This window comes from Leopardus geoffroyi, chromosome C2, assembly GCF_018350155.1.
Source record: "Leopardus geoffroyi isolate Oge1 chromosome C2, O.geoffroyi_Oge1_pat1.0, whole genome shotgun sequence".
Classification (NCBI taxonomy): domain Eukaryota; kingdom Metazoa; phylum Chordata; class Mammalia; order Carnivora; family Felidae; genus Leopardus; species Leopardus geoffroyi.
The window spans coordinates 73,401,738-73,690,095 of NC_059333.1; the positions used below are offsets into that span (position 1 = coordinate 73,401,738).

General features: G+C 40.7%; 2 protein-coding genes and 1 non-coding gene across 15 annotated transcripts in view; all 3 read left to right on the plus strand.

Moving 5' to 3' along the window:
• Nucleotides 1-35,958: 35,958 nt before the first annotated feature.
• Nucleotides 35,959-187,248, plus strand: ACAP2 (ArfGAP with coiled-coil, ankyrin repeat and PH domains 2). Of its 13 annotated transcripts, none has more exons than XM_045502532.1 (26): nucleotides 36,002-36,303; nucleotides 92,955-93,012; nucleotides 104,990-105,109; nucleotides 105,907-105,960; nucleotides 127,576-127,634; nucleotides 128,787-128,970; nucleotides 133,004-133,048; nucleotides 136,763-136,858; nucleotides 143,689-143,763; nucleotides 145,298-145,309; nucleotides 150,177-150,289; nucleotides 154,961-154,981; nucleotides 158,375-158,426; nucleotides 159,719-159,819; nucleotides 160,406-160,511; nucleotides 168,772-168,980; nucleotides 169,317-169,386; nucleotides 171,827-171,918; nucleotides 173,493-173,677; nucleotides 174,068-174,172; nucleotides 174,555-174,647; nucleotides 175,986-176,173; nucleotides 176,787-176,896; nucleotides 178,243-178,353; nucleotides 180,658-180,719; nucleotides 186,578-187,248. In XM_045502532.1, exons 1-26 carry the CDS (start codon nucleotides 36,251-36,253, stop codon nucleotides 186,676-186,678), a joined length of 2,475 nt encoding a protein of 824 aa, XP_045358488.1. In that variant the 5' UTR covers nucleotides 36,002-36,250; the 3' UTR covers nucleotides 186,679-187,248. The 13 variants fall into 13 exon arrangements, with proteins under 13 accessions (XP_045358498.1, XP_045358491.1, XP_045358489.1 ...); XM_045502540.1 differs by lacking the exon at nucleotides 36,002-36,303 and adding an exon at nucleotides 36,834-36,991; XM_045502533.1 differs by lacking the exon at nucleotides 145,298-145,309 and having other exon boundaries at nucleotides 35,970-36,303.
• On the plus strand, nucleotides 144,501-144,664 carry LOC123576321. Its single transcript, XR_006701327.1, has one exon. It is a non-coding gene; the product is annotated as a U1 spliceosomal RNA (small nuclear RNA).
• Nucleotides 187,249-196,234: 8,986 nt separating the features above from the next.
• Nucleotides 196,235-288,358, plus strand: part of XXYLT1 (xyloside xylosyltransferase 1) — a 169,886-nt gene continuing 77,762 nt past the window's right edge. The window contains exons 1-2 of the mRNA XM_045502545.1: nucleotides 196,235-196,860; nucleotides 226,846-226,993. Of these exons, the coding sequence (XP_045358501.1) occupies nucleotides 196,360-196,860; nucleotides 226,846-226,993 (649 nt within the window). The 5' untranslated portion in view covers nucleotides 196,235-196,359. The remainder of the gene's footprint in view (nucleotides 196,861-226,845; nucleotides 226,994-288,358) is intronic.

The following is a 288,358-nucleotide window of genomic DNA, read 5'->3' on the forward strand; positions in this document are numbered from 1 at the left end:
GTTTTGATTTATATTTTTCTGATGACTAGTGATGTTGAGAATCTTATCTTGTGAGAGTTCTTTATATATTCTGGATATTAACCCCTTATCAGATACACAGTTCTTTTATTTAGTAGATGGCCTTTTCATTTTGTGGATGGTTTCTTTACTGTGTAAAAAGCCTTTTAGTTTTATGTAGTCCCAGTTGTTTATCTTTGCTTTTGTTGCCCTTGCCTGAGGAGACTATATCTGTATCTGTATTTGTATCTATATCTATACACATACATACAGCTAAGACCAGTATCTAAGAGTTTACTGCCTATATTTTCTTTCAAGAGTTTTATAGTTTCAGGTCTTAATATTTAGGTCTTGAATCCATTTTGAGTTTATTTTTTACATGGTGTGAGTCGTGGTCAGTTTCATTGTATAGTCCCCATTGTATATTTTTGCCTCCTTTGACATAGATTAATTAACTGTGTAAGTGTGGATTTCTTTCTGGGCTCTCTGTTCTGTTAGTCTTTTGGATTTTTCTTTTTTGTGTATGTGCCACTATTTTTGTGTGTGTGCCAGTTCCATACTGTTTTGATTACTATAGCTTTGATTACTATAGTCGTATAGTTAGAAATCTGGAAATGTGATGCCTCTAGCTTTGTCTTCTTTCTGAAGATTACTTTGGCTATTTGGGGTCTTTTGTGGTTTCATACAAATTTTAGGACTCTTTTTTCTAGTTCTGTGAAAATTGCTACTGATATTTTGATAGGGATTGCATTGAATTTGTAGATTGCTTTGGGTAATATGGACATTTTAATGATACTGATTATTCCAGTCCATGAGCGTGGTATATCTTTCTATTCATTGGTATATCTTCTGTTACAAATAATAGAGCCTTCAGTTTCTTTATCAGCATCTTACAGTTTTCAGAGTACAGGTCTTTCACCTCCTTGGTTAAATTTATTTCTATGTATTCTTCTTGGTGGAATTGTAAATGGAATTGTTTTCTTAGTTTCTCTTACTGTTGGTTTGTTAGTAGTGTATTAAAACACAGCATTTCTGTGTATATTTTGTATTTTGAAACTACTGAATTCATTTATTCTGATATTTTTGTTGTGTGGAGTCTTTAGGGTTTTCTGTATGTAGTGTCATGTCCTCTACAGTTGTGAGTTTTACTTCTTCCTTACCAACTTGGATACTTTTTATCTTTTTTTTTTTTTTTGTCTGATTGCCGTGGCTAGGGCTGCTAGTACTGTGTTGAATAAAAGTGGTAGGAGTAGGCATCCTTGTCTTGCTCTTTATTTTAGAGGAAAGGTTTTCAGCTTTTTCTGTTGAGTGTGATGTTAACTGTGGGTTTGTCATATATGGCCTTTATTGAGGTTTGTTCCTTCTCTATGTATTTTTTTGAGTTTTTATCATAAGTGGATGTTGAATTTTGTCAAATGCTTTTTCTGTACCTATTGAGATGATCACATGATATATACATTCTTCATTTTGTTAATGTGTTGTATCACATTGATTTGCAGATATTAAACCATCCTTGCATCCCTGAAATAAATCCCATTTGGTCATGGTGTATGAACCTTCTAATGTATTGTTGAATTTCGTTTGCTGATATTTTGTTGAAGTTTTTTTTTTTTTTTTTTTTTTTTTTTTTGCATCAGTATTCATCAGGGATATTGGGTTGCCTTTTTCATTTTAGTAGTATCTATCTAGTTTTGGTATCAGGGCAATACTCATGTCATAGAACAAGTTTGAAAGTGTTCCTTCCTCTTCAGTTTTTTAGAATAGTGGGAGAAGGATAGATATTATTAATTCTTCTTTAAATGTTTGTTAGAATTCACCTGTGAAGCCATCTTAGGAGTTTTTTTTTTTATTACTGACTAAATTTCATTTCTAATAATCAGTTCATATTTTCTATTCCTTCATGATTCATTCTTGGAAAATTGTATGTTTCTAGAAATTTATCTGTTTCTTCTAGGTTGTTCAATTTATTGATAATGTAATTGTAGTATCAAAAAAAATTTTTTTATGTTTATTTTTGAGAGAGACAGCATGAGAGGGGGAGGGGCAGAGACAGGAGACACAGAATCTGAAGCAGGCTCCAGGCTCTGAGCAGTCAGCACAGAGCCTGATGCAGGGCTCGAACCCACAAACCATGAGATTGTGACCTGAGCCGAAGTCAGATGCTTAACCAACAAGCCACCCAGCCACTCCTGTAGAAGTCTCTTATAATCTTTGTATTTCTGTGGTGTTGATTGTAACTTTCATTTTTGACTTTGAGCTCTTTTTCTTGATGAGTCTGGCTAAAGGTTTCTCAATTTTATTTGTTGTTTCCGAGAACCAGCTCTTTATTTTCACTGATCTTTTCCACTGCCTTTTAAGTCTCTCTTTCATTTATTTCTTCCCTGTTCTTTATTATTTACTTCATTCTACTAACTTTGGGCTTTGTTCTTTTTCTGGTTCCTTTAGGTATTAGCTTACATTGTTTATTTTTCTTATTTCCTGAGGTAGGTCTGTATAGCTATGAACTTCCCTCTTAGAACTGCTTTTGCTACATCCCACAGATTTTGGAATGCTGTGTTTCTATTCTTATTTGTCTCAAGTTATTTTTTTATTTCCTCTTTGATTTCTTCATTGACCCATTGGTTGTTTAATAGCATGTTGTGGGGTGCCTGTGTGGCTCAGTCAGTTAAACGTCCATCTTCATCTCAGGTCATGATCTTGCAGTCTGTGAGTTTGAGCCCCGCCTCAGGCTCTGCGCTGACAGCTTTGAGCCTGGAGCCTGCTTCGGATTCGGTGTCTCCCTGTCTATCTGCCCCTCCCCCACTCATACTCTGTCTCTCTCTCTCAAAAATAAATAAACATTAAAAATATATATATTTTTAAATAACATGTTGTTTAGTCTCCATGAGTTTTATTTTTCCATTTTTTGTTCCTGCAGTTGATTTCTAGTTTCATAATGTTGTATGAAATGAAGAGATGCTTGATATGATTTACATCTTCCTAAATTTATTGATATTTGTTTTGTGGCCTCATGCAATCTATTCTGGAGAATGTTCCATCTGTACTTGAATGTATATTCTGGGATGGAATGGTCTGTATATTATCTGTTAAGTTCATCTGGTCTAATGTGTCATTCAAGACTACTGTTTCTTTATTGATTTTCTGTCTGTATAATCTATCCACTAATGTAGGTGGGGTGTTAAAGTCCCCCATTATTGTTTACTGTCAGTTTCTTCCTGTATGTCTGTTAATATTTGCTTTATATATTTAGGTGCTCCTGTGTTGGGTGCACCAATACTTATAATTGTTATATTCTCTCATTGGGTTGATCATTATGTAATGCCCTTCTTTGTCTCTTGTGATGGTCTTTGTTTTAAAGTCTATTTTGTCTGATAAGAGTATTGCTATCCCAGCTTTATTTTTATTTCCATTTGTATGTAATGTACATCTTTTTCTGTCCCTTCATTTTAAGTCTGTATGTTTCTTTAGGTCTGAAGTGAGTCTCTTGTAGACAACATAAAGATAGGTCTGGTTTTTTTTTTTTTTTTTTTTTTTAATGTTTATTTATTTTTGAGAGAGACAGAGCATGGGGAGGGGCAGAGAGAGAGGGAGACACAGAAACCGAAGCAGGCTCCAGGCTCTGAACCTGGAGCAGGGCTTGAACCCACAAACTGTAAGATCATGACCTGAGCCAAAGTTTGGCGCTTAACCCACTAAGCCACCCAGGTGCCCCTGGTTTTTTTATTCATTCAGTCACCCTATGTTTTTTATTTTTTATGTTTATTTATTTAACTGATAATTTATTAAAAGGCTGATTTAGGCATCTGCAGTGGTGACTTCCACCTCAACTCCTGGCTCAGTACTGATGGAAGTAATCTGTTTAATAATCTCAGAAGGACTGTGCAAATCAATGAGTCGTGTGTGGATCTTCGTCTGAAAACGATATTAGAAGTCAACGATCAAATCTTAGAACCTTCACCACAAGGAGTTTTTCTTGTAGTGATTCTCAGAGTCTTGGTGGGCATCTGAATTGGTCCTTTCACTTTGAGATTCTTTTTCTTGGCGCCTCTGATCAAGTCAGCACGTACCTTCTCTAAAGATTTTACTTTGTGACTGGTTAGAGTAATTCTAATTTGGTGAATTGCCACCTCCGGTTCCATGGGTGTCTTTCCGGTGTCTTTAAAAGCCATGGCTGTGGCGCGGCTTCCTGACCGACTTGTTCTTGGCGAGAGCAAACAGCGGTGAGTCGGACAGGAGCAGGGCCTCCAAAGCTCTGCTGTGGCTGCGACCGTGTCTTCCTCAAAGAGAGCTGTTTTTTATTTTTTTATTTTTTTTTAATTTTTTTTTTTTTCAACATTTATTTATTTTTGGGACAGAGAGAGACAGAGCATGAACGGGGGAGGGGCAGAGAGAGAGGGAGACACAGAATCGGAAACAGGCTCCAGGCTCTGAGCCATCAGCCCAGAGCCCGACGCGGGGCTGGAACTCACAGACCGCGAGATCGTGACCTGGCTGAAGTCGGACGCCCAACCGACTGCGCCACCCAGGCGCCCCTGTTTTTTATTTTTTTTAATTGATTTTATAGCTACCATTTTTCGTGAGCTGGCTGGAATTAGGTTCTCTTACTTTCTACCAAAAATGCTAACATCCACTGAGTGTTGGGAAATGGGCCAGCGAGTAGAGAGGCCATTTTCTAGGCATAGTGCACCACATCACTGACAAAATCACTTGTTGATTTTGTTCCAAGTTGCTGACATGTTGCACAGAGTTGTTGAACATCAAGTTATACACCAGAGAAATACATCAGATTGGATGTGTTTTGCCAGTGGAGGAAATGGAGAATAGACTTGAGCTGGTATCTCATGTCCACTTATGTTTAAAGTAATTGTCGGGGGTACCTGGGTGGCTCAGTCTGTTGAGCGTCTGGCTTCGGCTCAGGTAATGATCTCACAGTTGTGAGTTCAAGCCCCACATCAGGCTCTGTGCTGACAGCTCAGAGCCTGGAGCCTGTTTCGGATTCTGTGTCTCCCTCTCTGTCTGCTCCTCCCCCACTCGTGCTCTGTCTCTCTCAAAAATAAATAAACATTATGGGGCGCCTGGGTGGCGCAGTCGGTTAAGCGTCCGACTTCAGCCAGGTCACGATCTCGCGGTCCGTGAGTTCGAGCCCCGTGTCGGGCTCTGGGCTGATGGCTCAGAGCCTGGAGCCTGTTTCCGATTCTGTGTCTCCCTCTCTCTCTGCCCCTCCCCCGTTCATGCTCTGTTTCTCTCTGTCCCAAAAATAAATAAACGTTGAAAAAAAATTTTTTTTAAATAAATAAACATTAAAAATTTAAAGTAATTATCGATAGGTATATACTTTTATTGCCGTTTTTTAAACTGTGCTTTGGTAGCTTTTGTAGTTCTTCCCTCTTCCTGTCTTCTTGCTGTCTTCCCTTATAGCTTGATAACTTTCAGTATTATTTTTGGATTCCTTTCTCTTTATTTTGTGTGTATATATTACAGGTTTTTGGTTTGTGGTTACCATGAGGTTCATCTATAACACCCTGTGTATGTCGCAGTCTATTTTAGGTTGGTGGTCACTCAAGTTTGAACAGATTCTAAAACACTACATTTTTACTCCTCCCCACTCAGGTCGTATGTATTTGATGTCATATTTTACACGTTTTATCTTGTGTGTTCCTTACCTAATTATTGTGGATATAGTCGATCTTAACTACTTTTGTCTTTTAATATTTATACTAGCTTTATAAGTGGTTGCTCCACTACCTTTTGTTTGCTTTAACGAGTGAGATTCTTTTTTTCTTTCATAATTTCCTTCTAGTTATGACCTTTTCTGTTTAAGTAAGTCCCTTCAGCATTTCTTGTGAGAGCAATTTGGAGGTGATGAACTTCTTTAACTTTTGTTTGTTGGGGCAACTCCATCTTTTCTTCAATTCTCAATGATAACCTTGCCAAGTATTGTATTCTTGGTTGCAGTGCATATCATGCCATCTCCTCCTGGCCTGCAAAGTTCCTGATGAAAAATCAGATGATGGTCTTACAGGTTTCCCTCATACATAACTAGTCACTTTTCTCTTGCTGTTTTTAATATTCTTTCTTTAATTTTTGACATTGTAATGAGTTTGTGTCTTTGTGTGGACCTCTTTAGGTTTATCTTGTTTGGGGCTGTCTGTGTATCCTGGACCAGGATGTCTTTCCTTCCCCCAGGTTATGGGAGTTTTTAGCTATTAATTCTTCAAATAAGTTTTCTGCCCCTTTCTCTTCTTCTGGGACTCCTATAATGGGAACGTTAGTATGATTGATGTTAGCCCAGAGGTCTATACCCATGTTAAAATTTTTTTTTTTTTTTTTTAATTGTTCAGTTTGGGTGATTTCCAGTATCCTGCCTTCCAGATCACTGATCTTTTCTTCTGCACCTCTAAGCTGCTGTTGATTCCCTCTGGTATATTTTTCATTTCAGTTTTTATATTATTCAGCTCTGATTGGTTCCTTTTTTTTTTTTTTAAGTTTATTTATTTTGAGAGAGAGTGTGAGTGGAGGAGGGGCAGAGAGAGACAGAGAGAGAGAATCCTAGGCAGGCTCTGTGCTGACAGTGGGGCTCGATTTCCTGAACTGTGAGATCATGACCTGAGCCAAAATCAAGAGTCTGAAGAGTCAGATGCTTAGCTGAGCCACCCAGGTGCACCTGATTGGTTCTTTTTTTATATTTTCTATCTCTTCTTTGAAGTTCTCACTGTGCTCATCTATTCTTCTCCCCAGTTCGGTGAGCATCTTTGTGAACTTTACTTTTAACTCTTTATCAGATAGATTGCTTATCTCCACTGTAGTTCTTTTTCTGAAGTTTTGTCTTACTCTTTTATTTAGGAACATATTCCTCTGTGTTCCTATTTTGCCCACCTTTCTGCATTTGTTTATATGTATTAGGTAAATCAGTGATAGCTCCTGATTTTCAAGGAGTGGTCTTATGTAGAAGGAGTCCTGTGGGGCCCAGAAGCACAATCACCCTGGTAACTAGAATCAAGAGCTCCTAGAATATTCCCTTTGTGAGCTGCATGTGCCCTCCCGTTGTGTCTGGGCCATGACTACTGTGGGTGTACTGTTGGTCAGTGCTGGTCCCAACCAAGGCTGCCTACCAGATGTGGCCACAGGGCAGGAGCTGTTTTGTGCTCTGGTTTAGTATTGATGGGACTATTGCTCAAAGACTTGCTGCTCTAAGCAATTTTCTAAAATGCCATTTCTCCCCACCAGCTCTTGTATAACTGGTTGACAAGAACACATCTGCTACACATTAGGAAAATAAAAGAACAGATAGCGATTGTCTCTGGTCTGTGGCTCACACCCCCAAGCCTTGGTTAGCTACCCCAGCAGAGGGTTTTGGGGGGTTTTGGTTGGGGGGGGGGGTTGACTCATCTAGTTTTTTATTTGAGGAATTATTTGGGGGAGGTAATGCTGAAAGTAGGTAAGTGAGGGTGGATTTGGCAAGTGTTTAGTCATGATTTTATCTCAACTGCCCAACCTGAAGTGTTTTCCAGTAAGTATGCCAAGTGAGTGTTCAGCATTTCAGTTCTATTACCAATAGGATTATTGGAATGGGAGAGAACTTCTATAAATTTTTGTTCCATTCTTTTTGGATTGTTAATAGAGTGTTTGACTAGAAATAGAAGAGGGTTTTGTAGGCTGATCTTTTTTAATATCATTTGAGTTCACTTTTTAAAAGCAAAAAGGGATTATAAGCAGCTTTGCAGTATGACTTGTTCTAAGAAAATGTCTTACCAGTAATAGAACTAACAAACATAGGAAGAAGAAATATTCTTGTTTAGTTATCCTCCCTAGTATCTGAAAGTATCTCTTACATAAGCAATTACTTAAAAGACAGTATACAGTTGACCCTTGAATAACGCAATGGTTAGGGGTATTGACTCACCACACAGTTGAAAATTCATGTATAACTTCTGATTGCCCCCAAACTTAACTACTGGTAGTCTACTGTTGACCTGAAGCCTACCAATAATATAAACAATTGATTAACACATATTTTGTATGTTATGTGCATAATATACTGTATTTTTACAATAAAGCAGAGAAAAGAAAATGTTTTTAAGAAAATCCTAAGAAAGAGAAAGTGCATTTATAATACTATAATGGATTTGTCCAAAAAAATTTGCATGTAAGTGGACCCATGCAGTTCAAACTGTTGTTTAAGGGTCAACTGTATTTTCTTTTTACTTTCTATGTAAAAGAGATACCCAATTGAAAAATAAACAAGCACTTTATGGCACCATGCCAAGCTAATTGGGAGCTATGGCCATAAGAGTTTCCCTGCCTTTAAAGCTTTTTAAATTTATGTGTACATGCAGAGCAGAAACTACTGCTTTGTGGGGAGATGGAAGGAGTAAGCAATGCACTCACCCTCTCTAGCCATACTGAGGAGGCTTTTCTGGTAGGGAAGGCTGGGCTGATTATAATTAGCAAGACTCTGCTATTTAACAGATTTTTTATTCAGTTTTCCTGAAAACCAAAGTACAGTCTCTTTAGTCACCTACCACAAAATTGTTACTAAGCAAGAGAGATCCCACAGAAATCAGAAATGTCAAGTGATTTTTTTTTTTTAACAAAGTCTGTTCCAAAATGTTGGATTTCAGAATTTGAACTTGAAGCAGATTATGGGTTGTTGGTAATTAAGCCATTTTAGTAATCCCTAAATCAGTTTATTGGGGGTAGGGGAATGTGGTGAAAGGTCTGGGTCAAGACCACAGTTATGAGAATCCTACTCTAGCTTGAAACTATCAACAAGTGTGCTCTGATCCTGTGCTAACTTTGAGAAGCAGATTATTCTCCACTAACCTATTGGGAATGTCTTGAATTTTTCATGGTAAATCACAAAGTATAGAATCTAATCTAGGGATTTTACAAATAGCCCTAGGGGCCAAATTGGCCAGATTGCAAAGTGAATTGGTCCCAGAATAGTGTACTCCGTTATTCTAAGCTTCAAGCATTGTCTGTAGACCTAGACTAGAGTTATCCAGAATTTTATGGTTTGGATGAGAACACACTGATGAATATAAAGTTGAGGGAGAAAGATATTTATTTTTGAGAACATTATTAAACATTAAGCACTAATTATATGCCTAGGAATTTGCTGAACAATGTGTATAAAAATAAATAAAAGATGATTCTTAGAAAAAATATATGCAATTGCTGTGACCAAAATCAAAACATAAGATACAAGAACTAGAACAGAGTTCAGAATGTCTATTGTTTACATAAGATGTTTCCCACATTAAACATTATGTCCAAAATTGAGTTCTTAATGTGTCCTCCAACTATTGTTAATTACACTATTCCCCACTCTAAGCATTCTTATACTATGTCATTTCTCAGTGTTGATTTTGTTAATTCTCTCAAATATATAAAACCAGTCCCTTAAGTAAACATTTTTGACGACTCCAAGATGTATCTTAAATCTCTTTCCTTCTCCAATCCCTACTGGGGTATCCTAGTCAAGCTCCATCATCATTTGCCTATACTCAGTGTCAACTTCCTGTTTTCCCCACTTTCATTCTATCCCTTTCCAATCCATTTCCTATAACAGCAAGCATCGCTGCCCTACTTAAAAAAGCCCTTCAGTGAGTTCTCTACCACTTTCTTTGCATATACTGGTCCCCACTTACCTCTTCAAATCTTCCTGTGCCAGTCTCCTGCACAGTGTTCACAAACCAAGGACCCCAGAATTAATCTTTACTTACTGACTCCAGTTTGTTTTTATAAGCATTGACTATTTGTATTGTCTGAAAGTCTTGCCCTCAAGGGCCCATTAAAGGGAATTTTCCCAAGTCTGACATGCTGGTCTTTTTCAAAAGTAAAATATGTGAATTTACCAGCTCCTGGGTGTGTGGGCTTTATGACTGTTCTCCCTGATGCCAAGAGGCTTTTCATTTCTAGCTTATTGTCTTTGTTTCTGGCTGTAATTGCCAAAAATTAAACACTAGGGTAAATGGGTTATTACTGTAATATGATACTCCTTGAACTGTGCCCAGCCCTACCTGTTTTAGAAGGTCTTTTCACTTTTGAAAAAATACCAGTTGCTGAGTTCTGTGGTCCAACTAGAACATGAGTTTTATTTATTTATTTATTTTTTTTTTCAACGTTTATTTATTTTTGGGACAGAGAGAGACAGAGCATGAACGGGGGAGGGGCAGAGAGAGAGGGAGACACAGAATCGGAAACAGGCTCCAGGCTCTGAGCCATCAGCCCAGAGCCCGACGCGGGGCTCGAACTCACGGACCGCGAGATAGTGACCTGGCTGAAGTTGGACGCTTAACCGACTGCGCCACCCAGGCGCCCCTAGAACATGAGTTTTAAAAGTTCTATGAATTTTGAGAACCAGACTTTAAATACTTTGGGCACTTAACCTTCTCTTCTGCCCAAACATATATCGATGAGATTCTTCTGAAGACTTAAAGTGGAAGAGCATACTTTACCTTATTCTTTTACTTTTCCTGGTTTCATTCTTTAAATACGAGTAAAAGTGTGATGGCTTTTCAATTATTTTAAATAAAAGATCCATTTGTTCTATTTACCTATATAAGGTATGGCTACAGCAATAAAAGATACATTTAGAAGAGGTCTTGAACATTTCAGACACTCTACTGAGTATAGAATTAACTCAGTCCCCAGAGCAAGAGGGCTAACATGACAAAATCGTCATTAGATTAAGAGTCGCCTAGATCCTGGTGATCTTGGTAAGAATTAACTTAATTGGGCTTGTGAAGGTGGAAGGGGGCTGAGGAGTGAGTGGAAGGTGTGGACGCAGAGACTGCATGTGTGGGTAGCTTGTTCCAAGAAGTTTAGTTGTGAAAGGGAAGTTGGAGATAGAACAGTAGACAAGGTAGAATAGAGATTTGTATGTTTATAATTGTATCTTAGAAATTAGTGTAGATTTAAAAGACGGGAAGAGAAGGTATATGGGTGTAAATGTACAAGTTACTAGATAAAGTTTAAAAGTTAATCACCAGCAATAACAGTTTGAACAGAGACCTATGAAAATTCCTAATCAGTAACTGCCTTACGGTTCTTTGAAGTAGCTACCTTCTTATCTGTGCATGTTGTAATGCACACATCTCATTGTGGCATCTTCTCAGCCTTTTCTTTTAAAGCAATGCCTGAAGCACACCATTGTTTTCTGTAGTGTAGGTTTATGAAAGTTACGTTAATATTTCCTATTATTTTCATATCATTTGTCTTCAAAAGATCATCTATTTTTAGACCATTAATTAGTCTCTAAACAGATGGCACAACAACTAAAAAATATGTTTTCAAAATCAGAGACTTTAAATAAAGTTAGAACCCCAAACTTTTTGGTTCTTTGTTCACCCATCTTATTAAAATGTATTGCAGCCAGAATTTAGTTATAATAAAAAAAATTAAAATATCTACTGAAGGCAGCAGGGGGAATAGGTTATTCAGAAAAACATTTAAAATTGCCACCTATTTTTTTTTTAATGGAATTTGGACAGTAAAAGTGGCAGGTCTTAGAGAAAGGGGATATTCTGACTCCCCAAAACAAAGCACTTGAGCACAGAGCTAGACAGCTCAGAGCTAATTTTGGAACTCCGCAGTTAATGCAAAATTTTTCAAAAGGGGTATCTGAAAAAAAAAAAAATTAAGTTTGCATTCTTTCGTTTAAACTCAGTTCATAAAATTTCCCTACTAAACATCATCATAATTGTGGAGCAGTGTCTTCCTGTCACTCATGCTATGCAAAGTCATCGTTGATGCCCTTTGTTGCCCTCATCCTTACATCTTCTAAGTTACTAGATTCTGTCAATATTCTCTTCAAAGTATTGAAGTATCTCTCCTTTTCTAGCTTCTCTGTAACTTTTCTGTAACTGTTCTCATCCTTTCTTACCCACCTTCCAGCTGGTCTCCTGCCTTCAGTCCTCTTCTGTCACTCTTGCTAATCTACATTCTATTCCTGGATGTTAATTTGCTTTTAAAACGGATGTAATCATACATTAAAACATTCCCAGTTTAGAGACCCTGGGCTCCCTACAGCCTGCAGGGTAAAATTGAAACTCAGTGTCCGTAGGTCCTTTATGCTCTGATCCTGGCCTACCTTCCCAGGTGTGTTTCCCTCTACTCTCTGTAGATCTCCTGGATTTGGGTGAGGCTGACAGCTCTTTTTTCTCTAACATAGCTTTCTTTCTTACCTCCTTTTTTCTCTGTCCACCCTATATCATTCTGATCTTTTCTGTCTTTTGGGTCATTTCACCTCTTTCATTAACTTTTTACCATGTGATTCCCCCCCCCCCCTTTGAACTCCTATTACATTATGCTTATTTCTCCCATGATGTTCTTATCTGTGTCACAATTATTTGTGTACCTGTCTTCTGTTTTCTTGAACTAATCATGTCTGTCTTATATCTCCTAACACATAGCAAGGTGCACGACAAATGTTTTATTCTTGAGTCTTGACGTGTATTGACTAGTGAAGCATTAGTATGTGATTGTAATCGCTAATGATAGAGCCTGTGATATAATGACTTATAATAAATATATATGTGGCCATTTGACCAAAATATATTTCTCAGACATACTTGGTCTTCATCCACTGTTCTGAAAATGCTTCAGAGACATAAAGGTGAAATGGGTGTCTTAATAAAGGTGATTTTTGGGCCACACCTGAGTGTGAGCCTAGTTGCCAGGAGGACCAACCATGTAATTAGAGGGTTGGGGCTTTCAGCCATGCCCCCCCACACCCCCCACAATAGGGGAAGGCAGAGCTGGAAGCTGAATCAGCCAATGGCTAATGACCTCATCAGTCATGCCTATTCAAAGAAGCCTCCATAAAAACCCAAAAGGACTGGGGTTGGAGAGCTTCCATGTTGGTGAACACGTGGCGATGTGGAGGGAATGGTGCACCTGTAGAGGGCATGGAAGTGCCATGCCTTTTCCCCATACCTTGCCCCATGTACATTTTCATCTGGCTATTGATTCATATACTTTATCCTATCCTTTTACAAACTGGTAAAGGTAAGTGTTTCCCTGAGTTCTATGAACTGCTCTAGCAAATTAATCTGGCCTAGGAGGAGGCTGGAACTTTACAATCTGTAGCTGTTGGTCAGAAGCATGGGTAACTGTGTGGGACTTGTGACTGGTGTCTGAAGTGGGGGGGGGGGGGTAGGGAGCAGTCTTGAAGGACTAACCCTTAACCTATGGTATCTGATACTGTCTCTGGGTAGTGTCAGCATTTAGTTGAATTGTAAGACACTGAGATGATGTCAGGTGCATTGACTGGATACGTGGGGAAGCCTCCCATCTCCACGTGATGGAAGTTGGGTCCGGGAACCTAAAAGAGAGCCCTAGTGTCAGTTTATAGATGGATATGGGTGAAGGGACCAAGAAGAAAGATTCCAGTGGCTTGGACCTGTTTCTTTACTGGATATAAGGAAACATCACAGCTGTGTTGCTCTTCTTTAGATCTGGGCACCAAACAAACTTGCTGGATGCCAAGGTATTATCTATATGCAGATTCCAACAGATGTGATTTAGGCTACTACAGACACATCCATTCAGTTTAGTTTGATCTGAGTTTATCCACCCTGTCTAAGGCCTTACAATATTCAAAGGAGATAGGAATTCGTGATAACATAGTTCCTCTCTCAGAGGACTAGGGTAGGTTTGGCTTGAACAGCTGCTTCCAAATCCTGGTTAGCAGAAAAACACAATGATATTTTATATTTTTCAGTGACGTGTGGGTCCATGGAGATAAAAATGTTAATTTCAGCAAATGTGTCAATTTTACTTATGGAAAATGTGTCAGAACACTGTACCATTGCCAAAAATAGCTTCTTGAAGGCACTGGGTGCCTGGACTTAGGTTAAAAATAAAAACAAAAACATGTTTACTTTTAAGTGGTGGTAAAATATGCTATGCTTTACAATCAGGACTTTTTCAGTGAGCTTATTTATCAGGATAATTTCCTGCATGACCCAAATGATTAACATCTCTGCCAAGTTTTTATAAACCCCTAGGGGTTTTTCACCTGCCTCTTTCTTTTCAAGCAATTCACTAATATGAGAAGACTTGTTTAACAGCATTTTGTCACGCATCTTAATCCAGTTTTGAAGAGAATTTGTTTTTGGCTGCTATCCAATTCCAAGGGAACAAAAATTAAGGTAGGTGACTGAGTAGCTGGTTGGCAGCTGGGTTTTAGAACAGCTTTGTTCTTAATTTGGTTTGCTTCAATTACACATTACTCTAATTTCTTCCAGTCAAACCACAAAAATAAGGTTTTTCTAAATATTGTGAGAGTAAGGGGAAAATTATAAAAATATAAAATAGGGTGAATTTGTGGGTATGGAATCACATTACACTATTGAAAACAGATGTTGGCTTTGTATTACTACACAAAAATGCAAAAATAGCATCGCCATGGTACTACATGTATTAGTTTTTACTGAGGTTGAAATCACTCTATCTGAAAAGTAACAAGTATAATGAAAGCTTGATATGACACCGGTCATTCTTAAGGTGCCTCCAATACTAACATGAGGTCCTCTGTAGATCTAAAAACATGGGTTACCAACAATACTGACAAAGTTTGTGCCTTGGTTTAATCAGCTAAGCTGACAATTGATTTCTAACTTTCATCCTTATCCATCCTATGACATCTGTATTGAATTTTTAAATTCTTGAAGCATTGTATAAGGAATGTTGTATAGATGCAAGCTATTACAGATTTTAGAAAATCAGAGTGTCTTTCATAGAAAATGTGTATATTGAGAGTTTTTGGTGCAAGTGACAGAAACTATATTCTTAAGCAGAGTGGAAATTTATGGCTCACGTAACTTAAGTTCAGAGGTAGATCTGACTTTAGATATGCGTGAATTCTCAGCAGGGCTCTGGCTCCACCTTTTGACTCTGCTTCTCTCTGTGTTGGCTTCCTTCTCTCCACCTGGTGATAGATAGAGTTGGCTACTGGTACCTTGTCGACATCATCTGTAGTGACCTGATATACCAGAGAGAGAGCATCTTTCTCCTGCAGTTTGGCAAAAACCCCAAGGAGGACTCTGATTTGTCCTGGTCTGGGTCTTGTGCCGTTCATTCTTAGAACAGTCGCTAAGAGTGGGTGGGGACAGTGATGGCAGATGGGGACTCTGAGCAGACCTGGATCTTCCCTCCTCACCAGGATTACATGAGCCAAGAAAAATCATGGGAAGAGGGAGGGCTGGTCCCCTAAAGGAAAGAACAATGGGCAGTAAAGCCCTTCAGTGTACTTATTACACCCTTTACATTTAAGCACCTTATATTATTCAGTACTTTGGAGGTGGCTAATTTCATTTATTGCCTGAATTCTACAAGACTTTATATATATATATATATATATATATATATATATATATATATAATATGTATTTAATTTTTCTGTTTAAAATGTTTTTTCTTTTCTTTAGGGGCACTGGAGTGGCTCAGTCGGTTAAGCTTCTGACTTCTGCTCAGGTCATGATCTCACGGTTTGTCAGGAGCCTGCTTCAGGTTCTCTGTCTCCCTTTCTCCCTGTCCCTTCCCCACTTGCACACACACACTCTCTCTCAAAATAAACAGTTTTGGGGCCTCTGGGTGGCTCAGTGAGTTAACTGTCCGACTTTGGCTCAGGTCATGATCTCCTGCTTTGTGGGTTTGAGCCCCGCGTCGGGCTCTGTGCTGACAGCTCAGAGCCTGAAGCCTGCTTCAGATTCTGTGTTTCCATCTCTCTCTGCCCCTCCTCTACTCACACTCTGTCTCTCAAAAAAAAAAAAAAAAATTTTTTTAAAGCCACATTTTTAAAAAATGTTTTTTCTTTACGTGTAAATTTTTTGTTTAAAAAACAAATTATAGGGGCATCTGGGTGGCTCAGTTGGTTAAGTGTTGTACTCTTGGTTTTGGCTCAGGTCCTGATCTCACGGTTTGTGGGATCGAGCCCCACATCGGGCTCTGTGTTGACAGTGCACGCGGAGCTTACTTGGGATTCTCTGCCTTCCCCTGTTCATTCTCTCTTCCAAAATAAATTAAAAAATGGTAGATTCTGAGTTAAAGAACTCTGCATTAGTGAATTCAATCTGTTGCACAGCTTGATAATTAATAGTAATAATGGCTCACATTTATTGAGCACTTGTGTTCTAGAAATTGTAAGGGTTATATATGTAATATTTAATCTTCAACCCAACTCTAACATGATAGGTATTATTACTACTCCTATTTTCCAAGTAAGGAAATTGAGGCTCTGAGAAATTGTCCAACGCCACACACAGTGGGTGCATCCAAGATTCCACCTCAGGCAGTATCAGAGCTCATGCACTTAACACATGTGCCATATTGCTGCCTAAGTCCATGTTACAGCGTCTTTGTCTACCATTTGCATTGCTCTTCCCATATTTTTGCTTCCATTTTCTTCTTACGTGCATAATGTAATCCACGCTGCCATTGCCTGCAAGGCTGCAAGACTGAACCTCTGCCTACCTCTTCTGCATCATCCACCACTGTTCCTGCTCACTCATTCCTTGCTCTTCCTCAGATGTGAACCCTAAATTCATTCGGACCTCAGGAACTTAACAAATTCTGTTCCCTCTGCCTGGGCTGCCCTTTCCCCAGATTATTGTCTAGCTTGATCTCTTTTTATTCAAGTCTCTGTGCAGTGTTAACCTGCTCCCTGGATCACTTTATAAGCCCTGTCTTCTATTTTTCTTTTTTTTTTTAATGTTTATTTATTTAGTTATAATGTTTATTTTTGAGAGACAGAGCATGAGAGGGGGAGGGGCAGAGAGCGAGAGGGAGACATAGACTCTGAAGCAGGCTCCAGGTTCTGAGCTGTCAGCACAGAGTCCGATGCGGGGCTCGAACCCACGAACCTGAGCTGAAGTTGGACGCTTAACCAACTGAGCCACCCTAGGCACCCCCTGTTGTATTTTTCTTGATAGCATTTACCACTCTTGGAATTACCTACTTGTTTGTTCTAGTTTTTACCAGTCTCCCTTTCCACTAGAATGCAAACCCCACGAGGGTGGGGATTTTGTCTATTTTGTTCACGATGGCCCCCTGGTATCTAGTGTAGTGCCAGGCAAATCTGTATTTATTAAAGGAATACATTTAGTTTCTCCCAAGAATCTGTGAAATAAGGCAGAAAATATGTCCTTTTTATAGTCAAAATCTTTCAGAAAGATGAAATAAATACCACGAAATACATTGGCTAATAAGTGGTTGGTACTGAAGTGAGATTTACTGAAATCTCTCCCTTCTTACTCTTAGGTCTGGAGCATTTTTCACTGTAGCACCGTGGTCTGCCTGACGTCATCTGTTTTTCTCCTCTTTGCCTTCAGAGTAGTTACAAAACAGTTCTGAAATTATTGTCTGCCTCACTCAGCACAGTAACCAAACCACAGCTAAATTGACTATACTTTGAGAATTTGTAAGCTGTGCTAACTTTTGCTGTTTTCTTGACATGGTTTGTCTATGGCTAAAATCAAAATATTTATAAGCCTGTGTTTTGTTTTTTTTCCTCCATCTCCCATTCTGCATGTGGTCAGAAACATTTAGCTAACCCCCAAATTTTGATTAATTTGAATTCATTTATTAATTCAATGTGGTTTTAAATCCCAGCTCCTGTGTTTATTTATGTAAGTCATTTAATCTTTCTGGGCCTCAAAAAAAAGTATCTGGGCCTCAGTTTCCTCATTTAGTAAATAATGGTAGTAATAGTATCTACTTCATGAGGCTGTTCCAGTGAATAAATGAGATAATCTAAAGTGCCTGGCAGGGGCGCCTGGGTGGCTCAGTCAGTTAAGTGTCTGACTTCGGCTCAGGTCATGATCTCACGGTCCGTGAGTTCGAGCCCTGCGCCGGGCTCTGTGCTGACAGCTCAGAGCCTGGAGCCTGCTTCAGATTCTGTGTCTCCCTCTCTCTGACCCTCCCCTGTTCGTGCTCTGTCTCTCCCTGTCTCAAAAATAAATAAAAACGTTTAAAAAAAAATTTAAAGTGCCTGACACATGGTAGTAGCCAATAAACATTAATTATGAACTGTATTGCTATGTTCTGCACACTCACTGATGTGAGAATACAATAACGAGCAAGCCAGATTTGCACCCATTTTCCTTAGAACTCAGTCTAAAAGGGACACAGTTAAATAAACACAACCTCTGTCAACTACTGTCAGCAAGGGAGAGCGTATCAACCTTGGAAATATCCTTGACCTCTCTCACATCCCACATCCGGTCCGTCAGCAATACATGTCAGCTCTACCTTAACATCCAGAATCTGACCCCACCTCTCCACCTTTGCTGTTGGCAGTCTGGCCTAGGCCTTGATGAATCTCACCTGTATTACTCTAACAGTTTCCTACTTGGTCTCCCTGCATCCACCCCAGAGTGGTCCTGTTAAAACTTAAGTCCGGTCACGTTACTTGTGGTAGGCAGAATAACGCCCCCCCCCTCCAAAAGATGTTCATGGCCTAATCCCTGGAACCTATCAATATGCTATCAAAGGACTTCGTAGATGTGATTAAGGCCCTCGAGATGCAGAGAATATTCTGGATTATTCAGGCGCGCCCAACCAAAATCACGCGAAGCCTTAAAAGTGGCTGTGGTCAGAGGCAGATGTGACTACAGAAAAATGGCCACAGGAATGTACACTGCTGGCTTTGAAGACGGAGAGGGTCTCTGGAAGCTTAAAAACACAAAGAAACATTCTCCCCCGGAGCCTCCAGAAGACACGCAGCCCTGCCAGCACCTCGAATTTATCCCAGTGAGACCTGTGTCTAAGTCCTGACCTCAAGAACTGTGAGGCAATCCATTTGTGTTGTTTTAAGCCACTAAATTTATGGTTTGTTACAGCAGGAATAGAAAACATATTACTCTTCTGCTCAGAACCTTCCAGTGGCTCACTCACACTGGGTAACAGACAGTGACCTGCAAGGCCCCAACCCATCTGGCCCCCTACCTCTCCGACACACTGTCTTCTAACCTCACTCTGTTTCAGCCACACTGGCCTCCTTACTCTTCTTGAACCCTCCACACACTCAGAGCACTTGCACTGGTTGTTCTCTTTCTATGGACTATTCCTCTCCCAGAAAGCCACACAGCTGTGTCTTACTTTGCTCTCTGCTGAGAGGTGGCCTCTTCGGTGAGCCCTTCCTATTCTCCCAAAATAGGCACATGCCCCTTGCCCTGTGCACTCCCTAGCCACTCTGCTTTATTTTTCCCATTAACACTATCACCACCTGACATGTTATGCAGTCATCTCTTATCTCCTCCCCTCTCCCCCTTTTGGAAAACATGAGCTTATGAGGGCAAGGACTTGGTCACTTTTGCTACTATATCTCCTTGCATGGAGTAAGTGCTGAGTATTTATCAAATGAATGGATGAACAAGGGGGAGAGCAGGGACGGAGGGAAACCGAGTACTGTGGGAACACAGACGGGACATCTGAGGTAGTGCATAGGAATGAGGAAGGCCTAAAGGGAAGCTCAGATGCAGGAGGTGACTCATTTTAGGCATAGGGAACAGCATATGAGAGGTCCTATCACTGGTCAGGAGGCCGAACACACAGGGGTAGCATGATGAGGCTTGGAAATCATTTTAAGCAGTTGGATGCAATGTTATCTGCCAAGGAGAGAGAGGCCCAGTGGCCAAGAGTGCTGACTGTGGGACTGGATTGCTGCGCAGGTTCAAATCCTAACCCTGCCTCTGATTAGCTGTGGGTCTTTGTGCTGGTTACTCATCATTGTTGTAAGACGAGTCTGAGAATAACCCGACCTTCTAGAGCTATTGTGAAGAAGAAATGAGTGAAACGTGTAAAATGTTTAGAAGAGGGCCTGGGATGTTGTAAGCATGGTTTGAGTGTTAGCTCTTATTATTAGTGGCAACCAGGGGCCACTGAGAAGTTTTATGCAAAGGATTAACACGGTAGAACTTAACATTGTAAAAGCTTTGCTGTGGCGATGTATGCATAAACGGAGAATGATGCGCAGGGAAAATAATTGCTTTCTGAAAAGAGCTTTACATGAAATATAAGATCTTTTGGGGGCACTTGGATGGCTCAGTGTTGAGCATCCGACTCTTGATTTTTGGCTCAGGTCATGATCCCAGAGTTGTGGGATCAAGCACCATGTCAGGCTCCACACTAAGCATGGAGCCAGCTTGAGATTCTCTCTCTTTCTCCCTCTGCCCCTCTCCCCCACTTATGTGCTGTCTCTCTCTCCTATCTTTCCTAAAAAAAAAAAAAAAAGATAAAAAAAATAAATCTATATATTTTAAAATTATGAGACCTTTTGAATTAAGAGTAGTGATTAATTTTCAGAAAATTTTACTATATAATTAAAAGTGAGGTAAATGGTTCAGTATGATAGCACAAGGAGTTTTTGCTTATATGTGTGGTACTTTTCAAATTACAGGTTGTGACTCTTTAGTGGGTCTCAGACCAATTTAGTGGGGCAAAAATAGCTTCAACAAAACAGGTACCACTGTATCATGACATTCCTGTTTTAATTACATATGTGCATATATTAACCTTCTATATGTAGATGTTACACTCACTGGTTACCAGGTAATGTACTTCTGACCATGGGTCCTGGCTTCAGAAATTTGAGACACGTTGCTTTTGGAGGCCTGTTTTAATCTTGTTCTGTAAGCTACCTATGACATCCTGGGGGAGTCCTTTCCAGGATCTTCGTGGTTCTTATGGCTTTGTAAAATTATGAGTCTAGATGTAGGAAATCCTCTCTTTTGGGTGTGTGGCCAAATATCATGCTGTGACCTAGAGTGAGTTAAAAGGCAAAACCCAACCACTCCTTGAGGACAGTCTCAAGGAAGCAGTTGGCAAAGCATAAGCCGTAGCAGAACAGCTGCGGGAGGCTGATTCCAGATCCCAAAGTACCTTGTGTTTCCAAGTTAGGGAGTGGGAGGAAGCACGGGGAGGTGTGAATTGCCTATCTCCATAGTGCCACCCACCTCTGCTGCCTTCCAGAGTCACTTCCACAAGCTGCTGACAGCTCAGTGACAGTGCCCCTGCCCACCCCTGGCCCCTTTCACTGCCAATTATGGAATCAGCTGAGGGGAACAGTGAAGGTTGGTGTGCCCATCAGGAGATTGGTGGCCCCTGCATGCTGATGGTCACCTCGGTGGAATTTTGCCAGAAGTTACCTGGCGGGTCAGCGGCTTCATGGTGGAGGGGAGGGTTGACCTAGCTAATTATAGGTATGTAGCACTTTACCCAACGCCAGTGGTGCCACACACTGTTTTGTCAGTGACGGCATGGCACTGGCACTAACCCACCTATTAGTTTAGCTCAAACAAATCTGCTAATTGAGAGGTAAGAAAGCTGGGAATTGCAACTGTGAGGAGTCGAGTAGTGGTGGCTGGGATCAGAGGATCTGGACAATTTCTTCTCTTTGAACGTAGCTATGTTGTGGCCAATCATGTAGAAATCACAGTACATTGAACAGCATTACACTTTGAGGCACTGAGTCCCCGTGATTGGGGGTGGGGAGTGTTTAATCTCTTGTACTCCTAGACTCTGCCTCTTCTTTAACAGTTTATTCCTTGTTCTGGCGATTTTTTACTAAATTGAAACATCATTTTTCCTCTTGTATTCTCAGATCACACAAATCTGGTGTTTTGAATGTGTAGTTTGGGATTTGTAGCATTTTGGCAAGCATTTGTTTTGGTGCAAAAGGCTATTAGTAATGCCAACATTACAACATTTTAAAAATGAATACTTCAACTATATTCAAATAAAAATATAAAAATGAATACTTCTCTCTGGTGAAACTAAACCTCTTTTTAAAAAGACTTTTTTGGGGCGGCTTGGTGGCTCAGCAGATTGAGCGTTGACTCTTGATTTCTGCTCAGGTCGTGATCTCACGGTCATGAGATTGAAACCCACATTGGGCTCTCTACTAAAAGCGCAGATCCTGCTTGGGCTTCTCTCTCTCCTTCCTCTCTCTGCCCCTCCCCTGCTCGTGAGCTCTCACACTCTCTCTCTCAAAATAAATAAACACTTTAAAAATTAAAAAAAACAAAACAAAACAAACCTTTTTTGAAGTCATAATTGTAATGTAGATCCGCACCATGATTTAGGATAGTATGTTCAAAGGAACTAACAAATGTAAAATTTGTCCTCTCCCTTTCCAACCCCTCTTTTTTTTTTTTTTTTTTTTTTTTTTTTTACGAAAAGAAGCCACTTTGTCCTTAGAAGAGATTCAGGAATGAGGCATCTATAAACCATGTTTGGCAGATAGTTTGGTATAGGTAGCCTCTTAGCTTCTCTATTAAGGGACCTATTCAGTTCCATTTGTACTACTGATAAAACCTGAAGAAATGTGTTAAATTTCAGCCATGGAAGTCAAGAGCTTGGTTTATCTATCACTACCAGTTTTATCACACGAAGGAAGAAGACATTTATTTCTATTGTCTAAGACTTCCCCTCACACCTCCACCTAGAATCTAGAGGGAGTTAAAGGGAAAAGAAAGATATTCAGAAGAAAAGCAGTTAAGGGTTCACGCTGAAGGTTGTGAGTGGACTTTGGCAATTAAGGAGAGAAGCATTGAAGTCCACGACTTGAGTGTCCCTGGCTTTAGCGGCAGCAGGAGGGAGACCTACTCCTCACTGCATACCCGTTTGTACCATGAGCGGGTGTTTAAAAGTATTTAAATCATAAACAATAGCAACAAAACTAAAGCCCACTAATACTAGGATTTAGCCTTCATTTTCATGTCTTCTTAAAAAATAATAAAAGCAAATAGGGTATGTGTTTTGATGCCCACCAAAAGGAAGTACCAAAATATCCTGTGATAATACCACATCCTCGTGTGTAAGCACTTCCAAAACCGTAGATTCAGCATTTGAGAGAGGTTTCAGTGGAAATGCACATTAGTTGGCTAACAGGTAATAGGAATATTGTCTAATGTATAAATTCCTCTTGGAACTCAGGAAAGTGTCTTTCTTGACATACTGGTTTGAATTCTTTCTTTAGCTAACTAGAACAACATAACGGTGCCTTTCATTTTTAGTCTTGTCAAAACAAAACAAAAAAAAAGCCTAGTTTTTCTGGCATAACTTTTTACTCTTTCCCTGTATCGTGTTCATTTTTCTAAACTTTCATTTTAATTGCCTTATTATTTAATATATTTTAAATTCAAGAAACATGCAGGATATCAATAATTTTTAAAAAGTAAATAGATAAAATTTGAAATTCTTCAGGATCCACCGTTCTTGGAGTAATGGGTCTGAAAAAAATTTTTTCTGATTATAAAAGTAACATAAGGGGTACCTGCCTGGCTGGCTCAGTTGGTAGAGTGTGCGACTCTTGATCTTGGGGTTGTGAGTCTGAGCCCCACGTTGAGTGTAGAGATTACTTAAAATCTTTTTTTTTAATTAATATAAATATCTACAACAAAAGGAGAGACTACTTAAAGTAATGAAGCAAAACAAATAATCATTGCTAACACTGGATTTACTTATTTTTCTAAGAATAACTTACATGGTATTCTACTATATGGATATATTGTGATTTATTTAACCGATATATTAGTAAAAACTTAGGATATATCTTTTTTTCTCTCTAGGGAAAAAAACTGCACTGCAGCAAAGATGCATATGTGTGTATGTCCTGTCCTTTTCAGATAAGTTGAAAAGTACACCTACTTAGCATTTTGATACATCCTGCCGAACTGTCCAGAAAAGTTCTGTGCTCCTACTAACAGCTTATGAGAACCTCTGACTTCACAGTCTCCCTGATATTTACTTAATTTTTCCTCCTTACACATGTTTCCTGTTTCCTTTTTGAAAGCAGTTTATCTTCCCATGAGCCAGAGCTTTCAGAACTTGTAGCATCGCTGGCCATGCTTCTTTTGAAGAATAGGCATTTCCTTCTGTGTTGTTTGTGGCAGAGGGAGAGCTGTGGGACTAGAATCTGCCTGCCTCCTCCTGCAATAAGGAAAGTGCCTATCTCATAAACGCATGTGGGTGTTAGTCACTTCTTTAATATTGAATACTAATTGAGCTCCAACTATCTGCCAGGCCCTGTGCCACATGATAGAATATAGTGGTGGGCAAAACAGCCTTGGCTCTCAGGAAGTTCACGTTCCAATGGACTGTCTCCTATGGCGTTCTTTTCTATCTTTACCATCTGAGAGGGGAGGAAAAGTATATTTTTCAAACTTTCACGTGTTTGATTTCTGAATTCAATATTTTTTTGCCCATTTGTATTTCTTCTACTTTTTTTTTTTTTTTAATTTTTTTTTTCAACGTTTATTTATTTTTGGGACAGAGAGAGACAGAGCATGAACGGGGGAGGGGCAGAGAGAGAGGGAGACACAGAATCAGAAACAGGCTCCAGGCTCTGAGCCATCAGCCCAGAGCCCGACGCGGGGCTCGAACTCACGGACCGCGAGATCGTGACCTGGCTGAAGTTGGACGCTTAACCGACTGCGCCACCCAGGCGCCCCTCTTCTACTTTTTAATATGACCATTCTTGGTCTCTTCTTTTTCTTTCTGATTAGTCAGGGTTAACTGCATTAATCCTCTGCCATTGTGGCAGATACCAGTGCCCCTCTTTGTCTTTGCTGATTGGGCCCTGACTTAGTTCAGGTGCTGGATGACCATGGTTGAGTGGACCTGGACCTGGTGCCTGGGTGTTTAGGAGACACAGGAAACAGTATGCTGAGCTCCAGCTAGGGCACTGAATCCCAACGTGATCTTTTAAGTACACGGATTACTCGCTCGCTGGGCCTCTGTTTCCTCACCTGTAAAATAAAGGGGCTGGACAAGACAAAGTTTTTAGAATCCTTCTAAGTCATGCAGTCTATGGTGTTATGGATTTAAGAGAACGGAAGAAAACCCAACAATATGTATTAAATGTTAATGCAATCAACTATGCTAGACAGTGAATATACATAGAATAAGATAAAGGATCCATGGGCTAGTAAAGGACGTAGATGTGTAAACAAACAAAAAATAATCTATTAGCATGGACTTTTCAGTGCATAGCACTGAGAAAATGAGCTATCAATATATATTTTTAAAGGTAGCTATCTTGGGATGCCTGAGTGGCTCAGTTGGTTGAGCCTCTGACTTCGGCTCAGGTCATGATCTCTCACAGTTTGAGAGTTCAAGCCCCATATTGGGCTCACTGCTCTTGGTGCAGAGCCTGCTTCGGATCCTCTGTCCCCTTCTCTCTGCCCCACTCCTGCTCATGCTCGCTCTCTCAAAATAGATTTAATAAAATAAAGGTAGCTATCTTGCACCATTCACAAATATTGAGTCCACATGGGATCAAAGATTTATATGAAAGGAACAAAATTTTTGAAGGTCATATAAAATAATGTCTTCTACAAGAAGCACAAATCATAAAAAGATTTAGCTACATTAAAAATAATAACTTCGGGGCGCCTGGGTGGCTCAGTCGGGTAAGCATCTGAATTCAGCTGAGGTCACGATCTCTCGGTTTGTGAGTTCGAGCCCCACGTCGGGCTCTGTGCTGACAGCTCAGAGCCTGGAGCCTGCTTCAGATTCTGTGTCTCCCCATCTCTCGGCCCCTCCCCTGCTCATGCTCTGTCTCTCTCTCTCTCAATAATAAATAAACATTAAAAGAAAAATTAAAAAAATAATAATAGTAATTTCTATTTATTCAGAGTCACCATAGAAAAAGAAAAGCACCCATAACTGAGAGAAGATAGTTGCAACACATATACTTGACAAAAGATTGATACAAAGATGTTCTGCAAGTAGGGAAAAAAATAACTAATAAGAACTGGGCAAAAGACATGAATAAACATTTTACAGAAGTGGCAACATAACTGACCAACAAGCATGTAAAAAGATGTTCAACCTCATTAATAATCAGGGAAATATATATATATGTAAATTATAAATTCAATGCGATGATTTTTATACCATCAGATGGGCAAGAATGAAAACATTTGACAGCACCAAATATTAGTGATAGGAATAATGGGAGCATGTGCTGGGTGGAGGTAATACAAGGTGGTTTCACACTTGGCAAGGAAGCTGCCTCCATCTTATAAAGTTGAAGATATGTATACTCCATGGCTCAGCAATTCCACTCCTAGGTGTATGCCCTAGAGATACTCTTGTGAGTGTGTACATATCTGTGTGTGTATTCCTGGTATCCCTTCCTCTGGTTATAAGGACACCAGTCATATTGGACTAGGGCCCCAAACTTATGGACAAGAAGGCTCACAGCAGCATTGTGTCTGAAGACAACTGTAAACAACTTAAATGTTCACAGGAGAATGGATAAACAGTATTTTCCTATAGCAGTGAAAATGAGTGACCTAGAATGATCTAGAACTACAGACATCAATATGGGTAAATTTCATAAACATGATTTTGAGCTAAAAAAAGAAAAAAAGTTACAGGAGAATATATGTATAATTAAAAATTATACAAAAATAAAAAAAATATGTTATTTAGGGATACAAATCAAAACAGAACAAAAAGTAAGGGAGTATACAGGTACCAAATTCAAGAAGTTGTGGTCTGGGCCCCTTTAGCCTAAATCCACCTTTTCACCTCAAACCCTTGGCTTGTTAGATGTAAGAAATGTTATGTTCTAAACATTGAAAACATTATATATTGCAATTTCAATTCAATCTATATTTAGTGAGCCCCTACTACATTGCTAGTCTCTGTGCCAGATCCCGGAGTTACAAAATGAACAGCAGCGAGCATTTATTGAGATTCAGTTATGAAGGCTGTGCATCAGAATCATCTGTGGGACGTGTGCCCAGCACCCCCTCTGGAAAATATGATTTAGTAAGTAAGGCCCATGGATCTATATTAAAACAAACACACAGAAACTCTCTAGGGGATTCTGTTATACAGCCAGGAGGAAAAATGCTGCGTCAGGCATCATTAGGCACTGTGATGTGTATCTTATAGAATCCTTAAATCACCCCAACAAACAAGGATCATTCTCTGGGGCTCATAATCTGTTGGAGATATACATGTACACAAGTAATCACGGGGGTTTGAAGAAGGAAAAGACCACTTTGGGAGAGAAATACATCAATTTCTTCAACCTTTATCAAATACTTAAGTGCCAGCCATGGGGGTTCTAGAGCTACAAGGATGAAGATAATGCCGCTATGCAGAAGCTCCAGGTGTGAAGAGAATATGGGTATAAAAATCTCAAATTATAATACTGAACTCTATTCTAGTAGTTATATACAACAGACGATGAATAGCCAGAGCACAAGGGAGAAGTCCTGTCACTGTGAAGAGGGAGTACCTGAGGAGATTCCAGTTAGCCAAGTTTTAAATAATAGAAGCTCCCCAGGCACACACCAAGGTGGGGCTGAGAAAGAAACACATTGAAGTGGCTGAGAGAATTCCTTTGTGGATGGATGAACCCATTTGGAGTGGACAGACCGGCAGCAAAGAAAATAGGGAAGTTTGGTAGGTGCTAGATACTGAAGGAAACTTATGTATAAAATAAAGAAATTTGGAATTTATCCTACAGATCTGTGGTTTTCAAATCATATATTTATCAGTAGAGCTATAAGCACCCCTTGGAGTCTACCAGTGAGTCATCTGGGTGGGGAGTGAAGTCAGGCAGGCAGGGCTCTGCGTCTCCCATCCATTTCAACCACACCAGCTCCACTATTATCCATTAATGGTGAGCACGGGTGAAAGACTTTTTCTTTCTTTCTTTTTTTAAATTAAGTTTTATTTTTTAATTTAGAAAGACTTTTTCTTTTAAACAAAAGTTTCCATGATTAAGGAAACTTTACAAACGAAAGCTTTAGGCAATGATAAACTGGTGAAGGATTACAAGCAGAAGAGTGCTGTGTGTTTCCAAGGTGAAAAGAGTTGGGAACACTGTCAAGTGCTAAAGTGATGTCAGGAAAAACAAGTGCTGAAAAGTGTCCTTTGCTTTGTCAGTTGGAAAGTGACCTATTGAAAACAGTTGATGGGGGTGGGCAGGGAGTGGAAAAGAGAATGCAGTGCCTAGCAGAATGGATAGGAGGAGAAAATGGGGAGACCGTGCGCTTGAGAGTATTAGATAGAAGGCAATGGAGGGGTGCCTGGGTGGCTCAGTTGGTTAAGTGTCCAACTGTTGATTTTGTCTCAGGTCATGATCTTACAGTTCGTGGGTTTGAAGCCCGCATCCGGGAGATGCGTGGAACCTGCTTGGGATTCTCTCTCTCCCTCTCTTTCTGCCTTTCCCCCATACTTGTTCTCTCTCTCTCTCAAAATAAATAAACATTAGGGGCGCCTGGGTGGCGCAGTCGGTTAGGCGTCCGACTTCAGCCAGGTCACGATCTCGCGGTCCGTGAGTTCGAGCCCCGCGTCAGGCTCTGGGCTGATGGCTCAGAGCCTGGAGCCTGTTTCCGCTTCTGTGTCTCCCTCTCTCTCTGCCCCTCCCCCGTTCATGCTCTGTCTCTCTCTGTCCCAAAAATGAATAAACGTTGAAAAAAAAAAATTAAAAAAAAAATAAATAAATAAATAAACATTAAAAAAAAAAAAAAGCAATGGAGGGAGATTTGGCCATAGCTAAAGGGGAATTTGTCCAATTCACATGTTTCCCTTTTTTGCTAACTGATCCCTTACACATGGTCATAGGAGTAGGCTTCTGGAAGCCATGTTTGTACATACTGCCCTCTTGCTGTAGTTGATTCGCCCTTGATGGGAGTGCATCATTCAAGCTAGGCCAATATTTCCCCAAGAAATTTATAATTTGGGGGGCGCCTGGGTGGCTCAGTTGGTTAGGCCTCTGACTTTGGCTCAGGTCATGATCTTGCAGTTTGTGAGCTCGAGCCCTGCATCGGGCTCTCTACTGTCAGTGAGGAACTTGCTTCAGATCCTCTGTCTCCCTCTCTCTGCCTCTCTCTCTCTCTCTCTCTTAAAATATAAACATAAAAAAAAGAAATTTATAATTTGGGTAATGAGAGAAAACCCTTTCTCTTCAGTTGGTTGATCTTGAGATCTAAGCCCAGACAATCAGATGAAATAAGCAATCGGTGTACAGAAGAGCAAGCCATGTGTGGAAAGGATGGAAGAGAAGAAAGGTCATTTGAGAGAGAGGTTGAGGATGCAGAGGAAAGATAATTGATAGAGCCATTCTCAGAGAAGAATGGAAGGGATAAGTTCGGGAGCACAAGGAAGAAGTGTGCTTTCCTTTGAGGTAGGTGGGTAAGAAGTAAAGAAGATGAGAATGTGGGGGAGTATGTGGCTCAGGGCTAGGAAGAGTGTTCCCACCGAATGATTCCTACCTCCGGTGGGAAGAGTCAAAATTATCTACAGTTTATGAGGGGGGTGGGCCACAGCTTGGATGGCAAGGTTAGGAGTAGCCATTGTGCCAGTGGGCCAGGGATCTGGCCACAGGTAAATAATACAAAAACAGTCGGAAAGCCTAAGTAGGTAGTGTCCAGGTCTTACATCACTGAATGCAGTAAAGTAGTCTCGGCCCCAAAAGCCTTTCACCTCTTGCCTGCCCAGCCCCCTTTATTATTTTTTTAATTTTAAACTTATTTATTTGAATTCAACTTAGTTAATACAGTGTAGTATTGGTTTCATGAGTACGACCCAGGGATTCTGACCAACCTCCTTTAAAACACAAATCAGATCACATCACACTCCCTGGCTTACAATTTTTCCAATGGCTCCTATATACATATAATGTATATATGCATATATGTTCATTTATTTTTGAGAGAGAGAGAGAGCACAAGTGAGGGAGGGCAGAGAGAGGGAGAGAGAAGATCTGAAGCAGGCTCCACACTGACAGCAGAGAGCCTGAGGAGGGGCTCAAACTCACGAATGTGAGATCATGACCCGAGCCAAAGTCAGTGGCTTACCTGACTAAGCCACCTAGATGCCCCTGTATACATAGATAAAGTTTATTAGTTTGTTTATTTTGAGATTGAGAGAGCATGTGCATGAGAGTGGATGTGAGAGCAAGAGAGGGGCAGAGAGAGAGAGAAAGAGAGAGTCCCAAGCAGGCTTCTAGCTGTCAGCACAGAGCCCTATGGCGCAGGGCTTGATCCCACGAATAGTGAGTTCTTCATAACCTGAGCGGAAATCCAGAGTCAGACGCTTAAGCAACTGAATCACCCAGGCACCCTTTTAAAAATTTCCTTCTTCTTCTTTCTTCTTCTTCTTCTTCTTCTTCTTCTTCTTCTTCTTCTTCTTCTTCTTCTTCTCCTCCTCCTCCTCCTCCTTCTCCTCCTTCTTCTTTCTCCTTCTCCTTCTTTCTTTCTTTTTTTTGCTTTAAGATATAAATGGTCTCTAGTATCGCTCAGCAACTAGGAGGGGGAGACATGAAGGAAATGTTTGGATTGATCCAGTGCTGGGTGTGTGACAGTGTCAGGGAGGACCTGGGAGGAGGTTCAGGGGCACTGTAAATGGAGTTGTTCACGTGGTAGTGGGAAGGCAATACAGGTGAATGCCAACAGCCTAGGAGATAAGAAGCGTCCTGGGGTGGGGTTGGGAGTGTGAAGTGAATGTATGGGAGTGAGACAGCAGGAGACATTTGAGGTCAAGCTTGTGTAAGGAATGTTCTGAGTGAGACAAGGTTTAAGGTGGGAACATTTAAGGACTGTCATAAGTCACATATTTTGAGGCAAAGAGATCAACTTTCTTCTGTGAATAGTACCACCTCCCACCAGTCACTCTAACTTGAAATTGGAATCACCCTAAGAGTTTAGTATTTTTTTTTCCTCCCTCACATTTAGTTTAGCATCAGATCCTTTTGATTTTGTTTCCTAAACATCTTTTGATTGTAAAGACCTTGGTTGAAAATCTCTGAACTGCTAACAGTGTTTTGGCTCAGTCCTGATAGCCCCGCCCCCTTGACGCACTCTCCTTTAAATTTTTTTTTTTTTAACGTTTATTTATTTTTGAGACAGAGAGAGACAGAGCATGAATGGGGGAGGGTCACAGAGAGAGGGAGACACAGAATCCAAAACAGGCTCCAGGTTCTGAGCCGTTAGCAGAGAGCCCGACGCGGGGCTTGAACTCACGGACCGCGAGATCATGACCTGAGCCGAAGTCGGACGCTTAACCGACTGAGCCACCCAGGCGCCCCAACGCACTCTCCTTTAAAATTCGAATTGATTCTCATCACTCCAGGCTTAAATTCTTCCAAAGTTTCCCATTGCCTTAAGATCAGAATTCCTTGGGGTGGCAGACAAAATCCTTTGTATCGGTCACTGTTTACCTCTGCTTTCCTCACGCAGTTTCCTGTGACTTAAAGGTCCTTGGAAAACCTTACCTTCTCTTGGATCTTACTTTTTTAAGATTCCTTATGTCTGCAAGATAGGAGAACCCTTATTTCCTTTTCTGGGAGAAATGACTGTCAGAGTAGGAGTAGCTTTCTGAGCTCTAGGGGGGAAACACTGTTTATTTCACCAGTAAACTTCAGAGCCTGCCAGGGTGTCTGGCCAGCATACGTGCTTAATGAATATTATTTTTAAAGTTTATTTATTTATTGAGAGAGAAAGGGGGGGGGAGGGAGAAGGAGAGAGAGAGAACACGAACCAGTGGGGGAGGGGCAGAGGGAGAGAGGGACAGAAGGTCTAAAGCTAGTTCTGTGTTGACAGCAGAGAGCCAACACGGGGCTTGAACTGATGAACTGTGAGGTCATGACCTGAGCCAAAGTCAGACACTTAACCAACTGAACCACCCAGGCGCCCCTATGGATGTTATTAAATGAAGAAAGAAAGAATGAATGTTGAAATCACCTTAGCTGGTGGCAGGAGTTGGGGTGGCAGACTGAGTCAGAGGCCAAACATGAGAGCTTACTAGCTGTGTTATATGGGACCAAATCACTAATACCTTCGCTTAGGGAGATTGCCTTGTCTACTGGGCAGCTGTCCTGCAGCTACCATCCTGACCCCCATTCCTGTACAAATGATTAAATTGGGTAATCCTACCCTCCTATCTGCCAGCTGGGGACCTGTATGACTTGTGATGAAAAGATGAGCTGGGTTGATCTGATTTTCTCCTGGGATGTGGGATTTAGGAAACAGATAAAGCGATAAGCTCCAGGAGCATAGGTTGAAAGGATACATCAAGAATTGTCAAAAAATATATAGGAGCTGCAGAGTGGCCCTGAAACTTATTTTTGTGACCTGTGCAATGCTTTCTAATTTTTGAAAGTGTTGCCAACATTTGAAAATCGGGGAAGTTTCACATTAAAATCTGGCGATTTGGCTTCTCTTATAAAATCTGAAGGCCTGGTATGGCAAAAACAGACTGGAGCTGAGCAGTCTGCTCAACGCACTATCTTCCCTCTTCAGCATGGGTGCCATCCCCCTATACTGCTTACACCTGGCAAATTTCATTCACTTATATCATGTGCTCGGCCGCTGTAACCATCTGACAACCAACTTGTTGAAGGAATCTGTAGCAATGAGGGATTATATGCAAGCCAGGCCCATAGGGAACAGAACCCACGAAGAGAGAACTACTTGTAGGAGTTGGGCAGCAGGGGAGAAAAGAGAGAGAGGATATAGCCACCAAGAGAGGGAAACCAGTTTCCAGAGATGTCTGGGTTCATGGGCTTCCCAGTTTCAGTACCTGCCCATAGTTACCCTCATCATAACTCCCTGTTCTTAAGATAATCTGCAATGCAATTAGCCAGGAGAAGGCAGGAAGTTAGTGGGAAATTGGTAGAGAACAGCAATGAGGACAGTAAGATAGTGGTGTACCTAGATGACATTAGCCCCAAACAAGAAATTCTGGTATGAATGTGGAATGTAAATTCTAAGTTGTCAAGAGTTAGATCCTTGTTGACTGTGTATCCTGGCCTGGGAGGATTGGGGAAGGTGTAGTGAACAACGTCTGCTCAAGAGGACATTATAGTTAAAATTATCCTCAGAGGAAATCAAAAGCATCCTGGGAAGGGCTATGGGGATACAGGGTTCCAGAGACTTTGGAAGAAGGAATTGGGAAGTCTGGGGAGAAGAAATTTCTGAGAGATTTAAGGCTCGATCATTAATATTCATTACTAATTATCACTGTGTGTTGAAAAGAGAGGACTGTATCCAGCAAACTGAGAAAACTTCCTGAAAGAGGTGGCATTGGAGCTGCACATTTTATTGTTATTATTAATGTTTATTTATTTGTTTTTGAGAGACAGACAGACAGACAGAGACCTACAGAAACTGAAGCAGGTTCCAGGTTCCCAGCTGTCAGCACAGAGCCCTATGCGAGGGTGGAGGATCCAACCCAGGAATCCTGGCACCGGACCCACTAGGCCACCCAGGCGTCCCCTCCCCTCCCTTCCCCCTTTTTTTAAATTTAAGTAGGCTTCATGCCCAGTGTGGAGCCTGACTTGGGGCTTGAAGTCATGACTCAGATCAAGACCTGAACTGAGGTCAAGAGTTGGACGCCTAACCAACTGCGCTACCCAGGCGCCCCTGCATCTTTAACATGAAATGGATGAAAAGGAAATGTTTCACAGAGCTGCACCTGTAAAGGTCAAATTCTAAAGGGGAGAGCGGGCAGTTCGCAGTTAGTCTGGTGACAGGGGGCCTGTGTTTAGCTTGAGTCACCCAGCAAGGTATTTCTATACCTTGGGGCCTTGGTTTTCATTATTTTAAGTTAAGAATCATAGTATTATGTTACTTCTAAGACTTACTTCCCACCCTAACCCACTTTTAATATTTCTTAATTTAGGACATATTCTACAACTGACAACCCCAAATGCTTGCTTTGCCACAGGGCAGAAAAAATTTTTTGACGGTGTTATCACTAACTGGGTGTACATAAATTTAGCTGTCTACAGAAGGAAAATGTTAATTTTTGATAATTAGCTTAGTAATTTTCATTGATGGTGCCATGCAGCTGAATTTTAATTTGAATCCCAGTGTCACTTAGGCCTCTTCCAAAAGGTTACACTGCATTGAAGCATTGAAACAGTAAGTTATTATACATACAGATTAGTTGCCATGCATCAGGAATACAGTTAAATGTAGAAATGGCCACCTCTCTTTCTAAATTTGACACAGAAGTTACAAATCTAGAAGAGGTTGGTTTGACCAACTGAAGTGTCTGAGGACACTGAACATTTAACTGTCATTAGTTTCCAGTTATCAAAAGAAGCTGTGTAGATTCCAGGGATTTGCAATTCAATTTAAAAAAGAGACCAAGTTACCATATGATTTCACTCATGTGGAGTTTAAGAAACAAAACAAACAAGCAAAGGGAAAAAAATAAGAGAGACAAATTAAGAAACAGATTCTGAATTATACAGAACTGATCATGGTGGGGGCGGGGGGGATGGGTGAAATAGATGGGATTAAGGAATGCACTTGTCCTGATGACCACAGGGTGATGTATAGAAGTTTTGAATTACTGTATTGAATACCTGAAACTAATATAACACTGTATGTTAACTAACTAGAATTAACATAAAAAAATAAAGTAAAAAAGAAACCACGTTTATAACCAAAGAAGAAACATAAACAGTGCTTGTATATTATTTCTAAAGGTGCCAAGGAGATCAAGATACAACCATGGGTTATGTAAAACATCATGCCATCACGCTACACTTAGCCAGATGGTCAAAATGGTTATATAAGACTTGAGGCAGTGGAAGTGAGAAAGCTTACATTTAAACTTTGATTAAGGCACCGAAGAAGAAAGTGGTACAATTATGATAATAGCCAACATTTACTGAATGGTTACTATGTGGCACTGGATTTTGTCTTTAGAGTTCTTATTTCAGCTTCAGGGCAACTCTATCAGATCAGTGGTGTTACCTTCACTTGGCTGTCCATAAGGACAGGAGATAAATCCAGGAAGTTTGCCTCCAGACTCTCACTCACAACCACTATGCTGTTACAACATTTACGTTGCATTAAAAAAAATTTTTTTTTAATGTTTATTCATTTTTTTTGAGGGGGGAGGGCAGAGAGATAAGGGGACAGAATCCCAAGCAGGCTCTGCGCTGTCAGCACAGAGCACAAGGTGGAGCTGGAACCCAGGAACCCCGAAATCATGACCTGAACCCAAGTTGGACACTCAACCCACTGAACCACCCAGGTGTCTCTTTTTGTTGCATTTTCATGGATACACTTATACTTTTTAGGTTGGGTTACATTTAAATATAATGTATCCTTTTTCCCCCCAGTCAATGGCATTTTAAAATCCGAAATACCTGCCTGGTTGGATCAGGCGATGCATATCTTGCACGGCTCCAAATCAGTCGTGGATCGTGGATCGGTGGGCAGGTGTTGCAAGTTGGAGGAAGTGAGCCTGATTTTCAGAACCCTATCATCTTTGAACTGGTGAAAGCTACTGAGAGAAAAGTGTCAGTAAGGAGAAATGTGTTCAGCGGTTTTGAAAGCTTTCCTCCATACGAAACGACCTACTTCTACCTGTCGGAATCCTTCTGAACCTTTCGATGCTCACCCCAAATGCCAGCTCCTTCAGGAAATAGTCTCTTAGTTATATGAGAAGATATACGTGGGAGATATTTCCAAGTTATTACAAGGTGGAGTTAGTTAGTGAAAGGCGGATTTTATCCTTAAAGCTACCCTCGCTCGTCTCCTGACCTCAGTTTCTCTAAACGTAAAGAAAGTGGTGGCTTAGCCTATCTCTTCCTTCGGTAATTCTACTCCCAGCCTCTACAGATTTCTGCCAAAGCTGCCTTGAAAAGCAACTCTCCTTCCTCAGACCTGCAGGCGGCGGCTCCTCCGCGTTGGCAGCTCAGCAGGGCGGGGCTGAGAAGCCGGAGAAGAGGCGGAGGCTCCGAGGGAAGCGCGGCGCGCAGCCACGTGACTTCCTTCCCAAGGAGCCTCAGCAGCTGGCCTCCCAGCAACCGGTGCGTCCCGCCTAACGACTCCTGCGCCTCCCGGTTGGCCCTCGGGGACGCTTGTGGCAAGGAGGCACCCACGGTCGCGCTGTTCATTGGCTCGAGCTGCCGTCGCTCAGGTGTGTTGCCGGAGCGCCCGCAGGCGGTGCTTCCGGAAGCCCCTCCCATTGGCCGCCGGCTTCGTGGCTGGCTGGCGGAGGCTGTCACTCCCGGGCGGTTTCCCTGTGGCCGCCGCTCAGCTGGGGGCGGGAGGAAGAGGGGCCGGACTGGGGCCTGACGAGCCGCCGCTGCCGCCACCGTCTTCGCGGCTGCTATGACCAGCGGGCGAGGCGCCCTCCGCAGCTCCGCGCAGCGCTAGTCGCGGCCGTGCGCCCGCCGTAGCTGTCTGTCCCCAGCGCAGCCGCTCCCGCGGCTCCCTCGGCTCTTCTCACGCCGCCTGCGAGGCGAGGCGGAGGCAGGATGAAGATGACGGTGGATTTCGAAGAGTGTCTGAAGGACTCGCCCCGCTTCAGGTAACCGGCGAGGCCGCCCAGCGGCGGTCACCCCGGAGCTGCCTCCCCCGGGGGTGGGGGCGTGAAAGCAGGCCCGCTGAGCGCTCCGAGGGCCCTGCAGTCCGCGCCTTCCGACGAGGCCAGCGGCCGTTGTCGCAGCTCGGACCCGGCGAGGGCACTGCAGCCCCAACCGACCCTTGCTGAGGGCTGAGGCTGGGCCGGGAGGGGGACGTCGCCCCCTCGTCCCGTTTCCTCACCCTCTGCCCTGGGGAGGAGCGCCCCAGACGCCGGGAGCACCGTCCGCTTCGAGGAACCAGGGTGCAGCCGCGTCCCCGGAGACTCGTGCCCTTTGCGGGCGCGCGCTCTCGTCCCCTTCCTCTTGCTACTCTTTTCCCCTTCCTTCCGCTCCTTCTTCGTTTCCACTCCCACCCCACCCCCTCTTTGAGGAGCTTGCAGGGCACCCTCTTGCAGTTCACTTAGTTCCTCTTTGCGCTTTTCCGCTCCCCCTTACCCCGGGGAGGAAGGAGTGGGGCGAACTGGGACTGCTGCTGCTTGCGTGTCCCCTGCCAGGGGGGCGCTCCGGGAGGCGCTGGCGGTGGATTTGCACCGGAGTTGGGGGCGGGAGGGCTTTGACCAACCCGCATTCTATGCACCCTGACGCGAGACGGTCTGCTTTTCTTTCCACTTGAGCTCTCCCCGCTGTCGAGAGGTACTGGGCTGAGGGCTGAGGACTAAGAGAAACAGTGCATTTCTGTTTTGAGAACGGAAGTAGGAGGGCCCTGAAGATTGCATGTGTGTTCCTCTTCCAGCAGCGTCCGTCCGGGAGGGCCCCGGATCACACTCGGATGCTCCCAGTGGATCTGTCACGTAAACCGACGTGGTGGCACTCCGATTCACATGGGCTGGCCTGCTTCCCATGTGAGAGGCGGCAGTCCCGAGGGCGTCCAAAGTACTTGTTCTTGACGTTCCGGGCATCCTAGGACACTCTTAATTGTTTTTGGAGAATAGTTTTGATAGATTGTATTTTATGGCCATTTATAAGGCTGTCCTTGGGCCTTAAAAAAAAAAAAAATGCGGCCATAGACTTGAGTTAGACACTGACATTTCTTGAAAGCGCTCCCTGAGCATTGGTGTGTGTGTGCCCGATGATCTCTAGGCCAAGCCTCATTGTAAATTCTTGTATCCTTCTCCTGGGAACTCACTGTTCGTTCTTATCACTGATTTCCCATTCTCTTTTCAGTGAAAAGCAAAGAAAAAGAATTGTAAAACTAAGGAACTCCTACGTCTAAGAGAAAATTTAAGAACGTGTTTTTGTTTTGACTTTTGCTTTTTTTTTGGCGGGGGAGGAGTGTTAATTTTATTTGGAGCTTAGGGCTAGGGCTGTTGCTTGTAAAAAGCTGCATCTGGTTTGATTGCTATTGTTGGTATTAGTTTTTAAAAGTTTTATGCTCCGTGTGAATAAAGGTCCCGGAGGAGACACACATGGGTTGCTTAGGACAGCTCTGTAGGTTACAGTCCAGACTGTGGCGAATGAAGTAATTTTTGAAGTGTACCTCAGAATACTCTGCCTTTTGTGAATTTTATTTATATGACTCAGCCTTTTTTTTTTTTTTTTAAGTTTATTTATTTAGAGAGAGAGAGAGCATGAGCACACAAGCAGGGGAGGGGAAGCGGGGGCGGGAGAGAGAATCCCAAGCAGGCTCCTTGCTGTCAGTGTAGGCCTCCAAGTGTGGCTGGATCCCTCCAACCACAAGATCATGAGCTGAGCAGAAATCAACAATTGGAAGCTTAGCAGACTGAGCCACCCAGGTGCCCCAACTTTTTTTTTTTTTTTAATGAAGTAACAGCGTTTTCCCTCTGGAGAATGTGGCTGTGTGCTCAATTTATTTCACATTTTAAGTTCGATGTTTTAAAAAAAGTTGAGAGAAGTGATAAGGAAATACTTGTAGCCACTGGTTTTGTTCATAGACCATGTGATGTCTCTGTTTTTGAAATCGAAGAATATAAAATAAGAGGGAAAGATACTGATTAAGTTGTATGGAATATTATAGTGAATTTTGTTAAACTTGAATATAATGTCTGTTCAATTTTAATTAAATATTAGAGATTTTTCAAGAGTTGCTTCCAGTATTCCACTTATCGTTGGCTGCAACTTGGGAAGAGAAATCAAGATCCAAAGAACTCTAATATCTGGTATACATTTTTGGAACTAGATTAGATTTGCGAAAGAGGGAAGTACGCTGAGAAGTATAAGTCTCATCATTCACATTCCTAATTTTTCCAGTCTTTCTATAACCCCATTAGTATGAAGTTTGTATAGCATTTGAAAAGAATATTTTAGAGTCTTTTACTCATATGCTTTATGTATAAGAGAAACTTGACTTTTAAGAGTATTGTGCATGTTGTGGGTGATATATTGAATCTTTCATATTAGGTTTGTGAGGGCTGGGCTTCTTTTCTTTCATTTTTGTTTTCTCATAGTAAGGCAGCTACACTATTTATTCCTTGTAGTGTCCTGATCTGTTGTGTTGTTTTTTTTTAAAACTGATTCTTACTTTTATTTTCCTTCACAAGTGAATCTTAAAAAAAATATACAATTTTTTTTAATGTTTATTTTTGAGAGAGAGAGCAAGAGCATGAGCTTGGGTGGGGGGCAGAGGATCTGAAGCAGGCTCCACCCTGACAGCAGAGAGCCTGATGTGGAGCTTGAACCCATGAACTGGGAGATCACAACTGACTCGAAGTCGGATTCTTTTTTTTTTTTTTTTTTTTTTTAATGTTTATTTTTGAGACAGAGAGAGACAGAGCATGAATGGGGGAGGGGCAGAGAGAGAGGGAGACACAGAATCTGAAGCAGGCTCCAGGCTCTGAGCCATCAGCCCAGAGCCTGACGCGGGGCTCGAACTCACGGACCGTGAGATCGTGACCTGAGCTGAAGTCGGGCGCTCAACCGACTGAGCCACCCAGGCGCCCCTCGAAGTCGGATTCTTAACTGACTGAGCCATCCAGGTGCACCTTCACAAACGAATCTTGTGGCATTTAAGTCTGGCGTGGAGACATAACTACCTTGGATACTGTAGAATTGATGCAGAAGGCAGATCTTGCTGAAGAAAAATTTCATCAGTGTTCAAGTGTAAACATTAATTTTCTTGCTAAGTTGATAAGGAAAATAGTGGGGGGATTGGTTGAAGTAGGGAGAGGATGTTACTATTGCAACGTTGTCTTTAGTAATTTGAATAGAGCCAAAGCCAATGGTTACTTTTACGTTCCAAAGCGCATTTTTTTGGTTTTGTTTTTAGATTGGAGGGCACATTTCATTGTGTAATTTTGTGTAAATAAAAATTCCCTTTTTAGTTTTTTAAAAACCAGTCTAAAGGTCAAAATCTTGTTCATCTAAAACTCTACAAGAAAGTACACGTTTAAGTGTACTTTTTTTTTTAAGTGGGAATTTTCCATTTTGACCAACATATCTTGAAGAAGTTTGAATTTGTTTGGACCCTAAATTTTTGTGTAGTTGCTCTTTAAAATTTTATAAAATTAAAAAAAAAATTGTGCTTTTCCTTTACTTAAACATATTATGGTTCATGCAGGAAGTGAATATTTTGTTTGAAACAAAAAGTTGAATGAATTTGCGCTTTCTGAATTCTGAAGCATTTTTGTTCTAACCAGTGTTCAAATGTAAAAATATTGGCATTAGCAAGTCTTTAAAACTTTAGTCTTTACCTGATACATTTATGTTTTATCCTAGCCGGTGTTTATTGTGCACCATTCTGAAGGTTTTCCATTTGTAGTTTCTATTTCAGATATGATCCTTGTTGGAAGGAACTTAGGAAAACCATCTTAAAAAAGATGTTTTGTGGAGAAATGTTTTAATGGGTGAAAGACATTGACATAAGATGTAATTATATATGTATTAGTTATGTTTTGCTCTTAAACTAGTGCCAATCCTGGCTGCATTGCCACTTTACCTTCCATCTTTGAAACAGATCCACTCTTAACAACTGACACTTTACACACGGCAAATATAGTGGGCGAGGGATGAGGGGAAATGTGTTTTCTTTCAGACACAATAGAATGGAATTAATTATAAAGTAGTTTTATCATGAACCAAAATACAGGAATCCTGCTGTTCCCCATTGCAGCTTGTAATTCTTCATTTGATGTAATACCAACTTAAGTTGAACTAAGGAAGAACAAGCTTCTATAATGTGCCAGATTTCATGCTTTTATAGCTATTCTCTCACTGAATGTTAAAATATATTGTGAGGTAGGAATTATCCTCATTTTTAAAATAAAAAAATCCCAAACTCAATCTTTTGAGAAGTTAAATTCACTTAAAAAAAAAAATGTTTATTTATTTTGAAAGAGAGAAAGCTCATGCATGCAGGTGCGAGTGGGGGAGGGGTCTGAAGAGAGGGAGAGAGAATTGCAAGCAGGCTCCACACTCACATGACCTGAGCTGAGATCGAGAGTTGGACACCTAAACTCCTGAGCCACCCAGGTGCCCGTAAATTCACTTTCTTAAAAGTAGATTTTCAAATGGTGGACCTGGAAGTGAATTCACTCTTGTGCTCTCTCTCAAGCCACAGGCATTAATTAGCTGCATTAATTAAATTTGCATTAAGTATGTTTATGATGTTTGTTATCATACAGAAATTTAAAAACTGACTTTTGTGTATTGCCTAGAAAAGTCTCCCCTATCCCATTATTATTTATAGGATATTTTTCTGTCATTTCAAAGTAATTTTTAGTTTTATGTAATGCAACTGGAGTTTAGTTTTGAGAGATCATCTACTTTTCTTTCCTTCCTAATGGAAGCCACTTGTCCTAACACCTTTTATTGAATAATTTTCTCCCTCTTGATTTAATATTACATACATACATACGTATGTATTTTTCTGTATTCTACTCCTTTTCACTAATGTATTTATCTATTCTTCAAATGTCAATATTTACAATACTTTATAGTCTGTTATGATATCTGGTGGGACAAGTTTACCATAATTTTTTTTTTCAGAAATTTACTGACTGTTCTTGAGTATTTTGTATTTGCAGTAGTTTCTTCAATTTCAGAAGAGGGTATGCCTTTTTAATGCATTTTGGCCTAATTTCTTTAAAACTTTTTCTTATGTAAAATTTCAGTGATGATCCAACTATATCTGTTTACAAGAAACATACTTTAGTTTTTTCTTTAACAACCGTTTATTTTTATTTATTTATTTTTAAGTAATCACACCCAGTGTGGGGCTCAAACTCATATAAGAAGCGTACTTTAGAGGTGCCTGGGTGGCTCAGTCAGTTAAGCCCCCGACTCATGATTTGATGATCTCATTGTTCGATGGTTTAAGCCCTGCCTTGGGCTCTGTGCTGACAGCTCAGAGCCTGCAGCCTGCTTTGGATTCTGTAGCTCTGTCTCTCTCTGCCCCTCCCCTGCTCATGCTTTGTCTCTCTCTCTCTCTCAAAAATAAATATATGTTTAAGAAAGTTAAAACAAAAGCATACTTTAGATTCAAAGGTGCAAAAAGATTGGAAGTAAAAGGACAAAAAAGATAACTCATTCAAACAATACTCAAAAGACAGCTGGAATGACTATACTAATGTCAGCTAAAATAAATCTTAAGACAAAAATTACTAAAGATAAAGGACATTTTATAATAATAAAATAGTCGATCCATCAGGAAGACATAACACCTACAAACATGCATTTAGCAGAGCACCAAAATACATAAAGCAAAACTTGACAGAATTGAAGGAACAAATAGAGAGTTGGAGACATAAATATATTTTTTTTAATGTTTATTTTATTTTTGAGAGAGAAAGGGAGACAGAATCGCAAGCAGGCTCTATGCTGCCAGTGCAGAGCCCGATGTGGGGCTTGAATGCACGAATTGTGAAATTATGACCTAAGCCAAGATCAAGGTTGGACACTTAATGGACTGAGCCACCCAGGCACCTCTAAATACATTCAATAATGGGTAGAACAACTAAGCAGAAGATCAACAAGGGAATAGAAGATGTGAACAACAGTATAAACAAACAAGATAATAATAGATATATAATAAATGGCTATATAATAGGTATAATTATAATAGATGTAATTAATAGATATTTATGGAACATGTCATGCAACAAAAGCAGAATTCCCATTCTTCTCAAGTTCACGTGAAACATTTTCCAGCATAGGCTATATGTTAGGCTATTAAACAAGCTTCAGTAAATTTGAAAGTTTTGAAACCATACAAAATATGTTCTTTAACCACAATGAAATGAAATTAGAAATCAGTAACAGAAGAAAATCTGAAAAATTCACAAATGTGTGAAAATTAAGTAACATACTCCAAAGTAACCAATGGATTTGAGAAGAGATCATAAAGGAAATTAGGAAATACTTTAGACAAATGAAAATAAAACCACATACCAAAGCTTATGGGATGCAGCTAAAGCAGTGCCTAGAGGGACATTTATACCTGTAAACACCTGTAAATACCTGTGATCAAACCATCCATCTCAAGCAAACTGATTTCAAAGCAGATGGAGGAAATAAAGAAGACTAGAGCAGAAATAAATGAAAGTTGAGACTCAAAGAACAATAGAAAAAGTCATGAAACCAAAAGTTAGTTTTTCAAAAAGATCAGTAAAATTGACAAGTCTTTAGTTAGACTGACCAAGAAAAAAGAAGACTCAAACTGCTAGATTCAGGAACGAAAGGGAGGCTATTGCTTTGTCCTACAGAAACAGAAAGGGTTATAAGAGAACACTGTAAATAATTCTAACAAGTTAACAAGTTAAGCTAGATGAAATGGATATATTCCTAGAAAGATGCAATTTACTGAAACCAACTCAAGAAGAAATAGAAAATCTAAATAGAGTTGAGAGAGAGAGAGAGAGAGAGAGAGAGAGAGAGAGAGAGACTGAATCAAAAAGCTTCCCCAAAGGAAAAGCCCAGGCCAAGATGGCCTTACCAAAGAATTCTTCCAAGTGTTTAAAGGTGACTAACAATACTCTTTTACAAACTTTTTAAATGAAATAGAAGAGGAGGTGTCACTCAGACCAAGTAATTCTGTGAGGCTAGTATTACCCTGCTACCAAGATACCACAAGAAAACAACAGACTGATATCCCTTATAAATAGTTATAAAAGTCCTTAATAAAATATTGGCAAACCCAATATAGCAATATATAAAAAGGATTGTATATCATGACCAAGTAAGATTTATCCAGGAATGCAAAAATCAGTGAATGTAATATACCACATTAGTAGAATAAAGAGCAAAAACTATGTATTATTTATTTATTTTTTTTATTTGAGAGAGAGAGAGTGAGAGTGTGAGTGAGGGAGAGAGGCAGAGGGGGAGAGGGAGAGAGAATCTCAAGCAGGCTCCACATTCACCATGGAGCCTGATATGGGGCTTGAACCCACGAACCTGGGATCTTGACATGAGCCAAAATGGAGTCGACTGCTCACTCAACTGAGCCACCCAGGCACCTCTGTAATCATTTTAATGGGTACAGAAAAAGCATTTGGCAATCCCACACACTTTCCTGGTGAAAATACTTTCATGGTGAAAATAATAAAGCATGAATAGAGTACTTCCTTAACTTGGTAAAGGATATCTATGAAACATTCCTGGCTAACATCATACTTAAGGGTGAAAGACTAAAAGTTTTCCCTTATGGCCATGAACAAAAGTCTGTCCACTTCTGTTCCACAATGTAGTGGGGGTTATAACCAGAGTATTTGGTGGGAAAGAAAAATAAAAGGTATCTATATAAATAAAGAAATAGTGGGATACCTGGGTGGCTCAGTCAGTTAAGCATCCAACTCTTGATTCAGCTCAGGTCGTGATCTCACAATCTTGGGATCGAGCCCTGTCTTGGGCCCTGTGCTGGGCATGGAGCCTGCTTAAAGTTCTCCTTCCCTCTCCTGCTGCCCCTACCCCGCTCACACATGCTCTCTCTTAAAAAAAAAAAGGTAGTAAAATTGTCTTTACTCTTAGATTATATATCTTGTATATAGAAAATCTTAAGGAATCTACCAAAATCAGTTGAAACTAGTAAGTTCATCAAGGCTGCAGGATGTAAGGTCAGTGTACAAAAGTAATTTGTATTTCTGTGTACTAGCAAAGAAAATCATTCCATTTGACAGTGGCATCAAAAAAGGATAAAATACATGAACATAAATTTAACCAACGAAGTATAAGACTAAACACTGAAAACCATATAATATCACTGAAAGAACTTAAAGACCTAAATAAATGGAAAGATATTCCATGTTCATGGATCAGAAGGCTTAATATTATTAAGATTACAATATTCCAAATTGATCTACAGACTAAACACAACTTCTATCAAAATTTTAGCTAATTTCTGTGAAGATTGGTAAGCTGATCCTAAAATTCATATGGAAATGCAAGTGACCCAGAATAGACAAAACAATCTTGAAAAAGAAGAACAAAATTGGAGGGTTCATTTCCCAGTTTAAAAACATAACAAAGCTAGGGCACCTGGGTGGCTCGGTCAGTTATGTGTCTGACTTTGGCTCAGGTCATGATCTGGTGGTGTGTGAGTTTGAGACCCGTGTTGGGCTCTGTGCTAACAGCTCGGAGCTGGAGCCTGTTTCAGATTCTGTGTCTCCCTCTCTCTCTGTCCCTCCCCTGCTCATACTCTGTCTCTCTCATAAATAAATAAATGAATGAATGAATGAATGAATGAATGAATGAAAAAAGAAGCACTACAAAGCTATTGTAATCAAGACAGTGTGGTATTAGCATTAAAGCAAGATATATATAGATCAATGGAATAGAATTGAGAGTCCAGAGACCCTTACGTTTATGGTAAACCAGGTTTTGACAAGGGCTCCAGCATAATCAGTGAAGAAAGAATAACTTTTTAAACAAATGGTGCTGGAACAACTGGATACCTACATATAACAGAATGAATTTAGACCCCTGTATTGCATCATATGCAAAATTAGGTCAAAATGGATCACAGACCTAAATATAAGAGCTAAAACTATAAAATTCTTAGAAAACATGGAAGTAAATGTTTGTGGCCTTGAATTAGGCAATGGTTTTTTAGATATGATGCCTAAAGTACAAGCAGCTAAAGAAAAAATTGACAAATTGGATTTCATCAACATTTAAAACTTTCGTGCTTCAAAGGACACATCAAGAATGTGAAAAGACAACCTTCGACCTTTAGAGTGGTAGGAAATATTTGCAAATCATTTAAGGGATTTGTATCCAAAGAATATAAAGAACTCTACAACTCAACAATAAGAGCAAATAACCTAATTAAAAATGGACAAAAGATTTGGATAAACATAAGATATACACATGGTCGGTAAGCACATGAAAGCTGCTCATGATCATTGTTCAGCATATATTCAGTAACTATTTTGGGATTCTGTATTGTGAGTCTTCTGGCTTCAAATTGGCTTTACCAGTGCACTTTGAAGACTTAGACTCTGGTCTAAGTGAGTTACTGTTCTTTTTATCTGCCTTTCAGTTGCCAGAATTGTGTTGCTACTGTTGTTATTGCTTCTCTTTTTTGTCTTTGTGGATTAGCGCTTAAAAAAATTTTTTTTCCTGTCATTTTAATTGGACTTTGGAGAAAATGGAGGTAAATGGGTGTATCTAACCTGTAGTATTTAACTGGAAGTTTCTGTGCCGTTGATAGGGCAAAGCATAATTTGTACTGAGAACACTTATTTAGGGTAGTGAATATGGATCAAGTATATAAACTCTAAAAGCAGATGATCTGTTTGACTTCTGTCTTTTTCACTTATTGGTAGTGAGAGACCTTTGGGCAGGTTTCTTAATTTTTCTTAGCCTCCATGAATAAGAATAATACTGTATTTCATAGAAGTAGGTAGGGAGGAACCCACTTAATAATGGTAATTCCCTTTCCTCTTTTGTATCCTTGAAAGGAAGTTTGATGATTTAGTTAAAGATGCTGGGTTTCCTATGTGGAAATAAACTACCAGTTGGGAATGTCTAGAATGCATGAAGAATTAGACATGTTACTTGTATGTATGAAAATCATCTGTGTTGTGGATAATGAAAGACTATAAATAGATGGGCAAACTTCACATAACTTTTAAAAGGAGACCAGTAAAGGTCTTAAAAAAGAGCCATTTATAGATTTTATGTTTGTAGTATTTAAGAAGGTAGAGTGAGCAAAAGAAGAGGAGGAAAAAAAAACAAAATGGAAGACACAATGCCTTAAAGATTTACAACTGAAATGCTGTCAGAGCAAAGGATAAGTAAACTGAGAAGTCATGGAAGAAAACTACTGTGAGGAAATATATGTTTATTTGAGATTACCAGAAGTCTATTTCCTTTGAATTATATCTCTGGAAGGATCTGGAAATTAGATGAGAAGCAATGTGAGTTAAATGACTATATCACTATTCCTATTCCAGAGATGAAGAATTCTCACAGAAAGAGTTGACTAGATTATAATCCTGTAGTAATTTGTATTTTGAATAAGGGGTGCCTGACTGGCTCAGTCAGTGGAGCATGCGACTCTGATCTCAGGGTTGTAAGTTCAAATCCCACATTGGGTAGAGAGATTACTTAAAAAAAAAAAAAAAGTCAGGATTCTTTAATGAAATATAGTTAGTTTTCCCTTTACATTTTTTATATTTTCTGTGATGCCCCAGACATACTCAAATTTACATATAAAAATTTTCACTAATAAAAAAATACAGTGCAGTACACGGTAAAACAGTTCAATTGAAAGGCGGTAAGTAGAGAGGGTACTCAGACAATTAGTATACAGGATTTAACTTTATGTATTTTAGAGTCCCTTTTAGACAAGATGTGTGCAAAGTGTGTATACTAATGCAAAATTAAAATCGATGGAGCTAACCATTTTAATTTTCGTAGTTCTAGCCAGAATTGTGTTCATTTTTAAATAAACAAAACTTCCTGTTGATCTTTTTTTTTTTTTTAACGGTTAACTTGTTGCTTTATGGTTTTACTTTGATTCCCAGTTTTCTGCTTGTTGGGAATCCACCTCTTTGGATTTTTGAGTCAATGTATTACACTAATAATAATAAAGAGACTAGGTTTTATTGGTTATTTTCAGGTAATAGTTTTGTACGGATAAAACAACATACTTCCTAGCACATATATCATTTAATTTGAAGGCATCCTTTGGTATTTCTTTTAGGGTTTATCTGTTGGCTAAGAGTTCTAAGAGTTATCTCAGTTTTTGTCTGAAAGTGACTTTGTTTTTCTTTGATGTTGGAAGGCTATTTCCCAAAGCATGGAATAGTAAGTTGGCTTTTTTTTTTTTTTTTTTTTTGGAACAATGTCGTTTCATTGTCTTTTGTTTGCTTTTTCTGCCTTTATTATTTATGTTACAAGTTTTATTAGTCTTTTTGTTGCTCTTTTGAGGATAATGTATCTTTTTTTCCTCTGCTGTTTTTTAAGATTCTTTTTCTTTGACTGGTTTCAGCAATTTTACTATCATGTATGTAGGTGTAGTTTCTGTTTTATTCATCCTGTTTGAGGCTTGTAGTTTCTTCATTCGGCATACGGTGGGGTTTGCAGGGTATGTCTTTCATCAGTTTGTAAAATTCCTGGCTATTACCTCTTTAAATATTTCCTGCTTCTGCTTTTACTTTTTTCTCTCCTTCTGACACTCAGTTACATATATGTTAGAGTCTTTTGTTGTGTCCTTCATGTCTCTCATATTATTTTCTGAAAGGATACACTTCACAGAAAAGTAGAATATTGTCTATTGATCTATATTCCTGTTTTTTAAGCTCCTCTTCTACTGTGTATAATCTGCTGTTAAACCTATTTGTATAGGTTCTTCAATTGTGTTTTCCACTTGTAGAAATTTCATGTTTTTTTTTTAATAGATTCTTCTTTGGTGAAAATTGCCACCTTTTCATCTGTTTCTTGAATATTTTTCTCAGGCTTCATGAATATATTATTGCTACTTTTAGTGTCTTATGAAACCAATATTTAGTTCATCTGTGTGTCTCTTTCTATTTGTTTTTTATTCTTTCTTTCTTCTTCTTTACTTTTTTTTTAGTGGGCCAGCAATTTGATTTTTTTTTTTTTCAACGTTTATTTATTTTTGGGACAGAGAGAGAGCATGAACGGGGGAGGGGCAGAGAGAGAGGGAGACACAGAATCGGAAACAGGCTCCAGGCTCTGAGCCATCCGCCCAGAGCCCGACGCGGGGCTCGAACTCACGGACCGCGAGATCGTGACCTGGCTGAAGTCGGAGGCTTAACCGACTGCGCCACCCAGGCGCCCCTAGCAATTTGATTTAATGCTGTACATTCTATATAAAAAATTATAAATGCTCTGGGTGATGTTATTCTCTATAGAGCATTCACTCTTTCCTTTGTAGGTAGATAGAGTAGCAGATGATCATCTTAGTTCAATGATGGAATAAGCATTATTAGTTTCCTATTGCTGCTCTAACAAATTATCCTAAATGTAGTGGCCTAAAACAACAGAAATTCATTATCTTACGTTCCTTTCAATACTAATACTGGTCTCACTTGGCAAAAATCAAGGTGTTGGCAGGATTGCATTCCTTTCTAGAAGGTCTAGAAGAGAATTTTTTTTTTTTTTTTTTGCCTTTCCTGGTATCAAGAGGCTGTCCACATTGCTTGGCTTATGACACCCTTCTATTTTGAGAGCCAGCAATTACTGGGGCACTCTCTGTTCTGCCTCCCTCTTTCACTTTATAAAGACCCTTGTGGTAATAATGTTGGGCCTGCTTTGATAATTCCAGGATAATCTCTCCATCCCAAGTTACATGATTGTCAATGCTTTTTAAAAAAAATTTTTTTTATTTAATTTATTTTTTAGATTTGCATCCAAGGTGGTTAGCATATAGTACAACAATGATTTCAGGAGTAGATTCCTTAATGCTCCTTACTGATTTGGCCCATCCTTCTCCCATAATCCCTCCAGTAATCCTTTGTTCTCCATATTTAAGAGTCTCTTATGTTTTGTCCCCCTCCCTGTTTTTTTATTATTTTTGCTTCCCTTCCCTTATGTTCATCTGTTTTGTGTCTTAAAGTCCTCATATGAATGAAGTCATGTGATATTTGTCTTTCTCTGACTACTTTTCTCCTAGCATAATACCCTCCCAGTTCCATCCACGTAGTTGCGAATGGCAAGATTTCATTCTTCTTTTTGATTGCCAAGTAATACTCCATTTGTGTATGTGTGTGTGTGTGTGTGTGTGTGTGTGTTTATACACACACACCATATCTTCTTTATCCATAGGTGATTATCAATGTTAATTCTATGTGCTGCTTTACTTCATCTTTACAGCTTTATTTATTTTCATCTTTATTTATAGGTTTAGGGGATTAGGATGTTGATATCCTTAGCGGACCATTATTCCATCACCATAATTCCTCCCTCTGGCTCTCAAAGATTCACCTCTCACCTACATGCAAAATATATATATTTTAAAGTTTTTTTTTTTTTTACATTTATTTATTTTTGAGAGACAGAGTGAGACAAAGTGAGAGTGGGGGAGGGGCAGAGAGACAGGGAGACACAGGATTGGAAGCAGGCTCCAGGCTCTGAGCTGTCAGCACAGAGCCCGATGTGGGGCTCGAACCCACAGACCATGAGATCATGACCTGAGTCGAAGTCGGATGCTCAACCGACTGAGCCACCCAGGCACCCCTATATGCAAAATATATTCACCCCATCCTAACATCCCCAAAAGTCTCAACTCTTGCAGTTTGTATTACCTTATAATCATATTGCAAATTATTGGCAGTTTTGGTATTTTTTTTTTTTATTTAGTGCTATGTTGTAAATTTTCAATATTGCTAGAAAGATTTTATGATTAAAATATGGTTGTATCATATGTTTTATCAAGATGTTATAGTGTAACACTTATTGCTTATATCTGTTTTGGATATGTTGGTCCCCCACTTTTCTGGAGTATAGATAATATGGTAGCTAATAATCTCATGTTACTTACTTTTTTGAAGAGTGTAGGCAAATCGTCTTGTAGAATATCCCACATTCTGAATTTTCTGATTGTTTACTCTGGATAGATTCAGTTTGCACATTTTTGACAAGAATATTCATAGGTGGTGATGTAGTGTTTTCATCAGGAAGCCAATGAAGTTTGGTTGTTTTCTACAATAAGAAGACATATGGGTCACTAATTTGGGTCACTGGTGCTAGGGTGGGGGCCAGAGGGCGGGAGAGGATTGTAGATCAGACGCCTTGAGGTGGGAAAGAACTTAATTTTCAAGGAGCAAAAAGAAGGCTAGTGTGGGTTGGAGCAGAGTGAGCAAGGGGAAGAGTGGTAGGAGATAAGTTCAGAGAGATAGCAGGGATCAGATCATGTTAGGCCTTATAATTCATCCATAGAAAAAAGTTTGGATTTTATGAATAGTGGGATAGGAAGCCATTAGAAATCTCTTTTAGCAGTGGTGAGCAATTATAAGGCTTATGTTTTAAAAATATTTTGACTACTGTTTGGGAAGTGAGTTGTAAAGAGGCAGAAGTGACTATAGAGAGACCAGTTAGGGAAGTCATTGCAGGAAACTAGTTATTAGGCTAGGCCAGGCAAGAGATAATTTGGTAGAGAGTGGAGATAATTTTTGTGGTAGAATCAATAAGAATTGCTGTTGAATTTTTTGTAGGAAATTAAAAGAATAAACGTGACGTTTTTGGCTTTAGCAACTGTGTGAGTAGGGGTATTGCTTACTGATAAGGGGAAGGCAAGGGAAGAACAGGTTTTGGGTAAAAAATCAAGAATTTAATTTTTGTACTTGTTGAGTTTGAGATAAACACCCAGCTGGAGCTAGTAAGCAGAATTGGCACTTCTGTGCAGCCTTTTGTAATTTTACTTTGCAAACTGATATGGTCACATCTCACACTCCTTTTTAGATTATACATAAACTCTCTGGTAATAGAGGCTTCTGGTGTCTTTGTATCCTTTAACTCAGCACACTTCCTTGAACACAAGTGTTAGGCTACAGATTTTTTGTTTAAATTTATTTATTTTGAGAGAGTGAGAGAGTGTGTGCACATGAACAGGGAAGGGGCAGAGAGAGAAGGAGAGAGAGAATCCCCACTAGGCTCCACAGTCAGCACAGAGCCCAATGGGGGACCTGATCCCATGAACCATGAGATCATGACCTGAGCCGAAATCAAGAGTCCAGCGCTTAACCAACTGAGCCACCAAGGAGCCCCTAGGCTACAGACATTTATTGCCAAAATTACTTTCATAAAATAGTCTTATATTCTTCATTTTCACATAACATACTCTAATTTTTATTTTAGAACTTTTTTGTTACTGTACTATTGATGAATTGCAGAACTGTAAGTAATATATGAATTGTTTAAATTTTCTTTTCCAATGTAGTAATTAAGTCAAACCAAAATCTTTAGGTCCTCTAAAGGACCTAAAGATTGTCAGGATGTCATAGTTTTTAAGGGACTCTGACTAGTCTCTTTCTAGGTTACCAACATATTTATATGTGGGGGTTTCTAAGGAGATACTATAATTTAACAAACTGAACTATTTAGAGAATTAAGTCTTGTTGCACATGTATAGAAAATTTAATAAATGTGTCATATCCTGTCACCTTGATAAACTCTTAATTTTTCAGTTGAATGTCTACTTATAAAATCCAAGTCTTTTTGAAACTGTTGTCCCTGGATCACATGAATCAGAATGAGATATTTGAAAAAAAAAATGTAACTAAAGCTCCTTAGTAACTATAATTGTTAAGATGTTATAACAGTTGAGAAATCACTGGAATAAGTGTGTTTTTCTAAGGTAACTTTTAAAGTGTATACTTATTTGGAGATATATGAGCCTTTTTTTTCTTAAAGTTTGTTTAGTGGGGGGAGGGACAGAGAGAGAGAATCCCAAGCAGATTTCTTGTTGTCAGTGCAGAACCCGAAATGGGGCTTGATCTCATGAACCATGAGATCATGACCTGAGCAGAAATCAAGAGTCTGACGCTTAACCAACAGAACCACCCAGGTGCCCCTGGAGATATATGATTTAAAAATTTTTGTCAGTGGTTACTTTAAATCGTGTTCTAGTTTATCTATTGCTATGTAATAAACCAACCTAAAATTTAGTTACTTAAACCAACCATTTAGGAAAAAAAACAACCATTTTATTTTGCTCATGGTGTATAGGTCAGGTGTTTGGAATGGTTTTGGCTGGATGGTTCATCTATGATCCATGTTCTGATAGCTGGGTGGCTGAGGCTGTAAGATCCACTTTCATATCTGCTGCCCTGGTTCTTCTTGGTCTTTCTGCTTTCTCTTCACATGGCATTTCATCCTTCAGAGCTTTCCCTTGTGCCCAGGCTTCTCACAGCATGTTTAGTGTTAGGGTAATTGCACTTACATGGCAGCTCATTTTTGTTTGTTTGTTTGTTTATTTATTTCTTTTAGTAATTTCTGCACCCAATGTGGGGCTCCAACTCATGGCCCTGAGATCAAGAGTTGCACGCTCTTCCTACTGAGCCAACTAGGCACCCTTTGGCAGCTCATTTTTAAGAGACAGGAAGTTGAAGCTACCAGGCCAATTAAAGGCTAAGTTTGGAAAACACACATTATTTCTACTATATTCTTTTAGAGCAGTCACAGGGGCCACCCAGATTTAAGGGAGTAGGGAAATAGACTCCATATCTTGCTGGAGGAATGATAAGATCATGTTGTAGATGCCCATGTGTCGCCATCTTTGGAAAATATCGTCTGCTGAACATTGTGTCCAGAAATATCTAAGAAATCATTAAGATGCAATAAGATCGCATATTTAAAGCTACAGCAAGCAGGCTTTATCTGCCACACTGGCAATTTTAAGAGTTCCCATTGCTGGGGAAAGTTTAGGGAAATAGTCCTCATACTGTTGGAAAGCGTGTAGTTTGGTAGAGCTTTTTCTTTTTGATTTTTTAAAGTTTTATTTATTTAAATAATCTCTATACCCAACATGAGGCTTGAACTAACGACCCCGAGATCAAGGGTCACACACTTTTCTGACTGAGCCAGCTAGGTATCCCCAGGTGGAGCTTTTTCAAAGGACAAAGTAGTAAAATATCTCAGAACTTAAAAATACATACTTTGTTTCAACGTTTTTATATCAAGGAAATTCTTCTAAGGAATGAAAGAAAAATGTCAAAGTTATATGAACAAGGATATTTATTTGATTATATATAGAAAAAATTGTGCAAGTAGAAGTTCACTAAGAGCACTGTTTAAATGTAATGATAGCTAACAAAGTACTCTTATATGTACTAGGGCCATCTGAAGTACTTTAATGTTTATTTTTTTTAATTCTTTTTTTTTTTAAGTGTTTTGAAATGTTTATTTTTGAGAGGGGGGAAGGGGCAGAGAGAGAGGGAGACACAGAATCTGAAGCAGGCTCTAGGCTCTGAGTGGTCAGCACAGAGCCTGACGCGGGGCTTGAACTCACAAACTGTGAGATCATGACCTGAAGTCGGATGCTCAACCGACTGAGCCACCCAGGTGCCCCTAATGTTTATTTATTTATTTAAAAAAAATTTTTTTTAACGTTTATTTATTTTTGAGACAGAGAGAGACACAGAGCATGAACGGGGGAGGGGCAGAGGGAGAGGGAGACACAGAACTGGAAGCAGGCTCCAGGCTCTGAGCCATCAGCCCAGAGCCTGACGCGGGGCTCGAACTCACGGACTGTGAGATCGTGACCTGAGCTGAACTCGGACGCCTAACCGACTGAGCCACCCAGGCGCCCCCTTAATGTTTATTTATTTTGAGAGAGAGAGAGAGAGACAGTGCAAGCAGGGGAGGGAGGGGCAGAGAGAGAGGGAGACATAGAATCTGAAGCAGGCTTCAGGCTCTGAGCTGACAGCACAGAGCCCAATGTGGGGCTGGAACTCACAAACCATGAAATCATGACCTGAGCTGAAGTCGGACACTTAACTGGCTGAGCCACCCAGGCACCCCTCATCTGAAGTACTTTATATGACCTGTGCAGTGATGGAGGATCCCACTCTTAGAAGGGCCCTGTGGTTTAATACTCTACTGTTACTATTTTGAAATTCTTAATTTTTATTTTTTTAATTTCTATATATATATTTTTTTTTAGAGAAACTTTTTTTTTTAAAGTTTATTTATTTATTTTGAGGGAGAGTGAGTGAGGGAGGGAGGGAGGGAGGGAGGGGCAGAGAGAAAAGGAGAGAGAATCCCAAGCAGTCCCTTTGCTGTTAGCACAGTGCCCCATGTGGGACTTGAACCCACAAACTGTGAGATCATGACCTGAGCCCAAGTCAGATGCTTAATTGACTGAACCATCCAGGTGCCCTAGTTTTTGCCTTTTTAAAGTTGAAAAAAAACAAAAGATAATTTCATGACACAGAAAATTAGACAGAAATTTCAGTGTCTATAATTAATGTTTTTTTGGAACACAGCCATGCTTATTTCTTTACATGTATATTTTTTAATGTTTATTTATTTTTGAGAGAGAGAGAGTGAGAGAGAGAGAGCGTGCGTGTGCGCGAGCGAGTGAGCGGGGTAGGGGCAGGGAGGGAGGGAGACACAGAATTTGAAGCAGGCTCCAGGCTCTGAGCTGTCAGCACTGAATCTGATGTGGGGCTCGAACCCACAGACCATGAGATCATGACTGAGCCAAAGTCAGACACTTAACCACCTGAGCCACCCAGGTGCCCCTTGGCTTTTTTTTTTTTTTTTAAGTTTTATTTATAATGATCAGTGCTATTGGTAAAGAAAAAAACCCCAAACATATTAGTGAAAAATTGCGGCATTATATTCTTCCCCTTTACCCTGTGCCCCCACAGCTTTCTTTTTAATTTCCTTTCTTTGTTTGTTTTTAGCAAATATTATTTTTGTTAAGTTTTAATTCCAGTATAGTTAACATACATATTAGTTTTAGGTATACAATGTAGTGATTCAGCGATTCTATACATTACTCAGTACTCATTAAGTGTTCTCTTTAATCCCCATCACCTATTTCATCCATTCCCCCCCCACCCCATACTTCCCCTCTAGTCACCATCAGTTTGTTGTCTGTGTAGTTGAGAGACCGTTTTTTGGTTTGTCTGTTTTTTTCCCCCTTTTTTCATTTGTTTTGTTTCTTAAATTCCAAATATGAGTGAAATAATATGTTATTTGTCTTTGTTTGGCTAAGTTATTACATTTAGCATTATACTTTCTAGATCTGTCCATGTTGTTGCAAATGGCAAGATTTCACTCTTTTTTATGGCTGAATGATATTCCATTGTATATATGCACCACATCTTCTTCAGTAGACACTTGGGCTGCTTTCATAATTTGGCTATTGTAAATAATGCTGCAATAAACATAGGGGTGCATGTATCTTTTCGAATTAGTGTTTTTATATTCTTTGGGTAGTGGAATTACTGGGTCATATGGTAGTTCTATTTTTAATTTTTTAAAACTTTATTTATTCTCAGACAGTGAGGGCATGCAAGCCGGGAGGGGCAGAAAGAGAGAATTCCAAGCAAGCTCTGCACTGAAAGCACAGAGCCTGATGTGGGACTTGAACTCACAAAGTATGAGATCATGACCTGAGCTAAAGTTGGACACTTAACTGACTGAGCCTACCCAGGCGCCACATTTTTAATTTTTTGTAGAATCTCCATATTATTTTCCAGAATGGTTGTACCAGTTCGCATTCCCACCAACAGTGCATAAAGGTTCCTTATTCTCTACATCCTCGCCAACACTTGTTTTTTCTTGTGTTTTTGATTTTAGCCCTTCTGACAGGTGTGAGGTGATATCTCATTGTGGTTTTGATTTGCATTTCTCTGATGATAAGTGATGTTGAACGTCTTTTCATATGTTTGTTGGCTATCTGTATGTCTTCTTTGGAGAAATGTCTGCTCATGTCTTCTATCAATTTTTAATTGGGTTATTTCGGTTCTTTGATGTTGAGTTGTAGAAGTTCTTTATATATTTTGGATACTAACCCTTTATCAGCTTTATCAATTGCAGGTATCTTCTCCCATTCAGTAGGTTGTTTTAGTTTTGTTGGCTGTTTTCCTTTGCTACACAAGCTTTTGATGTTGATATAATCCCAATAGCTTATTTTTGGTTGTGTTTCCCTTGCTTCAGGACACATGTCTAGAAAAATATTGCTATGGCTGATGTCAAAGAAATTACTGCCGCTGCTCTTGCTGCTCTCCTCTAGGATTTTTATGGTTTCAGGTCTCACATTTAGGTCCTTAATCCATTTTGAGTTTGTTTTTGTGTATGGTGTAAGGAAGTGGTCTAATTTCATTCTTTTGCATGTAGTTGTCCAGTTTTCCCAACATCATTTGTTGAGGAGACTTTTTTCCCATTGTATATTCTTGGCTTGTTTGTCAAAGATTAATTGACCATATGATTGTGGGTTACTTCTGGGCTTTCTATTGTGTTCCATTGATCTATATGTCTGTTTTTGTGCCAGTACCATACTGTTTTCATTACTACAGCTTTGTAGTATAACTTGAAATTTGGGACTGTGAAACCTCCAGTTTTGTTTTTCTTTTTCAAGATTGCTTTGGCTATTTGAGATCTTTCGTGGTTCCAATGAATTTTAGGATTGTTCTAGTTATGTGAAAAATGCTGTTGGTGTCTTGATAGAAATTACATGAAATCTGTATTGATTTGGGTAGTATGGATAGTTTAACAATATTTCTTGTTAATATTTAGGCACATTTGCTTGCTCTGTCTTACACACACACATACATGTATATACACATAGCACATACATAAAAAAAATGCTCAGTATGCATCTCCTGAAAATAAGGACATTCTCCCTCATAACTACATTTATAACACTAATAATAGTAATTATATCTTCAGATTTTCCCAACTGTGCAAATAATGCCTTGTATAAGTAAGTTTTTCCCACAGCATCTAATCAAGGTTTATGCAGTGGGTTGCTTTTGTATTACCAGAAGCTGAATGTACATTTTTGATTCTTTTTTTTTTTTTAAGTTTGTTTATTTATTTAGAGAGAGAGAAAGAGCGTGAGCAGAGAGGGACCAGAGAGAGAGAGGGAGAGAGAGAATCCGAAGCAAGCTCCGTGTCATCAGTGCAGAGCCCGACTCGGGGCTCGATATTACAAACTGTAAGATCGTGACTTGGGCCAAAATCAAGAGTCGGACACTTGACTGACCGAGCCACCAAGGCTGTCCCATTTTTGATTCTTTTAATCCATTATCTCTCACTGGGATGAATTAGCTGTTAAAAAAATACTGGAGCTAGTATTATGGAGCTAGGAGAGGTCTCAGTCATGTCAGAGGCCTTGATTTGGATAAGGGCCAAATTATGCAAGATTTAATGTCATGTTAAAGATTTTGGTGAATCATCATTGAAACAGTGGGAAGCTCTTAAAACAGATGTGATGTGTTCAAAGTTGGATAGTTCATATAACATTAACTTTTGAGGCAAGATATTTTAGTATATCACAATTTGGTACAAAATGAGATAGCCTTGAACAAAACTGTAAAAAATAAATTTTTGAGACAATCTGGGAAAATCAAACGTGAAAAAAGTATGACATATTTGATGGAATTATTCTTATATATGATAATGATAAAGAGATTCCATTAAAAATTCTTTACTTATTGAAGATCAATAAAATACAACATCTGAGATTTGCTTTAAAGTATATCAACAGGAAACAGTTAGGACTATATGAAATAAGAATGGCCATGTTTCAGTTGTTGAAACCAGATAGTTCATGGGTATGTAGGAGTGCATCAGATACTTTGCTCTATTTTTATGTGTGTTTTGTGTCATAAGAGATTAAAAAGCCATAACCATTGACACTCATTTTTTTACTTGAAAAATGAACTAGAAGGGTTAATTTACATGTGAAAATTGTCTGGTATTCAAAACTTCTATTATTTTCCAGAGGAATTCTTTACATATAGTGTCGAAATATATATCAAAAAAACATTTCTAAATATTTGATTAGAAAAAAATTCTTAGCGAATATGTTTCTGAATCTCTTGAGAAGAACCCAGTATTTTAGAATATTAAGAAATGGTCTTGTTCTTACAGTATTTATTTAAAAACTGCAATCTTTTAATTATGGAAGAAAGCTAGCTATGACAATAGAAAAATTCTGTACAAATTACAAAACTTTTAATTCAAACAAACCACCACTCAGAGTTGTAGAACGCTGTTGTGGAGATTTCTTGCTTATCAATCAGCTATTGTGTAAATTATGTGTAATCTTCCCTATGAATACAGCATTAATGCATTACTAGTACTGCTTTACTATGATTCCAAGAAATATAAACAATGGCATCTCTTTTGATTTGAATCCAGCAGCTGCATTCTGGCCACAGGTGCTGGTAGTGGTCATTGAAGTAAAAATATGACAATGTTAGAAGGTAGCATTTGATTCTAAGAAAGGAAGTTAACAGATGACTTAGTGTCAAGGCCTTTGTCCTCTATATTAAGAATGTTTTCTTTTTCTTTTAAATGTTTCATTGATTATTTGAAAAGCCATCCATGTGGTCAAATAAGCAATTTTTAGCAGAGGTGCACATCAGAATGATCTGGGGAGCTTTTTCCATAATACCTTTGTTTGGACTCTGATCCAGACCTACTGAATCATAACTTTTGGGGCAGAGATACTTTAAAAGCCTTTTTAGATGGTTGTGATCTGAACCTTTACTCAAGGACTATTGCTCTAGCATTGTCAGAATTCTTTTTTTAATATATATAAATAGATAGTAATAAAGCACAGTGATTTTCAGTCTTTGTTTTAAAATTTATTTTTAGTTTTATTTTTTTAAGATTTTATTTTTAAGTAATCTCTACACCCAACATGGGGCTTGAACTTACAACTCTGAGATGAAGAGTTGCATGTCTAATTGACTAAGCCAGGCAGGCAGGTGCCCCTCTCCTTGGTTTTTTAAACCTAATGCTTTTAGGTAAGGCTGTTTTCCACTGGCTGTCTATAACTCCATTCCTTATTCTGTCTCTCTAGAACAAGTAAATCATTTACATTTGTAGTGCATAGCCATTAAGGTGTTTTTACCAGGCAAGTGATGTGATAACCTTTGTATCTCACTTATTAGTAACAAAATTATTGTCATACCTTAGATCCATCTCAGTAACCCCCATTGTCATTATAGGACTTTGCTAGATAACCTGTTCCTGCCCCACCAAATGCTACGTTTTATTGTTTATTGTAGTGTATTGACAATAGTCTTCCTAAAATACTTATTTCATCACTTTTACTTTTATACACAAAAATTCTCTGTCTTTACATTGCCTTTGAGGTACGCTTTGCTAAGGTCTTCTGATTTACTTCCTCTTGTGTCTTCTAATATTTTTTGTGTCGCCTAAACAATGCCATAGTTACCACTTGAACCTTTTACATGCAATGCTCTTTTCTTTCTTCTGTCTTAAAGTTAGGAAGCTTCATTTTTTTTGTACGAGTTTTGGTTTTTTGTACAGTTTATATTAATTGGAAAAATAATACAATACAAACATTTAAAATAAATTCACACTGCTAACAACTTAGTGTTTATGCTTTCAGACATTTTGTTTTGTTTATGCTAACATATATGTTTTTCTTGCATGAATGAGATCAGATTATACTAAGTCTGCTACACCTTGCCTTTTGTCACTTAATGATATTCATATTTCTTTTTCAGTACACAGAGATCTGCCTTACTCTTTAAATGGCTGCATACTCTTTAAATGGCAGTGTATTAATTATTGAATAATACTCTGAATAACCAGTTGCTTGATGGTTTTTTCACTTTTAGGTTTTTTTTCATTTTTTTCATTTTTTTATTTTTTTCATTTTTTTTTTTTTAATGTTTATTTATTTTTGAGACAGGGAGAGACAGAGCATGAACAGGGGAGGGTCAGAGAGAGGGAGACACAGAATCTTAAGCAGGCTTCAGGCTCCGAGCTGTCAGCACAGAGCCCGACACAGGGCTAGAACTCACGGACTACAAGATCATGACCTGAGCCGAAGTCGGCTGCTTAACCGACTGAGCCACCCAGGCGCCCCTTAGTTTTTTGTTTTTTTTTTAAGAGCTTCCCCTTTTTTAAAAAAAATTTTTAATATTTATTTATTTTTGAAAGAGAAAGAGCACAAGCAGGGGAGAGGCAGAGAGAGAGAGGGAGACCCAGAATCCAAAGCAGGCTCCAGGCTCTTAGCTGTTAACACAGAGCCCAATGTAGGGATCCACCCCCAAGAACTGCAAGATCATGACCTGAGCTGAAGTCGGATGCTTAACCGACTGAGCAACCCAGGTGCTCCAAAGAGCTTCCCTTTGTACTTCTGGTATATTTGCTTTGTTGCATCTGTAGCATAAATAATTAAAAAGTCTTATAATTGGGTCAAAAAATATACACCTAAAATTTTAGAAAATATTTGGTTCAATAAGAGAAAAATGAGGGAGGACTAGTCTAACCAAACATTAGTGCTTTCTTTTCTTTTTTCTTTTCTTTTGTTTTCTCTTCTTTTCTCTTCTTTTCTTTTCTTTTCTTTTCCTTTCTTTTCCTTTCCTGTGTGTGTGTATGTATATCATCTTAAAGATTTGCCTATAGTACCTGCTACCAAAGAGTGGCAAGTTAGAAAGGTACTATGTAGAACAAATTCAAGAACAAATTCAACAACTTCAAGAACAATTAAAAAAAAATTTTTTTTTTAACGTTTTATTTATTTTTGAGACAGGGAGAGACAGAGCATGAACAGGGGAGGGTCAGAGAGAGGGAGACACAGAATCTGAAACAGGCTCCCGGCTCTCAGCTGTCAGCACAGAGCCCGATGCGGGGCTCGAACTCACGGACCACGAGATCGTGACCTGAGCTGAAGTTGGCTGCTTAACCGACTGAGCCACCCAGCTGCCCCAAGAACAATTTTTTTATTAAATTTTTTTTTTAATGTTAAGTAACTTTTTATTCTTAAGTAAATAATTTTAGATAGGAAATGGGTGTTTAATTTTGTTTAATGCCTCTTTATCATTTGAGACTGGCTTAGTCAGTTTGGGCTGCCATATCAGAATACTATAGACTGAGTGGCTTAAACAACAAATATTTATTTCTCACAGTTCTGGAGGCTGGAAGTTCAAGATCAGAGTGTCAGCATTGGGTTCTTGATGAAGGCTTTCTTCCTGGTGTGCAGAGAGAGAGAGAGAGAGAGAGCTCTGGTCCCTTCATCTCCTTATAAGGGAACTAATCCTGTCATGGGAGGCCACCCTAATCTAACCTAATCTAACCCTAAATACCTAATCTAACCCTAAATACCTCCCAACGGCCCCACCTCCAAATATGATGACTTTGGAGATGAGAGTTTCAACATATAAAATTTTGGGCAAATACAACATTCAATTTATAGCAGAGATTATCATGTTGCTTTTCTTTGGCTTATTATAGTAAATTAAATTAATGGATTTTTAAATATTTAAATATTATTATAGTCCTATAAGTAATCTTCACTTGGTTATTATTTTTTAAAAGCTGGATCTTACTTGTTAATATTTTATTTATAATTTTACATTGATATTCATAAGTTATAATGAGCAGTTGTTCTGTCTTAGGTTTTGGTAATAGTGTTATATTTGACTATGTTTTTAAGTTTATTCATTTTTGAGAGAGAAAGAGACAGAATGTGAGTGGGGGAGGGGCAGAGAAATAGGGAAACACAGAATCTGAAGCAGGCTCCAGGCTGCTGGAGTTTGACACAGGGCTCAAACTCATGAGCTGTGAAGTCATTACCTGAGCCGAAGTCGGACGCTTAACTGACTGAGTCACCCAGGTGCTCCTGTTATATAGACCTTTTTAAAAAGATGTTTATTTTGAGAGGGAGAGCATGGGGGAGGAGCAGAGAGAGAGAGGGAGAGAGGGAATTTTAAGCAGGCTCCGTGCTGTCAGCTCAGAGTCTGATGTTGGGCTTGATCTCTTGAACCACAAGATCATGACCTGAGCCAAAACCAGGAGTTGGATGCTTCATTGACTAAGCCACTCAGGTGCCCCTATATTGACTTTTTAAAATGAAGAAACAAATCTGAAAAACCAAATGCCCACTTCTTCATGCTCTGGTGTAATTTGATTTTGAAATTCTTTGCTCTTAAAGTTGTTATGTAATTCACCTACATAGTACCTTTCTAACTTGCCACTCTTTGGTAGCAGGTACTATAGGCAGATACTTCCAAATAAGGTACATATTTCCAAATAAGGTCATAATAGATGTAATTAAGTTAAGATGAGGTCATACTAGAGTAGGTTGAGCCATTAATCCATTATAACTAGTGTCCTTATAAGAAGACAGAAGACAATGTGAGGATAGACACACAGGGAGAAGACAGCCATGTAGTGACAGAGGCAGAGATTAGGGTGATGTAGCTGCAAGCCAAGAGTTGATGGCCACCACGAGAAGCCAGGAAGAGGCAAGGAAGGATCCTCCCTTACAGGTTTCAGAGGGATCATGGCCCTACCAACACCTTGTTTTCCGACTCTAGAGCTGTGAGAGAATAAATTTGTTGTTTTAAGCCACCTAGTTTGTGGTAATTTATTATGGAAACCCTAGGAAACTAATACATTATGTATTTCATTTGTGCGTTCAAATTTATTTTTGTCTGTTTCATTTCTTATTTTGTAATTGATGCCTTCTTTTTTTCACCTTGTTAATGTGGTATCCCATAATATTTATTTTTTACCTACCTCCCCAAATTAGTTCTTGAGTTGTTCAATTCTGTTTTTTTTTTTTAAATTTTTAATATTTATTTATTTTTAAGAGAGATAGTGTTTACCAGTAAGAAAAGAAAGCATATGTTCAGGAATGCCTGGGTGGCTCAATCAATTAAGCATCTGACTCTTGATTTCTGCTCAGGTTATGATCTCATCATTCTTGAGTTCGAGCCTGACATCAGGCTCTGTGCTGACAGCATGGAGCCTGCTTGGGATTCTTTCTCTCCCTCTCTCTCTGTCCCTCCCCCTCACGTGAGCATCCATGTGCTCGCTCTCTCCCTCTCTCTCTCTCTTAAAATAAACTTAAAAAAAAAGAAAGCATATGTCCACAAAAATACTTGTACATGAATATTTATAACAGCTTTATTTGTAATAGCTGAAAACTAGAAACAGTCTAAATGTCCATCACTAAGTAAGTAGATAAATAAATTGGTATATCCTTAAAACAGGGGTGCCTGGGTGGCTCTGTGTTAAGCATCCAGCTCTTGATTTTGGCTCAAGTCATGATCTCATGGTCATGATCTCACAGTTGTGAGACTGAGCCCCACGTTGGGCTCTGCACTGAGCATGGAACCTGCTTTGGATTCTCTCTCTCCCTCTCTCTCTCTACCCCTCCCTCGCTTGCACTCTTTCTCAAAATAAATAAACATTAAAAAAGTACTATTCAGTAACGAAAAGGAATGAACTATTCATACATACTACTACATGGATGAATCAAGTATGCTAAGTAGAAGAGCCTAAATCAAAAAGAGTACATATTATATTAATCCATTTATATAAAATTATTGGAAATTTAAATTATTGTATAGTGACAGGAACTGCTTTGGGAAGGGAGGGGCAGCAGGCAGAGATTATAAAGGGGCAGGAGGAAGTTTTAGTAGTGATGTGTTTATTGACTGTGATGATGGCTTCATGTGTGTATGCATATGTCAAAAGTGGTCAAATTGTACAGCTTAAATATGTGCAGTTTATTGTATGTCAGTTATACCTCAATAAAGCTATAAAAAAAAACCCACCCAACTTAGTCTGTGAGGCTCTCACTACTATTATTCCCTAATCTCCATCAGTGAGGATCTCTGACTGCTTTTCTCTTGTCATAGGCAAGTGATTCTTGTTGGTCTGGTTGTTTACAATATTTCTGTCAGTCCCTTGGCATCCAATGGTACTTGCAGCCTCTTCCTTTAGAAGTTTCCTCATTCTAGGTTATAAAACAAGCTCAAGACAGCTCTCAAGTGGCTCACATTTTTTACATGGGAAACACTCACCTGGCCAGCTATCAGTGAGTGCAGCTACTTTGTAATCATAGTCTTCTACTCTGCTGTCATGGATCACTTCAAATGCTAGTCTTCAGGTTCCTCAGGTAGAGGTCAGATAACCGGTCCACAGAGTCCCTAATCTCCAAGAGACAGATATTGAGCTTTCAGAGTGGTGTCCTTGAAGTCCACCCTTACTAGGCTAGAGGTAAGGGTAAAGGGGTAAAGCACCAATCCATCCCTCTGATTTGAGAATGGTATTGACAACTCTCTCTAAAGAAATCCCTTCTTCCCAATTTCCATCTCCTCATTACATCTCTCCAAATGCTCTCCACCTCCACTCTTTTTAAAAATAATTGGAGGTGGGTGATGAGCTAAGTATTGTAAAATTGCTTTCCCCCCGCTTCTCCCTCTGTTGCAGATCTTGTCCATGTGGTCTAACACTTCATTTTGGGTAGTGGGAGTATTAACAATAGTGCCTTGGAGACCTCAGTTGAGATTGAGACAGAGTTTATGTGGGTATCATGTTATATGCTGTTAGTAGGACTTTCTGGAAGTCTGATTTAATTTAAAAACATGCACTTTGCTTGAGATTAGTAAAATTGTGGGAGCTTCACTTTTCATTTTGTCCTTATTTCATGGTACTGGACATACATTCTTATCTATGGTATGGGATTGTAGCTGTTCCCTAGTTTTATTATTGGTGGAATTTCCTATAATAATTGTTTCTTTTCTTTTATTCACGTTTGTAAACTTCAGGGAAGTAAGTAAACATGCCCTTACTGCTTCTCCTTCCCCTGCCTTCCTATTAAATACTGAAGTCTCCTTGTTAAAATAGTCATCTGATTATTCCAGTCCTCACAGACTTTAGTCTTCCCTAAACCTCTGTAGAATTTATTTCTTAGTAATAACTGGTGTTTATATTTATTGTTTTATTCTTTTGTATTTAATTTGTTACAAATACTTCAGTGGAATTTGTTTTCTCTATTTTTATTTTTAATTTGTTATGTAAACAATGATTACTTTTGAGAGAGAGAGAGAGAGCGAGCATGCATGTGTGAGCAGGGAAGGCACAGAGAGAGAGGGAGAGAGAATCCCAAACAGGCTTCATGCTGTCAGCACTGAACCCAGTGTGGGGCTCAATCCCATGAACCTATGAGATCACAGCCTGAGCTGAAATCAAGAGTCAGATGCTTAACTGACTGAGCCACCCAGGCACCCCTGTTTTCTCTGCTTTTAAAAGGGAAGAATTAAAATGGATTACCTTTGATATCTGGAGCTCAGATATTTTAGGAATCTCAAAACTCTTTTGGGAGAAGTAGGGTAAGTGATATTATTTGGAATTTCATAAGTAATGAATAAGTCAGATTTCAAGTGATTGGCCAGTATGACATGGCAATGTCATGATGGTAAAGTAATGATGGTAAAGGATTAGAACACAGGATATATCAACTCCATTCTTTTGTCTGACTTCTTAGTTTGCTTTCCACCAAGACATGTCAGCCTCCCTTTCTTTCCCATAGTTGGTTTATTATTACTAATCGGAGTAGTAGGTAATTCAGGAATAGGGTTATATTTGTTAAAAGTCTTATTTATTAAAGTTTTTTTTTGTGTTATATTCTTTTTATATTGCTTTTATTGTTTTATATTCTCTATATCATGCAGTGGGTGAGTTATCAAAGTAATAAATTGATCAGAAATGAGCACAATACCAGTAAATTTACTTGAGCCCCAAGCTAATTGCCTAATTTTGTGTGTTTCTTTCTGATCTATGGTTTTAACTGCATAGGCTGCAAAAATGTAATTTGAATAATGGAAAAAGGAGTTTTGGGGTAAGTTGCCTGTGTTAAGCAGCATTATCTGTCTTCACAAAAGTTACTATGACAAAGACATGACTGGAAACTAAGTGAAACATTTAAGGCATATAAAAATGTTGTTAAAACAGGAAGGAAAGCAATGGGAAGTAATGTAGTTTGCTCTGCCTGCGCTAGTGCTAGTCGGCCGGTAACACTCTGAATCACAGGGAAACCACCAGCGTGATAAGATTTAGTATGGCAAACATAATTAAGAAGTCATTGGTTTTGATCATGAGTCTCTCAAAGACTCTAAAAGAGTTACTCTAAAAGAGTAACCAAATGCCTAAAAGAAGGAAAAGCAATAATCGTGACCCTCTTTGCCCCCAAATTAACAATGTGTAACCCAAAAATCATTCCAGATGGTTCATGACTGAGAAGATTTTCATGATTTTTCTATCATAATTCATTTTAGACTTAGTGACATTCCTCTTACGGATATATTTTTATGGCATGACTACATTTTTTCTTTTTCTTTGTTTTTCTGGTCAAACAAACATGTTAATTTGTGAGGCAAATTTAGTATTTCAAAGTTAAGTAGTAAGTCACATTTTTGGGTACTGAGTGGAACAGCATTCTTTTTTTTTTTTTTTTTAATATTTCTATCTACGGTCCTCAACTCTTGAGTTTATGCCTGTGTAATTCTTTCGGCTGTTTATTTGGCAATGTCTCTGGTCTTCCTTGAGAAGTTTAGCTTGTTGAATATGGTCACAGGTAAATACATTTTTAAATTGTATTCCTATATGCCATTTTCAGCTTATAATATTAAGGTCTGATTACATGTAAGGCAGATATAATGAAAATTAAATAATAAAAAAAGGGCTTTGAACATGTTTATACATCAAATAAAGCTAGTAACTTTCCTGTATGCCAGTAAGTAGATAGAAATAAAAACATTAGGGGCGCCTGGGTGCTCAGTCTGTTAAGCATCCAACTTAGGCTCAGGTCATGATTTCAAGGTTCATGAGTTCAAGCCCTGCTGTCAGCAGGCTGTCAGCACAAAACCCACTTTGGATCCTCTGTCCCCCTCTCTCTCTGTCCCTCCCCTGCTTATTCTCTCTCTCTCTCTCTCTCAAAATAAATAAACTTTAAAAATTACATTAAGGGGTGGAAAATCCCATTTAAATTAGTAACAGATATAAAATAAATAGAAATGAAGTTAACAAAATATATGGGGCTTTATAAAACTTGAGCAAAATGGAAGATATAACTAAGGAATCATATCTGTTGATTGAAGACTCAACATTGTGAAAGTATAAATTCTTCCTAAATTAATTTATAAATTTAAATGTAATATTGTCCTAAAGTCCAGGAAACCTAACAACAAATGTGTGAGAATAGCCAACAAAACTTTGAAAAATAACAGCATTGAGCAGTGTCCCCTATCAGATTTTAAAATGTATTATGGAATACTGAGATCAAAAGAATGTGGTATTGAGCCCAGAACTGACTGATGAAAGGAACAGAATTTTTTAAAAATCCAGAGAGAGAGACTCAGATATATGTAAGAGTTTAGAGTATGACAAAAGTGATCTTTCAAATCCATGGGAAACGGTTGGTTCCCTGTGAAATAACGAGGGACAGCTGGCTTACTATTTGGCAAAAAACAAGGTAGGTAAGATGCCATACGCTTCTCCAGAGTAGATTTTTAGGTGGAGTAATGATTTGGATGTTAAAATTGAAGCTATGAATGTACTAATGGAAAACATTTATGAGATATATATAAACTTTGGGATCAGGACAATCTTTCTGAGGATGACAACAAAGACAAAACCTTAAAACAGGTTTGACTGTATAAAAAGATTACTCCCCCTCCCCCAACCAATAAAGAAAGATGGGAAAATATTTGGAATATGTAAAGGAAATTTCAAATCCTATGTATTTAGAGAACTCTTAAAAATGTCTTGCCAGGGGGCGCCTGGGTGGCTTGGTCGGTTAAGCGTCTGACTTCGGCTCAGGTCATGATCTCACGGTCTGTGAGTTCGATCCCCGCGTCGGGCTCTGTGTTGACAGCTCAGAGCCTGGAGCCTGTTTCAGATTCTGTGCCTCCCTCTCTCTCTGCTCCTCCCCTGTTCATGCTCTGTCTCTCTCTGTCTCAAAAATAAATAAACGTTAAAAAAAAAATTAAAAAAATGTCTTGCCAGGAACTCCTGGGTTGGTAAACGTGTGGAGATTTGGGGAGAGTGTCATGCTCAGAGCGTGGAAGCTCTGTGCCCTTTCCCACTTACTTGCCCTATACATCTCTTCTCCCTGGCTGCTGTGAGTTAAATACATGTCCCCTAGATAGTGGGTAGTGGGTATGCCCCTGCTAGTATGTATTCTTTTTAGATAAGACCTGAAACAATTGTGTATAACTAGATTCAAGAATGTGTTTGCTTAAAAAGTCCCCTTCTAAAAGTCAGAATCTTAACACTTAGCTCCAATATCTGAAAATGTCCATTATCAACCTCTGAGCTCTAAAAATACACTCTAATATAAGAATTCTTCCCCATCCTGTCATCAAAAGAGGGTACTCTTTGGCTATTTAAATAAATCCAAAATAAATGTACTAGAAAAAAAAACTCTTGCAGTTCCATTATGAAATGTCCAGAATAGATCAATCTACTGAGACTGAAAGTAGATTAGTGGTTACCTAGACTTGGGAACAGGGGGAGGGGGAATGAGAAGTGACTGCTCATGGGTATGAGTGTTTTTTTGGGGGTGATGTAAATGTTCTAAAATTAGATTGTGGTGATGGGTACATAACTCTGAATATACTAAAAATTATCAAATTTTGTACTTTTTTTTCAAAAAAAGTTTTTTAAATGTTTATTCTTGAGAGAGAGAGAGAGAGAGAGAGAGACAGAGTCAGAGTGCAAGTGGGGGAGGGGCAGAGAGAGAGGGAATCACAATCTGAAGCAGGCTCCAGGCTCCAAGGTCCGAGCTGTCAGCACAGAGCCCCACAGGGGGCTCCAACCCCTGAACTGTGAGATCATGACCTGAGCTCAAGTCAGATGTTTAACCCACTGAGCCACCTGGGTGCCTCTCAAATTCTGCACCTTAAATGAGTATGGTATTTGAATTATATCTCAATAAAACTGGTAAATTTTTTATTGCAAACCTACGTCAATAGAAAATAGGCTAATATCATAAACAGGCATGTGAAAAAAAGAGAAACGTGGATGGCAAATCTAATTTTTTCCCATTTTGTATTAATTAAATGGGAATTTAAATCAACATTGAGATGCCATTATTTTAAATCTTCCAGTTGACAAAGACAAAAGTGCTTAATACACAGAATATAAAGAGATATACTCCTATGTAGCTGGTGCGAGTATAAATTGATTCAGCCTTTGTGGGAGGGGGCTAGGAGGATAGATAACACATATAATATATATACATATATATATATTTTGTTGTTATATATATATAATATGTTATATATATATATATATATATATATAAAACAAAAAAAAATCCCTTAAAACATTTATAGTCATAAAACATTTGTTTCAACAATTCCATTTTTAGAAATTTACCGAAAGTTTTTTTTCCCACTTAATAGTCTGTTGCAAGGGGGGCATCTCACTGGCTCAGTCAGAAGAATGTGTGGCTTTTGATCTTGGGGTCGTGAGTTTGAGCCCCAAGTGGGGTGTAGAAATTGCTTAAATAAAACTTAAAAAAAAATCTATTGCAAGTATCTCCATCTTATATAATGTTTCAATAATTTGAATAGTTCCATACATATACATGATGAAGGGGTAATATTCCCTACAAAACACTTATATAAGAGTTAATGTTTTTATATGGATTTTTGTTTATCCCTTGATTGCTCAGAAATTATTAAAAACAACAATTTTTAGGGTGGGTTTCAGGCAGACTGAGAAACACCATTGAAGAACAAGTTAATTGCAAATTGCAAGATATTGTAATTTCTTGCTTTTGGAAGAAAGTTCAACCTCTTAATCCTTTAAGCTATGTTTTGGAGTTTAATTAAAAAAATTTTTTTTAAATTTATTTATTTTTGAAAGAGAGAGAGAGAGAGAGACAGAGAGACAGAGTGCAAGCAGGGGAGGGACAGAGAGAGAGGGAGACACAGAATCTGAAGCAGGCTCCATAGGACTTGAACTCACAAGTGGCAAGATCATGACCTGAGCTGAAGTCGGCTGCTTAACCCAACTGAGCCATCCTGTGCACCTCTATGGAGTTGTGGAGTTTTGATGGTGAACAAGACTCAATCTCTGTTTGGTGGAGTAAATGGACACTTAAATTACAGTGTGCTAAGTGATACAATTAAAATTAATCTTAGGAACATGTAAAAAAGTTCTCCGTCTTGCATGGGCAAGTAAGGCTTCCCAAGGTGTTGAATGTTTATGCTGACAGATGAAGGAAAACTTGGGAATTACCAAGGTGAAGAGGAGTTTAAAAGAAGGTCTTCTGGCACAGAACTGCATGTGCAAAGGCCCAAATGTAGGTGAAAATGTAGAATGTTGAAGATGGGGGCATAAGTTAGGGCCAGCACATTAAGGATTTTATCCTGAGGATAGTAAAGAGCCATTGAAAAATGTTAAGTAGGAGGTTAGTGTATCTTGGTCATACTTTTGTTTGTTAAAGAACATGTTGATTGCAGTGTGTTGATGCAATTAACTTTATTGGAACAAGATGGTCCTTTAGAAGGTGGTTTTTGCAATTCAGGTGAGAGGAAATGATGGTCTCTTCTAGGGTAATTAGTGGAGATAGAAGTGGGATAGCATCAAGGTATCTAGGAGGTAGAATGCTAGGACGTTGTGTTGGCTTGGATATGAGGGATGAGGAAGAAAGAGTCCAGAATGATGTCTAGATTTATGTCTTGATCAACTGTGGGAATATTATTGCTACTCACTGAAATAGAGCAGATTTGGTGGAGAAGATAATGCCCATTTTTTATTTAGTCATGGTCCATTCAGACAGAGATGTTCAATAGGCAGTCTGAAGCTCTGACAGATATGAGCTGGAGATAAAGATGTGAGATCTTGGGGCGCCTGGGTGGCACAGTCGGTTAAGCGTCCGACTTCAGCCAGGTCACGATCTCGCGGTCCGTGAGTTCGAGCCCCGCGTCGGGCTCTGGGCTGATGGCTCAGAGCCTGGAGCCTGTTTCCGATTCTGTGTCTCCCTCTCTCTCTGCCCCTCCCCCGTTCATGCTCTGTCTCTCTCTGTCCCAAAAAATAAATAAACGTTGAAAAAAAAAAAAAAAAGATGTGAGATCTTGATATTTATTTCCTTGAGGGAAAATTGGTTTTGTAGTTTGGGACAATTTCCTTTTGCATTTTATGACATATATGTTAAGCTTATGCTGAGAGAGCTGCTTGCCAAATAACAGGCTTTCTCAAAGTGTTTTTGTTGAATATGTTTTTACGTTCTGCATTATAATTGTGAAATTGTGAGATTCAACCTAATTGATACTTGTTTTTTTAGTTTCTTTTCACAGTTTTCATGGCATTTGGAAATCCATTGTAAGAAAATTCTTTATTGTATTTATCCCTTCTGTGGATAGACATTTAAATTGTTTCCTTTTTTCCCCCCCTAAGTGCTACTGTGTTGATATTGTCACTGTAAAATTTCCTGTGCATGTCTCTGCACAAGTGTGAGAGCTAGGGAGTAGAACTACCAGGTGGAAGGGGATATGTATCTTCAATTTTATCAGATATTGTCAAATTGCTTTCTATAAAGGGGTTATATTGATGTATACTCTCACCAGCTATGTATGGGGACTGTATGTGTTATATCCTCTCCTATGTTTGGTATTGTCAGACTGTAATACTTTTCCGGTCTGATGGGTATGAAATGGTATCTTGTGATTTTAAATTTGTTTAATTAATTGCTAATGAAGTTGGGCATCTTTTCACGTTGATTGTTCATTGATGTTTCTTCTATAAGTTACCTATTCATATTTTCCCCCCTTATTTTCTATTGGCTCATTTGTCTTTTTGTGGTTGTTGTTGTTGTAGAATTTTTGTATAAATGAACGAATCCTTTGTCAGTGAAAATCTCTCTGCCCAATATGTAGTTTGTCTTCACTTTATTTTTTTCATCTTAAAATTTCACCTTATTTTGCACATATATCTTTTACACTTATTTTGCACATATATCTTTTTCTTTAAAGGTTTTTTATTTTTAAGCAACCTTTCCACCTGGTTTGGGGCTTGAACTCACAACCCCAAGATCAAGAGACTCATGCTCTACTGACTGAGCCAGCCATATATATAAAAATTTTTAAAAGTTATTTTTATCTTTCATACATAGAAAAATTTAATCAATGGTACTGAATGATCATACATTTGTAAATATTTTATAGCCATAAATGATGATACACATCAGCAAATGTGTATTTTTTTTTTTTTCTGTTTTGAGAGAGAATGAACACATGCAAGTGGGGAAGGGGCAGAGAGAGAGAGGAAGAGAGAGGGAGAAAGAGGATCCCAAGCAGGCTCTGTGCTGGTAGTGTAGAGCCTGACTCTGGGTTTGAGCTCACGAACCGCGAAATCATGACCTGAGCCGAAATCAAGAGTCTGATGCTTAACTGGCGGAGCCACCCAGGCACCCCTGTATGTATTCTTTTTAAAAGACTTTATTTTTCAGAGTAGTTTTGGGTTCACAGCAAACTTGAGCAGAAAGTAGAGAATTCCCTTGTTATCTCTGTCCCACATGCTTACAATCTCCTCACTTATCTACATCAGACATCACAGTATGGCACATTTGTTGCAATTGAGGAACCTGAATTGATACATCATTATCACTCAAAGTCCATGGGTTACATTAGGGTTCACTGTTGGTGTTGTTCATTCTGTGGGTTTGGACAAATGTATAATGACAGCCACTCACCGTCATAATAACATGCAGAATAGTTTCACTGCCCTCAGAATCCTCTGGGCTCTGCCAATTCATCCCTCCCTTCTTAGCCCCTGATGTTCTTAATGTCTGCATAGTTTTGCCAGGATGTCATATAGTTGAAATCATACAACGTATAACCTTTTCATATTGGCTTCTTTCACTTAGTATATACTTAAGTTTCTTCTACATCTTTTCATGGCTTCATAGCTCATTCCTTTTTAGCTCTTTTGAATAATATCCCACTTTCTAGATATACCAGTTTATCCATTCACCTACTGAAGGACATCTTGGATGCTTGGATGTTTTGTCAGTTAAGAATAAAGCTGCTGTAAATATCCCTGTGTACATTTTTGTGTAGACCTAAGCTTTCAACTCATTTGGGTAAGTGTCAATGAGTACAATTGCTGGATTGTATGTGAAGAGTATTTTTAGTTTTTCAGGGCACCTGGGTGGCGTAGTCATTTGAGCATCTGACTCTTGATTTTGGCTCATATTGTGATCCCAGGGTTGTGGGATCCAGCCCCGTGTCAGGCTCTGTGCTGAGCATGGAGCCTGCTTAAGTTCCCTCCCTCCCTCTCTCCCTCTCTCTCTCTCCCTCCTTCGCTTCCCACCCCCCACTCTGCCCCCTCCCTGCTCACGCTTTCTCTCTCAAAGGAAAAAAAAATAAGAAACAAAAAGAAAAAGGAAAGAAAAGAAAAGAGTATGTTTAGTTTTATAAGTAAGCCCCAAAATGTCTTCCAGAGTGGCCACTTTGCATTCCTACCAGCAATGAATGAGAGTTCCTGTTGCTCCACATTCTTACCAGCACTTGTTGGTATTTTAGATTTTGGCCATTTTAATAGGTATATAGTGATATCACATTGTTTTGATTTGCATTTCCCTAATGATTTGATGATATTCCTTAATGATGTGATGTGGAGCATCTTTTTATATGCTTGTTTGCCATCTGTATATCTTCTGTAGTGAGATATTCAGATCTTAGGTCCATTTTTCAAATCAAATTGTTTGCTTTTTCATTGTTGAGTTTTAAGAATTCTTTGTATATTTTGAATAACAATCCTTTATTAGATATGTGCTTTGCAAATATTTCCTCCCAGTCTGTGGCTTTTCAATCTCTTAAGCAGCATTTACTTTTACATAAGTATCAGGCATTTTTGTTTGTGTACTGTAATTTTCTAATTAATTGATTAGTGTTCTAACATAAGAAATCAAGATTGTGGTATGTCCCACCAAATAAGATAAGCCAGAATCAATAAAATTTGAACCGAAAAAACACTCCCAACCAAAAAATTATAAAAAGAACAAATCTTCTGTGCTTTAATGTCTAAATTTAAATATATATTTAATATATACTAAAAGCAATTTATATATTATATATAAAGCAATTTAATATATATTATATTAAAACTCATGTATAAAACTTTCTTCTATGGAATATAACAAATCACATTTATTATTTTCTTCACTTTATATTGTTCAGGCAATTTTTTTCCATTCCTCAGTATATTTCAAACATATTTTTTTGTTAAATATTAATATTTGAACCCCTTTCATCACTTTGTATCCCCATATTCCACTTTAAAAAAGTGCTTTAGGGGCGCCTGGGTGGCTCAGTCAGTTGAGCATCTGACTTTGGCTTGGGTCATGATCTCGGGGTTTGTGAGTTTGAGCCCCACATCGGACTCATTGCTGTTAGCACAGAGCCTGCTTTAGATTCTCTGTCCCCCTCTCTCTGTCCCTGTCCCGCACGTGCACACACGCGCGCGCACACACACACACACACACACAATTCTCTCTCTCTCTCTCTCTCTCTCAAAAATAAACATTGAAAAAAAAGTGCTTTACACCATCTAATACAATATGTATACATATTTTATATCTTTATTGTCTTAACCCCATATAGTTCCATGAAAGCAGAGACTTGTTCATTTTGTTTACTATTATATTCTAAGTCTCTTATACAATGTCTGGCATAAATGTTAAAGAAATATTTGTTGAACGAATAAGAAATATTACTTATTTATACAAACTATTTATAAAATTTTTTCTCGATGTTTATTTTTGAGAGAGAGAGAAAGAGGGAGAGAGAGAGAGCAGAGTGTGAGCTGGGAAGGGGCAGAGAGAGAGGGAGACACAGAATCTGAAGCAGGTTCCAGGCTCTGAGCTGTCAGCACAGAGCCCGACACTGGGGCTCGAACTCAGGGTCTGTGAGATCATGACACGAGATGAAGTCAGACGCTCAACCAACTGAGCCACCCAGGCACCCCTACAAGCTATTTTTAAAAAGCTATTGCTGATTTCAGTGGAGCAGAATAGAGAGCCCAGAAATAAACCCACAATTATATGGTCAATTAAGCTTCAACAAAGAAGGGAAGAATGTACAATGGGAAAAAAGTCTCCTCAACTGGGGAGACTGCTGAGAAAACTGGACAATTACGTGCAAAAGAATGAAACTTGGACCACTTTCTTACACCATACACAAAAATAAACACAGAGTGGATCAAGGACCTAAATGTGAGACCTGAAACCATAAAAATCCTAGAAGAGAGCACAGGTAGTAATTTCTTTGACATCGGCCATAGCAACATTTTTTTAAACATGTGTCCTGAAGCAAGGGAAACACAACCGAAAATAAACTATTGGGGTTACGTCAACATCAAAAGCTTCTGCACAGCAAAGGAAACAGCCAATAAAACTAAAAGACAACTTACTGAATGGGAGAAGATATCTGCAATTAACATATCTGATAAAGGGTTAGTATCCAAAATATATAAGGAACTTCTACAAGTCAACATCAAAGAACCCAAATAATCCAATTAAAAATGGATAGAAGACATAAGCAGACATTTCTCCAAAGAAGACATACATATGGCCAACAGACACATGAAAAGAAGCTCAACATCACTTATCATCAGGGAAATGCAAATCAAAACCACAATGAGATATCACCTCATACCTGTGAGAAGGACTAAAATAAAAAACACAAGAAAAAACAAGTGTTGGAGAGGATGTGGAGAAAAAGGAAACTTTGTGCACTGTCGGCGGGAATATGAACTAGTGCAGCCACTCTGGAGAGAACAGTATGGAGGTTCCTCAAAAATCGAAAATAAATCTACCTGGGATGCCTGGGTGGCTCAGTTGGTTAAGTAAGCATCCAACTCTTGATTTCAGCTCAGGTCATGATCTCACAGTTCATGAATTCAAGCCCCACATCAGTCTTCATGGTGACAGTGCAGAGCCTGCTTGGGATCTCTCTCTCCCTCTCCCTGCCTCTCGTCTCTCTCTCTCAAAATAAATAAACTTAAAAGTTTTAAAAATTAAAAAAAAAAAAAAAATTAAAAAAATAGATCTACCATATGATCCATTAATTCTACTGGGTATTTACCTGAATAATATAAAAACACTAATTCAAAAAGATATATGCACTCTTGTCTTTACTGGAGTATTATTTACAACAGCGAAATTATGCAGGCAGCCCAAGTGTTTGCTGGAAGATGAATGGATAAAGATATGGTGTATATATATATATATATATATATATATATATATATATGTATATATACGTGTATATATACATATATATACACACACGTGTATATATATATACACACACACACACACTGGAATATTATTCAACCATAAAAAGAATGAAATCTTGTGACTTACAACTACATGGAGGGATCTAGAGGGTATAATGCTAAGCAAAATAAATCAGAGAAAGACAGGTACCATATGATTTCACTCGTGTGTGGAATTTAAGAATCAAAACAAAGAAAAAAAGAGACAAACCAAAAAACAGAGTCTTAAGTAGAGAAGAAGCTGGTGGTTACCAGAGGGAGTTGGTGGTGGGGGCATATGGGTGAAATAGGTGGAGGGGATTAAGAGTACACTTATCTTGGTGAGCACTGAGTAATGTATAAAATTGCTGAATCTCTATGTTGTACATCAGACACTAACACTGTATGTTAAGTGTACTGGAATTAAATAATATTATGTGATGTGAAAATTATATAAAATTCAAACTTGTTTCCATAAAGTTATATTGGAACATAAAAAAAAAAATTACTGCCGATTTCAAGAGTTGTTACAGTCTTACTTTTGTTATTATCTCCAAGATTGATTTTATAATTACTGCTGATTTCAGACAGTTGTTATGGTCTTAATTTGTTGTTCTCAGGATTAATTTTACAAAGACTTCATATGCTGAAAAGGGCTCAAATCTCCACTCATTACTAACTGCTATTCAGAATTTCAAATTTTATATTCTGAGCAAAAGTTATGCTACTTTACTTAGTAGAGTATGCTGATTTTCATTTTTAAGTTACGCATAGATTCTTAAGTAGTTAACCAGCAGGTTTATGCAGTATATGATATAATCCTTTACCATCAAGGTCCAGCTTTAAAACATTTTGACCTCCACTATGAATTTTAATGCAACATAATTATTATGTTAAGCATCTCTAAATCTCTCAATGGTTTGACTTAGAAATTTCTCTGAAATTGCTCAGTATTAGGAATATACCAGTCACAGACAAAAAATTAAAGATTAGAGATTACCAAGGAAATAGCTAAATAAAGTGTGTATGATGTCTTTTGATGTGAAGAAATCCTTACTTTTATTTTCCATTTTTTATGGCGGTAAAATATATATAACATAAAATGTACTATTTTTAAGTGTACAGGTCAGTAGTATTAAAGTGCATGTATATTGTACACCTATTATCAGTGTCCATCTCCAGAACTCTTTTCATCTTGCAAAAGCGAAACTCCGTACACGTCAAACAATAGCCATTCCCACCGTATGCCTTTGTTTTTCATTGGACACTGTGGTTTTTGTTCCTAGTCTTGTCCATATGATGGACAAGATGTACGTGCTACTTTAACACTTGCCACTGGGAATGACTTTACCCTTCAGGAATGTGGTTTTATTCCTTCAGCTTTAAATAATATAGCCTATCAGAATATGACACAACTCCATATTCATACAGTAAATACATCTATTTAATGTTAGGCTGTTTCCTTGAGAAACATGCTTTTTTTCTTCAGCAATGTTGGGCACAGTAATAAGAGTTTAAAGTAGTCACTAGAATTTTAAAACTAGGTGATTTCTGTTTCCAACTCACTGACATACATATGATTTCTTATTTTAAAATGTTGTGTGTTTTATATAAGAAAAAGTTCACGTTTGTGTGTTACAATGTATTTTTATTTTGACTTTGAGGGTAGTGACCTTCCCTGTGGCTGATTGCATCCTAGAGTCACCCAGGAGCTTATTAAAATTACACATTTCTCAACTGTGAAGATTGAAATTATGTCAGAGTGAGCGGGGCTGGGATCTAGGAGTCTCTATTTCGACATGCTCATTATTTGGTCAGGTATAGGTGTGGGTACCATTATCCCAGGAGACGTTTTTACTGGCATCTTTATATATTCTGGACTTTAGTGTATATCATATCCACATATATTTCCATTCCTAGGCATTAAGTTCAAAAAAGACTTGTCAGCAGTTATTTTGAGGGTCAGTAGGATCCTTTCATAAGACAGGTTGTTAGACACAGATTTAGATATGGTACATGGCCTCACATGGGACAAATAAGATTTAAGCCAGTTCTTAAGTCTGTAAAAGTTTAAGTAGTAGTTTGTGTTTCTTTCCCCTTGAATTGTGTTAAACACAAAATATTTTGAACTTGCACAGGTGTTTGAGTTTATACTTACTTGTAAGTGTCACATTTGCAGTTCTCTGAAGGTAAATTCATCCTCATTAGACATCTTGGTTTATTTAATTCTCTCAGTTAAGTCACCTAATGTCTTTGAATATTTTCCCGTTATTTAGTTGGGAACATTAGGTATTACCAAGAATGTGCAACTAAGATGTTCTAAGTCCACAGGTGTTTAATGAGGATCCACTGTTTCTGTAGTCCTTTCTTATCCCTTGTAAATCAGTGGATTAGATCTCTTGATGAACCAAGGAGTAGGAAAATGCTCAGCTTAAATGTACGTATTCCTGAACTTGTCCAGTCTCTCACTTATGTCGTAGTCTTTTTCAGAGTGTAAGGACGGTTACATGCAAGAATGGTGACTTGCTGATGGACAATAAAATTTGAAGTATAAAGATTCTTGGCTTCCCAGCAGTATAGTTAATAGGATTGCATTAAGGTTACCATAGCTAGATTATTCACATGAAGATAACCCAGACTTCCACTTTGGTTTACTGCTGAAAAACAGGATTGGTGAATTTGTGGGACAGAATTATAACCCATCCCTAAAGAGTGAATGAAATTAATTTGAAATGGTTAAAGTTTTGTGTATATGTGTTGTTTTTAATTTTGAGAACTTATCAGCAAAGGATAACATAGCTGTGGCTATATAAATGAATCATAGAGTTGGAATGAAATCAATCCTCATTTTATAGAAAGACAAATACAGATTTTGATCTGTGTGTTGTCTCATGAGGAGTTAGAGCTACATTAGCGGTTCTTGAATTTATAGGAGTTAGATTGTGTTTAATATTATGAATGGCAGTAGAACTTTTGCCCCAGCCTTCCTGAGAAAGAATGTGAAGATTTCTTTTTTGTCTAATTAATAACCTTTATCTTCCAGGAAGAGAGATTGAGAATGGAGAGGGAAAGGGGGGACCTACCTACTTGTCTTCCTTGGTGATTGTTAAAATGCGTTTTCAGTTTCTACTTGGGAATTTTTTTTCTCATTTTAGTTTCATGTGCCTTATATTCCTAGAAAATTTTCTATACTTCTACTTTAAAATATTAAATTAATCTTTTCTATAGGAGCAGACTCATGGTTTATCAAAGTATCAGGCCAGAAGTGTTTTACAATATTTAATAATTGTTTCCCACCCATTTTGACTTGTCTTTGATCTGTTAGTAGCTTTAAACACAGTTAATCACTTCATTCTTGTTACATTTTTTCCACTTCCCTTCTACATCACATTCTCTTGGTTCTCTTCTTATCTCCTTAGTTGCTCTTTCTGTTTCTTTTGCTATTTCTTCTTGTTCTTCCTGACCTTTAATACTGAGTGCCCCAGACCTCAGTCCTTAATCATTTTTCCTATCTTCACTTTTTCCAAAAATACCCAGTCTTGTGGCTATCTGTATGTTCATGATTCCTAAACTTATATCCTCATTGCAGACTCCTAAACTCTAGACTCATTTTTATCCACCTTGATGTTACCACTTGTATATATGATAAATATTTCAGATCAAGTCCAAACCTGAGCTCTCGTTCTTTTCTCCCCAGACCTGTTCTGCCCATAGCCTTCTCCATGTCAGTTGGTTACAACTCTGTCCTTTCTTGCTATTCCAGCTAAAAACTTTGAATCCATCCTTATTTTCATATTTACCTGCTCAGTGGTATACCTGTGCATGTGCTCACACACCACATCCAATTCATGAGGAAATCCTTTTAGCTCTACCTTGCAAATATATCCAGATTAACATTTCTTACCACTGACTGGATTTAGTTTAAACCAGCTTCATCGCTTACCTGGATGATCTCTAGTTTCCTGACTGGTCTCCTTGCTTCCTTTTTTGTTTCTCTCCAATCTTCTCCATACAGCAGCCAGAGTGATTCCTGAAAAACGAAGTCATATTGTGTCTCTTCCCTGCTTCAGTGGTTCCCCATTTCACTTAGAGTAAAGGTAGAATTTTTGTCATTCGCCTACTAGGCCATAGGCTGTTAATGGTGATGGGGCTCTCTCTTAATTGTCTCATTTCCTCTCCTGCATCTCTTCCCTTTGCATGTTCTTTTTTTTTTTTTTTAATTTTTAAAAAATGTTTATTTGTATTTCAGAAAGAGAGGGAGAAATGGTACACAAGTGGTGGGAGGGCAGAGAGAGAGGGAGACACAGAATCTGAAGCAGGCTCCAGGCTGTGAGCTGTTGGCACAGAGCCCGACACGAGGCTGGAACTCATGAGCTATGAGATCATGACCTGAGTGGGGCTGGAACTCATGAACTATGAGATCATGACCTGAGCCAAAGTCGGACACTTAACTGACTGACCTACCCAGGGGCCCCTCTTTTGCTTGTTCTGTTTCAGCCATACTGGCCTCCTTGGTATTCCCTTAACACACCAGGGCTGTTGCATTGGTGTGATATTATGTCCATAACATCCTTATCTGTGTGGTTCACTTTTTCAGGCTTTGCTCAAATGTCACTTTCTCAGTGAGGACTATCTTGACCACCTTATTTAAAATTGTAGTTGTCCCTGCCCCCTGCTCTGCCCCCCACGTCTGTTTTACCTTTTGTTTTTTTAATAGCACTTAGCACTTTACAGAATACTATTTAAATGACTTATTTATTATGTTTGTTGTTTATTGACTGTCTTCCTCTTCCAGTGTAAGAGCTAGGAGAGCAGGGATCTTTGTTTATTTCATCTGCATATCTCAAGCAATTGATACTTGGTCTTGTTTGTTGTTAGAGAAAAGGAAGGGAAATCTCAAGTTTCTTCATTTGTCTGAATTTTTCTAGTAGTGGTTTTTAAGAAGTTGTTCAGGGGCGCCTGGGTGGCTCAGTCGGTTGGGCATCCGACTTCGGCTCAGGTCATGATCTCGTGGTCCGTGAGTTCAAGCCCCGCATCAGGCTCTGTGCTGACAGCTCAGAGCCTGGAGCCTGTTTCAGATTCTGTGTCTCCCTCTCTCTCTGACCCTCCCCCATTCATGCTGTCTCTCCCTGTCTCAAAAATAAATAAACGTTACAAAAAAAAAAAAATAAATAAAAAAAAATAAATAAAAAGTTGTTCAAAAAATTCCCCCCAACTTTAGTATAACTATTTTGGTTCTTCTCTTTGGATGTTTAAGGATTCTATTTGATTATAAGTTGAATGTAGTGATGGAATCATGGTAGTATAATTTTGTGGTGGTGTTACAGTGAATTCCTCCTTAGCTCCTTTGAGGTTTCTTTCAAGGCTTGTTTTAGAAATCCTATATTAGTGTATATTCTAGAGTGTTATATTACAAGAATTTCCCGTTTCTCTCAACTTTAAAAGAAGTCATAGGTCTACAAATGGTTAGGTAAGGTGTATAGGCTCATTCTTGTATGTGGAAAGAACTGACTTTTTCAAAACTTCTTTCATTGTAAGTCCAGTTTTGATGTTTAAGCAATTATTTGTGTATTCTCTTTTATTTTCTCTAAAGACTTTTATAGTAACATCTATATGAGGCTGTAGAGGCAGATTGGAATAACTAAAAACTGGAGCAAGAGGGAACTGGAGAATTACACATAAATACATGTACACCGAGATGCAGGCATAACCGTCATGAGTGGCCTTGGGCTTCAGACTATGTAATTGTTCTTAATGTTTTGATTGTTTTAATGCTGCATCTGTGCATCCAATAAACAAATGTTTACTTGGTAACTAAATAAACTAAATGGACCGTAGTTTCTGCTCAAGGTCTCTTAGTTTGGGCAACAAGACCAATAGTTGGATTTATCATATTGAGTGCCGGGTGCTCTATTTGATGTGAGTATGGGGTGCTTTGTGGAGGTGGTGGTGTTGAGGTGCTCCTTCCACTGAGGAGAAGGTACTTCAGTGTCATAAGTTTACTAGCCTGTAGTTCATGGTATGACCAGTGTCTTTAAAACCCTGAGCCTGTTTCTTAGGCTCTTAAATTTGTATTCTTCTGGATCCTGTTTACAGATCTTGTAAAATTGCAGGGTTTTAATGGAGATGAAATACTACTCTAAACACAGCCACTCTACTTTCATTTCATTCATTAACTTTCATTTAACAGTTCTGACATTCAGCAGTTTGCTAAGGTTTCTTCCAATTCAGGATTCTGTGATTCTGGGATTGTTGCTCATTTCCTGTTAATGTTTTTAGTTCATATTACTATTCTGTATTCTTCTCTTAATATAACAAATGCTATATCATACATGCAGGCGCCATGCAAATTATAAAACACAGTGAAAATATATGATGAAATTATTTTCATTATGGACTAAAGCAGATTTTTTGTTGTTGTTGTTGTTGTTAATGGAGAAGCCTGGAAAAGTTATAAGTGTGATTTGGTTAGCAGCCTAAGACATGTCCTCGATAGAACCGTGAAAGACCCTTTATGTAGTTATTTACCTGCTCTGATTTACAGGATATCCTGTGGCTTAAGTACCATTTCCAGTTCCTGAAAAGAACAGCCATGAAAGGGGGAATATGGTCTCTGATTATACTTTTTGACATTTTTTGTCTGGGCTTGGCCCTAGGTGTCCCTACAATCTTGCTCCTTTCTCTCACTGTGAGTCTGCAGATAGGCCCATCTTATCTGAAATACTTGATCATCCTGACAGTATTATCAGTTACAATGTTCTTTCCTCATAGAGATCTACTCTCCCCCTGTTATGTACCATGAGGTTTACAGTGCTCTCTTCTCCCTAAAGTTATTGACCCTGACATGCCACTGATATGATAAGCATTGCAGTTTAACTGCTCTTGTTGAACATTTGATTTTAATTCTTTAAACAGTGATGGTAACTACTTTATTTTCCTATCATGTCAAAACCTACTACGTAGTGATAAGATTCTTGGGAATGGACCGACTTGTAGAAAGTCAATTAAAAAATTTTTTTTGAGGTATACCTTCCTAAGTTTATTGTGATTTCAAGACAAATACCTTTTTCTTCAGCTTTTATTTTTCTGGGCTCAGTTGAAAGCAACGTTATGTAGTAGTCTCTAAGTTTGTAGTTTTTTTCCCTTAACCCTCTGTTTTTTTGGATTAAAGTGACCTTACCCCCTTTAGATGACTAATACCTTCATTCTAGCTTTACACCCTTGACTGTGAAAACTGGAAGGGACTATTAACCGGTCATCTGTCACTGTTGACGTATGGATCCCAGCACAATAGAAGGACCATGTCTTCTTCCACCACCTTCTTTTATGGCACAGTAGAATGATATTAACTCCCACTGTAATTATAGTAGCATTTCAGCTGCCAGCATATACTAACTGCCTGGACAAGAAATTCAGGCTGTTGCAGGAGGATGAAATGGAAACAGCTTTCTAACATAGTACTGATTTTTTATGAGGAAAAAAAAAAAGGATTTCCTGTCTGGTAAAAATAAAACATTATCAGTATTTCCTTTGAATGTTTGCTATGGGCTGTGAGAAAAAAATAACTTTATTTAGAGTTATTTCTATAGAGATCCATGCTACCCCTGTTAAGGAGAGAACCTGGAGCCCTAGGAACAGATGCTTCTGTACTTACTCCCTTCTCCCATCTACACTTCTCTATGCAGAATGGTGATTTGGATACCATTTTAAGAGTGCTACCCTTTTTTTTTAGTGATAGACTTGGACTCATAGGGTTATTGACACTTGAGTAATAACTTGAGTGTATGCTATTCATTCGCCTGAACCATACTGTTTGCATCTCCACCATGGGCTATGGTTTGGTTGCTTCTTTAATTATGCTCCTTTCTGGCCTGAATGGTTTTATTTTGGATATTGTGTTATCGGCAGGAGAGAACATGAGGGGAGAAGGGTATGTGTTCCTTTAACTACTTTTGTTTTTTGTTTGTATGTTTATTTTGTGGGGGGGAGGGGCAGAGAAGGGGACAGAGGATCCGAAGTAGGCTCAGTGCTGACAGCAGCGATCCTGAGCCCTATGTGGGACTCAAACTCATGAACCACGAGATCATGACCTGAACCAAAGTCGGATGCTTAGCCGACTGAGCCACCCAGATGCCACAACTACTTTTTTTTAGATTTACTTTTTTTCATGAGGAAATGGTAGAATAATGTTTACAGTCTTTAAAAAAATAAATATAATGGAGTTCACTCAGAAAGATATGTGTGTGGACAAAAGATAAAATCATTTTTTTCCTGGGGTTCCTGGGTGGCCCAGTCAGTAAGACATCTAACTTTTTAAAAAAAATTTTTTTAAGCTTTATTTATTTTTGAGAGAGAGACAGCGCATGCTCATGAGTGGGGGAGGAGCAGAGAAAGGGAGACACAGAATCCAAAGCAGACTCCAGGCTCCGAGCTGTTACCACAGAGCCTGATGCTGGGCTCGAACTCACGAACCGTGAGATCATGCCCTGAGCCAAAGTCGGACACCCAACCCACTGAGTCACTCAGGCACCCCAGACATCTGACTCTTGATCTTAGCTCAGGTCTTGATATCAGGGTCATGAGTTAAAGCCATGTGTTAGCATTTGCGTTAGGTATGAAGGCTACTTAAAAAACAAATTAAAAAAAAATTTTTCCTAAAATGTTAAGCTGAACAAAAATTTTACAAAAAACCACCACTATCTTCCCCGATACTTATGATCTTTTAGAAAGTACGTAGAGGAGACGTTTGAAAAGGATGAATGACTTAACAATATAAATTTTGGTGAGGGTTTTCATCGCTTATAGGTTTTTCTTTTTTTCTCTGTGTTGAAATAATGAATGAGGACCTGGGGGAAATCTTGCTTGGGAGAAGATAATCAAATCTAGGTTCTAATTTTCCTTTGAATGCTTATTCCAGGATAATTGATTGTTAAGATCCGGAGGTAAAAATAAAGATGATCCAGTCTATTCCTCTCTTTGGATGGATGAGAGAACTGTGGTTTGGAGAGATTAAATTATGTTCTCAGGGACTCATATTAGTTGGTAGAGAGTTAGACTAAACTCTTGATTTCTATTTCTAGTCTGTGTTTTTTTACAATACTCTTACCCATTACAGGACTGAATTTCTCATGGGTTTTGCCAGGTTTGCTCAGTAGACCAATCTGAGCAAATAGGAGCAGTTATAACGTTTCTAACCTAATATTGGGCAAGAAAGACCTTTTAATTTCATTGAGACTTCTCAAAAATAAAGACTTAGTCATTTTTAAAAGGTGACTTAATATTGATATGCAATAAACATGCATTCAGAGCCTTAATACTTCTTTGTACTGATTGCAGAGTTGGCTCTGTTTGTTCTTAGAAGAATCACACAGAACTGACCTTGACGACCTTGGAAAACCAAGTGGATTTTCAAATAATATCTTACCATGTAGTATAGCACTGTGGCCTAGACTGAAGTAATGAAGTTAGGAAAAGTGTGTTTGACATACAATTTTTGGAAACTGGCAAGAGTATTGAAGTGTTTGCAATTTGGACTTGCTATTTTATTTGCTGTTTTAACTTTTTTGCTTCTTTTTCAAACCACTTCAAATTCATGTGGGAAGTACGCGATTAATCTAATTACCGCTTCCTTCCCTTTTGGGCCCATAAAATGAAAATCAAAAGAGATTGTGTATTTTCTTTAACATACATAATTATAGCTGGTATTTATTCAATACCCAATGAGTGTCCTGCACTGTGCTGAAATTTTTATATGTATTTTAAAATTTATCATATAGCTCTATGGAAGAGAATGTCATCTGTATTTTGCAGATGAAATTGAAGCACAAAGAACTTGTTTGATGTTACATAGGCAGTAAGTAAAATATTGTATTCAAACACTGGCTCTTTAAAAAAAAAAAAATAAAAATCCATCCCATTGTCTCTCAACATGAAGGTGTTAAAGAGACCCAATTCTAAAGGACCCAGAATTTACTGAACAAAGGGGTGGCTATTCACATTACAAAATGATTTAGTGAGAGATTTATTTTAAAAAGCAGATTTCCAGGGTGTGTACTCTCTGTGTTCTCTGGTCAAAAATGCTGAGGGAGCCGTCTCATCCTACAGCCATCTCTAGTTTTGGTCATCTAGCTTTGCCACTTATTGAGACCGGGCTGCCCTTGGGTCAGTGGACTATCCCTGATCCAGCCATTGTCCTTTCTTTGCAAAGAATAAATAGTGAAGCATTGCCCGCAGTAGATAAAGCTCTTGAGCTGAAAGAGGAAGTTGGTTGGGGATGGTAGGTGCCATGATGGGTATATAGGCAACTCCTCTCAGTATCTAAATGGTTATTTAATGTATATGCAACCTTTAAGAATGTATCTATTATATAAAACAAGGAATATAGATGTTAGTTTCAAAATCTGTACATTATAGTTTATTTTATCTTTGTTAATTCTTTAGAAGGTAGTTATTAGAGTCGCAAATCCATCTTTGTTTAAATATTTAATCTTTAATATTTATGTGCCTATTAGTGATCTTGAATATCCTGTTGTTACATTTTAGATTGCATCATCATGTGACCCAGTCTTAGATTATTAATTCCATTTTGAGGATATTGCCAGGGTTCAAGTGGAAGTTAGGTTTTTTTTTTTTTTTTTTCGTGTCTGTATGTGTATGTGTTTAGGATTTCAAATGGATGGCTACAATTCTTCATCACACTTGTTTCTCTCAAATAATTTTCTTTTATAAAGAAAATATAGTGCTCATATTAGTCATACTATTTAGTTATTTTTATGGATCATTTTATAAAAATAGTGGTTTATAAAGGTTATTGCTACATCAGGGGTGTGCAATTATCTGGGTAGGGAGAGTTCTATTTTTGTGCTTCTCATAGAGCTTCATTTAATTCACAGCTGAAAGTGATCACCATGTGATTAGAAATGTCTCAGTGTTAATACTTGCTGCTAGATTTTTTTCCTATTCTAATTTTATGTTTTTAGTTAACTGTTTTCTAAGTTGATCATAAAACACTGATGCAGGAATAGATAAAATAATGAAGGTGTTATGAAAAGTAAAGTGACTTTTTTTTCTAAATTATGGGCTTATTCAGCTTGTTAGGGTAGAGTCAACCAGAACTAAGTCCTAAAGATTATTTTCTTGTATGTATTTTGTATATGAGAAAGGATTTTCATTCATGTTTTTGTATTTAATATTCGTAATAAGGAGTCAGTAAACTTTTCCTCTAAAATGCCAGATAATAGTAAATATTTCAAGGCTTTGTGGGCCATATGGTCTCTCTTCCTAAACTACTCAACTCTTCCATTCCATTATAGCATGGAAGCTGCCATAGACAATATGGCATGAGCTTGGCTGTGTTTCCAAAACACTTTCTTTGTAGGTGCTGAATTTTAATTTAATATAATTTTCTTGTGTCATTAAATATTATTCTTTTGTTTTTTCCAATCACGAAATAATATAAAAACCATTTTTAGCTCATGGGCATAAAAACAGGTTATGGGGGTGCCTGGGTAGCTCAATCAGTTAAACTCTGGATTTTGGCTCAGGTCATGATTTCAGCTCATGAGTTCAAGCCCCACATCAGGCTCTGTGCTGACAGTGTGGAGCCTACCTGGGATTCATTTTTTCTCTCTCTCTCCGCCTCCCTCCCTCTCCCTCTTGCTCCTTCTCTCCCTCTCCCTCTCTCTAAAATAAATCAACTTTAAAAGTTTAAAGAAACAAAACAAAACAAAAACAGGTTATGGTCTAGACTTGCCTGAAAGGCTGTGGTTTGCTGAACTTTGTTCATAATAATCCTGTGAAACTTTGCTGATGGCCTTCTGTTTTTTCCTCTTTCTTTTAACATTATTTTATGTTTTGCTTAATTTGGTACTTAATCATACTTTTGTTGTTAATATATACGTAACATTTAAGTTTTAACAGTTAAAATTTTTTTAATGATTTTTATTACGTTTTAAACTATGGAGGGGGGGCGCCTGGGTGGCGCAGTCGGTTAAGCGTCCGACTTCAGCCAGGTCATGATCTCACGGTCCGTGAGTTTGAGCCCCGCGTCAGGCTCTGTGCTGATGGCTCAGAGCCTGGAGCCTGTTTCCGATTCTGTGTCTCCCTCTCTCTCTGCCCCTCCCCCGTTCATGCTCTGTCTCTCTCTGTCCCAAAAATAAAATAAAACGTTGAAAAAAAAAAAATTTAAACTATGAAGGGTATGGTCTATAATATAGGCCTTTTTAACACCTTGCACATTTATAAAAGTTATATAGGTTCAATAGGTATTTGGGAGAGATGAAAAGGAATAATATCTGTTGTCCAATATTTGAAGGAATGTTGTGTAGATTGTTTCATTTCACTCATTCATTCATTTATTAAACATACATTCCAGGATGGTTCTCTTTCATTACAGAGTAGAAGTAATAGGGAGGAAAAACTCACCTCAGAATGTGGGGATAAGAGAAAGGAGAGAAAGAAGCTCTTACCATGTTCTTTGTGTCAAGGTATATACTGTGGTCAGTGGTATAGACAGTCCCTCATTTAACTTTTACAAATCATTTAGGTATGTATTTCTTTACTCATTTTGTAGACGAAGAAACTTAGACAAAATATCTTCAGCTTAGAGAAGTGAATGATGGAGTAGGATTTGAACTGAGATGATATTTCTGTATACTTTTTATACTAAGGAATATTCAATTAACTAGTCTGCCTTACACATTGGCTTCTTAGATGTTACAACAAGTTTTTTTGTTTGTTTGTTTTTTTTTTTTTTTTTTGCTATGACTACAACTTTTCACACATATCTTAGATGACCAAGAACAAAGACTTTTTTTTTAAAGAAATGGTGAAATGTTGAAGAACTCTAAGCTAAAGTTTCAGATTCTTTGACTATATGATTACAAAGGGCTTTACTTCTATTTATTTATTAAAAAAATTTTTTTAATGTTCATTTATTTTTGAGAGAGAGAGAGATAGATAGATTGCTTGCACACACGCGATAAAGAGGAGCAAAGAGAGAGGGAGACACAGAATCCAAAGTAGGCTCTAGGCTCTGAGCTGTCAGCACAGAGCCCAACGTGGGGTTTGAACCCACAAACCACGAGATCATGACCTGAACCGAAGTCACACACTCAAATGACTGAGCCACCCAGGCGACCCAGGGCTTTGCTTTTAAATGACATTTTCTCTTTTGTGTTTGTACTTCTCTTTAAAAATGTTGTTTTACAAAAGCAATTTAGAATTGTACAATGAAATACGATTGAGGAATATACATAAAGTTTCTGTCAAACTGTATGTTTAGCAGAAATCAGTGATTAAATCAAATCTTGACCTGGTCATTTCAACTAATTTGCTTGAAAGAAATTGAAGATGGGGGCTCTAGGGTGGCCCAGTGGGTCAAGCATCTGGCTTGGGCTCAGGTCATGATCTTGCAGTTCGTAGGTTGAGCCCTGCGTTGGGCTGTGTACTGACAGCTCAGAGCCTGGAGCCTGCTTCAGATCTGTGTTTGCCTCTCTCTCTATCCCTCTCCCCCTTGCGCTCTTTCTCTCAAAAATAAATAAATATTTTAAGAAATTGAAAAACCCAGAAATTGGAGATTGAGTAAAGGTAGGTTAAAAAAAGGTAAAAAAGTAAATGAAGAACATTTTTGATAGAGTAAACAATTGTGGGGTTTCTTTCTTGACTCAACAAACATTTTGAGTGTCTATACTGCTAAGGGGAGCTCAGATGAGTAAGAGAAATGGACAGTGATAGAGACATGCATGAGGTGTTGTGGGAGCATAGGAGGATGTGTAATCAAGCTGGAGTGGATGGAGGAAGAGATTCCAAGAGGCCCCACCTCCTGAGAAGATGATGTCTGAATTTTTCCTTTTCTCCCTTTATTGGCTTTAAAATAATTGAAATGTGCATAGTTATTGCAAATTCTAAACAGTCCAGAAGTGTAAGTGGTAAAAAGAGTAAATCCTATTTATGCTTTCTGCTCTCCAATCCTTATTTTTCAAAGTTATAGTTAAGAGATTGGTAAATATGCTTCCAGATTTTTGCCTATGCATAAACCAAGAGATTTTTTTCCTCCACAAAATTGGGTTCACACTATATATAATTTTGTAAGTTGCTTTTTCCCATATGTAATAGTCTAGCATGTATATGTTTCTATCTCAGTAGATAGAGATCGATCAATCTCATTTAAAAACTTGCTGCCTCACACAATGGGATGGATGTACCATCATTTGTTTACATTATTTCCTATTGTTGGACATGTAGGTTTTCAACTTGTTACAAACAATGAATATCTTTGTGCGGATATGTTTGTTTTCTTTTATGCATTAAGTTTTCCATGATAAGTAGCATATATAGGCAGGTGAAGGGAGTTAAGGTTAATGTGAGGAGAAAATGTTTTCTAGGAGAAGGGAACAATATATAATGTGAAAACACTGCTGAAGAAAATGACACTTTTAGTTAGGGGAGAAGCATTTCTGTTTCTCTGCTGTGGAAGTACAGTACCTCTTGTTTTCTTGAACTTTAAACTGTTATGCTAGAGTATTTTATTTTGTGGAATAGGCATCTCTTTACTGAATAATTTATAGTTGTGTACAATTTTCTTATTTTGGGGATTAAAAACTATTTTCCAGTAAATGTTACCAGATGGAGAAGTAGAATCACAAGCTGATAAAAATGGTTATTTCGGGGGCGGGGGGCATCTGGGTAGCTTAGTCGGTTAAGTGTCCGAATTATTCAGCTCAGGTCATGATCTCACAATTCATGAGTTTGAGCCCTGCTTCGGGCTCTGTGCTGACAGCTCAGAGCCTGGAGCCTGCTTCGGATTCTGTGTCTTCCTCCCTACCCCTTCTCCACTTGTGCTCTGTCTCTGTCTCTCTCTCTCAAAAATAAATAAACACTAAAAAAAATGATTATTTGGATGTTACACAGAGTTTAAGTGAGTAGTTCTGGAAATAGAACTTTTATCTTAGCTATCTTTTTCTTAGTCCTGGTGTCTAATTGAGAATTTCTTACGCAGAGTTCGAAATAACTTTCTGGGTGGTTAGTCCCCCACCGCTGTCCATTTGAAATACATTTAGGTTAATCCATAAAATAACTGCTGGGAAGTTGCTAGTTTTTCAAGTAGGTATCTGACAATGTGATAGATGGCTTAAAGTAGATGACTTGTGTTTTGTTATATCTTAACTCTTAAGTGTAAATTCTTATTACCCTTAAAAAGTTTTAGTTGCTGTTGTTTTGTTCCAAATTTCCATTTTTCGAAGTTGCTTATAGTGTGTGGTATCAAGTACTAACTAAGTTTTATAGAGATCAGTAGATTTCTTAAAAATACATTGGAAACAAAATTGTTCATTAAACAAGGCTGACGTCTTTCTGAACTATTTATAAAAGTAAAAATTTTTCTTTTCTGGTTGTCAGGGATGCTCTGTTGTGGTTAGATGTGTTTTGTTAAATAGAAATCTGAGTCTTCAAAACACTAAAAATAGAACTACCTTACGACCCAGCAATTGCACCACTAGGCATTATCCGAGGGATACAGGTGTGCTGTTTCAAAGGGACACATGTACCCCATGTTTATAGAAGCACTATCAACAATAGCCAAAGTATGGAAAGAGCCCAAATGTCCATCGATGGATGAATGGATAAAGAAGATGTAGTGTATATATACAATGGAGTATTACTCGGCAATCAAAAAGAACGAAATCTTGCCATTTGCAACTATGTGGATGGAATTGGAGGCTATTGTGCTAAGTGAAATTAGTCAGTCAGAGAAAGACAAAAATCCTATGACTTCACTCATATGAGGACTTTAAGAGACAAAACAAATGACCATAAGGGAAGGGAAACAAAAATAATATAAAAACAGGGAGGGGGACAAAACAGAAGAGACTCATAAATATGGAGAACAAACTGAGGCTTACTGGAGGGGTTGTGGGGGGGGGGTGGGCTGAATGGGTAAGGGGCACTAAGGGATCTAGTCCTGAAATCATTATTGCACTATATGGTAACTAATTTGGATGTAAATTAAAAAAAAATTAAAAATTAAATAAAAAAAAAGAAATCTGAGTCTTTGTTAAAGCTCAACTTTTAGAATTTCTTCCTCATTAAAAAAAAATCAAAACACATGCTAAATACTTCTAATTAGTGTTATTAATATGAATAATATGAATGCTTTGAGTCAGTCAGCCTAATGTTTTCTCTCATTACCTTAAACAATAATTATATTATCTATTCTATGTTTATGAAATGTTTATACTTCATCCTAAGGTAATTATTATCAATGTGAAGTGTAATTTTTAAGCATTCATATCTTTTGTCATTTAGAGTTATTTTTCAGCAATAAAGTATATATTTAAACAAATGATAACTTAGGGGGGAGGGGAAACCTGGAAGGTGGTTGTGGGGAAGGACTGGTGGGAGGTGGGGGGCACTTAAAAAATAATGAACACATGATAACTTACTTCATATTTACTTTTTCTAGGGCTGCTTTGGAAGAAGTAGAAGGAGATGTGGCAGAATTGGAACTAAAACTTGATAAGGTGAATTTTACGTAAAAAATTTTTTAAGGCATTAATCTTGTTTTCTGTAAATAATGATTTGTGCCTTTAATACTAGGTGGTTCATGTTACTTTTATCTCTTTGACGGTAAATGTCATTATTCCAATTTTACACATGAGGAAATTGAGGCTATAGACATCAAATAGCTTGCTGAAAATCTGAGTGCCAGAGCAAGACTTTGACCAGTAGCTGACTGCAAAGCTAACTAAATATCCTTTATATTGTTGGAACTTTGTTTTCTTCTTTTCCATCAAAAAGATTGCATGTATCTTTTTGATGCTTAATGGTTTTCATACATAACCTGACCATTCTTGTTTATAAATGTGGGTTTGGATACATTAAACATAAATAAAATTTAAAATATTGATTCCATTTTTAAAGCTAATGCCATAAATATTTAGTGTATATTTAATAATTGATATTAAATGGTTATATTCTACGTAAGGGTAAAATGTATATTGATTTCTATCATCTGTATTAATTATTGATAATCTTTTTTGTCTCTACCCAAGCAACATTGCTATATAGCAGGCAGCAATATGAGAATGAGTAAGACATGGCATCTGATTTCAAGTAACCATTGGTTAGTGAAATAATCTCTTAAAATTTATGGAGTTAAATCAGATGCACATACTCGAAATACTTTTTCTGAAACTAACTTCCTACTTGTTTGTTATTGTAAATTGTATTACTACATAAAGCAGTGCTTCTCAGACTTCACTGTGCATAGGGATTACCTGGGGATCTTGTAAAAATACAGATCCTGATTCAGTAAGTCTGGGGTATCTGAGATTCTGTGTTTCTAATGAGATTCCAGGTGATGCCAATGCTGTTGTTGTCCCATGGACTGCACTTTTATAGCAAGGATATAAAACACATACTAGTTAAACTAAATGTTTTCCAATGTTTTGAAATCATGAAATGTATGTATATAATGTAAACAGTATAGAAACCATATAAAGTAATAGTATTAGTTATGTATTTAAAACCAAAAGTTTAGAAAATGTTTACTAATAGCTTATTTTTGTGTACTACTCTATAGTTTTCAAAACACTTTGATATGCAGTATATTTATTTTTTTTAATGTTTATTTATTTATTTTTGAGAGAGACAGCACGAGTGGGAGGGGGGCAGAGAGAGAGAGGGAGACACAGAATCCCAAGCAGGCTCCAGGCTCTGAGCTGTCAGCAGAGCCTGACGTAGGGCTTGAACTCATGAACTGTGAGCCCGAGTCTGATGCTTAACCAGAGCCACCCAGGTGCCCCAATATGTTTTTTGATTTTTACAATAATTCTGTGAGTTAGGTAAGACAAGTGCTACTATTCTTATTTTATAGATGAAGATACCAAAGCCCAGAAAGTGAAGGGGACTTGCTTCAAATCAGAGTTAGAAGAGGCAGAACCAGGGTTAGGATTCATATGTTTTTATTCTTAGTTCACTGCTTTTTTTTTTTTTCTTTTAAATTTTTTTACTTTTTAAAATTACATCCAAATTAGTTAGCATATAGTGCAACAATAATTTCAGGACTAGATTCCTCAGTGCCCCTTACCCATTTAGCTCATGCCCCCTCCCGCAACCCTTCCAGTAACCCTCAGTTTGTTCTCCATGTTTATGAGTCTCTTCTGTTTTGTCCCCCTCCCTGTTTTTATATCATTTTTGTTTCCCTTCCCTTATGTTTGTCTCTTTTGTCTCTTAAAGGCCAGCATTTGCACTACTAAGCATTTATCCACGGGCTACAGGTGTGCTGTTTCGAAGGGACACATGCACCCACATGTTTAGTGCTCTTTTTGTTCAGTGCTCTTTTTGTGCACCACTGTACTTCTGGGTCTGTGTTGGGATAGCCCATGCCACTTGGATATTTATTTTAAGGAACACAAGTGTCTAGGCAAGTGTTTTTTTAAAAAATTACTGTTACAATTCTTGATGAGGATATTTTCAAAAATTTTATTTTCTCTTTAAAATTATATGTATGGGATTATTATTGTTATTATTATTTTACCCAGAAGTATTACATGTATTTTAAGCACTCTCTGAAACAAAGTTTTCAAACCTTTCGGGTAGGCAACAAAAGATGTAGTCTTGATTTTCTGGTAGATTTATGAAAGAGTTTGTAGAAAGGCAAGGCTTTGTAAAGAATCCCAGAGTAGATTATTATGGGTATCTATTCTTTTTGGGTAGAACTGCATGTAAATCATATGGAACATTTGTATGTTTGGGGGTATCCTCAAAATTTAAAGCATCTAAACAGAATCCACTAACAGCATTTTTGTTACTGATTTTGCTTTTATGGGCAGCTCTTTCCTACCTTTATATCAAATTTGGTTGGGGTTGAGAGACTGGTAGAACCTTAAAACAAAAAGATTCAAATTTAAAACAAGTTATCAAAGAATTGGCAATTAGTACTAAGGTCTCTAAGCCCTTTCTAGAGTATTCATTACCCAAAGGGCTAATAAGAGCATCATAGAAATTTTGACATTTTAAAAACTATTATCTTTCACCTGAATAGACGTTCTGTAGTTACTTTTATATTTCTCTAGCTTAAGATCTTGATTTCTTGTAAAACGTACTTCTCTCAAATTCTTGAGCTCTTATCTGTCATTTTACTTCAGCATTTTGAAGCATTAGCATAGAGAAGAGAACCTGAGAGGAGCAAGAAATGGTGTTATTGAAGGTGGTGGCATTGAACGACTTGTGGAGGGGAGGGGTTGCCCAAGATTAGTTCAGTGATTTCATAACTTTGTGCAGGGCAAGTTCCACCTGTAATATCATTGTAAATCATGCCATCAACAGGTTAAACTAGCTTGATGACTTAGCTTATATTTATTTTGTTTGTAATATATGCTACCAATAGTTAATACTCCTTGTGGAAAATAATGCTTCATGAGTGGCATTGTTCTGCTGGGTCCAATTATTTATCCATTTTGCCAGGTATTCTGGAATTGACAGAACTGTGGAGTATCACAGTGGCCATCTAGATGTAATCTCTGTATCTGTTGCATCTTTTCACTGGAATGCTTGCTCCCTTTTTGTTAAACAGATACTTTTTATTTTTTATTTTATTTAAAAATTTGTTGATGTCTATTTGTTTTTGAGAGAGAGGGAGAGAGAGAGAGAGAGAGAGAGAGAGAATATGAATAAGCAGGGGAGGGGCAGAAAGAGAGGGAGAAACAGAATCTGAAGCAGCTCCAGGCTCTGAGCTGTCAACAGAACTTGATGCAGGGCTCAAACCCACAGACCACGAGATCATGACCTGAGCCAAAGTCGGATGCTTAACCGACTGAGCCACCCAGGAACCCCAAGCAGATACTTTTTATTTTATTTTATTTTTTTTTTTTTAATTTTTTTTTTTCAACGTTTATTTATTTTTGGGACAGAGAGAGACAGAGCATGAACGGGGGAGGGGCAGAGAGAGAGGGAGACACAGAATCGGAAACAGGCTCCAGGCTCTGAGCCATCAGCCCAGAGCCTGATGCGGGGCTCGAACTCCCGGACCGCGAGATCGTGACCTGGCTGAAGTCGGACGCTTAACCGACTGCGCCACCCAGGCGCCCCAGCAGATACTTTTTAAATCACAGCTTAAGTACTACCAAACTTAGTTTCTTTTTCTTGTGTTGCATTCTTTCTTTCACACATTTCCATTGAAATTATTATAATATTATCATAGTCTTTGGATTGTAGCATGGTTTAATAGTTAAGAACACAAAGCCTAGAGTAAGGCTGCCTGCGTTTGAATCTGGCTCTACCACTTACTAAGCTATATGACCTTGGGCAAGTTCCTCAACCTTACTAGGCCTCAGTTTCTTCATCTCCAAAGTGGATAAAATTGGAGTATCTGTCTCATAGAGTTATTAGTAAGGTTATATAGGTAAAATGTTTTAATATATGTTAAATGCTTAGTATGGTTCTTAGCACATGGTAAATTCTAAATAAATGTTAATGATGGTGTCTCTTCAACAAATCATTAGCTTCTTGAAGACAGATTGTCTTTGAAGGATAAAAAAAAAAACCCTCATTTGATGTGCATTTACTGTGTATCAAGTGCTAAATTTTACTTGTATCTCCAACTGTCACAACGATGTTACACAGTTAGCATTATACCCAATTTGCACATGAGAAAAAATGAGACTTAGGCTGTTACTTACTCCAGGACAGTCAGCAAATAAGTTGTTTATATTCTCATCATTTGGAAAAGCACCTATGACATACTTATCACTTAGTAAAATCTTCCCTCTTTGTAGACTTAGATTATTCATTTATACCTGTCATCAGGGTCCTCTGCTAAGGCAAAGTATCAAGTCAGTCCTTCTTCCTCAGTGGCTGCAGTGTAAGTATGGTTCAGCAGTATGACAATTCCATAGTCTCTCCAGCTCCTGTGATAGTGACCTCTATTCTAATTCTGATACCTGTTTTCATGGCCATAGCTATGCCTTACCTTTCAGAGTTCTCATCTCGGAAATCTGGAATGCTGATCTCTTACTTTCTTACTGGAGTCTCCAGTCCTTCCAGTTCTCATTTCACTCCTGCTTCTGTTCTTCAAGCTTAGCCAGCCCTCTCGTCTTTCAGGTTATAAACTTCTGATATTTTAGACCCCTTTTAAACTTACTGCCCTTTCAGTGCATTTGAGGGGGGGGGTAATTTTTGGAGATAAAATTCACTTAACATAAAATTCATCTTTTAAAGTGTACGATTCAGTGTTTTCAGTGTATTCACAGTTTTGTGCTACCCTCACCAGTGTCTAACTCCAGAGCATTTCCATTACCCTAGAGAGAAATCCTGTGCCTGTTAGCAGTCACTCCCAATTTTCCTCTCCGTACATCCTCTGGCAGCCACTAATCTATATTCTGTCGCTATGGATTTGCGTATTTTGAACATTTCATATAAGTGGAATCATAATTTGGCCTTTTGTGACTGGCATCTTTTCACTTACCATGTGTTTTTAAGGTTCATCTGCCCAGGTTGTAACCTGTTCCAGTATTTCTTTTTTTTTTTTTTTTTTAATTTTTTTTTTTAACGTTTATTCATTTTTGAGAGACAGAACATGAGTGGGGAAGGGGCAGAGAGAGGGAGACACAGAATCTGAAACAGGCTCCAGGCTCTGAGCTGTCAGCACAGAGCCCAACACGGGGCTTGAACTCACAAACTGCGAGATCCTGACCTGAGCCAAAGTCGGACACTCAACCGACTGAGCCACCCTGGCGCCCCTCCAATATTTCCTTTTTATGACTGAATACTATGCCTTTGTATGGGTTTACCACATTTTGTTTATTCATTCATTATTTGATGGACATTTGGGTTGTTTCCATTTTTTAGCGAATATGAATAATACTGCTATGAACACTTTCAGTCTGTTCTTAATTTTATTCCGCCGTTATTTTTCTTCTGGAGGCGTTCATTATCCTTCCATAACACCTACTCTACAGAATTCTTACTATATTAGTCTAACAATTTATATTCTCTGTGTCATATCTGGGCTATAAAGCCCTACAGGAGAAGTTACACAACTATTTCGTGAAACCAATTGGTGGAGCTACACATTCCTGGAATTCTTGATGCAAAGCAAATTTTCCAAGAGTCATTCAGGTTATCTTATTATCTTTAACAGCTATTTTACTTCCCTGTTTTCTCAACATTTATCACTGTGTTCTTCTTTCTTAGTAGGTGACTTTGACTCTGCCTTCTTTTTGGTGGGAACACATTTATTTCTTGCTCCTAATCTAGAAATTTATTTATTTAAAAAAATGTTTTAAAGTCTTCATTCATTTTTGGGAGACAGAGACACAGTGTGAGCGGGGGAGGGGCAGAGAGAGGGGAATCACAGGATCTGAAGCAGGCTCTAGGCCCTGAGCTGTCAGCACAGAGCTCCAGCGGGGCTCAAACCCACGAACTGAGATCATGATCTGAGCCGAAGTCGGACACTTAACTGACTGAGTCACCCAGGTGCCCCTAATCTAGAAATTTAGAATCTGTTCTTCTCTTTTCCCACTTTGCCTCCCATTTGAATGATAAAAGTATTCCTTTTCCTATGTAATTCCAAACTCTTAATTTCTTAGGACTTTGCTTTAGCCACTTTTCTCTCTTTTTTTTCCTCTATCACCTCTTTATTTTAAGTAGAAAGTGTTCAAGTTTCCCTTGAACAAAAACAAAACAAAACAAGACACACAAACCAAAAGCAAACAAGAAAACTCTGACAAGAAAACATAAATGTTTAGTAATTACCATGTGCCAGTAATGTTCTAAGAGCTTTATGTGCACTATTGTGAGAAACAAGCCCACTGACCCATTCAAAGGAGGATGCGGAGACTCGGAGCAAGTGAAGAGAGGCTGTAATCGATGTTCTTGCAAGTGTGTCTGATAGATAGGCACACTTGGGGCAGTTGCAGCAGGCAATTTGTCTCCTAGGGTACAAGTCCCTCCCCTGATTGCTCTTTGGCTGAGTACTACAGAGGTTACAGCCTTACCCAGAAGTCACCTATGCCCATGTAAGGCAAAAAGTTGTCTGATTGGAACAAATGCACATTCCTTGAGGTGACTCAGAGACTTCAGTTCTTTGGTGCATGCTCATTGCAAAGCCTGGAAGAACCAGGAAGTGAAGTGTCTCAGGGTTTGGGACTCCATTGTGTGTGGAGTTGGTACATGTTTCCAATAGGTTGTAAACCTATTGTTAACTAGAAGCATAGTTTTTATTTGGTATTTCTTTAAAAAATTTTTTTAAACGTTTGTTTATTTTTGAGAGAGAGAGACAGAGCACGAGCAGGGGAGGGGCAGAGAGAGAGGGAGACACAGAATCCAAAGCAGACTCCAGGCTCTGACCTGTCAGCACAGAGCTTGACATGGGGCTCGAACTCACAAACCTTTGAGATCATGACCTGAGCCGAAGTCAGATGCTTAACTGGCTGAGCCACCCAGGCGTACCTATTTGGTAATTCTGAAAAAGAATCATTTCAGTTACTTCTCACACCATCTTAACTCTTTTATAGTAACCTGATATGGTTTGGTACCATTGTGATCATATCAGACAGAAGAAACTTAAGTTTGCAGAGGTTAAGGTCATTCAGGATCATTTAGATGGTTAATGACAGCAGTAGAATTTGAACCTAAGCTGACTGAACCCAGAACCCTTGTGTTTTTATCCGTATTGTTATACTACCAACCTCTCTTTCAGTTTTTATAGAACATTTTAATTTAATTATTTTTTAACTATTTAATTTGGTAAATAAGTATTTAATTTGTTGAATACCACCTGTGTGACACAAAACTCAAAGGTAGAGAAATCAGTGAGAAATTAGTCCTCCTGTAATCTCTTTCCTAGAGAACACTTGTGTGTCCTTCCAGAAGTTTTCTGACCATTTAAAAGATTTTAAGTATTTGTGTTTCTCTTCTCCCCACTCCAACAAAAATATTAACACTGTTCTACATTTTACTTTTGGAAAACATATATCTTGGATTTTGGTTTTTGTTATTAATTATAGAGCTGCCTCATTCTTTTTAAAGGGTGAATTGTATTTCATTAATGGATATATCATAATTTATCCAGTTGCCTACTGATGGATACTTAGATTGTTGCCTGTATTTTACTGTGGCTGCAGTGAATGACTTCACATGAGTGTCATGTAGCTTATGTGAAATGTATGTGTATAATACTTTTCTAAAAGTGAAATTGCTAGGTTAGAGGGTAATTGTTTAAAATTTTGATAGCTCTTGCTAAACTGCCTTACATGGAAATTGTACCAATTTACATCCCCTCCCCCCAAAATGTGTGAGAGTGCCTGTTTCCCCATACCTACCCACTCTACAATAGCAAATTACCAAACTTTTGATCTTTGTTCTGTAAAAAACAGTATTTTGCAATTTTTTAAAAAATTATGAGTGAGATTGATTTTTTTTTATGGGTATAGGATGTATTTGAATTTTCTGGGAATTATCTGTACATATCTGTCGACCTTTTTTCTTTTTTCTTTTTTTCTAGTGGCTGGTTTGCTTTTCAAAGATGATTGTATACCCTTTCTTATAGCAGGGAAATTAGTCCCTTGTGATTGTTACTAATATTGTTTTCCCATTTTATTGTTTTTCTTTTGACTAAATTTATTGTTTTTTTCTTATAGAAATGTTTTATGTTTTTATAGTTGAATTGATGTTTCTGCTATGATTTTTGAGGTTTGCATCTTTCTCAAAAAGACTTCTGTTACTTTGAGATTATAAAAAATATTACCTCCTGTTTTCTCTTAGTTTTCTCATTTAATGTTTCATGCTTAAATCTTTATTCCATCTGAAATTAATTTGAGCATTTGGAATTCAACTTGGTTTTTTGTTTTCTTTGTTCCCCATTAGATGGCTATCTAGGATCCGTATGTCATTTATTGGATCTCTAAGCTCCCCCTCCCCAACCTCCCCCCCCCCCCCCCCCACACTGGCTGGAAGTACTGCATATTTGTATCTGTTTCTTGACTCTGTTCTATTCCATTGAACAGTTTGTCTATTCACATCCATTACCAGACTTTTAACTGCTGCACTTCTATAATACATTTTAATAATATATAAGGCTGGGGTGCCTGGGTGACTCAGTTGATTAAGTGTCTCACGGGCTCAGGTCATGATCTCCCAGTTTGTGACTTCAAGCCCCACATTGGGCTCTATGATGACAGCTCAGAGCCTGGAGCCTGCTTCAGATTCTGTGTCTCCCTCTCTCTCTGCCCCTCTTGTGTTCTCTTTGTCTCTCAAAAAATGAATAAACGTTAAAAAAATTAAAAAATATATAAGGCTTATGTCCCCATCTCATTATTCTTTTCGATTTTGTTCCGTCTTCTTGCATGTTAATGTTTACTCCATATGAATTTTAGAATTAGTTTTTCTGGTTTTTAAGACATTATTTTTTGTAATTTTCTTTTTTGTGTGTGTTTGAGAGAGAGACCACGCGCACATTTGCATGAGCAGAGGGAGGAGCAGAAAGAGAGGATAGAGAGAATCCCAAACTGTCAGTGTGGAGTCTGATGCGGGGCTTAATCTCACAAACTGTGAGATCATGACCTGAGCCCAAATCAAGAGTTGGACACTTAACTGACTGAGCCAGCCAGGCATCTCTATTTTTTTGTAATTTTCTATTTGTTTGTAATTTTCAAACTGTTTAAAAGACTAATTTCTGTCAGCATTTCTCATAGTGAGTTTTATGAGATGTTGTTTCTATGAGAATGCTCCCTGTGAAGAGAATTCCACATCAAATATTTTTGAGAAATGTTACATATTATACTCTTCTAGGATTCACAGTACACATGAATATATATCAGAAGCTCTTTAAAGTTCAGCAATAAAGAAATCTGTTTAGCTTTTTAAACCTAGAGTTTGCCAGGGGTGCCTGGGTGGCTTAGTCGGTTGAGTGTCCGACTTCAGCTCAGGTCATGATCTTGCAGTTTGTGGGTTCGAGCCCCGCGTCAGGCTCTGTGCTGACAGCTTGGGCCTGGAGACTGCCTCGGATTCTGTGTCCCCCCTCTCTCTTTCCTTCTCCTGCTCATGATCTGTCTCTCAAAAATAAACGTTAAAAAAAAATTTAAGAGGGGGGGCAAAAAAAAAAATTAAAAAAAACCCCTAGCGTTTGCCAGATTTGTTTTATCACAGAATCCTTATTTTAGTATAGGATGTTCTTGTGGGTATTTTGTAGAATTTATATGCATATATTGAGCTATCATTTTGTCGTCTTCATCTATAGTTCATAATTTACTGTAACCTGACTAACAGCCCCCCAGTCAGTTTCTCTTAAAATATTCTTGCCGGGGATGCTGGTGACTTTGTCACCAAACTCAATAGACGTTTTTTAAGTCTTTTTAAAACTTGACTTTTATGAGTTTTCGAACCATTCATCATCCATCTTTTGATACATTGTTCTTTTTTCTACTTTGGTGAAATTCTTCTCTTGCTTTTTCTCCTACTTTCCCTCTTCCTCTTTAGTCTCCTTTGTGTAATTTTCACTCTGCATCTGTCCTCTGCTCTCTGTCTAGGACATAACACTGTAGCACTGATACTGTATATTTTTTGATGCCTTCTGTATCTGTATCTACAGTCTTTTTTGAGTTGCAAACATCTGTGTTCATTTGTGTTTGATCAGCTTTCCACTTGGCTTATCTCACAGGCTCAACACAGTGAAAACAAGTTTTTTGCTGGCCAGTTTAATGTGTGAATTAGTAGTCCATGGCAGGCCAAGCTCAGGCTGAATTTCAGCTCCAACTTTCCCCTTGGTGGGACACAGTCGTCTGCATAAGTATACCAGAGTACTTGACTGTAGTTCTTGAATTTGTCTCCCCTTTTCTCTCCCTGCTTACTGCCTTAATTTAGACACTCATGGTTTTTGGTCCAATCTCCTTATCTTTATTATTTCTTTCCATGTTTTTATTTTTTCTCCTTTTAGATCATCATTCTAAGATGGAACTCAGGTGAACTCACCAATCATTGTCTTCACTTTTCCTTTCACACAAAATGTGAACATCTTAGCATTGTACACAAGGCTTGTCCTGATCTGGTCCTTGTATATATTTCTAACATCATACTTTTAATGCCACACATTTTCACACTGCACACTGCCTCTGTCCTGCCCACTGAGCTTCTGGGCCTTAGCACATGTTCTTCCTAGAGTAGTGTCTTCCCATTACTTTTGTCTGATTGGCTAATTCCTGTTGGTCTTCAGGGCTTTTCTCAAGTGTTACCTTTTCCAGGAATCCTTCCCTTATTTAAGCCCATAGTTCTGGTTAGATGTTCTTCCTTTGTTCCATCATGCTTGGTTTTGTCATGCATAGCAGTCGTGTTTTTGCTGTAGGGAATGTATCTGCTTGTCTGTTGGTTAGAATTAGAGCTTCTGAGAGAGAGATTATGTTTTTTAAAAAAATTTTTAACTTAATTTATTTTTAAATTTACATGCAAGTTAGTTAGCATATAGTGCAACAGGGACTTATTGCCCCTTACCCATTTAGCCCATCCCCCCTCCCACAACCCCTCCACTAACCCTCTGTTTGTTCTCCATTTTTAAGAGTCCCTTATGTTTTGTCCTTCTCCCTGTTTTTATATTATTTATGTTTCCCTTCCCTTATGTTCATCTGTTTTGTGAGAGATTATATCTTTAATTTCTGTTCTTCTAGGCCCTAGGGTATAACAGTTTTAAAATATACTCCTGAGATCCTTTAGATGTTTTTTAAAGGTTTTTTATTGGGGGGGGGGGGGCTCTTCGTGGTGCCCTCCCACCCCTGCATTACCCCCTCAGTATCCTTTCCTTCTCCACTTTAAAAAGAAGAAAAAAATATATATATGTATATATATGTATTCACCCAAGATACTGCTTGATTAAAGAAAATGTTCTATGTTTGAATGAAAGGAGAAAAATAAGGAATGGAAAAAAGAAAGGGAGGGAGGAAAGGAATTAAAGAGAAAGAAAGATGAAAGAAAGTCTCAATTTTAACACTAGCACAGTGCCTAGGACAGTAGGCATTGGAGAAATATGGTTGATTAATCAATTCTGACATCTGCTTTGATAGATTGACACTGAAATGCCCAGCATGACTAACTCAATATGTCAGCTTATTCCCCTTTTCTCCAACATACCACAGGTTTTGAGGTTTTTTTTTTAATTTAAAATATTTTTTAACATACTGGTTGTTCTGCCTCAAGTTCCCTGTTCTTCCTAGACAAATTTTTATAGAATTAATTTATGGGCTTGAATTTGACTTGATAAAATGATTTGTTGTTGTTTCAACACAGCTTCTGGATCCTAAAAGGTCAACTGTTTTGGTACAACCCTCCTATGAATTTACTTTATAAGTCAGAGGGGAAAAGAGCAATTTTCAATTGGTCTATTTTGGATTTATTGATGAACCATAATTTATCTAAAGTAGGCTAACTCATGAAGCTACTACTAACACTTGTTCAACTAAGTAATTTGTATAATTATTTTCAACCTGATGTAATGTTTTTCTTTTTCAGCTTGTGAAACTTTGTATCGCAATGATTGATACCGGAAAGGCCTTTTGTGTTGCAAATAAACAATTCATGAATGGGATTCGAGACCTGGCACAATATTCTAGTAATGATGCTGTAGTTGAGGTTAGTATTATTAAAATTAGTTAATATGTTAAATGCAACAGGATATTAAAGAATTATGCATTCATTTATTAAATGTATTAGTGGCTATAGTGGTAAAAATAGGAATAGAAAAGCTATCACCTATTGGTCTTATTTTGTATAATTCTGTTTTCTAGCATAGTTAGAAGTTGATGGATGATTTGCATTGTGAATGTAAGCTTACTTCTGGTAGGTGAGCTGAATCCTCTACAAGAGGGCCTGAGCAGGCAGAGAAGGATTATGCTCCCTAGTAGGAGCTTATAGGGGCAAGCAGAGAGCATTAAACCTTAAGAATAGTATTTAACTGTATGTATGGGGCTGTATAGGAAAGTTCTTGTCAGCTTGCTATGCTTGGTTAACTTAGACCCCTTGCTGTACTCTGTGGTATTATGTTATTTCTTCCAGGAGGAATAATACCTGGTTAGGTAATGGATGTGCTTTCATGATTATTTGACTCCGGGATGTCTAAATGTGCAGTCTTGATACACTCAATTTTACCTTTAGGCTTATATGTGCCATTACTATTTGTTAGCATACTCCTACTGATATGACAATATTAATTCTTTGACTGTTCTGGGGTTTTATGTCACTCACCACATGTAGACTTGTCCTCTTTGCAGAGTATGCCCATGAGGCAATGCCATGAAATTGCCCTTGCAAGTAAATGTCATTGTTTACAATGTAACTTGATCTTTCTGTCAGAAATGCTGAAGTAACATTTTTGTGACCTATTTTAGTGGCTTTTAAATGACTTGGTTTTCTTTTGGTTTCTTTCATAGACAAGTTTAACCAAGTTTTCTGACAGTCTTCAAGAAATGATAAATTTTCACACAGTAAGTGTCAGCAAGTAGGTGTTACTATGACCATGTTAATATTTAGTATATTCCTTGAGTGGCAGTATTTTACAAAAGTACTTAAGTTGTAATTCAATAACTTTAAATTGTCAGCTTTTTAGTTGGGTGGATCTAACATGTGTGTGTGTATGAGACAGAGAGAGATTTTATTTCTCGTTCTAGTAAGGTGAACTTAATATCACTGAAATATATACCCATAAGAGCTATTTTTTTGTTTAAGTTGTGCCTTTGGGAGTTCTTAAGGAATTATTTTAAGAATGACGAAGTAAAAGTCATCATTCTAAATTTAGCTATTTCTTTTAAATACTTACAAATATATCCTCTTTGTCTTATCAGTTGCCAGTATTAAAGACTGCTGTATTCTTTGGGCAATTTATATGTGTCTTTAAGATGACGGCATTTAGCCTTCAAGAATGAGGGATACTTTTAGAATGTCAAGAAATTCCTTTATAAATTTTGTAAAACTTTACTGAAAACATGGTAGCTTATGAGTTATACATTCTTTTTTTTAAATTTTTATTGAGATATAATTGACATTATGTTAGTTTTATGTATACAGCGATTCCAAGTAACGATTCTGTATTTGTATATACTACAAAATGATTACTGCAGTAAGTTCAGTTAACAAGTGTACCAGTACATAGTTAAAATTTATTTTTCTTGTGATGAGAATTTTTAAGACTCACTCTCCTACCTACTTTCAAATATGCAGTACAGTATTATTAACTGTAGTCATCATGCTGTTTGTTACCTCCCTACAACATATTCATTGAATATTTTATAGAAATTTACACCCTTTGAACCCTTTCACCCGCTACCCCTGCCTCAGGCAGCCACCAGTCTGTTCTCTATATGCTTGAGCTCATTTTTTGTTGTTGTTGTTATTTTTCAAAGATTTTTTTCTTGTTTCTTTTCTTTTTTTTTAGAGAGAGAGTGGGAGCAGGACAGGGGCAGAGGGAGAGAGAGAAAACCTTAGCAGGCTCTGCGCTCAGTGTGGAGCCTGACGTGGGGCTTGATCTCACTACTTGATCATGACCTGAGCTGAAATCAAGAGTCGGATGCTTAAATGACTGAGCCACCTAGACACCCTTATTTTTAAAATTTTACATCTGAGTGCAGACACTATTTTTCTTTTTCTGTCTGACTTATTTTGCTTAGCATAATGCCTGCAAGATCCATCTGTGTTGTTGCAAATGTCAGGAGTTCATTATTTTTTATAGATGAGTAGTATTTCAGTGTGTGTATGTGTGTGTGTGTGTGTGTGTGTGTGTGTGTGTGTGCGCGCGCGCGCGTGCGTTTGTGCGTGTGTGTATGTGTATTACATCTTTATCCACTCATCCATTGATGGATATTTAGGGTGTTTCCATATCTTGACTATTGTAAATAATGCTGCAGTGAACATGGAGGTGCATATATCTTTTCAAATTAGTGTTTTCACTTTTTTCCAATCATACGTAGAAGTGGAATTGCTGGATCATATGGTAGTTCTAATTTTAATTTTTTGAGGAATTTCCATACTGTTTTCCACAGTGGCTGCACCAATTTGCATTGGCACCAACAGTGTGCAAGTGTTTCCTTTTCTCTGTGTCCTTGCCAACATTTATTTCTAGTCCTTTTGGGTTTTTTTTTTTCTTGTCTGTTTGATAATAGCCATTCTAACAGGTATGAGGTGATGTCTCATTGCATTTTGATTTACATTTCCCCGATGATTAGTGGTGTAGAACATCTTTTCATGTATTTGTTAGCCAGTTGTATGTTTTCTTTGGAAACGTGTGTTCAGACCATATGCCCATTTTTTAATCGGATTTTTTTTTTTCGTATTGAGCTGTATGAGGTCCGTCCTTCCTTCCCGCCTTCCTTCCTTCCTTCCTGATATTAACCCCTTATCAAATATATGATTTGCAAATATTTTCTGCCATTCAGTGGTTGCTTTTTCACTTTGTTGTTGGTTTCCTTTGCAGTGCAGAGACTTTTTAGTTTGATGTAGTCCCACTTGTTTATTTTTCCTTTTGTTGCCTTTGTTTTGGTATCGAAAAAATCATTGCCAGGACTGATGTCAAGGAGGTTACTGCCTGTGTTTTCTTCTAGGAGTTTTATTCTAGCACCTGGCAATACAGAGGGTTCTGGTCTTATTTTCAAGTCTTTAATCTATTTTGAGTTAATTTTTGTGTTATGTGCTTCTTAAAAAAATTTAAAAAGCTTAACATGTATGACTGTCATATAATTATTTGGTGCTTCAAAATTATCAACACATACTCTTTATAAAAATCTGCCAGTTTTTGGTTCTTAGTTTATTTGATTTTCTTACTTTTTGGGTTTTTTTGGTCAAATTAAGGATAAAGTTATCTGGTGATATTTATTTTAATTGTACTTCAAATTTTAGCTGTTCTGAAATTAGCATGTACAAGTATTGCTTCATTCCCGGGTTTCAGTTCTTTTGAGTATAGATCCAGGTGTGGAATTACTGGTGCATACGATACTTCTATACTACTTCCTTCTTAAGGAAACACTGAACTGTTTTTCACAGAGCCTGCACCATTTTACACTTCCAGCAGCAATGTGTGAGTGTCCTGGTTTTTCACATCCTTGTCAACGTTTATTATTTTCCATTTTTTGGATCATAGCTGTCCTAGTAGGTGTGAAGTAGCGTCTCACTGTGGCTTTGATCTGCACTTCTCCGATGCTTAATACAGTTGAGCATGTTTTCATGTGTTTATTGGCCATTGTGTATTTTCTGCCATTGTTACCATTGTGGCCATTTGAGTCCTTTGCCTGTTTTTAAATTGGAATTTTAAAAATTGAATTCTTTGTATATTTTGGATATTAATTCTTATCAGATAAATATGTAAATATTTTATCCCATTCTGTATAGGTTGTCTTTTCAGTTTCTTGATAATATCCTCTGATGCACAAAAGTTAATTTTGATGAAATTCAGTTTATTTCTTTTGTTGCTCCTGCTTTTGGGGTCATATCCAAAAATCCATCGCCAAATCCCGGATCATGAAGATTTATCCCTTTGTTTTCTTCTAAGAGGTTTTTTTAGTTTTTAAAAAGTAATCTCTACACACATCATGGGGCTCAAACTTATAACCCCAAGTTGAAGAGTTGCATGCTCCATTGACTGAGCCAGCCTGGCACCCCTCTTCTTAGCATTTTATGGTTTTATCTCTAATATTTTGCACCAATTTGTTTTCTTAATGTCTTCTTATTCTCTTTCTACCTTCTAGAGGATTTAGATGCCAGTATATAGTATGTTTGATTTGTTTTTAAATCAAGTAATCATTTGGATTTAAACTTCCTAAAAAATGTAATATAGTAAGAACTAATTTTGGGGGGGATAAAAGCTATTGATTGAAATTAACATAAAAAGTTAAATGTTTTCTCCATAATATATTATCTTTTGTAATAGTCTTATTTCTGATATTTTCTTTAAATCAGTAAGTCTTGCATTATTACTTTACATAAGAATACCTTGGCTCTTTGTTATAACTTTAAATGTGAAAATTTATGGTTAAGATAAACACTTGGCAAATAAATTGTTTAAATGTGTATTGGTAGATTTCTTGTCAACAAATCTTCAAAGTATTTTAATAATCACTTTCAGTTTTCAGTTTGTTGCTTTATATGAAGGGAATAATAGAATTTGCTATGCCTATATGTAAGAGTGTTGCGAGGAACAACAATATGTGAAAGTAGACTCTGGAGAGTGACGCTTCTTTCTTTACTATATCAGTTGGCATACGTTCAGGAAAACAAGCCACTTAGGATATTTCTGACAGAAAGATTTTAATACAGTGAATTGGTTACAAAAGTGTTGGAAGGGCTGGAGGAATAAAAAGAGTTAAGGTGGTGCCATCTAGAGATTAGTAAATATGGGAAGTAGCTATTGCCCCTGGGGCTGGAGGAAATAGGAAACTGTTCCCCAGAGCTCCTAAGTATTGCACTGTTGAGAATACAGCCAATGTAACCTGGCCAGGAAGCCAGGAGCTTGCCTTCCTGTGGTTGCTGCAGAGCCAAGGAGCCTGTAGTCCCACTGAAACTGCCCAGGTTGGTCATAGATGGCTGCTCAAAGTTGGTGTGGCTCACAGATGCTCACTGATGGCTATGTCGGAACAGAAGCAGAAAAAACCGTGGCTTCCTCTATGTCCTGCTGTCATTGGCTTACATTGGCAGAACCTAACCTCTCTGCAAGGAGGCCTAGGAAATATACTTTGCAGATTTCTAGCATCTGGCAATACAGAGGAGGAGCCCATGAAAGGGTGATGTGGTGGTGAAAGCCAACAATTAACCAACACATCAGCCGTAAAGCTTATAATTTCAAAATATTTTTGGCAGGCAAATTATTGTGCAGCTTAATGAGTTTTATCCTTAAAGCTTTTTATATGACTTTTCTTTTTTCCATATTCTCCATATCCAACATATTAGCAAAATTACACCCCAAATCCAACTAACAGTAGTTTCTCTGCCACCTCCAAGTCTACAATACTACCACCTCTTGTTTAGGATTATATCATAGCCTTCCAACTTGTGTTTCTGCTTCTCTTCTTGCCCTTCTACAATGAGTTCTGTATACAGGAGCCAGAAAGAACTTAAAAATATAAATTAATTTACAGCATTCCACTATTCTAGCTCCCCGTCACACTCAGAATAAAACCCAAACATGGCATACCCCAGCCCTATGACCAGACTTCTGCTGAAAACTCCCTGATCTCATCTCTGTTTTCTGCCTGGCTGTAGCCACATGGACTCTTTGTTGTTCTTTAACATATCAAAGTAATTCTCATCTTAGGGCCTTTGCACTTGCTATCTATTCTGTGCAGAATGTTCTTTGTTCATATCCATGTGTGGCTATTTTCCTTAAAGTATTCTTTCTACACATCTCCCTCACTTTATTTAGGTCACTACCTCTCAGATAAGTCTTCCTTGACCACCCTGTCATCACTTAGGTTACCTTACTCTGCTTTTTACACACACACACAGGCACACGCACACACAATATACACATATATCATCTTATTCTTAAATGTATGTATGTACTTAATTTATTGTCTAAGTTCCATGACTGCAGGCACTGTGTTATATTTATTTCTGCTACTACCACCTAGAAGATTCCTGGTAGAAAGTACTTTTGCAGAGTTAAGGAGACCAAGGTTATGAACTTAAGAAAATTCTTGTGTTTTTTTATAGTCATTAAATGAAAAAAATTTGTTAAATCAGTGACAGCACATACCAAATAGATAATTAAAAGTATTTAATGTTTTAAACATTTTTCTTTTATTGTTTCTGGCACTTGAAACCTTCAGGATCTCTATTTTCACTAAAATTTATGTTGCTTTAAAAAGATGATTTGCAAACCGATAGGAGATTACTCTTTGCCTGCCTGTCTGCATAGAGGACTTAAGGCTGTAGGTTGGTGAGTTTGTGGTGTGTGTTGATATATATACTATACATGTATCTATAGAGAACTCTTTGTTTTGTGCTATATCCAGATGTCCAGTGCCTTTCTAATTTTATCCCATATTTTTTTTAGCATCTCAGAAATTTTCCTAATAGATAGAAGTATGGAATTGTAAGACCTTGCTTTACTACCTTTTAATTTCCTTTCCTTTTATAGTTGCTATGTTGTCTGCTTTACCTGGCCTTTTTGTTTCTTGTTAACAAATACTTAAAATTTTTCCCAGTAGGAGTGACTCGTGTGTACTTAAATCAGAATTCTTATATTTGAGGCAAAGATTCTTCCTTCATCATAATACTGCATACTTTGCTTTAGCTAAAATATGACCAGGGATGACAGATCCCTTGTTTACTGTTACATCCCTAGTACTTGCATAATTCTTTTCCTGGGGAGGTCATTTGATTTTACTAAGCTTTGTGCTCCTCCTTTGTAAAATGAATGGGTTTTACTAAATGACTTTTAGTTATAAACATTCTATGATTGCACAGCATTATTTATTATAAGATTTAAATATGATCTCAGAGCCATTTGTTAAAATGTGGGAAAAGCCTAGTTACATAAAATGCTTTATTTTAGTAGCATTTTCTACAATGAAATTTTAATTACATAGCATTACAGGGCAAAGGAGGCTTTATAGGACAAGACAAACTGCTTTCTAAAATGTAATAAACGCGGCAATCTGCTTAAATTCTGTAGCAGAGTTTGTAATACTTAGATTTTGTTGTATCTGTTTGTGTCACAGTAAAAAGCTGGATATTCTGCAGATGTCATTTATGAATAACTTAATAAATGGGTTTAAATAAAGGTTTAAAATAATAGAGCCATTTGGGTTTTTAGCCAAGATTAAACATAGATTGGGATTAGTTTATCTGGTCATTTAAAAATTATTTGGATTCTTTTGTGATTTATTTCTTCTGTAAGAATGGATATTATTGTCCCTTATTCCTTATAGAATGAGAATTTCCTAGGGTTGTTCTCTAACCCATATGTCTTTATAAGGCACCAACTCATGGCTTTTTCAGAGCAGGTCAGGCGTGCTGATTTTTAAAATTTTTAAATGGAATGGTCAGGCGTGCTGCATTCTATTACATACTGGAGTTGGCTTGAACACTGACTTTTCTGGAACATAGAGATTTCTGTAACTTCACTGATGACTCTTTTGGATTCTAATTTGCTGTTGGTGTAAGGAAGTTGGAATTTTTATTTGATTATTATTTTTGCTGAATGAAGCTTTAAGGTTGAATTGCTGCATAAATTCTATAAAATGCGTAACGCTTTTTGTTTTATTTTTTTCTGAGTTTGGTTTTCCATATTACAGCTGTCCACTCATTCACTGAGTGGATGGTTTCATGAAAATGTCATGTCCTATCTGGGTGTTGGTGGAAAATTTTTAAAAGTTTAAAATGGAATTATGTTAAAATAATAAGTATTTAATAAATCATTTCTTTTTAATAGAATTATGTTAAAATAAAACATATTATTGGGGGAGATATTACATATTGAATGAGTACAATACTTCTAAATATCTAAAAAGTATTTTAATGAGAAACTTGAGCTAGTTTCCATGAACATAACTTTTTCTCAAAATAGGTCTTATCATGAAATGATTTCAAGCAATTCCTGGTCAAGATTTTAAAATTGTTGATCTTTTCAAATTCTTGGTCATTGTCATTGATAAGAACGTTGTCTGCATAAGTAGTCATATTAGTGAAAAGCAGGTGAGTATTTATTGCCCTTTCCTCCTGATTGACAGGAGCTTGGTTATTACTCTTTCCTCCTGATTGGCAGGAGCTTCTTTATCCTGTGTAATTAGAATTCAGATAATTCTGTCTCTTTAAGTTGTACTTTAAAGGAGCAGTCATTCATTTTTTATCCTTTTTTTCTTTCATTGACAAAAGTAATGCTTAAATTTTCTGAGATAAACTGAATAGATTTTGAATAAAAAAATGATAAACCTTTTCTGCAGGTATACACAGAAGTTGGTCTTCCTACCTTTTTCTTCCTTTAATTCACTTCTAATAATTGTCTTTGTGGATCTAGATTATAGCACTGACTCCCTAGTGACTCATTCTCAGCCTCTCCATTCCAATACAGCGAATCCACACAGTTTGTCAGTGTATGTGAATGGTCAGAAATATTAAGCATTGCTTGAAATAAATTAATCAGATAGCAGAATGTTACTTTAGCCATATCTTGAAGTCAATAGCTAGTATTAAATCCATAAGTTGAGATTTATTCCTCCTAAACTTCCTGAATTTTACTTAAAAAAATTGTTTTTAATGTTTTTCATTTTTGAGAGAGCACTAGTAGATGAGGGGCAGAGAGGGAGACACAGAATCCAAAGCAGGCTTCAGGCTCCAAGCTGTCATCAGAGAGCCTGATGCAGGGCCCAAACCCACAAACTGTGAGATCATGACCTGAGCCAAAGTTGGACGCTTAACTGACTGAGCCACCCAGGAGCCCCGAGAACTTTTTTTCTTATTTTGTGTTTGCAGAAGTTTAGAGTACAGATATTTTTCTGTATGAAATTGACATTTCATGTTGAAGTCCTGTATGATTTGCTTCATTTAATAACTTCATAGTTATTTATAGCTTCATTTAATAACTTTGATACAAAAAGATAGGTCAAAGAAGGGAATTTGGACCACTGTGATTGTATTCTGAATGTAATGACTTTCTGGCAGTATTTAATGAAAAATTTGTCCATTATGGTGGGGAAACAACAATCAGTAGAAAGCAAATGTATTTAAGTACGAAAATGAAACATATGTCTCAAGGTTCAGAAATTGATGTGTATATAATTTTCTGCATACTTAAAATGTTTTAAAATAAATATTGAAAGATAATAAAATGAAACATTTCATAAATAGGAAATACTAATTCGTTGTAGTTAATTCAATAAATGTTACTCTTATGTATGATCACAAAATAAAATTTTCAAAATGTTTTTTGAATTCAGCAAATGCCTACAGTCCCATTTAAATGATTATGTGCATTTATTTATTTATATTGGTTTCAAGTTTTTATTTGTTTTTGAGAGAGAGAGAGAGAGAGAGGATGAAAGTGAGCGAGAGAGCGAGAGAGAGCGAGCGAGAGAGTGAGATGGGCTCACCCAAAGTGGGGCTTGGGCTCATCTGATGTGGGACTCTAACTCATGAATCATGAGATCATGACCTGAGCTGAAGTCAGATGCTTCACAGCTGAGCCACCCAGGTGCCCTCGAGTTTTTATTGAAATTCCAGTTAGTTAACATATAATGTAATATTAGTTTCAGGAGTAAAATTTAGTGGTTCATCACTTTACATGGAACACCCGGTGCTTATCACAATAGATTATGTACATTTAATTTCATCTTCAGAAATAAATGTTTTTTTTGTTTTTTATTTTATTTTTTTAAGGATAGTCCTTTGAGTCAAATACATTTATTTTGGGGCGCCTGGGTGGCGCAGTCGGTTAAGTGTCCGACTTCAGCCAGGTCACGATCTCGCGGTCCGTGAGTTCGAGCCCCGCGTCAGGCTCTGGGCTGATGGCTCAGAGCCTGGAGCCTGTTTCCGATTCTGTGTCTCCTTCTCTCTCTGCCCCTACCCCGTTCATGCTCTGTCTCTCTCTCTCCCAAAAATAAATAAAAACGTTGAAAAAAAAAATTCAAATACATTTATTTTATGGAAGATACACCAAAATATTTTTTAATTTAATTTTTTAATTTACATCCAAATTAGTTAGCATATAGTGCAACAGTGATTTCAGGAGTAGATTCCTTAGTGCCCCTTACCCATTTAGCCCACCCCCCTTTCAGTAACCCTCTGTTTGTTCTCCATATTTATGAGTCTCTTATGTTTTGTCCCCCTCCCTGTTTTTATATTATTATTGTTTCCCTTCCCTTATGTTCATCTGTTTTTTCTCTTAAAGTCCTCATATGAGTGAAGTCATATGATATTTGTCTTTCTCTGACTGATTTCACTTAGCATAATAGCCTCCAGTTCCATCTGCATAGTTGGAACTGGCAAGATTTCATTCTTTATGATTGCAGAGTAATACTCCATTGTATATATATACCACATCTTCTTTATCCATTCATCCATCGATGGACATTTTTGGGCTCTTTCCATTCTTTGGCTATTGTTGATAGTGCTGCTATAAACACTGAGGTGTGTGTGTCCCTTTGAAACAGCACACCTGTATCCTGTGGATAAATGACTAGTAGTGCAATTGCTGGGTTGTTGGGTAGTTCTATTTTTAGTTTTTTGAGGAACCTCCACACTATTTTCCAGAGTGGCTGCACCAGCTTGCATTCCCAGAAATAATTTTTTTAATAAAGATAAAACAGCAAAATTTCATCAAGAATCAGAATTTGGCTAGTTAACATCAAAAGCCAATAATAAATAACTACTGAGAAGTGTAAGAATCAAAAAAGAATCAATTGCGTTCTTTTTTTTTTTTTTTAATGTTTATTTTTGAGAGAGAGAGAGGGAGGACAGAGTGTGAACAGGGGAGGGGCAGTGAGAGAGGGAGACACAGAATTCGAAGCAGGCTCCAGGCTCTGAGCTGTCAGCATAGAGCCCGACGCAGGTCTTGAACTCATGAACCGTGAGATCATGACCTGAGCTGAAGTTGGACGCTTAACTGACTGAGCCACCCAGGTGCCTCCAATTGCATTCTAGTAGGAACACCTCTTAAGAAATGATGATGCTAACAAAACAACCATATGTATCTTATTAGTAGAAGAAATGTGAAAAGTAAGAACAAATTAATAGCAAAAATTTGTGAAAGAGCCAAAGAAAGATGAAATATTTAACAACGGGTACTAAGCGAAGAAGTGATGACAAACAAATTGTGACTGCAGTAGTTTTGGGTGATTCAAATGGTAATGCCAGGGGGAACATTATATAGTTTTGTCAAAGCAATAATTACTGCATTTAAATACTTTATAGAGCAAGTCAGACAAATAGTATTAAAATATAATTTTAGCAAAAAAGATTAATTTTAGCAGTTAATTTCTTTTTTAATTAAAATGTTTTAAGTTTATTTATTTATTTTGAGAGAGAGAGAAAGAGAGAGAGTGAGCAGAGCAGAGAGAGAGAGAATCCCAGGCAAGCTCTGCACTGTCAGCTCGGAGCTGGACTTGGGGTTTGAACCCACAAACCACAAGATTATGACCTGGGCCGAAATCAAGAGTCAGAAGATTTGGATGCTTAACCTACTGAGCCACACAGGCACCCCAGCAGTTGTTAATTTCTGAATGGTTGTACCAAATAGTTTACATCTTCTTAAATCACTGTAAAAACTTATATAAACACGACACTAATATCTTCTGTATGACTGTTGACATCTTATTTATCTCTGTTTAACAACCACCCCAAAATTTAGTGACTTAAAACAACAACTATCATGTGTTTGGGCAGGGTTTGGGGAGGCCAGCTAGTCTCTACTCCAGTTGGTGTTGGCTGAGTGGCTTGTATATGGCTGGAGGATCCAATTTGTCTGGTGCCTCAGCTGGGGTGGCTAGAATGGGTGAGGTTGGCTAGGTTTCTCCTGCCCTTTGGAGTCTGTCATTCTCTAGGACTTCACTCTTATAATGTGGTCTCTCTACAGGAGGGTGGTCAGACTTAAAATTTTTTTTTTATTTTAGAAGAGAGAGAATGACTAGGAGAGATGGGCAGATGGGGGTGGGGGGGAGGGAGAGAGAGAGAGAGAGAGGGAGAGAGAGAGGGAGGGAGGGAGGGGGAGAGAGAGAGAGAGAGAGAGAGAGAGAGAGAGAGAGAGAGAGAGAGAGAATATCCCAAGGCTCCTCACTCGGCATTTACCCTGATGTGGGCCTCAATCAATGCCACAACCCTGGGATCATGACCTGAGCTGAAATCAAGAGTCTGTCGCTCAACTGACTGAGCCACACAGGTGCCCCAGGTAGTCAGTCTTCCTAATGTGATAGCTGGCTTTCAAGTGAGTGAAATCAGTAGGTGTAAGACTTCTTATGGGCTTGGCCTGGAAGTCACATAGGATCACTTTTGCTACATTCTTTTGATCAAAGCAAGATACAGGGCTATGCCAGATTTAAGGTAAAGGGTAATAAACTCTACCTCTTGGTGGGAGAGTACCATGCACATGGAGTGATGAGAGGAATTATTGGTGGCCCTCTATATAAACAGTCTACTGTATCTTTCAACACACCAATAATGTGTGCCATAAGTGTTAGGAGCCTTTACAGTAGAAAGAGATTTTGATTTATGTCATCTGGAGTATAGCATCAGAATTTTAAAAATTTCTCTAGGTGATTCTGACATGTAGTGAAGTTTGAGAACCACTACTTTAAATCAGTGATTCTCGGGGCTCCTGGGTGGCTCAGTTGGTTAAGCATCTGACTCTTGATTTCAGCTCAGCTCATGATCTTGTGGTTTGTGATACTGAACCCTGCATTGGGCTCTGCATTGATAGCAGGGAGCCTGCTTGGGATTCTCTGTCTCCCTCTCTCTGTCCCTCCCCCACTCATGTGCACGTGAGCCTGCACTCACTCTCTTTTTCTCTCAAAAATAAATAAACATTAAAAAAAAAATAACCCAGCGGTTCTCAAATTGTGGCCCATGGACCAATAGTATCAGCATCACCCTGGGACTTGTTAGAACTTCAGCTTCTCAGAGTTTACCCAGATCTACTGAATCAGCAACTCTGAGGCCAGGAGCCAGCAATCTGTGTTTGAACAAAGCCTTCTAGGCAGTTCTAAGGTACTCTAAAGTTTGAGAACCACTGTTCTAGAGCAGGGGTTGGCAGACTTTGGCTTGAAAGCCAAATCTAACCCATCCCTCCCCTGCTTTGCATATAAAGTTTCATTGGGACACATATTCATTTGTTTCTGTATTGTCTATGGCTGCTTTTGCACTACAACAACAGAGTAGTTGTGACAGGGACCACATGGCCCACAAACCTAAAATACTGTCTAGTCCTTTACAGAAAAATGTGCTGACCTGTGCACTAAAGGACTACTTTATTTTTGCCCAGTTCCCAGGACTGTATGTGTCGTGACACCCACTGAAGAGAGGCCTCTTTCTGCTTTAGTGAAAGTGATTTAGTGATTTTAGCTACCTTGAATTCTTATCAGTGGAGTGGTAGTGGATGAACCAAGGCTGTAACCCAGACTAGTTAAAATCAGAGTCTCTGGGAGTAGGCATCAGTAATTTTCAAAGGTCCCCAGGTCATTTCAGAGTTCAGCCCAGTTTGAGAAGCAGTGTATTGCTTCTTCCAAATAAGCTACTTGGAATTCTTAGTAAACGCAGACTCTGATTCTGTAAGTCTGGCCTGGTTTTGGAAATTCTTTTCTAACAAGCACCCAGGTGATACGAATAATTTTGGTTCACACCTGGGGAGCTTAAAATGTGCTGATTCCTGAGTCTCACCAGTGTTTCTAATTATCTCAGCATCAGGGTATTTAAAAGTTCCCCAGGTTATTCTAATGTGCAACCAATGTAAGAACCCCTAGGTTAGAGCAGCCTGTCTCAATCTCTAAGTAATGGAATCACCTAGCAAATGTAATAAAAATACAGAAGGATTTTATCTTTCTTTAACAAGCTTGGACCTTGGTAGTTTCTGTTAGCTTTGCAGGTGATTTTCACACTAAAGCTAGTGAAGAACCACTGCTGTAGAGGACTCAAGAAAGGGAGAAAGAAGAATTTAGAGAAATGGATAGGCTAGGACAGGCAAAGAATATAGAAAAAGAGTAACACATAATAAACAATAATTTGCATATTGGGCTCTGTTCCTGATGATAGCAAAGAAGAGTCCTCTTGATTTGTTATTGACCTATTTATTACAGGCCTAATGAGCTTAACTAAATAAAAGATTCAGGGAGTTCACAGCCATAGCCCTGTACTCTTCTATAGATTTTGGAAAGGAGAGGGATGATTATGTCCTATGGAAGGAATCATAGAAGAGAATGCTGTGGTAGCTGAATAATATTTAAATGGGCGACAAAGACTTTAAACTACAAAATTTATGTTTTGAGCCAATGGGGCCTAAATGGTAAGAACTGGAAAATCTTCAGTGCCAACTGTGGATGTGTAGCCTATCTTGTACTAAACTTTGTAGAGTACTGTTTGCCATACGTAAACTGCATCTCAGTTTTCATCGTTTTCTGAAAACAGCTGAGATAGTGTTGCTTTAACTGTGTCCAGACATGAATGGGGGATAACCTGAGTGTAAGCCATTGGTTTAAAACAACCATTATCTGTGCACTTAAGTCAGATCCTTTTGTAATTAGCACGCGCATAGGTCAAATGACATATTGTTGATTATTATGTATATATTGGTAGGAATAATACTAATTTTAGAAATGGAACTGAACCTTAGCTTTTGTGTTGGTACCTCCCCCCCCACCCCCACCCCCGAGTCTGTCATTGTGGTTTTATTATACCATTCCACGTTTTCTGGTGTAGAAACAGAAGACCTGAGATATACTTAATTCCAAGGGTAAAACAATTTTTTTGGTCTAAAACCTAGGTAAAGTTTTGGGTGGTCACTGGACACTTTGGATAAGATCTGGATCAGAATCCTCAACTAGTGAAGATAGTAGAACGCAACACAAGGAAAATGGGGAAATCAAATCAAACTTAAGGAAAGAGTCTTGCAGACTTCATTTGGTACCTGGCTTCTAGGTACCAGTGCTACTTGAGATTGGTCCTGACAAGGCTACTTTTACTTTAGTCCCTGTTTCTTTCAAGTCTTCTATAGCTTTTTACTTCCAGCATATGAAGAGAAATGATGTGAATTCTCTCTCAAGCAGAGTATAGATTAGTGACTTAGGAAATGAGACTAAATGAGGCAGTTCTGTGCAGCGGTTCACCACAGAAAAGTGTTAGCGAGCTGTTCTGTGGCTGGATGGCTTGAGATTGGCAAGTAGGAGACAGCTTTTTACTCAGTTGCTTTTGCATTAACAATATAATTTTCACTGTAATCGAAGTGTTGAAAATGGGTAGCCTCGATTATTGGCAATTTCCTAAAGTACTTCCTATTCTAGTCAAACGTATATAAAATTTAGTTTAGGTAATGTTTTATCTTGGAGGATGTAGATACTACGTAATGTTTGTATAGTTTTAAAACAATGAAACACTACACAGGAAAACATTGTGTTTTTCTCTCTGGAATATACTTATTTTTAAACGTTACTGAGGGATAATTGGTATAAACAGCATATCAAAGCATACAATTTGGTGAGCGTTGACGTATGTAAACCTGAATAAAACTGTCACCTTAATTAATTTAATGAACATAACAGGTATACCCCAAAAGTTTTCCTTTGCTACTTTGTAATTCTATTTGCTGCCTTCTTATTACTAGACATTCACCGATCTGCTTTCTGTCATTATTGGTTAGTTTTGACTTTCTCTTTTTTTTTTTTTTAATTTTTTTTCCAACGTTTATTTATTTTTGGGACAGAGAGAGACAGAGCATGAACGGGGGAGGGGCAGAGAGAGAGGGAGACACAGAATCAGAAAAAGGCTCCAGGCTCTGAGCCATCAGCCCAGAGCCCGACGCGGGGCTTGAACTCACGGACCGCGAGATCGTGACCTGGCTGAAGTCGGATGCTTAACCGACTGCGCCACCCAGGCGCCCCAGATTTTCTATACTTACATGTAAATTGAATCAGTGTAATTATTTTGAGACTCAATTGTGTTGTGTTTAACAATAATTCTTTCCAGGGGCATCTGGGTGGCCCAGTCGGTTGAGCATCTGACTTCGGCTCAGGTCATGATCTCGCAGTTTGTGAGTTTGAGCCCCACTTTCGCTCTCTGCTGTCAGCCTGTCAGCGTGGAGTCCACTTTGAATCCTCTGTCCCTCTCTCTTCCCCTCCCCTACTTATGCTTTCCCCCCCCAAAAAAAAATATTAAAAAAAGAAAAACATAATTCATTCCTTTTTTATTGCTTAATAGTATTGCATTGTATGGATATATCATAATTTGTTTATCCATTCACCTGTTGATGGATGTATTAGTTATCTATTACCATAGAGTGGATTACCCCAAAATATAGTGGCTTAAAACAATAAACATTATCTGGTTTCTGGGCCAGGAGTTTTTAGACTTTAGACTTAGCTGGGTGGCTCTGGCTCAGAGTCTTGTATGAGATTGCTATTAAGATATTGGCTGGGCCACAGTCAGTTGAAAGCTTTACTGGGGCTGGAGGATCCGATTCCGAGATAGGAAGTGTGTGTGGCTGTTGGATCCAGGCCTCAGTTCCTCGCCAGGGAGCCTTGTCCCTCGGCTGCTTGAGTGTCCTTAGTACATGGAATCTGGTTACTCCCCAAACAGGGGATCCAAGAGCACAGGAGCAAGGGCAAAGAAAAAGCTACATTGCTTTTCATGACTTAGTCTTAGAAGGCATACATTGTCACGTCCTCCATATTACCATTTGTTAGAAGTAAGTCGCTATGACCAGCCTGCTCTCAAGGTGATCAGGCTCCATTTTTGAAGGGAGGAGTGTCAAAGAATTTGTGGACATATTTTAAAGCCACCACAATGAACATTTGAGTTGTTTCTGGGCTTTGGCTGTTACAAATAAAGTTGCTTACAAAAATATATGTAAAAGTTTGTATACGTATATGCATTTATTTCTCTTGTGTGAAATAGCCAGGAGTGGCTAGTTCATACATAAGGTAGGATTATATTTAACTTTTTACAAAACTGTGTGTATAGTGAAGACTATAAAATATTGCAAGGAAAATTAAGGAAAGAAAAAAGAACTTACTGTTTATAATAATAATAATAATGTTAATATTCATATATTAAATTTCTAAAAATTTTTAAAAATCTTTATTTTCAGATACTCTTAGACTTACAGAATAGTTACAGTACAGAGTACCCATAACCTTTAAATTTCTAAAAATATTTAACTTCTTCAAAGAGATTAAAGAAAACCTCCCAAAATTTAGAAATTATTTTCCAAAGTTGACTGTATCATTTTACAGCAGCCATGTACAAGAGTTCTAGATGCTTCACATGATCAACAACACTTGGTATGGCCACTCTTTTTAAATTCATCATGGTTTTAATTTGCATTTTCTGTTTTTTTTTTTTTTTTTTTTTAAAGTTTATTTATTTTGAGAGAGATCCAATTCCAAGATAGGGAGTTTTTTTTAAGTTTATTTATTTTGAGAGAGTGCGTGCGAGCAAGGGAAGGGCAGAGAGAGAATCCCAAGCAGGCTCTGTGCTCTTAGCACAGAGCACAATGTGGAGCTTGATCTAACAAACTGTGAGATCATGACTTGAGCCAGAATCAAGAGTTGGAGGCCCAACTGACTGATCCACCCAGGTGCCCCTAATTTGTATTTTCTTAATAGTTAATGATGCTCAGTGTGTTTTTGTGTGTTTTTCTGTCAATGTATCTTCTTTGGTGAAATGTCAGCTCTTTTGCCCATTAAACTTTTTTGGATTGCTTATCTTATTATTACTTAGTTAATAAGAGTTCTTTCTGTATTCCAGAAATGTCTTTTGCCAGATAAATGTTTTGCAGATACTTTCTCTGAGGCTTTGGCTTGTCTTTTCCATTTTTATGACAGTATCTTCTGAAAAGCTATAGCTTTTAATTTTGATTAAATCAGTTTATTGACTTTTTTATTTTATGTTTTCCTTTTGTATTCTACCAAGAAATGTTTGCCTAGTTTATGTTTAGATTTGTGATCCACTCTGCGTTACTTTTTCTATATGTTTGCATGGTAAGGGTCAAAGTTCCTTTTTTTTTTTTTTTTCAGGCTATGGCTCTTCAGTTGTTTGTTGTAACACCATTTGCTCAAAATGGTTTTTCCCTATTGGCACCTTTTTGAAGGCAGCTGTGTTCACCACTATACCACCAGTTGGTACTGCACCGTTGGTACTTTTTGTCTAAAAAAATGTGTGGGTCAGTTTTGGGCTCTGTCTTATTTCATTGATCTTTTTGCCTGTCTTTATTCTAATACCACAATAGCCTTAATTACTGTAGCTTTCATAGTAAGTCTTGAAATCAGGTAGTATAGGTATTCCAGCTTTCTTCCTTTTTTTCAAAATTGGCTATTCTAGGTCTTTTACATTTTCATATAAATTTTAGAATCAAATTTTTAACTTCTACAGAAAGCCTTACTGGGATTTGGAGTGGGATTGTATTGAATGTATAGATCCATTTGGTGAGAATGGACATCTTACTAATAATCAGTCTTTGAATCCATGAACACAGTATATCTCTCTATTTACTTAAGTTTTCCTTAATTTCTCTTGGTAATGTTTTGTAGTCTTCACTGTACAAGTCTTACGTATGTATCCCTAAGCATTTCCTATTAAATTTTATTTTAATTTATTTTGAGAGAGAGAGAGAGAGTGAGCATGAGTGGGGTAGAGGCAGAGAGAGAGGGAGAGCACAGAGCCTGATGTGGGGCTTGAACCCACAAACCATGAGATCATGACCTGAGCTGAGATCAAGAGTCCGATGCTTAACTGACTGGGCCACCTGGGTACCCCAGCATTTCCTATTTTTTGATGCTATTGTAAATGATATATTTTTTTGTAGTGTTTATTTTTGAAAGACAGATTGTACGCAGGGGAGAGGCAGAGAGAGGGGGACAGAGGATCTGAAGCGGGCTCCGTGCTGACAGCAGGGAGCCCAGCATGGGGCTCGAGCTCAAACCGCAAGATCATGACCTGAGCCAAAGTTGGACACTTAACCGACTGAGCCACCCACCCAGGCCTTTTTAAAGTTCACTTGCTAAGTTGTTGCTGGTATATAGAAATATCACTGATTTTTGTATATTGACTTTGTTCCTGTGGCCTTGCTAAATATGCTTGTTAGTTCTGGTAGACTTTTCTGTAAATTCCATAGTATTATCTCAATCATATCATCTGTAGATAAAGATAGCTTTGTATTCTTCCGTTCTAATATGTCCCCCTTTTTTCATTTTTCTTGCTTGATTGCCTTGCTAGGATCTCTAGTAGAATGTTGAATAGAAGTGATGAGAGCAGATATTCTTGCCTCGTTCTTGAGTGTTGCCATTAAGAAGCCTTTCACCACCGAATATGTTAGCTGTACATTTTTTGTATGTGCTCTTTATTAGTTTGAGGAAATTCCCTTTTATTCCTGGATGCCTGAGAGTTTTTATCAGGAATGGGTGTTGAATTTTGTCAAATGCTTTTTGGTCTCTATTGAGATGCTCATACAGTTTTTCTGTTTTAGTTTGTTATCATGGTAAATTATATTCATTGACTTTTTAATGTTAAATCCATCTTGCATTCCCAGAATAAATCCCAATTGTCATCGTGTATTGTTCTTTTTGTATGTTTGTTATTGTATATCATTATTACATATTAAGAATTTTTACATATGTGGTCATGAGGGATATTGAGGATTCTCTTGTCTCCACATCCTCACTAACACTTACTCTTTTTTGTCTTTTTGATACCAGCCATTCTGAGTTCTGTGAGGTGATATCTCATTGTGGTTTTGATTTGTATTTCCCTGATGATAAATGATGTTGAGCATCTTTTCATGTGTCTCTTGGCCATTTGTATCTTTTCTTTGGAAAAAAGTCTACCCAAGTCCTCTGCTGATTTTTAAATTAGATTGTTTGGTGTATGAGTTCTTTATATATTTGGGGTATTAACCCTTTATCAAATATATCATTTGCAAGTATCTTCTCCCATTCAGTATATTGCCTTTTTATTTTATTGATGGTTTCTTTCACCGTGCAAAACCTAGTTTGATGTAGTCCCAATTGTTTATTTTTCTTTTGTTTCCCTTGCCTGGGGAGATAGATTAGGAAAAATACTAAGGCCAATGTCCAAGAATTTACTGCCTATGTATTCTTTTAGGATACATAAGGTTTCAGGTCTCACATTTAGGTCTTTAATCTGTTTTGAGTTTATTTTTGTGTATGGTGCAAGAAAGTGGTCCAGTTTCATTCTTTTGCATGTAGCTGTCCAGTTTTCCCAATCATGTATTAAAGAGACTGTATTTTCCCCATTGTATGTTCTTGCCTCCTTTGTTGTAGATTAATTGACTATGTAAGTGTGAAGTTATTTCTGGGCTCTTTATTCTGTTCCATGATCTAGGTGTCTGTTTCCATGCTAGTACCATACTGTTTTGAGTACTATAGCTTTGTAGTATAGTATGATGCCTCCAGTTTTCTGTTTTTTGTTTGTTTTTGTTTTTGTTTTGCAAGATTGCTTTGGCTCTTTGGGGTCTTTTGTGGTTCCATACAATAGGATCATTTGTTCTAGTTCTGGAAGGATACTAACTAATATAGTTAGCTTTATGAATTTTGACACATGCATACAGTTGGATCTCCATACCACAATCTATATGCATGACTGTTCCAATAACCCTAAAGATAGCCTTATGTTATGCCTTTGTAGTACCCTTCCTCCTACCCCTTACCACTAGTAATTACTGATTTGTTCTCCATCCCTATAGTTATATCTTTTCCTGGGTGTCCTGTAAATCAAATCATATAGCTTGTAGCCTTTTGAATATGACTTATTTTACTTAGCAAAATCCATTGAAATTTATCTGTGTTGTTGTATGTATTAATAGTTGCTCCTTTTTATTGCTGAGTAGTATTCTATTGTGTGATGTACCATAGCTTACTTCTTCAAGGACATTTAGATTGTTTCTAGTTTGAGGCACTTAGGAATTGCACTGCTATAAATATTTGCATACAGGTTTTGGTGTGACTCTAAGTTTTATTTTTTCTTGGGCAAATACCTAGGAATGGGATTGCTAGGTTTTATGTAAATATAGCTTTAACTTTATAGGCTATGGGAGGTTTTTAACTATAGATTCTATTTCTTTGTTTCTGTTTAGGTTATTGATTTCTTATTGAGTGAACTTTGGTAGTTTTGTCTTTCAAAGAATTAACCCATCTCTATTGAATTTATAGGCCTAAAATTGTCCCCCAATTCTCCTGATTATCCTTTTTTAATAGCTGTAGAATCTGTGGTAATGTCATCTTTTTCCTTCTTGACATTTGAAATTTGTGTTTTAAAATTTTTTCTTGATCACTTTGATGGGAGATTTATCAACTTTATAGATCTTCTGAAAGAACTAGCTTTTGCTTTCATTGAGTTTTGGCTGTTGAGTTTCTGTTTTCTATGTAGCTGACTTCCAGTCTTACCTTTATTATTTCCTTTCTTCTGCTTAATTTGGGTTTAATAGTTTAACATAGTACAGAAAATAATTTTTTCTCTCTGGAAGTAAATTGTCAGATTTTTAAACCCTTTAGTACTCAATCCAGGTGTGTGTGTGTGTGTGTGTGTGTGTGTGTGTGTGTGTGGTGTTTGGTATTTAGGCAAGAACATGAGACTTTGCTAGTAGCAAGATTTCAGAGAGAGTGAAATTGGTATTGTTTTTAATAAGTAGGAGAACACAGGATTTTCTTTTTGTTTTGAATATTGATTTTTGTGTCTGTTCATCTGACATCTGTTTCCAACTCTGAATGAAGTGTATCTGTTAATTATTGAATGAAATGTGTCTGTTAATTATAGAAGTATTTGGAGTTTCCATGACAAGCCCAGTGAAATTGCCCACACATGGAGCTACTAGAGTTTAATATGTGGTATCATTTAAATGGGGCAAAATATTGTCACGAGGAGTAAAATTTTATTCTTGTCTCTAATCTTAGCAATCATTGAACCCAAAGGACCATATAATGTTTACTTGAATTAAGAATGTAAAACATTGAAATCCCTACATTTTCCCTGTTGAATAACCTCTAACTAAGATGATATGAAGCAGTTCTGGAGTTGTTTTTACTTAGTATGTTTTGATATGTTAAAGTAAGAAATTCCTGTAGTAAATAAAGTAGACTTCATATTACTTTTTAGGTTATTTGTCAAAGCTTGAATTAAAATCAAGGAAATAAATCACTCTATTATTTCAACATTGTATTTAAATGTTAATGCAGATGTGATTTTCTCTGTAAATAAAAATAATTTTATTTTTTAGATGAAACTGGCTTAAAAATCAGTTTCAGTTTCTTTTTTAAATCCTTACTTTTTTAGTTGGTCTTCAATAAGAAATATAGGTGTTATTAGAATTGGAGTAATAGTGGAAAGATGTATTATTTACCAATCTACGTGAAAATTATTTTTTTGTTTACTTTTCTAATTGTTTAATGTTACATTTTATCTTTTAGATCCTATTTGACCAAACTCAGAGATCAATTAAAGCACAGCTTCAGAACTTTGTTAAAGAGTAAGTCAATTACAGTGAAAAGAAAAGTAACCAGTGAATGATCACATCTGGGAGTTGGTATCTTTTGAGAGGAATTTTATGGACCATGATTTATTGAAAATTTTGGAGTTTTTGTTTGCTTTTTTGCTTTGTGAAATATATATTGCATTTTTTCCTGAGTTACTCTGTAAAGGAATCAGACTTTATGCCTTTCAGTGAATCATTTATATTATGAAATTTATATTGAGGATACATAACTAGGATTGTTAAAGATGAAAAAATAAAAGAAATAATTTAATGGCCTTTCAAAATCAAAGCAGACCCCAAAAGTGATTGAAATGCTATTAGTTATTATAGTTGAGACTAAGTTTTCCTTTGTCTAATATGGTATTTTTTTTGAAGAGAAGATAATGGAATATATGAAAATGAGTCAGGAAAGTGCATGTTTTTTGCCACATGTGAGCCTTTTATGTCACATTCATCCCATTCTATATGTGAAATAAAATGAAACTAGAAATAAAAGACATCCAAATTTTCTAGATAGGAACATTTTCCTTTCCCACATTAATCAGTTTTTCTCTTTTAATTCCTGACTGAGAATATATAAAATTACAGATAACGTTGGTTGTGATATAGTATTCAGGATAAATGGCAGATGTTATAAGCTGCAGATAGTGGCAGATCTCATGGACATAGTGCACTGCCATTTAGTAGGTTGGGATTTATTGTTTCGTTAGTGACGTCTTGCAGATTCTTTGCAAATAATAGACTGATGTTCAGAATGTCCTTATAGAATGTATACATGAAAATTTATGGCTTCTTAACAAAGAGTTTACAGCCTTTTTCACATACACTTTATTATCATTTTTAAATTATTTGTCTTCAAGACATTTTGCCTAGTTCTCTGGTAGAAAAAAATGAAGGGATATCATGTATTTATCTAAGATCATTAATCAAGGGTTTTGGATTTTTGGAATACTGAATGGAAACTATTACTCTTTACGGGTACACAGTTGTTTTACAAAGGATTGTATCAGTGTGTGTTTTAAGAATATATTCATGCCCTTGACCCAGTAATTTCCCTCAACAAGAAATGAATGATATTTCTTAAAGTGTGGTTTGCAGACCACCCATAATTGGATTTATGAAAGTTTCACTATTTTTATTTTTTAGAGATCTTAGAAAATTCAAAGATGCCAAAAAGCAATTTGAAAAAGTCAGTGAAGAAAAAGAAAATGCATTAGTAAAAAATGCTCAAGTACAAAGAAACAAACAGCACGAAGTTGAGGAAGCCACAAACATTTTGACAGCAACAAGAAAATGTTTTCGACATATAGCCCTCGACTACGTACTTCAGGTATATTTATTATGTGTTTTCAAAAACGCTTACTAAACACGTCCTTACTTTTGAATGATGGCATTGAAAGAACAATTAATAATGTTTCTTTGAGTTTAAAATCAAACCATGATCTTTTGTGAAAACTTTTCACTTGTCTGTATATCTCTGTGCATATATTTATGTGTGTACATGTGTGCACCTTTGGTTTGGATTTCTTCACCTTTTCACTTAACGTGATACTTCTCTCATTTTTAAATGTTGTAAAAAGCATTTTTAATTGCAATATTTTATTCTGTGGAATTACAGTGTCAATTTAGTTAGTATCTGATGATCAGATATAGTGTTGCCAGTTTTTACTGGAAATAGTGAAAATGTAGCTTTCAATAATTATAAATAATAATAACATCTTTGTATATAAATCTTTTGCCACATTTCTGATTATTTCTTTAGAGTAGACTCCTAGAAGTACTAAGGCTTACTATGTTGTCAAATGAAAAATATTTCTAGAAACACTGTTCTCATATTTACCATAATGTAAATATGAGAAAAAATATGGTGTTTAAAAAATTTTTTTAATGGTTATTTATTTTTGAGAGAGACAGAGACAGAATGTGAGTGGGTTAGGAGCAGAGAGAGAGGGAGACAGAATCTGAAACAGGTTCCAGGCTCTGAGCTGTCAGCACAAAGCCTGATGCGGGGCTCGGACTCACGAGCTGTGAGATCATGACCTGAGCCGAAGTCAGATGCTCAACCGACTGAGCCACCCAGGCGCCCCCAAAATGTGGTGTTTTTTAAAACTAGAGATCAGTGTTTGGTAAGTTGCCTGGTGATCTTCTGGTCCAATGTATAATTGAAATCTATTTGGATTTGATAGGTCTCCAAAGGGATTCAAGAGATGTGAAAAGTGAAGGCACATATACATTGTTTCACATGTACTTGATATTTTCCCATGTATCATGAGTTGAAAGCTCTAAAGCTTAGGGGATTATTTTGTCTAAATCTCCTTTTACAAAACAGCAATAGAGTCCTCAGAGATTGTTGACTTAATAGTGATCACAGGGCATTTCTTTAAAAAATACATAAGTAACCATATACAAATTAGTGCTTAAAAACTACTTAGATGGGGTGCCTAGGTGGCCCGGTCAGTTGAGTGTCCGACTTCAGCTCAGGTCATGATCTCTCCATTTGTGGTTTGAAGCCTTACATCCAGCTTTCTGATGTCAGCACGGAGCCTGCTTTAGATCATCTGTCCCTCTTTCTCTCTACCCCTCCTCTTCCCCCCCTTGCACTTACACTCTTTCAAAGTAAAACATTAAAAAAACCCTCCTTAGATAACTTTGCAAAACAGTAGAAAAAGAGTAAGATTTTTTAAAATTTTCTATTCAGTAAGTGGGAAGTTACATTTTAAAAAATGAAGTGAATTCTGTTTATTAATGAAAGTCTCTAGAATGGCATGGTCTGTAATTTCCTATTTCCCATTACCTACCTCACATTCACCCCACTTCTGCAGTAATACGAATACTGTCTTCCTATCCGATTCCACTGAAATGGCTCATGCTAAGGTCTTACTCATTAGATAGAATTTAATTTTTAACCAACTTGACTCTCGCGTTTCACTGAAATGGTAGACCACACTCTTTCTTGAAATATACTTTTGTCTTAATTTATTTCAAATAACTTTAGGTCATCTTCCCAGCTTCTGTTGCTTTTCAGTTTCCATGTTGAGCTTCTCTCCTTTGCCTACCTTTTCAGCCTCTTTTTCAGGTTTACATCTTTGGTTCTGTTCTTTTCTGACCTTTTGATTTTCCTGACAATCTCATGCTCTTTGCTTGAATTACCACTAAGTACAGATGACAAAATTTATTTTTCTCAGACACCCCTCTTTCTTTTTGTATTCACAGCTGAAAACCGTCTTCTTCCAGATGGCGTCTTTTTGCCCTTACCTAACTTGAATGGCGACACCCTTTTGCTCAATCCTAGAAGTTCCTGTGGAGAGTTGTTACACCAGATATTCTCATTCTCATCTGCTATACCTAACAGCCAAAACTGCCTTATAAAGTTCTCTGAATCTCTTAAGTCTGTTCTTTCTGACCCTTGCTGTAGCACTTTATTATTTCTTATCTAGACTATTAAGATGTTCTCATAAAACTGGTCTTGCTTGCATTGCTTTTACATGCTCCATTACTTGTTTATTCTCTGTTCTGTGGTCAGTTACTCAAACCTGTCCAGGCAAAATGAATCATTCTTGCCTCTGCTTCCACTGTGCTGCCATAATATTGTCATGCACATTGCTGTTAGAGCACTTACTTGCATTTATTGTAATTATTTATTTCTGTGTCTTTTATTCCTAGGTTGTGTTCCTTCCCTCTAGTCCAGTGGTTGGAAAATAAATTTTCCATTTTCTGTGGTGTTCATCCAAATAGTTTCACATTAGGACCCCTGCTTCCTCTATAGCTATTGCATTATTTGATTTTTCTTATGAGAACTGTTGTGCCATTTAATTATATGGCCTAAGTGGCGATTTTAGGGCATAGTAAGTAATAAATATCCAAATTTATAAAGTTTGTCATGCTTTAGCTTCCTTAAATACGTGATTTTACTTTTTTTTTTTTCAAGTAAATGCTGTTTTTTGTTGCCAAACAGAAAAAAATACATAGAAGAGAGGCACTTCTGTTTGGTATTTTTCAAAGTTTGAATAATAGGTTATCTGCAGCCCCTGTTTTTACTTAGAGCATTTGAAAGTTAATATTTTAGTTCTCAAAACTGAATGGGCCTTGAAACACATACAAAGGAAATTAGTGGTTAGTTAAGTGTAGTTATTTGGATTTTTCTTGGTGTGGTTTTGTTTTGCGATCAGTGCTTTAAAATTATCTTATAAGACAACAGGCAGAAGAACATATTAAAAAGGAAGATATTCTGTAAATCTTTTGACAATAATAGCAAAAAATGAATGATTCTTTTTTTGTATAAACATTTAATTTCATTAAGCTGATATGTAACAGATAAAAATAAAATACTTGTTAAGAATTTTCTGGAGTTGGGAGAGATACTATAAAGGTAACTTTCATAATTTACTGGTCTTTTAGTAAGTTTAGTCTACTTAAAATATTTAAGGTCCATTAATTTATTTAACAAATATTTATTGAGTCCTCACTACGTACTACTTGGGGAATGCAGCTGGGAGTAAGACATAGGTAAATAAGAAAATATAAGGTAGTTATGAATGCTGTGAAGAAAATAAATAGGTTGGTATACTAGAGAGTATACCAACTCTAGTATATAGGGCCTACCTTGGACGTTTTTGAGGAGATAGTATTTAAGCTGGGCCTGATTAGTAAGAGGTATCCTTGTGTCTGGGCAGAAAATCATGACATGAAGACAGAACAGCTAGTTTGAAGGTGTTGAGATGGAAGTAGTTTTGGATTGTAGTTGGAGCACAGAAAGGGGAAAGTAGTAGAAAGCTAGGTTAGAGAGGCAATCATCACAAAGGGCCACTTAGGTGATAGAAGGAAGTTGGAAGGTTTTACGTTGGACATAGCATAATCTTATTTATATTTTGAAAAGATCACTCTGCTTGCTGTGTGGAGAATGGATTGTAGAGAGTCAAGTATAGAGAGCCTAGTTCATAGGCCATTGCAACAGTCTAGAAAAGATAGGATGATGGTTGGTAGTGGTGGTAAAAGTAGTGAGGATTTGTATTACAGATACATGTTGAAGGGTCTGGATGGACAGTTAGATGAGGAGGACGGGGAAAAGATGGAATTCTGAGAAATTCAAAGGTCTATCAAAGTGATAGTTTTATCATTACAGTATTTATGGCTTAAGCATGACCAGTTTTTCTTTGAACTGAAATGGATGACAGTTTCATTGGTATGTTTGTCTTAACTGTTTTTGCAAAACGCAGGTCAAAGGGTAAATACCTTGAACTTTGTTTTTATTTACTTTTCTGGAAAAGTATTAAACTTCAGAATAAGCAAATTTTACAATATTGCACTGTAGATTAGTTTTTAAAGTAAAAACTGGGTGATTAACCAACTGTATTTTCCCTCAGATTAATGTCCTTCAATCAAAACGAAGATCAGAAATCCTAAAATCAGTAAGATATTTATTGAAATGATATTTTAAATATTTTGGTATGATCTGAATGCACATATGTAAGCATTTAAGCAGCATCATATGTTTGTGTGTATATATATGTAAATATATTTATTCCAGGTTCATAATTTATCTTTACAGATCTTTTTGTATTTCTCATATGCCACTTAACCACTTTTTTGTCTCCTTCACGTTCTAGTTATTTATGTGTATCTCCTCTATTAACACACTACGAGCTCCTTAGTGTAGATGTTTAAATATTTCAGATTCAGGGCATGCATAAATAGTATCATTTAGAGAATTTTTCCTTAGGATTATTGATGATGTATCAGCCTTTTGGTTTGTTCTTTGGAGTGCAGTTGGAAAATAAATGGGATGAAATTTGAGAATAATTTTTTTTCCCTGAGCCACTATACCCATAGAGAAAGTGATTTTTTTTTTTTTATGTGACCATTTTTGGTCTTAAAGTTATCAAGGAAGTGGGCAGGGGGTGGTAGTGGTATGGCATTGAACTTTTTCATATTTCGAGAATCTTAGAAATAATTTTTCCTCTCTTTGTTCACTGAAGTGTTTTATTTTTCTTTTCCCCTGAAAGGGTATACTTAAATTGCTTTGATCCTTGTCCCCACCAAGCTTTTTCCTAAATTCTATATTTATGATAGTGCTTACAGGTAAGTACATTGTACTTGCTCTTTACTTCCACTTCCTTTTCCAGACTGAGAGTAATGTATGTTAATTGTAGAAAATTGAAAACTGAAATGTATGAAGAAAAGAATTAAAATACTTATAAATCTTCTACTAAGGGAGAACCACTGTTATTATCTTGGCATATATCTGTATCTTTTTTCCTCTCTTTCTGTGTGCATGTATGTATGTGAATGTGTATATGTATATTCTAAAATGGCTTTTAATTAAAAAAAATTTTTTTTAAACATTTACTTATTTAAAAAAAAAATTTTTTTTTAACGTTTATTTATTTTTGAGACAGAGAGAGACAGAGCATGAACGGGGGAGGGTCAGAGAGAGGGAGACACAGAATCCAAAACAGGCTCTAGGCTCTGAGCTGTCAGCACAGAGCCTGATGCAGGGCTCGAACTCACGGACCGTGAGATCATGACCTGAGCCAAAGTCGGCAGCTTAACCGACTGAGCCACCCAGGCGCCCCAACATTTACTTACTTTTGAGAGACAGAGAGAGGCAGAGCATGAGCAGGGGAGTGGGAGAGAGAGAGATATACAGAATCTGAAGCAGACTCCAGGCTCTGAGCTGTTAACACAGAGCCTGATGCGGGGCCTGAACTCATGAACTGTGAGACCATGACCTGAGCTGAAGTCGGATGCTCAACTGGCTGAGCCACCACCTAGGCGCCCCCAAAATGGCTTTTAATTTTTTTTTAAACAAAATAAGAATCATTGCTACATGTGTTTTGTAACTTTCTTTTCTCAGTAGTAACACTAAAGTCATCAGGGGTCATTAAATATTTTTTATTTAACGATGACTTTTGTGGCGAAATAGAATTCTACCATGTGGATATATTAGGGGTAGGCAACCTTTTTTTGTGAAGGGCCAAGTAGTGACTATGTTAGGTCTTGTGGGCCATGTGGTCTGTGTTGTAATTACTTAACTGTATGCTGTAATGAGAAAGTAACCATAAGGGCGCCAGGGTGGCTCAGTCAGTTGAGTGTTCGACTCTTGATTTTGGCTCAGGTCATGATCCCAGGGTCTTGGGATCGAGCCCTCCATGCTGAGTGTGGAGTCTGCTTAAGATTCTCTCTCTCTCTCTCTCTCTCTCTCTCTCTCTCTCTCTCTCTCTCTCCCTCTCCCTCTCCCTCTCTCCCTCTCCCTCTCCCCACCCCCCCCCCCAAACCCTCTCCCCTGTGGTGTGTTCTCTGAAATAGAGAGAGAGAGAGAGAGAGACAAAGCAGCCATAGATAATATGTAAATGAATAGAATGGCTGTGTTTTAATAAAACATTTTTCTTATAGACATGGAAATTTGAATTTCATACAATTTTCACCTGTAATGAATTTCATGCCATCTTTTCATTTTCTTTCAACCATTAATAAATGTAAATACCACATTAGCTCATAGGCCATCCAAGAACATATGATGGGGCTGGATATAGTTTGGAGGTCATAGTTTGCTGATCTTGAATATGCCATAAATTAATTTTATCCATTAATGGATTTTAAAGTAATTTCCATGTTTTTGACTTTAAAAACATTCTAGTGGTCATTCTGATAAACAATATGACTTATTATCGTAATTTCCTTAGGATATATTATGACAAGAGATTTGGCTAAGAGTCAAAGGGTTTAAGCATTTATTAAAACTTTTAAAAAATAATGTTAACTTTTAAGACTTACACAACATTTCCACTAGTAGTGTGTGAAAGTGAACTATATTACTAACACTGGGTATTAGTTTCTTCCACTCTACCTATAATTTGGTAGATAGAAAATGTCATGTCATTGTTCGGTTTTGCATTTCTTTACTACAAATGAGTTTGTATTAAATGTGTATGAGTTTGAATTTTTTTCTGTATATTTTTTGGCCTCTTATGTTTTCTCTTTTGTTGTTGTTGTTGGAGTGTTCATCTTTTTCATACTGATTTGTAACATGTCTTATATTTTAAGACTATTTACCCTTTGCCATTGTATTTTTCTAGTTTTATCACTAATCTTTCAATAGGCTTATGTGTTTTGCTGTGTAGGCATGTTTTATGTAGTTGTAGCTATTAATCTTTCACCCTCTTTTTTATATAATTGTTTTTTATTATATTCATAAAGTTGCACAACTACTGTTACCTAATTCCAGAATAATCTTTTATTGAGCTTTGTCCTTTTGTGTTTGTTTTATTTAATTGACTTTTCTCTTAAAAAAAAAATTCTTTTGAAGCATTCTTGAATGTTAAAGACCTTATGACCTATTTTAGGTTTCAGAAAATTAAATAGATGCCTCATCTTGCTAACATTGAGGGATGCTTGAAGGATTCTTTCAGTATTGTGATTGAATTAAATTTCTTCCCATATAAAAACAATAAATGAAAATAAAGATGATTTTTCTTTCACAAATAGGTAAAATATAGGAAAACCTGGAAAAAATCTTAACCCATTAGCAACATATTTGTATATTGGGAATGAATATTCAGAAACCTCCATATTGGCAACGTCTGTTGACTCCTTTAAGTATCTTGAGAAAAAAAATTAGCATTCCCTGCTTTGGGTTGTGCTTAGTGATCCTAGGAGGTTATAAAGTGTGATTGTTTTATTTTGAGAGCTTCATATTTCCCATTCTAATCTTTTAATGTTTTATTTGCAATTTAAAGTTTTGCCAGTGAGTTTGGTTGAAAGGCACGTAGATATTTTATAATGCACCTGGGAAGATGGTGAAAGTATTGAATACTTGATTCTTTAAATTATTACTATATGAATCTTGATCATCTGGATATAATCTAAACAACTAAAATTTGGGGCATTGTTAAATTTTTAAACCACTTGGAGATTTCTTTTAAATAAAATTTATTCTCACTTCACATATATTTCTGAAATACTCTTAAGAAAAATGACCCAATTTCAATTTTAAATAGGTTTGATATTTTGGGCTCTAAAGGAATAATTTTTAAACATTAGATAAGATCAAGATTTTTAAAAAAATTCAGAGTATTTATCTAAGAATTGATTTTAAAATGCTAATCTTTTTTTTCTTTTATTAGATGTTATCTTTTATGTATGCCCATTTGGCCTTCTTCCATCAAGGATATGATCTATTCAGTGAACTTGGGCCCTACATGAAGGATCTTGGTGCACAGGTAATATTGTACTGTATTGCTTGATTCTGTATTATACATTGATACTTGTATTTTTAAAAAACGTTTATTATTTTTGAGAGAGAGAGAGCGCGTGTGTACATGAGAGTTGGGGAGGAGCAGAGAGAGGAGGACAGAGGATCCAAAGCAGGCTCTGCCCTGACAGCAGCAAACCTGACCTGGGGCTCGAGCTCAGAAAGAATAAGATCATGATCTGTGCCGAAGTTGGACGCTCAACTGACTGAGCCACCCAGGCACCCCTGATATCTGTGTATTTTTTTTTTTAATTGAGATGTAATTGACATACAGTATTGCATTAGTTTCAGCTGTATAAAATAATTTGAGGTGTGTGTGTGTGTGTGTGTGTGTGTGTGTGTGTGTATACATATACATATACATACAGGTCAAATGACCATCTCAAAAGTCTAGTTAACATCTATAACTCCAGTTAGTTACAATTTTTTTTTCTTGTGATCAGAACTTTTAGATTACTCTTAAGCAGCTTTCAACACACAATACAGTAGTGTTAACTATAGTCACCATGTTGTACATTACATTTCCAGGACTACCTTTTGACCCCATTCACCCATTTTGTCTACTCGGCCCCCTCCCCAACCTCTGCCAGTCTGTTATATCTTGTGAGTTTTGTTTTTTTTTTTTTAGATTCATATATAAGTAGGATCATGTGGTATTTATCTTTCTCTGTTGACTTACTTCACTTAGCATAATGCCCTCAAGGTCCATCTATGTTGTTGCAAATGGCAAAATTTCCTTTTTTTAAAAAAATGGCTGAATAGTATTCCCTTGTGTATATATACACCACATTTCCCTTATTCTTCTATTGATCGACACTTAGGGGGTTTCCATGTCTTGGCTATTGTAAATAATGCTGTGGCGAACATAGTGATGCAGATATTTTTTCAAATTAGTGTCTTTGTTTACTTTGGGTACATATCCAGAAGAGGCATTGCTTCTTCTGCATATGATAGTTCCGCTTTTAATTTTTTGAGGAACCTCCATACTGTTTTCCATAGTGGCTGCACCAGTTTATATTCCCACCAGCAGTACACTTTTCTCTTCATCCTTATCAACACTTTTTATTTCTTGCCTTTTTGATGACAGCCATTTTGACAGGCATGAGGTGATATCTTGTTGTGGTTTTGATTAGCATTTTTGTGATGGTTAGTGATGTTGAGCACCTTTTCATATACCTTTTGGCCATCTGTATGTCTCCTTTGGAGAAATGTCCCCTCAGATCCTCTGCCCATTTTTAAATCAGAGTGTTTGTCTTTTTGCTATTGCGTTGTATGGATTCTTTATATATCTTGGACATTTATATCAGATATATGATTTGCAAATATATTTTGCCATTCAGTAGGTTGTCTTTTCATTTTGTTGATAGTTTCCTTTGCAGAAGTTTTTTGGTTTGATGAAGTCCCACTTTTTTTTTCTTTTTTCTTTTCTTTTGATGCCTTTGCTCTGAGATCTGTACTTTTAAAGAAATTTAGCATTTTGGGAAATATGACATTTATTTAATAAAGAGGTTTGATGCTACAGATGATTTATGTGTGGGTTAAATGTGTATAACCAAAAATAAGATTAAAGTTAAAACTATGCTATTGGGGCACCTGGGTGGCTCAGTTGGTTATGTCTCAGGTCATCTCATGGTTCGTGGGTTCGAACACCACATTGGGCTCTGTGCTGACAATGTGGAACCTGCTTGGGATTTCTCTCTCCTTCTTTCTCTCTCTGTCCCTCCCTTCCTCTCTCTCTCTCTCTCACTCTCTCTCTTTCTCTCAAAAAAAAAAAGAAACATAAAAAAATTTTTAAAAAGTGTTACAGATAGTATATGAGGGTGTTGAAAAGAAAATTGAAAAACAAAGTGTTTCATAGTGTATGTGGCTGAGTTTATTTTTCATATTTTACATTTGGATAATTAAAAAATCCTACTGATTTTTCATTTGAAGTTAGAGCTCCTTTTTTATTTTGCAAAAAATGTATATTTTGCTACTTTGAATAATAAAATTTTTAGAATCTTAAGATTAAGGAACTCTTGGGAACTTTTTCATTTTATACATACACATGTGTGAATTGCATATATGTATAACAGTATTATATAGAAATTTCATTGTATTCAAATTATTTTTGATAACTGAGCAGAACTTTATATTAATTTGTTTTGGGACATTCTTTTTTGTTGATTGGTGAGCTTTCTGGATTCATTAGTACCAATTTTTAGGTGATTCCCCCCCCCGCCATAGGTTCATATTACCTTTTGAGGACAGGGGGTTAAGGATGAAAAATAGAATTTAGGGAAATGAGGAAAAGGTAAGAGCATAACTTGAATTGCATTCATGGACCAAAAGTAAATACAGTGTGTGTGTGTGTGTGTGTGTGTGTGTGTGTGTTGGGATGGTATGCAGAGCATATGCCATGAGTTGCCATACTGTTCCCTGACTCTAAGTAGACTTAAGTAGAACTTAATCTATTGGAGGAAACCAACATGTCACCAGACAATTATTACTTTTTGTGCTAAGTGCCCTGTCTAGGAATATACATTGAGACTAGGCTTGTTTGCATGTGTTAGAAGCCTGAAAATAATGGTAGCTTCAACAGCATGGGGTATTATTTCTCCTATGTCAAGTCAGAGTCCTGGTATGGTGGTCGCTTGATTTGCAGGGATGCAGGCTTATTATATTTTTTGATCCTATCTCATGGTTCAAAGTGGCTGATCAAGCTTTAGTCACCATACCTACATTCTAGCTAACGGGAAAGAGAAGAGGAGAAAGAAAGATGCATTCTCTCTTTTTATGAATATCTCCTGGAAATTGTAGAGGTCACTTCTGTGTACATCCTAATGTCACACTAGCTGCAAGGAAAGATGGGGGATACAGATTTAATGCCAGATAATCATGTGACCTACTAGAATTTGGGGGTTGTATTAAGAAAGAAAGAGAGAATGGTTATTGGGAAACAGCTAGCTGTCTCTATACATAGCAAAGGATGAAAGAGTTATAGGAACATACAGATGGAACATGTAACCCAGACTTGGGAGAAAGGCAAGAGTTTCCTAGGCTAGGTACTTCCCACATTCTGTCAAATTTTATGTTGCACCCTCATCCTACATGAAATATAATTTATAAAAAAATTAAGTTGGATTGCAGTCGAATAGTTTAAATAATTATATATTTTAGACATTTATTAATTTCAGTTTTGCTGTTTCCCCCTCTCAGTTCTCACATGAGTTTTCATGTAGCTTTGGTGTCTATATGGAGTCTAGTGGAAAATATAGCCTGGTTGGAGGTGGTCAGTTAGGATTTTCTTTTTATAATTCACTTATGAGATGACTGCATCTGGAACTAGGAACATGTAGTAATAGAAATAAATAGACTTGAGGGATATTTAAGATATAGCCAATTTGAAGGTAGAGGGACATGATGAGTTGAGGTTTAAATGTGTTGAATTTTGAGGATAGGACATCTAAGTGAATATATCTGGAGCTCATAAAAAAACAAAACAAAACAAAGCAAAACACCAAAACATAGATTAAAGGAGTCAGTAGCATATAATTGCTAATTGTAACCACAATAGTGGGTGAATTGACCCAAGGAGAGTTAATAAGTATCTCAAAATCCTTTTTGTATTTCAAAAGATAGTTTTGAAAAATGTAAGTGCTAGAACAGTATGCTTAAAGATGTTACGGTCAAGGGCTGCTAGTATAGAGTGAAAAGAGAATCTGGCTTCAAACAGGGCCCTAAGAATGACATATTTATTTTATTTTATTTTTTATGTCTTAATTTATTTTTGAGAGAGATAAAGAGACAGTGCAAGCTGGGCAGGGGCAGAGAGAGAGGGAGACATAGAATCTGAAGTAGGCTCCAGGTTCTGAGCTGTCAGCACAGAGCCCGACATGAGGCTTGAACCCACGAACGATGAGATCATGACCTGAGCCAAAGTTGGATGCCTAATTGACTGAGCCACCCAGGTGCCCCAAGAATGGCATATTTTTAAGGGATAGTTAAGTATGAGAGCTCCATGAGAACATAGATGAGAGAGGATGTGGGAACCCAGGAGATGGTGGTAGCACAGGCCAAGTAAAGAACATCTCTAAAAGGAGGGGGTGGTTGTCAGTACAAATATTGGAAAAAAGGTCCAGTAAACCTAGGGCTATTGTGTCTAGCAGCAAGAAGGTTATTTGTTACCTCTGCGAGAGTAGAGGGTCTGAGTGGCAGAACTAAACTACAGTGGGTAGTAGTTATGAATATGAAATGGACAAGTGAAGAACAGGGAATATTTTTCCAGAAGTTGTGTTGTGAAGGAAAAGGAGGGAGAAGGTAGTAGCTAGAGGGGACTGTAAGTTGGAGGAAGGTTTTATTTTAAGGTAGTAGGATTTCCACCTATATACAAGCAGATGGAAATGGAAGAAGTTGAAAAGTAGAAAGAGAAGTGATGATATCTGATGTGGTAGGAGTAGAAGGGATTCCAGACACAGGATTGGGGGCACCTGGCTAGTAATAGGCACCTGTGAAACTTCTAATGTCCATCACTAATAGAAGCATGGGACACACCTGCTGTGCTCCAAACTCTCTCTTCCTGATACAGTCTGAGCACGTAGGAGACAGGACTGTCAGTCTTCACATCTCCTCAGCTCGTACTTCCTCCAACCCTCCACCATGTGAAAAGATTTTTTTTTCCTTTATATTTCTCCTCCAACAGAGAGAGGTGAATTTTTCCCCTTTCTGCTGTAATAGCAGTGGGGTGGGTTGTAGCAGAGGCGTTAACTGCCAGTCCGACAGGCAGAAAACCATCACTTGCATTGCAGTACTATTGTGGAAGTTACACTCACACAAGTTTACAAGTATTAGTTGAATCTTAGGGTCTACTTTGTACCTCACTTCAGTCTGAATGAATGAATAATATTATATGCCATCAATTAAAGTCTATAAAACCATGGTATAATGGTTATTTTATTCATTCAGTATAAGAAAACGTTGAGGGCATTTGACTAGTGCAACATGTACCAGCCTTACGCGTCGAATCAATGTTACATGTCACCAAGGCGTGTATGCATTAGATGTTCAAGTGCAGTAGTATAGTTGCCGTCTAAATCAAATATGTATAGTAGTGATAGTTCCGTTTCAGTGTGTTTTCTTTTGTTTTTTATTAATATTCAGTGATAATTAAGATTGTATGGGGGCGTCTGAGTGGCTCAGTCAGTCGAGTGTCCAACTCTTGATTTCGGCTCAAGTCATGACCCCACGGTCGTGGGATTGAGGCCCATATTGGGCTTTGTGCAGAGCGTGGAGCCTGTTTAAGATTCTCTCTCTCTCGGGGCGCCTGGGTGGCTCAGTGAGTTAAGCGTCCGGCTTCAGCTCAGGTCACGATCTCGCGGTCCGTGAGTTCGAGCCCCGCGTCGGGCTCTGGGCTGATGGCTCAGAGCCTGGAGCCTGCTTCTGATTCTTGTCTCCTTCTCTCTCTGCCCCTCCCCCGTTCATGCTCTGTCTCTCTCTGTCTCAAAAATAAATAAAACGTTAAAAAAAAATTTTTTTTAAAAGATTCTCTCTCCCTCCGCCTCTCTCCCCTGCTTGTGTGTGCTCTCCCTTTCTCAAATTAAAAAAAAAAAAAAAAGATTCTATGGCCAGTTGTACACCTGAAACTAGTATTCCACTGTATGTTAACTGGGATTTAAAGAAAAACTTTAAAAAAGTATTTTTTTTTTAATTAAAAAAAATTGTGTGGCCAGAATCATTCTCTGACAGGAAAATAAAAATCATGTGTAATCATAGAGAGTGAATAAAGAATCAAGTAGTTTTTTTTTTTTTTTTTTTACAAAGGCTTTTTTCAATTTTGTTTCTAAAGGATATCAATGAAAACATTTGGACATTTAATACTTCTTTCTCCTTATTCCTGTTGGTATTTACATTTTTATTTTTTCATTTACCCCACATGAATCAGTTAGAGGTATGGGGGTTTGAAGGTGAAATGACATACATCACAGTCTAGGAGAGTAAACTCACATAATATTTTATGACCCAGTTGTTTGTTATTCCAGCAGAGTAGTTCAAGAAGCCAGGGCATTTGTCATGATACTGGAAAATCATCTTTTCTGATGGAGAGGAACAAGAAGGAAATGAGATTTTATGATTTCATAAGTTTTTTGGGCTTTTAAAAAAGAATGTTAAACAGTGGTGATTTTATGCCCTGACCATATGAGTGATTACTATTTTATTATTATTACTATTTTTAAAAATTATTATTTAGCTTTCTCTTTTATCTGGTGAGATTTTTGTTTGTTTGTTTTTTAAGCCTTTTAGATTTGATCATAACATTAAGAAGCCAACTTGAAAACATGAAGCGTTTTGAGTGATTGGAAGTTATGTGTTCTGTTGAACTTGTGAGAGTTGGCCCACCCTAGCTTAGCTGCTACTCTTTGCTGTTCGGGGAAAACAAATCACCACTGCGTCTTCTTTCTTTCTTTGATTCTGACTACTGCAATTGCTGAGTGGGTCTGCAGGCAACTTCAGCTAGAGTCCTCTTCCTTATTCCGGGAGTTCATGTTATCCCTGTTGTGCCCTCCACAAGGCCGCCTGTCACGTTTGCTTAGCACCACAACTGTTCTTAGAAATGTTTTTCCTGGAGGAGTTATAGACCTTCTCAAAAAGGATTTGATACCAGAAAAGAAAGAAGTTCCATTTTAAAGTTGCAGCCAAAATGCTTTTTTAAAGAAATTTAAATGGACTGACTTAGAGTATGTTTTCGAAAAATGATCATACGTTTTTGTTTTTTTTTTAATTTTTAAGTCTCTATAATTTTCTCTCTTTCCCCCTTTATAGTTGGATCGACTGGTTGTAGATGCAGCAAAGGAGAAAAGAGAGATGGAGCAAAAACATTCCACCATTCAACAAAAGGTACTTGAAGAGAAGAGTTCAAGGAGAGGAATTCCTGTTTTGTACAACTGTTCAGTTATTGGTTTCAGCAAGATACTATCATGTTGCAACAAATCTTATGAGTTGCTGTAGTAATTAAATTGGGTAAATTCCTCATTTTTTTGGTGAAAAGTAAAAAGTTTTTAGATGGTCAGGCATGTATTTTATTATTCTTTTAAAATATTTGAAAGCTGTGCTCTTGAACCAGTTTGCAAAAACATCAATCTCTTAGGACCTTAACTAAAAAATGGCCCTTAGAATTTAAACTGATATTTACAATTTCAGTTAGGATATCACCAATCCCTGTAAAGCCTGTGAGTGAGAATGAGTGGGGTGGGGGATGGAGGGAGTTGGGGGTGGGGTGGGGATGGAGAACATCTTTGTATCAACATGTATGTTTGGTATTGTAGACTTTACAGATGTAGTTACTCTAAGGCAGCACTTGCCCTCCCTCAGGTGATATTGGAATTTTACACGCATTTCTTGTTAATATGCCTAAGCTTAGCTAAATTAATACTTGAAAAAAATGTTTTTAAAAATGAAAATTTAAATATGACACATTTTTATTTTTGTGTGTGGAGAACTTTGGATACAACTAACTTGGAACTCAATAATTTTATCTTATATAGTCAGTGATATTTTTGTGTGGTAATCTGAAAATAAAAGGAGAGAATTGGAGGTTGAATCTAATAATACAGGTATATGACAAGATGCCTTCTGTACTTACCTGGCAGGGGAGATATCATGATCACAAAGGTGGTTTTTCTAGGGCAAGGCTTTTCCATTGACTCCAGATGTGCTGACCCTTGCTATTTCTACCCTAATGTGGGAAACTCTACTGTATAATTTGTGGTGAGGGACACTGTATTTGTACGTTCCCCTAAAAAAATATGCCTTCTAGCATTGCTTTAAGAAATCTGTTCCTATGATATTAAGTCAAATCAACTTTTGTTATGGTTTCTTTAGAATTTAAAATACCAGTGAACTAGATTTGACATAAAAGATGTCAGTGGAAAAAAATTAAAGTGATGTCAGTAATATAAGTAAGGAAAATATTTTGGTGATGGGTTATTAATATTCATTCAAAGAGAAACATTATTTATTAAGGGAAAGATTTTCTACCAAACCATGTTTAACTTAGTTCCTTCCAGTTATACTCAGGTAAGGCTAACTCTGTGTTTTGTTTAAAGTTAGACTCACTTTGGGTTGGGTAACTTGTTTTAATGGTATTACCATGGAAAGATTATTAAAAATTGGAACCAGTCGTGTCTAATTAAAATGAGAGGTCATGATACTTGTAGAAACTTGTGACTATTTGGTTAAACGGAATTATTTAATGAATATTACATATCTTTTAATATCTCTCCTTGTGCACATAGCTCAGTGATGTACAAAAGCAATAGATTATTTAATCTAAGATTAATTTGCTTGATTTCAAATAATAGTCAATTGCTGCTTTACTTTGAAGAAAGTAATGCTATTTTTGCTTTTTTCTGCCCTTAAATGCTGACACAAGGCTGCATTACAGGTAAAAAAAAAAAAAAAAAAAAAAAAGGGAAAAAGATTCAGTCACCTAAAAATTAAGGGAAAAGTGTATCTAATGTAGCTATTTAGATTTTTCAAGAATTGAAATTGATCAATTAAAGAAACAATGATTCTATGCACATTCATGTACATGCCTTTTGGTTATCTGTACATATTCCTGATGGATTTATACCTAGGAGTAGAACTGCTGGTTCAGAGGGCATATATATGTTCAGCATTAGTAGATAATGCTAAATCACTTTTCAAAATGCTGTTACTATTCCTGGCAGGCAGCACTGTGTGAGAGTTCTCAGGGCTCCTTGCCACCCCATGGTATTGTGAGAGTTTTTAATTTTTGCTAATTTTGGTGGGTAGATACTGACATCTCATTGTGGTTTTAATTTATGCTTTAGTCATTAATGAACTCAGGCACCTTCCCCTGTGTCTGTTGGTGTATATCTCCTGTATAACCTAAGTGTTTATAGATTTACCTTTTGTGTTTAGACCTTAAATCCATCTGTAATTGGGTGTTTACGTGTGGTGTGAGTAGAGATCCAGTTTCCTTGTATTCACAATCTGATAGCTAGATAATCGAGAATCAGTTATTAAAAATTTTGTTCTTTTCCTATTACTCTGTTATATCCTCTGTTTTACATTATGTTTGCATACATGTGAGTTCTATTTTGAGCTCTTAATTCTTTTCATTGGCCTTTTTGTCTTAATTATGGCAATACTATGCTGCCTTTAAGTGTTGTAGCTTAATGGCATATCTTGATATCTGACAAAGCAAACCTCCTATCTTCTCTGTTTCAAAAGTGAATTGATTAAATTTTGCATTCTTTTACAAATTTAAAGAGCAGACTTTCAGTTTGCTTAACAGTAGCTTTGGAGATTTTGATCGATTGCATTGGGTCTGTGAATCAATATGGGGGAGAATTCGTATCTTTATTTTACAGTGTCTTCTAATCTCTGAGCTTGAAATATTAAAAGTGAAGTTTTCTTTAATGTCCTTCGTAAAGTTTGATATTTTCTTGTACATCTTTTGTCAAATTTATTCCTAGATACTTATCTGGCATATGTTATTGTAAATGCTATCTTTTAAAAATTTCTTTTCTCACTGTTTACTTTTGTTACATACTAGAATAAAATTGACTTTTCTGTATTGATTTTGAAACCAGTTATCTTGTTAAGCTCTCTTTAAATGCTAATTTATCTCGATTCTGTTTGATGTTCTGTGGACAGAGTCATCTGCAAATAATGGTAGTTTCTTCCTTTCCGATTCTTTTTGTTTATTACCTTGTGGCTAGGACTTCTAACATAATCTTGAGTTGAAGTGATAATGGTCTTTCTTGCTTGCAATTTCAAAAGCAAAAGCTTCAGTTAGATTCCCTTTATGGCCAATCTTGGTCTTGCCTTCTCTTCCCCACATCAAAGCTTCAAGTTTTGATGAAGCAAATGCCCTTAAGGTGAAATCTGGCTTCTTTGATCTGCTTACCTCTTCGGCTTCCAATTTTCACTTAATCTTTTGCTTTTGAGTATTCCTTTCCATTTTGACAGTTCATCAATATATTTAAATTATAGTATATAATTTATACAGTGTTATTAGTTGCTTCATTATAAAATTATGATCTGTCACATTTTATTTATTTTTTTTTAATTTTTTTTTTTCAACGTTTATTTATTTTTGGGACAGAGAGAGACAGAGCATGAACGGGGGAGGGGCAGAGAGAGAGGGAGACACAGAATCGGAAACAGGCTCCAGGCTCTGAGCCATCAGCCCAGAGCCCGACGCGGGGCTCGAACTCACGGACCACGAGATCGTGACCTGGCTGAAGTCGGACGTTTAACCGACTGCGCCACCCAGGCGCCCCGATCTGTCACATTTTAACACTATACAATATTAATTGATTTAATAGTAATTAAATTGAAGACTTACCTCAAGAAATATAGTTGAAAATTAGAAAAATACTTATAATGCTCTATATATCAAGGAGGTCATATTTTAATGTTTTAAGTAGCATCAAGGTTATTAAAAAACTGCCAGCATTACAAATGAAACCTTTAGAATGTTGCCAAACTCAGTTGTATCTATTGCTGACATCCTGCTTGTCTAATTAAATTATGGCCTCAAATATTATTTATTTATAATTTTAAAAAATGTTTATTTACTTTGAGAGAGAGTGAGTGAGCAAGGGATGTGCAGAGAGAAGGAGAAAGAGAGAATCCTAAGCAGGCTCTGCACCGACAGCGCAGAGCCCCATGTGGGGCTTGAACCCATTAACTGTGAGATCGTGACCTGAGCCGAAACCGAGTTGGATGCTTAACTGACTGAGCCACCCAGGCACTCCCACCTCAAATAAATTTTAAATGAGGGCATTAAAGTTTTCCTAAATTTTTTTTCAAAGACAATGTAGGAGAAAGTGTAGCAATTCACTTACAGATTCTGTTTCAATTTTTTTAAGTTTATTTATTTTAGAGACAAAGATTGCATGTGGGAGGGGAGGGCAGAGAGAGAGAGAGAGAGAGAGAGAGAGAGAGAGAGAGAGAGAGAGAATCCCAAGCAGGCTCAGCTCTGTTAGCCCAGAGCCCAACACAGACCTCAGTTCCACAAACCATGAGATCATGACCTGAGCTGAAATCCAGAGTGGGACACTTAACCTACTGAGCCACCCAGGCGCTCCCAGATTCTGTTTCATTTGATTATTTTGGATTATCATGTCTTTTTAATTTCTTTCTTTCTTCCTTCCTTCCTTCCTTCCTTCCTTCCTTCCTTCCTTCCTTCCCTCCTTCCTTCCTTCCCTCCTTCCCTCCTTCCCTCTTTCCTTCCTTTCCTCCTTCCCTCCTTCCTTCCTTCCCTCCCTCCTTCCCTCCCTCCTTCTTTCCTTTCTTCTTTCCTTCCTTCTTTCCTTCCTTCTTTCCTTCCTTCCTTCCTTCCTTCCTTCCTTCCTTCCTTCCTTCCTTCCTTCCTTCCATGCCCGCTGTGGGGCTTGAACTCACAACCTTGAGATGAAGAGCTGCTTGCTCTACCAACTGAGCCAGCCAGGCATCCGAGATTATCATGTCTTTTTATGGTTAAATTTTGAAAGATGTCAGCAGAGTTTTTGTTTTTAATGAATTTCGTTTTCCTGAATTTAGTCTATTTCCATTTTCCATCTTTGTAGACTCTTAAATTTGGAAGGCCCCTGGGTAATTCTCCCTCTGCCTCCCCTCCAGTGGAGGACCCTCACATCCTAGCATTTTTGGCAGGTGGTCATCTAGCTTCTGCCAGAATCTTTTTCAAGACAGAAAGTTTACTATTCCCTAAAAGGATAGCACTCTAACTTTGATTATTGGTCCAGCTGTAATTTTGAAAGTTCTGAGACTGATTTTTTAAAGTTTTAAAACGGGATAACAGCAGTCTTGCAGTTTTATACAAATGACTTTGTAAGTTCATCAGGAAATATTTTAAATATAACACTTCTGATTTCAAAACTTCATGAATCCTTAGAGGAAAATTGTAAGTTTGAATTGCATTCAAGTGAAGAGTAGAATGACAGAAGATTATGAGGGATTCCATAATCCTCATGAAAAAGTGAGCTCAGCACTTCAAACTTAAACTGTACTGTACAGCACTTCAAACTGTAGGTCTTCTTTGCAAAACAAAATTTTATTTTTGGGAAAAAAGCCTTTATTCTACTTCTGAACTCCCTAATAGTGGAGTTATTACTACTATCAGATTAAAAAATACCGTAATAGTAATATACTTAGAGAATAGAGATAGATTTGAGTGTCCCAATTTAAATATATCTATATTACTTTTTAATTTTTATCATTTATTTATTTATTTATTTATTCATTCATTCATTCATTCATTCATTCTATTTATTTGTTTCTGAGAGAGGGAGAGCGCACGAGTGGGGAAGGGACAGAGAGAGAGAGGGAGACACAGAATCTGAAGCAGGCTCCAGGCTGTCGGCACGGAGCCTGATGTGGGGCTCAGACTCACAAAGTGTGAGATCATGACCTAAGCAGAAGTTGGACGCCCATCTGACTGAGCCACCCAGGAGCCCTTATATTACTTTATTTATTTTTTTTAATTTTTTTTTAAACATTTTTATTTATTTTTGAGACACAGAGGGCAGAGCATGAATGGGGGAGGGGCAGAGAGAGAGGGAGACACAGAATCAGAAGCAGGCTCCAGGCTCTGAGCCATCAGCCCAGAGCCCGACGCGGGGCTCTAACTCACGGACCGTGAGATCGTGACCTGAGCCGAAGTCGGACGCTTAACCGACTGAGCCACCCAGGCGCCCCGCCCTTATATTACTTTAAAAAGAAATTGTTACACACATCACAATACAATGTTAGGATAAAATGAAACCATTTTATTTTTTCTTAATTTTTATTTATTTTTGAGAGAGAGAGAGAGCACAAACAGGGAACAGGCACAGGGAGAGGGAGACAGGAATCCTAAGTAGGCTCCAGGCTCCGAGCTATCAGCACAGAGCTCAACGCGGGGCTTGAACCCATGAAATATGAGATTGTGACCTGAGCCAAAGTTGGATGCTCAACCAACTGAGCCACCCATGCACCTCTAAAATGAAAACATTTTAAACAAGACATCACATATAGTATTTAGTTGTCCCTTTTGTCTATTTGTATGCATATTATTTTGTGCCTTTAATCAGTGTTTGTAAATCAAGTTCTATTGTTTTCTCTTTCAGAGTGTATTTTATATAATCATCTGTGTTTTTACATTGTCATTATAATAATTAAGTCTCCTCTTTTGTTATGAATACTGTTAATATACTATCTTAATACAGAACTTTTCTATGATTTGTGCTGTTTCTCTATGATAAATTTGGTAATCGTATGAACTTTTTTATTTTGTTTAGGATTTCTCCAGTGATGATTCTAAGTTAGAATATAATGTAGATGCTGCAAATGGCATTGTTATGGAAGGATATCTGTTCAAACGAGCCAGCAATGCCTTCAAAACTTGGAACAGGTAATAATATATTTCAAAAACTAGTCTTGATTTCCATAGTCTCAGTTTTCTGACCTTCCCTGTGATTTGGCCAACTCTTTCTTTCCTAATTCTTTAAATTCACAGTCTACAGTAGCATTCTTGAACCCAGTCCATTAAAGATAAGTCTCCCTTCTAAGAAAGGGGACCCTAAGAAGCAAGTGAAAAATGATAGCACTAATTCTAAAATCTAAAATTTAAGCAAAGTTTAAACCAGGAAGCACAAATTGTTTTCTCCTTTGGGTTCCTCTCTGTAAGATGTTTATATACATTTTAATTTAGTGTTTGCTTATGAATTTTTAAGCCAGATGATCCTGAGTTTTTGATCTTTGTAATAACTTTAACCAGGACTTTTAAGAAATGGGCTTGTTTTTAAATGTGAAGTGTGGTACTCACTTTGGCAGCACATATACTTGGTATGGTGTGTGTGGCAGTCGGGGCTCCTGTATTCTAAACTTGACAATGACCAAAAACTTGGCTTTCTTTTCTTTTTCTGCTAAACTGATTTTTAAAAGATATTAATCCAGCAAATATCTGTTAATAATATATTAAATATTTAATTATATTTTTCTGTGTATGATTCTAATAAAATAAAATAATTTCAGACATTAAAGAATAAAAAAAGATAGTGTTGACTCAGGATTATACTTCCAAATAGTAGTGATTAGTCTTTTATTCAAGGATGCCTCCTTTTTGTTTCTGTTTTTGTTTTTTTTGCAAAAAACTCCCCCAAAATAGAACTATTTTGTAATAATTGAGAGTAACATTAGGCTCTGGTGAATTGATTTACTATTATATTATTGGCTGAATGTGTTTATTTTATTTGCTACTTGAACAAGATGTAAATTCACTTGATGATAGAGAATATTATTTTCTTTTCTTAAAAAAAATGGACATTAGCAAAATAATAGAATTTTCTCGGTAAGTTTAATGTAGTATACATCTTTGCTAATTTAAATGGAAAACTATTATTCTTGCATATTTAAAATATTAAAATGGGCTCCCACTTATTTTGATTTCTTGGTGATGAAGTTATGTGGAAAAACATTCACTGGTATTTTCAAATGTCAGTGATTCGTTGAGCCTTTCCCTAGCATTTGATATTGCCAGATATTTAAATGAATGGGGTGTGTTTTATTTGAAATAATTTTTCTTTATCTGAGAATGAATATAAACTGGAAAGTGATTATATTTGATATTAAGCCATTTTGAATTATGTAGAACTTCTAAAATAATGTCTGAACGAGAAGGACCAACTAAGTGGTTTGGTTAGAAATAATATTTTTAACTATTATAAAGTGAAAATAAGAAATTAAAATTCTGTTTTCTAAGGTGTAAAAATTAAGACAATAATCTTTTAAGTTTTTCCTGACAAATTTCCATAGCTAGAATAGGAAATTAAAGTAAAAAATAGTGTGTCAAATTTTTGTAATAAAGAAAGATTTCTCAACCAGTACTGTTTCATGAGGTAATGGTAGAATTGAATTTTAACCTTCAGATTTCAAAACAACCTACTTAAAGTTTAACACAGTGAAAATACAATAAATCCATAGAACCTATACCATTATGTTAAGAAGAAATGAAATGATGTTCCATGGACTACTCCAATGAGAAATGATCTCAGACTTCAAAATGAAGCACAGTAAGTGTTAGTGGAAAATTGTATTGCCATTTAGGGCAATAGGAGAAAATTAATACTGATTTAAGCATGGACCTTTCATTTTTTAAAAAAAAATCTTAATATTTATTTATTTTTGAGAGAGAGAGAGAGACAGACAGACAGACAGACAGACAGAGACAGAGAGCAAGCAGGGGAGGGGCAGAGAGAGAGGGAGACACAGAATCCAAGCAGGCTCCAGGCTCTGAGCTGTCAGCACAGAGCCCGACGTGGGCTCAAACTCACAAACCATTGAGATCATGACCTGAGCCCAAGTTGGATGCTTAACTGACTGAGCCACCCAGGCATCCCATAAGCATGGACCTTTTGTTTTTAATTTTTTGTTTCATGAATTCTATTAATTGGCATAGATAATAAAATGTAACTAACTAAAATCAAGTAGGGAATAACTATTAAATTCTGAATTGTAGACCTGTTATCTTCCACGTGTAAAGTGAGAGACCATGCCTTTGGAAATGAAGCTGCTTTTTAAAGGAGCTACCATCTAATTGTAGTGGGATGACATTACTGATGAGAATCATGGATCGTATTTCAACACCCTAAGTTTTAGTAAAGAAATGAAGGTGCAGAGAGATGGTTGCTCATTGATACGCAGCTGGTTTGTGAAAGACCGAGGCCCGAAACCTGGCATTAAAAAAAAAAAATTTGCTATGGAAATTCCATATAAATTTGTGTTTTAATGAAACAATATGTCAAATATTTTAAAAATAGCTTAAAAACTTTTAAAAAACTTCCTAGTCTATTTACATTATTAGGAAAAATTATGGATAGCAAATTATTTCATTTTCATATGCCTTTTAAAAGATCATTTTCATGAAAATACTAGTAAAAAGGCAGTCTTCTAAGGAATATAGCATATAAACATTATATAAAAGTCTTCACAAAAATAAGAATCTAAATCTTGTAACAGAAGTTTTAGATATTTTCTAGGTTATAGTTCAGTAACTGTGAAAGAGAGAAGAAAGAACTCTATTAAATGTTATTTAGAATATTCTAATGCTTTTCATTTAAAAAGCTTGGAATATATCTTAAATTTCTTACATGAAATTTACAAAAAATCTAATTTCAGGAAATATTTGCAAATACTTTCTCTTATATATGACTTCGGAGTCTGCCCTACTTCTCAAATTAGTGCTCGATCTAGCTTGTTAATATATTCTATTAGACTTGGAATAAAAGACTGCATTTGTGATATTTGTGCCTTAACTTTAAAAATCTAAGATTCCAGCTATTCAAGCATAAAGATTTTTCTACCTACTGTTTAAGTATCTTCTTTACATTGTCTCTGGATTAGTTTTAGGGAACATTTTCTTTGTAGTCACTGTAGGGTACTAATTATATGATGACAAATTTGCCATCATCTATTGTTCATGGAATAGAGGCATGTAATATTTTCAGAGCCAACATTTATTTATTTAGTTAATAGGTTAGTTTTTATTTAAATTCCAGTTAGTTAACATACGGTGTAGTATTAATTTCAGATGTACAATTTAGTGATTCCACGCTTCATACAATACCCAGTGCTCATCACAAGTGCCCTCCTTAATAATCCCCATCATCTGTTTAAGCTAACTTTTTTTTTCTTTAAGCCAACTTTTATTTATTTATTTGTTTATTTATTATTTTTTTTCTTTAAGCCAACTTTTAAAAAAGACTTCCTTCCTGAGGTAAATGCATTTGATTAGGAATTCCCAGGTAGTTTTAAAACCTGTCCTTGTGCTTCATAAAATCTAAACATCATTCTATAATTTGAAATTTAACTGAAGAAATCATATTTTGTGTGATGTGATTGAAAGAGTGTAAGCAGTGAGGGGTTTTATGTCTTATGTGAATTGTTGTGTTTGTTTCTGGTTGGTTTCAGGTTTCTAGTTTGTAGTGTCTCCTAAGATTTTTATATGTCTGTAATATATATTTTTCTGAAGACATGTAAGACGTACCAAAATTATCTTTCCATATCAGGCCATCTTCTCAATGTGGCAGCTTCACCTTAGGCTCAAATCAGTGCCAGATGGATTACTCGTACCTATATGTCTGTTGCTTTTTATGATAAATTCTGAAAAGATGAATGAAGTAGGAAAATAATTAAATACTAAGATTATTTAGTAGTAAGCTAGTAAAATGAATAAAGAAGCTGAATAATTACAAACTATGCTCAGTCTTTGTTGAATGAGATAGAAAATATAACTAAAAGTATAAGATGTATTATGCAGTGTCTTAAAGTACTCTAGATACTGCAGGCACAGATACATATTTTATTTTTATTGGCTTTTTGTTACAAAATAAGAAGTGTATGTGTGTATTAAAGATACTCTTAAAAAAATAAAGATACTCATGTGTGGCCTTTGAGTCTCTGCTATCATTGATGAAAAGGGGGAGAACAGGTAGGACGTAGGTTTAGTTGGCTAATAATATTTTATAATCTTTGAAATTCTTAATTAGTGATCCAATTTTCCTTATGAAAAGTTTTCATTTGTTTCAGGTTTATGAAGATATATATATATATATTATATATATGTGTGTATATATATAATATATATATATATATATATGGTGATTATTTTCCTTAATTTTTTAGGAGCAACTTATTAAGATGAGGAAAAGTACTATTTATATTTTATAGCTATCACCATAGAGGCATAAAAATAATAGTAGACATGCCCAAGTGTACTAAGTCCTACAAGAACTATTTATACCAAAATAATTGAAGAAAATTTTTGAATATTTCTGAAATGTTAGCATTTCAGAGTCATAAGAGTTGGAATTACCTGTGTAAATGCATACATGTATGAATTGAGAACAAAATGCAACAGATATTTTTGACTGTTTTGTTAGGTTATGAGCTTAAGCTTGTTTCTTTAATTCTTGCTTTATTTTCATATCATGCTAGTCCTTTGCTTATTTTGCACATTTGCGTTTTCATTCTTTTACCACCTTTCCTTTATGTTTTAATCCTACCCCATTTTTTCACATGACAGGAAAAAGCCCGATCATATCAGGTACCAAATGGCTTCCTTCCCCTCATTCCTGCCTTACTCCAATTTCCTCTTTGGCACGAGAAAGCTCATAATTAACCTGCATTTCAGTTGGATTACTTGCAATGGATATAATGTCTCATGTTTTAAATTGGGAAGGAAACATAAACATTATATTTGAGAAGTGGAATTATCCTTTCAATGACCATCTTCTCAATTTGTTTTAATCTGGAAAAGAACATTTGATATATTTATAGATACCCAATGAAGATAATAGATTAGTAATATGAACGCCTTCATATCTTTTTTTTTTTTTAAGGGAAATAAGCTAGTAAATACTTTTCAAATTTTTAAACAATAACTAGGAATTAGTCTTTTTGGTAATAGTCATATTAGTTAGAAAAAAAAATTTTTAATGTTTATTTTTGAGAGACAGATGCAAGTGGGGAAGGGCAGAGAGAGAAGGAGACACAATCTGAAGCAGGCTCTAGGCTCTGAGCTGTCAGCACAGAGCCCAATGCGGACCTCGAACCCAGGAACCATGAGATCATGTAGATGCTTAACTGACTGAGCCACCCAGGTGCCCCTCATATTAGTTTTATTGAAAGGAACCATTGTCAGTTTTTAGAGATTTAACATTTTGGTCTTTTTCCTTGGGAAAAATTAGATTGCATTTGAAAGACAGTAACCTTACATGCTCAAGCTTTAAATTTTGTTAAATATTCACCTTTGACACATATATGAATATGTGCATAAATCTGTCATTTTTATAGTTTTAGTGAGAAAGCTTATACAGATTTAGAAGTTTGACTTTTACATTATATTCCTGGTTTCAAATACAGTTTGAGGACTAGTGATCAAACATGGTAAAAGACACTTGATTTATTTTTTAATATATTTTTTCCTTTACCCCTGTTTTGTTATCTGGAAGCTCTCATAGATATTTGAAAATCAATAATATCAAATTGTTCATGAATTTAGTACTTTGGTCTAAGATCTTTATTGAGTTAGTTCAATTTGGAATGGATATAAAGTGGTGTATTATTTTTCTTAATGAACCAAGTAAATTTTCCTTTTTCATTGTTTTTTTGTTTGTTTGTTTATTTATTGAGAGAGAGAGAGAGTGACTATCCCAAGCAGGCTCCATGCTGTCAGCACGGAGCCTGACATGGGGCTCAATCCCACAAAACGTGAGATTACAGCCTTAGTTGAAATTAAGAGTCAGATGCTTAACTGACTGAGCCACCCAGGTGCCCCAAGAAAATTTCCTGTATACAAATAGTTTTTTGGCCTTGTGGTCCGCATTTGAATTTTGTAGAATATAGTGTGTCAGCACAGTGCTTTCTAAAGTTTGTCTTTTTTATAGTTTGTCTTTTGAGGTGCCTCCAAATTACAGATAGTATGAGCTTGAAATATTAAGTATTTTATTCTATTCACTGGCTATGAACTGTCACATTTTTCCTTTTATTAGAGATGTTAATAATAACTAGGATTAATCTATAGGAGCAATTAAACATTATATTCCATTTTACTTGATTAAAGTTTTGATCAATGTAAATTAGTGTAGTTAGCTCTTTTGTCTTTTTTTTTTAATGGCAGAGGAGGAGAGACAGTGTCATACGACATACAGATCTTAGTAATTGAATTTTTTTTCTAGTGAGGTACATTATGATTTTGTTCCTTAGGAAATGTCAAAATTAAGATGAATTTATAGTGTCTTCCCTGAGTGTACAAAAAGATGCTTATGTGAGCAAGTCCCCCAGCAAAAGATAGCAGGGGAACTGAGTTTCAGTAATACACCTGATCTGAACAGTTAATGACCAGAGGAAGTGGTCTCTGACCAAAAAAGTTTTTATGTGCTGTTTTGTTATTTTTAGCGGTTATTATCCTAAGATACAGCAGTTGAAAAGAAATTCCTTTTTTAAAGACCTCAGAAGCATGAAGAGTTTCAGTGGCTATATGGGTGTTTTTCCATTGTGCAGTAAAATTAGTTTTTTATCAAATTCTATAATATCACTATATTATAAACTGTAAGAATTATTATTAGTATAGGTCACCCTACTTCGAATGATTTCTCACAAAACACTTTAGTCACTGTCACAGACTGTTTCCATTGCATGTCATCCCACATGGCAGGGCTGCACCATGTTGTTTATTTACAGGTATTTCCTTTTAACATTTCTAACTAACCTTGTGTCCCAAAGCAAAGAAACCCGGAAGTTCTTCCTTTTCTGGCCTGCCTCTTGATGATTTGCATTTAGAGGCAACTCACTTGGTTTTAAATAGATGCTTATTTAACAGATCTCTATTTTAATGGTAAAGGTGATACCTTTTTTAAGTAGCAAGAAAGAAAACCTAACTGTCTAGCTTAAAAATAGAAAAGCATCTAATCATTTTCTCAGCTTTGGAGAATTAACTTAATTTTTTAAAATAGAAATTCTCAATGTGTCTAAATACAATTTCCAGTGCTTTGCATTAGTATCAATGAAAAGGTAGAATCTCTATCTGCTAATAGATTAATAACTAATGTTTACAATAGAAATCATCTCACATTGAAACTAATTTTAAAACAATGACTCAAATAGTTTTACCTTTCATGCTTGATGAGAATTTTTGCTTCCTTTTATGAATGGCTTTGGCTGTGATTTTTTTTTTTTTTTTTGTAAGTCTTTAGGATCTTTTACTGTTTTAATAAATTAGAATTAGTCAGTATGCCATATATAGCTTAGCTTTTTCTTCTAAAGAAGATTGCAAGTAAATTGTTTGTGTAATAATTTATAAGAATGAGCAGAACAGTATAAATAGGTGAATCATTTTTAGTAATAACTGTGATTATTCTGCTTAGAAATATTTTATATTAAAGTGAGGTCAAGTGAATTGGCGATTATCTCTTGTTGGATATCACTTCTAAATTGATTTAATTTCTTGTTTTGGTTAACAAATCAAATGCTTGCTGAATTAGCTGCAGAAAGGTTGAAAACAAAGCACCATTTATTTCAGTGTTTTACTGTGTACAAATGGATAGTCTTATTTACAACATAAATTTCTTTCTACTTTATAATAGAAGCAGTTCTTTTGGGGGAAAGATTTTAGTTCTTTTTGAGTAACCTCAAACTAAATTTTTACTTTAAAACAATTATTTTTTCGTGATAGCATAAAGGATAACTGCTGTTATCAGGATATAAATTTCTGAGATAAAATGAATCAAAATACAGTAATCTTATTTTCCTAATCTGTGGTTTTAAAATTATTTAAAATTGTTCTTTACTTTCCATAATTATCTCATTGACATCAGTCTATATAAAACAAAACAAAACAAAACAATGTACTTCTCAAAACATAATTTCCAAATGTTTTATTTCTAACAACTGACATAAATTATGTTTATGAAAACCTAATCTATTTTTATTTATTTAGACGCTGGTTTTCAATACAGAACAATCAGCTGGTATACCAGAAAAAGTTTAAGGTAGGTGTTTTGTTAATGAAGTGAAAGCCCAGTGAGTCTTCAGTTTTAGTTCTCTGTTCATCTTGTAAATACTCCTGCATGCAAAATTATCGTTCATTAGTCTTATGTTTAGGTGTGTGTAAGAGGACTCAAAAATGGAAAGTATCAGTATCTCCTTAACAGCAGAGTGGTTTTGAATGCTGAATTCTTAACTTACAGTTTTGAGATGGGTGTTTCTGTGTCCCAGGATTATTACTTTTGTTTCTTCACGTTTCTTTGACCAGCAGTATGACAGGAGCAATACTGCCATTCCATAGTACTATTTTGATGCCGAAGGAAAAGATGCCTTTTAATAAATATCACCTTAGGGCCAAAGGTGATAATATGGAAATGTTAAAAAATGACATTAAAATGTTAGCCTGTAGTAATTGAAATAGAAACCTCTAAATTTGTTAATGTTGTTTTTATACATTTCTTTTCTTGAACCTTATTTTAAGGGTTAGGAATTTTTGTTTATCAGAAAGACATACTAAGATTACATGAGACTTGAGAATGTTAAAACTAATTAAGAAAAAAACTCCATTAGTTAATTGATGACCTGAATTTTACCTGTGAGTCTTTGTGAATGAAGTATACAACTGTACATTTTAAATACTCACTTTACTCTAGAGATACACAATCTGACATTTTATTTGCTCGGTTTTGTGCTTGCAGGCTTATTCCACACAAGCCCTTTGTTCTAACTCATTAGTTCATGGTTTCTTCTGGTCTGATAAACTTGATTTTGAGTTTATATTTTTGTTAAGTACTAGAAAAATGATAGATTCTTTCTCATTTTCTTAGGTATTTAAAGAAGAATGTATATAGGCTTTTTTTTTTTTTTTTTTAGTTAAGACTTGCCTATTAAAGTCTTCTTTTTTGAGGAAAGTAGCTTTTATTATATGTGAGGGGGGACCAGGAAAGTAATGGATATGAAAGAAAAAGGAAGAAAATTAAAATTTATAGGATGCTAACATTTATTGAGCACCTATTAATTAATTACCAAGTTTTAGATTAAGCTCTTTATATATATTTTCACTTAATCCTTGTACAGCCATTTTATGAAACACATAAAATTATGAACAGGACAGAGTTACCTTTATTAGTTGTATCTCTGTTGATAACTCCTATTTTTAATCTTAAATAAGATGAAATATAAATCTTTAAAATTCGACGACCCATTTATTCCAAGTATATTTTTAAGTATGTTATTACTGGTAGTTGTGTTTAAAAACTAAGTTGATAAACCTGGGAGTTTTATTTCCTTATTGTAGGATAACCCCACCGTGGTAGTGGAAGATCTAAGGCTATGTACAGTGAAACACTGTGAAGACATAGAACGACGTTTCTGCTTTGAGGTAGTCTCTCCAACAAAGTAAGTGGTTCTAAAGCATGAGAGTTCCTTTTGTGTTTGTATAGTTTGTCTTAAAGAACTTTACTGAGTAGAGAAAGATTTGTGTTTTACTTGCGATGTTATGTGTGCTGAAGAGGAACAAAGTGCTTTAAAGGTAAATTTTCATAATTAGTGATTACAAGTATTACAGTCAGATGTTTATGTAACCTCTACCCAGTATCATTTTCTTTAAATTCCATAATGATTATTGATGTAGCCATATGAAAACTTTTTAGCTGTCAGGATGATGAACTGAAGTCATATGTCAGATCAATTTCTTTGATAATTATTTCATATTTCTAGCCTATAGAAAAACTTAGTGTTATATTTGGTAAATTTAAAGTTTTTTTTTTAAATGTACAGGAATTTGTGATTTTTTTTTAATAGGCGGTTTATTTTATTGGTACCTTGATTTCTTCATGAATATACTCTGTCCTAAAGATAAATGAAATAAAATATTTCAGTGGAATTACTTTTTGTTAGAAGATTATTAAATAGTGAAATAAATCTTATTATTATTTTGGGGGGTTAATTTAGTGTCTGAGAAAACAATGTTATTTCCTTTTAGAAGTTGTATGCTTCAGGCAGATTCTGAAAAACTGCGCCAGGCATGGATTAAGGCTGTTCAGACCAGTATTGCTACTGCTTATAGAGAGAAGGGTGATGAATCAGAGGTTAGTAAACAATACTGCAATACAAAATGATACATTGCCATAAACTTTTAATTTTCATTGCAACATTATATGATTATAACATTCTTTCTTATGGAGGTTGAATTTTATAAGTGAATGGGGTTTTACTATTAGAATCTAGTTTCAATTTCTCTGTTTCTCTTCACTTTATCAGTTTATTTCAACATATGTTTAATTCAATATTTGAATATGTGTTCTAGATTGACATAAGGTATTCTAAGATAAGTATTTTTCCCCAAAATATTTTATTATTCTAATTAATAAAAATTAGTAAAAAATAAAAGAATAGTAATTAGTAAAAGTCAAAAAACGAAAGCTCAGACTGTCTCTGGGTTGAAGTCTCCCTGGAGAAGATAAGCTGAATGTAGAGTCTTGGGTCCACATAGTCTGGTTTCAGCTTCCCAGTGATTTTACAGATTCTTATGAGCAAGAACACGAGTAAGTCTTGAGAAATGGAATTCACCAATTCCTCTAGTAACTTCTTGAAAATGAGGCATTTGTGAATCCATGCATATCTGAAAATGTCTTTATTTTATCCTCACATTTGTTTGATAGTTTCTTTGAGTGTGAAATTTTTAGGTTGAAAATAATAATTCAGGGGCGCCTGGGTGGCTGAGTCAGTCAAGCATCCAACTTTGGCTCAGGTCATGATCTCATGGTTCGTGAGTTCGAGCCCCACATCAGGCTCTGTGCTGATGGCTCGGAGCCTGGAGCCTGCTTCAGATTCTGTGTCTCCCTCTCTCTGTGCCCCTCTCCCACTCACACTCTGGCTTTCTCTCTCTAAAAAATAAATCAACATTTAAAAAAAAAATTAAATTTTTTCTTAATAATTTTAACAGCGTTGTTTTTCTAGTTTCCAACATTGCTGTTGAAGTCTTTCGTATTACTGACCTCTCTAATTTTCCTGTTTTCTTTTTCTGGAATTTCTGGACTGATCTTATGATTTTCTTATTTTTGTGTGTGTTTTTGCTCTACATTCTGGGAGATTTTCTCAGTTAATCTCCAAAACCTTCCATTGAATATTTTAGTTCAGTCAGCACATATTAACTTTCCAGGAGTTTCTTTTTGTTTGCTGAATGTTTATACATGTAAAGCTGTCTTGTCTTCATTGATGCAGGGTTAGAGCTGTGGTTCTTAAACTTGGCTGCACAGGATGATAACACACGGAATTTTTAAAAATCCCAATACATAGGTCCCACCCCAGAACAATTAAATGGAGTTGGGATCCAGGCATCAATATTTTGAAAACCTTCCTAAGTGATTTCCATGTACAGGCAATGTTGAGAACCATTGTGTCAGAGGTTTTTCTTGGCTATTTGGTAATCTGTTCTGGTTACAAGTGAAGGACTAAAAACCCCTTTGGATGCTCTAAGAATGTAGTTAGGAGTGTGTTGACTATAAGCCTCTCTGAAGTCTGGACCATTTGTTGAAGAACAACCAGCGTTAAGATCTTTGGAATCTTTTCAGCTGGTATGATTTCCCACAAAAGACTCACCAGTCTGCTTCCTAGGAGTCAGGGGTTCCTGGGAGCTAGTTGCTAGGGATCTCAGTATTCAGTGTGTATACGTTCATTTAATCCTCTGCCTTTCACCTTTCAGGTAAATCCCATCTAGAGACTCTTTGTTTTACTTCCTCAGAGAATAAAATAAACTCCTAGTCATTTGTGTTTATGTTAGCTTGAAGTAATTTAAATAGAAACCTCTAAATTTGTTTCCATAATGGCATAGAGTTGGGGAAGACACCTTGGGATCTGACTATTCCTTAAACAGTCATTTCTCCCTCTTTGATTCCCATTTGCCTGGTTAACTGGTATAAATCCTTGAGCCCTTTGAGTATCGTGTAATGTAAATTGATGAACTCAGATTTTTCTTACAACCATCGTAAGATTTGGCCTTGGTCTGCTCGGTTACTGTTCATCCAACTGTCTTCCAGCTTTCAGAATTTTGTTGCTATTATTTGCTTTTCTATTCTCCCTGTTCTTGTGGGCAAATGTCTCCCCCCCCCTTTTTTTTTTTTAACTAAAAACGCAATAGCTTTCTAAAGTAAACTACAGTCCTTATTTCATTTCATACCTAATAGTAATTTCTTAATATCTTCTATTACCCAGTCTATATTCAGATGTCCCCAGTTGTCCTAAAAATGCCTTTTGCAACCTATTTATAAAGTATGATCTTATCTATGACTGGGCATTGCATCTGGTTGTTATGTCCCTAAAGTCTTTCAGTCTACAACAAGGCCTTTTTTTTTCATGACAGTAACTTGCTGAAGAGAGGAGGTTAGTTGTTCCTATAGAATTCCCACTGATACAGTTACATAATAGGTGATGTGTATACTTCACGTTGTAAAAGGAAAGACACAATACTTGGTTATCCAACCATTACTAATGCTAAGATCAGTCTTCTGTGTGAAAATGAAGTGGACACATTGGATTAGAGAGATGACAATATGACTCCTCCACTGTAAAGTTACATTCCCTTTTCCCTAGTCTTTGTTACTTTGTGTAGTAAATCTATTTTGTGTTATGTTGGCCTCATAAGATCTAGTCCCCCATCAACCACTCATGTAATGGTTTTACAGATGAATTTGTGATTTCATTAGGAATTGCAAAATTATAATTTTCTAATTCTGTCATCTCATCTATATCGGTTAACTTGAATTCTTATGTTACATACAGCTTTTATTTATCAGCTGGAATTATTTAGTTACTGTAATAAAATGCTTGATTTTTTTTTCTTTTAATTACCACATTTGGTTAGTTTATTAGCTATCTTAGGTGGGGACAGATAACTAATTTCTTGGGTATCATAAACTCATGGAAATTTGTAGGTACAATCGGTCCCAATTACAGTAATTACTCTTTTTTTACAAAGTTGTTTGGGTATAGTTGACACATAATGTTATATTAGCTTCAGGTATAGAACACGGTAATCGGTACCTCTATCCATTATCCATTAATCATCTTCACTGTACGGCGTTATTCCCACACCATTGACTGTATTACCCGTGCTGTACCCTGCATCCCTGTGACTTACTCTTTCCATAACTGGAAGCCTTTATCTCCCACTCCCCTTACTATTTTGCCCATTCCTCACCCACCATCCTTCTGGCAACCATCAGTTTGTTGTCTATTTATAGGTCTGTTTCTTTACTTGTTTATCCATTTGTTTTGTTTTTTAGATTCTACATATATATGAAATCATATGTATTTTTCTCTGACTTATTTCACTTAGCATAATACCCTCTAGGTCCATCCATGTAGTTACCAATGGAAGGATCCCATCCCTTTTTATGGCTGCATAATATTCCTGTGTGTGTGTGTGTGTGTGTGTGTGTGTGTGTGTGTGTGTGTGTACACACGTATACATATTTTTATCCATTCATCTATCAGTAGATAGATGGGTTGCTTCCATATCTTGGCTGTTGTAAATAATGCTGTGGTAAATGTAGAGCTGCATATATCTCTTAGAATTAGTGCTTTCATTTTCTTTGGGGTAAATACCCAGTAGTGGGATTATTAGATCATATAGTATTCTATTCTTAATTTTTTGAGGAACTTCCATACTGTTTTCTACAGTGGCTGTACCGTTTACATTCCTACCAACCATGCACAAGGATTCTTTTTTCTTCGTATCCTTACCAACACTTACTATTTCTTGTCTCTTTGATTTTAGCTACTCTGACAGGTGTAAGGTGATAACCTCATTGTGGTTTTGATTTGCATTTCCCTGATGAGGCATCCATATTGGTAAGGAAGAAGTTAAACTGTCACTATTTGCAGATGACATGGTACTATACTTAGAAAACCCTAAAGATTTCACCAAAAAATTATTAGAAGTAATGAATTCAGTAAAGTTTTAGATACAAAGTTAATATGCAGAAATTTATTGTGTTTCAATATACTAATAATGAAATGGCAGGAAGAGAAATTAAGGAAACAATTTCATTTACAAATGTATGAAAAAGAATAAAATATCCAGGAATAAACTTTAAAAAAAATGTTAATTCATTTATTTTGAGAGAGAGAGAGAGGGAGAGATGGAGAGAGGGATAATCCCAAGCAGGCTCCACGCTGTCAGAGCATAGCTTGAAGCAGGGCTCACACTTATGAACCATGAGATTGTGACCAGAGCCAAAACTGAGAGTTGGACACTCAACTGAGCCACCCAGGCACCCCACTCAGGAATAAATTTAACCAAGAAGGTGAAAGACCTGTATTCTGAAAACTATAAAACACTGATAAAAGAACTGGAAGAGAAGACAAATGGAAAGATATTCCATGCTCATGGATTGGAAGAATTAATATTGTTAAAATGTTCATACTACCCAAGGCAAGCTACAGATTCAGTACAGTCCCAACAGTCAAAATACCAACAGCAGTTTTCATGGAACTATAACAAATAATACTAAAATTTGTGTGGAATCATAAGAGATCCTGAATAACCAAAGCAATCTTGTGAAAGAACAACAAAGGTAGAGGTTATCAATTCCAGATTTCAAGATATACTACAAAGCCGTAGTAATCAAAACAGTACGGTACTGGCAGAAAAATAGACCATGCATCAGTGGAACAGAATAAAGAGCCCAGAGATAAACCTATGCTTCTATGGTCAATTAATCTATGACAAAGGAGACAAGAAAATATACGATGGGGAAAATACAGTCTCCAATAAATTGTGCTGGTAAAACTGGATAGCTACATGCAAAAAAGAATGAAACTAGACCATTTTCTTATACCATACACAAAAATAATAAACTCAAAATGGGTTAAAGACCTAAATATGAGACCTGAAATAATAAAACTCCTAAAAGAGAACATAAGCAGAAATTTCTTTGACATTGGCCATAGCAACATTTTTCTAGATAGGACATATATCCTAAGGCAAGGAAAAGAGAAGCAGAAGCTAACTGAAACTACATCAAAATTGAAGGAAACCATGACAATTGAAGGAAACCATCAGCAAAATAAAAAGGCAACCTACTCAATGGGAAAAGATATTTGTAAATGATATATCCAATCAGGGATTAATGTCTAAAAAATATAAAGAATTTATACAATTTGACACCAAACCCCCCCCCCAAACAAAAACAAAAACAAAACGCCACAAATAATACGCTTAAAAATGGGCCAAGGACTTGAATAGACTTTTTTTGCAAAGAAGACATACAGATGGCCAATATCAGTATTTCCTCTTTTTAATGTTCAGATTACCACAACTTTGTCCAATAAGGGCTGAGGATAATGCCTTTTATTATCTTTTCTGGCTTTTAGCGAAGTTTTGAGAGGGAACAAAATTACATGTATATCCATATCATCCTGATGAAGAAGCTAGTGGCATTGCTGAAATACCTGTGTTATGAAAAATCATACACTAGAAATTCTAAGGATTACAGGAAAAATCTAAAAATCTGTGTAAATTCATAACTAGAATACTTTCAGGAACTTTAGAATCTCAGTAAAAAATATTAGAACAATTAAATTCATAATAAATTAATACTACAGTATAGATCGGAGTTAACTTTAAAAATTAATGAAGATAGGGGCACCTGGGTGGGTCAGTTGGTTAGACGTCCGAGTTTTGATTTTGGCTCAGGTCATGATGTCACGGTATGTTGGACTGAGCTCCGCATCAGGCTCTGTGCTGACAGTGCGGAGCCTGCTTGGGATTCTCTCTCTCCCTCTCTCTCTCTGCCCTTCCCTTGCTCATGCATGTACTCTCTCTCTCTCTCTCTCAAAATAAATAAACTTAAAAAAATTGATGAAGATAACTTAATGGAAGGGTACAGAAGGGTTGAGACTACTGAGTTTTGGTGACAAAGGCAAAACACATAAAGATCAGAGAGAATGAGTATAATACACACTTTTGAGTCCAAGCACATGGACAAAATGATCCAAGAAGGAGAATAGGGGGATGGGTGTCATGTTTATTCTTGTGTTCCTGGAGGTAGCTGCCCCAGGTTCTGCTGTGCAGTGTACTTTGCTCTCAGCTTCTCTAATTTGGTGCAAAAAATTAGCTTATGGAGGAAAATTGGGAATGAGCCAAAAAGGTTTCTGTATTGTATTGACATCTTTTTCCTATGTGATAATTGCTTATGAGATAATTCACATTATTGAACATGTTCTAATAATGCAGATTTTTAAAAATTTTTGAAATAATTTCAAACTTACAGAGAAGTTCCAAATGTTGTACAATAACTTTACCCCCAAACTATTTCAGAGTGAGTTTCTAAGTTGGTGCCCCATCACCCATTATTACTTTAGTGCTATTTCCCACACCCTAGGACATTGTCCTATAAAAACCATGGTACTGCCATCATAATCAGGAAATGAACATTGAAATATGGCTACCATTTAATTCCAGACGTCTTTAACAATTGTCCCAGTAATGTTTTTTTACAGCAGAAAGATCCAGTCCAGAAGCACAGGTAATATTAGTTGTCACAGCTCTTTAGTTTCCTTCCTTCAGGAATAGTCCCTCAATCTTACTTTGACCTTCTTGACCTTGGTAGTTTTGAAGATAACAAGCTAGTTATTTTGTAGAATGTCCTTTAATGTGAGTTTATCCGATGCTTGCTCGCAAGATTATGCATCTTTGGCAGGTGTATTATATAAATGATGCTGTGTTCTTCTCACTGCATTCTCAGGTGACACATAACTTTGTCCCATTATTGGTGATGTTAACTTTGATCACTTGATTAAGGTGATGTCTGCTAGGCTTCTGTACTGTAACATTCGCTTGGTAGGTAAGAAGTATTTGTAAGGGGAGGTTCTTTGAGACTATGTGAATATTTTTTCCTCATTAAACTTTAATTATTTATTTATTTATTTATTTATTATTTTTTTAAGCTTTTTTTTTAAGCTTTAATTTTTTAAATTTAATTATGTCAGTATAGTTTTTTCAACGTGTTATAATCCATTACTATCATTATTTGTTTTATTGTTTGAATTGGCCCAAACTGGGCCAGTGGAACGCTGGCTTCTATATCCTTTTGATATGTTCTTATCATGTCTTAGTTCAGTCTGAGTTCCTCCTTACTTTCTAGCATGATGAGACGTTCCAGGTTCATCTTGCACTTTCTCTGCACCAGTGCTAATTCTCCAAAGAGTCCTAGTTCCTTTTGGTGGTGAATGGCTTTTAGAAACCAAGATAAAGGAGTATATGTATGTATATACACATATACACGTTTACATCTGTATTTCTTTATATATCTGTTTATACTGAAAACCATTAGTATGCCTCTTGTTTTCTCCAGTTCTAATCACACACAACAGGCTTTGTTCTAATTCTCTCCCTTTCCATATAAATAACCCTTATTCTGCAGTGAGAAAAATATGGCTCACTTTTATTTTTAACATGTTTACTTATATGATCAGTCCCCCTGTATGTAACCAACATCCTTTCTTTGCTGCCACCTGCCCCTACTCAGGCTCTGGACCCTCACACCAGTGCCTTCTTCTCTCTCCTCAGGCTCTCACTTCCCTTGCTGGGAATATAATTATAATTATGTAATTGATTTGGGAGCACCTGGGTGGCTCAGTCAGTTAAGCGTCTGACTTCAGCTCAAGTCATGATCTTGTGGTTCATGAGTGTGAACCCAGCATTGGGCTGTCTGCTATCCGCACAGAGCCTGCTTCAGATCATCTGTCTCCCTCTCTTTCTGCCCCTCCCCACTCACTCTCTCTCAAAAATAAACATTAAAAAAATAATTATTTAATTGATTTGTTCTTTAGTAAAACGACATACGATTTCCAGTTATTCACTGCAGTAATTGAAACAACTTGCTTGCAGTTCATTGAATACCTTGGAAAATTCTGGTACAAAATAATATTAATTTTATTCTTGAGTATTAATAGTTTTGTGTTTATTCCATCCGTCTCTGGTCCTGCATGTTAAATAAGTGTTTCCCTTTCTCTTTGCCCTCATATCTTATACACATGTTCATTTGTCACTTATTTTATATATAATATATATGTATGTTAAATATAAAATAAATGTAAGTATTTATTTATATAAATATATATATTATTTCCAATGTTTATGTTTCTTCTGACAAGACTAAATGCCAATTGATGGAGCTAGCTGTATCTTTTTATCATTAAATCTGTAATGCCTAGAATAGTGCCTGGCTTAGGCTCATAATAAGCCCTCAATTTATTGATTGGAAGGTTTTGTTTGGAGCATGTAATGTGCAGCATAGTATTAATCTTTTTTTTTTTTAAACAAATAATTCTTAATTCTTTTAGAAGCTGGATAAGAAATCATCTCCATCCACAGGAAGCCTGGATTCTGGAAATGAGTCAAAAGATAAATCGTTGAAAGGAGAAAGTGCACTGCAGCGAGTCCAGTGTATCCCTGGCAATGCCAGCTGTTGTGACTGTGGTCTGGCGGACCCACGGTGGGCCAGCATCAACCTGGGCATCACCCTGTGTATCGAGTGCTCTGGGATTCACCGGTGGGTAGGCCTACACAGGGTGAGAGACTTCTTTTGGATAAACACATAGTAAATTATTGTGTCCCATTGGTTAGGGGGCCTTTTCCACTTGCCTTAATTCGACTGCCATTTGTATATTTGTACCTTTTGTAGAGTGGATAAAATTCTGGTTTGCGTAGTGCTTTAGAGGATTTCGTTTTACCATTTACCATTTAAGAACTCTCCTTATTTACGTACATGTTGAGGGCTGTATTAGCGACTATATCCCATTAAAAGAGAAAAGTAATTTGCATATTATGCAAATAGAGACTTGATGGTTTTGTATATTAATATAGTCTTTTTTTTCCCCCTACTTAGGAGTCTTGGAGTTCATTTTTCAAAAGTACGATCTTTAACTTTAGATACCTGGGAGCCTGAACTTTTGAAGGTAAAATAAAATACTTGCTTAAAAATATTTCAGATTTTTACATAAAATGACAGGATTTTAGAATCTCGATTTACGAAATGTATGAGTTTCTAGGGGTGGCTTAGGTGGCTTAGTTGGTTAAGCATCCCTCTCTTGATCTCAGCTCAGGTCATGAGTTCAATTCTGTGTTGGGCTCCACTGGGTATGGAGCCTACTCAAAAAAGAAATAAATAGGGGTGCCTGGGTGCATCAATCGGTTAAGCGTCTGACCCTTGATTTTGGCTTGGGTCGTGATCTCATAGTTTGTGGGTTCTTGAGCCCCACTTTGGGCTCTGTGCTAACTGAGCGGAACCTGTTTGAGATTTTCTCTCCCTGTCTCTGCCCCTTCCTGGCTGGCAGGCGTGTGTGTGCACACTCTCAAAATAAGTAAATATTTGTTTTAAAAACAAATAAATAAATAAAATGTATGAGTTTCTCCATGCTAACAATAAATTGTATTGGAACGCATCTGAGGCTACTTTGGCAAATCTGGTGTTTCCTTTTGGGTTTTTTTTTAAAATCGCTAAGTTTATGTAACGCTCTTAACTGCAAATCACTTCTTCTTTTAAGGAAAACACATTCCTACGTTTTTATGTTTTCTCAAGGCATGATCTTCAATTTATGCCTTAATTTTAATCCTTTAAAATTATATAAATTTTTGTTAAAAGTATAAGATGTATTAGTGCACTCCCTAATGGATTGGTATAGCATGTTGTTATCATTGAGCCATTTTAGCATAGGACCTTTTACAAATTTACGTTTCACAAGATAAGTGGTCCAACTAAGACATCCTTTATCCTTGTGTAAGGACTCATATCTATGGAAATGCCATAAGTAATTTAAATCACAACTGGGTTTCTGGTAAGATTTATAAAACTCATATATTGGTTAATGATATATTCCTTTTAATTCCCGTCATTTGGTTTACCATATTGTAGAAAAATATATATTCATTTAGAGATTATGATATATTCTGCATTTACTTCTGTCTGAAAATTGTGTTCTTTTTTTTAATGTTAGTTTTATTTTTGAGAGAGACAGAGAGATACAGTGGGAACGGGGGAGGGGCAGAGAGAGAGGGAGACACAAAATCCAAAGCAGGTCCCAGGCTCTGAGCTGTCAGCATAGAGCCCGATTTGGGCCTGGAACTCACAAACCATGAAATTGTGACCTTAGCTGAAGTTGGACACTCAACCGACTGAGCCACCCAGGCGCCCCGAAAATTGTGTTCTCAATGTACTTGTATTTTTTTTAATCCATAGATAAACTGGTGATCCTCTCAATTATGGAAAGTACAAAAAAAATCTGCTTTGTGGACTTATTGTGTAAACATCTGGATGAAAGTGATAAATTAGTTGCTAAGGTAGAGCCCTAATTAGATAGATTGTATTAATTGTTATGAATTCAAAGGAGAAGAAAGTGGGGGAATGAGAGGTAGAAATCTAATTTCTGCATCAGTTTTGTAGATGTGAACTTATTAATAAGTTCAATTTTTAAAATTTGGCTGAAACATAGCTAGCTGTCTTGTACATTAAAAAAATAATTGAGGGGCACCTGAGTGGCTTAGTCAGTTGGGTGTCCAATTTTGGCTCAGGTCATGATCTCATAGTGCGTGAGCCCCACGTCGGGCTCTGTGCTGACAGCTCAGAGCCTGGAGCCTGCTTCGGATTCTGTGTCTCCCTCTCTCTCTGCTCCTCTCCCACTCATGCTCTGTCTCTCTGTGTCTCAAAAATAAATTTAAAAAAAACATTAAAAATTTTTAAAAAATAATTGAAAATTTTAAACAAAATATTTTGCAATTCTTTTTTTTTTTTTAAGTCCATTTATTTATTTTCAGGTGGGGGGGGGGGTGGTGGGAGGAGAGAGAGAATCCCAAGCAGGCTCTGCGCTATCAGCACAGAGCCAGACGAGGTGGGGCTTGATCTCGAGAATCCTGAGATCATGACCTGAGCCGAGATCAAGTGGCAGATGCTTAACCGACTGAGCCACCTTGGTGCCCCAGTTTGCAATTCTTATATATAAAATATAAAGAGAAAATAGTGTACTTCCATAAAGAGAAAATAGTGTACTTCCATTTTGAGGTGTTTAAAACTTAACCTGTTTGGCCTCAATCTTCTTTTTTCATTTAATTTACCAAGCATTGTGAATAATCTGCAGCATTGTGCTAACCATAGTTGAGGGACTATGAGTGAGGAGAGACCTTTTCCTGTATTAGTGGCAGTCTTCTAGGGGGAAGTATTCTGGTAATAGCAAAATGATGATATTGCTCTTAGTTCCTTGTCTCATTTTGTTTTAACTTCAAACTTTGTGGGATCAGCATTTGCAGAACAGCAAAAGGAATGAGTTACCTGTATTTGCTTTAAGGACTGTTACAGTATTTTTAGGAATTTGTACCTTATTTTCCTATTTTCCTGCCAAACAGCTTATGTGTGAATTGGGAAATGATGTTATAAACCGAGTTTATGAAGCTAAAGTGGAAAAAATGGGAATAAAGAAACCACAACCAGGACAAAGGTACTAATTTCAATTGTCTCCATGTGTTACCCTTTTATTTTTCATAAGCAGGAATATAGCTATGATTTTATTTCACTATAACTGATATGTAATATTGAGACAGACTGTTTAGAAGAGAGCATTACTGCTTCTGTTAAAATACGGCAATCTTGGGGCACCTGGGTGGCTCAGTTGGGTAAGTGTCCGACTCTTGGTTTCGGCTCAGGTCCTGATCTCATGCTTTGTGAGTTTAAGCCCCATGTTGGGCTCTGCACTGACAGCATGGAGCCTGCTTGGGATTCTCTCTTTCTGCCCCTCCCCTGCTGTCTGTTTGTCTGCCTGTTTCTCTCAACATAAAATAAAGAATTAAAAAAAATTTTTTTAAAAAGATGGTTATCTCTTTCTTGGGTATGTGTTAGATAATTATTTGTTATTGATTAGATAATAAACTATAGTCTCCAGATGACAATCTCAAAAATTAAGTCTCTACATAGACTATAAAAGCTCTTAGCAGTTAAAGTAGACCAATTCTGTTATTGGCAGGGGTTTAAAAAGAGATAATCTGTTCATTAATGTCTCTAAGGATCAAGTTTCTATTACCAACAGTGAATAATTTTACATTGTTTAACTTAGTACAGTAAATATCTGTGAAACACATACTTAATAAATGGCATTATGATGTTAAAGAATTAAAGGTGAAAGGGTAGCTTCTGGTAGGGGAGAGTACTTAGTTGCTATGTTTGAATTATACTTCCAATTCTATATGTGGAGGCTCTTTGAATGAAGTGGCTAAGAGTGCCTTCAAGGTACATAATTAATTTTTATTGTTGATGTTGCTTTTAGTTTTTATGGTTCTTTATTTTTAGCACTAAAATTTTATTTGCCATAATCCTATGTTGGGATTTTATGTTTGACTAAATCTGTATGTATAATCAATACTATTTTAAAGTTATTGTTGTCTGCACTAATATCATTTAAATGAGATTATTTGGTAAAGCATGGCTGAGTTATTTCAGACCTTGAAATATCCTTCTATTTCAGCCAAGGACTTAACCATTTCAAAAGGATATAAGTAAGAAAAGGTATAAAACAGACTTGGTATTTTATGATTGTATCATAAAGTTTAAAATGTGACATATTTGCTTCCTCCTTAGTTAGGAATGCTGTTGTTTTAAAGTAGTTGTCTTAGGAAAAATTATGGCCATCAATAGTGATAGTTCAGTATGTGACATTATCTATTGCAGTAAAATGAAATTAATTTCCATAAATTTTTATAGTTTTCTTGGTAACGGTTTTCATTTTAAAATGCACAAGGGAACATGTATAGAAATGAATGAGCACAGAAATTAAGAGAATAGAGAGTACCATGTTTATACTTGTGATTTTTCGTTTAGTCTATTGTTTGTATTTCATTTGAACATGAGATCGTAGGTTATTAAATATTTGGAAGGGAAATATGTTGCATAATGTCACAAATTTAGTTTTAACTTGTAATACATTTAGTGACTTTTTTTGAGATATTCAATATATAATGGCTTCTTTTCAGCCATACTAAGAGATTAAGCAGAACATCATGACATTTTTATGTATACCAGACAGGAGAAAGAGACATATATCAAAGCAAAATATGTGGAGAGGAAATTTGTGGATAAATATTCTATATCATCATCACCTCCTGAGCAGGAAAAAAGGATTGTCTCCAAAAGTTGCGAAGAAAAGAGGCTGAGCATTTCTAAACTTGGGCCAGGTGACCAAGTCAGAGTACCTCCCCCAAGTTCAGGTATTACAGCTTACTTGTTAAACTGAAGTCGCTTTCTTCATCTCTGAATTAGTAGCCACTGTAGATTATTTAAATGCTAAAAGACCTGTTTCCTTCTGCATATTGTAAGGAAAAATTGGATTTCTATGTCTTTAAAATGGTTAAATTTAAATAGCATCTTGGTAACTCACATTTCTAGGTAATGTGTATATTCTAGGGAATAAAACTGCTTAGAGTGCAAGGGGAGATGGGAATTATAAATCTATCATGGCAACAAGCCCTAAATATCTGATTAACTACCTAATATCCTTCCTATTTTTTTCCTCCTAAATTTTTCCCAGTAACGTTTTTTTCCTGCCCTTTTCCCTTCTTACGGCCTGCTTTGTGCTTTGCTAACTTGCATGTCCTCAGTGGTTGCTGTAAATAGCGACGAGGCCAGGCGGGAGTCTCTGTTCTGTCCTGATGAGCTAGATTCACTCTTCTCCTACTTTGATACTTCTTCAAAACTACGTAGTAGTAAGTACTACTCTTGTGGAGCATTCCAAGTCTGTGCCAGTGGTCATTGTGCGGTGTGGCCATTTCTCTAGATGTTACCCATTGTCTCAGAATTACACATTACTTACAGTCATAATAAATTAAGCTCTTCACCACCCCTGACATATGGGGTAATGAGATGTGTTGCGACTCTGAAGATAAGTTTATTTTCAGGCTTTGTGATTGATTCATATTTTGATAAGCTAAGTGTTCAAAAGGATTAAAATTGTGTTAAATGTATTCTGATGGTGGCTGAGTTCATGTTGATGTATTATCAGAACTCATTTTAAAACCTTGTTGTTTGGAGTAGATGGTTTTCTAATGGTGTGAACTTTAATCACTAGCTGATTTTTCTTTAAAACAGTTAAAAGTAATGATAGTGGAATCCAGCAGATTTCTGATGATGGAAGAGAATCTTTACCCTCGACAGTGTCTGCCAATAGTTTATATGAGACTGGTGAGTTTTGGTGAAATTCAGTGTTACTTAGTATTGTTTGCTGAAAAATGCATGTGGTTAGTGCTTAATCTTGATTAAATAGTTTCTAAAGGAAGTGGTTAGCCTTTTAGAAGGTATTGTTAAATGAGAAGGCGGATTTGGAAGTTCTCTCCTAGCTGTACATTCTTCTAAGCCTCATGATACGGGCTAAAAGTGCCTACTCAGTTGCTAAGTATACTTTTTAGTCCACATGAACTGTATGTTTTATTTATTTTATATTTATATTTATATATTTATATTTATTTATCTATTGTGGCTATCTTATCAGGAGAAAGAGATTAACAACTCTCTCCCCATTATATTTTTCTTTGGATCTGTACTTTCTTCCTATATTTTCTCCTTCATGATTCCCATGATTTTGGTCTTACAGAATATTCAGGGTAGTGAGCATTTTCTGAATTACTTGAATTGCTTGTACTATAACTTATGATGATATTGGACCATCCTAGGCATAAAGTGAGGTTTGGTCTAGTAGTAAAATTCTTCATGGATTTTTACCATCCTCTTTAAATCCAGGCATATAGGAATATACCTAATTTTAATCTACTACAGTGTAATTAACCTCCCATTGCATATCGGCAGGACCACAAAGGCCTAGTATACCAATGGATGTCTTTATAAGAGAAGTTTGACTGTTTGGGGAGTCATCAGGGAATAATATATTTTTGTGAAAACCTCCCATTAGCTCATTTTGTTAAATTAGTGGTTACTTTTACATCTTTTACATTGTGGTACATTGTAGTAAGGGCTCATTTAAAAAAATGTGGTAAATAGAGAAATACAAATATCATATGACTCCACTCATATGAGGACTTTAAGAGACAAAACAGATGAACATAAGGGAAGGGAAATAAAAATAATATAAAAACAGGGAGGGGGACAAAACATAAGAGACTCTTAAATATGGAGAACAACCAGAGGGTTACTGGAGGGGTTGTGGGAGGAGGGATGGGCTAAATGGGTAAGGGGCATTAAGAAATCTAGTCCTGAAATCATTGTTGCACTATATGCTAACTAATTTGGATGTAAACTAAAAAAATAAAATTTAAAATAAAAAATTTAAAAACATTTTGTTATGTATGTGGTAAGACATACATAACATGAAATTTACCATCTTCACCATTTTTAAACGGACAGCTGCATGGCATTGAGTTTCTTGACCCTTGTGCTGCCGTTACCACAATGCAGCCACAGAACTGTCTTCATCTCACAAAACTGAAACCCTGTACCTCTGAAACAATAACTTCCCATTCTCTCCCTTCCTGCTCATTTTTACTGATGTATTTGTTTGCTTTACAGAAGGAGAAAGGCAAGATTCTTCTGTGTTTCTCGACTTTAAACATCTTAATCCGGGACTCCAGCTTTATAGGGCTTCATATGAAAAAAATCTTCCTAAAATGGCTGAGGCTTTGGCTCATGGTGCAGATGTGAACTGGGCTAATTCAGAGGAAAATAAAGCAACACCACTTATTCAGGCTGTATTAGGGGTATGAATTCATACATTGTAAAAAAATCATAATTCATTCTGAACATAGCTTTAGCATCATTTTTTGCTTTAAGAGATGGGTTGGAAAGTAGAAGAAAATGCTAGTAGTGATTTCTGAGTATCGCTGTGATTACGTAAGGTCAGGTTTTTTTCTCAGTGGAAGAGAATTTTGGTAATGAAAGTAGTGTCTTTTGCTAGATCACACTGCAAATTGAATCCCTGTTAGAAGTCATTCTTGGCGGGGCGCCTGGGTGGTTAACCGACCGACTTCCGCTCAGGTCATGATCTCACAGTTTGTGAGTTCGAGCCCCGTGTCGGGCTCTGTGCTGACAGCTCAGAGCCTGGAGCCTACTTCAGATTCTGTGTCTCCCCCTCTCTCTACCCCTCCGCTGCTCGTGCTCTGTGTCTCTCTGTCTCTCAATAATAAATAAATGTTAAAAAAGAAGTCATTCTTCGGAAGAAAATAATTTATCATTTCTCTGCTTTCACTGGGGAGTATTTTCTCTTTTGGGAGAAAATAAAACAGAAAGGCTATTAGAGTAAAGATCTGTTTTTAATGGAAATATATTACTGTTTGCTTTTTGTACATTGTTATCTTCTTTTTTTCTTCTAAGGGTTCTTTGGTGACATGCGAGTTTCTTCTACAGAATGGTGCTAATGTGAACCAAAGAGATGTGCAAGGGCGGGGCCCACTGCACCATGCCACTGTCTTGGGGCACACAGGGTAAGCTGTTGAGCTTGCATATTTAACTAGATTTTATTTGAAAAATTATTTTGAAATATCATTTTGCTTTTTCTTAGGCTAAGGTCATTAAGTAGAGTTTGTAAAATGATACCTTCCTGTGACTTATATTGTCATGATGGAATTTCAAATTTTAAAAATCTCCCGCAGAAAAAAGCTACTGTTACTTTTCAGAAAAGAACATTGCAAAGCTTATTTTGAACTTTACTTGCCATTTATGTAGATCAGTTTTAGTATTTAAAACTGTTACTGAAATTATGGTGATTTTTTTCAGACAACTAAGTCTATGTATGTATTTATGCATGTTCACATATTTATATACATAGCATGTGCAGTTGGGGAGAATTTTATAACTTTGGACATTTTAGTTTTCTCACAGGGTACCTAAAGTCAGACTTTAACTTTTAGCTTGTGCTATTGACATGGAGGCTTCTGAAGCAGTATTTAGACTCACAGAACAATAAAGCCTTGAAAATTACTTTTGTTGTTGTTGTTGTTGTTGTTGTTGTTTGAAAATGGAATTTCTAATAGAAGGTACAAATGAAGTCAAAATGTTGACCTTAAATGAAAAATTTGTGTCATAGATGATTGTTTTTAAATAAAATATCTCAGGATATCCAATTCTTATTACCCCAATAAGCAAGAAGCTGGGTATTTTTTTTTTTTTTATGTTTATTTGAAGCATCTTGTATTTTTTAAAGCATTTTCTATTCTTATCATAGTTTGCTTTGCTTCTGTCAGCAAAGAGATACTGAGTTCAATGACTTCATCATACAAACTTTTGGATACTTAAAAGTGATTGTATTTGATTCATCTGTGTATTTTCTTCTTAAACAATCATTCTTCCCATTTTACTTCATAGACTCCATTTACTCATTCTGTCATATTTTTTCATTTTTGTCAATTTCTTCAAGTTATCAATATTTGTGGAGGATTACCCTCTTTGCTGTTGAATTATTGTTGGTGTAATGTTAACGTTGCCTTGGCTTCCTTCTTTCCCAAATAATGACCTTAAGTGATGGTGTTTTGTTTAAGTTCATGGAAATATATGTACATCTTTTTCTGATATTATTTGAGGATAGGGACCATAATTTATACATCTCACCATCCTACGTAGCACCAAGTTAAAAGGGGAAAACACCTTGAGATTTGTAAAATGGTGATCATGGTAAATTTTTATTGTTCAATAAATAGTTATAGAATGAGTCAAGAATTTCCTAATGAAATGCTATTTCTTTAAGTGAGATGGTGCTTTTAATTTTTTTATGGTGAATACTAATATTTTTTTCTTATTGGCCATATATTAAAAATACTGTTTCCTTAAACAGGCAGGTATGTTTATTCCTAAAACGAGGTGCCAATCAACATGCCACTGATGAAGAAGGGAAAGACCCTTTGACTATAGCTGTGGAAGCAGCCAATGCTGATATAGTGACCTTGTAAGTGTCTTCTTTTTCCTTGATTATTTTTCAGACAATTGTAGTACTTAGTTTCAGTGTAGTACTTAGGTTCAAACATAGTTTCATGCATAGGTATGAACTATAAACTTGATTGTTTAATGTGTACCATGTACCTTTTTAAGCACATTTAATGTATTACATATAGGAACTTATTTGGCTCTCACAGCAACCCTATGAGGAACATATTATTAGCCTTATTTTATAACAATACCACGCCGCAGATAATTTGAGAAACCGGTAGCTCATGGAGCTGGGATTTGAAACTAAGAATTTTGGCTCTAAAACCCATGTCCTTAGCCACTTTTTAAATCCTGCATGACCAGTAGGAACAGAAAACCCATGTCTTCTCTAAAACGGATTCTTTAATTTTCACTACAGTACTAGGGCAGGGGGTGGATTGGTACAGTAACAGGCAATTATTCTGTTCAAAAATCTGCATTTATTCTACCTTAAGAGTTAGAGGATTATAAGTAGGGAGGACAGCTGCACTGGTGTTAGCAACTTTTGCAGTTGCATTGCCTTTGGGCAGTGATGCTTAGGGATCCGTTTGTGCTTATTTTTTTTAAGGAGTTGTTTACATGAATACTCTATCTTAAGATAAAAAATACCTGTTTTTTAATGTTTGAATACAATTGAATATGATCTGTTAAAGAAAGACTTTTGAGATCTTAATTTGATTTTCATCTTAGATCAAAGTTGTTTGTTTACCCTGGAATCTAAAAAAGTGATTGCCACTTACACTTTATTGTGATGTAGGAAATATGTTGTATGAAGTCACTTACTCGTTCTGTTCTGTGTTGCCTGAAACCCAGAATTACTGATCCCCTATTACATGAGTATTGATAGTTTCATTCACACTACTGAGTCTCAGTCACCTACAAAGGGAAACTTTCCCAACTGCCTTGAACTCCTGAGCTGCCACTGAGAATTCTTGACTTGTCATATATCACTCCTCCCTGATCCCTGCCAAATTAAAACACAAGGCAAAACAGTAAAACATGCTTTCTCTGCACTCAGTGTCCTTTCCCCACTGGAGAGGTTATTGTAATTGTGGAGACTATTGGAGGAAAATTTAGAACTATTAAATTATTATAGATTCACAATTGGAGAAAGAGAAGTTATTAAAGAAAAGATAGGAATAACATAGAGAAAGGAACCCTGGATGCAGCTTCCCAGGCAGTTCTTATAATAATGGCCCCTTTACCTCAGAAATATCTGTTCCCAAATTGTCTAAATTTTCTCATTTTACTTTGTGTGAAGACTTCAGTTTCATTTAATAATTTTTTAAAGTAATGGTCCTCTCTGAAAAGTCCAAATGCCAAAGAGAGACCTAAGGCGCTATTAATTCACACAGTGGTTATGAAAAGAGATGGAAGGGATTGGTAGTATTTTGGAGAAAGGGAAAGCTCATGTCAGATGCTGCAGTTGCCAGAAGTGCACGTTAGAAGAGGGTGATATAAGTCTTGGTGGGCAGTGCACCCACTGCCTGAAGGTGGGTGGCCCCAAGGACAGACAAATAGTGAAAAGTAGGAAGGGGCACTGAAGGTGACATTTGCCTGTTTCAAAATTGTTTAAAGTTAGTACAAAAATGGAAGGAAATTCTTGTCTTCTTAATCCAGTGCTGTATATCTTCCTGCTGCCAGGATGAATACCCCACGAGAGAGTGTCTAACCGAATGGTAACCTTGGTAAAATCTTAGCAACCTATGGTCATTTAATACATCAAAATACGTTTCCACTATTTAGACATAACACATGCCATTTACACTTTTGGAACTACCTCACCTCAGGGTGAAGCCGAATAAACTTAAATCGTACAGTAGGACATTCCATACTGTAGAAGCAATACTTTGAACAGTTGCTGGAGAAGCCGGGGAGTCTCTGAAGTCAGGAAGTAAGCTCCTGGAGGTGCTCCAAAGGTCCTGCTTAAACAGTGATGAAATGTATTTGTTAGAAATCTTTTATTGTCAGGGCACCCAGCTGGCCAACCCAGCTGGCTCATTTGGTGGGCAAGCATGAGATTCTTGATCCTGGGGTTGTACATCTGAGCCCCAGTTTTGGTGTAGAGATTACTTAAAAATAAAATAGTTAAAAAAAGAAATCTTTATTATATTCTCTCATGAGAATTGTATAAAGGGAAACTAAAACTAAAACCCCATCTATTATAGTGGTAAACACTAGGAAGAGAAAAAAGAGAAAAAAGTGTGTTTTATCTGCTTATACATTTCATTGGTTTGTGGTTTCATTACATACTTCATCTAAAAATCCTTTCCTTTGATTTTAGGTTACGTTTAGCAAGAATGAATGAAGAGATGCGGGAATCAGAAGGACTTTATGGACAGCCAGGTCAATATTCTACTAATAACCATACTGAAATGCAGTATAAGAAATGCATTCAGGAATTTATTAGTTTACAATTGGAAGATTCATAGTTCTTTAGCAGACTGGCTTAATATTCTGGAGTTTTTATAACTTACTTGTAAATTGTGAGTTGTTATGTATTGTACTTACTGAATTCTCGGGAGCAGCTAACTCCCGAGCCTTTAGAAGTCCGTAACTATTCCTATTCCAGTACACATTTACTTGCTGTGTTCAGCTTTGGCTGCTGACTTCTTTACCTGCTGTACAGATGTCTTCCATATACATTCCAGTGACGCGGATGGAATGGTGACCTATATTTATACCCTCACAGCAGCACAATGGTCATTTTCATTTTGGAATTCTCTTTAGCTGTCAAGTGAATATAACAGAATTGTTTTCTTTTTGTTATTCAGGGAATTTCTATGAATTGCGTTCAGGGAAAAATACAAATCACCATGTGTTTGGCATATAAAAAGTCAGTATGGAAAATGCCTAGAAAAAAGTTTATTGAATTAAGAGTTTTGTACTCTGATCTAAAGATAAGTTTTAGAGTTAAAAATAAAATCTACTAGTAGTTTAAGAAGCCCGGAATGGGAATGGAGTTAGTTTAAAAGGTATAGAGAAAAGGTCTCACTTTACCTTGTAGCTTTGCCCCGAGCAATTGTACATTATCTGTTGGGTAAACGTAAGTATTTAGAACAGTATTTCATGAACCTGATGATAAAGTAAACTTGTTAGAGAAATCTCAACTCAGGATCAGCTCAAGTCTCATTTTGTGTAATTTTCACCTTTGAGTCAGGATGTCAAGAAAAGGAAGAATTGTTGCTAATCAGATTCCTTTCTTTGAGGAACACATCCTAATTAGACATTCTTCACGAAGAAAAGAGTAATAATTGGATCTCCAGTTTCATGAATTTGAATATATGAATTCCTAATTTATCTGTTTTAAATTCATATAAGTATTAGTAAAAGATTTCAGGAATTCATGACTAAAATAATTGTAATGTTAGTTTTTAATAAGTATATTTAACTTTTAAAAATGAATATTAACGTATTATTTTAAAAGTGGCTTGGTAATATCATCTATTCTTCCTGTTTAAATATGTTTTGAGATTTCTGTATTTTATGCTAGCTTCAGCCATTAACCTTTACATAACTGGATTAGTATATAATTAATATGGGGCCATTCTTTTCTCGGAGGACTGTATTTACTACTTCTTGTTGGTCTAGTTTAATAGGGAACAAGTAAGAACTTTGAGAACAGAGACACTTCAGCTAGATACTTCTAATCTAGGGTGTCCCACTTTAATCCTATGGATCAGACAATACTACTGACTCATGATACACCAAGATGTAAGAGTGCTGATTAAGGGTGAAGTCTCAGCATTAATTCTGAATTTCACCCATTTGTTTTAAACTTGAATGTTAGATTTTAAATAAGTTATAATTTTGTAACAGATATACTTAAGTGAGGGTATTACTAGGCCATTTTTAAGGCCTTTGTGTTTAAGCACTTTAAAAATAAAAATTATTCAAAGGATACGACCTGATATTTGTGAGGTAAGAGTGAACTTCAAGATTTTAAGTTAAACAATTCTTTTTCCTGACATTTGAAACTTAAATGTTTGGTCAGCTGTTCTTTCCTTGAGCAGTTTGCTGATGAAGTTACACCCAACTGATTAGTCATAAGGTCAGTGGTCAACTTTCCTTCGGAGTTGGGAAACTTGAAAGGACAGGGCCTCTATGTTCTTGTGACTTCTAGTTCCACCCAGATTGCTTGGGCTTCTTCTGCCACCATTTAGGAGCATTCGAATGTCTCTTTCACTGCCATTTTATGTGTAAGTTTATGGGTATGCATCTTCCATTCCCCAGTAGAAAAATGAATTTTTCCAATTTATTTGACCGAAAATGTTTTAAAAGCCTCATTTTGGGGTGCCTGGGTGGCTCAGTCGGTTAAGTGTCTGACTTCTGCTCAGGTCACCATCTCACAGTTTGTGGGTTCAAGCCCCATGTCGGGCTCGCTGCTGTCACCGCAGAGCCTGCTTTGGATCCTCTGTCCCCCATCTCTCTGCCCCCCAATTCTCATGTGCTCTCTCTCTCAAAATAAATAAACATTAAAAAAGCCTCAAAAAAAAAAAAAAAACAAAAAACCAGGCTTTTCCACCACTCTCAAATTTTAGAGATTAAAAATAGATCAGAATTCTGGAAATGGTGTATCAGAAGAATAAAATGGGATTTTGATCTATTTGGGGATGATCTTGATGATAGATTTTCAACCCATTTAGAAGGTCTCACATGCAAAGCAGAGCAACTTTATGCTTAAGGTGAAGAGGTGAAATGGCACAGCAGTTGCTCCCTGGCTACTTTTCTTTTCCTTCGCAAGTCTTTGGAGAGCAGATATGTTAGCTCAGGCAGTAGGGTCTTTCTTTCCCCTCCACTTGTCACTGTTATTTTTCTCTCATTGATTTTGGTTGATTGTCTTATCTAGATCCTTTTGTTGTTGTTGCCTAGCAATACCTCAGAAATTTGGGTAATTTTAAAATGCAGGTATTTTCAATCTTTTGATAATGAAGAGCCCTATTATTTAAAAGACTCAGATATAATCTTTGGGAATCGTGGATTTATTTCTAAGAAACCACACTTCTGAACCTTCTATATACAACCCTAAGGACCTGAAACTTTCTATTTTTTGCAAGGCGATATAAGAGCACACGTTTCCTGAAGGGAAGATCTATCCCTCTTTATCAGTTCCTACAACTCTTAAGAGGACTGGGTGAGTGAGTGAAATATCACGCCCTGCCCTCAGTCGTTGGAAACCGCTTTGGTGGTTCCCACAGTCTCTGGTTCCATGACTCCCCTTGATTGTTGGCAGAGTTTCTCAGCCAGTTGAAAATCACTTTAGTGAGCCACTACTGGTTATGCAAGTATGTCGCTAGCAAAGGTTGGTCCCTGATCTAATTATTTGTATAAAGGAAGCTGTAATCAACCCAGGAAGGGCGGGATCATATACTTGATCACCTAGAGGTGGGGTCTCACATGCTGCTGTCTCTTTGAGGGGAGTGCATTTCGAGAGCAAAATCAACAAGTCTTGGATCATCATCATTGCTGTTACAATGGATATTCTGAATACCAAAAATCAAAAACTATTTTGAACTATCAGTGGACATACAGAAGTCCACATTTTAAAAATTCTGAACTGTCTGGGCACATGGAAAAGTTAACTTTCTGAAGAGAAATAGAATATGATTAAGTAATTTAAAGGATATAACTTAGCATTACAAATATTGGGTGATTAGTTGCTTATCGTTTGTAATAAACTGTTAAATGTGCTTACGTGAGCTTTCCAGGGCAGCGAATTATGGGTTATTGTTTATGTATGCTAGTGTAGACAAGTTATATTGCCTTGGGAAAAATTCTAAATGATTAGAATTATATTTAAATTTCAAGGAATCACATTGAAGCTCAATTTATGTTAACTATATTAAATATCTTAGTCACTATTGTTATTGTAATGTTTGTTTTTTGATAATATATTTTGAGGCCTAAGAAAGGTATTTTATTGATAGTCCATTAATTAATGTTTTGTTAGAAACTGAATGTTAACAGAAAGTTTTGTGTGTGTGGAAGATGAGACTTCCTTTTGTCTTGTATTAGCTCTAAAATGTATTCGTGAAACCAATGATTAGTGTAGCACCAACACTTTCCTTCAAGGAAGCATTTAATTCAGTGAATAAAAGATCTTATAATTTGTTTTGCATGGTACAATGGTTCTACTAAAATGTACTTGTGTAATAGGTACTAGATGATTTAAGAACAAAAGCTGGAAAACCACAAAAAAGAAAAAACCCTACAGTTTGTTATACAAAATATGCATTGCTAATAGTAGAAGCCATATATTGCCATTGTACTGTTGTAATACTTAAGAATGCTCATCTGGTGCTATCTGTAAAGTATTTGGCATTAGCGTCTGCTAGATCCTTCTTCCTATTTCTTCTTGAATGTATAATGTGTGCCTTTTAAGTTACTTCTGGTGTTGAATGGTAAGATCAGTGTGTTATTTTTGTATTATAACCTGCACTTTACACTTCCTTGGAAAGTAAAATTCCAGACTCTCAAGTTTAAATAGTATTTTAAAAATATTTATAATGTTTACAATAAATATTTTCAATATTTTAATTCAACATCTAAGAATACGAATTTTTAAATATTTTGTATGGTTTGTTAATATTTAATGTTGGTCTCTTCTCAGTTTATTTTATATCTTTTAGAATGGCTAAAAATGGGAATAGGTTTGTAGTTTGTCTTTTAACATGGGAGTTTACCTTTTAAAAAATCATGGGTGTAATTGGATTGTCTTAACAGTTGTTCCAGTATATCAAATTTCATTTTTATTGTTTCAATAACATAATATGAGTTAGATGTTACTCTTAACCAACTATCAAGATTTTCTTCTTACTGTATTTTTTCTTTTTAAAGTAGATTGATTCAGGTCATGAGAAAATTTCCAGGACTAAATGAAAACTATATAGAGATTTTAATAACTTGCTTTTTACATAGACTAAATGTTAAAAGTGACTAAAGGTTAAAAATATTAACTTTTTTTATTGAAAATCTTGAATTATGCTGTTAGACCTTTATACTAGATCTTTATCCCCCTCCCCCACCTTTTTTCTGATTCTCTAGCTTTTGGTATGACACCTATTGCCTCAAAAATCTTGCTTTTTAAAAGCTGATAAAATCAACTGCACTATTAACAATTGTAACAATGAGTTTGTAATAAGATGGATGCAAGATATCTTATGGGAAATAATTATAAAACCATGCTGCAACAATAATCATTTAAAACACTTTTGACAGTTTAAATCTTGAAAACAGAGCTATGCTAAGCTTCTGTGTAAACCTAACGTCTGTCAGAAGTATATATGATGAAAGATTTATCTTGAAAATGAGATTTTACTTTATACAAATCCTTGGTCTGAGGAATTAATCTTTATGTGTGCATATAACTAGTTTGTCATGGCAAGAAAAATAGTATTCCGTTGGCTATAGTATCAGTATCTACAATCTACTTCTCTCCGAGCCTATTTGTATGTACGTACATACATGCCTTATGCTAATTTAACCGACATCTTTGGTGTTTATTCCCCTTTGTCATAGCATTCTTGCTCATTTGACCTACAGTAAGCAAAACACTTCTGACAAAATAGGAAACTGATCTTACAGTCCTTTTCTAGGCTTTATTATTCTGTAAGCTCCGTAAGCAGTGGATTAGGTGTATTACTTTTAGTTAAGTTTGAGTAAAGAATTTCTTTTTCACATGCTATTTAAATTAAAATGCCTTTTAGCTCAAAGATAATTATTAAAATAGGATTTTTTTTTTTTGCTCACCTGGTTATCAGTTTTGTCTTATTAATAACTTGCATCCATCAGAAGCATTAGTATTTGTTATTGGTCTTTTCTTTTGGCCTTGATCAAGGGAAATATTTATTTAAAGAATGCCTTGTTTACTATACCTCATTTAGAATGACTTTTATTTCTATGTAAATAAATGTATTTCTTTATATTGCTCTAAAACACTTGCATCTTTGCTCTTTTCTAACTCTGAGCTTTCCTCTGTGGCTGCCTCTGAGGTGCTTTTCTCAGGTATAGCTGTTTCTTTTCTTTCACTATGTGCTTTTCTAGCATTTATATTTAGTGGGTCTTTTTTTCTCCCCAATATGCTCATCTGAGTAAAATTTGAGTATGGTTAATTATAATATAGTTACTAGCCATAAAATGAATGTTGTTTATTAACACTTTCACTGTATAAATTTTAAAAGTGTCTTTATTTTACTTTCATGCAGGTGATGAAACCTACCAGGATATTTTTCGTGATTTTTCCCAAATGGCATCCAATAATCCAGAGAAACTAAATCGTTTCCAACAAGATTCACAGAAATTCTGAGTTTTTTTTTAAAGAAGGGGAAAAGATTAAATTGAATGATCCCCTAATGTACTAATGTGTACGTCTGAAAACTCACAAATTTTTACTGCCTTAAATCTACTTAATTTTAGTAGGTATTGAGTGGTTTGGAAAAATGGTACCCATTCATTGATATTTTTATAAATGAAAACATAGAGTTCTAGTAGTTGGGAGAAGAACCTAAGGACCGCTTTTATTAAAAAAAAAAAAAAAAAAAAGCCTGTTTAAAAGGCTATTTTTTTATAGATAAAGTTAAATCTAGACCTAGGCCATCTCTAGGTTATAAGATGCTAAGGTTAGACAAAATTTCTGTTTTTTCCAATGGTTGGTAGCATTGGTTTTTGTTTTCCATGCATCGTGCCCAGGATCATTCAGTCAAGCATGTCTGCATCAAGTGGGAGCCAACTGTCCTGCCTGCCCGAAGAATATGTCTTGTCTTTAGCCTCCCTGATGATTTTTGGTGGTTCATGTGTGGTTTTGGTAGCCTCGCTGTCATACTCACAATACATAATTTCATTATCAGAACTAGAGAATATGTTTCCCCCGTTTGCTCATTAATGTAGTGATACTCCTTAGACGTCTGGTTATTGTTTTGTACTTTAACATACATGTAATAGCTGTACAAAGTAGACAGAACTCAAGTCCTTTAGAGTTACTCCATTTTTTGAAGGAAAAGAACGTTAACATTTTTTTTTTTTTTTTAAATCACCAAAAGAATTCTTACTTAAAGAAATTGTAGTCCTTCATTGTTCGGTTGATTTCCTAAAACCTTGACAAATTTATTGATGTAATAAAACTATGTTTCAAAGGTTACTTGAATGTTGCAAAATTATGCTTTCATCAAATTGTAATTTTTAAAGGAAAAGTTGATTTATAAAATAATGTAGAACATTTTTATATTTGAAATTTGTCCTTTTCAAGATAGATTTTTGCTGTTGCACTGAGTGAAAGAAAAATCTCTGAAAAAGAAAAAACTCATGTTTTTCTTAGGTTATACTGAACTATATAATGATAGTTTTTAATTTTTTTCAACATCTATCCTGTGTACTTTCATACACAGTGTATATGATTTTAAATTAATACCATCTATATATAGATATAGTGGTTGGCTTACATGAAACAGAGACCCTTGAATTCCGAAACCTTACAGATCTACTAATTTATCATGTAAATGCTATAAATTCATCTGATTCCATCTTTGATTAACATATCTTGTCAGGAGTATAAAATAAGTAATTTGCCTTATGGTTTCTAATAATTGTCAACAAGTAAATTTAATCTTTTACAAGTTACATGTAAGTAATATTATTGATACCCAAATTCTAAATAAGAATTTTAAAAATTTGGATTATCAAACAAGTAGAAAGATTACATTTAATTTGACAGATAATAAGTTTTCTAACATTCTTCCCCCCAATAACTAGAGTTTTATAAGTTGATTGAAATGTCAAATGAGGATTTGTTTAAATAGGAATTACACTGAAGTAAATTCATGTCACAGAAAAGTTTCCATATTTGTTTCCAAATTGTGTGCATATAATGCTTATTTAGTAATAATCGCAGTGTATTAGATAAGGATAAAATATATTTATGAAATATTTCTAAGAAAATACTAACTTCCACAGCCTGTATTTTAATTGCAACAATAACAGGAACATTATGAAATCTTCCCTGTTTCACCTCATAGTCACAGGTCATCTGGCTTTGCAAAAGTCTGGTTTGTAAACCTTTTTATTAGAGTGTACTTTGAAATTGTCCAAAAAGTTCAAGGATAAGGAAATATGTTTAAAACAAACCAAAAGAAAAAGAGGGCCTCACCTTTCCTTTGTAGTGCCTATTCCTGAATAATAAGTAATAATATGTGAAATTATTCCTAAGCCTGGTAGAATTAGAATATAGACTTCCTGTTTAATTGTAGGGCTTCACTTCTGAAGCTCCTAACCTTTATCTGGGAAGCCTGGACAGTTTGGCTTTTGGATCCAGCCGTTGGGTGCTTCAGATCACCTCTGGGATCTCTCCTTGTGACGGCAGTTCCTTATGATACTCTTAACTCCTGTGGCTTGAATCATGAGTTGTTAATGTGGTAGTAATTAGTGTCTACCTAAATTTAATGGTTAGAGATGTATTTGAAGGGTACTCACTTTAAAGATGATCGTGGTTCTGAATATCTTCAGAGAAAGCTAAATCTTTTAACAGTATACTGAGCCTGGCAATACGAAAATACATTCCTGTGGCTTGATTTCTTGAACATGCCAAGACTCAGTTTGGATGAAATTTGGCAGAAATGATGCAGTAAATATAGCAAGGCTTTAAAGTCAATTACTAGTGTTACATAGTCACAATGTAGATTGGCTCTTACCAAGGTGAATTTAGCTGTGTCAACTAATAGCTTTTATATAGTATATAACAAATCTGAGTTTTATTATGCTGTGAATTATTCAACGCATTATGAGAAATTATAGTGTAAACAATGTTAATCATACTTTTGGGCTTCATAAGTCAATGTGCTTGCCCTTTGTTTTCTTTCCCTAACTGATCTGCTTATATTAGTTTCTGATTCCTAGTCAGTATTCTATTAGTTCATTATCATTAGCGCACTAACTTAAAAGCTAGATTAACATCAAAATAACAATAGCAGTACTAACTACGAAGAGCTCATAGAATGCAGTCTCACACGCTAGAACTAAAGTAATTGAGTAGTTAATTTGCAGTGTTTCCTTGTAACACCTATATGTTTAAGATTTCTAAGGTACTTAAAAATTACCTTTGTTACAATCCTTAGAAATACAGAAATTTCCAGGGATTCACTACATTACAGTGTTTGCCTAATTTATACTGGTGTTCACTATTGATTTTAATGAACTTTGATGTTTACTTTCCAAAACATAATTTAATTTGGAATATGTACTTTGGTTCTTCATGAGTGCATTTTGGAAAAAAAAAAAATTATACCTTCGCAGGCTGGACAACTTCAGTTTGTGATGTGTTAAGCAGTATTTTAAAAATATAATTCTACACATGTAAAGTATAGGCATGACAATAAACCAAATTATATTTAAGACTAAATTTACTACCCATTTTGGATAATAAGATATTCCCATACCACTCTTATATTGCCATATTAACTTTTCTGTTTGATAGCACTTTTGACCATGGACAGGAGCAGGAAAAAGGATATATTTTTATAGAATTATTATGTCCAGAATGACTTCAGACCTGCATGATACAATGCAAAGAGCACTGACTAGTAGTTACTCTCCTTTTTGGATTCAGAGCTTCTCACAAATAAAATGAGTGGATGAAACATGGTAAAACTATCACAGCATCCCTTTGTCTTCTCTTCTGCTCGCAGTGTACTTTGATACTTCTCTGTCTCACCCGGTTCTTACACTAGGACTTCTGAAGAATGCTGTCGTTTCTCTTCTTTGATCCTGGGCTGCTCCCCTTGTTTTACAGAGGGGAGCCATTGATTTTCTCATCGGTGGCACAGCTGACACCAGAACCCCTGTCTGACTACTAGTCAGAGGCACTTTACTTGTATCATGAAATAAATTGAAATCATTATAAAGCAGCAAAATCTGATAATGCCTGCCAGCTTTCCCTGTGTTTTGATAACAAAGACTGCAAATATTCTGAAGAACCTGGATATAAAATTATCTTGAAGGAACAGATTAGGATTTGAAGCCATTAAATTATAGGAAATATTACATTTTTGTAATAACAAACATTAATAAAAGCAAAACATGGTAAGGTCATTTTAATTCACCATATACTTACCAAAGTCTTGATGTTTCCAAATGAAAGGTAACCTAGGGCTTGGATTCAGTTTGGCTGAATCCTAACATCTATAAATACGATTCTGTGGACATCTTTTTCCATTTACATACGTGTATCCACTTAAATAAGGAGAAGGAAGCAAGGTTTGATTAAATAAACTTTTCTCTGCATCGGTCTTTTCACTGACTTGTGTTCTAGATTTTCTTATTTTTCCTCAACAACCCCCTGCCTTGGGTGTTAATTTTAAACAGGGAGAGCTTGCTACATTATAAATATTGCTGGCAACATGTATTTTACACAAAGGCCTAAAGGTTAACTTTTGGAAATGATGAGCTACCTTTCTATATGTGTTTACTTGTGCTTTGTGATATTTCTGGATCATTCCAGTCATAAAGACTTATTACATGTAATATTTCTTGCTACCTGTGAAAAGGAATATTTTAAAGAATGTATAACCAACACTCCATTTACTTTTTATTAGTATGTAGAGGATTTGTATCTAATTCATGAATGTAGTTTTACTGTAGTTTGTCATTGTAAATGGAACAAAAGTACATTATCTTTATAGTTATTCTAAAATGTACATTATGTAAGAATTGTAAATATTATACTTGATTAAATACTTTGTATGCTGAAGAATTATGATAATAAGTCAATAAAAATCTCACCCCTGGCATAGTTCTTTTATGTTCAGACTTGAACTTTATTATGAACTACAACTGCAGACATATCTGTTAACAACTGTCACATTTATTTGTTTTTTAAAGCCACTTTTTAATGTTTATTCTTATTTTTGAGAGAGAGAGAGAGAGAGAGAGAGAGAGAGAGAGAGAGAGAGAGAAAGAAACAGAATCTGAAGCAGGCTCCAGGCTCTGAGCTGTCAGCACAGAGCCTGATGCGGGGCTCAAACCCATGAACTGTGAGATCATGACCTGAGCCAAAGTCGGATGCCCAACTGACTGAGCCATCCAGGTGCCCCACCAACTGACATGTTTAAAGTCTTCTATTCCTTTTCAACTTTGTCAGATTGATCCAGTTGATTCTATTTGCTGATTGCTTCAATCAGGAAATCCGTTTGTTTGTTTGTTTGCTTATTTATTTATTTCACAGTGCATGAGAGCAGGGGAAGGGCAGTGGGAAAGGGAGAGAGGGAATCTTGAGAGCATTGACTTGAGCTGAAATCAAGAGTCAGAGGCTTAACTGACTGAGCCACCTAGGTGTCCCCATTTTGATCTTTCAAATATTTTCTTCCTGCTCACAGAGCTGTATGCTCTCAATTCACAGCTAAAAATGACAAAGGCTTGTGTGTGTGTGTGTGTGTGTGTGTGTGTGTGTGTAGGGGAGCCCTAATTCTAATTATTTTCCATTATGATTGACATCCATTGAAGTTCCCAGTCTAGGCAACACATTTGTACTCATCCTTTTAGTAAACAAAAGCTTGTTTTTATATGAATTGACATAGAAGGAAGGGAGGGTTGAAAGAATAGACCTGGAAGTGAATTGCCTGCTATTGCCTTAAGTTAATTAAAAGCAGACACATAAAACATTTCAATGTGACTTGCTTTATTCCACTTCATTTCATTTTCAGAATAGTTCTGTGAAGAAGAGAACCCGCACCTATAGTCAATAAAATTTTTAAATGAAAATAAGCAACCTACTTTTTCCTATTGCAAAAACAATGCTTTTTGATTGTAGACAAATGTTTAATAATAAGGAAAAAAGATAATCCTCCACAATTCCATCATCTGCCTGTGCTCTCCAATATGGTCTCTACTAGCTACATGTGGCTATTGAAATTAATTAGACAAAATTAAGAGTTCAGTTCATCTGTGGCACTGCTACATTTTAAGAGCTCAGCCGTGTGCCTAGTAACTACTGTTTTGAAAAGGACAGATTATAAAACATGCCCATCATTGTAGGAAGTTCTGTTGAATAGTCCTTAGGAGGAAACTGTTCCTTCCTCGGTATTTATTTTTTCAGAACTTTGGGTGTGTGTATTTATGTTGATATACAATGGGATCATACTATTTTGTTACCTGCTTCTTTCACTTAATAAATGGGGAGCAGATTTCTAAATCCTCAAATGTTCTATATCACTTTGGGAAGGATTAAAACATTTTTTTAGGATGGAAAATTTCAAACATATACAACATAGAATAATTATAATAGCTAGTAACTCAGGGCTAACATTGTTTTATTAATACTCTCACCCATTTTTTCTCTTCCCCAGATTTTATTTTGAATCAAGCCTCACACATTTCACTAACAAGTCATTCAGTATGTGTCTCTAAAAGAGAAAAAGGCAATCACAACATCACACTTCTTTAACTATAAAACTACAGTCAGTATTCATATTATCCCAAATGTATCAAATATACTTTTTAAAAGTAGATTCTTCAAATCACAACTCATAGAAGTTCCATTCATTGCAGTTGGCTAGTATGTCTCTTGAGTCTCTAAATCTACAAATTTTTCTTCCATTTATTATTAAACATTTCTATTTGCAGTTTGTGAATACATCACTTTTAATGACAGCATCATTTTTGTTTAACCGCTTCATTGATGAACATTTGATTCCAATTTCTTGCCATCATAAATCTAGCTCTGCTTATCCTTATGGCTTTTTGCATACATTCTTAGTTATTTCCTCAGGACAGATTCCTAGAAGTTGGCTGGAGTTGGCTGACTCACAATGGGTGGGTATATTTTTGAGTCAGTATATATCAATGAGTCAGGCACTGTGTTAGGTATTGGGGATATTATGGTGAAAAAAAAAAAAAGATGTATTTCCTATTTTCTTGGGATCTTGTCTTCTTGGGATCTTGCCTTTCTCCACCTGCAGTGGAGGAAGATGGGACCGAATAGTTTATAGGTGGCTTTCATGGGATTGTTGGACGATAGTGCCTCACCTGGACACTGGATGGGTTGGTGTTCAGAGACCACTCATCAAGGCAGTGACATGTAAGTCAAGATTGTACGCAGAAAGAGAGTTTGGCTGGGTGAAGATCTAATGCAGTGCTTTCCAAACTTTGGTCTGTAAAAGATTCACTATCGAGGCCTGGGCTCATTGAAGATACATAGGTCCTGAACCTTTGTGTTTTTACTAAGTTTCTCGGGTGCTTCCAGTGCCACACCAAATCGAGAACCACTGTCTCCAAGAGAAACACTCATCTGGGTAGGAGAGAACTGACAGTCTTCTTAGAGGCCAGAGAGATTTTAGCATTGCCAGAGTGCCCTCCAGAAAAGTCTCCTCCCTCCATCTGCTGTAGAGGAAAATGTCTGTTTCTCTGTATCCTTGACAATTTTGGGTACTAGTCAATATGAAAAAAATATGATAATCCAACATTACAGATGAAAAAAACAATTCTAATCTCTGGTGAGAAGTCTGAGAACTTGACCGAAGTTACAGTTAGAACTGAAGAGTTCCTGTGGTTACCAAAGTTCTTTGTGTATTTAGCCATGTCATTATATACCCAGCTATGGGCTTAGAAAACAGCCCATGCCACCATCTGACACACTACATATTTCTAATCTCTCTGTTTTCCCCTGCTAGAACATAAGCTCTGTGAGGGCAGAGACTTCTGTTTCTTTTCACTGCTGTATTCTCAGATGCTACTGTGCTTGACATATAGTCGTCACTTGTTACCTCTTGAATAAACGACTGTCTACCTTCATTCAACCAATTGATTTAGTTTCCAGTCAGCAATATATTTCAGGAAGCTGCAATGTTGATTTTTTTTATGGTTAAATAATTGGAATGAAGCAGCTACAACATGGAGATGAGACTAGTCTCGAGTAGTTTCCTGTGTTTACAGAATTTGTATGTAAAATTTAAACTGTCTTGTTATTCATTTCTTATCCATGAATTCCGGGAGTAGTGATCTTATAAAGGTCTGAAAAATAAAATATTTGTTGAATAAATTCTAGAATAAGTGGTGGAAGGAAAAGCCGTGTTATTGATGGTGTAGGTGGGGAAGGGCGGGCTAAAAGGCACCAAGAGGAATTATTTTTCTCTTATTAATGAGCAACAATTACGACGTAATAATATAGTTGTAGCACACTGCTGTGGGGGTTCTGTGGAGCATATACTAAAGTCTTAATGGAGATTTATGGTTTGGTATTTGTAATTACCCTAGTAAAGCTATGGTCACTGAATTGTATTTTGGCACTTGTTGGATATTTAGACTTCTTGTAGAGTTTGGTGTTTCTAGCATAGTTTATATTGTTTGCTAAGTGTCAGGCACAGTTTTAACTACTTCTTGTGTATTTTCTCTCATAACCCTAGGCGGCGTAGGTGCTCATATTAGCTCATATTAAAAACTCATGTTTTACGTATGGGTGTAACTGCAGCTCAGATTACGTAATTTGCCTGACGTCTAATAATTTGCATTGCTAGAGCTGGACTTCCAGCTCTCTTAACTTGGAGAGCTTGCTCTTGTAACCAGAGTGTCTGCTAAAAGCTGTGGTAAAATACACACAATTCAGAGCTCGAATTATTGCTTTCAGTGCTAATCTTGGCTGAAAACCTGGGCATGAGAAGCAGTTAAGACTTGGGTTGAGATCCGATTCCATTGCTTACTAGCCAACGAGCTTTGGGTAATATACTGCTCTGAATCTCAATTTCCTCAGTTGTAAAGTGCAAATAATACCTCTTCTTAGGGTTGTGTAGATTAAATGAATTCAAGTAAGAGCCTATCATGCAAGTGAGTTAATTCAGGTATCAGGGCTCCGCTCAACACACAAGATGACTAGTATGTATTGAATTTGTTGCTAACCTTGCTTCAGAGCTCCAGTATTTTTTCAGAAAAGTGTTATCCCGATTGAAACGAACAAGAGTTAAAAATGAGATGAATTGTGGTTCTGGGTACCATGCTTTGACCAATAACGGCATGGCACAATAAACTGCTGAGTGATAATTCACCAGTGCATGTGCATTCGCTTCCACGTCTATCAAGCATGCAGATCATTTGTACATGTTTAAATGCTATGGTATTATCGTCAGTCCTTAGAAGACTGAAGTTAATGAGTTTTTTATGGGGTAGTTGTCAGTGTCCAACTATCTAAGGTCAAAACCGCCACTCTGTGACCTTGGGCAAGTTACCTCAGTATGCCTCAGTTAAAATTTTGAAAGACTACCTGGTACATCTTAAGGCTCTTTTCAAGTCTGTTAAAAAAAAAAAAAAAAAAAAAGACTTCATCTCTGGCGTTACTCGCCTGGGGCTCAGGAGTCTCTCCCGAAGTCGTGGGCAGCGGGGTCCCCCTGCTGGCCACATCCTTCACATAGCCTTCGTTCGGCCTCAGGTGCCCGTGCCCTGGGCAGGCCATTTCCACCCCAAGGAAATTCCTCACTTACCGTGAATGAGGAAGGAGCTGGCGAGTTTAAATTCCCTAGCCCCAGCCAGTCTCCCAGATGTGAAGGGAGGGAGTCGGGGAGAGGGCTCAAAGCCTGCAAACATTCGGGGCAGAAAGGTATAGAGATAAAATGTTCTCTTTCTGCGTCCAGTTTTGTGGTTTTGCTAACCGAAGGTCCTGCGTTGGGGCGCCTCTATGCCATTCAAGGCTCAGCTTCGATATCTAGCGTCTGGGGCTAGATATTTAGGACGGCCACTTTTAACAGACCTTACAGCCGGCTGGCTTTCTCCAAGTCTGAATACTTACCCGCCAGCTCGGTCCTTCCCAGCTCGAATCCCTCTAAATCTAGGACCCAGCAGCTGCCCGGCGGCCCTGGCTCCGCCTCTCCGCGCATCAGCGCCCGAGGATTGGCTCCGGGCAGCGCGGCACCGCCCCCGTTATGGCCGCTGTCCGCCGCCTAGGCTACTAAGTGGCTGCCAGGGTGCTGGTCTCGGCTCTCCCTCCCCGGCTGCTCGGTCCGCCGGCCCGTGGCGCATGGGTCGGCGAGGCGGGCCCCCATGCGCTCGGGCCATGGCGCGCCTGGGCGCTGTGCGCTCCCACTACTGCGCGCTTCTGCTGGCCGCAGCGCTGGCCGTCTGTGCCTTCTACTACCTCGGCTCGGGCCGGGAGACCTTCTCCAGCGCCACCAAGAGGCTGAAGGAGGCCCGCGCCGGGGCCCCTGCCGCGCCCACGCCGCCCGTGCCGGAGGTGGCGCGGGGCTCCGTGGCGCCGGCCCCGGGCGCCAAGGCCAAGAGCCTGGAGGGCGGCGTGGCCGGACCGGTGGACTATCACCTGCTGATGATGTTCACCAAGGCGGAACACAATGCCGCGCTGCAGGCCAAGGCCCGCGTCGCGCTCCGCTCCCTGCTGCGCCTCGCTAAGTTCGAGGCGCACGAGGTGCTTAACCTGCACTTCGTGAGCGAGGAGGCCAGCCGCGAGGTGGCCAAGGCCCTGCTTCGAGAGCTGCTGCCGCCCGCCGCCGGCTTCAAGTGCAAGGTGAGCGGGGCCGCGGCTGAGGGCTCCCGGTGGATGCCCACCACCGACCCCTCCCCCCGCCATTCTTCTCGCTTTGCCCGAAATGGGTGTTTGCTGTACGCCGGGGGCGACGTCCGGGGGGCGTGTCCGGGAGTCCGGTGCACTCGGCTGGTGCTGGAGTGGAGCCGTGGAGCCGGGGTGTCAACCGACTACCCCTGACCCGGTATCCCCCCATTAAGTCCCTGTTCCCTCTAGAATTGGCTCGCTCCCCTCTCTGGTAGCCTTGCAGGATTCAGCACTGTCTTCACTGTCTGTCTGCACTTCTTTTTATTCTACTCAGTCTTTGACTTTTTAGGTTGGACCAGGTCATTTGAAGGCACCAGTAGTCATTCTGTGCAGTCTGCTGGACAGGTCTTAGGTCGCTTGAATTGCTGAAATCGCAGTGACATTCTCATAGCTCTTATGGTATTTCGGTCAGAACTGTCTAAGCCCAAACCCAAACAGTGTGAACTACCTCATCCCCTCTCTGTCTTCTTCCCTACTCTCGAGGGTCACAAACCCATTTAGAGAAGCCACCGGTTCCTCTCAGGGAGGAAGAGAAAGCCCTAAGAGGTACAGATATGTATGATCTGGGGAGAGCACGACAGAGCTGGCCACCTTGTCCCAGGCGGGACCAAACTGCCTCCGTGGCAGCTCCCACATCTCCCCATCATCTCCCTTGATCTCCTGGCTCTGCTTGTCAGAGATACTGTTCCTGACTTAGTGTTAATTACTTCAGTCAAATTGCTAGCCTCATTTTGACCTAATGGTTGCACAGAGGGGATCCAAATTCTGATTTTTGGGTAGGACTACTAGGTGATCCTAAAGGATGAAGTCTGATGGTGGGAGAAGGAGCGGTGAGGCAAGAGTAATAATGTTCCATGTGTTTGTGCCCAGTGAGCGACAAGGGGAGCTGCTGCCAGGATCCTGTAGGGTTCCGGGGTCTTTGGTAGCTCTTTGTTACCTGTAGAATCAAGCCCCAGCTTCTAGGAGGGCTGTGTTGTGGGCCTAGCCCTCCTCTCCAACCTGGTTTCTTGTCCTCCTGTGTGCACCTTAGATCTTGACTGTGCTGAATGTGCCTTTACACAAGCTCTCTGCCCAGGATGTCCTTCCTTTCCTCCTGGACCCTTGGCTACTCTTTACTTAGCTTTCACCCCCCCCACCCCCACCCCGGGAATGTCCCTAGACTTGGGGACAATCTGTGCCCAGCCCTCCACAGCTTTTTGTTCCTGCTTCCCCCCCATAGCATACAAGGTCTATGTCCTGCCCAGAACAAATGAGCCTGTCTGGAGCTCACCGTAATCAGGGAAGGGCACTTGGGCCATGGACTTCATGCTGTAGGAGGCCAAGAATTCAGGTCCTTGGGACCTACTGTCTGATCTGGGGTTTTTCACTCTGGGGCCCATCCCGGTTTACCTAATTGGGATCTCAGGGTGACACCTGGCAACTTGTCCCACGTGATCCCTAGGACTTTAATGCTTGAGAAATTCTGTGTTGGTTCAAGGGAGAAAGCCAAAAGCCTGTGATCAAAGGGCTGTTCTGGGCAGAGCTGGGATTTGACCGTGTCTCCAAACCCCACCCTGAAGGCCAGCATTGTCATCTTTTCACTTTACAGAGTCAGAGGAAGCAGACTTCCAGATCTTTACCTGTCCCCTTATCTCGAGCTCCAGCCACAGCTTCTTGTGCACTCAGGGCTTTCCAGCTTCCAGGCCTTTGCTATGTTGTGCTGCGGTCTGTGCACAGAGGCGCGTTTGGGTGCACAGAGGTAGTTCACACTGTTTGGCCATCTTCAGATGTCATTCCCTCTTTGGAGCCTCCCGGGGAGCCCCCATCTGCAAGGCACGTCTTCCTCTCATACCCTGGTGCTATGAGTGTATCAGGTCTTATCTCCCATCCCTGTGCATGATGCCTGGTGCATATTCAGCGCCAGAAATATTGGCTTTAGGGCCAGGCTCCCATCGTGGTGTCTGCGTTTCATTCTCCCTCCCTCTGCTGTGCTCAGTTCTGACAGCCACAGGTCATCAAGGCCTGGAAGCAGCTGCGGATGACCTGAGGGAATTGATGCCACCTGTGTTGAGGCATCACAAATGAGGGTGGGGGGGGGGAGCTTTGTAGCCAGATGGCTGTGGTCAGATAAGAGTTTAACAGTGTCAGAGTAAAATTGTTCCTGTTACTTTTGAGTTCACATTTTATGAGTCTGTTTTCTGTTTGTGATAAACGGTGCTCTTTTCTTCTTTAAATGTATGGTCCTAAAAGGTTTGCTTCATTTTATTGGGCATCTTAGTTCTTCCTCAGGTTTGGAATATTCCTGAAAGGAATGCTTCTTCTGGCATCGTTTCACATAGGCTTTTCCCTCTGCCTGGAGTACCCCTGCCCCCACCCCCACCCTGGCCCCTCTCCCTAAATTCTGCTTTCAGGTCTCAGTGTAAATGTTATTTCCTTGGTAAACCTTCCTGAGCACCCGTTACACACTCTCATAGCACCAAGTACTTTTACTTGGTAACATTTATCATTGTTGTAATTATATAATTATTGGATGAATTATTTGTCTACCTTTCAAGACAAAGTAGACAAAGGGCATGGACACTGACTTAAGTGTTTTATCCCCAGCACTGAACATCATGCCTTACATATGGGAGTGCAGGTTTTTTTTTTTAATTTTTATTTATTTATTTATTTATAATTTTTTTTTTTTAACGTTTATTTATTTTTGAGACAGAGACAGAGCATGAACAGGGGAGGAGCAGAGAGAGAGGGAGGCACAGAATCCGAAGCAGGCTCCAGGCTCCGAGCTGTCAGCACAGAGCCCGACGCGGGGCTCGAACTCACAGACCTTGAGATCATGACCTGAGCCGAAGTCGGACGCTCAACCGACCAAGCCACCCAGGCGCCCCTTTATTTATTGTTTTGAGAGCGAGAGAGAAAGAGCAAGCAGTGGAGGGGCAGAGAGAGGGAGGCAGAGGATCCAAAGCAGGCTCTGTGCTGACAAAGAGCCCGATGTGGGGCTCGAACTTGTGAACCATGAGATCATGACCTGAGCCAAAGTCATACGCTTAACCGACTGAGCCACCCAGGCACCCTGGAGTGCTCTTTTAAAAAAACATTTATATTAGAGAAAGAGAGAGAGAGAGTGAGTGTGCACACATGCATGTGTGCATGGGAGGAACAGAGAGTGAGGGAGACAGAGAATCCCAAGCAGGCCCCATACTGTCAGCACAGAGCCCAACTTGGGGCTCAATCTCACAAACTGTGGGATCATGACTGGAGCCGGAATCAATAATCAGACACCCAACTGATTGAGCTACCTAGGTGCCTCTGGGAGTGCATTTTATACTGAGAATTGTCCTTTTGGTATTAATTAAGAAGAAGGAAACTGTAGAAATTCTCACCCTGGCTGCATCAGGCCTGGGACCTTTAAGAGCATATAACGTAAGGGTGAGGAGACTTGCCCAAGGCCACTTGGGGGGTTACTGACCTGGCTAGGACTAGACCCATGTCCTGGGCCACTGTCTCTCCCTTTGTGGCATGTTTCCTCTTTAAGTAGCACTTTATCTTCTAGCAGGTAAGGTGATAAGGACAGTTCACTCCTAGGGGGAGTTGCCTTGAAGTATGTTAGAACATCTTGGGGACAGGAAGGCAGCTCCTTGCCTACCCAACTATCTGGAGACAGCCTCCACCCTCAGGGTGCGCTCTTGGACTCCACCACGTCTGTAAGATGCAGAGCAGAGCTACAGTGAGCCAGCATGGAAATGTTCTCCACCCGGAGGTCTCTTCTAAGGCCATTTTCAAGTGAAACAGAAATACCTTTTAGCTGAGATGGTTGCAGAAATAGATCACAGAACATTATTAGTGGCCTTATATTTTGGGTAATTAAATATTAGCTAAAAAACCATTCACTTAACCAGAAAAATCTTGTGTCGGTGATTATTATTTTATTTTAGAGAGAGCACAAGTTGGGGAGAGGGGCAGAGGGGGAGAGAGAGAGAGAGAGAGAGAGAGAGAGAGAGAGAGAGAGAGAGAATCTTAAGCAGGCTTTACTCTCAGTGTGGAGCCTGATGCGGGGCTCAATTCCATGATCCTGGGATCATGACCTGAGCCAAAGTCAAGAGTCAGATGCTAAACTGACTGAGCCACCCAGCTGTCCCCTTGTTTCGATTATTACTGAAAGTCTTTCTAAACCTAGTTTGTCTCCTAACAGTATGGAAGTCCGTCATCTGTTCACGTATTTAATAAGCATCCAAACCCACTGTGTTCCAAGGTCAGGTTAGCTGCTGCTTCTGGCCTGTGTAACAGCTCCATGGACTGACTGCATCACAGTCAACCTGGGCATGCTTATTAAAAATTCAGGATCCTGGGGGCGCCTGGGTGGCTCCGTTGGTTAAGTGTCTTGACTCTTAATTTCTGCTCAGGTCATGATCTCACAGTTTGTGAGTTTGAGCCCTGCGTTGGGCATGGAGCATGCTTAGGACTCTCTCTCTTTCCCTCTCTCTCTCTCTGCCCCTCCCCACTCGTGGTCTCTCTCTCTTTCTCTCAAAATAAATAAGAAAAAGAAAGGTTCAGAAGCCTGGGCGCTGTCCCAGCCTGTGGGTCAGAATCTCCTGGGTGGGCCTGGGAATCCGAGTTTGTATAGAGCTGCAGAGGCAGGCATGGGAGTCACTGCTGTAAGGGATGGAGGAGCGCTTGGGCCGTCCTGTCCAGCTTTCTTAGCCAGGTCAGGTATGTTCTCTATGACGCCTGGCACATAGGCATTCAGGAAACATTTGGCTGAACAGCTCTCTGTCATCCAGGCTGTCCTAGTTCTGCTGGCCTGGGAAGGACTGCTACATTCATCTTGTGAAAATGCTTTTATGGTGTGACTTCCCCTCAGAACCTCCTGACTCCTGGCGAACTGTCATCTCAGGCTTCTCCAAATTCTAGACCTACTGCAGCTGACTTCGGCTTCCTTGCCCAGCCCTTCCTCCCTAGGCTGGGGGAAAAGCTGTCCCTTCACATGGGGTTTTGCTCACTCTGCTTCTGAGCCATCTGTTGCCTCATTCCATTTGTCAGGAGGAATCCTGCTCTTCTAAAACTTAGGTCAAGACTTACCTTTCTCATAAGCCTTCCTTGCCATATTGAGTTTGATAGAATATGCCAGAAACCCCAAATTTTTCTGGCTTCAGCAAGATTGAGCCTTATTTCTCATCTGAATGGAAGTTCAGAGCTAGCCTTTCCTGGTGGCGTGGAGGCTTCATGAAGTCATCAGTGTCCTAGGCTCCTTGCAGCTCCCTGTTTCACTGTCACTGGGGAGTGGCCCTTGTCCTTTTGGGCCAGGATGGCTGCTACCGCTTTAGCCATCACATCTGTATTGTGGTAGCAGGATGGAGGGAGAATCAAAGAGTGCTCAGTTAAAAATAGGGGTCCAGTTAATAGGAAGGAGAGGAGAGCAGGTTTCAGGGTAGACAACCAGCCATCCCTGTCCCACCCCTCAGGAGCCCACCTTGGGCATCACCAAGCACGTGTTATCCATGGGACCCTGGGTTCACAGCTATGGGGACACAGACATGGGTCAGGCACAGCCCCTGCCATCCAGGAACCCACATCACTTAGTGTCACATTTACATACAGCTTATCTTGCTGTAAAACTCAGCAGGTTGGACAGGAGATGGTCCTGAGGGAGTGAGCTCTGAGTTCCAGCCCCAGCTGGCCAGTTACTAGCTGGGTGACGGTGGGTAATCCCCCGAAGCTTCCTGTGTAAGTGAGGCTCACACACCCACCTCCCATGTAGCAGTGAAGATGAGATGCTGCCATTCTGTAGAGCACTTAGCCCAGTACTGCTTTGTCTCTTGCTACGGGGGCAGTCTCCTAGCACGGTCCCACTCTGCTGACTTCTGGGGAGATCACCACAGTGAGCAGGCCCCAGAGCTCCTGGCATCACTCAGCACCGACAGGACCCATGGTCATCTGCTCCTTTCTCTGTGGGGTGGCCAGCTCCCCGCAGAGGCCTGGCGGGGCTCACCAGTATTGCTCACAGTACTGCTGCTTTGTGGTGTTTCTCCTGCTCTGTCACTGTGTCATCACTCAGATGGTAGCCGCCCAGGAAGGCCTTCCCAAAACCCCTTTTCTAACGCAGCCTCACCTGAGCCCTCATTATCTTTCCCGTCACCTGCTTTGTAGCACCTCCTCATTTGTTCATTCACTCAACAGATGCTGAGCGCTTATCCTGTGCCTGTGACCAGTGGGAACGGAACAGAGTTTCTGCCCTGGTGGAGCTTACATTCTGGGGTTGTGGGGGAGGTGTGGGAGAGAGACTTGAAACAAAAAATCAAGTACATACAGAGCCAGTCAGTGAGAAGTTTAGAGAAGGTAAAGGGCATGGGGAGTGTACGTGTCGGGGGTGGGCAGATGGCTGTTTGGTATAGGTGGTCAGGAAGGGCCCTGCCAATGAGGTGACGTTTGAGCAGGGACTGAGGGAAGTGAGCATGTGGACCTTTGGACATCTAAAAGGGAGAACTCTAGGCAGGGAAAACTGCACGTGGGAGTGTGCTCCTCGTGTTTGAGAAAATAACAATCATCACTTATTCGCAGGCTACCTCTCCCTGCTAGAATATAACCTCCAGGAGGGCAGGGACATCACTTACTTTCTTCATTGATGGAGGTTGGCAGGAACCCGGTCAGTGCCACTCCTGCCTGCTTCTGGCCCAAGTTGGAGGTGATAGACTTGGACAGGCAGCCTGCTAACCTGCAACACAAGAATCAGACAAACTTCTGGAGGGACAGGCATCCCTGGACAGCCACTGGCCTCCCTGCGGGGATGGGCAGGCTCTCCGCAGGTAATTCCAGAAGAGGGGAGAGGAAGGGGCCAGGGCAGGCATGCCTTCCAAACTCACCCATCAGATCAGTTTCTTCTCTTGCCTGAAGGGAGGTGTTAGTGTTCACGGTGGAGAGCAAGAGGCAAGGAGTGCAGAAGACATGAACCAGTGGGAACAGAGGTGCTCCCTCTGTCCTCCGTCACCGTTATCTTCTTAGCACAGCTCCTGGCACATTCAAAGCGCTCAGTAAATATTCACAGTTGATGGACTGATGGCTGTGTTAGTCAAACCCAGGAAATCCTACCAGAGTTCTCCGTGATCTGCCCCTCTCCTGTAAATCCCATCTTCCTCAGCATGAGGCTGGGTTGCTCAGTCCCCAGATGACAAGTTAGGAATAAGAAGCCACGTGCTTTCTGCACTTAAAGCACTTGTTGGATTCCAGGAGGAGTGAATGTTGAGGACTAGGGTGGCTGGACAGAGGCTCTTTGCACACATGGGGGCATTTCCAGGGTTTCTGCATGAGCAAAACTGAGTGGCTTTGAAAAGATGAGCACCTCAGCCCCTAGCCGGGGCTGGAAAGAAGCGTTAAGACCTCCGTGCTGGCTGTCGTACTGAGGAAGCTGTTGACAAACAGGTGACACTGAAATGCAGCTTCTCCGGCCTGCCAGAGTAGTGGGCACCTTGCATTGGAATAAAGCGTGAATAAGTTAGACAGTCTGGGAAGGAGGTGATTGGAAAAACGCGTCCTGAAATGAGAGGCTCTTTGGAAAGGTAGGATAAGGGGCACCTGGTGGCTCAGTCAGTTAAGTGTCCAATTCTTGATTTTGGCTCAGGTCATGACCTCACAGTTCATGAGTTGGAGCCCCCCGTTGGGCTCTGTGCTGACAGTGCAGAGCCTGCGTGGGATTCTGTCTCTGCCTCTCCCCTGCTCACGTGTGGGTGTGAGCACGAGCACTTTCTCTTTCTCTCAAAACAAACAAACAAACAAACAAAGATTGGCTGACATTTTATACTATAGAATTTAGAGAACAATGTTATCTACCAAACACACTTACTAGTGGAAGTCTTCTAAATTAGAATATGTTCATGAAATAACTAGTATTTTGTGTATCAATGCATGCTTCTCATGAAAAACTTCAGTCATTGATCTGTAAGGAATGTGGTATTATCGTATCCTATACAATAGACTCTGATAATTTCACAGATAATAACACCGATATGTTAAAATGAGAAGGCAAAACCCATATCATAGGTCAGGGATCATCCTCTAGATGAATCACACTGATATATGGGTGATTGGTAAATGCTCTGAGGGCCTCAGTGTGCAAATGGAACGTTCAGGCTTTGGACATCAGTAATTCCTCACTGTGTTCTGTTTTCTGTTCCCATAGATCATTTCTCAAAAGACAGATAACCACATTTTTTTTTTTTTTGCAATTAAATGGAGATAGAATTTACATGCCATAAACCTCACCCCTTTAAAATAGTTCAGTGGTTTTTAATATTCATACGATTGTTCAGCCATGACCACTAATTCCAGAACATTTTCATCACCCCCAAAAGAAGCCCTGTACCAATTAACAGTCACTCCCCGTTCCCCTTTTTATCTCGCACTGGCAAGCATGAAACCGCTTTCTAGTTCTATAAATTTGCCTGTTCTGAACATTTCATAATAATGGACTCATTCGGCGTGTGACCTTCTGTATCTGGCTTCTTTCACTTAGCACGTATCAGTACACCATCCTTTTTTATGGTTGAATAATATTCCGTTGTATGGACAGGCCACATTTATCCGTTCATTAATTGAGGGACATTTGGGTGGTTTCCCCTTTTTGGCTATTGTGAATAATTCTGCTGTCAACATTTGTTTATCAGTTTTTGTGTGTATGTATGAGTATATACTCAGGCATGGAATGCCTAGGTCATATGTTAACCTTTGAGGAAATGCTAGACTGTTTTCCAAAGCGGCTACACCATTCTTCATTCCTACCAGCAGGGTATGAGGGTTCCAGTTTCTCCACATCCTCACCAGCACTTGCTGTCTTTTTTTGGTTAATATTTATTTATTTTGAGAGTAGCGTGGGGGTGCATGAGTTGGGAGGGGCAGAGAGAGAGGAGAGAATCCCAAGCAGGCTCCACATTCACAGTGTGGAGCCTGACATGAGGCTCGATCTCACGAACGGGGAGATCATGACCTGAGCCAAAATCAAGAGTCAGAACTCAACCAAATGAGCTACCCAGGCACCCCTTGTCTGTCTTTCTGATCATAGCCATTCTCAATGTTGTTAAGTAGCATCCCGTTTTGGTTTTGATTTGCATTTTCCTAATGACTAATGGTGAGATGATTATATATTGATAAGGACAACTGTGTAAATGTATTTGGTATTTTTCCTATGTGTTTACCAAAATGCATTTTACAAGAAAGACCAGGTGTCTTGACTCTCCCCTCCCCACCTGGAAAGATGTTATAGCATCTCTGGAAACGCTTATATTCTGAAGCATACAGTTTAGAAATTTCCAATGTGTATAGTAATGTTGTCCCTAAAATCAATGAGGTGGTGTTACTCGTATGAAGACTTGATTAGGAGAATAATTGTAACATTTGTTCAGCGCTTTAGCATATATAAAAATGCTTTTACAAACGTCTCACTTGAGCCTTACAGGGGAGGAGCCCCCGAGGCTGATAGGTCAACTGACTTACCTGAGGTCTCAAACAAAGTCTTGGGGCTGGACTGTGTGACATGCTTTAGGGAGGGGTTGATGCCCACAAGAGTGGGAGCCAGTGAGGGCTGGGCCATAGCCCACCTTGAAATCTGTATCGTCCCCCTGCCCGGAGGCCCCAATTACATCAAACTGAACAAAGACCGAGCTTGTAACTCTCCCTTGCCTTCCCAGAACACTGCAGAACCACCAAGTTTTGGAACTGGAAGGAAACTCCGAACCTCTGGGTACAGTGCCGTCCCAGTGAGCTGGCAGACCTGGGGTGGAGCAGGCAATGACTTATTCAGTGCCACACAGAGCTGGGGTTAGAATCAGCCCTGGCCCTTCTGTCTTCTGTTTGGGCATCAGTGTAATCAGCAGCCTCTGCTCCCTTTTGGGAGAGCGGGTTGAGAGCCAGCTCACCCTAACCCCCACCCCCGGCAGAGCTTGCCAGGTGCTGGGCCTGTCTGTGTTCACCCATTCCAAATGGGCCTCCCTGCACCGTGTCCCCACGGATCTTTCTGGCTGGGGAGGGGAGGCCAGAGTCCTGCTGGTTGTTGGGGGCTAGCTTTCCAGCAGCCTTGTACCTGAGAGGGACTAAGGGGTCAGTCCTAGGGGAGCTGTATCCCTGGAGTGAACCCATGTGGTGTGTGCATTGCTTGGGGGTATGTGCTGGATGGAGGGAGCTCCGGCGCTAGAATAAGTGCGTAGGTCTCCAGGCCAGGAGGTCAGGAGGCTGGAGTAGCTACAGGAGTGCAGCCCACACTGGGCCCCCAGCCACCCCTGCCTGTCCTGGCCCTGTTCCTGAGACCCAGTAAGGGGGCAGCTGCTCACCTGCCCAGCAGGGTCCCCTCCCAGGCCCGAGGAGCCGCGTGTGGCTCTCCGTGTGGCCACTGGAGGGCGCCCCTGCCTCGTGTTTGCTTGGCTGGGCCCGGTGCCGCGCGGGAGCCGCCCGCCCGCACTGCTCTCCCACCACGGAAGCCTGGGGCGCACGCAGAGCTGTTTTTGTTCTTTCACCACAAGCGTCCCGCCCTCTCCCCCCAGGTTTTAGAAAGGAAGATTGAAATGAAAGGGAGTCTGCCTGGCGATCGTGGGCAGTCATTTCCTTCCTGTGCCCTGTGTAAACCAGCTTTGATGAGGCCGTTTGAAAAAGGTAGATGAAACAGAAGCTGGATGGTTGCATCCGGATGGAGAAGACATCAGTGCTTCCTGGCGTCGCAGTCCGAGGGACCCGTGTGGATGGGGGCGGTGGTGGCCAGGTGTCTGCGCATCACCAGCCTCCTCCGGCCTGCCCTTGTCCCCACCAAGTGACCCTCAGCTGGGCCCTGCCCACAGCCTCTTAGCTTCCCGGGGTGCATCCACCCGGGATCCACATCACACCTAGCATGGATGGGCCCTCTGGGAGAAGCGGGGCGGCCTGCCCCTTAGGGGAAAGAGCAGTCCCTCTTTCCCACCTGGAGCTCCTGAGAGATCCTTGTGCTCTGTCTGTGCCCCAGGTATCCTGCTTGGCCCGCGGTGGAAAGTTGGGGGAGTGGTGGGAGTCTCCAGTCTTGCCACGCAGACTTGGTGGGGTGAGGGGCATGATCCTCCTGGTGGGGCAGTCACTGTGTCCCTATTGCTTGACTGTGTGGAGCAGGGCTTTTCACTGGAGGCAGTGCTGTGTACCCATCCCTGTTTTAGGTGCTTGTTCTGAGCAGCAGAGCCAGGCCCCGTCAGCTGGCACAAAGCCTGCTGTTAACATAATGTGCTTTAAATTGAAGCCATTTATTTTATTTATTGGGGTGATTACTGTTAAGCAGCCTCATGAAGTGATCCTCCTGCTGGTGGGACAGAGGCTGGAGGGAGCCTGGAGGCTGGCCTCTGTTGCCTGCGCTGGTCCGGCCAGCCTGGGAGCACACTTTCCGCCTCTGGCCTCCTCTTCCTCTCCTCACTGGAGCTCATCACCACTTCTGCCCCCAGCAGAGTCTGTACTGTGCCAGCCAGGGCAGGAGCACATGGCTTGGAGCCCAAGACCTGTGTTCCAACGGAGTCTGTGACATTTGGGAACAGCGGGGCCCCAGATATAATCCCCTGACCTCTTTCCCCTCAGACATGATCTTACAGGTGGCTGTGAGATAAAATGAGGCAGCTGGAGGCCTGGCCTGCAGCAGGTGGCTGGGTAATAAATGGTGACTGCTACTAATGGTTCCTAAGTAGTGTGTTGGGAGGAGGGACTCTTCCCTCATCACTTTAGAAGGCCCAATGCTTACTGATTCAGTTGGAGGGCAGTGGAACTGGCTTGCAAAACCGCATTCTGCCCATGTTTATTTCATGATGTCTTAGTCTGTTGGGGCTGCTGTAGCAAAATATTACAGATTGGGTGGCTTAAAAACAAAGGAGATATTTATTTCTCACAGTTTTGGAGGCTGGAAGTCCAAGACCAGGGTACCAGCAAGGTGCCAGCAAAGGCCTTCTTCTGGGTTGTAGACTGCCAGCTTCTTGCTGTGCCCTCACATGGGGTCTGTTTTCTAAGAGCACTAATCCCATTCGTGAGGGCTCCACCCCCCTGACCTAAGCAACTCCCCCAAGGCCCCACCTTCAAACACCATCGCACTGGGATTTAGGATTTCAACATAGGAATTTGGGGCAGGGGCATAAACATTCAGACTATAGCACAGGGTGTCCTCATGTTCTTTTGAGTCTTCTTCAGTTTCCCAGACTACAGTGTTCTCTTTTTCTCTGATCCTCCCCTCCAACCCCCAACTGCTCTTAACAATGCACTGTGTATGCCCCACTGAAAACACTGGATACTTGCCTCATTTGGTGTTCAGTTGTGCCCTTGCTTTCTCTTTTCTGCTGGGAGGATGAGGCCCCAGTCTTCATCTTTCCCTTCCCCAGTGTGCCTAGCACATGCCTGGCTCTGGGCAGAGGCTCAGCAAATGCCTGCTTGATTTGGCCTGTGTTCTGGAGTGGGTGCTGTTGTTTCCTGTTACAATGATGAAGCTGGAGCCTGCCCTTTATAGTCTTTGTGTAGGCAACATGGATGACCCTCCTGTGTCTTTTGAGGGATGGAGTCTTCTCTGTGAATGTTCCTTTCTAGAAGTTTCTAGAAGGTTCCATCTCAAACTTGTTTATAGTAAACTATAAACAAGCATTATTCAGATTTGTTTATCTCTTTTTAATGGTGTTTGATTTGTTTTCATGGTCTGATTGCACACAGTAATTGTTCATAAAGTTTTTGAGAATTCTGTCAAATAATAAGTATAAGTGATTTATTTTACTTTATTTTATTTTATTTTTTTAATTTTTTTTAACATTTATTTATTTTTGAGACAGAGAGAGACAGAGCATGAATGGGGGAGGGGCAGAGAGAGAGGGAGACACAGAATCGGAAGCAGGCTCCAGGCTCTGAGCCATCAGCCCAGAGCCCGACGCGGGGCTCGAACTCACGGACTATGAGATTGTGACCTGAGCTGAAGTCGGACGCTTAACCGACTGAGCCACCCAGGCTCCCCTAAGTGATTTTGAAAAGCCAGGCTACTGGAGAGACCTACCTATCCCCAGAACTTGCTCATATCCCTCTTTCCCACCCATCCCTCCTAGCAGGGTCTTGGGCCTTACCGTTTGTGGCTCATACTCCATTGAGTGTTGTGCGGGGCCCTTGCTCTTGCCAGATCATAATGGTAGTCTGGGATGTAGTTCTGTGAAACCTGCCCAGATGGCCAGGCTCTTTGAGTCCTGGTCAGTGTGGGAGTCTGAGGGGCTTTGTAGGCTTTGGCAGATGGACAAGTGGATTAGTCATTGTTTGAAAAACCTGTGCAGGATTAGGCATAGTGCAAGCTTTGCTCAGGGTGCCCCAGACCACCTGATGTCTGGGGGGCAGGAAGACACAGGGCAGGGGACTCCTGGTGTGCCTGAGACTGGCCTTGTGAGGATGTAGGGTCTGTCTGTGGCAGTCAGGGAGCTTTGGGGGTGGGCATGCATAGTAAGTTCCCCATCTTACAGAGGGGGAAACTGAGGCAGCTGGGGCAATAGACTGGCCTTGTCTCTTGTACCTGGCAGGAGAGTCATGACCAGAAGGAGAAGGGCCATCTGGCTGAGTGAGTGCTTGGCTTTCTGGCTGGTTGGCGGTGGTCAGACATAGCGTGGGCAATCAGGACTCCAGAACAGTCAGAAGGAGCCACAGAGCCTGGCCTGGCCTTCTCTGACAGTGCTCTACCTTACTCAGTTGTCCAGAGTTTTGGTCCACCCTGAGCCGTTCATGCCCCTGAGACTCTGCTCAGTCACTTCCCCTCCTGGAACGCTCATCCCTCCCTTCTTTATCTGCTTAGCTTTTTACTCTTCGAGATTAAGCTCTGGTGGACTCCAGCCGTGTGGGAAGCCAGTCCTGACCATCTCTATGTTGGCCCTTCTCCTCTGAGCTCCCACTGTTCTGAAATCGGCCCCTCTGCAAGCTCCTGGAGGCCAGGGCTGTGTCTTCCTTCATTCTGTGTTTCCAGGATGTAGTGTAGCCCAGGGCTCAGGGTAGAGTGAGGCTGCACAAGTTTGTTGAACTGGAGGAGGTAATTTGCCGGCATACTTGTGCACCGAAGTACAAATGCAGGCTGTGAGGCTGTCTCCTGGGGCCTCTGGGAAGTGAGGAGTGGGCTGCTGGGCGTCCGTGTTCCTCTCCAACATTCTGTCAGCACGTGTCTGGCCAACATTTGGAGTCCTTGGCCATCTATGGAAGCCTCTTGATTTAAAGAAGCCTTCCTTGTGCCTTTTATTATAAGTTCTCCAGACAGGAAGTTGTCCAACCTGAGACCAGCTGGGAAGAGCCAGGTGTGTGTTGGAGATTCTTTTTGGGTTTCAGAACTATCTCCCTTGTATTACTAAGAAGAGATACTGATGCTGGTCTAGGGGAGGTGGAAGGGGCTTGGCTTGTGTTTCTGTCCTGGGGTTTTACTTACCTCTTGCACCTTATGCAGGTAGAGAGGGTAGGGCTGCTGTGGCCTCTTGATCTGCCCAGAGCCCCCAGCTGGTAGGTGGTACCTGGGGCCGACACTTTGAGCTGAGGTGTGGTGGGCAGAGTCCTGCCCAGGTATCATGTTCCTGGGTTCTAGTGCTCTCTCTGACCCTGGATGCCATTGACAAGGCCTTTCAGTGTCTCTGAGCCTCAGTGTCTCATCTGTAAGATGGGGAGGGACGTTTCAGCCCTGAATAATATTCCATGGCTGTCTCCCTGGCATGTGGAAACTGGGTGCTAGAAATTACAAAGGAACAAGGTCCTTCCTAGACCTTTTCTGAGTGCGAGGGTAAGAGATCGGGGGTGGGTCTTAAAGCCACGGTTCACCTCTTTCTGGGGTAGTTCCTGGAATGGCTCTGACCAGGTCCTCCTTGCTGACTCTTCCCTCCCTCTCTGGGAGACACTGGTTCATATCTCGGCCTCTACCCCTGGCTTGGAGTGTGGAGTCATGCAAACTCTCTCAGACATTTACCATTGTCATTGTTGATAGCAGCCATTGCCACAATGTTGTCATTTAAGTGACAGGGGCCGTGCCAAATTCTCCCCTCCCTCTATTTAATCCTCAGAGTGATCAGACCTGTGAGGAGGGAGGTATTCTCCCCTAGGCAGAGGTTTCACAGATCCTGAGCCCGAAGAGGGTTTAGTAGCTTGCTCACAGCCATACAGCTAAAGGGGCTGAGCAGTCTTTCTGCCTCTTAAGCACTCTGCCTTAGTGCCTGTGATGTCTGTTTATTTTGGTGGGTCATTCTATCTCTGAAAGGGAGTGCTCCGTGAGGGCTGGGGATCCCAGGAGGCCTGGTGCCCCGTGCTTGCTGCCTGCTGGGGCCTCTTCCCCTTGTCAGTAGGTCGGGGGCCCACTGGGTGGCTTGCGAAGGGCAGGGGAACCTCAGAGCCTGTGTGGGGCAGATCTCCTCCCTCCTCCAGGTTCTGCCTATAGAACCAGCTGGGAGCCTCTGTGAGCATGTAGGTCTCAGAGGACCATGATGCTTGGAACCCCACCTCCCTGGTTTGGCCGCAAGTCAGCGGAGGTCAGCGCTGGAGAGAACTAGACAGGTTGTGTAGTCCTGTCCCTTCATGTAACCTATGAGGAAACCGGGGCCCAGAGAGGCCAAGCGACTTGCTCAGGGCCGGAACCCAGGTCTCCTGCCCCTGCCTTCCTTTTTTTGTGTTTCTGAAGCCAGTCCTGGATTGTGCTGGTCTCCGTATGCCTGTTTGTCTTCTGTTTTTGTTCGTAGCCCGACCGATTTTTCGGGCCTCGCCCACCCTGCCCCTGCACATGTCTGTGTGTCGTTTACACAGACTGGCTTTGCTTCACACCCCACTGAGCAGCCGCTCCGCGGTGAAGCTGAGTGGGTCTCCTTGGGTGCAGGCCCCAGAGCCGGGGGGCTGGTGTAAGGAATCCCACTGCCGTCTCCTGCGGGGTCTGCACCCCGTCAACCCCAGTCCTGCTGTGTCTGTCATGAGGATCTCTGGGGGTCAGGGAGCGGGCTCTCCATTACATAAGCTGATCCGCATGGCACACAGTAGGCGCTCAGGGTACTTCTTTTTCCGCTCTTTTGCTGCCCAGCTTGCCTTTAAGGTGCAGCTCAAGCACCCCACCTGCAGAGCCCATTCTCTCTGAAGGCCTCGTGTGCAGTGCTGGTGAAGCTGCCACATGGGAAGCCTCAAGGGTGCAGTGCATGTCTGCTCCCCCTCCCAATACAGCCTGGCGGGGGGGTGGGCGGGCATGCGTTTCTTGAATGAGTATGGGGCTGACTGTGGATGGGTCAGGATCCCTCAAGGAGGCAGTGGGTAGCTGTTTGCCTTCTCTGAACTCCTTCCTTACCTGCACCTGCCTCAAAATGTTGTGGGGATGGAATTAAAGGATCTGTCTGTGCCCAGCACATACTAGATGTCTTCTGTGGGCCTTGGGCATGGCTGCCCTATTCCCCATGAGTCCTATCCAGGTCTGTGTCCTGACCTCCAGCAGCCAGACCCTGCCTGGGTCCACCCCTCGAATGCCATCTCATGTGCCTGCACTGCTGGTCTGCATCTGCTCTGCTCAGCCAGTGTCACAGGTCAGATCCGGCTGTAGGTGGCCACACCCAAGTTGGCTGCATGGACGCTCAGGTTTGTCTCCTAAAAGGGCAAGTTTGGCACAGAGATCCTCTGGCCCACGTACTTTATTGTATCCTGTGTACATGCCAAGTAAGAGCAGGATGGTCACTGAGCCCAGTGGGGTTACACCCTGCGGTCCCCAGTTTCCTCCCAGTGGAAAAGGAACAAGCTTTCTGCTCAAGAGAATGGCTCCTGGAGAGGAGACAGTGATTTGGAAATACCCCAGGAGGGAAGTGGACCAGTGCCCTGTGATTGTCATTTTGGCGGGACTTTGGTCTTGGGTCCCTGGGAATGGAGCGCTGGAGAACTGGCAATCCTTGGTCAGCCACTGCTGACATCTGAGTCATAGCCAAAATCTCAGGTCCCTGATCACCCACTGGGGTCCAGCTGTGCCTGTGGAAAGGCAAGGGGCAATGGCTGGGCATGTGGGCTGCCCCCTGGCAGCGTGGTCACACAGTGCCCAGCCTCAGGGAGACTGGTCACCCTGAGGTCTACCATGGAGTCTCCTGGTGTGAGCTGATGGCAGGCACCACTGTGAGTTGTCTGAGAGCATCATTTCTAAGTGTGCCGGTTTAAAACTCAACTCAGCTAGTGACTCCCTTCATTAGTGAAGAGCAAACAGCTAAACAGTTAATTGAGGTTAGTGGGCAGTATTTGCGGAGGACATAAGATGTTTCTGGAGGTTGATTCCGTTTACTTCTTCAGACTCATGGAACAGCTTTTGCTTTGATCAGAAACGTGCGCAACTGAAGTTATGAACTAATCTGGCTCGCTCAGAAAGTTGTTAGACTGTGAGAACAAATGCAATATGAAAACATTTCTCTTTACCTAAAGCAAAAGCTGTGTCTCAAGCAGCTGGCTCTGGGAGATGAAATACGATGACCCTGCTGCTTAACCTCTTGGTTTCCGGAGCTGTTGACTCCCGAGCCCTTTTCTGTGACATGTGTAGCATCTGGAATGGATTTATGGAAATCTTTGCGGGGCTTGCTATAGCCTGGAATTACGGAAGGGGATTCTTACCGCCCCACGAGAGCATTCCGTTCGAGGAATCTGCATGGTCCCTGGGCCGTGGGTTGTGGGGGGAGAGAGTAAGCGGGTTAGGGGGAGAGAGTAGGCGGGTTGTGGGGAGAGAGTGGGTGGGTTGGCAGGGAGAGAGTAGGTGGGTTGGGGGGAGAGAGTGGGTGGGTTGGGGGGGGAGAGAGTAGGTGGGTTGGGGGCAGAGAGTGGGTGAGTTGCAGGGGTGAGAGTAGGCGGGTTGGGGGGAGAGAGTGGGTGGGTTGCAGGGGTGAGAGTAGGCGGGTTCGGGGGAGAGAGTGGGTGGGTTGGGGGGACAGAGTGGGTGGGTTGCGGGGGAGAGAGTGGGCAGGTTGGGGGGAGAGAGTGGGTGGGTTGGGGGGACAGAGTGGGTGGGTTGCGGGGGAGAGAGTGGGCAGGTTGGGGGGAGAGAGTGGGTGGGTTGGGGGGACAGAGTGGGTGGGTTGGGGGGGGCGGAGAGTGGGCAGGTGGGAGCAAGGAGCTGACGCCACTGAGAGCCCTTCATGACCTGCTTCTGTGAGAGTATAAAACTATGCCTCTAATTCTAATAAACCATCTTTATTCTTCCATGTTGCCTTTGAGTCTTGCCCACCCACAGGCATACTTTTGGTACAGCTGGGACATTTGGTTGCTCAGTTCACTTACTGTGGGACCCACACGTGATGGTGCAGCTCAAGAATGTTTTCCCATCTTTCTGTCTTATCTCGTGTTTATTGTTTGTCTGGTTGTAGTGCATTATTATATTTCTCTTGTAAACTGTTTTGGGAGTTTCTGATTTTTCGCACTCTAAATATGCCACAGAGAACATCTCTGTGTGTGTGGTGTTTTCCTTCTTTTGAATTGTTCCCTGGAGTTCTTCCTTGACTCTCTGTAAGGAATACCTCATGGCCCAGAGTGGGTCCTGTGCCCATAAGTTCTATCTGAAAATCAGGACCCAGCAGTAACGTTCCTCAGTTGCCCACTCTGTTGGCTTTCTATCCTACAGAGTTTTTCAGCTAATTTACATTTTGCAACCCTGCTTTCTTTCCTCTTTGTATTCTTCTATTTTTTAGTATTTCATTTTTTTATACATTGAAAATTTATGACGCATCAAAACAGAGAAAAATCCAGAAAAAGTGTAACAGATTATGTTTATACTATATGGGTTAAATAGGTGCTAACATTTTGCTATGTTTGCTTCAGATTCTTTTTTATTAAGAAATAAAATATAGCTCTAGTTTAAAGCCCACTCCTATTTCTTCCCCATCCTACCCCTCCAGAGGTGTTCATTAGCATACATGAGAAGGTGGTGAGCTTTGTGGAATTTGTGATTTTGTACTTTTGCCACATATATATGTGTCCCCAAAAATGTGTATGTGTATTTTTTATTGCTTTCTATATTTTAAACAGTTATAAACATACTCTCTATATGTCCTTTTGATATTTCTCTTTTTCATTCAGTGTATGGTTTCGGGATTTATCCAAGTTGATACGCATGGGTCTTGTTCATGCACTTTGACTGCTGTGTAGGATTTCCTTATGGGCAGACCCGTTTCTCCATCTTCCTGCTAGAGGTGGCTGGCTTCTTCCCTTTTTGTCACCCCAGACCTCGCCGCAGTGAACGTCAGGTACGTGTCCGCGTGTACAGATGTGCTCGAGTTTCTCCAGGGCCCACGTGTGGACAGGCATCTCCTGGTCAGGAGTCCGCGCGTCTTTCCGAGGTCTGGTAAGCTCCCGCCCCGGGCGGGGCTCCCTGCCCACTCCACGTTCTCCCGAGCATTTGGTGCGCAGATTCCTTTTCCTGGTGTGGGTCCTGCTGTCTTTGTGTCAGGAAGTAGAACCTTGAGGACCGCTTTCGGAATAGGATAGGAGGGACACTTTGAGGGCAAACCTGAGTGTTCCTTAGCACCACCCTGAGTGTTCTGGTCACGATGAGACTTGGACCAGTGTTCCCCAGCATCTCCAGAATCTCTGTGGCAGAGCGCAGAGAGGAGGGTGCCTCCGGCTAGAGGTGGAGTACCCTTTTCCTGAGTCTCACCTCCACTGCTGCAGTGCTGTCTGAGATGGCACAGGGCCTGGCGGTGGGGCAGTGACCTGCCGTGTAACCTGGGGAGAGCCTCTTTCCCCTCCCTGGGCTTCAGTTTCCCTGTCTGAAACGTGAGGGTTGCATCAGTGACCCATGTGGCCGCTTGGCTCCACACACGTTGCCCTCCCACTTGTACTTTCGCGATTAGCAAAGTGGTCTCCACTTTCCTAGCCACCGGCCGGTAGGCCTGAGCCTCTGGCAGCTGAGTGGGGGGGAGGGTTCTGAGTGGAGGTTGGGGGCCTGCTGTTGCAGGGTGGCAGTGGCCTGGTGCTCCTTGGTGACCGGTCTTTTCCCTGTGCTGTGAATCCATCCCCTCAGTGAAGTGGTCTGTTTTCTCATACAGTTTGAGGGAAGATCCTTGGATCCCAGGGGCTTAGGGCCAAAGCAGATTAATACCAACAGAGGGGAAGCCGAGGGCTGCTGCTGGTCCTTGGGGGACACTCAGGAAAGCCAGAGCAAAGGAACGCTGCTTTCATGGTGATGAGCATGTTTAAGTTCCATATAGCTGCAATGTGGCTGCTCTGTGAAACCTTCACTGAGCCATACTTACTGCAAGTCCGATAGGTGCCAGCAGTGCCCCAGGACATTGAAACATGCTGGGTGTATCAATGAACAGAAGAGGCAGAACAAGTCAAATGTCCTGCCTTTGTGGAACTCACATTCTGGCAGGAAGAGGATTAAATGAGCTAGCAACATTTGTCGACATTGCTGCCTGGACAGAGGCTCAAAAAGGGGCTGGGTTTCATTTCATCTGTTTCTTGTTCCATGATAAACAAATGAGGAAATTGTGCCATGTTCTAGGAGGTGAGTAAGTTACACAGTACATTAGCAGGATGAGAGGCCTCGGGGGTGTGGGGCAGTCATAATTTCTAGTTGATAGGCAGGGACACCGTCACTGAGAAGGTGGCATTTGAGCAGAGGCCTGAAGAAGTGGAGCTGGTCACACAGCCATGAGGAAGAGTGTAGGCCAGGGTGGCAGGTCACCTGGTGTGGCAGCGGGGGAGCAGCCTGGAGGCCCTACGGGAGGAACACAGAAGGGCCGGTGAGGATGCTGGCTTTGACTGGTGATGGGAGGGGCTGTGGCTGGGTTTTCAGTGGAGAAGAGCCACTCTGGCCACTGCGTGGAGGACACAACGAAGGGGAGACCCGTTACGAGGCTGGTGTCCTGGCCCAGAGGAGAGAGGACGGTGGCCTGAACAGGCACAAGCAGTGGGGTTGGGGGGAGTGCAGGATTCGGGACCCTCCAGGGAAAGGCTGCTTAGGGGCACGAGGGCCTCTACGCTAGACGTCATTCAGGCACGGCCTTGTGGCTTCCAGAAGGCTGGAAAGTCAGTGGGGCTCTGCCCCCAGTGAGGGAATACAAGAAGAAAGCTGGAGTGAGGGCAGTCCCCCGTGACTGGCAGGTTGCTCGCATTCTAGGATCAAAAAGGCCTGGGCTCAGATCTGGGCCTCAGCCATCCAGCAGGTGGCCTTGGACGGGCGACGTCCCCTTTATGGAGGGCACGGTCACGGCGAGGGTGGGATGAGCTCCTATTTGTCCACGTTGCTGCTGACACACGTTTCGTCTCATTTCCTCGTGGTGCCACGATGTGCAGGTGCCAGCGCCTGGCTGGCGGGTTAGAGGAGTGTGGTGCCCTGACGTGCCTGGGGTGGGGGCGGGGCTCTTGGCTGGAGGTTGCAGGAGGGGTTGGTGGAGGGGCCCTGGAGGAGCCAGGAGATCCACTTCTGACGCCAGCCAGGCCGACCTTGGGGAAGGCAGGCGCTCAGGCTGAGAACGCCTCCGGGCTGTCGGTGCTGTGCTTGGCATTTTAAACACATCATCTCACCCACGAAAAGAGGTGATGCACACGGAGCAGTGTCTCCAGAGTCAGGTCATTGGAACGTTTCCTTCACGGTTTTTGCCCAAATCCCATAACTGCCTGCCGCGTTACCTACTTAATGTGTATTTTAAACCGGCTCCTCCTCTTTACATCTTTTTCCTTTTCCTCTCTTTAGGCGTTATCTGTGAAATCATAGTTCTGAAGTGTTTTCGCTAATTTTCTAGTATTTTACATACCAAAATCAGTCCATAAGTATTAAAGTGAGTAGTCTGCATGCCCCTTAGAAGTATCTTTTGTACTCCCCTGCCCCCTTCCCTCCCACCCAAGGGGTTTGCCACATCTAGGGAAGCACTGGGCAAGGGGTTTCATGAAACCTAGGAAAGGTGGCCAATGGTGGAGGCCATCCTGGAGTCTGACTGGTTCGATCTAGGAGGGTACCATGGATCCCTGCTTGGGCTCCAGCTGTGTCCCCTGCCAGAGAGCCAAGAGGGGAGTGGGGACCTCGTGGGGCAGGCCCCCTGCCTGGGGCCACTTCCTGCCTGTCACATTGAAGCTGGAGCTGGCTAAGTGTGTCCCTTTGGGTGCCACTCTTGGTAAGACTGCGGTGTTCTTTGGGAAGTCAAAAGTCATGGGAGATTACCACACAAACAGAACAGATGAAGGAATCTGGTGAAGAAGACCCAACTGGTCTACAGTTAGTGGACTTCTCGGTGAGTAGATAGACCAGACAGCACATCCTAAGACTTCACAGCACAATCCTGATGCTGTAGTTTCCTCTCTGTCCTTCCATCTCTTCCATCCTTTGGCTGTTTTCCTTCTGTCTCCTACCTTCTCTTATCTTTTGAGGTGGAAAACATTATACTGTAGAAAATTGGCTCGTACTGCCAGAAAATTTAGCATTAAATGTAAAAACAAAACAAAACAAAACAAAACCTCCTCTTTTGTAAAAGAGGTAAATTAAGGAATGATTATAACCACTATGTAGGGACTGCTTTAAAGAGATCACTAAATGTATTCTTTAGTGAGTGCTGGAAAAAGTGGGGAGTGACTAGGGCATTTGTTTTTGACTGCTAAGTGTTGACAGGAGGGAACTGGGGCCTGGAGGCCGGGTGGCAGGTGACGAGTGGCAAGGTGAAACTGGCTGGATGTATTGTGCTGTAGAAATTACAGATTTCTGGTTATGGAGCCCCTCAGCCGTGTCAAGAATATCTGGAAGGTCGAGAAGCCACGGTCTAATGTCACTATTAGGTGGTCATGAACACAGAGTCCAGAAGATGGCATTGACCTTTTTATTTTTATTTTTTTCATGCTTCCATTTTTCTTTTGGAACCACCTTATGGTTCATTCATAGTCAGCCACGGAGGAGTGTTTGGGCCACTCCTTCTGTCTCTCTTCACTCCTCTCCATGTGTTCGCCTTCCAAGGATGTGGCTCTTTCCCGGTGGTTTGCTGTAGTTCCTTGGGGTCATCCTGGAAATTCCCTGGGAGGGCCCGGGTGTTTGAAGGTCTACAGAGCAAAGCACCTACAAGACACTCCAACCTTTTCCTTGTTATTGTCAACCTCACAATCTGTGTACATTGCTATGCTATAAGGTCTTTATCTCCTTACCTGCTTGCCAGAGACCCCCTTAGCACTGGAGGTGAGGAGGATGTCACAGGGCAAAGGGTAAGACATGTTGGTGCAGCCACACTGGGCACACAGAAGGCACTGTGTCCGGTTCCTTATTCTGGGTTCTTCTCTCCTCCTGTCATGGTGGCCTGCTCTTCCTCGGGGCTGATGCTTGATTCCCTTGTTAGGGGCTCTTGAGTCAACAGAGAATTGAGGTTTGAAAGCAGGTAGGGGTTTACCTTTGACATTTACCCCCTCTCCATTACAGGCAAGAAAATAAAACATGGTGGAAACATGAGTGAGGAGAGACAGAGGAGCTGGAGAGTGACCTGGCACGTGTGTGAGACTGTATAGTCCTCTCCTCCCTACCCACCGGGGCACATACCCACGGGTCCTCCAGCCGCACCTCAGGTGAAGAGGTTCGGGACCTCTTGCCACCTGGGTCTTCTCCTTTGGACATGCTCTGGGAGTTTGCCCACAGCCTTCCTGCAGTGTGATTTCCAGAGCTGAGCCCAACCAATACCCTGAGGCCATGTGATTGGCACTGAGTCCAGTGGGGCGCTGCTCACACTGTCTGAGGACCACCTGCAGTACAATCACTTCGGGGCAGTTTCGAAATGATTCCTGAGCTTTCCTGCAAACTGACTCGCGGTGTCTGGGGCGAGGACCCAGGAGTCTGCACACTGGAGTTGGAGAGCCTTGGATCCCCTCCTGATAGTGGGGCTGCCGCTTGCTGGTTGATGTTGTTCGGCCCTGAGTCACCTACTGTCCAGGGGTCTCTTCTGTAGGTGCTGGACCTGTTTCTCTTACAGCGTGTTTCCTCCTTGTCCCTCCTTCCCTAGCTGGATCGAGGTTTTGGGGAAATGGACTCTGCTGAAATGTTGGGAATCTTCTAGGAGTCCCAGCACGTTAACTGCAGATCTGGTTATCTGGAAACTTCCGATGGTGCAGTAAGTGTGGGGTGGAGATGAGGGTGGGGAGGGAGCCAGACACAATGTTTTGTAGCAACTGGACACCTTGTCGTGAGGATGGCAGGAGGGGCTGTAGCTTTTGAGCCAGTAGTAAAGTGGGTCATGAGAATAGATGTTGGGGATTCTTTGGAAATTAGATGAGCAGGCTTCTTTTTTCCTCTTCAGCTGTTTGTGCTTCTGCCTGGCAAAATTAAATTACATCTAGGACATCTTGCAGAAGTGACAAAAGTCACATTAGGGAGGGGCTGGAACTGGGCACCCATAGCACTGGGGGGTAGCTCTTGGGGGGTGAGTTTGCCCACCCACTGCTGGACATCGGTGCTGGTGGTGGCATGAGTCCAGACATAGGTGCAGAAGGCTTCCTACCCAGTGCTCTGAGCAGCCCCTTGGGGCAAGCAGACACCCATTTGCTGTTCCTGCGGGACATGGATTCCGGCCTGTGGCAGGTGCACCAGGAATGTTAGATTTGGGTGGTTTCCCAGAGCTTTGTGTTGTCATTCTTCCCTCCAGCATCTCTTCTGGGGACAGTCTCTGGCTGAGCGAGGGGAGGCAATGTCGCCATCCTGTGGCACCGTGTCTGCGGCTGGAGGAGGTGCTGTTCTTCAGGCAGACCTTGCCTTGGTGTTTCCTGGAAGCCCGGTGTCTGTATGCAGAGCCAGCCGCTGTTACCTCGTTTCTTGGCTCCAGGATCATTGTGTGACGTGACTCCCACTAGGGCACGCCAAGTGGTAAATGACTTTTCTCCACCAAGTTGCGCTAAGGCGTGGCATTGCTTTATGTCTTCCATGTCTTCCATGGCCTGTCTATGCCTGCAAGCCCGGGGCCAGGCTGGCAGAGACGTCGACCTCTGCCTGGCACCAGCCATCCTGTTTGCCTTGGTCTCCTCACGTTGGAAATGTTGAGAACATGTTGTGCATGGTAGATACGAGGCAAGCTTCCCCTCTTCTCGCATCCCCAAATTGCCCTTTTCAAAAGAGTTGGGTGTTTCCAGAGTCTCTTGTATTACACAGTGCTCTCTCAATTACATGCTTTATTTGAACAATAAAGTACAGCTTGAGAACACCTTAGCCTGAAACAACCTCAGTCATTACTGAATTTAAGTGCTTCTAGAAGTCACTTGACAGAATTAATTAAAAATAAAAGGAGGCAAATACATTTAACACAGATTTAGTCATTATTCCTGGGGTTTTGATTTCATAATTACAAGTGTAGAATATTGATACGAGTAAGCCTTTAAGATCACTAATAAAAGGAAGATAGTAAGTGGCTAGAGATAGGTAATTATAGGCTGATAAAAAACCCAACTGCCTTGGTGATATGAACATGGATCCTTGTGGGTTGGGATACCATTTCCAATGACACCATCCCACGTAAAATCACAAGAAGCTGTATTCGACATCTTTTTTTTTTAACGTTCATTTATTATTGAGAGACACAGATTCCATGAGCAGGGGAGGGGTAGAGAGAGGGGGAGACACAGAATCTGAAGTAGGCTCCAGGCTCTGAGCTGTCAGCACAGAGCCCGATGCGGGGATCAAACTCACAAACCGCGGGATCATGACCTGAGCGGAAGTTGGTTGCTTAACTGACTGAGCCACCCGGGCGCCCCTGTATTCAACATCTTAAACGGATGACAAGAATGGTGTGTTCTGGAAAATGGCTCTGGATGACTCAACTCAGGTTGATAAAGGCACTAATATTGAGGCCCATGAAAAGCTTAAAGAAATCATTTTGTAAGTTGGGTGTGGGAAAAACAGTATTTTATAAGTAATGGGATTTTAGTTTTAAGTGTGTATATATAAATAAATCAATAAAAGTTACAAATAGTGATTTGACTTTTTATTTATTTATTTATTTATTTATTTTTAATTTTTAATTTTTTTTTTTCAACGTTTATTTATTTTTGGGACAGAGAGAGACAGAGCATGAACGGGGGAGGGGCAGAGAGAGAGGGAGACACAGAATCGGAAACAGGCTCCAGGCTCTGAGCCATCGGTCCAGAGCCTGACGCGGGGCTCGAACTCACGGACCGCGAGATCGTGACCTGGCTGAAGTCGGACGCTTAACCAACTGCGCCACCCAGGCGCCCCGTGATTGACTTTTTAATCTAATCTTTTTTTTTTTTAATTTTTTTTTTTTAACGTTTACTTATTTTTGAGACGGAGAGAGACAGAGCATGAACAGGGGAGGGGCAGAGAGAGAGAGGGAGACACAGTATCTGAAACGGGCTCCAGGCTCTGAGCTGTCAGCACAGAGCCCGACACGGGGCTCGAACTCACGGACCGTGAGATCATGACCTGAGCCGAAGTCGGACGCTTAACCGACTGAGCCACCCAGGCGCCCCTGACTTTTTAATCTAAATTCCCCCAAACTATAGAGTCAAGTTTGTACAATCCATTGTTTGAGATCTCATTGGCCAATTGCCTTCAATATGGGAGTCACTTTATATTCCTCCTGGTTTTCTAGGTTGTATGGTGATTCTTCCCACAGCCCCTGAGGTTGGGGATTTGAAGGAAGAGAGGAAAGGGTGACATTTTTTCTGCCCCTCTCCCTCAGTTCATCCTTGCCTCACTGCACCCCTCTTGCCTCACTGCACCACCCCCCCTCCCCCCTCCCGGTGCCAGGCACCAGACCCGGGGCTGGACTGGGGACTTTAGACTGTGCCAGACCCTGCCCCTGCCCTTGGAAGATCACAGTTTGCAAACTGGTTTTAGACCCTGGTAGGCCTGGGTGTTTTGATTCACACTTGTAGTGTCTGTGGTTTGCTTCTTGCTACGTGTCCATGGAACATATTAATTTGTCCTTAAGTAGATTTATTATATGAAATATTCACTGGAGCGGGCTGCTTCACTGTGCAGCATTTGGAACAATGTGCTGAGTACAGTTTGTCCTCATAAATCTATTAATGCTGATAGGAGGTAATTGTCTCCCGTGAAGCTTTGGGGTGAAGTGGGGGCCCGGGGAGGGGGAAGAAGCTGGCTGCTGAAACCTGTCTCTCCCAGCCTAGCTCTGGCAGGCTCTCCTCTGTGCGTGTATGTGTGTGTGTGTTTGGTTGTATATATCCGTTCTCTGTCTTCCTTTTTAATGAATACAGAGGCTTCCATTTCTGAGAGAGCCCTCTTGTCAGCTTCTAGCTTCTTGTCAAATTCCTCCTTCCAGCCATGGTTTGGAGGTGTAATGAGGCTCCGAGGGAAAAGCTGGCTTATGAGTTAAGACTGATCTGCGAGGAGAGGGGATTCAGGGGACCGAGGATGTGGACAGGGGGCAGAATGCTAATACTTAGGAGTAAGTGCAGTGTAGCAGCCTCTGAGCTAGGTGCTTTATCTACTTGTCCCAGGCAGTCCTAAAAGCCATCCTAGGAGGTAGGTGTTATTATTTCCATATAACAGATATTCTGTTATCCATATTCTGTATCATCTCAGGTTGGTTTAGCGCCTTCATTACTAAATTAGTAAGTTCATTTAGTTTGACAAACCTTTATGATGGCCTGTCCTCTATGATGGCTAGGGGCTGGGCACGGGGCACAGAGCAGTCATAGCCTCTGGCCCCAGCCCCTCATCTACCAGACACAGAAGCGGAGATCTGTAGAAGAGTCAGATGGGGAAGTGGAACCTCTCTCTGTGTGATAGAGAGTGCAGAGGAGGGTGTGATGAATTGTGGGAGGCTGAGCCAAGGCCAGAGCTGATGTCTGAGCAAGGTTGGGAGACTGGGTAAGAGTTTACTGGACACATGGGGGCTGGGAGGAGTTCCAGATATACAAGGATGCAGGACATGGTGGGGACAGCCTGGTTCAGTTCTGCCCAGTCTCCAGAGGAGGGAGGGTGTCACGGGCATCCAGAATCACCAGTGCAGGATCTCTGATGCTTTGCTGAGGAGTTAGACAGTAACCGATGGCAGTGAGCCACTGGAGGTTTTGAAGCCAAGGAGAGAGGAAAGTGAATTTGGGTATTTGGAAAGTTGCTCGAGAGGCACAATAGAGGCTGGTTTGGAGGGGACAAGGCAGGAGGTGGGGAAACCTAGGGTCTGTGGTTGCTCATGCAGCCTGGAAGTCATGGGTGGGGTGAGGGGAGCGCGGGGGTGCTGGTGTAGGAGGTGAAAGGCATCATTTGCCATCTGTGTCGGGGAACAGCAGAACTGGTCAGGATTCCCCATCTCAGGTTGAGAAGTCACGAAAAAGAAAAAGGAGCCAGGAAAAGGATAAAGGAAAATAGTTCATTAGGGGAGAAACGTGAATACATTTTTAAAAGACTTGCAAAGAGATACAGGAATGATGAAGCTAACACAATCTGAAAGTGTTTCTAAGTTTAATGGTGTTCTGAGATTTAAGCAGACTTACAGACAAAAGCAAACACTTAAGGGAGTTAAGACGAAAACAGGTTTCTGGCCCAGAGCTCAACCTAAAGTAGGGAGAAGGGGACAGGGAGGTTCGCCGACTACCACAGGGCCATGAGAGGTGGTTATTGTAGCCATCTGGCACCTGAAGGCTCTGGAGATGCAGGCTGGGCAGGTGACAAACTGAGCCTGGGAGAGCAAAGGGAGGGGCAGAGGTAGTTGACGGGATGGAGCCCACCCACTTGAGGACTTCTGGGGCACCACCCACACCTTTTCTCCTCCTGTCTTTTCTCCTGCTGGCAGAGCTGCTGACCAGGTGAGTGAGCCAGTCGGGGGACTCGCCGGGCCTCTCCTTCAGCTCTTGGTGCCCTGGAGTTGGTATAGAGGTGGCTGAGTGGCAAGTGGCAACCTGGCAGGCTTGTCCTGTCCTGTTACCAGGGGAAAGGGGCCTTCAGCAGATCTCTTGTGAGGGCTGAGGAGAGAGGAGGAGGAACATCCAGGCTTCTGGCCTGGGCCGCATTGAGTGCTACTGCTGTGCAGGGAAGTCTTCTATAGGTTGGGGAACACACGGAGCAACAGGGAGACCGTGCAAGGCCTGTGTGAGCGGAGTGTGTGGTAATTTGGTAGCTTGTGTGAGGCTGGGCTACAGGTGGGACGGATTTATAATCTGGAATGATGTCAAACAAGGAAAAGCCAACTCCTTAGGGTCCTGGTCATGCTGATGCCGTCACTGTTGAGACAAAGGATGCATTTGTAGTGGAAAGATCGTGAAACTTGGTGGAATCTAGAGACCAGATTCAGAGTTCAAGTTCTGCCCTGCCACTTAGTAGCTATGTGACCTTGGGCAAGTGTCCCCTCTCTGAACATCTTCTTTCTCATTTGTAACTACAATAATTTGTAATTATAATAGAGATATAATAGTGACATCTGCCTCGCTGAAGTCCTGGGTTGTCACAGGCATTGCTGTGTGTGCTCCATAAATTGCAGAGCTCGGTTCAGCAGCTGGTGACCTTTCTAGACCCTAAGAAAGCGGTGCCTGGTTATTCCTTGTACCTCTTACTGCGCCTCCAAAGTGTCGGGGACCCTTAGGAAATGCTCGTCGCATTTATGGATGAGTCTGCTGTAGCACTAGGCATTTCCCGGGGCCGTTTTCCAGTGGCCCTGTCCCCATTCACACTGTGGGACAGGGAGGTAGAGCATCCAACACCTGTAGCGGCCACCGGTGGCGGCAAAGCCCAGACTCGCTGCGGGTCCGGGATCTCGGGACCGGACGTTTTAACACAGGTTCCAGTTTCAGGGTGGCCCAGCTTGGAGTTCAGAAGCAGAGATCAGACTGGGGACTGCTCCCACTCCTCTACTGCGTGCCCCCCAACATGCATGCCTGCACAACTCTGACATGTGGTGTCCCGATCCTCACAGCTAACTCTTTGCCGACTGGCTGTCATTCCTCGTTTTCGTAACTCTCGCTTGGGACGCCCTGCTCATGGCCCCTGGAGGGGAAGCAGCGCGTGCCGGGTGTCTACAGCCAGTTTGCTCACTCCTGTGGTTTCCTCGTGTCCTGCCGCAGGTTGTCTTCCATGATGTCGGCGTGCTGACGGACAAGCTCTTCCCGGTGGTGGAGGCCATGCAGAAGCACTTCAGTGCTGGCTCAGGGACCTACTACAGCGACTCTATCTTCTTCCTCTCGGTCGCCATGCATCAGATTATGCCCAAAGGTAACTTGGACTACAGGGCGGCAGCCCTGGGTTTTGACTTCTGCGTCTATTCCCCTGGCTCCAGTGCTTCTCCAGTTTCAGAGAGGAGAGCTCCGCTGAGGCACGAAGGAGAAGACAAGGGTGCCAGGCACGCCTTTTGTGTGGGAGAACTTCCTGGCCAGAGACTCAAGGGCAGGGCCTTGGGTTGCATAGACGCTGCAGCCCATTCACGAGGACAGTGGGAGTTGTGCGGTGTAGTATCCCCAGACTCAGGCAGGACATCTGGGCTCCAGGCCTGACTCTCTCCCTGCACACACACTCTCTTCTGGGACTATGTTTGTTCATCTGTAAAATGGCAGGTTGGACTGGAGAATCCTCCATCCAAATCTGTGATCCTGTTCTCTCTAGTTTTTACCTGTACTTATCTGACTTTAAAATATCCAGTCTTCGGGCTCAGTCGGTTGGGCATCCTACTTCAGCTCAGGTCGTTAACTCACGGTTTGTGGGTTGGAACCCCGCGTCAGGCCCTGTGCTGACAGCTCAGAGCCTGGAGTCTGCTTCGGATTCTGTGCCTCCCTCTCTCTCTATTCCTCCCCTGCTTTCACTCTCTCTCTCTGTCTCTTTCTCGAAAATAAACATTTAAAAAAATTAAAAAAAAATCCAATCTAGATGTGAGAGGTGCAAATTATAACTAAGATTTTTCTGAAACTTCGATGCACAATCAAAGGATTTTCTGGGCTTTGGTTCCTCTGGGGCAGAAGAGATTGATTGTCTGGTCTGTGATAGGTTGGGCTTGTGTGGAAATACTGGCAGGTCTGGTCATCCTTGGATTAGAACCCTTGGAGGGTTCTTGTTGGTGGAGTGTCCCAGGCTGCTGGGTTCTCCTCCTCCCAGTGGTCCCTGATTGATTCTAGAGCCCTGAATATTCCCTCCAGTTTCTGGGCTGGTGAACCGTGGCCTGAGGTTTTTGGGATGGGGAGAGGAGTTCCTGGTTCTTGGGGTAGCTGCGACCTGATCTGTGACTGGATGGGTTTCCAACAATCAGACCAGGCAGAACCTGATCCCCCAGGGGGACAGCCAGGCCATTTGGTGGAGGCCCGCTGCTCTGGCCCAGCAAACCAGATGTGAAGGCGGGGTCAGGAGCCACCAGTGTTTGAAGGGGCCTGTTGGCCAGGAGCTCAGGAGTTGCAGGTTGAAGCTGGGTTCCCCTTGGCAGTGTGGTGTCCTTGGATTCCACAGGCAATTCTAGCCCACCCACTGTGGCTGTGACTTTGTCTCCACAAGGCAAATCCCTGCACACACAGAGGCCTCTGAGTGTTCTCTTAGCTGGAAGGCAAGGGCTCAGGAAGCGTCACTGAGCAAGAGTCTGATGGAGAGAGGAGGGCGTGGAGGAAGAGGTAACATTTGTGATTCTTCGCAGAAGCCAGTGCAGCTCTGTGAGCCCACCGAGTCCTCCCACCCGCCCTGTGCCGTCATAGCTGGGAGACCGAGGAGTTGACTCGCCCAGGGTTACACAGCCATTTAAGTGGCAGAGCTGGGATTTGGGCCCCGGTCAGTCTGACTTTGGAGGGCTGCTTCTCCAAATAGTAGCTCCTTCTATCGCATCCCTCTGGGCAGGACCAGTGCTGGTGCCGTGGGTGATGCACATGGGAGGAAGGTGTGGTTCCTGCTGTCCTGGATTCTGGGAGGACACAGACATAAGTGCTAGTCCAGCCCTGCCACCAGCCACTTGTGTGCCTTTGCTGAGCCACTTTGCCTCTCTAGGCCTCAGGCTCCCTACCTGCAAAATGAGGGGGCTGATCTGGTGAGCTCTTTCGGCTTGCATTCAGAGGAGTCCAGGCTTACAGGCATCCCCCCGTGGGTTTCTGCGGTTCTGGGAGGCTGAGGGCAGAGGGGTTCTACCCTAGCCTACCTCTCTCTTCTACCTCCACTGTCCATCCTGATTGCTGCATAAGTGAAGCTTTGGAGCAGGATCCTGTTTGGTAAAGGATTCTGTGATTAAACTAATTTGAAATGTCTTGGCTAGATGGGCCGTTAGGGCCTGGCTCCAGCCCTTTTGTCCTGCATGTGTGATTGGCTCAGCGAAATGCTTTGAGGGAAGAATTGACAAAGGACAGCAGGAGATCTGGGAGGAGGCCTGCCTGACTTTCCCCTCCCTCCATCCCATCCCCCACCCCCCACTCCCTCATCAGCTGGTAGGTCACTACCCAGCATGTGCTGAACTCTAGGCCAGGTCATGCTGTGGGCCACCCAGAGGTAGGGGAAACACAGCTCCTTGGGGATGGTCAAAGCAACGCTACATGTGCCTCACAGCGCTAGGCAGGACCAGGGAGATGAGGAGAGTTTGGGAGCCCCAGGCTGCCACCCCTCTGCTCTCTGACTTGGCCCTGCCCTAAAGCCTGGCCTTGCCCAGGGGGGCGATGTCTGCAGGGACAAGGCTGTGGCCAGAGCTTTGCTGTGTCTGCAATAGATCAGATTTCAGTTTCCGTCCAAGTGGGATCACGCCTCTGAGGGGCCGGTGTCAGGTGGGGAAGGAGTTGATGTGCCCAAACACGGAGTCCCTTCTTTAGGTGGATGGTAGGTAGTGTGTTGCCAGAGATTCACTTTTACATCTGCCCAGAGTCCACTTCCTAAGAAGAGAGTTACTGGGAGTTACTAAAATCTGATAGTCGTAGAATGGAATGAGCAGTCTTGGGAGTTCCTGCGGAGTCCGGGCGTCTCTGCTGAGCAGTCTGGCTGCCGCACAGCACTTGGCGGTGTCGCGGAACCCCTGCCGGCCAGATCCTGCAATTTTTGGAAGGATGCTTTGTTTTCCAGCACCGTTAGTGCTGTCTTGAGTTTGTCATGGCTCCTTATTGCTGCCTTTTTGAAATTCGTTGGTTTTTTTTTTTTTTTTTTTAATCATAGAAATTACTGCTGTTTTGTGCTTTGTTGTTGGTTTTGTTCTTGTGTAATTAGTGCATTTTGGCTACTTTGGTTATTTTGTTTCTTTCACAGAGTTCTTTTTCCTCTGGGATAATGAGAAAGGGAGTGCGGTGGGTCATAAGCACTTGGTCCCACCCAGGAAGGCTGGGTCAGAAAAGCTTGTGTTCTTCTGAGTTCTGTCTCAGGAGGTCCTATCTGGTGCTTGCCCCAGACATGCGGGTTATTTCTCTGTGTTGAACCCTCTCGTCACCCTCCCCTTCCTGGAGCCTAAGGGTCACCCTTTTGTTCCTGAGCTACCTTTAAAATATGTTTACTTCTTTTTCTAGTTTAAAAGAAACTAGATTCTTTTATTCATATTCTTTTATTCATAAAAGAATACCTGAAAACTACATTAAAATAGAAAAAGTTACCCGTTTACTACATAAACAGACTATCTTCTAATATTTTCCCAACATGTAGCTTTTTATATGTTTTTTTAATGTTTATTTATTTTTGAGAGAGAAAGAGACAGAACATGAGCAGGGTAGGGGCAGAGAGAGAGAGGGAGACACAGACTCCAAAACAGGCTCCAGCCTCCAAGCTGTCAGCACAGAGCCCGACCCGGGGCTCGAACTCATGAACTGTGAGATCCAGAGCTGAGCTGAAGTTGGATGCTCAACCGACTGAGCCACGTAAGTGCTCCAGCACATAGCTTTTTAAAAACTTAGGCAAAGTGGGAGTTATGCATATATTCCAAACATTCTCAGTCTTTTTGTACATATCAAAATGTACAATTGAACATTTAAACTCAAAAAATGTAAGAAATGGTGCAAGTGTAGCTGTATTGTGACATTTTCAATTACGTCACTCATCACTATTATCTGTGTAATCATAGTCTTTGAAAAATTTTTGAATGGCTCCATTGAGTAGATGAAACTTAGTTTACTTTATCGTTTCCCTGTTCTCAGCTATCTGACACTTTTTATTTTTTTCTACAATCACAAATTACACTGTGATTAATATACACATACATAAAGATTATTTTCTCTAATTAGGATTATTTCCTTATGATCACTCCCCATGGGTGGAGTTACTGGGCCAAAGGTGATCCTTACAAAGCCAGCCTGTGTCAACTACCCCCTGCCCCGTCTCATCAGCCTGTACATATGAGGGTCTGCATGGTTTTCTATGCCCATTGATGTCTGCCCTCTCAGAGGGACCTCGGGTAGCTGCATACCAACAGGATAGGAAGCAAGGAACTGAGGTCAGGGCACTGCTCTGAGTTGTAGGGCAAGTTGGGCCTCTCAGCCTGGGTTCTGGTGACCGTCCCATGCTTATTCTCATGGCCAGACCTGAATGTCCAGCCTCTTGCACCCCTGCAGCCCCATAAAGCTTACGAAACCTGGTTTCCTCACTGCAGCCTTGTGCAGAGGCCCTGGCTGGGTGGGGTGCATTTAACCCCATGTGTTTTTGCTCTGATTGTCCCCCTTTGGAGCAGTACCCCCCCAGACCGTGTCTGCAGAGCGAGGACTGAGGCGCCCTGCTAGCAGAACGTGCTGGCTCTGATTTAGGTCAGAGCTGGTCTCCCTTTCCGTTGCCTGTTGGAGGGGTCACGTGTGGCTGGCTGGCCAGTCCTGCCACTGACCTGCAGCCTCCCTCCGCTCCTCAATCACACCCACAGGGCTTTTATCTGTTGGTAGGTTTGTCACCATTGGAAACATCTTTATGTAATGGAAAAGAAAACAGTTTTTACCCAGCTGGAGCTACAGGGAGTGAAGAATAGGTCCTCGGGGACTGCCGGCTTCCCTCCCCTGTGTCACATGGCTCCGAGGAGCTGCTGGCTCCAGCTGAGCAACATGGGCCATAAAAACAGGCGTCACTGAGGCTGAGCCATGATGCCTGGTCCGTGGTTGTGGTGTTCTCCCTGGGCAGGGAGGGCGGGTGCCCAGACAATCAGCAGTGTGTAAGGCTGGCCAGAGGCCCCAGGAGTCTCTCTTGGAAGGCTCTCCTGTCCTGCGCTTAATCCTTTGCCAGTAGACGTTCTTTGCCAAGGGTCTAGTGTGTGCGTGATGCGGTGCTGGCCACTCTGGGTGTCTCGGATATGTTTGCCAGGTTGCCGCTTCATGGGTTCATGGCAGTGGGGTGGGTGGTGTGGTCTGGCAGTTAGGGTGGGATGTGAAGAAAACCACAAGGGAGAGCCACACAATGCTGAGGGTTTCAGAAAAGGATGAGTCTCAGGCATTGGCATGAAAGAGGAGAGCTTCGTGGAGGAGGTGATCCTTGAGTTGGACTTTGAAGGGTGGGTAAAGGTTCGTTGTTTGAAATGGGTAGCGAGCAGCTGAGGCAACTGGGAAGTTACAGCGTGTGTTTGGGAAATAGCGCCCTGCCTGTTGTGATGAACATATCAGAGCACATGCTGGAAAGTAGTGGGAGAGAAGATGGGCGAAGAAATGTTGGCATGTGTCATGGAGGTTTGGATGCCAGGCTGAGGGGCTGGCCCTTGTCCATAGGAGACAGGGTCTTTGTGGGCATTTTTGACTTGGAGGTACCTGACCAGACTTGTACTTTAGGAAGGCTGATGTGTCTGAGATGGGGAGTGGATCACTGGGCATTATGGATGGGCCGTGAGAGACCCACGGGTGGACTCCCTGGCCTCAAGCAGCAGCTCATCTAGAGCGTGCCTTTGTATATGTGAGTGTGCACCATGCCTACGTGTACCAAGCATGTACACATATGGAAGGCAAGACCTGGCAGGCATCCCCCGCCTGTGCATCGCCCCTCCCCCCTTTCCACGAGAGTCCCAGGGCTACAGAGGTTATTACGGTGGCATTACGCTGGCTACTGTGGGAAGTTATGACCTAACTTGCAGCTTTTAGCAGCTCTGTGGGGCCAGAACAAGAGGATGTAGAATTATGAGAGTAGGCAGAGCAAATAGCCTTCCATTTGGAGCTCCAATTAGGGGTTGTAAACTCCTGCCAAATCATGCAGTTATTCCTGTCATGGAACCACTTGCCTGCCAGTCCTTTTCACTTTAGTGTGAGTTAGCCCCATCTAATTGCTTTCCTCTGTGCACTGAATTGAGATAGATGCTCCAAGGGAATGAGATGAATAATATATTTGTTGAATATATAAATGAGGTTGACGGAAAGGTGCAAGGGAAGAAGAAAAGGTATTTTGGAGCCTTGTATGTTCCTCAGCCTTTTGGAGGTAGGTTCAGGCTTATGTTGACAAACCCCTGAGTCCAGGCAGAAGGAAGTGGGGAGGAGGGAGACCAACTGTCTCATTCAGACCTTGGTGAGATCTCAGCCCTGGAAAGGTCACAAAACTCTGTTTTTCTCCTAGGCCTCATGTTCTTTCCCCTAGGGGCCCTGGAGCCCAGACCTGAGCATAGCGCTCTGCTTTAGCCATGCTGTGCCTCCACTTGGACTCTGTAGACTAGCCTGGGCCCTTGACCCTTTTTAACCCTGGTTTCTGTTCGAGTAGGGAGTATAAAAAATTCCAGTTGATTGATTTTCTGATGAGCTTTGGACAAAACCAGCTCCATATGACATAGATGGTTTACACATCTTGGGTCCTAGTGGAGCCTGGGGCCACTGCTCCCTCGGGTCTGTGCCCCCTTTCTGCTGGTTTGCCTCTAGCAGGTTGAGGCATGGAGAACTCTCCTGACTTGGCCTGTGGTGCAGATTGGCATCTTTGGGGTCAGGGTTCCTACAGGCGTTGGCTGTAGTGTCTAGACTTCAGCAGCACTGGTGTCTGGACTTCTCTATGTGCCTGGGAGGAGTCAGGTGGGGTCATCCTTGGGGCGTGAGGACTGGCGCTCTGACCGGCTCTGTTTAGGGCACACTGAGGAGGGGGCAGCTGAGGTGAGAAAGAGGGTGTCTCTGCCTGTCTGTGCACAAAACACCCCTCAGTTGCAACGCCCCCATCTTTATAAAGGGTGTTCATGTCCATCTGAAGGGAATTGAGGCACAGAGAGAGGGAGAGACTTTCCAGGGTCACAGTGGCTACCCGAGCAAGGGCAGGACAGGCTCCCTGACTCCCAGCCAGTGCTGTCTACAGTCCACGGTTCCCACCCCCATGTGCACCGAGGGCATCCCTGCACTTCCCTGGCTCAGGCTAGATGCTGGCCCATCTGTGTTCATGTTTCCAGGCTTCCCATTCAGGCCTGGCCTCTGAAGCATTTGTGGAAGCCTCTCTCTGTTGGCCTGTGGGTCCATCAACCAAAAACCGAGGGCCAGCTCTGCCCCTAGCCCTGTGCTGGCACTTTGGGGGGACCTAGCCCTGTGCCTGGGGCTTTGGGGTGAGTAGAGAATACTCAGTTTTGCCTCAAGTGAGGCCAAGCTCGATCAAAGTGAGAAGCAGGATGTAAGCCACACAGTTCAGGAGAAATAGCAGAGCTTTTGCCCTCATTGTGAGGAGGGGCTAGTGGGCAGAGTGGAGGCATCAGAGCTCAGCTGCCCCACCTCGTACCCCTCTCCCGCCTGGCTTACCTCATCTGTGAAGTGTGGATGCCCGATCAGTGCCCCTAAGGCAGTGATTCCCAGGCTAGGCCATCTAGAAACACCTCCAGCTGTCCTGGTCACCAACGGCTATCTCCCCCACTTGCCGGCAGGAGAAACCCGGTGCCTAGTTAGGTGGAGAGGACTGTGCGGGGTGGGGTGCAATGCCCCCAGAGGTGGTCCGGCCAGTTGTCATCTCAGAGCTGGAGCGGGACATCACATTGTCCCGTTGCTGTGTGACACACATACCACGGAGGTTATGTCTGCCCCTGGATAATGAATGACACTGGGTTGCAAGGAGCAGGGATTGTTGAACGGTCGAGCAGATCCGTTACCTGTCTAGCCCCCCAACAGTTCCGTGCGCGAGCAGGAGTCAAATGTGTGAGTTTTGCAAATGGACAACATGAAGCCCGGAGAGGGGAGGTCATTAGAGCAAAGTCACCTAGTGACTAAGAGATTAGGATGTAGGCTGTCCAACTCCACTTCTCTCCTGGCCTCAGTTTCCCCAGCTAGTAATGCAGGTATTGGACTCCATCATCTCCTCCGTCCTCCCGAGCCAGGTATCCTGGGTATTGCTGGGGCACATGCTCCTCTGAATACATAACAGGAGCACGCTGGCCCTGTAGGTCATGTGTGTTTTCTGAAGTTCCAGAGTTTTCAGTTTTGTGTCCACCCTTCTAGATATCTTCATGCGTGTGCGCACATGTGTGTGCTTTTGTGCATATCTTCACCCTGACTTCATAGAGGCCCCTTTGGCCCTTGGCACTTTGGGTCTTTGTATATCCTTTACATCTGTATCACTGTTTTTATCCAAGTGCTGGATTGTTTTCAAAAGTTTTAGATTTATAGAAAAATTATGAAGATAGAACAGAGAGTTGGTATATATTCCATACCCGCTTTCCCCTATTATTAACATAATATCTTAATATGGGACATTGATTGTAGTTAATAAACCAATATCGATATGTTATTATTAACTAAAGCCCACACTTTATTTAGTTTTCCTTAGATTTAACCTAATGTCCTTTCCTGTTCCGGGATCCCATCCAGGATACCATATCACATTCAGTCGTCACGTCTCCTTAGACTTCCCTTGGCGGTGGAATTTTCTCCCAACTTGACTCATTGTTTTTGATGACCTTAACAGTTTTGAGGAGTACTGGTCAGATATTTTATAGAGCGTCCCTCAGTTGGGATTTCTCTGATGTTTTTCTCATCATTAGACTGGAGTTACGGGTTTGGGGGAAAAACAACATAGTGGTAAAGTGGCATTTTTCACCCCATTGTATTAGTGACACATCGCGGCATATCACGGGTACGTGGTTGATTATTGTTGATGTTGGCCTTGATCTCCTGGCTGAGCTAGTGTTGGTTAGATTTCTCCACTGTAAAGTTCCTCTCATTTCCCCCTGCCCATGCTTACAGACTATGAATGGCCACTTTTCAAAGCGTGTGTGTCCATTGCCCAGACCCCATCCTGCACATCCTGCTGGTGACGTCGGCCTCCTCACGATGCCGGCCGTGGTCTGTGGGAGCCCAGAGATTCTGAAAGAGGGTAGGCCCCATTCCACTGTGTTGTCAAGAGATGACCGTGCGAGAACTTTCTCGACTTCCAGTGTCACTGTTTGCAGGGAACACTGAGCCAAGCAAGTCTGAAACAGGCTGAAGGGGAGTTGGCACATCACAGAGAAAAGGAGTGCGGGCTGAGGGTCAGAGCGAGGTGGGTGCAAACTGCTGCTCTGTGACCCACCAGATTCGCTACTGCTTAAAAGAAGCCATATGGTATAGTGGTTAAAAACATGGGCCAGGAGCCACTGTACCTGTGTTCCCAGCAGCCCCGTCACTGGCCTGTTGTGTGATTCTGGCCAAGTTGCCCAACCTGTCTCTGTCTTGGTTTTCTCCTCTATAAAATGGAGGTAACAGTTCACGTCTCATGGGGCTGTTATGACAGTTAAGTGAGTTCGTATATGCAACGGGCTGAGAACAGTTAGCTTGCCTTCTCTCTGGGTTTCGGTTTCTGTGTCTGTAAAATGGGGATGATTGCCAAGATGGTACCTGGCAACCCTTCGCACTGCGCCTGGCCCTTGGCGAGTGCCCAGTAGTTGTCGGCTGTTGGAGTGACCATGAGGAGTCATGCCTCCAAACACGGCACCAAGGGTGTGGGGCTGGAGTTACTCTCAGGCTTCTAGACCACACGCTTTTGCCTTCTGGAAAGAGCTTCTGATCTGGGGTATGGACATTTTCTGGATGACCCCGGACAAGTCATGTCACCTCTTGTCACCCAGGTGAGGACTGCTGTGTCTGACTCGCCTTCCTCTCAGGGTTACTGTGAGCTGGACATTGAGTAATGCAGCTGAAAATGCTTCATCTCCCTCACCTTCTGGAAGACCTTTTCCACTGGTTCCCAGAACCTGGTTACCTGGAATCTGAATGGTCATAACACATTATTACCACCAGAGCCCCATCCTGTTCATGTTTCCTAAGAAGATCTATGTGTGCAGAAAGACCAGGGAAGTGCAAGATGTTGCAAATTCCCTGAAAAGGTAAGGCTCAGGGCCTGAGCCTCCTCTGCCCTGGAGTCACCTTCATGAAGCCCAGTGACGCTTGCTGTAGTAGAAAAGAATGAAAAAGCTGGCGGGTTTTGATTTTTTTTTTTAATGTATGTTTATTTATTTATTTATTTATTTATTAAAAAATTTTTTTTTCAATGTTTATTTATTTTTGAGACAGAGACAGGACATGAACCGGGGAGGGTCAGAGGGAGAGGGAGACACAGAATCTGAAACAGGCTCCAGGCTCTGAACTGTCAGCACAGAGCCCAACGCAGGTCTCGAACTCACGGACGGCAAGATCATGACCTGAGCCGAAGTCGGACACTCAACCGACTGAGCCACCCAGGCGCCCCTCATGTTTATTTATTTTTGAGAGAGAAGGGGGGAGAGAGAGAGAGAGACAGAGAGAGAGAGACAGAGAGTGAGGGAGACATAGAATCCGAAGGAGACGCCAAGGTCTGAGCTGTTAGCACAGAGCCTGATGTCAGGCTCGAACTCACAGATCACAAGATAATGACTGGAGCTGAAGTCGACTGAACCATCCAGGTGCCCCAAAGCTGACTGGTTTGCGCTTTGAATCGGGGTTGGCTCAGACCTCCTAGCCCCCTTTTTCTGGCATCATGGGTGCCATCGCCCCAAGTGTCCTTATTTCAGCAATCTGTGGCTGGGGCCTTGTCCTAAGGCTGGAGGCAGACAGCTGGACTCTTTTGAGGACAGTGTTGGGTCCACTTTGGGTCAGTGTCACTGGATAGGAAAGGCTGGTGTGGGTCTTGGGTAATTTATGTCCAGGTGCATCTTAGCCCAGGTTCACAGGCCCATGTGAGGAAGAATGGAGGCAGGGCCAAAAAGCCTGTAGGCAGGCCAGAGCCAAAGTGGGGAAATCCAGACTGGCAGCTCTCCATTCATTCATCTATCCATTCATTTTTTCATTCATTCATACTTTGAAACACTGAGGTCAGCATACAAACTTTAGAAGAAAGCCTTTCAAATTCCATTTTTTTCTCCTTAAGTGAAATTTGACAAATGTGGTAAAAGCCATATTCCGTTTAGGTTTCTTTATTCTGTGCTCTTTGTATTTTTACTTACTACCATGGGAGGTCTGTAATGTTCTCTACTGTTCTTACATGGCAGTTTTCTAAAATAGAGAAGCCTTTTAAAGGCTGGTTTGTGGAACTTCATACTTTTGTTGAGTTCAAAACCAGATGAGAAATCTATAATCAATGTTTAGTTATCCATCAGTGAGCAGACACGCATCTAACGAGAAGGGTCCTATAGGGACATGAATGTGCATTCTGGACCCTGGGGTGTGGTGGAGGAGTGAGGATTTTGGCCTCTTCTCTACCCCTAACCCCATCAGCCTCAATATCAGGAGAAAGCAGAAACAAGGGGTCCTTAAACTCATTGACACTGTTTTAAACGGTTTTCTAGTCTCTGAAATCCTCAATGTGGAAGGTACTGGCCAGCATGTGCCTATACCCACAGTTAGTCCTGTGGCCTCTTTGCTTCAGGGGTAAAGTGGCCTGAGGACAGAGGGGGGATGGTTTAGTGTGGGGTCAGCCACCCTGGGAGTTGTTCTTGTTCTGACCCTTGCTATCCTAGCCTTCAGATGTAGGGGAGAGAGAGACCTGCCCCCTTTCCCTGACTCTTCCCCAAAGGAAGGCAAAATAGAATCTGATTCCAGGACCCTGTTTACTAGTGGACTCAGTCACTGTGTGAAAGGTCACATATATGAGTTTGGCCTTCCTTCCCTCTGGAGTTTTCCTCCCACACTTGAGGCAGGGCTGCCTCAGCAGGATGGGGTAGGGGAGGCCCCTCACGCTTTCTTAGCTGGAGGAGAGCGAGGTCCTGCTGAGACTTTGGGCCTCGGCCATTTTCTCCAGCCTGGCTTGCCAGAGAGTTCTCCATCACACCCAGCTAACAACAAAGTGGTCTTTGACTTTGCCCACCTGCTGTTACTCCTGCTGTCTATCCATGTCTCAGAAACCTCCTCAGGAGCGGGCATCACCGGACTGTCCCTGAGTTCTCTGGCTCAGAGGCATACCCAGTACAGGTGGTAACTTGTCTGAGCTGCCAAAGCTTTGTTTAGAAAATGGGGGGTAATGATTGTGCACACATCGTGGGGTCGTGGCGAAGGTTGGTGGAGACCGCGTGTGAAGGGTCGTAGTGCCTCGTAACTGTTAGATGGTATTAGCGCTTCCCCTCTTGAGGGCCCAAAGTACACATCAGCAAAATCAAAAGCTCTAAGTACTGAAGTAAAAAAAGTGTAACTTTGTTCAGCCCAGCATTTCTCAAATACAACTTATCACAGAACACCTTTCTGAAGAGTACACATTCACATTCTGAGACAGGGTTGTTTCACAGAACTCACTTTAAGAAGTGCTGCTCTCAATTAAGAGTAATGATTAAAGAACCCTGTGTTCACTGTTGTGCTCCCAGGAATTGCCTAGAAAATGCCAAGCACATAATAGGCATTCAATAAATATTTGTCAATTGAATTAAATGAGGGAATTTTTAGGCATGTGTCTTGAACGAGTCTGTTTCACGAGTATGCCGGAGCCGACCTGACTGCCTCAGCGCTTTTACCCATTTCACCCCCTCTGGGGATGAACTCCAGCCCCTTCTGATAAACTACACAGAAACTGGATGTTTCTTGTGGATTAGCAGTCACTACCAAGAGCTTGAATTTTCCAGACAACCATTTCTCGGCGGGTCCTCAAAGCGTTGAGGAGACATGGCGGATGCTGATTTCTCGGTCTATCAGATGGTGCCCCACTTGCCAGGGCTCAGTGTGGTGTGACGTGCAGGAGTTCTTGTGTGGAAGAAAGCAAACGGAGAAACAGATATCCAGGAACTTGCCTGAGTGAAAACATCTGAGCAAATACTGAACAAAGGTTATAAACATGTGTCCAGTGATTTTCATAAAAACTATTTTCTGGCAGCTCCATGGAGCAAATTTGAGGCATTTGAGTGCTGCCCACCCCCCCCCACCCCCACCCTTATTCTGAAGAGGGACAGCTGAGCAAGTTTGTCATAAAATGCTAAAAATAGTAATGTGGTGTAGACCACTTTCTACTGATGCCAGAAGCTCTTTGTAAGCTAATGAAAATAGTTGCCAAACTGATTGAACAGTAATGTCTTCCATTTTGGTCCCCTCCATTAGATTCTTTTTTAAACCTTTTCAAGATCCTCTTTGAAATTCCTGGCTACCGGTCAAAGGCACCAGCCAGCATTTAGTGTTGTCAGGAGGTGAAGCAGCCTTTACTTTAGGCATTTCGTCACCTGCAAAGGGTTGGCTGCTCTCCCGCCGCATGCACCACACCGGGGTGGGTGCTGCTGCCTTGCCCTCGGGTAGCTCACCTTCTGGTTTGGGGGAGAGCCCAAGTGAGAGGACGCTCACAGAGCCAGAGGTCCGGGTCTATCGCCCTGGGCCTGGATTTAAGGGAGATCGTGTGGGGTTGTTTGCATGGAGAATGGACCAGATACTGTCAGTTCCGTCAATTCAGAGAGGAAGCTTCATTGAGGAGGATGAGTCCGGTTCATGCCAGCCTTGAAGGCCGAGGAGTTGAGGGTCAGGGAGGAGAAGGGCATCATCTGCTATACCAGGAAATCAGCCTCCTGGGCGAGGGGTTTGCTGGCATCCTGGGTCTCAGCCTGGGCGGAGGCCTCTTCAACGGTGTGAGATCCCCAATCCCTCAGTCCAGTGTGCTCACCAAGCACCTCTGGGGTTGACACGAAGTGTGCATCTTTTCTTTGTCCTGCCTTTGCCCATGGCTCCCTGGCAGGAGAGTACTCTATTTCTCTCCTCAAGCCATGTGTGTACTTAATGAGGACCAGGGCCTATTGGTTAACCACCTTGGATTGAGTCTTGGGCCTGCTCTTCCTTTCTTTTCCCCACCCTTTACTGTGGCTCTGGAGATCCTTTGGGGGGATGTTCCTGGCTCTGCCTGCACCTCCAGAGGGAGAGCTGCAGAGATTGACGCCTTACTCCTCTTGCCTGGCCCGTTTTCCCTCCTTTAGCATCGTTTCTTGCTGCTCTGCACGTCTACCTTGTGCTCCAGCCTAAGTGGCTGCCTTAACTGTTCTCGGTCAAATGCGCACACTCTGCTGTCCTACTTCCCGGGCTTGCTTAGTGCTTCCTTTGGCCTGGAAGGCCTCCCCCCTGCACCTGATCACAGGGCCCCCGGAGGGCAGGCTCTGCAAGCACCAGAGTGTCAGCGGGGTGGCCTCTGTCTGGTCCTTTGGGGGTGTGAAAACCCCATGAGAGTCCTAAGTCGGGCATGTGATATGATGTGAACCCTAACTTCTTATAAAATCTCAGTGGCTTGGGGGATGGGTGAGGAGGATTCCCATCAGGTGTGGATACAAACTCTCAGCAGCCAAGTGATTCCACTAAGTGAATAGACTCAGCCCCGAGGGGTTGGTGTTCTGGTGACAAAATGCTCTTTTAGGAGCCGCTTGTCTCCAGGGGAGCTGTCATGGGCTCCTTGCTTTCAGCCTCGGCTTTTTGACTTCTCTCTTCACCCCAGCTTCTTGCCTTTGATCAGGACTGACTCCTTAACCAGGCTTAGCCAGTTCTTACCCTAATCTCACTCATGTCTGAAGCTCTGGGACATAACTGCTCCCTGAGGTAAGTGGGACGTGGGGTGTGGTGGGTCACAGTCTTCCTTCTGTGTTGAGTTGGGGCAGTCACATACAATGTTGATTTTTTTTTTTTTTAAAGCACCATCTATCACGTAATAAAATTTGTCCGTTATAGTCATTAGTCACAGAGAGGTGAAGTTTGGGGAACTCATAATGCTGGGGCAGCCGTGAGCTTCTGACTAGGCCAGTCTGGTGGCTGACCTTAAGTGAATTCCTTCTTTTGCAAGCCTTCTGGCCCTGACTTGATGTGACCTCTGGATGCCCTCCTTCCCTGCTTTTCTTCCTCCCCTGTCTCTTCTTTCCCTTCTCTTCCCTTATGAGAAAGTGAGACTCTTTCGAGTCAACACAAGAGAAGAGATTATTATGGAAAGGTTGGGGACAAGAGGCGTGAAACCTGGGGCAGCTCTGGGGACCTGTCCGTTTTGGTGATTCTTTCTCCTTCCCTCTCTCTGTTGGTATCTTTGTTTCTGTCTATGCTTCTCCATGTTCTCCTTTCTATAGCTGCTTTTTAAAAACGTGTTTTTTTCTGTTCCCACGGAACTGAAGCTTGCATGGGGCTTTGGTTTGTTATGACTTCCCTATATCAGGCATCATCTCTTAGTATTTTCCCTTTCAAATCCTGAAAGAGACTCTTCTGGCCTGTCCATAGGCCATAAATTATTGATTTTGTTGTTGTTGATCCATTCAGCTGGGACCACAGCAGGTGGGACCATGTGGTACCAACCCGGCCACTTGGGCCTGCGTCTTCAGGAAGCGTGTGGGACGTGGACCAGCATGTGATTGTGCTCTCAGGTGCAGTCATCTCCACCTCCCATCTGACAGGGGGGAGAAAAAGTAGATCTGATGTGGGTGTTGCTCTCATGACTTCATTTTCTAGTGGAAGAATTAGAAATTCCTGTCCTACAACTACTATCCATCATGGAGGGTGTTGTAGACAGCCTCTAAGGTGGCTCAGGGCCACCTTATGGTCCCCACCTTCTGGTGTTCATGCCCTTCGCTTGACTGTGGGCTGGGCTTATTGACTTGCTTCTATTGAACAGAATATGGCAAAGGGGTGGCATTAACAATTCTGAGATTATGTCCTAAGAGACTATGGCTTCCACCTTGGATACCTTTTTTCTCTCTCTGGTCCCATGCTCTGAAGGAAGCCAGCTGCTGGGTTAGGAGCTGCCGTGTGGAGAGGCCTGCCTGGAAAAGAATTGACATCTCTGGCCAGCTGCCAAGAGGACCTGAGGCCTATCAGCTGCCCCATGAATGAACTGTGAGGTGATCGCAGCCTGTGAGCCAGCAGCATCTGGTTAAGCTGTGTCTCCGAAACTGGGAGATAATAAATATTTGTTGTTTTCAGCTGCTAAGTTTGGGGTTAACTTGTTATTCAGCAATAGATAACTGATATAGGGGGCATATAAGCACAGAGCTGTGGGAGTACAAAGGAGGGCACATTTTTGGCTAAGGGACTTGGGGACTGCTTTGAGAAGGATGTGTATTTGAGCAAGGCCTGTCTTTTTTCCATAGAGTGGAATAGATTTGGCACTCATTTTGGATGGCCTCTGAGAACCTCCATATCTTCAGTTGAAGAAGGGCAGGATTTGTTATTTGCTCGAGCCTCCTGCTCAGTTTCACGTGTAGTGTCTCTGAGGAAGACTGGGTCTCTTAAGGCCCTGGTGGCCTCTACAACAGCACTGTCACCTGTGTGTGAGGCTGAGCATCCGATATACTGGTTAGAGAATGACAACTCAGGGGTCACAGGCCTGGCCCTGTGTTTCTGAGAGCTGTGCTGTCTGAAAGTCTGCTGGACCAGCTTCTCACAAGCTTAACCATGGGCCCTGCCTTCAATGGCCCTTCCAGAAAGAGGTTGCCTCAGCCTCTGACAAATGAGTCTGAAGACCTGGGTTAAAATCCCATTTCTCTTACTGATGTTGTGGCCTTAAGCAAGGTACTGAGTATCCTGTATGGGACTTTTTAAAAATTATTCTCCCACGTTTTATTAATTTCAAATATATACACAAGTAGAGAGACTAGTGTAATGAACTCTTGCGTACCCATCACCCAGCGTCAATAATTATCAGCTCAAATTTTATCTCTACTCCCACCCACCCCCTTTCTCCCTCAACCCTGCGTTTTTCAATGCAATTACCATTTATGATATTATTATTTTATTCGTAAATACTTTGATAAGTATTTTAGACAGATAAGTACTCTTAACATAAACACAGTATCTTTATTATGTTGAACAAAATTAACAATAATTCCTTATTGTCATCTAATATCCAAGCAGTGTTCACGTTCTTCAGTTGTCTTAGAAATGTGTTTTGAGGGGCGCCTGGGTGGCGCAGTCGGTTAAGCGTCCGACTTCAGCCAGGTCACGATCTCGCGGTCCGTGAGTTCGAGCCCCGCGTCAGGCTCTGGGCTGATGGCTCAGAGCCTGGAGCCTGTTTCCGATTCTGTGTCTCCCTCTCTCTCTGCCCCTCCCCCGTTCATGCTCTGTCTCTCTCTGTCCCAAAAATAAAAAATAATAAATGGAAAAAAAAAATTAAAAAAAAAAAGAAATGTGTTTTGATTGGTTTGTTCAAATCAGGATCCAGAGAAAGGCTATATGTCTCTGAAGTCTCTCTCTCTCTTTGTAAATTAAACTTTGATGTTGAGATAGATTAACACGTAGTTGTAAGAAATAGTATAGAGATCCTTTACCCACTTTATCCCAATGGTACCATCTTGCAAGACTATAATACAACATGACAACCATGATATTGACATTGATACAGTCAAGGTATGGAACATGTCCATCACAAGGATCTATCATGTGGCCCTTTTATAGCCACACCCCTACCAACTCTTGGCAGCCACTAATCTGTTTTCCACTTCTATACTTCAGTCATTTCAAGAATGTTATATAGATGGAATCATAAAGTATATAATCTTTTGGGATTAGGTTTTTTTCACTCAATATAGTTCTCTGTAGGATCATTCAAGTTGTTGCACATATCAATAATCTATTCTTTTTTATTGCTGAGTATTTTGTGGTCTGGATATGCCACAGTTTAATCATTCACCCATTAAGGACATCTGGGTTGTTTCTAGTTTTTGTCTCTTTTGATTAAAGCTGCTATGACATTTGTGTACCAGTTTTTGTATGAACATAAATTGTTATTTTTCTGGAGTAAATGCCTGAAAGTACAGTAGCTGGGTCTTAAAGTTCCACGTTCAGTTTTATAAGAAATTGCCGAGGTTTTCTAGAGTGGCTGTACCATTTTACATGCCCACCAGTGAGGTGTGAGTGTTTCCTGAGTCTCTCTTAAATCCGTGGGTCCCCTCTCCCTTTGCTTCTGTTTCCTGATCTACTAAGTGGAGATAAAAACTTGTGCTCAGATTGTCTTGCACGATTGAGATGATAGACGTGAAGCTGCTTTATAAATTGTCCCTAATTGGGACTATCGGTGCTACTCTTTGGTGAGGGTATCTGAAAGTGGCATCATAGCACTTTAGGGAAGTCCTGGAGATGTTTATTGACTGTCTGCCCCTGTGTTTTCTAGCCTGGCTGGGTCACTCAAGGCGGCTGGGTCACCAGGGTAGCCGCAGGTCAGGCTGGCCCAGCTTGGCTTTTAAAAGGGCAGGACTGGGATACTCAGGTGCCTAAGCAACCCGGGAGACCCTAGTCTCTGCCCACCCCCAGGCAGGTTCCCGCATGACCACTCTGGCTGCTAGGACCTGCTCGTTCTTCCTTCTCCTGGTCAGCCGGCAGTTCTGACCAGAACAGGGAGAGGCCAGAATGTGTGGTATGAGAGCATGCATGTGTGTGCTTGGCCGTTTAACCACAGGTCCCTTTCACATTTACTCAAGATGATGACAGTTTTCCAGAGCACTCACTGCGTGCAGCAAATTCCAAGTTCTATTAGAAATAACAATGTGAGGCTTTTTAAAAGCCCTTTCCTTGTCTCCTCCCTTGTGCTGTGTCTAACACGACAGTAATTCCCTCAGTTGTCGTCATCCTCCCCTCTCCCTTGCTGAGCTGTTGACTGATGCCCCCGAATTGGTGGCAGCCTGTGTTCCAGGGACTGAAACAGATGTCCCCAGGTTCGTTGGTGACCTCAGACAAGAAGCACAGCAGTTACCTGGCCTCCCAGCTTCATCAGCATTAAGAATAACAGTCCCAGCATACTGCAGAGGGGAGCTGGGGGGATAAGTAATAGACTTAAAGGAAAAAAAAAAAAAAAACAAAAACCCAGACGCTATGCAGAGGAATCATGCTGGGGAGACACCAACACAGCAAAGAGAATGGATGTTAGGCTGTTTGCACCTGACTTTAAATGCTGAGTGGTTGCTAGAGCTCTGTTCTTCGTGTTATAGAAAATGAGATTTTTATTTTGTTAGATTTACTTCTGTGGGTTTTCTCTAGTGTCAGCATGCTCCCTTTTTGCATTGCTGTCAATCACAGGCCTGGGATTGGGATTGTGTCTAATGCTCTTGTGAAGGATATGTGGACCCCAGAAGGGTTTTCAGGGAGGTGCAGGGGTGGATACAAGCCACTCAGTTAACCAGTAACAGGTAGGAGAAGGTTCAGGAGTGGTTGGACCCTGGCATATGTGTTCATGTTAATGCAAGACCTATGCGTGAGCAAGAACTGTGGCCAGAGGTCAGCCAGAGGTATCTTTTGGGCCGTTCTACCTGGAGCCTGCTAGCTGTTTCTGTCTCATTGTCCCTGACATGTCTCTACCCTTTGGGGTGGGGCACTAGTGAATTTCAGGGAGTGAGGCTCTCACTCTGGTGGCAAAATTGGGCCCCTGTAATTGAGCAGTAGCCTTTCTGTGGGCAGTCACCATCAGTGTATCAAGCATGGAGGTTCTGAGGGCCCAGGGGGGCACATTCTTCATCACGCAGTCCCTTTAACTCATTTCTTATATCCTGTAACTCCTTTACTAACACTGGCCATGGACTAGGTCACCTGTGAGAAGTGCTTAGGTGTACCTTCCATGGCTCTGGGCCCTACAGAGCTTACAGGCTCCTTTGGGAGAGACCCTATTCCCAGTTTTTCTCTCTCGCCTGCCCTCCCTCTTTCCATAGCCTCACTGCCATCTCCTTTGTTCATATCCTTATTGTAAAATGTTACTGTGATAGTGCCACGAGTTAGAGAAGACTCACCTTGTGCCAGGCATTTGCTGAGTGCCTTACTGTATGTACTATCTTATCCCCTGTAAGCCCAGAGGGAGGTATAATTCCATACCTTACAGGTGGGGAAAACTGGGGCCTCGAGGCATCAGGTAGATTTCCCAAGGCACAGCCCTGACTGAGGAGCTGGACCAGAACTTGGACTGCCCGACTCAGGGCCCGCACTCTCTACCAGGGTAAGGGGGTCAGGTGATTCACAAATCTTGCAGGAACTTAGTTAAATGTTCTCATAAATAACTTTCAAGGACAATGAATGGTTGCGCAACCAAAAATAACGAAGCACAAAGAAAAACGGGGCAATGAGTGAGAACCAGCAAAAACTGGTTTGGACTTATCAGATACTGATCATAAAAAATGTATGGTGGGCGCCTGGGTGGCTCAGTTGGTTAAACGTCCGACTTCGGCTCAGGTCATGATCTCATGGGCTCGTGAGTTCGAGCCCTGCCTAAGGCTCTGTGCTGACAGCTCACAGCCTGGAACCTGCTTCGGATTCTGTCTCTGTTTCTCTGCCCCTCCCCTACTTGCTCTCTGTCTCTCTCAAATATTAAGAAAAAAAAAAAATTTTTTTTTAAATGTATGGTAACCATGTTTAAAGAAACAAAAGACAAGTCTGAAAATACCTGCAGGAAACTGTAAAAAGTGATCTAGCATATTTGAAAAATGACCAAGTACAACTTTAAGAAATAAGGAACATAGTAATCAATGGTAAAGTAAAGTAAAGTAAAAAGTAATGGGTGGTCAATTAGAAAAATCTTAAAAATGCAGATGTGTAATGGTAATCAGTGAACAAATTCCTTCATTCCGTCTTTCCTACCCCAATTCTACTCCCCTCTTCAAGGTTCAGCACTGTAAATAGATTATGTTTCATTTTAGGCCTTTTCCTATGCATTTATGAACAAACATATGCCAGCATACAACAAATTCTTTTATTATAAATGGGATTAAACTCTACAGTTTGACTTGCAACTTGTTTTTTCCTCCCACTTAATAAATGATAGACATTTAGCTCTCGGTACATATAGGTTTACCACATTGATGAAGCTCATTAAAATTTATTTATTTTTTTGTCTTATTTGCAACCACCTCCACATGGTACAAAATTCAGAAAACACAAAAGGATATACAGAGGAAATAAGTCTTCTTACCCTCATCCCCTGCGATTAAGTTCTCAACTCGATGGGAAAGTTCTGCACCTTATTTATTTACTTTTCACTTCACAATAAGTCCACTGGTACTTTCAAATCCGTGTGTTTAGGGGTGACTCATTTTTTTTTTAAAGCTGCAGAGTATTTAACTAGTCCCTTGTTGATGTACCTTTAGATTATTTCCAAATTTAGTGCTTAGAAACAATGCTACAATTACTTTCTTGTCATAAGTGATCTTACACATATGCAGGATTTTGTTGGATGCATTCCTAAAGATTTGTTAGAAACGATTAGCTCTCACGGGGCACCTGGGTGGCTCAGTCGGTTAAGCGTCCGACTTCGGCCCAGGTCACGATCTTGCGGTCCGCGAGTTCGAGCCCCGCTTCGGGCTCCGGGCAGATGGCTCGGAGCCCGGAGCCTGCTTCTGATTCTGTGTCTCCCTCTCTCTCTGCCCCTCCCCCGTTCATGCTGTGTCTCTCTCTGTCTCAAAAATAAATAAACGTTAAAAAAAAAATTAAAAAAAAAAAAGAAATGATTAGCTCTCTTGGGGCACCTGGGTGGCTCAGTCGGTTGAGTGTCCGACTTCCGCTCGGGTAATGATCTCACAGTTTGTGAGTTCGAGCCCTGCGTTTGGCTTGCTGCCATCAGTGCGGAGCCTGCTTCGGATTCTTCCTCTGTCCCCCCCTCTCTCTCTCTCTGCTCCTTCTCAGCTTGTTCTCTCTCTCAAAAATAAATAAAAATAAAACATTAAAAAAAAAAGAAAGAAACGATAAGTTCTCTCTCCAGGTACATAGAGTTCCAAGGTGTGATGGGAACCCTGAGCAGGCTGGTAAGAGAGCAGGTGCTGTGCCTGTTTGATCTGGATTCCTCTTCCCGTGCTGCTGAGGCCTCTTCTGGGGGCCCTGCTCTTCCCATCCCACGCTGCTCCCACCCCAGTAGCAGCCACAGATCCCAGCTCTTCATTCACTTTGCAGATGAATTTCAGTCCCTGGTAATGCAGCTGATCAAAATTTATTTCCAAGCAGCAAGCCCACATCTGTTGATTTTTATCGAGATTTGTTTTTTCCAGTGTGCCTTGCAAGATGCCTGCCAGTATTTACTCATTAACTTGATAATTGGTTTTTGCACTTCCATCTGAGGACTCTGCAGCTTTTGTCCAAATTTCTGTGGTGATCAATGTACTCAGTGGAGATGGAACAGGATATTTTGCTTCTCGTGATGGAAGAGTCACTTCCACGAACTGGCTTTCATGAACTGAGGATGCTGTGCCCTTGCGAACACCATGCAACTTTTCTCTGACGACGGGGGTGTTTGTGCTTCAAGATTTTATTATGTATCGCATAATGATTGAGAGCCCTGGAACAACACTGCCTTGGTTTGAACGTCGTTCTGCCACTTAGTAACTGAAAATAACCGTATCTGCTTGTGAGAGTTAATTGAGTTCATATAAGTAATGTGCTCAGATGATACCAGGCACTTGTAACAAGTGTTAAAACTTAAGTGCTTGCTGTCACTGTGCTTGTTAGTGTGGCTTAGGTTGGAGCATCCCTATAACCCAGATCTCCGGACACCCAGGCCCTGGCCCAGTACTTGATAACCTTTTCTTACTGTGGGGTCAACATGGCCTGGAACACCTTCTTCAGGCACTTGGCTTTCCCAGGATGAAGCACCTGGGCGGCTTGCTCCTTATTGACTCGTTTCTAAAACTCCAGGTGGGAACAGAAGTTTCATGTTGGATGATTTCTCTCTTTGAGCCTACTTCCTCCTTCATATTACTCATCCTTTTTGTGAATCACCTTTACCAAATACTGCCTCCTTAGTTTGCAATGTTTTCCTCAACAATTGTGCCACAGTCAGGAAATGCAACTCGTTTTCAGAATCCAGGCCAGACACAGTTGGGTGAACCTGACATATATATTGGATATCTCCAAGCCCCCGGTTGAATGTTTATTGGATTACCTGCCATTATGAATTAGTCACACTTTGGTTCGTCTCATTTTACGGACAAGGGAAAGCTGAGGGTGAAGCCTGCGATTAGCACAGAAGCCAAGCACTGCTCAGCTTGGCTTCTCTCTCCAACTTGAGTGGCAGGTAATGGGTGGGTGAGGTTAGTATAAGCTCCTCCTGAGTCTAGTGCCTGCAGGGCCCTTGGAGGAAGCCTCTGGGTTTGCTTTTCTATAAGCTCCTGGTTAGGAGGGGAGTAAGCCAGGCCAAGTGAGCAGAACATTTCTAGAGAGGGAGAGGAGAGTGATCATCTGGGTCAAATGGATTTAGCAATGTGGAAAGTCATCAGTGACCTTGACGAGTAGCTTCTCTGGAGTGTGAACCTAAGTGTGAACCTGAGTAAAGTTGATATATAATAACTTCCTTTTTTGTAGAACATGTAATTTGTGTAGATTGTTTCAATTTTTGCCATTAAACTTTTTTTTTTTAATGTTTATTTATTTTTGAGAGAGAGAGACAGAGTGTGAGCAGGGGAGGAATAGAGAGAGAGGGAGACACAGAATCCCGAATCAGGCTCCAGTCTCCGAGCTGTCAGCACAGAGCCCGATGTGGGGCTCGAACCCACGAACCACAAGATCATGACCTGAGCTGAAGTTGGATGCTTAACCGACTTAACCACCCAGGTGCCCCAAATTTTAGCCATTTTAAGTTATGCTTTTGAACATCTTTAGGTGCATTGTTTTTTCCTTTTGAATACTATTTCCCAGGGATAATCATCATGGTAAGATTACTGGATCAAAGAATTAAAGCATTTAATACTATGCCATTTATATTTGCCTCTCAGTCTGTTCTTTGCAGATTCTCTAAAACAATTTGAAATAGTATCGTGTTTTGTTATGAATAAATATCCCAAATAAAAATAGAGACTGGCTAATGTTTTAAGTTAAAAGCTAATTGAGCTGTGAAAACTTGCTGCCAGTTCAGCAGCAAGAGGTGCAGAAAGTAATTGCCTGGATATGTATTGATTTTTTTTTTTTTTTTTCCCAGTCCAAGGTGGTTATGCTGTGAGATAATTGACCAGCCCTGGCTTTTAAAAGGACATACCAGTCCCAAAGCAAAGGATTTTTCTTCCACTGGCTCCCCTGTCTGTCTTCAAATGGGCTATTTCTTTTAAAAATCTTTCCCATGAAGTGACTATTAATGACTTGAAACTATAGCCACCTTAGTTTCATCTCCTCAGATATTCCTCATTACCTTAGTTCCTACAAACGTTTTATGATAATCTCCCTTTACACCTGTCTGATGAGACTCTTAAATTTTGTTTTACGTAATTTGGGCCTGACTCTTACCGTAGTGGTGAACTTATGACCAAATTCGGAGCAGGTTACTTGTTCAGACTTAAAAAGACAAAGCAGAGGCTTCTCCCATCCTTCACGTTTGTGTAGATGTTTGCAGGTTCACAGGCCTGGCTCGTCTCTGTGGTCTCTCCCTCTGTGTTAATTTTCCGTGGGTTGTGTTGCTGAAAGATGGCAGGAGTGGTCCTCAGACCTCTTGTGAGCACACGTGTTGCCCCATGGGGAGTATTTGTACAGCAGGGGTTGCTGGCAGGGATGCAGAGGGAGTGGGGCCCTTGTGTGCTGTGGGAGAATGGGACTGGGTGAGTGGCATGAGGTTAGGGAGCACCCACCCCAGCTGCCAGCAGCTCCCGAGCTCTGTTGTCTGATACCATATCCAGTGGGTCACATATGGCCATTTAGATTTAAATTAATTAAAAGTAAATAAAGTTAAACATTCAATTCTTTGGTCCCAGTAACCATATTTTAAGTGCTCAATAGCCAAATGTGATTAGTAGCTACCACACTGCATTGTAGAAAGTTCTGTTCACACTGCTCTGGAGGCTGTGGCAGCCTCCTGGGTGGCTTGAGAGGCCAGCATTTAGGGTCCTTTTTGGCCAAGCCCCTTTTATAGGGAATGGGGTTCAGCTTCCTGAGGAAGGGAAAGCAGGCTGGAGGGACCAGTAAGTGCCAGGTGAGGAAATTGAGGCATAGCCTCGGCCACACGCTGCTCAGCTCAGTGAGGAGGAAAGAGGACTGTAACTCTGAAGTCATGTCAAGACCCTGACCCACTGAAGTAGCCTAGATACCTTTGAAGACAGAGTCTAGACCCCTGCAGCAGGGGCTGGGGTTGCTGAAATCCTGCCTACCAGAGGGGTTGAGCCTGCTCGGGGGGGAGTTTCCATCTGCGGTGCAGAGAAGGCAGAGTTCTCAGCAGAGCACCACCCTGCCCCTCACAGCTGTTCCAGAGAGCCATGTGAGTGGAGATGGTGGGGTGGGAGAAAAGATACTTCAGGAGTCGAGGGACCAGGACCCAAAAGTCTTGTCATTCTTAAACCTCTTTCATTAATAATATACTAGGAGTAGCCTTTCCCCCAGGTATCTGGATGGTTCCAAGAACAAAGGAACAAATAAGACAAAGATGGTCTTTTTCTTTTTTTAAGCTGAAAGAGGCTCTCTCCAGTGGAAGAAGTGCATAGCCACTTTTCAGTGGGGTCCTTTCTAGAAGCAGTTCTGGCTGGCTGAGACCTCTGGGGAAGGAGTCCATAATGGCCACCTCTAGAAGACCCAGGACCACCTTCTCAGGGCACGTCAAGGCCCTGTGACATTAATAATAATAATGACAATAGTTAACATTTATTTATTTTAATGTTTATTTTTGAGAGAGAGAGAGCGAGACAGAGAGCATGAGCAGGGGAGGGGCAGAGAGAGAGAGAGAGGGAGACGCAGAATCCAAAGCAGGCTCTAGGGTCTGAGTTATTAGCACAGAACCCGACACGGGGCTAGAACTCAACGAACCATGAGATCATGACTTGAGCTGAAGTCAGATGCTTAACCAACTGAGCCATCCAGTCACCACCTCCCCCCCCACCAACATTTATATGTTTACTAAGATAGAGACACTATTCTAAGTGATTTATATAAATTCATTTAAGAGAACATTTATGAGAACCGTAGCAAAGTTTATCAATGGAGAGTTCCCAATGGGAAAGGCCCAGGACCACAGCATCAATAACCAATGTGATAGCAGCTGCTACAGTTTATGATTTAAAAATAATTTTGGGGGGCACGTGGGTGGCTCAGTCAGTTAAGCGTCCGATTTCAGCTCGGGTCATGATCTTGTAGTGCGTGAGTTTGAGCCCTGCATCAGACTCTGTGCTGACAGCTCAGAGCCTGGAGCCTACTTCAGCTTCTGTGTCTCCCTCTCTCTCTGCCCCTCCCCTGCTCATGCTTTGTCTCTCTCGCTCTCAAAAATAAATAAACATTAAAACAATTTTTAAAAATAATTTTTATATTCATTGTTTTTTTCCCCAAACAGCTTTGTTGAGGTACAATTTACATATCATAAAATTTACCCATTACAAATGCACAGTTTCATGGTTTTGGTAAATTAATAGGGTTATGCACCTCTCACCACAATCCAGTTTTGGAACCTTTCCATCACTCTGGAAAGTGATCCTTGTTTGTGCTTGTTTTCAGTTAATCCCTGCTCCCACCCTTAGCCATCGGCAATCATTGATCTGCTTTCTTTCTCCATTAATTTGCCTTTTCTGAAAATTTCATATGAATTGAATCCTATAATAGATAATCTTTTCCCTTTGGATTTTTTTTACTTCGCATCATCTTTTTAAGGTTTGTTCAGATCGTAGCACGTTCATTCCTTTTCATTGTTAAGCAGTATTCCATTGTATGGATATACCACATTTTGTTCATGTCTTCACAAGTTGATGGACATTTTGATTGTTTCCAGTTTGGGGTTATTATGAATAATGCTGTTATGAACATTCATGTGTAGGTTTCTGTGTGAACGTATGTTTTCATATGTCTCGGGTAGATTCTCAGGTGCAGTGAACCGAATGTTTGTGTCTGTCCAAAATTCTTATGTTGAAATTCTAACCTCCAAATGTGGTATTTAGAGGTGCCTGGGAGGTGACCAGTTCTAACACTTGTTCAGTGTGGATTCCTTGAGGTTTTTACCATACAGGTTCATGTAATCTGTGAATAAAGACAGTTTTAATTCTCCCTTTCCAATCTGGATGCCTTTCATTAGATGATGACAAATATTTTTTACTGTATTGCCTAGGTCTAAATTCAGTGTTCACTAGTTATAAGCATAATATAGTGTCAAATGGGGGTGGCTGAAGCAGACATCCTTGCCCTGGTTCTCAGTATTAGGGGAATGAAGGTTGGCTACAGGTTTTAAGAAACTGTGATACCCTTAAGGTTGAAGAAATTTCTATATTTTCCTAGTTTATTGAGAGTTTTTGTCTTGTCTATTGAGATGATCAGTGGTTTTTGTCCTTTATTAATATGGCATTAATTAATTTTGTATGGTATACCAACCCTGCATTCCGGGGCTAAATCCTCACTTGGCTGTTTTTTTAATTTTTTTTTTTTTCAATGTTTATTTATTTTTGGGACAGAGAGAGACAGAGCATGAACAGGGGAGGGGCAGAGAGAGAGGGAGACACAGAATCGGAAACAGGCTCCAGGCTCTGAGCCATCAGCCCAGAGCCCGACGCGGGGCTCGAACTCACGGACCGCGAGATCGTGACCTGGCTGAAGTCAGACGCTTAACCGACTGCGCCACCCAGGCGCCCCCTCACTTGGCTGTTTTTTATCAGGCTCTGTGCTGAAAGCTCAGAGCCTGGACCTTATTTTGGATTCTGTGTCTCCCTCTCTCTCTCTCTCTGTCCCTCCCCTGCTTGTCCTCTCTCTCTCTCTCTCTCTCTCTCTCTCTCTCTCTGTCTCTCAAAAGTAAAAAAAAAAAATTTTTTAAGAATTAGACTTTTCTTTTTTCTTTTGTTGTATTATTTTTGGTTTCATACAGTGAGTTGTGTAGTGTTCCTTCCTGGTGTTTTCTGAAAGATTTTGTGAAGGATTGGTTTTATTTCTCTTTCCTTTAAATATTTGATAAGATTCACCTGTGAGGGGGCACCTGGGTAGCTCAGTTGGTTAAGCATCTGACTCTTGATTTCAGCTTAGGTCATGCTTTCATGGTCGTGAGGTTGGGCTCTGTGCTGGGCATGGGGCCTGCTTAAGATTCTCTCTCTCCCTCTCCTGCTCCTTTCTCTCTCTCTCTCAAAAAAAAAAAAAAAAATCACCTGTGAAATCATCTGGACCTCTGCTTTTCTTTGTGGGAACATTTTAAATTATGAATTCAGTTTCTTGTTATAGATCTATTCAGATTATCTATTTCTTCTTGGGTCAGTTTTAGTAATTTATGTCTTTCTATACATTTATTTCCATTTTATTTAAGTTGTGTAATTTAGTGACATAAAGTTCTGTAGGATTGGTAATGGTGTCCCTTCTTTCATTCATTATTTTTTAATGTGTGTCTCCTTTGTGTCTCTCTCTCCCTCCCTCCCCCCCTCCCCCCGCCGGCGCCTCTCTCATCAGTCTAGCTAGATTTGTCAGTTTGGTTGATCTTTTCAAAGAATCAACTTTTTTTTTGTTTTGCTTTCTCTAGTGTTTTTCTGTTTTCTCTAATTGATTTCTGTTCTAATCTTTTTTATTTCCTTTCTTCTGATTGCTTTAGTTGTTTTTGTTTCTAGTTTTTTTTTTTTTTAATTTTGTAAGTGTATTTATTTATTTTGAGAGCAAGTGAGCAAGGGAGGGGCAGAGAGAGAGGGAGAGAGAGAATCCCAAGTAGGGGCTCAATCTCACAAACTGTGCAGTCATGACCTGAGCTGAGATCGAGAGTTGGACGCTTAAGCAACTGAGCCACCCAGGTGCCCTTCTATTTCTAGTTTCTTAAGGTGAAGATATGGTTATTTTTTGGGAGCCTTCCTTTCTGATATGGGCTTTTAAAGCTATATATTTTCCTCTAAGCATTGCTTGAGCTGTATCCCACTTATTTTGATATAGAATGTTTTTGTTTTCATTGAGTTCAAAATATTTTCTAATTTACCTTCTCATTTCTTTTTGACCAGTGGGTTATTTAGAGGTATGTAGGTTAATTTCTAAATGTTTGGAGATTTCTTAAGTTTCTTTGTATTGTTAATCTCTACTTTGTTTTAAAAGAACATACTGGATATGATTCCAGACTTTCTAAATTTATTGAGGTTTTTTTTGAGATTTGTTTTGTGAACTAGTATGTTGAGGCTCTTTTGTACATGATGAGTTTTTTTTCTCGTTGCCTTCAAGATTTTCTCTTTGTCTTTTGAGAGTTCAATTATGCTCTTCTAGGTGTAGATCTCTTTGCATTCATCATACTTAGAGTTTGTTGAGCTTGTTGCAAGTGTAGATTTTTCTTTAATCAAATTCAGGGAATTTTTAGTCATTATTTCTACAAATATTTTTTTCCTTCTGTCTTTCCTTGTCCACTTCTTCTGGGACTCTCATTGTACATATGTGGTATGTTTGATATTGTCCTACAGGTCTCTGAGACTCTGTTCATTTTTATGCAATTTTTTTCTGTCTATTCTTCAAATTGGATAGTTTCTATTTTTCTATATACAAGTTCACAGGATTTTTCTTTTGCCATCTTGAATCTTCTGTTAGCTCCTATGGTAGCTTTTCATTTTCATTATTGAGCTCTTTAACTCTAGAGTTTTCATCTGGTTCTTTTTTTTTTTTTTATGTTTTATTTATTATTTTTGAGAGAGAGAGAGAGACAGAGCATGAGCAGGGGAGGGGCAGAAAGAGAGGGAGACACAGAATCTGAAGTAGGCTCCAGGCTCTGAGCTGTCAGCACAGAGTCTGACGCGGGGCTCAAACTCATGAGCTGTGAGATCATGACCTGAGTCAAAGTCAGATACTTAACCGACTCAGCCACACAGGCACCCCTTTTCATTTGGTTCTTAAAAAATTGTTTTATCCTTATTGAAAATATTTGTTGATTCATTGTTATCATACTTTTAAATTCTTTCTACATGATTTTTTCCTAGTTCTTTGGACATATTTATAATATCTGCTTTGAAGTTTTTGTTTGCCAAATCCAACATCTGGGTGCATTAAAAAATAATTTCTATTAATTGTTAGATTCCCTGAGTATGGGTCACGCTTTCTTTGCATATCTCATAGTTTTTTTTGTTGGAAACTGAACATGTTGATATTGCAGCAACTCTGTTTTTTGTTATTTCTCCCATTATGGTTGTTGTTTATATTTTGTTTATTTCTTTGTTGAGTAAGTTGCCTGGGATAAATCTGTGAAAGGTCTCAACTCCAGCGCGTGGCCACTTTTGTCTTTGGTTAGTATTTTTAATTTAATTTGTTTATTTTTAAGACTGGATTCCCAGAGGTTGCTCCTTTGTCTGTGTAGCTTAGCAGACAAGTCACATATGTTCTAGATCTTGGTTTTCTTATGTAAAATGGGAATAACATAGCACACAACTCATAAGGTTTTGGGGAAGCTTCAATCAATGTAAATTTCCTAATCAATGTAAAGTACTCAGCATGGTGACTGGTATGTAGCAATGCTTAATGGGTGTGAGGATCATGATTGTTTAGTCTCATTGTGTGAGGGAAGCAAGGCTCAGGGAGAAGTTGTGACTCAAGATCTCCCATCTGAAAGCTAGAGCAGAGCTTAAACTCGGGCCAGCCTGATGCAGCCTAGTGCAATGGCACCTCCTGGTTCTGAGATGTCCCTGTCAAGTTAAATCCCAAGATGTTTGAGTAATGCTTGATGCTTACGCAAGCTTGATTGTGGAAGGAAATCAACAATTAGAGTGGGGATTGAATGAGATTTTTCTCCTTCAACCCCAAGATTCAGTGATTCTGATAGTACTCAATGGACAGAAACAACAGCAAGGATTTTTAGCTGTTGAACCTTGAGCTGGATGGGCCCTAGCGCTGCTGATCAGCATTTCAGATTCTTGAGAATCTAAAATGGGGGAGATCATGTGCACCCAGGAGGCACCTTTGGCTCTTGGTCTGGAAAGTACCTGGCATAGCTCATCTCACCAGGGCCTTTACGGGAGTCTGGGTTTCTGGAGAGCTCCCTAGGGCCAGCATACCTTACGTCATGGTCTGCCCAGCTCAGGAAATAGAGGAAACTACAGAAGACGGTTCAGAGATCAGAGATAGCTGTTGGCTGGAATACACAAGCCCTGTCTGTGGTCGCGATTGCTCCACAGCCTACTCCAGCCAGCACAGAGGATTGCTTCAGCCTTGCTTCCTGGATTTCCTTGCCCAAGGAGTAAAGGTCAAGTCATACATGTGTGGTTAGCTGACTAGAGACTATTCCTATTGACCATACCTTTGGGAGGTAAACTAATTTATTCAGTCCCTTAGACTTTTTTCTGTCTAGAAGTGGTATCTCTGGGATCAGACCTTTCCTAGATTCAGATGTTTACTCTTGCATTTAAATTTGGAGCCAAGGGAACGTAAGGCATTAAACTTCTGTCCTTGGGATGCATTTCATATCCTAGTGACTTTCTTTAGTAGAGCATTTCTCAGAGGGAAAGGATTTGTTTTTGTTTTAAATTGGGGGAAAAGGTTGACAATAAACAAGGACATGTCTTTGATGTATTTAGTAAGAAAGGAAAGTTTTAAATATTTCCTGGCATTCATCTAATTTGCAAGTGTACAACTTTGTTAATCATGTCTAGGCATGTCCTTAGCCCCAAGTCTTCCTATAATATTAAGAGCATGTTCGCTGGAATGCAGCCTGCATCATTCACTTCTGGCTGCAAATGAAAAAAGTTTCAATCAACTGGGGCTCTACTTCCATTTGCACGCAAAGCAATTAAAATCAAAGGAGCTTAGAGGAATGGTTTCCAGAGGCAGAATCCCATTTCTTTCTCCTTCTATATGTTGCAGTTCTTGGTTAAGTCATTCCCGTAAATGTTAGAACGAGATATTAGGGGAAGATTGCCTCTCTGATTGATTGACTATATTCTTATGGTTCCTCATGGCACTACATTTCAATTTCCTGAAAATATTGAATGGAGGTAATGGCTGTGGAGGCAGCTATCTATAGAAGGAACACAGAAGAGAGAGTTGGGGGAGGGGGTCAAGAGCCAAGCTTCAGCCTATATTGCCAGTAAGAGGACTCAGGTAGACGGAGAGTTGTCATCAGCACCTCATTCCCTCATTCATTCAGCAAAGATTTACTGAATTCCACCAGTGAATCAAACCCTGCCCCAAGTGCTAGGGATATGGGGTTAGGAAAGCAGATGCAGTTTTAGTCCTCATGGACTGTATAGTGAAGACAGACATTAATCAGATGATTGAACAAGCAGTTAATTAATAATAGTTGTGATAAGGGCAGCGCCTGGGAACCACAGATGCTGTGTTACTAGGGATTTGGGGTGGGCACCGTGAGGCCGGGCTAGATCAAGGGCTGTTCAGTGGACTAGGGACTTTCTCCTGGGGACAGTGGGATTTGCACCTGCTGATGGAGTTTGAAGCAAGGGAGTAACATGGTTTGCATTTTCATCTAGTGATTCAAGTGTTTCTTCCTGCATGCTTTTGTGGGATGGTCCCAAGAGTGTGGCCTGGACTTGAGGGATCCCCACAGAGGGCACCGAAGCCCAGCAAAGAGTTGTGCTTCTGGGGTTGTGGTGGGGGAGCCAGCTCTGGAAGGTTTTGAAGAGGAGATTGACAGTCTGGCAAGCAGCGGTGGTTTTCAACTTAGTATGTACCAGAAGGCAGCCGAGGACTCTAGGAGAGAAGTGGTTAGGATTTGTCAGTGAGAGGAGAGGTTGAACACTGTGGCAGGTGTGGAGGTGGAGTGGGGAGGCTCTAGCCAAATCTTCAGAGCCAGAGTGCTGAAGGAGGAGAAGGCCTTCACTGGAAAGTCAGGAGGTCACGAGTGGAAGTGGTTGGGAAGAGGTACGGGAAGAAGGGTGGGTCACGGCTTATCTTGGAAGGAGGGGTGGGTTTCCAGGTATAGGGATGGGTATGCGAAACCCTTTTAGAGGAATAAGAGTTAGGGCTCACTTTCAACAGCCAGGAAGGACCTGAAGGAATAAAGTGAAGCCACATCCCCACTGGGTCCCTCGACATCCAGAGAGTGGGTTGACTTGTCGCCTTGGCCAGGTCAGTCCAATTCCAGAAACCACAGGACCTCAGAGTAGAGGGCTAATATAATTTGTGCCACAGCTCTAAAGTCAGAAAACTGATTTTATAAATCAGCACAAATTGACCTCATTACCCATGCTCATTCAGGGACTTCAGAAGTCAAAGTGAAAAAACAAACGTGGATCAAAAACCTGTCCAGCCCGCAGTTTTGCTCCAGAAGCAGGACCAGAAGATACCAGCAGCTTGTTTTCTGTTTGTCTTTCTGTCTTTGTGGTGTCGGTTCTGGGGCGTGTCCCTTTGGCATCGTTATTCCTCCCCCATTTCACTGCAGATGTGCTCAGCGTTCATGTTCCGCTAATCAGATTATCATGATGGAACGTTCCCCAGCCAAGCTGCTTTTTCCATTCTTTCTTTATTTAAGCTCAAAGACACTGAGCATTCCCAAACCCTGATTGCTCTCTGTTTCACAAAACAGACCTTTCTTCTCAATACTCCAGCGCACCTCATCCTTTCTTCCTTTTTGCCCACCTTTTTTGTTTAACTGGAGGGAAGTCATCTGTGGGGCTGTCACTGCCCTGCAAAAGAGTAGACCTCCAGGATGCCAAGCCCTCCTTGCTACGACTTCTGACTTGTGCTGTCTGTAAAGTGACCCGTATAAAATGCCATCACTGGGGGAGATTGAAACTGAAAGGATTAAGACATAGGGATAAACTATAAAAGTCTTCTTTTTCATGTAGCCCATTTTATTGGTAGAGATAAGAATGATCTTACATGATGGAGGAACTTCAGATTTTTTCCTTGACTGATTAAATGAAGGCACTTCCTTGAGGATCAGTAATTTCCCAGAATGTTTTCCCAACCCACAGTGTCTGTGCTAATTTGAATATTGGAAGTTTTACGGGCTGTGTGGGAATGGGGAGGGAGTTGTGTTAATTGTCCAGTGGGACATGAAGAGGGAGTGACCTTGTTTCTGGTTAGGTAGACCTGGATCAGACACACTCATCAGGTTTCCTGGGGATGGGGAGTAGGAGTTCTTCCGAGTCATTTTGAGGATTTTCCTATCCTCCAGAATTAAGAGGGCATTTCTTAAGCTGGTCTGAGGGTACGATGATAGTGAGGAATGTTGGGATTTTTAAAAAATTTTTTTATTTAAAAAAAAATTTTTTTTAACGTTTATTTATTTTTGAGACAGAGAGAGACAGAGCATGAACGGGGGAGGGGCAGAGAGAGAGGGAGACACAGAATCGGAAGCAGGCTCCAGGCTCTGAGCCATCAGCCCAGAGCCCAACGCAGGGCTTGAACTCACGGACCGCGAGATCGTGACCTGAGCTGAAGTCGGACACTTAACCGACTGAGCCACCCAGGTGCCCCAGGAATGTTGGGATTTTAATCATGTTTTAATTTAAAGGCAAAGGCAGGGAAAATGGATACCATTTTGTTAGCTCCTTGCTACGATCCAATGGTGTTTGACAGTTTGAAATCCAGAAAGAAATCAGAAATACGGAGGGCTCCACACATTGTGCTAAGGACCATTCTTCATTCTGCACTTAACGTGTTTTGGAAGGTGTTGTCTGAAAACCTCATGCAGTCTGTCATTGTAAAGGTGAAGCAATGACCATGCTTGTCCATTGCACTGAATTAACTCACAGGGAATGGAAGAACGTAGGCAGAGATCTACACAGGTGGCTTTAGTGCAGGGCTCATCTGCGTATCTTGGTCTGACTGTTGCTGGTGGACCTGATAGGGCAATTAAGGGAATTAAATGAATTCGTATATACCAGGAAACTAGGCACAAACTAGGCCACATGCGTTTTTATTTTTGTTTCTCTTTCTCTTTATTAAAAAAAATTTTTTTTAATATTTATTTTAGACACACACACACACACACACACACACACACACACACGGAGTGTGAATGGGGGAGGGTCACAGAGAGGAGACAGAATCGGAAGCAGGCTCCGGGCTCTGAGCTGTCAGCACAGAGCCCAATGCGGGGGCTTGAACCCGCAAACTGCGAGATCATGATCTGAGCCGAAGTCAGACACTTAACTGAAGGAGCCACCCAGGTGCCCCACTCCTCTTTAGAAGATAACTCAGCCTGTCTTCCAACAGATTTTCATTCTGGAATTTGGGACAGTGTTCCTTTCCCCAAATCAGATGTCTTACAGAGCTCTTTCACCCTGGGAAGTCTCAGGCCTTCAAGATTTTTCTGGCCATTCAACCCTCACACTAGTTCCCTTCAAGCCTTGGAGTGTTGAGGGATGGGGTTGAAGGTAGTTTCAAATTACCCCTTTCCTGGGGACCAGGGTGAGTAGTAGTTGGGTTCTGGGCCCTGTGGTAATTTCACTTTCTTCTCGTTCACAACCATAACAGAGCCTTGACCCCAGTCTGGAGGGACTTGAGTCCCCTGGATTCCTGGAAATGACTTGACCTTCTTCCAGTGGCTACAACAACAGATGGAAGCCAATTTCTCTGAGAGCCCAGGAGCAGACCAGTCCTAGCCAGAGTCCCAAGAGTTCAGTGGGAATAGTGATGAAGTTGGAATTCCCGAGCCTGAACCTCATCCCAGCCATGGACTGGTTGTGTGAACTTCGTTTATTTATCATGCCTGAGCCTCAGTTTCTTGATTTATAAAGTGAGGATAATAGTTTGTACCTCACAGGATTTTATAGAAAATAAAGGAGATGAAGTACATGAGAACATGACAGAAGCTTTAGGAACGTAGTTCATTTTGTCTATTCTCTCTCTAGATTTTGAAATTCTTTTGTCTTTGGTACATGCTTTAGCACCAGGCACATTAGAAGGTTCTCAGGAAATCTTTTTGGGTTTCGGGAGTTGCTTTGGCAGCCCTGACCTAAGAGTTTAAATTCTGACCTTTTATAGGGAAGTAGTTGTTGTTATTGTTGGGAGGAAAAAATAAATTTCACATAAAGGGATGAAAAATGCGAGGTCTTTTGGGTTTTTGTTTTTTTTTAATTTCCTTCCTTCTACCAGTGACTTTTTGTATTAAGATCTTCGCCTCTTGATGGTGAAAGCAGACCTTGGCTTATCACTAGGCTTCCAGGAGGGGGAAGGAGAGTGCAAACCAAGCAGGATGTTTTCTCTGCAGAACTGTTTACAAGCTTTTGGCAGCGGGAGGAACACATCCCGCTCATCCAGTGAGGTGGCCAGGAGAGTAGAGGGCTAATTGATTGATTTGGAGAGTGGTTTGAGATTTAAAACCTTTAGAATGGAGATGAGATGCTACGTTCCAGTCCTTTTTTTTTTTTTTTTATGTTTATCATTGAGAGAGGGAGAGAGAGAGAGAGAGAGACAGAGCGTGAGTGGGGGAGGGGCAGAGAGAGAGGGAGACACAGAATCGGAAGCAGACTTCAGGCTCCGAGCCGTCAGCACAGAGCCCGACGCGGGGCTCAAACGTACAAGCAGTAAGATGGTGACCTGAGCCCAAGTCTGACGCTCAGCCGACTGAGCCGCCCAGGAGCCCCTCCAGTCCTTTGCATGGTAGAAGCTACTGTACCTGAACTGCCTCAGTAAACAGGCTGCTTCACTCTCCGGTGACACTAGCCGAGCAGCAGCAATGGCTGACACTAGTCGCACACTTACTGGATGCCGGCCACCACTCTGAGTGCTTTGCGATGCTAACCCCTAATCCACACAGCCACTGCGTAAGGTAGGAAAGTGGGTACCATAGTTTTCCTGTCTTAAGTGTGAAAAAAATCCAGCACAAAGAGGTTAGGTGACTTGCCCATGAGCATACACCTGGTTGAGTCGCTGCACGGTACTTGGAAAGAGGATGATTAGGAATCCGAGGATTTGGATTAATGGGTGAATGTGCCCTTCACAGCGTCTGGCACAAGGTGGGAAGTTTGCCAGTGGCCGTTCTTAGTCATATCGGTCTGGAGTTGGACTGGAGAAGTAGGGTGTCTCTTAGAAAGTGGGTTTGGAATAGCGTAGTTCACTGGAGAGCTTGGAGGACCAGGGCTACCGAGAAAAACACTGCAACTCATTTGGTGCTAACCTCAGAATTTTGCCAGAGTTTAATCTGTGAGGTAATTAGATAACTCATTCGTCTTTCCCTCCCGTTTCCAAGTACACTGGCACAGGTAAGGGTACGGCCTGTGGAGGAGAGCCACACTGGTTAAAACCCTAGCTCTGCCTGTGGGCACTTACCCACTCCAGGCCCCAAGTTTCCCCCTTTGTGAAGTGAGGATGATAATAAAATCCCTCTCCCCAAGGTTGTTGTGACAACCAGATGAGTTTCTATACAGGAGGAGTTTAAAACGGTATCTGGCCCTTGGTAAATATTCAAATGATGTTAGTGTACTATTACTGTTGATATTTATTATTTTTCTGCCTCATTCCTACTTCCTCATAGAATCTGAGGTGTTCATTAAAAACACAAAGTTAGAAAAATAAAAACAAACAGAGGGGCGCCTGGGTGGCTCAGTCGGTTAAGCGTCCGACTTCAGCTCAGGTCGTGATCTTGCAGTTTGTGGGTTTGAGCCCTGAATTGGGCTCTGTGCTGACAGCTCGGAGCCTGGAGCCTCTTCAGATTCTGTGTCTCCCTCTCTCTCTGCCCCTCCCTCACTCATGCCCCGTGTCTCTCTCTCTCTCTCTCTCTCTCTCTCTCTCTCTCAAAAATAAATAGTTAAAAAAAAAACAACAAACAAACAAATAAACAGAGACTTCGGACCATGGCTAAATATATAGCAAATGAAAGCATAGGCCTCAGAAAAAAACGTAAAGACACGCATGGTTGTGGAAGGAGCCCCTCAGCCCGGCAGCCGGCACAGAAAGGGTGAGTGAGCCATCATTTACTTAGCCATCATTACCAGAGAAGGGGAAGCAAAAACAAAGCTTTCGCAAGCATTGCTTTCTGAAATATACTAACACCTTTATTTCTCTTCTGGTGGAGAAAAATAGGCTCTAAGTTCTAAATGGCTGGCTCATAGCCGGACTCTGTTCACTGCCCGTGGCCCACTGGGGAAGCCTCTACCCCAGCTTAACCATGTCTTTCTCTCCCCGCCCCATACTCTCTGCCTCCACATCTTTTGTCCAAACTGAATTCTTTGCAATCAATTGGGCATTTCATATTTTGATTTGTGGTCAACACTCCTTAGCCAAGCAGGGATGAAGCATGTCACTGACTTTTTTACAGCTACAGGTCTTAGACCACCTCATCTTTGGAAACCTCTTAGGACCAGAGTCCTATGATAGCAATAGGGTTCTCGTAGTTGCTCCTAAAGAGAAATCCTGTATTGCCGTTGTTCCTGGTGAGCAGATGTGCAGTTGTGGGGCGAGGGAGCAGTGGATGCCTTTCCAGTCTGCTCTCAGTGTGGGTGGAGCTGTCGGCGTGTGAGCCCAGTCACGTTTGCCGTGGCGCTTGCTGCTCCGGCCACTGGTCACCACTGCCGCCTGGTCCTGTTGGCCAGACGGGGCCATATCGTGCACCGGGGCCGGGAGGGGCTGCAGGGGCTGGTCCCAGAGGCTGACTCTTATCTGTTTGTTTGCTTATTTCCAAGGACTACAGAGCCAGGAAGAGGAGCAGCCCCCTTAGAAAGAAAAAGGAACAGGAAACTGTTCAAGGGGATGATGAGATGAGAAAAGCAGCAGGAAACAGCTCAGGAATCGGGGGAGGCTGCAGCCAAAGGAAATAAGTCTTGGGGACTGGGCAGGCCAGAGGGATAGACCAGAGGGATAAATCATCTGCAGACCTTTCGGACACCTTCCTTCTTGGCCCTGACCAGCCAGGTCTGCAGGGTGGAAGTGTCCTAAACGGTTACTGAGGGACTGTCTGTGTCACTCCCATGCCCTGGCTTCAGTGTGCAGGCCTGGGGATCTAGAGTTAGAGATGAATGTGTGCCCATCAGGCCCAGACCCTCCCAGGTGCTGCATGGCCACCTCTCCTCTCTGCACCTCTTCTGCTGCCCCCCTGCCACTGCAAGGTCAAGATTGCTCTCCCGGGGACCCCTGGAGCCCCAGATCACTCTGCGATGCCGCTCAGAGGTCACTGTCCCTCGCCAGTGGCTCTGTCACTCCACCTCACCCAGTCTGGCTCTGTCTGCAGCGTAGAGTCCTGGTCTGTGTGTGAGGGAGACAAAACAGGGGGGAGAGGGGAAGTGGGGTGCAACGTGGGGAGCACAGAGAAGGTATTCTGAGAGGTGCACACTCCAGTCACACAGCACGGAGGTGTAGACACAGGGCTTCCTGGGCAGAAGCCACACTCAGGAAATCATTTGGTAACTGTGGCTTGCTTTTCAATTTGTGCTACATTTTTACTACTCTAAGTGAAATTTGGGAAATCACCTTTAAATGTTTCCCTCACAGGAAGGATGAAATTGAGTCCCCAGTTAGCAACTGCTTTCCTCTGGGTGTGCCAGACTAGTTCGTTTCTGCCTCTTGGGACTGATTACAAATTTGTAACCTAACAGTGCCCCTTCTGGAGTTTGTGTCTCATCACCGTCCCCATACCCCAACTCTCCACACGTGGCCACACACACAGATCTCTTCAGCTCCCTGGTTCTTTGGCCGGCATTCAGGTTCAGCTTAAATAGAACGTGACTGCAAACCCATCCTTAAACTTCCATATCCTTTTCTGGTCCAACTATTGAACACCACAGTTTTTAGTGGAGATGAGGGAGTTGTTGGAGCTGTTGAATTGGGTCAGAGAATTTCAGGGTTGGGGAAAACTCGAAGGCGCAATCCCTTCGTCAGTTCTCGAATCTCCTCTGTGGCGACCCCGGAGAGGGAGATTATCCAGTGCAACCCACTGGGACTCCTTATGGCAGGGAGCTGCTGCCGCCATGAAGCAGCCTCTTTCATCTTCGGACATGTTTTGATTCCAGAAACTTCTTTCTTACATTGTCCCAAACCTGCTTTTATCTGTTGATGCTTGTGCCAACTCTTAACCTCAGTGAAGAAGGCTAGTTCCTTCCTTTCAGAAACTCAAAGGCAGCTTTCAGTCAGGGGGAAGAGCCCCAGTTTCCTCATGTGTTCCCCACAGGAAATACTTCTAGACTGCACACGATCCAGATGCCTGTTTTGGGTGTGCCACTGTCCATCTCTGTTCCCCTTAATGTACGGGGCTCAGATTTGAACACGGTAATACTTCCGAGGTGGGTGTCGTGAGAGGGACAGGTGCAAACTGGAGTGTAGGGTGTACGGCGATATTCTCCCCTCCACGAATGAGGTACCATACCTCTGTTGATGTGGCTGCATGTCAGTTTGTAGTTGATGCCTGCATCCTGGTGGAGATGCTTGCGGTTACAGCAATCCTTGCCCCTGCCCCCCACCTGTGGGTGATAGATCGCATAATGAGACTTCCTGGGGCCAGCAGGGCAAGCTTCCTAAACTGGTCTGGAAATGACTTGTGAGAGTAGGGAAGGGAGACCAGCCTGGGGCTCTTATGGTGATTAGGGGTGGGGTCAGGGTCAGGGTTTGTGCAGGCTGGGGCTCCCTGGCTTGAACTTCCTGCTGGCACCCAAGAGGTGAGCACCTAGGCTTTCTCAGCAGCTTGCCCAGGTTTCAGGACAGAAGGAGAAGAGGGAGGCATGGGGCCTGAAAGCTGTCAGTAGTGAAATGTCGAAAAATGGCATCACGCTGCTGTTCTGTGTCTCTGCTGCATGACCTTGGCAAGCTGGTCAGTGAGTTTCTGCATCTTCTAATGCATCCTCAGTGGAAACAGTTAACAGAACAACTCTGAAGAGAGAGTCCTGGATTCATTCATTTGAGTTCATCTTGCCATTGAGGTCCTTCTTCAGATCCTGTTCCCAGGGCTGGAGATAAAAGGAAGGTAAGACCACCTGGCGAGTGGCACAGACAGAGAAACTACGGATGGGATTCTGTTGTGGACACGGTAGAATTATGTAAAAAAATAGTGGGAGAGAGCGAGTAATTCTGCATGGGCAGCCAGGAAAGCCTATGAGGATGAGGAGTCTGGCAGGAGGACACCCCCTGCGGCCTGAGGAAGGGACAGAGCTTTCATGAGTGGGACCCAGAGCTGGATGTGCTGATGCTCTGTGCACGTGCTGCACAGGGACGTTGGCTGTGTCACCAGGCCTGGGGGATCAGTACCCACGCAGGGGTTCAGGAGTTCCCTCCCGTTGCTCCTGAGTGGCCGTGTCCTATGCCTCAAATCCCATTTCAGCAGACTCTGTGGGTATGTGTTCTCTGAGGTAGGGAGTGTTGCTATGGGAACAGTGACTTCTGTGTCTTCTGACTGCGTTATTATTCACATTGTCGATTCCAGCTGCAAACTTCTGCCTTTCGCCTGTTCAGAGTCCCTAGGTAAGCATAAGGGAGTCTGTGCACGTAGGCTGTTGTGTGACACAGACTAATGTCATACTCCGCTTCTCCAGCCTCTCCGACATTGGTGTATCTCCAAATGCGAGCAACTGGAGACCCTGAGGGAGCTTGACAGACGTGATGAACTAATCGAATAATCCCACGGTGTCCGAGGTGGTACGCATTGATGGTTCCCATGCGTGGATTGTGGTGTTTGAGACTGAGTATCAGAACTGAGATTCATCTTCAAGATCTGCTTCTCCACATTTCGTCCCAGTTACTCTCAGATCAAGGGAGGTGGAAGATCAAGCAGATATCAGAGTTACCTGGAGGAGATTTAAACATCCTGTGTAGCCCCCCTCTAACCAAGATTTTGAAATGCACCCCAGGGTGGGGCAAGAGTGCCTTTCTTCCGTTACGGGTCATTACTGGAGTGTGGTCCCATTGTTATAATGATGTCCTATCTTTCACGTGTGGGGGTAGATAAAAGATGCTGCATGCTCGCCTTATCTGGGCCTTGACTGAGCTACTACCTATGTGCTGACAGCATCTGCATCAGTAAGGCTAGGCTGGACTGGGCTGCGGTAACAAACACGCCCTGAAATATCAGTGCTTTCATACCTGTTTTCCCCCCTCTAAGCAAATTTCACTTCAGGTATATGGCGCTCTAGGGTGGCTTCCTTTCAAGCAACATCCCAGGGGTTCAGGCCACTTCCATCCTGTACACCACTTGGGACTCATGGCTCACAGGGGAAGAGGGGATGGGGTTGTGCAGTGGCTTTTTACTGTTACAGTACAGAAGTTACACCCATCACAGTCCACTATCCAGGAACTGGCTAGTGGCCACCTGACCACAAGGAGCCAGGAGAACGGGGCATAGGTGAGCACTAGCAGTGTTCTTACCACCAAGTCGGCCTGACACCTGCTGTTTGGAAAGTCTCTTGGGGCGCCTGGGTGGCTCAGTCGGTTAAGCATCCGACTTCGGCTCAGGTCATGATCTCACGGTCCGGGAGTTCGAGCCCCGTGTCGGGCTCTGTGCTGACGTCTCGGAGCCTGGAGCCTGCTTCGCATTCTGTGTCTCCCTCTCTCTCTGCCCCTCCCCTGCTCATGCTCTGTCTCTCTCTGTCTCAAAAATAAATAAAACATTAAAAAAAAAAAAAAAAAAAAAAAGAAAGTCTCTGTTAGGACCGGTCCTAGAAATCTCCATCTGAATGCCCCATAGGTACCTCAAAGTCAAAGTGCATCAGGAAACCAATTGTCTTCCTCTCCTAAGTTTGCCTTTTCCCTAGCTTGACAAATCATAGGTTGCCTAAGCCAGAAGCAAAGAGCCCACCTTGGACTTCTCTTCCTCCCCCGCTTTCCCCCAGATTGTCAGATAGTCTCACCAGTTCCCACACGTATCTTGATGGCTGTGCCTTCTGTTCCTGCCCACAGGGCTGGTGCTCAGTCCATGCACACTGCGTGGCTACCCTGCTTGTAAAAATTTGAAATGCTGACATTCTGGTTGGTAAGTTGACGCAGCTCCTACCACCCAGCACCACTGGTCTGGCCAGGCCTCCAGGATCCTGCTCCAGCGTTCCAGGCCACTTTTCCCTTTGGTGGGCTTTGCCTTGTGCTCTGTTGACTCGTGGGCCCTCTTTTTACGTATAAGGTCCTGCCACTTGTCTCCTAAGTACTTGGGTTGAAGATTACCTCCTAGGTTTCCTTGCCTCACCCTTCTCTCCAGCAGTGTTTTCTGTCTGTCTCTGTGTCCCTGAGAGCACAGCCCTGATTGCTCTGTGAAATAGCTGTTTTTCTAGTTGCCCCCATGAGACACTCAGTTCCTTAACTAGATAGCATCCTTCCAAGTGAATCTGGTTCTGGGAGAGTCTTGTATTTCCTCCTTTTAAAAACAGTAGTTGAGGGGGGGGGGGGGGCGCCTGCGTGGCTCATTCAGTTAAGCATCACACTCTTGATTTCAGCTCAGGTCATGATCTCATAGTTCATGGGATCGAGCCCTGAGTTGGGCTCTATACTGACAGTGTGGATCCTTCTTGGGATTGTCTCTTTCCCTCTCTCTCTGCCCCTCCCTTTCTCTCTCTCTCTCTCTCTCTCTCAAAATAAATAAATAAACGTTAAAAAAAAAAAAAAAAAACACAAAACAATAATACTTGTGGAATGTGCCAGGCCTGGTACTGGGTGCTAACATTATAAGCCCTCATAGAGCCTACAGTCTCATAGAGACCGACCATAAGTAAATAAACAAATAAATGTATAATTACAAATTGTGAAAAGTCCTAAGAAGAAAAGAATGGGGTGCCTAGCAAGTCCTTGGACTTGGTCCATAGGGTCCTCATGCCACGATCCCTCTCCTTAGCCCCTTGTGGAGGGAAGTGAAAGGCGCATCTGCTGAGGGTTTGGGGACTTGATACAAAATGGGGTGGAGAGTGTGATGGTTTCTTGACGTCTGATGGCATGGCTGGATTTCCTGGCTGCCGTGAGACTTGGTTTATATGACACTGACATGGGATGATCCATAGTCTTCATTAAAAAAAGATGATTGGGGTACCTGGGGGGCTCAGTTGGTTGAGTATCTGACTCTTGATTTCGGCTCAGGTCATGATCCCAGGGTTGTGAGACTGAGCTCTGCTTCGGGCTCCTCACTGAGCATGGAGCCTGCTTAAGATTCTCTCTCTCTCTCTCTCTCTCTCTCTCTCTCTCTCTCTCTCTCTGTCTTTCTCTTGCTCGCTCTCTCCTCTCTCTCCCTTTACCCCTCTCCCCCACTGGCTTGCTCTCTCCCTCTCTCTCTCTCTCTCTCTCAAAAAAAAGAAAAAATCAACAGAGAAATGTCTGCATGTCCTCGTGACCTCCTTGTGCGGTGGGCTTCCTGTCCAGCCACCAGCTCAGTGACTATACCCTTGCAGAGTGAGGAAGCCAAAGGCTGTGCCCAGCAGTGCTTCTGCTGACACAGGTTCTGTGGGCTCGTCACCTGTGAGAGGCATCTCAGGAGTGACATCTGGTGACTGTCCTCCAGAGAAAGGGGGGTTGTGGCCTCCGATAGAGAACAGGAGTGACTCTGTGGCAGGAGCAGGGGCTTGGTGGGGAGCAGGGCAGTGCCTGCTTTGCAAATGCAAGCTCGTTTCATCCCAAGAGATTCCTTTGAATTTGATTCCCTGCCCTTCTGTGGGACCCGTGGATGGTGGGGCCGGGGGTGGCTTGGGAAGCATTGGTTCTATTCTTTGTTTGGTTTCTCTATCCCAGGAGTCAGAGGGAGCAGGGCAGCCCATGGGGAGGCCGATCAGATGAGGGGCAGTTGACTTGAGTGCACCCAGAGAGAGCCCACACTTTTGACCTGTGGATACTCCCTTTGGGGCCCCAGCCCCTTGTAGCCACAAGTGACCGTATGTGGCCCCAGCTCCTAGCAGGGCAGTGACATGCTGTGCTGTGCCCAGACCTCCTCACCGGGCAGCAGGAGAACATGGGAATGTTTTTGTCCATGGGACTCGGGCACATTCTTGGTGCCCAGAGCAGCCCTGCATATGGGGACCTCAGCTTTGTTCCCTGCCACCCAGGCTGGGCTCTGGTCAGCCAGTCCCAGAAAAGCTTGAACTTCTCTGTCTGAACCATGGCTTTAATTCAGAGCCTCCTCCTCTCTTGTCCCGACTATTACGACTGCCCTTTGTCTCCCTCCTCAGCCTGGCCCCTCCACACAGCTTGGGAGGGCTTCACAGGGCACTCAGCAACTCCCTGACTCCCTGCCATAATTTGCCCCCAGACCACCTTTCCAGCCTCACCCCCTGCCCCCTGAACCCCTTATAAGTCCTTTACCACAGCCAAACTGGCTTGCTGTCTGCTCTCCCAGAGCTTTCTGCTCTCCTAGGCTCACATGGCCCTGACTTTGCTGATGCCAGGCTCTCCTGTAATTCCATTTCCCACAGAGAAAAAACGCTGGTGTATATCAGGTTTTCAAAGCCTGACATGGACTGAATTGCATATCCCCCCCCCCCCCCACCCCAGGTTCAGATGTGGAAGCCTAACTTCCAAGATGGTGGTCTTTGGAGATGGGCCTTTGGGAGGATCTTAGGGTTAAATGAAGTCATAAAGGTGGGGTCCTCGTCAGATGGGACTGATGCCCTTTATCAAAGAGGGAGAGATGCCAGAGTGCTCTCTCTGAGCGAGCGTAGAGGAAAGGCCTGCGGGACACTGTGAAAAGGCGGCGGTCTACAAGCCAGGAAGAAACCCCTTGGGGGAAAGTGAATTTGTCAGCACCTTGATTGTGGACTTCCAGCCTCTTGAACTGTGGGAAAATCACCCTCTTTTGTGTAAGGTAGCCAGTCTGCGATATTTGGTTATGGTGGCCTGAGCTAACGGAGACAAGGCCTGAGCGAATACCAAGTCTCCTCCAGGTCTGCCTACTCGCTGCGCCCACAGCACTGCCCCTGCACCCCGGAAATGCACCACGGGCTTCCTTGAGTGGTGGTGGCTTGTATTTAATCTCCATCATTAGTCTGTAAGCACTTTGATTGGCAGAGACCTTATTTTGCTTCACCTAATCAGAGAGTCAGATATTATATGTTTATTCAACTAATAATTGAATGAAAATTGAATGAATTAACCCCCAGCCCCACCTCCCCACCCTACATCTTTACAGCTGGCCGCGAGGCTGCACAGAGTACTTTTATGGCCACTTTTCTGCTGTCCCTGCACTGGATGATCGTTAACCCGGTTCCTCTTGTGTATTAACATGCGGCTGAGCAGGGGTGGGGGGAGGGGCCCCAGAGTGTTCTTTTTTACCCTTTTATGCCCCGATTGGTGCGGCTTTCCCAGCCCAGCTGGTGGGAGGAAAGGAACTGTTTTGGTGATGGCACAAAGGAGAGCTGAGGCCAGGACCAGAACCGGACCATAATGACAGGGAGATGTTGGGGAAGGAGAGCAGGCCTATGTCCCTATGCCTTCCTGGTATGGTTTTCCTTGAGGAGCAGCGGCCACATCCTCTGTCTTTGGACCCCAGCCTCCCAAAACTTAGATGACGGAGAGAAGCAGCTCCCTAGATGGGAGCTCTGTTATGTCTCTCAAGTTGAACATCGTCACCACTAACAGCACAGCCCCGAGAGCCAGGGTGCCTGAGGGGCACATCACATCAGATACCAGGACACCTGGTTGGGGAGAGAGGTGCCATCTGCGGTGGGGGGAGGTTGCCTAATCAGCTCACCCTCCTGCCCTGCTCAAGCCCTGTGGCAGGTCTGCCCACTGAATGCTCCGGCCATGACTTTTACACCTCCCTCTCCTCTTTCACTCGGCTCAAGGCCAGCTCTGGGTTTTCACCAGTGGCTCCCTTTGCTCTGTGTTCCCCTGTATCTTGGCATTTCTCTTTCCCCATCGTTCACGTCTCAGCTCAAATGCTGCTTGTTTAAAAGGTGTTCTCGGTCTTCCCAACTTCACTTGCCCCTCACCATATCCTGTTGCACCCCCTTGTCAGCTTGCTTCTTCTCCCCCCCTGGCATTTCCTGCTGTGTGAAGTCATCTTGTCCAGACTGTGAGTGACATGGAAGCAGGTCCCTGGGCTGTCTTCCCTGCTCTATCTGCAGTGGTCAGAACACCGGCCACATAGCAGGGGGCTAATAAATATCTGTTGGATGATCAAAAGAATGCCCAGCTGTCCGTCATGAACAGGAAAGGTGTCCTGTGTCTCAGAACTGTGCAGTGCGTTGCTGGCTCGTGTGTGGTTGCTGTGCCTACCGTGGTGCTGCCCTTGGACTTAGGAGAGAACGCAGGGCTCTGCTCACACTGCCAGCTTCAGGGGGTGTGTCTACTCCTGAGTGGTTTACTTCCAGCAACATTGACTTTTTTTTTTTTGCTTTTACTATAGCACGTCAAGGCTCTCATTAGATGCAGAAGGCAAATTTGGTGCAGTTCCAGATTTTCCTGTTGGAAAGGGGGCTCCATCTTTGAACAGAAAGTCACAGCTCTGCCTGAGCTAAAGTGTTTTTGGCAGTTTTGGTCTTCAGGAAGACCCTGAGGTTTTAGAGACTGTTTATATCAAAGGAATGGAAGTTACCAGGCATCACAACTGTACTTCAGATGTGAGTGGAGGTGAAAGTGTTTTAGAAAGAAAACAGGGCTCATCCTGGCTTCCACAGAAAAGGAACATTCCTTTTTCTTCTGGTATGTGTTTCTTGTTCCTATGACCACACAGTCACGCCTCACTTTATAATTGAAATCATTTGGCGATCGTTTTAAGCTTGTTCAATTCTTCTGTCACTGACAGTTATCGAACTCAGTACCTGGGTGTTTATCACTAATGACTAATAAGGTCACGATTGATTGTTATATGAATTGCACAGAGACGGCTTTGTCTCTTAATATTGGAGGGGAATATTCATAAACAAATTTGCCCTGACCTAGTATTCCGGTAGCCAGACGATCTACACTGCCATGTGGGAAACTATCTGCCTCAATAGAGGGGAGAACGGGACAGGTCAAGGCCTCTCTGCTGAGCAATGTAGGTTTGGAGAACAGTCGAGACACCAAAACTGTGAACACTATCCTGCTAAGAAAAGGTCCAAATATCATGTTTCCATAGGAATGCTCAAGTTTTTCCCTCATACAGGCACGCAGGAAATTAAACCACAAGAAAGGCCAACTCAAAATTTCTTAATCCACCCAAACAATGAAATTTGAAATGTGGGTTTATGGTTGGAAAGTGGCTGGGTAAAAATAGTGCTGAGTGACTCAACAAATCAGCCTCTTAGGCTCCCAGAGCTGCTAATGCTTGTGGGCTCGGTAGTGGATCCCAGGGCTTGGCTGGTCAGAACTTGCCTTCCTTTGGGAAGGCGGGACTGTCAGAACTCAGTCCCACTCCTGACACCTCTTGCCCGTGTTTCCTTCTTTCTCTGTACTAAATTCCGGAAGTTTTCAGTGTACGCTCACCACTGTCTTTTGGTGCTGTGACTCAAACGGAAGCCCCTTGCCTGCTTTTGGAGTTGGGTTCAGATGCCCTCTATGTTTTGGGACAGTGGCAGCTTTATTGCCTTCAGCCACCATTTTCCACAGGGAGGTTCTTACGGTCACTTACCTGACTGGAGGGACTTGCTCTGCCTACCCCCTCAGGCTATCCCCTTTGCTGCAGAAGGTTGACTGTACATCCCAGGTTGTGGTCCTGTGTCTTTGTATATCTCTAAGGCTGGTCTGTCTTTTCTTGGATTCCTCACGCCTGGAGCTGAGAAAAAGACTGAGAGAAAGACTCCTCATAGTAGACTCGAGGGTTTTTTCTCAGCTGCTGAGATCTCCAAAGTGCCTGCATTTGCCTTGAACTTCGAAGAGGTGTTTGGCAAGAGGAGATGTGGAAAATGTAGCACAAGTACACTTACATAAATGACAGGAAAAAACATCAGATGAGAGTAACTCCCAGCTTGTTCTTTCCTTTTTCTTAAAAAAAAAAAAAAATGCATTTGGAAATCCAGAAAGCTACCTTGTGGTGAAGTAAGAGGGAGGCAGATATCTCTAGATGGACTTGATTATAGGATACAGATTATAAAAATGGGTAGCTCTAGCCACCTTGAGAAGGAATCCTAAAAAAACCTAAAGGTCATGGCAAATGCCTTAAATCTGATATGTGTTGCAATAAAATGGGTATATTCTATGAGGTAGTTAATTAATCCCTTAATGAATGTTTTTAATTGAAAAAATGTTTTTAATTTAAAAGCAATACATGTCCATTTTGAGAAGATGAAAAGTACTTTCAAAAATGTACATTTTCTGGGGCGTCTGGGTTGGCTCCGGCCATTAAGCCTCCGACTTGGGCTCAGGTCATGATCTGGCGGTTCATGGGTTCAAGCCCTGCATCAGACTCTGTGCTGACAGCTCAGAGCCTGGAGCCTGCTTTGGATTCTGTGTCTCCCTCTCTTTCTGCCCCTCCCCTGGTCATTCTTTCTCTCTCTCAAAAATAAACATTAAAAAAAACCCTTTTTTAATGCACATTTTCTTCCAGTTCTTCCAGTGTATACACATATAAATACATCAATAATACTTTGTGTATATTTGACATACTGATAATCATGTTATTATTATATTATATGTCTTAGAATATTCTATGTCTTAGAATATTATATGTCTTAGAATATTAATTCATTTCAGTGATTACAAAAGAATACGTACGTACTGTAGAGATATAGGCTACCATAAAGAAATTTAAATAATCTGTAATGCCACAGTGGGATGAGGCAAAGCAGCCATGCCTCCCAGTAGTCACAGCTTAGTGCAGTTCCCTCCCTTGAATTTGGGCTGGCTCGGTGACCTGTTTTTGACAAATAGGATATTGTGGAAGTGACGTAGCATGACTTCTGAGGCTCGGTCCCTAGGAGACATGCACTGTCAGCCTGGGTCTCTCGGAACACTTGTTCTTGGCAGGCTCCCCTTTGGGAATCCAGCTGCCACGCCGGGCAAAGCCAATACCCTAGGGAGAGCCCACAGGAAAGCGCTTTGGTTGACAGCCCCAGCTGAGCTCTTTGCCGATAAGCAGTGTGAGTCATGTGGTCATCCAGCCTTTTGGCTGACGCCGCAGCCTCAGCTGCTATTTTACTGTCTCCACAAGGGAGACCCCACGTGAGGACCACCCAGCCAAGCATAGTTGACCTGCAGATCCATGAGGGATAAGCATACACTATTTGAAGATGCTAACTCTTGGGGTGGTTTGTTATCAGCAACAGATAAACTGGCATGGGGTATGGGTGGATTTCGAAGCGAACGTGTTTAAAGGGAGCCTGTGGAGGTGAAAGAACTCAGACTCTGGAACCACTTAGGCCCGATGTGCATTCCTGCTTTGTCACTCACCAGCTGAGTGACCTCGGGCAAGTTCTGTGGCTACTATAAACCTGAGTTTTCCACCTTTGTTAAATGGGAACTGGGAGATTTAAAAGTTATCCAGTGTGGGGCGCCCGGGTGGCTCAGTCGGTTGAGCGTCCGACTTCGGCTCAGGTCATGATCTCACAGCTCGTGAGTTTAAGCCCTGCGTCGGGCTCTGTGCTGACAGCTCGGAGCCTGGAGCCTGCTTCGGATACTGTGTCTCCCTCTCTGTGCCCCTAACCCACTCACATTCTGTCCCTGTCTCTCTCAAAAAGAAATACACATTAAAAAAAAATTTTTTTAAGTAATCCAGTGTGTGGCACACAGTAGGTACTACATAAATGTTAGTTTCATATGGTAATACTTATCACCATGAAGAATGCTCGTAAGGAGGATTGGAAGCAGTAGTGGCGGCAGCAGAGAATATATAATGAAAATGCTACTAGATTTGCAGTTTTTGAGGCTAGTAACAACGTCATTCATTTCTGAACCTCCTCCACACTGTCATAGTACATTGGCACGCAGTAGGGACTTTATGGCTTGTTTGGCTTGGCATGGCTGAGGTCAACACAGAGAGGCCTATCTCCTGTGCCTGATAAATGTGCTATTCTGAGAACAGCCGATGGGTTATGAGTGAGGGAAAAGGGCCACCTCTGTTCAGAATCATGGGTGGTAGGGCCGGGGTGGGGGTCTTGGAGGATGTGTGTCCTAACCCGCTCGTCTTTACAGTCTGGGAGAACTGATGCCCACATGGGAGGTGGCTTGCCCAAGGCTGGACGTAGCGGCAGAGTCAGACCTGTGAGCCAGGCCTCTACCCCAGTGCCCTGTCTACTCACACTTGCCTTAAGTCCTTAAATTCACGTTTCATTAAATAAGGTAGAGCCCATGCATTGCTTGTTTTACGAAATAGAGGAAAGCCAGGGTGGGGTGGTGTCGCCTTCTGAAACTATCTGCAATATGCAGTCATGTCCGACTAGTCTCTCTATTCACTTACTTATTTTTGTAAGAATGCACAAGGGCCCTCTAGCTTGGTACCGCTGGAGGTTTTCCAAGAGGGTCATTTTCCATCCCTCCCGCCCCTCCCACCTCCCACTGGGTTCTTGGAGGATGGATCTGAAGTCACACCGCCAGCAACCCTGATGCCCCCTTGTCCAGTGCCCCTGTGGCAGGCGACCCCGAAGCCTTCCAGTCAGGGAAGAATTTGCCCGGCACGACCTATTGTAAGCAGGGATGCCAGAAAGTTCTTCTTTACAGTAGAATGTCAGCTAATAAACGTAGAGGGAATGAAGGCGTTGGAAAGTCACCATTTGGTGATAACCATTATAGTAATAATTTATTCAAGTGAGGCGAATCAATGGATACTGAACCAGAGCAGGCAAAAATTTGTTCGGGAATAGGATATTTTCACCATCTCAAGACGTTTCCCCACATAATGCTGTTGTTACAAAGAACAAACGGTAACTTTACGATTGACATTAACATCATCAATAATGGGACAAATTGACATGCTGTGCCTCCTGATGTGACAGCAAGAAGAGCACCGCACTGCGTCTGTGGTGTTCTTGACAGAGATGCATAACCTGAATCTAATCACGAGGAAACATTAGACAAATGCACGTTGAGGGAGATTTTACTAAATAATTGGCCTGTACTCCTCAAATTGTCCCTGGTCACACAAGATGAGGAAAGACCGAGGGACTACTTCAGGCGGAAGAGATGTGACAACTATATTCCATCCTAGACCAGAAGTTTTGTTTTTGTTTTTGGACAATTGACAGATTTTGATTGGGACTATAGATTAAATGGTAGTGATGCATTAATGTTAATTTCCTGGTCCTGATAGTTGTGCTGTCATGAAGTTTCTTAGGAAATACACACTGAAATATTTAGGCCTAATTTTTTTTTTTTTTAAATTTCATCTGCAATTATGTCAGTTCGGCATTATATTTTATGTCTTTAATTAAAAATTAAAACAAATGACTTAAATTTTAATTATAAAATAGAAACTAGGTAATTAAATGAAATTAAGATTTAATTAAAACAGAAATGAATTAATTAGTGCTTAGGTACAGTTTGGAAGACAGAATCTTTTTGGTTATAGAGTCTGGGATGGGAACAGGTTAGGAAGGGGGTTTTCTCAGGCACCCTTGCTCCATAGGAAGGCAGATTTGTGTTTTATTTATTATTTTTTTAATTTTTTAAAAGCTTATTTATTTATTTTGAGAGAGCGAGACAGTGCAGCGGGGGAGGGGCAGAGAGAGGGAGAAAGAGAATCCCAAAGAAGCTCCACCTGTCAACTTACAGCCTGATGCGGGGCTCGAACTCAGAGTCGGATGTTTAACTGCCTGACCCACCCAGGCGGCCCCAGATTTGTGTTTTAAATGGAAGTTAGAATGGAGTCTTGTGGCTTCCTCAGGTTCTCGGGTAATTCTTAGCAGACTTAGGCTCCTGCGAGGCTCCCCTTAACCTTGGTAAACAGGGGTGAAAGCATTGAAACACCACTGTGTTGGTGGGAGAGTCTATAAAATAGGGACAGTAATCCCTACATGTAAAGATTAAATGAGGTAAAATACATAAAAATGCTTAGCACAGTATGTGGCATTTGGAACCTCATTTTATAGGTGATGATAGATCATTTTTTTTTAACGTAGCATAAGAATCAATAAAATAACATGACATTTTGGCAAGAGGCCTGGCTCAGGAGACAAGAAACCTGAAAAGCTATCTGACCACTGGCCAAGTCAGTTTGCAAATTGTCACGGGCCCACAGGTGTTGCTCCCCAAAAGATTAAAACCATATTTTTTTTCTCCTGCTGCAAAAAGTAAGGGAATGGGTAGTTCTTTGCATATAAGCCTCAGAACGGTATTTCTGGGCTCCTAACACGGAGAAACTGGTTTTTCCCTTCGACAGTTGCCGTGATGTGGATTTCTGGGCACAAGGAATGACATGGGGCCGCTCTCTCCTCGCTGCCCTGCCGTCCTGGGAGAACTTACTCGTGTGCCCGCGGCCGGGCTGCTGCTTCTCCGAGAGGGGCAGCTGGCTCTTCCCCTGATCGCACTTACCCTCCTCGTGCGGCGTCTCAGCCGTGGTTGCAGGTCCTTCTGCTGCGTTCGCTGCAGAGGGGGTGGGGGAGACCTGGGTAGCGGTAGGCTGCAGGACCCCACAGAGAGGAGGGTGAGTCTACTGGGTGAAAAGGCCTCAGGACGTTCAGGCCCAGGAAGGAGTAATGGGTTCATCATCCATACCGGGAGGAACTGCCAAAATACAGAAACCGTTTCATTAGTGACGTGGAAGAGATGGCCGCAGTGCTAGGACGCTGACAGCAGGATGGTCTGTGCTTGCGTGGGTGTCGTCACCAGGGACCCTTGGTCAGCCTTCTGGCCCAGCACACAACCAGGCAGTGCGTGTCAAGTGTGCTCTCAGTGCCAGAATGGGCGCCTGAGAGGCCTGCCGCCAGAAACAGGGTGAGGAGGTGGCAGCCACCCCTGTGTGGTGCCCCCCAAGCGAGGTGTCGTGCTCACAGAACTACCGTGGCGTCCTGGAGACCGTTTGAAGGGCCTGCCCTGCTGTCTGGGGTCTGACTGTCTCTGGCGTGGTTCACCTTCCTCGTGACTGTGTCTGGATTCCGAGAGACACATTGGGACACAGGGTGGAGAGCCGGCCTGGATGTGACGAGTGAAGCCAGTGATGGAGGAGCCCTGCCCTGGCGGGCACACTCTCAGGGGTGGCCAGCAAGGAGCCGGTGAGGGCCGATCGGAGGTCTGGAAGGTGGGCGGACGGGAGCGTGGCAGGAGCTCACCAGCAGCGAGAGGGCTTCCTGAACAGGGAAGAGGTGTGTGCACATGGGTCAGAGGACACGGGCTTGGTTCCTGTTTTGCCGTTATTGATGATGTGAGCTTAGCAAAGCCTAATCCTTTGGGCCTGTATTTCTTCACCTGTCAAGTGAGTGGAATTACTGTGTGCCAGCTGTGGAAGTACTGCTAGTTGCTGCTCTGTGTCCATTCTCTTCCTTTTCAGTTATTTGTTTGTTTATTATTTTTTAATGTTTATTTTTGACAGAGACAGACAGAGCAAAAGTGGGGGAGGGGCAGAGAGAGAGGGAGACAGAGAATCCAAAGCAGGCTCCAGGCTCCGAGCTGTCAGCACAGAGCCCGACGCGGGGCTCGAACCCACGAACCATGAGATCATGACCTGAGCCAAAGTCAGATGCTCAACTGACTGAGCCACTGAGGTGCCCCTTCTTTTTCATTTATAAGCGAATCCCATTTATTTGGGTGCAGCATTATGCCCTGTAAAATAATTTCATAGCTTCCCTTGCAGCTAGGTGTGGCCATGTGACTAAATTAGGGACTTCCAGGAAAGTTGTTCAAAGGGTCTGCCTCATTGCAGGGGGTAAGGGGAGGGAACCTTTCCCTTTCTTCCCCCTTGTTGCCTGGAGCCTCAGTAGCTCTCTGGCACCATGCAGTGATCTTGAGAATGGAAACCAGGTCTAGGATAATAGAACGGAAAGGTAGAAGGAACCAGGACCTTTGACAGCTTCATGAAGTGGCCCTACCACACCTGGATGACTTAGCTTTAGTCTTCTGTGTGTTCAAACCATTGTTACTTTACATCTTCTGTTCTATACAGCTGGACCCAACCCACATGGATGCCCCTGCCCCCTAGGGTTGTTGTAAGGTTTAAACAAGCTAAAGCATAGCAAAGCGTTTTGTGAGTTGGGAAAGAACTCTGCACGTTGCTATGTGCCATAAAAATACAAGGAATCAGTCCTGTTATTGCCATTGTCATTTGCATAAACCTAAGGGGCAGGCTGTGGTGACCAGGCCCAGACAAGCTGGCTGGGCCAGGGGCACCAGTGTGTGTCAGAGCTTGGCATGGGGATGGGGGCTGCAGGCAGTGGAATAAAACCTTTGTTACTTTTCCTTTGGGGGAGTGCAAGCGGGGGAGGGGCAGAGAGGGGGACAGAGGATCCAAAGTGGGCTCTGTGCTGACAGGCTGACAGCAGTGAGTCTGATGCGCGACTCAAACTGATGAACCGTGAGATTGTGACCTGAGCAAAAGTCAGACGCTCAGTTGACTGAGCCACCCAGACGCCCCTAGTTTTCCTAATTTTACACTGAGTCCATAGGTGTGGCCTGGGTTCAAATGCGAGAAAGAGGGAGAGAGTGGTTGGGGGAGGTAAAGAGTGAGGGCAGATGAGATTAGAAACAGGGGCCCCCACAATTCCGGTGAAGAACCTCAGAGTGAGCAGTTTGGAAAGTTGAGCCGTGAGAGCGTTCGGGTAGACTAGTGGTCAGTGTATCACTATTTTCAGAAAACACCTGTGACTTCTGCCCAAAGAGGACTGTTTTCTCCAGCTGCCATCCCCAGGGCTCTCTGAAAAAAGCCTCCTGGTGAAAAGCAGAGACCTGGCGTCAGTCTCTGTGTTGGTGAACAAAGCCAGAGTGTGGTCATGCCCCAAATAGGAAGCAGGGCTTAAGCTTTTGCAGATAAAAAATCAAGTTTCTAGCAGACCCCAGAGAGCTTAGAAGCTGTGGAGAGGCCAGCGGGGGCCACGGACATCCATGCCATAGAAAGGAAAGAAAGGCGGATGTTCTGCTTTCCAAATCCAAAATTCAGTTTCCTCTGTAGATTAAAATTCGTAAAGATACATGAGCTATAATTTCATATTGGCAATAGAAGTGAGAGGAAAATTGAGACCAGGTGTTATATGTGTTGTCGTATATTATATACGTCCCTAAAGTTTTTCAGCCAAGTTGGAAATAAATTCTGTCCTATCCTAAAGGATATGATTTATATACCTAGTCAGCGAAGGCACTAGGGGTGAGGGAGGAGGCTCATGTTACACTGTTGCTAAAGCAAAAACTGTGCCTTTTCATAATAATTTGTTTTGTTTTGTCCACAAAACAGGAGCTGATAGTTATAAAAAATGTGAGCGCGGAGCCATAGCTCACACTCACTTTTCCATGCTTAATTTTGAGAGGGGGTGAGTAGGGCTGGAAGAAAGAATTTGTTGTGTAGCTAATGCATAAAACTGACTGTGGCCATTAATTTCAACCTCTTGGCCCCCAAACCTTTTACCAGAGCTGCTAACAGGTTGTATAAATCACTCGCAGGAACTCCATTTCCTCCCTTCGCTCCTCCCCCAGAGGTAGGTGCAGGCTGCTGTTGTGGAAAACAGATCAGCCTGGGGAGAGTCAGGGACTTCCTGGCTGAGCAGCGACTGCAGGGTCCAGCCTGTTGTGTCCTGGCCACCCTGGGGAGGGGGGCGGGGGAGTGGGGGGAGAGGGGTGGGGGGGTGGTGAAGAGCAAGATGGGCTTTAGAGCCCAGCATTCCCTGGTGAGTCTCAGCCCTGCCACTTTCCAGCTGTGTGATCTTGATTACCATACTTCTTCATTTCCTCATTTGTCAAGCAGAAATCATAATACCAATCTCAGAGCATTTGGATGATTAAATGATTATAATACGTTTTCTGCCTGTTGGTTATTGTCATTGAAAACTTCCTTTCAACTTTTGTGGCGTGAAACTCTTCCCCGCCCCGTCCCCCCCCCCCCCCCGCCGAAGTTTCTCCGTTGGCCTCTGCTCAATGGAAGGGAACTCCAATAGTTTTTCAGCTCACTGAGGGTAAGGGTCTTGAGGGAGGTGGTTGTGGGAGGTGGGAACCCCTTCTCTGCCCACAGAAGCCCCAGCCACTGTACCGGGGTGCTCTGGAGCTGTCTGATGTTTTCATCCTTGGTGTGGCAGCATTTCATATGTTTAAAGATAGGGAGATTTTAAAAGGGCCTCAGGGACGTCTGAAGGCTTTTCAGACATCTGTGTGTGAAGGCACACACGGAAACCCGTGTGTGATGGATCAAACGCACTGCTGGGTGAGGAAGTCTGTGATCTCAACTCTGACGCTTCCTTACTAGGTTGCCTTAGACAAGTTGCCCATACTCTCTCTGCCTCTGGTTTCTCATGTGAACACAGGAGGTCCTAATGGCTGCCTGGCAGAAGTGAAGCAGGGGTTCATGAGCTGGCTCAGTAAGTGTAAAGCCCTCGTCATGGCCTGGCACACGGATACCATCTCTCTGCTCCTCAGGAGGGACCGTGTGACCAGGCTGGAGGAGCCCCAGGAGTCTGTACCCAAGGCCTTGGACGCTTGGCATGTCCCACCTTCGTTGGTGGCAGCTCTCCCCATAGTTAGCCTGCCGTCCTGCAGCTGGGCCTTATGCCGCGAAGGGAGTGGAGAGGGGGGCTTTGAGGGACAGGGAAAGGCCCAGCTGGGAAGAGACCCAAGTTCTCTGTTGGGTCTGAGAATCACCACAGCCACTGTCAACTACAGACGCCCTCAGGGGCACCGCTGGGGTCTGTGCATTGTGGTGGCCAGTCTTCCATCACAGCCCGAGACCCTGTACAGCAGGAGCAGCCAGTCTGGCGTGGCTGGTGCGGCACATCAGGATTGGGCCTGGGCCGTGGGCCTCTTACTGTTCGGGGGGGTCCCTACCCCTCTCAGTGGCCTTTGGCTCCTGTAGGCCAGATGTGCCTCCGAGGAGCCATTACAAAGCACCAGAGGAGGATAAAACAGGTGGCAAATTGTTGCAGTGTTTCCAAGCAGACAGTGAGAAATCAAGCTTCCTTTCCAAGCAGCTGCTTCCAGATTTTCCACCTCATGACACCTCACAGACTCGGGTTGCCACAGTGTCCCCTTCTCCCTGAACCCTCTCCTGGCTAATGGAAAGCTAGGGGTAGTGTTCTGAGGTGAAAGCCCTCTGATGTGTTATAAATATTTATCTCTGGAAAGCTCTGAAGCTTTTTCAAGACAGGAGGAGAAAGGAGGCACTTGCACAGTCAATCTGCCCCCTCGGAGAAGGCCCGTTCGTTGTGCAGGATGGTAGGCCCAGTGCTTACCCAAGCATGTCTGTCTTTTCATAATTCCCTGATCTATTTTGTCGTGTGTTGTTCTGTGTGTGTTAGGATGCATCTACCAGGAATTACTTCTGGGGCTAGAAGAAGGGAGGGGAGTGGAAAAGAGGCTTCTTTTCCCCTTTTGTTTGTTTTTGGGTATCATTAATTACTCACTCTGGGTTGTAATTCCATCCATGGTCAGATGACATGCCTTGTGACTGGTTTAATTGAAGGCTGATGATGAGCTGTCTCAAGCCTTTCCACGGGGGAATGTTGACTTGGGAAGCGCCCAGCTGGTTCTAAGGCCGCGCATGTTGTCTTCTGCCGTGCACTGGAGCAGAGGAATGGACCCTCTGGCTCAGCCAGGCTGTGCTCGGGGCCTCAGGCACCAGCAGCTGGGTTGGGCCTCCTGAACCCTGAGTACAGTCACCTGGGCAGTCAATTACTTCCTCCGTGCTCTCCAGGGCCAGGGTGGTCATGATGGGTAATGGTCTAGGTCTTGAAAGCTGCATTTTTAGCCAGCACTTCTAGTCCCGTCTTTCCTTTTCTAACCTGTTAGAAACGAGTGGCATCATTTTGTTAGCCTGCAATGGGAGCATGAGAGAGTGAGGTGAGTGGATGTGGCCCCTTGTGAAGATGATACCACTACTTTACCCCCTTGAAGTTCAAGTTTTGGAAAAAGGTCTCAGACCAAAAATCCCACCTAGATCCTTAGCATCCTTTCCCACTTTGAGTTGACATATACTAGTGGCTCCTGTCTTATTGTCAGATGTTTATCAGTCCTGTGGTTGGGGGTTTCAGCCAGGACCCCTGAACCGCCTTCTATACCCAGGATACAGCAATTCTTCCATTTCCTGAAATGGCCCGGGTCAGCCTGTCTGATCTCTTGCCAACAACCATCCCCCATGGAAACCAGTGTTCAAAGTCCTGAATGCTGATCCATGAAGGGACACTGCTGGGAGTTCCTCTGCATTCTGTCATCTACTAAGGGGTCTGGCCAGCCTGCCTCAGCCCTGGTGCTCATCTGAGGATCATGTTCCTCAAATCCCTCATGCCACACAGGACTTTTCCTAACACATGGGCAAGCTTCCTTCTATCTGAGAAAATGATGCACTTCAGTTCTTGGTTTTGTGATTAGACACGTACATGACAAGATTGGTAAGTTTGAGGGGCTGGTTGGATGGCCCATCTTCCAACTAACTGGATGTCGCAGCAAACATGTTTCCAGGAGTGAACAGGTCCAGCTAGAACAGAAGATGACTGGGTGGTGGACCAGCGGAGGTGGGGGGACAGTGTTTTACTACTGGCTGTTGTAGTTCTCACACCAGGCACTGAGCTTGTGTCTCCATGGGTGACTCCTGGTTGTTAAGTCAGGCTTCTGCCTCCCTTTGAATGTGCGACTCAAGGTGTGTTCTTAGAGAAATTTAAAGATTTGTTGGCTTTGGTTGTTTTCTGACATCCCTGCCTGATGTTAATGTGAGAATATGGAGAGCAGTTTTCCAAAAGCTGGCTATAAAGTATGTGGATCATGGAGGTCTCTTCTTTCTTTAGCTGCGACTATTTATCTTCAGGTTTACGTTTTCATGGTATGATATGCACATCCTCCATGAGCTGCTTGTATTGGGTGCCTGGCAAGTCTTGCGCACAGCCCTTTGGGCCATATTATTTTGGCCACAGTGTTTTCTGCTCTTGAGTTTATGGCCCAAATTGGGAGTGGGTAGAGGGTGGGGGGCACTAATTGACATGAGAGCATTGGCTACGCAATCAGAAGACCTGAGTTCTGGGACCAGCTTTGCCCCTTAGCTCAACTGTGTGACCCCTGACAAGTCCCGTGTCATCCTTGGTCCTCAGTTTCTCCATCTGTATAATGGGTAGATTTGCTCTTCTTTCAGATCTGTTATCCTAGATTATTCTGCCTTTTTTTTTTTTTAACCATTTTCTCACGGGATTCTGACATGGCAGACATTCACCCAGCCTGGAGGCTGGCCATTGTTTTGAGTTTTGTAGATGTCTAGTCCCTTTTCTGAGACGCTTTTTCCCATGCTTTATAGATTTCATCTCCTTTTTGTTTTGGAGTCAGTTATCTCACCCATTTATTACTTAAATCTCAGTGGTCATAACTGCTGTCATTACAGCCGTCCTCCAGCCAGCATCCCCTCTGGGCCGTCACCATTGCTGCCACTGCCATGTATCCATCTTATTTCATCCTTAGAAGAGCTTTTCGACATTACAGATACCACCTCCCCTGCCCCAGCCATGCAGTTCCCACAGAGGGAGGACTACACCAAGGACCAGAGGCCAGAGGAGCAGGGCCCTTTAAGAGAATCTCACCCCAGTCCATTCCAGCCTTCCTAGTAAGCATCTTCCTCTTTCCAGCAGTGACATTTGCAACTTGGCATCTTATTTCAAAATCACATAAAAGAATAACCGTCTGGATAGATGCCCGCATGACATTGTAGGTTGCTCTGAGGGCTGTCGGCTCTCAGAACAGAAGGGAGTGTCCTCCTGCCTCAGCCCAAAGAGTAGTAACTGGGTCAGTCCTTTCACATCAGTGTGAAGAAGTCCGTTCGTGCTGCCTCTTCCCTTCCTAACCAGTTAACTTATTTGGTGAAGTCCCTCTTGGAAGAAGTATTAGCAACTGATAGTAAAATAAGGTACCTTACAAGTGAGGAGTTATAAAACCATAAAAACATCTCAAATTCCTGTGTCTCAGGGCCGCACATGGCGTTTTCCAGCTTTACTCCCAGCCAGTCCCTAAAGGGCAGGGAAAGTGCTTAGATTTATTGATGGGCTTCTTAAGACAAGGCCACGGCTCTGCCAAAATGAAGGAGCTGGGTCTCTTCAGGAGACATCTGATGCCCCTGAACTCCGCTCTCCCAGCACATTCCCACCTTCAAGGAACACTCACTCTGGCAAAGATGGGGAGGCAGGTACCCAGGTGGCAATGCCCATGACTTTGACCGGGGCCTGTCCAGGCAGGGGAGGGAAGGAGGCATTCGGGCTGCACTTCGCAGAATAGGTTGGATTTAAATGGCCTTGAAAGACCAAGGGGTACACATAGCACATGGTAGACTCTCAAGGAAGACCAGCTGACTGGCCTCTCTACCACTGGGAGTTTCTTTAATTATAGCGGAACTATTTGCATGTAGAGGACTTCCCTTACGTTCTACATTTGGCCAGCTTGTTGCTCCGCTTTTTGTCTGTCAAGGTCTTTGGCACTTCGCTGTGCCCCTCTATGGTGGCAGGGGGTGCCAGATCTGCCTCCCTGGAGCTTCTCTCTGATCAGAGGGGAATCAGGGTCAACTGGAAAGAGCGTGCTGGGCTTTCATGTGAAGCTGACCAAAGGTCAGACCCCAGCTCCAGCACTTGTTTATTGTGGGACCTTGGGCTGTTGTTTTTAACTTTCCTAAGGCTGTTTCTTCATCTGAACATAGGAATAACTCAACACGTTGGGTGGTTATGAGAAGCTAAGTGTCTGTGCAATATTGGGTACTTAAAAACCACTCACAGAAAGGGTGGGT

Bases quoted from the DNA above. Each gene is read 5' to 3' on its own strand.
- ACAP2 (XM_045502532.1), top strand. From the start codon at position 36,251: ATGAAGATGACGGTGGATTTCGAAGAGTGTCTGAAGGACTCGCCCCGC. The intron at 160,512-168,771 runs GTTAGTAAACAA...TAATTCTTTTAG, and splicing joins AGAAGGGTGATGAATCAGAG to AAGCTGGATAAGAAATCATC. The intron at 171,919-173,492 runs GTACTAATTTCA...TATGTATACCAG, and splicing joins AAACCACAACCAGGACAAAG to ACAGGAGAAAGAGACATATA.